The following is a 276,371-nucleotide window of genomic DNA, read 5'->3' as shown; positions in this document are numbered from 1 at the left end:
CCCAGACACACTGATGATTTTTCCACCCCTGTTTTACAATAAGTACAGGGCGAGTCAAAATTATGTTAACACTAATGGATCTATGCCCTGCGAAATGTGTGTCCGGGCTTTAGGCTCTAAATAGTACTGTTGCTTGCTGGGTTTTGTTTGTTGAATATGATGGTGAACAGGTTGAAACTGTCCTGTAAATCATCTTACACACATGAAGTATGTTTTGTGAATAAATGATTTCTGCAATTCAATGGTAACATAATTTTGACTCACCCTGTAAACACTTCATAAACATTTACTCACATCACTCTATAAACCACAAACTTAAAAAAGTCCCACTAATATCTAGCACAAACTGTTAGTGATAATCGTGCAGTATTATTGTCATGCACTGCATCACTGCGAATGCACCCTACGTACATAATACCACACGTTCATCCTACAGCACCTTCCATTAGAAACTTTCCTTAATGCTCAAAATAGGAATAAAACATCAAGGAATCTCAAAATAAATCACATTTGTTTCTTTCCACAAAAATAAACCAGTTGAAGTTGTAAATGTGTATAAAATTAGCACTTGTTTACAAAATTAAAATACTTTTCTTGATTCAAGAAGACATTCCACTTTCATCGCAGGACAGCATTTCAATTATCAGAGAACTACCTTTAATACTATATAAAGTGCACTGAATATACAGTCAGCTTCAGAACTACTGGCACTGTTGGTAAATATGTGTAATAAAGAGCATGAATCTTTTTGTTGATTTGAGACAATGTTCATTGTAAGAAGCGTTATATAAATAAGTCTGACTTAACTTGACTGATACACATAACTTATCTACCTCACCATTACGTACTCAGTACCATGTACTGACCAACACTTGTCTCTAGTCTTGTCTTCCTTTATTTATTTTAGGCATTCTGGTATTTACTGTAATGTTGTCTACCTGCACGGTACTGTACTGTCATGCAACTTTCTGTGTTGCACCTTGGAACTGGAGGAACGTTGTTTCGTTTCAATATGTACTCGTATATAGCTGAAATGACAATAAAATCTCTCTCTCTCTTGACTTTTGTATAAGTAATTACAACCCCAAATCAGAAAAAGTTGGGACAGCATGGAAAATGCAAATAAAATAAAAACAGGGTTCCTTACATTTACTTTGACTTGTATTTGAACCTGAGATATTTCATGTTTTATCTGCTTAACATTTATTAATAAACCCTCATTCCTGCATTTCAGGCCTGCAACACATTCCAAAAAAAGTTGGGACGGGAGCAATTTAGGGCTAGTAATGAGGTAAAAACCAAATAATGATGCAATTTTAAACGGGTGATGTCAACAGGTGATTGTAATCATGGTTTGGTAGGGTATGTCAGGGTCTGTCATGTTATGGGGCTGTGTCAGTGCCATTGGCAAAGGTCATTAACATTTCTGTGATGGAGCATTAATGCAGAAAAGTACATTGAGATCTGCCTTCAAGACGTCATCTTTTCCAGGGACGTCCATGCATTTTTCAACAAGACAATGCAAAACCACATGCAGGCAGGCAGGCCAGTCCAGTATCCGTACCCTCTTCTTTCGCAGCCATGCCTTTGTAATATGTGCAATATTACAAAGGCATGGCTGCGAAAGAAGAGGGTACGGGTACTGGACTGGCCTGCCTGCAGTCCTGATCTGTCCCCAGTACAGAATTTTGAAAGGAAAAATGTGACAACGACGACCCTGTACTGCTGCAAAATAAAAGCTGAAACACTAAATCACTTGGTCTTCTTGGTGCCAAAATGTCTTTTAAATGTGGTGAAAAGGAATGGCGACATTACAAAGTGGTAAATGCTTTACCATTCCAACTTTGTTTGGAATGTGTTGCAGGTCTGAAATGCAGGAATGGATGTTTATTAATAAATGAAATGAAGCAGAGCAGATAAAACATGAAATATCTCAGGTTCATCCTGTCTGCAATCAAATCAAAGTCAAAGTAAATGTAAGAAACTCTGTGTTTTTTTTTTTTTTATTTGCTTTTTCCATGCTGTCCCAACTTTTTCTGATTTGGGGTTGTAGTTCAAATTAACGATAATCATGTTAAAAACAATTCTATTGTAATAAGCTGGCTGTATCAAGGTTGCAGTGGGTTTGGTTCGGGGAAACACTGGGCACAAGGGAGGAAGAACCTGGACAGGACGCTAATCCATCCCAAAGACATAGCCAATCATGTCTGTGCAGACACCAGGATGGTTATACAGAAAATAAGTTCATCCATTTACATTTACGGCACTTAGCAGACGCTTTTATCCAAGTCTTACAGTATATTGTCTAAGCAATTGAGACAATATTGGGCCCTTCCTCAAGGGCCCAACAGTGGCAACCTGGCAGTGGTGGGGTTTAAACCAGTGACCTTCTACTTACTAATCCAGTACCATAACCACTGGGCTACAACTATCCCCACTGTTTGCTTTGACGGATTATGCTCCAAGATCTTAGACGAGAATCTATGTGTATTCATTTACTATAGAATTATAGTGGAATTAGGGTAACTTACAGATACTATTATTCTCGTTTCCTTTTTGATCTTACATTACCAAGGGTGCCAGTGATCCTGGAACTGACTGGATTGTATTCAATGCATTAAATTTGAAAATGTAAGTTACAGATAAAAAACATTAATTCGTATTTTTAAGAAATACAATATTACATTAGCAGTAGTTACAAGTATTGCCACTTGGTAAAAACATAAAAATAAATAAATAAATGAATCAAATAAAGCACAAATCAAGCCCATTCAGCTTAATGAAATAAATATAGAATAGTTTTGCTATCATTATTAAAATAAAAAATTCTGTAACAAAAATTGTACAATTAAAAACAATAAATAATTGTAGAAAAAATATAACCCTTTAAAAACAAATAATAAATAGCTATCCTACACCAATATCAGTTCATACACTGCTAATATTTTACACAATCTAAATGTTCAAAATACTATCATGAAACTTTCCAGATTTACTCACTCAAACATCGAAAACTAACACACATCCATCCAAAAATATATTAACAATTTAGTTCTTCTACTCCACAACAGTACAGATCCATTTTTATCTATTCTTAATCGGGAAGAATTGTGTGAGCGTATTAAAATGTACTCACATTCAGTAGCTGATGGAACTTTTCCTTAAAATGATTTTAGATTACTTGTATTTAAAAAGTAAGCAAATGGAGCCAACCTACATACTTAACACACATCACCTTTACCTTGCAAACGTACCTAAAATATAAAAATATAAATAAAAAGAAGTGGCATTAGGAAAAGCAGAAGAGTAAAGCCAAATAGACAGGCCTAAATCTGATACCATGCGACGCAGAGTGAGGCTTCAGGGGAAGGTGATAGTCATCTACAACAGCTGAGAGCGCTGGCTGTGGCCTCCAGGCTGCTGTCTGTATCTGATGTCATGGTGGGTTCAGTAGACATGGAGGAAACGTCATTGATGGAGGAGGAAGAGGAGGCCTGAGGTGAGCCATTCACTACTGCTGCACCTGTGCTATGAAAAACACACATCAGTCACAAGCAGTGACACAAACTATTCTACTACGGTCATTTCGGATTTCTACAACTGCTCATGTGCAGATGTTTGCTTACAACAGCCAGGGACTGTTCTAACATATTCTTTACCATGCACACATGTATATGCCAGCACAGTGCATAGTGTATGCCAGTGTGTTTGGGACACTGACTTAGTCAGGCAGCTTTAAAGCAGGTTGGCACCATGTTTCTTATCACTATTGTAAAAAAAAAAAATGTAACATTAGCTTAACCTGGACTATTAATCCGTTAATGTGTTATATTAAAAAGATAAAAAATCCACTAACAAAACCTGATGTGCTCACTTTTTTTGCTAAAAAAGAAAGATGATGTTGCACAGTCCTAAATTTGTTCAGAACTTTTTTGAAACACATTGCAACCATCAAATGTAGTATGAAAGCATACACACAAAAAACTCAACCTGGGACTGCTTTATAAGCATGTCAAGTCTACTTTTTATTCCAACCCTAAAGGGAAACTCTCACCACACATGCAAATACATTTGTTTGTTTATTAGGATTGTATTGTCATGTTTTACACCCTTCGGTTTCATCCATGACGGAAACGGTAGTTACTCATTACACAAGATTCATCAGGTCACAAGGTTATATATCGAACACACTCATGGACAATTTTTTATCTCCAATTCACCTCACTTGCATGTTTTGGACTGTGGGAGTACCGGAGTACCCAGAGTAAACCCACGCAGACACGGGGAGAACATGCAAACTCCACACAGAAAGGACCTGGACTGCCCCACCTGGGGATCAAACCCAGGACCTTCTTGCTGTGAGGCGACAGTTCTACCCACTTAGCCACCGTGCCGCCCCATGCAAGTACATAAATATTTAGTATTACTTTGCTTCAAACCATTGGTTTAAACATTTAAACAATACAATTGCAGGCCCCTCCAGGTCTCCATCTAATCATCAGATGATCAGGTGTTGGGCCAAGCTAAAAATTAGACTCATCAGAGATGACCTTACTCCAGTTCCCTACGGTCCAATCAATATGGTCTTTTGTGAACTTCTGTGTCTTCTCTTTGCTTCCCATTGACAAAGAGGGGGCAGCACGGTGGCTCAGTGGGTAGCACTGTCGTCTCACAGCAAGGAGGTCCTGGGTTCGATCCCCAGGTCCTTTCTCTGTGGAGTTTGCATGTTATCCCCGTGTCTGCGTGGGTTTCCTCCGGGAGCTCCGGTTTCCTCCCACAGTCCAAATACATGCAAGTGAGGTGAATTGGAGATAAGAAATCACCCATGACTGTGTTTGACATTAAACTTGTGAAGTGATGAATCTTGTGTAATGAGTAACTACTGTTTCTGTCATGAATGTAACCAAAGTGTAAAACTTGACGGTAAAATCCTAATAAACAATAAACAACATTGACAAAGAGATTTTTTTCTAGCTTTACATGAATCTAACCCTGCTCCTAGGAGGCTGTTATGAATCAACCTTGTTGTGCACTTCTCCCCAGCTGCCATTTGCCAATCTTTTTGTAGGTCACTTGTTGTCGTCCTACAAATGTAGAGTGATTTTTGAGATTTGAATGAATTGGTCATCAGCCCAGTAAGTGGAGAACAGTGTTTGCCCCTGCCGACCTGAAGCTTTGTTACCCCCAGTGTCTGCTTCTTAGTCTTGTCCTTATATACTGACGTCTTTGTATTGTTAAAAGTGGAAACAACCTTTTGACCACTGTATCCATCTGCCAGTAAACACAGAACTGAACCCTATATTTCTTCACTCATTTTAATTCCCTAACTTTTGGTGCGGTCATTAATTCTTTTTGATTCCAGTTACTTTTGAGATCTTACTGGCACTGTTTTGCCCACAGACAAGTACTTTTGCAGGAGAATAGTAAAGTGACCAGCAGTGTTTGTTTTTATACTTTTCCTTGTTAAATAAAATTTGGTTTAGGTGATGGTGTAATCAGTAGCTCATTAAGTATAATGAAGTGTTAGTCACTTGAATTGAATGGCTTTCATAAATGTTAAGATGCTGATTTAAGATGTACATAATAATGTTGATAATAATAATAATTACAGACACATAGACAATTTAATAGGTTATAAAAATAATGACCGTATTCACTGATATTATGCTGATATTCACTGATACATACATGAAACATGCTTTTAATTTGCACCGTTGAAAAGCTGTGGTGGGGGCTGTATAGCAGGGGTGGTTTATAATATACATGTTGCTTTAGAATCATAAAATGCCTAAATATATAAACATACACTTAACATTCCAGATCTTTTTGAGAAGACACTGCTTTTACTAACCTAAAGGAGTGGGTTGGCCACGGATTACACCGTTCTTCATTCGGTCCTCCAAGTCCAGAACTTCTTTATAAATCAGTCCTGATAGAGCAAAATACAGACAGAGAAGACAGACAGACAGAGAGAGAGAGAGAGTGAGATACGTCATGGAAGCACGCAAGGTGAAGGTTGTCAAAGCATGAGTTCTTCTGCAAGTTGAATGAAATACACAACTTTCTAAATTAAGTAACATGGATAAGCAATTATAACATGCCTGAAGGGGGTCATTTACACATTTCAGGTGACTTCATCAGAAAGGCTTTTGGACGTGTGTGTGTGTGTGTGTGTGTGTGTGTGTGTGTGTGAGGCATATGATATTCACACTGAACTTATCAAGTTTCATAGGAATAGAGGCTGCTGCTACCTCTCCACTGCTCTACAGTGTGTTCCCTCTCATCCAGCTGCTTATCAACAATCACTGGAGGGGGCTAGAGAAAGAAAAGAGAACAAAATTTACTTCCTCTGTAAAATAGATGCACTTTAAAATCCAAACATTTTAATGTTTTGGATTTCTGTCATACTACTCAACAAAACAGAATTATATCATGACCCCAAATAACATCTGCCATTGTGAATTATGCAGAATTTTGATCCAAGTATCCAGTAAAAGGGTGCAATACAGAGTTATGTTTGCTTAACTTAAAGTTAATACAGAAATTACAGAATTCTGAAGTTAAGGTTAGCTCTTAAACACAGCTTAGCCATAACATTAAAACCACCTCCTTGTTTCTAAACTCACTGTCCATTTTATCAGCTCCATAGAAGCACTTTGTAGTTCTACAGTTACTGCCTGTAGTCCATCTGTTTCTCTACATACTTTTTAACCTCCTTCCACCCTGTTCTTCAATGGTCAGGAACCCCACAGGACCACTACAGAGCAGGTATTATTTGGGTGGTGGATCATTCTCAGCACTGCAGTGACACTGACATGGTGGTGGTGTGTTAGTGTGTGTTGTGCTGGTATGAGTGGATCAGACACAGCGGCGCTGCTGGAGTTTTTAAACACCTCACTGTCACTCCTGGACTGAGAATAATCCACCAACCATAAATATCCAGCCAACAGTGTCCTGTGACCACTGATGAAGGTCTAGAAGATGACCAACTAAAACAGCAGCAATAGATGAGCGATCGTCTCTGACTTTACATCTACAAGGTGGACCAACTAGGTAGGAGTGTCTAATAGAATGGACAGTAAGTGGACACGGTATTTAAAAACTCCAGCAGCGCTGCTGTGTCTGATCCACTCATACCAGCACAACACACACTAACACACCACTACCATGTCATTGCAACTGCAGTGCTGAGAATAAACCACCACCTAAATATTACCTGTTCTGTGGTGGTCCTGTGGGGGTCCTGACCATTGAAGAACAGGGTGAAAGGAGGTTAAAATGTTTATAGAGAAGCTGATGGACTACAGTCAGTAATTGTAGAACTACAAAGTGCTTCTATATGGTAAGTGGAGCTGATAAAATGGACAGTGAGTGTAGAAACAATGTGGTGGTTTTAATGTTAGGGCTGATCAGTGTATATATATTTAAAATGTATAATATATATTTATGAATACAATATTGTAAAACAAGTATTCAATTATTATGACACATTTTCTGTTCTTATTCTTAATTACAGGATAGTGTTTGTTCTAAAGTAGACACAAGCAGTTGCAGAACTTGTACATCTTAAGCTCTAACATGAAAAAAAAAATAAATAAATAAAAACATCCATGATGTAAACAGCAATTTTATGTGTGTGTGTGTGTGTGTGTGTGTGTGTGCACATTAACTCACCGCCTCTACCTCAGCTGGATCATACCACACATTAATGTAGGGGTGCTGCAGGGCTTCTTCTACTAAAATGCGTTTGGAAGCATCTATTACTAACATTCTGGAAAGCAGGTCTCGTGCCTGGCTCGCTAAAACATAGCAGCACATACAGTCATTTATAGAAGAGCTGACTATTTCAGATTCTAAATAATCTATAAAACAACATTGTTCAAAGCAACCATGATTGACTTAAAACACTTCATATATAAAATGATACTGGTTCCTGACAAACTGATTTTACCTTTAAGTTTGTTGTGTTCTGAGTCAGCTGGAAAGAGAACATCAGGGAAGAGCTTCTCAAAACTGTATCCGGCATAGCGAGGCCGATTCTCCACGTATGTTCTCACAGACTGGTTCAGTTTCATTAGGAACTCTTGAGAGGGGGTCCCCAGCTGCTCAATGACCTTGTTCCACTGATCAATATCTTAAAATCCCATGGTTAAGTGCTGTATTGCTCATAAAACTAGAAATAAAATAAATTGAAAGCAAAACTATATACTGGTGCTGGTCATAAAATTAGAATATCATAAAAAAGTTGATTTATTTCAGTAATTCCATTCAAAAAGTGAAACTTGTGTATTATATTCATTCATTACACACAGACTGATATATTTCAAATGTTTATTTCTTTTAATGTTGATGATTATAACTGACAACTAATGAAAAACCCAAATTCAGTATCTCAGAAAATTAGAATATTGTGACAAGGTACAATATTGAAGACACCTGGTGCCACACTCTAATCAGCTAATTAACTCAAAACACCTGCAAAGGCCTTTAAATGGTCTCTCAGTCTAGTTCTGTATGCTACACAATCATGGGGAAGACTGCTGACTTGACAGTTGTCCAAAAGACGACCATTGACACCTTGCACAAGGAGGGCAAGACACAAAAGGTCATTGCTAAAGAGGCTGGCTGTTTACAGAGCTCTGTGTCCAAGCACATTAATAGAGAGGCGAAGGGAAGGAAAAGATGTGGTAGAAAAAAGTGTACAAGCAATAGGGATAACCGCACCCTGGAGAGGATTGTGAAACAAAACCCATTCAAAAATGTGGGGGAGATTCACAAAGAGTGGACTGCAGCTGGAGTCAGTGCTTCAAGAACCACCACGCACAGACGTATGCAAGACATGGGTTTCAGCTGTCACATTCCTTGTGTCAAGTCACTCTTGAACAAGAGATGGCGTCAGAAGCGTCTCGCCTGGGCTAAAGACAAAAAAGGACTGCTGAGTGGTCCAAAGTTATGTTCTCTGATGAAAGTAAATTTTGCATTACCTTTGGAAATCAAGGTCCCAGAGTCTGGAGGAAGAGAGGAAAGGCACAGAATCCACGTTGCTTGAGGTCCAGTGTAAAGTTTCCACAGTCAGTGATGGTTTGGAGTGCCATGTCATCTGCTGGTGTTGGTCCACTGTGTTTTCTGAGGTCCAAGGTCAACGCAGCCGTCTACCAGGAAGTTTTAGAGCACTTCATGCTTCCTGCTGCTGACCAACTTTATGGAAATGCAGATTTCATTTTTCAACAGGACTTGGCACCTGCACACAGTGCCAAAGCTACCAGTACCTGGTTTGTACATGGTATCCCTGTTCTTAATTGGCCAGCAAACTCGCCTGACCTTAACCCCATAGAAAATCTATGGGGTATTTTGAAGAGGAAGATGCGATACGCCAGACCCAACAATTCAGAAGAGCTGAAGGCCACTATCAGAGCAACCTGGGCTCTCATTACACCTGAGCAGTGCCACAGACTGATGGACTCCATGCCACGCCGCATTGCTGCAGTAATCCAGGCAAAAGGAGCCCCAACTAAGTATTGAGTGCTGTACATGCTCATACTTTTCATCTTCATACTTTTCAGTTGGCCAACATTTCTAAAAATCCTTTTTTTGTATTGGTCTTAAGTAATATTCTTATTTTCTGAGATACTGAATTTGGGTTTTTCATTAGTTGTCAGTTATAATCATCAATATTAAAAGAAATAAACATTTGAAATATATCAGTCTGTGTGTAATGAATGAATATAATATACAAGTTTCACTTTTTGAATGGAATTACTGAAATAAATAAACTTTTTCACGATATTCTAATTTTATGACCAGCACCAGTATACACCGATCAGCCATAACATTAAAACAACCTCCTTGTTTCTACACTCACTGTCCATTTTATCAGCTCTACTTACCATATAGAAGCACTTTGTAGTTCTAAAATCACTGACTGTAGTCCATTTGTTTCTCTACATACCTTTTAAACCTGCTTTCACCCTGTTCTTCAATGGTCAGGACTCTCACAGGATCACTACAGAGCAGGTATTATTTAGGTGGTGGATCATTCTCAGCACTGCAGTGACCCTGACATGGTGGTGGTGTGTTAGTGTGTGTTGTGCTGGTGTGAGTGGATCAGACACAGCAGCGCTGCTGGAGTTTTTAAATACCATGTCCACTTACTGTCCACTCTATTAGACACTCCTACCTAGTTGGTTTACCTTGTAGATGTAAAGTCAGAGACGATCGCTCATCTATTGCTGCTGTTCAAGTTGGTCATCTTCTAGACCTTCATCAGTGGTCACAGGACAGGCTGTTGGCTGGATATTTTTGGTTGGTGGACTATTCTCAGTCCAGCAGTGACAGTGAGGTGTTTAAAAACTCCAGCAGCGCTGCTGTGTCTTATCCACTCATTCCAGTACAAAACACACTAACACACCACCACCACCTACTCTGTAGTGGTCCTGGGAGAGTCCTGACCATTGAAAAACAGGGTGAAAGCAGGTTAAAAAAGGTATGTAGAGAAACAGATGGACTACAGTCAGTAATTGTAGAACTACAAAGTGCTTCTATATGGTAAGTGGAGCTGATAAAATGGACAGTGAGTGTAGAAACAAGAAGGTCATAATGTTATGCCTAATCGGTGTACATACATATGAACATGTGTACCGTTATTATTAACAATAAAATGTCATTGTGGTCACTTTGTCTAATATCTCATTTTTTGTAACAGCACAGATGTCACAATCTTCCGTAAATTACCAAAAAATGAAGTGAGGTGAAACAATGAAAAATTATAAATGAGGGTAAGGATACGATCCGAACCTGGAAACAACACACTACCCCTGACCATTTCAGCCATTATACAGCCAACAGACCAGACATCAACTGAAAAAACGCAATGAAAATGAAATTAGCATGCAACACACACAAGACAACTAAAACAGACAGACCTACGACACAAAAAGGAAATTAAATTAAGGGGATGAAATGGATAATGACATGCCAGAAATAACAAAGCAACTTAATAAGAGAATAGTTCAAGCTTAAACAAATCTAGATTTAAAGATTCAAACAAGAAATTGACAAATCATCAGCCTTTATCTAGACCATCGTAGACCTGTTTTCATTCTTTTTCATTTTAATTCATTCATTTTCATGTGTTTAACGCTGCTTTATAATGTTCACTAGGTGCAATGCAGTAACTCACTCCAAACAGGATGCCAATCAATCATGAGGCCTATGCCTCCTCCCCCCAAACACAGCCAACCGTGTCTGTATGTAGACACCTGACCGGCCGATAGCACCTCTGGGAACTTGAACCTTGGATCCCAGGGCTAGCAGCGTAAATTACTGCAGGGTAACCCAAGTGCCCCACCCATTTTTGTATTAGTGAGAGAAATAGATCTATGTAATCATGCACTCTCTATACACTTTATGTAATACAAACCATATTTACACTCTCACAAATATTTCTAGTTTATTCATTAACACACTGATCCGCTACTAAAAACATAAGACACCAGAATCATGTCTTAATTTCATCTACACTTCATAAACCTTATCCACAAAAGGGACTAGACAGGTTGTTTAAACCCAAATAGAAAAACACATATATAAAAAAGCAACATATGGCAGTGGTGGTCAAGGCAAAGCCTTAATACTACTAGGTTACCACTGTTGGGCTCTCAGCCCTCAACTGCTTGGACTGTATATGGAATTGTAAACCACTTTGGATAAAAGTGGCTGCTAAATGCCATAAATGTAAACATATCAGAGATACAGAAAAAGTCAAAGGTTTACATACATTTGCAACTGTTTTTGAATGAAACTAATACTTTTTTGTTTTTAAAAATAGAATCACAGATTATGGAAATTTGTAATTTGCTAAGTTTGTTATACCTCTATTTAACTGACTAAAGTGGAAAAAAATACTTTTTTAATTTGATCTTATTACACAGTTGTATCTCTCTTCAACTTATGCAGTTGCCAACCACTTCTTTTCACCTGCCCGAGACGGGTAGGCAGTAGGCAGTACCATGTACAAAGTGTTACGCACTTCCCTCCATTACTCACCATCACTATGTAGGTGCCGTTTTGAGAAAAACAAATGTTACGTTTTCTGTGCCAAAGATGAAAAGGACCATCTGGACTGTTAACAGTGAAAGGTGCAAAAGCCTACATCTGTCATGGTATGGAAGTGCATCAGTGCCCATGGTTTTGGTGGCTTCATATGTGAGAAGGTACCCCTGACGCGGAGGCATATATTGACATAACAAAAGCCACAAGGTGACAGTTTTTACCGGAAAGTCCATGGTTAATTTAGAAAGATCGGCCTGCCCACAGGTCAGATCTTACTAAAGATGTATGGCACATCATGAAGAGGAGAATCAGATAATGTTGTCCACAGACGGTTAAGCAGCTGAAGACTTCTATCAGGCAAGAATTCCACTTTTAAAACTGCAACAATTAGTGTCCTCAGCTCCAAAACGATAAAAAGGTGTAATTTATGCCTAGTTCACACTACACGATTTTTGCCCTGATCTTCGCTCGGCGACTGGTCTGCACTAGATTTGCCGGCTCGGGAGCAACTCGGCGTTCGCTCGGCGATCGAAACTCGGCTCTCAATCGCTATGTGTGAACTCTCAACCACTCGATCCGAGCGGCTCACCAAGCGCTCAGCGACCGAAGTGAGATTTCTAGCATGTCAGATATCTGAATCTGATATATTAATCTAATATCTAATATAGTTTATATCAGAATACATCGGCACACACACAAGTTTTACAGTATTTCTGACCTGATCGTTCTCTACAAAACATAACACCAACATTGCTTTGCAAAAATATTTATAAACCTCCAACTCACTATAGAAGAATCCAAGCCAAATCCACTCAGATTCATTTATTTTTCCTCTTTGATTTTACGCTGCAGATGCACTAAAGATGCACATCAGCGCACAAACTTAGTTTTTCGGACGTGATATCATTAAACCTTTCGTCACTTCTCGTGTTTGTTTTCGTGACAGAACGTAGTTTGGGAGACCAGAGAAGCTCGCCTGCGATTCCAGTTGGTGATAGATCGTGTAGTGTGAAACCCCCCTATCGCCGATCAGTCATGCAGTGTGAAATACACACCGACTTGAAAGACTCCCGATTACAAGAGATCCAGACGTGTAGTGTGAACTGTACAGCGACCTGACGACTTGGAAAGTCGTGTAGTGTGAACTTGGCATAAGAGGTAAGTGATAACACAGTGGTAATCATTCTTCTGTCCCAACTTTTTTTTGAGTGCAATGTAGGCATAAAATTCTGAATTTGTTTATATTTACAAAATAAAAATAAGCTGATCAATGAAAACAATGGAAATCTTTTTTTGTACTGTCAGTAACATGAAGGTTGAAGAGAGTTAACAAATCTTAGATTTGTTTTTATTGCATTTGGGACAAAATGTCCCAACGCTTCTAAAAGTATGGTTTGTAATTTTTGTTTAGTCGTATAGTTCAACAACGCTATCACCATTTGCGTGCATTTCTGCCTAAACATAACATTATTCATAAAAACAGATCAACTGCAGACAGATTGTGAACATGTTTTACATCTTTGCGTCTGAAAATACGCCTGCACAGATGATAAAGCACACAAGGATACAGTCTCTTCCTGGAAAAAGGATTTTGTGGCGAACCATTTCTGCCAAAATACAGCCCACAGACCAAATGTCCACTAAAGTGTTTGTAGCAGAAGGGAAGAGAGAAGTTTGTTAAAAGAAGGTTAGTGTAAAGCATTAGCTGTTAGTTTCTGTGGTTTCATCATACTGCATTAATATCATTGTGGTTTTGAGATATTACATTATACATATTAAAAACACTAGAGATCCATCTAAGCATAACACGAGACAGGAAGGTGAGAATGATGTTAGCAGTTAAACATTTGCCGTACGTGACAGTAGCAGCACTCACCATTGGCTTGATATCCCATTCCCAGGATGACTTCAGGGGCTCTGTAGTAGCGGGTCACCACATATGGTGTCATCAGCAATCCTGTGGCTGCTGTCCTGGCCAAACCAAAGTCCAGGATCTTTAGGGTGCAGTCTGACTTTACCACAATGTTACTGGGTTTGAGGTCCTGCAGGGTAAAAAAGCACACATTGTGAGTCATTGAATAATACAAAGGTGTGAATATGCAGAACTATTCCAAGATTCAAAGTGAAGAAAATACATAGATTAAATGTAAATAATAATTAAAGTAGCTGGTTACACATGGGGTTGAAACTATTAACAGAAAAAGTGAATAAGAGTAAATCATTTAATAACTGAGAATTATATTAAACAAATTTAATGACTTCTGTTTGGGCTGTTATAGTGGGTGTAATATTGTAAAATTGTCGTACAGATGTTAACTGGTATTATTTGTATTGAATTTCTAATTAACGTTCAGTAAAATTCAACTGTCAAAACATAATGTCAAAATTGTGATTGCTTTTCGGAGTCAACTGGCTTGCAATGGTTTCCAAGTTGAAAGTCTACCACTACAGATAGATACAGGGTCAGGCATAGAAATCGGCCGGTCAGGCATCTACAGAGACATAATTGGCTGTGTCAGGGGGGATGGGATGGCTGCACAACCTAGATATTGGGAAGTCCTCTCGTCAGTGCATGCTGACCCCAAGCCCAGATAAAACTAGGCGGGTTGCATCAGGAAATGAATGTGTTATGAAAACTGCACCAAATTATGTATGAGGACCAGAAGGATCCGCTGTGGGTGTGCTTTCTGGATAACTGTCTGAAAGTCAAATGCAAAGCATTTTTATGACATTACCATTTTTATATTTATGGCATTTAGCAGATACTTACTATCCAAAGGGGTAGAGGCCCTTGCTCAGGGGCCCAACAGTGGCAATCTGGCAGTGGTCGAGAAGAACTGGCAACTTTGTGATAGCTAATCCACTGAGCAACCACTGCCCCACTTATGAGCATTCTGAAGTTTTGTGGTTTGTATCAGATAAGGTGTATCTGTTACATAACGACAGCTTGGCTTCCAGTTTCTACCAATGAATGTACTGAGACATCAGATGACTTATCATATGTCTTGTCAGTCATGTTAACAACTGATCAGTTTTCTGTTTGTGGAAAACTCAGAAAAGACAAATGAAGGCTGTTCTATCCTTAAACTTATAAAAAAATAGACACTCATTTTGTGTCTCATTCCAGATGGTAAAGAACTGTGGGCTCTGAGCAACCATCACAGCATTAATATATTTAAAGAGCTAAAACTGTTGAAGCTGTTGACAGTCAAATCGGGTTCCCTTTTAGCAGATGAAACCCAGACCATTAATGACCTTTTGTAGACAAATCTGTAGACATTTCTTTAGACAGATAAAACAGTAAAAGATTTGTTTATATTCCTTAGTCTGATTACAATAATGCAGTTAAAATTTATTTATTTGGAGCCGCTCAGGTGGCGCAGCGATAAAATACGCTAGCACACCAGAGCTGGGATTTCGAATACGTATCGAATCTCAGCTCTGCCACCCGGCTGGGCGGCTACATAAACAACGTATGGCTGTTGTTCATTCAGGGAAGGGAGCCGAATAGGGACCTCATAACTGGTGCAATTATGACCTCTGCTGTCTGATCGATGGCGTCTGCACAGAGTAGAGGAAAAATGCATTGATCAGGGTGTGGCTCTCCGTGCACAAGGCTGATTCGCATATGAACTCGCCTCACGCAGGTGAAAAGATGCAGTCGGCTACTGCTCACGTGTCGGAGGGTGTGTGTGTCAGTTCGCTCTCCTCAATCGGGGTGGGGGTCAGCATCAGTAGAGAGGAAGCATGACACAATTGGGTAAAAATTGGAAGCGCCAAAAATCGGGAGAAAAAGGGAGAGAATGCATTTGGGTTTAACGCCAACTTATACACATAACTGTGTCATAATATGGCAGATGAGTGTTGTATTTATTCCAACTTATTATTACTCTCTATTTGGGTCCATTTTTATTTTCATTTTTATTTTAATATGTAATAATATGCATTTATTTTAAATGTAAGATTTTTCTAGTGTTTCAATTAAAAAATGAATGCTTGAAATTGTCTTTTCGTCATATAGCATGTTTCAACATATATGTATATTTTTGTATGAATGGAAAAAATAGGGACGTGTCTAGGGGATCTGATTACCATTTAAACCAACATGTGCTTGAAATGACCTGCTGAGGATTTATCTGAACAGTTACCAGGATCATATGATTAGAAGTGGTCATAAATCAAAACATGATGATGACCTTGCCATGACATATCACTCATTTTTGCTTTCTTTTACTCAACACGTAAATACACTTAATTCTACTAGAAAACAGTATTGATCGGTGCTCCCCGATCGAGTGTGATAGATGAGAAGCGTTCACTCAGGACGGATCACATCCCTCCTTGATGCTCACAGAATGTTCTTGCCTCACCAGCGCAATGCAGTCAGCAGCAGCAGCCGCAGCAGGCAGGACAAGCTCGAGCTTTTTGTCTTTATCTCGGAGGATGCTGCCCCTCCCCCTCCCTCACCTTAACTGATTATTAGGATTTTTTGCCCTCACTGCAACGCAGGCGTCGTATGACCGTGTTTGCTTTTAAGCAGTAGAGCACAGACCCTGTGGATGATCCCCGCCGCATGGAGGTGTTTAATTCCACACAGCATCTGGTACAGCAGATAGGACAGCCGCTCGTGGTCCAGCTCCATTTGAATGACTTGGCAAAGGTTGGCATCCATCAGCTCCATTACAAGGTAACTGGTGGAGGGTTGGGAGGAAGGGAGAGGGAGTGGCAAAAGAGGGCGGAATTGGGGGAAGGGGGCATGGGAATAGGCAGAAGGGAGGGTGTGTGGTGTGTGTATGTGTGCGAGCAAGCAAGAAAGAGAGAGAGAGAAAAGAGATTTAAGATCGATTGAGCAATCGTCCAGATTTTTTCTCCTTCAGTAAGACAAATGTATAGGCTGTTTTAGGTTTTACTTACACATCTTGGAAGTCTTCTAAGGACTTTTGGGGTGTAAAAACATTTAGCAAGCCAATAATCTAGAAATATAAATCATATTATATCATACAATACTTTGTTATACAATATTAAAATACACTAAACCACACAAACAGCTCATTATACTATTCTCTCTTTTGAAATAACAAGATATTTGGGTAGTTAACTGTGTAACTACCCCAAATTTTTTACCCACACACCGAAACCCATGTAATACTTACATTTTTATGATTAACACATTTCATAAGCACCAGCTCTCTGTATGCCCGTTTGGCATGTGTCTGATTCTGAAAAGGCCGGCTAAGTTTCTTAATAGCCACATGTCTGTCAAGGTGCTGGTCATATGCAGAACTACAAAGCAATAAGAACAAAAAAGGTCCAATAAACATTTAGTACCTGAGCAATAATAAAGACTGTTTTGTAGTAAAACGTAACTGCTGATGGATCTTTAATCATTAGCACATACCAGACTATTCCCTGTGCTCCCGATCCAATCGGTCTCAGATTCTGATAGCGCTTGAGAACTGTAAATGTTGAATCTCCCACGTCTACACTGTAGAATTCCTTTTCCTTTTTGTTTTTGTTCATGGTGAAGTCTTGGTAAAATGATGTCTGATCATTCATACAATACGAGTCTACAGATCTGAATCACAGAAAATTACAGGAAGCTTTAAAAAAACAGGCAGTGCTAAACTCAATACATCATAGATGCAGCTCAGAATTCGATAATAGCCTCAGGATGCTGTTCATCTTGCGAGGCTACCGAGACGCACGAATAAGAGCATTCTGTTTCTGAAGAACACAGTAGACCTTTTTTAACTGGCAAGATCCAGCAGAATAAAACATCAACAACACACACACAATCAATTTTGACTGTGTTTTAGCTTTGGACATTCTGATAGTGTCATAAGCAGAATAGCAGCAGAAACATAAAAAGAAAATCCAGCATAAACTGCTAACAAAATACATTTTGCAGAAATTATTTTAGAAATAATTCTCTATTTCATGCTGTATAATTAAACATGCATGGGAACACTATAATAATAATAATAATAATAATAAAATAATGATAAAGAGAGAAGTATTTAATTAGCCTTGTAGATTATTAGATAAACATTCAATAAAATGAATAAATAATGAAAAAACTTTGTTAATTAGTGCAAAATCTAACAAAATATCAGTATTTTAGACCTAGCAACAACTACTACTCTTTTAATTATTTTCTGCTTTATACAACCAATAATTGAATTCTTTCACTATGACAAGTGACACACACATTTTAGACTTTTGCTTTTTTTACAAGCACACTGGCAAACTGGCAAGTGTGAGTTCAAATCTCAATGGTGTTTTCAACCTAGCCAAGAAGGTCAACAGGGTTCCTCAGGGAATTAGATCAAAGATTTTCGGCAAATGCTTTGGCGAATACAACCTTATTACTGCTGCAAAAGTCCCTGCCTGAGTGAAGGGCGATTCACAAGGGCATAGCATGTCTCTCCATACGTGATACGGCTCTCTGTGAGAACCTGCCACTGACAGGTGAAAATAAATGGCCAGTGACTGAACACATAATAGTATGTGGCTCTCCTAGGTCATGGAGGGGTTGTGCAGGTAACAGAGGAAAACTAAACTGGGAGAAAAAAAATCTAAAATGTGTGTGACAACTAGAAACATGCACTTTTTGGTAAAACAATGAAATAATATTTGATTAGCAAACTGCACAGTGCAAACTCTGTTTACAATGCATGAATCTAGCAAAGTCTTGTAGCAGCCTCTTCTACCAGGTCCCAAACTAACGTAAACAAGTCTTCTCGTAAACCTTAGAGTTTCAATACTGGGATTTTTTAAATGCTGGTGACCGTTAGACTATTAGAAGCCATTATGCTTTCATTTTGAAAATAAAACCATTTGTAAGAAACATTGTATTAGATATTAATATCCATAAAACAAACTAAATAAACAACACTGAGCTCTGTGATTACATAAGCAATCTGTTCGAAAACTTGACATTTTATAAACAAATCTTGTATGGATAATACAGCTTAAGTAACTTTGATGGTCAATGGGTGTTTAGATTATGCTCACAATGCAGCCTTCAAACAACATTTTCTAAAAAGTGACTTAACAGCATTTTCTACTAAGCACTTAAGCTGACATGTACTTACTTACTCTCTAATTTATTTCCTGAAAAAAAAAAAAACACTTTGGTTCTAACAGGGTTTCAGCAGATTTGTGTTCTTGGACTGTTGTCTACTTAAACTAGAGTAAGGTCATGTCTACTATGGAAGCTCTTCTGGATAAGAGCGTCTGCTAAATGTCGTAAATGTAAATGTAAAAAAAACTGTGTATTGCTGACAAACCAAGATTTTTGTTTATAAGGATTTTAACGCCATGTTTTACACTTTGGTTACAGTCATGACAGGAATGGTAGTTACTCATTACACAAGGTTCATCAGTTCACGAGGTTATATCGAACACAATCATGGACAATTTAGTGTCTCCAATTCACCTCACTTGCATGTCTTTGGACTGTGGGAGGAAACCGGAGCACCCGGAGTAAACCCACGAGGACACGGGGAGCACATGCAAACTCCACACAGAAAGGACCCAGACCGCCTGGGGAACGAACCCAGAACCTTCTTGCTGTGAAGCGACAGTGCTACCCACCTAGCCACCGTGCCGCCCCAAACCAAGATAAACAATGCTATTCTTACTGTATCCATCTTGAAATGTTCAATATTCCATACTCTGTCTTTACACTGTTACTAGAGCACATTAATACACATGTGCACAGAACATGACTACTGTTTCTTAAAATGTTACACATCTTAATGTACACACACCAATTTACACTGTTTGCTTTAGTAAATGATATTTGGTGTTTATAGAGGTAAGAGAACAGCAGTAAATCTCAGTATGCTCTATTTTATTGATAATACAAAGTACATTAACATTTTCAGCATTTAGCAGTCGCTTTTACCCAAAGTTGGTTGGTTGGTCGATTGAGTTTTATCGCCATTATAAGCTCTGTATTTACAGCCATCTCTATGGCGTGCCATTTGTATGTTTTAAAACATTCTTATTAGAAAAAAGGTGTTAAAACCATGAAAGGAGTTTTAGGATACAGAGATATATAGTTGTTTACATGTGCATCAAAACTGTAGAGGTTAAAATGACAACAAATGTTTCAATTTTATGCTTTTCAGAAATTTTAAAAACTTAAAATGAGCAGTTTTCCTAAAAAATGTCAATTATGTCCGATCCCATCAGGTACAGTTTTCTGTCCTGGGTAAAAACTTCGCATTCACATAGAATATGTGTCATTGATAGGGTAGTTGAGCAATAAAGGCACTTTCTTTTACCCAAAGTGACTTACAGTAAGTACTGTGACAGTAAGTCAAGTCAAGTCAACTTTATTTATAAAGCGCTTTTTACAATAGACATTGTCTCAAAGCAACTTTACAAAATCCAGGACCAACAGATACAAAACCCCCTGTTGAGCAAGCTGAGGGCGACTGTGGCAAGGAAAAACTCCCTGAAAATTACAGGAAGAAACCTTGAGAGGAAGGTGACCTGGAGGAAACTTTAAATAAATAGGATTACCACAAATCACACAAACACAGAATTAAATGAACTAAAATAATAATAGAGTTAATAATAATGGAGTTATTCTATAGCTCAGAATGTAATGAAGTCTGTAGTGAGTTCTTGTCATTCTTGGTGCAAATACTCCAGGTTCGTCACATCCGGCAGGAGCAGCATCGTTTGCACGGTCGTCTCGACTTCAATCCTTAACCTCGGGCGGTTAAACAGGTTTCCATCAGAACCACCTCGGGGTAAGCAATTGAGGGTTATGGGCCTTGCTCAAGGGCCCAACAGTGGCAACCTGGCAGTGGTGGGGCTTGAACCAGCGACCTTTGGATTACTAGTCCGGTACCTTAACCACTAGGCTGACTAGACTCAGCAGTTGTAGTGAGTGATGTGTTTAAATGTGATTGTACATCTATGTTTCAAGAAACAAATGCAAACAAAGTCGACAATTATTAACCTTTCATATAAGTTGTATTATTTCCTACTCGACAGGTGCAAACCAGCTTCTTGTGTTGAGCTGAACTGAGAAATGAGAAGCTCAATAAATCAATAATTTGCTCCTTTATGCTGGAGAGGAACTGAACCACACGGTCCCACTCCATTCACTCCTACCAGAACTTAAAAATAGATCAAATAAATAGAAATAAACCGACTCCGTTGATATGCTCTGTATAGACTGAACCATAGCACATGTAAATGAGTCTATATGCACTGAACAGTGAATAATCAGAACCATCACAAACGCGACTGAACAGCAGCTGTCACCATGAACAGGCTATCAGCTAGCATTGCTAGCCTACAATCCAACCGGTATTTCTAATAAAAGCTATGCTCAGCACCAGCACCAGTATTAGCTGATTATATAAAAACAAAACAAATCACTGTAATCCAAACGTAAATGCTAGTAGTTCCATTAAGAGAGGAGAATCAGCTGGGTGCTGTTCACACCCTCTTCCCCCCCGCCCCCAGCCAAACAATACCGCCTATACAGCATGTAAAGCGCCCCTTACCTGCCGCCACTCACACTTCACTTATTGTCTCCTCTTTTCGCTGCACAGCGCTTAAAAGCCTCAAAATGAACAGTTTATTGCTAAATGCTATGATGTGTTCGGGTGTTCGGCTGTTCGGCTGTTCGACTGTATAACACAAGTCCTGAGGCGCGCGCACACACACATACACACACGCGCACAGCGCTCCCACACTGACAGACAGAGCTCGCATCAAGCGCACGCGACATTGCGCTCTACGTCATCGAGTCTCCGCGCTTCCGTAGCATCACGCGCCGCCCGGTGTCAGCCAACCGCATACAGCAGCATACAGCACTCCTGCCAACACACACACACACACACACACACACACACACACACACACACACAAAGAGACAGACAGACAGATAGATAGACAGACAGATAGACAGATATCTTATTTATATATTTTTGTTTATGCATTTTCTCCCTTTTTCTCCCGACTGTTAGCGTATCAAATTACTCCTGATTGAGGAGAACGAGACTGACACACACCCCCTCTGACACCTGTGCACGAGGCGAGTTCATATGCAGATCAGCTTTGCGTATGGAGAGTCACACCCTGATCAACACATTATCCCTCAGGAGAGGTCGTAATTGCATCAGTTGAGTTCGAAATGTCAGCCAACCGCGTACAGAATACAGCTCACCTGCCAACACACACACACAAAGAGACAGACAGACAGACAGACAGACAGACAGAGATATCTTATTTATATATTTATAATTTTCTCCCTTTTTCTCCCAACTTTTAGCATATCAAATTACTCCTGAACTGACACACAGCCCCTCTGACACTTGTGCAGTAGCCCACTGCATCTTTTCACCTGAACAAGGCGAGTTCATATGCAGATCAGCTTTGTGTATGGAGAGACACCCTGATCGACACATTATCCCTCGTCTCCGTGCAGGCGCCATCAATCAGCCAGGAGAGGTCATAATTGCACCAGTTATTTACATTTACATTTTCAGCATTTAGCAATTGAGGTATAAGGGCCTTGCTCAGGGGCCCAACAGTGGTAACTTGGTGGTGGTGAGGCTTGAACCGGCAACCTTTTGATTACTAGTCAAGTACCTTAACAACTGAGCTATCACTGCCCTATAAGGATGTTATGAGGATGGCAGAGCTGAGATTCAAACCGATGAGTTTGAAATGTCAGCCAACCGCATACAGAATACAGCTCACCTGCCAACACACACACACAAACAAAGAGACGGTAGGACGGACAGACAGACAGGCAGGTAGATAGATAGGATAGATAGAGAGAGATAGATAGAGAGATAGATAGATAGATAGAGAGGACCCGGACCGCCCCGCCTGGGGATCGAACCCAGGACCTTCTTGCTGTGAGGCGACAGTGCTACCCACTGAGCCACCGTGCCTCCCTGGGTTATTTCAATTAATAGTAATAGTAGTGTGACAGTTAAGTCTTCTTTTGTATACAAGTTTTGCTGGTCCAGTACACTCACTGGCTCAGTATTCCTTCAAAAAAGTGTTCAGAAATCTACCATTAGTCCTCCTGCTGACCTGAATGTTCTAATCCAATTGAGTTCTTATGGTGACAGTCTAACTATAGCGCCATTAAAACGTGACAGTTCTAAAGAGTAACAACCCTTCCCAACTTTACAGGATGTAGACATAAATGTACCCGTACAGCACAAGATTCTGGTGACTGGAGTATCTTACAGGTGCTCCAGTGAGGGCTAAATGTGAATACTTCATTATGTGTGTGTGTGTGTGTGTGTGTGCATGTGTATGTGTGTGTGCTTGGTAACAGAAAGTAAACGAAACTAAGGATTAAGACTTGAAGACCTGTTCACTATAAACATCACCAAGATAACTTCAATAGACATGCAGTGCAAAAAGGTAAAGTCTTTTTAAATTAGTTAAACAATTTGACTACATTTGAACAAAAACTGTTATGCTTAAAAACCATGTTATGTTTTGAGAATTGTTGTTTCTCTCAAGATCTATTCACTGTAAATAAGTTTAAAGCTATACGTATGTTACCTGATAGTGAGTTGGTTTCTCCAAATCTTTACTAAAGGTGAATTTTTATACAAATGGAAACAACTTACTGTGTCTGATACCCTAGTGAATTTACAGTAAACAGTAACTTTTGGAGTGATGTATAATTAATAGCAGTATATTTACATATACTGTATAAAAAACTAAACTGAATAAAATGTGCAGTGGTATTAAACACAGCAACTCACTGGCTAACTGACCATAACTGTTATTTCTCTTAGTCTACAGTTTTGTACAATCAATTCACTGTCTAACTACAAATCAAACTGTCAAATAAAGATTAAAGAGAAATGGTACTGTTAATACTTACAAATTACTTAAAGCATTTCAGTGTAAAGTGTGGAAAAACACAAAAGCGTGCAAAAGTATATACATTATAAATGTACAATAAATCATTATGTATAATATATTAAGTAACTTAAGGACAGCACAAGTATTATATATAATATTTTACAGTGCTGTGAAAAGGTATTGCCTTATTTAAATATTTCAGAAATTCCAACTAATTTTAAAAGAAAATAAAGACACCAGTAAATAAAAATGCAGCTTTTAAAAGATCATTCCATGTATTGATCATTAAGATTTCTTAAAAACCTATATCACCCATGTTAAAAAATCATTGTCCCTAAATCTAATTACTTGTTGGGTCACCCTTGAACGTAGTAAGTCTATCAAATGTTTGCGATAACTTGCAATGAGTCTTTTATATCACTGTGGGGGAATGTTGGTCCACTTTTCTTTGCAGAATTGTTGTAATTGAGCTACATTTGAGGGTTTGTGAGCATGAACTGTCAATATACGGTCTCGCCAGAACATTTCTCTTTACATAACTCAACTGCGCTTAAACCTTTGGGCACAAACTGACGCACAGACATTCTCCGTAAGGATTTTCTGATAGGGATCAGAATGAATGGACCAATACTGCAAAGCAGCCACAGACCATCACACTACCACCATGGGACCCATGTCTTCCAAAATGTTCCACATCTGACTAATCAGTCCACAGAATATTATCACAAATGTTTGGGGGTTATCTAGATGTTTTTTTCAGCAAATGCAGACAGAAAAGAAAAAGAAAATCTTTGTTTTGATCAGCAGTGGTTAGCTCCTTGCAACTCTTCTCATTACAGAATCATGTACATTGGCCTGCAGTTCTTTAGGTGTTTGCCTATGGGTTGGTTGCTGTAGCCTATCCCAGCTTTTCAATGGGTGCAAGGCACACAGTACCACCCTGGACGGGGGGTGCCAGTCCATCGCAGGGCAGACACACACATATATATATATATATATGTATATATAAATATATTTTTTTGGACTGTGGGAGGAAACCTGAGCTCCCAGAGAAAACCCACGCAGACACGGGGACAACATGCAAACTCCGCACAGAAAGGACCCGGACCGCCCCGCCTGGGGATCGAACCCAGGACCTTCTTGCTGTGAGGCGACAGTGCTACCCACCGAGCCACCGTGCAGCCTGTGGGAAAATTTTAACTACTAAAATGCATTCAGCAATTTGTGAAGTAAAGTTTGTGAGTTTGAGAGTCTGAGATATATCATCAGTGCTTTCTTTGATGTAAGTTTGATATAAAAACACAGAAATGCTTACACTTTAGCTACTTTGTAGTCACACACACTTTGTAGTCTTTGTTATGCTGATGATGCCTGGTTCTTATTCTTCTTTTTCTGTCTCACCCTCTATATGCCTTTACTCAGTGAACTAGATTTGGCACATCCAGAAGTGTGTCCAGTGTTCAGAAAGGATGAGCAGCACATTTGTCACCCTGGCTGAAGTGCTGGAGGCCAGAGGACGACCTCTCGAGGAGGATGAGGTCTGGGTTCTTCTGCTTGCCTCTGTCGAAACACTGCTCGATCTATCCTGCAAAGGTAAAGTACATAGTCACACCATGGACACCAGTTGCAAATGTCTATTCATGCTGTGTTATGTTATGTGTTGAGTGAGTATGCTTTATTTAGGCCACAGCAACATCTGCAACATCATAACTCCTATGTCACTGCTCTTGTCTGCAAGTGGCTCACTAGCTTTTAAAAACTGTGCAATGAAAGATGATGCCTGTGCATTTACTGCACCAGAGATGCTGCAGGGCAGAGCCACGTGCACCAAACTGGCCATGGAGAAGGTCAGTATGGGTTCTATTACATAAAGTTGTTTTAAGTGGGAGTTCTCAATAATAATTTACTCCTCACAACTCATCTTTATAATTGCTTGCAAGGGTTGGCATAATTACTATTTGGACTATTATTGTTTCAAAATAGTAATAATAAGTCATTATTACTAAAACTACTAAATATACACATATCAGTCATATCATACACATTTCAATTTGTCACTAATTTCTCTCTATAAAAACAGCACTACATAGTAAAGTCATGAGCCCCTACTCACCATATTACTGTGTGGCATCTGGCAACAAATCATTAACAGCGGATCATTTAAGTCCTGTATGTTGCCAGTTTGCCTTCTTCCTATACTCCATCCTGGTACCACTTCTTCCCTTGGGAAGCCATGCTCATGCAGCCCGCCATCCAACTGACAAGATAATCTAGGCCAGATTTAACAACCTTGTCATATATACATACACATGTGTACAGCACAATAAAATATATTTAGAGGGTTGCTCAAGGGCTCAACAGTGGCTACATGGCAGAGCTGGGATTCAAACCCACAACCTGTGCTAATCCACGGCAGAGATGTTCACAAGTCACAAAATACGAGTCAGAGTCGAGTCACGAGTCTTTAGGCTAGAGTCCGAGTCAAGTCACGAGTCTTTAGGCTAGAGTCCGAGTCAAGTCACGAGTATAATATACACAAAACATATAATGGAAATGTAGCGTAGAAATAAACAAACAATATCTAAGTTCAGATAAAAAACAACAACAGATTAGCGACTGTATTTTTGCCGTTTTACTTAGTGCCTTTACTTTCCTAGGTACCAGTTAAAAGCTTAAACTGACGTCTTGTTTGCAGCACAGCGGCCAAAATCCAAAACACAGCAAAATATTCAAAACCACTGCTTACCTTAGCTTGTTGTTCCAGATGCTATTATATTTATATGAAAAGAATCTGTTATTTTGTAAATGTTCTTATAATTAAAAACCTTCAAACTTTTCCTGGTTGTGAAGTAAAACACTACCTCGTTAGATCAAGCGTTTCATTGACAATCATCTGTGTGACGCTGCAATACATGCAAATAACAGCATTTCTTACTAAAAATTCTGATTGGTTCAGAAAGCGGTTTTTTCAATCATTATCGCCAATTCTGTAGGAGCGTTTCATTCACATTAGCTGTTACTGTGAAGTGCACTACGTATTCCACCATTTTCAAAGTATGGAGTAGGGAGCAACACTTTATCACTATGGCGGAAGCTGGCTGGAACATTTAGCCATTGCGTGCGTTGCGGGTTAAGACGGCCAAAGCGTTATTGGAGAGCAGAAAATGACATGATCAGAATGATGTTGGATCATATATATATATTTATAATTGTCACACATAACTAATGTTGCTGACTATTGTTTTCCACAAGTCATTTATTGCGAGTTCGAGTCGAATCTGAAGTCGCTGTGTGTGCGACTGGTGGGAACATTGCGTGCGTTGCGGGTTAAGACGGCCAAAGCGTTATTGGAGAGCAGAAAATGACATGATCAGAATGATGTTGGATCATATATATATATTTATAATTGTCACACATAACTAATGTTGCTGACTATTGTTTTCCACAAGTCATTTATTGCGAGTTCGAGTTCGTTATTGGAGAGCAGAAAATGACATGATCAGAATGATGTTGGATCATATATATATATTTATAATTGTGTGCGACTGGTGGGAACATTGCGTGCGTTGCGGGTTAAGACGGCCAAAGCGTTATTGGAGAGCAGAAAATGACATGATCAGAATGATGTTGGATCATATATATATATTTATAATTGTCACACATAACTAATGTTGCTGACTATTGTTTTCCACAAGTCATTTATTGCGAGTTCGAGTCGAATCTGAAGTCGCTGTGTGTGCGACTGGTGGGAACATTGCGTGCGTTGCGGGTTAAGACGGCCAAAGCGTTATTGGAGAGCAGAAAATGACATGATCAGAATGATGTTGGATCATATATATATATTTATAATTGTCACACATAACTAATGTTGCTGACTATTGTTTTCCACAAGTCATTTATTGCGAGTTCGAGTCGAATCTGAAGTCGCTGTGTGTGCGACTGGTGGGAACCAGACTCGAGTCCCCATCTCTGATCCACGGCTCTACCCACTAGGCTATCACTGTCTTAAGGATGTACAAGATACACAAGAAATCATGACTCATCAGACCAGACAATCTTCTTTCATTGTTGCATGGTCTACTTCTGATGCTCATGTTCTCAGGGTTTAGCATGGACACTCTGACCAGTCTACAGCTACAGCTTCTGATGAACAGTTCTTGTGCAGATGCATCCTCAATAATGCATTATGTCCTCTGTACAACTCTTGTTGCTCCTAAATGTTTTCACTTCTCTACTTCTAGCATCTACATTTGACTGGAGCATCACTAGGCGGGCAGAATAGTTTGAAACGCACATGTTGAAAAAACGTAATTCTATGAAATTCCATTAACATTACTTTACTAACATTAATTCAGTAATATCCATTCCTCTGCCAGAGTTTGTCTAAAGACCATGAATGGCCATATATTTGTTAGTAGTATTAGTGGCTAAAATAGCCAAATTTGCTAATTCAAGGTGGTGCCACAGGGGAGCTTGAGTGGCAGCTGTAAAATGTGCTGGCCCACTTTTGCTGATTTCCAGTGATCAAGTCTTAGTGGTGCATTTGGACAGTGGGAACCAATATGCGCACCAGAATGATCCGCTGTGGTGACCTTTAAATAAGGGGGAAGCTTTTGTCTTTTTGTCTTTGTCAAGCTAGACTACCCTAGCTAGGCTTGCCAAACTAGGCTACCCACTAGGCTATCACTGTCTTGGGGGTCTACAAGATGCACAAAGAATCATAATTCATCACACCAGGCCATCCTTTATTATTCCATTGTCTACTTTTGATTCTCACGTAACCAAAGTTTAGCATGGACACTCTGACCAGTCTACAGCTACAGCTGCTGATGAACGGTTCTTGTGCAGATGCTTCATATGGACACTGTGAGGGATGCAACCACAATAATGCATTATTTCCTCTATACAACTTTTGTTGCTCCTAAATGTTTTCACTTCTCTACTTCTAGCCTCTACATTTGACTGGAGCATCACTAGGCGGGCAGAATAACTCACATGTTGAAAAAAATGTCATACTATGAAATTCCATAAAGAAGGTCACTATGATCTTCAGTATTACCCAGGTCTAAAGATCATGAATGGCCATATACTTGTTAGTGATACTTGTGGCTAAAATAGCCAAATTCACAAATTCAAAGTGGTGCCACAGGGGAGCTTGGGTGGCAGCAATAAAATGTGCTGGCTCATTAACATTTATGTTAAAATTTTTGGCATTTAGCAGACGCCCTTATCCAAAGCGACTTACAGTACAGTATATATTCTGAGCAATTGAGGGTTAAGGGCCTTGCTCAAGGGCCCAACAGCAGCAACCTGGCAGCTGTGAGGCTTGGACCAGCGACCTTCTGATTACTGGTCCGGTTCCTTAACCACTAGGCTACATTGCCCCTACATTGCCTCACTAGCACATTTAGGTGCTGGGAACCAATATGTGGACCAGAATGATTTGCTGTAGCGACCCTTAAATAAGAGGACAGCTTCTTTTAATTTTGTGAATTGTGTATAAAGGTAACTTAAAAACTAGCAAAATTATATACATATGTCTTTATGTTATTACTGTCCATTATAATAATACATTGAGAATGATACTCCAGAGAGTCACCTTAAATACTTTTTCTTTTTTTTTAGATGATTGTATACTCTCTTGGGATGGCTCTCTATTGGTCAGTTGACTATCACATTCCTCAGCATCAGGTTAGTACAGCTAAACTGATTTAGTGGAGACCAAAAGTCTGAGGCCACAAATTTGATACGATGCTTTTACAAATCTAAAACCTTAAAGCTTTCCAACAGCTACTTCAATCAAGGAGTCATGCTGTGATGTTATGGACTTTCCTTTACATGTAGCTGTCCTAAACCCCATTAAGAATTTAAAGGTTTATGTAAAGACAGAGAAAGCCAAGCATCCAGTAACATTACATGATACTCTTTGAAATTTTGTTAAATTATTTCTGGTTAACATGGACTATTATACACTGATCAGCCATAACATTAAAACCACCTCCTTGTTTCTACACTCACTGTCCATTTTATCAGCTCCACTTACCATATAGGAGCACTTTTAAGTTCTACAATTACTGACTGTAGTCCATCTATTTCTCTACATATCTTTTAAGCCTGCTTTCACCCTGTTCTTCAATGGTCAGGACCCCTGCAGGACCACCACAGAGCAGGTATTATTAAGGTGGTGGATCATTCTCAGCACTGCAGTGACAATGACATGGTGGTGGTGTGTTTTTAAATACTGTGTCCACTCTATTAGACACTCCTACCTAGTTTGTCCACCTTGTAGATGTAAAGTCAGAGACGATCGCTCATCTATTGCTGCTGTTTGAGTTGGTCATCTTCTAGACCTTCATCAGTGGTCACAGGACGCTGCCCTCGGGGCGCTGTTGGCTGGATATTTTTGGTTGGTGGACTATTCTCAGTCCAGCAGTGACAGTGAGGTATTTAAAAACTCCATCAGTGCTGCTGTGTCTGATCCACTCATACCAGCACAACACACACTAACACACCACCACCATGTCTGTGTCACTGCAGTGCTGAGAATGATCCACCACCAAAATAATACCTACTCTGTAGTGGTCCTGGGAGAGTCCTGACCATTGAAGACCAGTATGAAAGGGGGCTAACAAAGCATGCGGAGAAACAGATGGACTACAGTCAGTAATTGTAGAACTACAAAGTGCTTCTATATGGTAAGTGAAGCTGATAAAATGGACAATAAGTGTAGAAAGAAGGAGGTGGTTTTAATGTTATTGCTGATCTGTGTATTTGGCACAAACCTGTAAAGTCCAGCTCGAGTATACATACATAATACTAAAAAGTTCTATAAATTAATGTGAAACTTTTACTTTTTACTCAAATTGTTATGCTGATTGTATAATTTGCAATTAGAACAGTTTATTACATTTTTAAAAAAGTGTAAAAAAGAATCCTTTCAACTAGTGTTTCAGACTTTTGGTACTCATTGTAAACATGCTATATATTTTAATTTGTGACCACATATCTGTAAATAATTTGTTTTATTGTGCAGCCCATTCAGCTGAGTGACTCTCTGAACTGCCTCCTGCTGAGTATGTGTGAGGATGCAGCCCATCGGCGAGTGAATCTCAGTACCATTCTGGAAGTTTGTGAATCCCACTGTAAAGCTTTATCCCTGCCCCCACCCTGCAAAATCATCCAGCAGCTGGTGGAGGAGGTTTTCCACAACTCTGTATGGCATTAACACAATGATATTTTATACGGTCAGAGCAAATTAGCAATATTTTGGCATGTTTGTGGGAATACTGATGGATTCTTATGTGTTTCAGGTTGACCAGTCCACTTTTACAGAGAACACAATGCAGATAACTGGCAGAAGTCTGATGGTCAGAGAAAGGCTTCATGGTAACAGTGATTACAGCAGTGGTCATCAAGCGTTTTTCAGTGACCCTATTTTAACAGCTTAAAATGACACCACAATCTCACTTCTTATCGCATTAGATTTTAATTTTAGATGTAAGAAATTAGAAGCTAGTGCATATTCTGTGTAATGTTAGCTAAATTATTAGCCCCAAACTATCAGCGGATAGAGAAAATATGAGTGTTATGAGTGTAAGAAGATCTCCAAATGAGCCTAATAGCTTAATCCAATTAAATTTGGGATATACAAAACCGTTGGTTATTAAAAAAAAAAATTATCCATTTTGATTTATTTGGATAGAACTTCATATTTCCAGTTATGTAAAAAGTCTAGGGTTAGGGTTAGGTTATATAAAAAAAAATATAAACGTTGGTTGTAAAAAAAATTATCCAGTTACATTTATTTGGATAGAACTTCATATTTCCAGTTATGTAAAAAGTCTAGGGTTAGGGTTAGGGTTAGGTTATAAAAAAAAATTATAAACGTTGGTTGTAAAAAAAATTATAAAGTTAGATTTATTTGAATAGAACTTCATATTTCCAGTTATGTAAAAAGTCTAGGGTTAGGGTTAGGTTAGGGGTAGGTTATAAAAAAGATTATAAACGTTGGTTATAAAAAAAATTACCAAGTTAGATTTATTTGAATAGAACTTCATATTTCCAGTTATGTAAAAAGTCAACAACCCAATCTGCAAGCTAGGCGACCCCATAAGGAATTCTGACCTCAAGTAAAACCGCTGGTTAACAACAGAATCTTGTTTTATTATTACTGTAATATAATTCGATATAAAAAACATATTGCACTACTCTATCATACTGTATTTAAATCATACATAATCATACATAAATTTTTTTATTTTTAATTTAAAAAAAACAGCAGACATTCAAACCCTGGCTGTAGTGGCCTAGTGCATTTTGACACTGCACCAGTTACGTTACTAAGAAAACAGATTAAAAAAAATTATACTTAAAAAATACATTTCTATTTATATACAATAAATCAAAATTAAAATTGAACATAACTACTAAGAATGAAATTATATAGAATACAAGGAACTTGATTAGATTACGAATAAATATGAATTGGACAAAAGTAGAATTTGATGGAATCAGTAAAATTCTACTAAAAAAAATTAAAATATGATTTTAATAGCCGCTCAGGTGACACAGTGGTAAAACACGCTAGCAAACCAGAGCTGACATTTCGAACTTGTTAGTTCGAAATTCAGCTCTGCCATCCGGCTGGGCGGCTGTATGAACAACAATTGGCTTGTTGTTCATACAGGAAGGGAAAAGTCGGATAGGGACCTCATAACTGACGCAATTACGACCTCTGCTGGCTGATTGATGGCGTCTGCACAGAGTTGAGGGATAATGCGATCAGGGTGTGGCTCTCCGTGCACATAGCTGATCCGCATATAAACTCGCCTTGTGCAGGTAAAAAGATGCAGTCGGAGAGCCACATAATGCAATAATTGCATAATGCAATTGGGTAAAAATTTAACGCTAAAAATCTGGAGAAAAGAGGAGAAAATGCATAAAAAAAATTAATAAAGAATTTTTGTTGGATTTCTGATATTTATTTAGAATACAATACAATACAAAACGATAACAGCTACAGAATAAATTACCAACAGTAAAATAAAAAAAGAATTAGAAAATATAGAAAATGAAGTATTTTGTATTATCTTTGAAGTCCTGATGTAGGTTATGTGACTATTTACTCTAAACCTTTTCCATTTCAGTTTTGCTTTATTAAATTTTACTGAACAACCTAATAACTGTAGTTTAATAACGTTTGTCTCTATTTAAGCTCTGTTTAGAAATGAATGCTTGCATATAGATGTACAAAACAGAAAATAAGACGGACAACAATCATCAAAAATGTTTGAATCATAGCCTTTGCAATAATTAGTAATAATTGATATCATTTTATTTTCTTGAAGCCTATCTGAGCTGAAATGCTGATTTTGTTCATTTTGAGAATTGTAATGCAGATGACACCTTGTTGGGATCATGTTTGCTATTAAACCGGTCAGAGACCCACAATAGGATTAAAGGTTTAAGCTAAACTGAACAGCTGTCCGAAGACTGATAATCAGCCTACACGAAGCTGCTTAGAAGCGACTGTAGCATGGTGCACTGCTCTTTGAATACTGTCTGGCATACTTGGGAAGCTAAATTGTGCTGTCTGGGTAGTAACCCTTTTAAGTAATTGAGTAATAATGTATTGCTTTCCTGGCTTGACAGGGAGGTTTGGAATGTACCCAGGCTATGCTGAGGAGAGCACAAATGCAGCAGTGAGACGCAGACTGTCACTAGACTCAGAATATAAGCAGGGTAAGAGATTTTTCCCCTGCAGTTTTTCTTTGTGAGACAAACCAGCATGTTTTAAAAGTGCACCATCACTTCCAACTGTTAATTAAAAGCTTTTCATAACATTTTACCTAATGTGTCATAAACACTGTGTTCATTTGACTGTATATCGGCAAGACAAGACAGCTGACCAGACAGTTCTAATGTTTTATGGTCACTGTAATACATTCATGGGTATGAAATGACATAGCTTGAAATGTCTGATTATATCTGATCATATTCAAAGCAAAAGAGCAAGAAAACCTGATAAATAATGCAGTAAAGAATAAAAAAAAGATCTTCCTATCTAGAATGTACATTCATTGTTTATTTTATAAGCTACACCTAGCATTCAGATTACCTTTGTAGGTGTACAATAATTACTGACTGTTAGCTAATGTAACTCTGTACAGTGTTTTTGTGATTTTTAAATATCGTCATGTCAATTCTGGGAGCAGAATACTTATATAACTGTTGGCAAATATATAAAGCCAACAGTATTCTGTGATCAGAAACTAAAGAAATAATAAATAATAGCTCTAGCCTCTAAATGTACACCTACAATCAGTGCTAACTGGCTGTGTGTTCATAATAAAGACAAGTACGTTTAAACAGTATGTTAAAAATCCCAACAACACTGCTGCACCTGGTATACACCATGTGTCATTGCAATGCTAAAAATGATCCACCACCCTAATTACTGGTCAGTGGGGTTGCTCGGTGAATGTATCTGAACTAGGAGGGGGTCATACTATAGAAGATCATAATAGCATTTGTGTTTAAATAAATATATATTTGGTAATAATAATAATTAAAATATCTATTTCAGGTAAACTGAAAAGTCATGGGTCCCAGATAGTAAACCTTACTATCATATACTGATCAGCCATAACATTAAAGCCACCTCCTTGTTTCTACACTCACTGTCTATTTTATCAGTACTTTGTAGTTCTACAATTACTGACTGTAGTCCATCTGTTTCTCTACATACTTTTTTAATCTGCTTTTACCCTTCAATGGTCAGGACCCCCACAGGACCACCACAGAGCAGGTATTATTTAGGTGGTGGATCATTCTCAGCACTGCAGTGACACTGACATGGTGGTGGTGTGTTAGTGTGTGTTGTGCTGGTATGAGTGGATCAGACACAGCAGTGCTGCTGGAGTTTTTAAATACGTGTCCACTTACTGTCCACTCTATTAGACACTGCTACCTAGTTGGTCCACCTTGTAGATGTAAAGTCAGAGACGATCGGTCATCTATTGCTGCTGTTTTAGTTGGTCATCTTCTAGACCTTCATCAGTAGTCAAAGGACACTGCCTATGGGGCGCTGTTGGCTGGATATTTTTGGTTGGTGGAATATTCTCCGTCCAGCAGTGACAGTGAGGTGTTCAGTCAGCATTGCTGTGTCTGATCCACTCATACCAGCACAACACACTCTAACACACCACCATGTCGGTGTCACTGCAGTGCTGAGAATGATCCACCACCCAAATAATACCTACTGTATAGTGGTCCTGGGAGAGTCCTGACCATTGAAGAACAGCATGAAAGAGGGCTAACAAAGCATGCAGAGAAACAGATGGACTACAGTCGGTAATTGTAGAACTACAAAGTGCTTCTATATGGTAAATGGAGCCGATAAAATGGACAGTGTGTGTAGAAACAAGGAGGTGGGTTTAATGTTATGGCTGATCAGTGAATCATAAAGAATAGTTGGTCTGGAGGTTTAATGTCACTTCATGACTATTATGTGACTCTTACAAACTCCTACAAAAGAAGTTCATTGGATTACAAATGCCATAATGTGTGATAACACTTAAAATAACTGTACTTTTTAGTTTGCTTAACTCAAGACAAAGCCTATTGTACTTTTGTTTCATGCCGTAGGTTCCTTTTTGCGTGTACTGTAATAATTCAATATCTTTTTGCTGTCTCTCTGTTAACAAGCAGGTGCATATCAACACAAAACCTGGTCTCTCAAAAATAGATGCCCCCAGGTCCCTGCTTACATGAACATTCAGAGTAGGTAAGCTGTTTTGCTTGTCCAGCATTTGACATTCCGCTAAGATCCCAGTCCAGTGTCTTATTTTGATTTTGATGTGAGAAACCTGTACTGTGGCATATCAGAATTCCAGATGGAGCGCATCACAGTAGCAGTAACAACAGTTTGATGTCTCAGAGTTCATATCACAACATCCCCTGCAAGCTCAAACAGAAACTTCCAAGCCCGTCTGTTTCTCTCAGTGATTCTACAGTCAGTCTTAGCCAGAGAAAGACTAAGGTATGTCATCAATTTTGATCCCTTTGGTTACATACTAATTATCTCTTAATGTTTATTATTAGTGATAGCTCAGTGGTTAAGGTACTGGACTAGTAAACAGAAGGTGGCCAGTTAAAGCCCCTCCACCACCAAGTTGCCACTGTTGGGTCCCTGAGCAAGGCCCTTAACCCTCAATTGCTCATCGTGTTCAGCTCATTGTGTAAGTCGCTTTGGATAAAAGCGTCTGCTAAATGCTGAAAATGTAAATGTAAGTTATTACTTGGGTCATTGGCTATACAGACAAATCCTTATCCTAGAAACCTTGGTGTTATTTTTGAATTTCTGAATTTCTCAATGCATGTAACAAAGCTGGCACAGGCTTGTTATTTTCAATGGAGAAATATCACTAAAATTAGAAAAATGCTCTCCTTTCAGGACACAGAGAGGATTATTTATGCTTTTGTATCGTCATGCCTAGATTATTGTAACGCTCTTTTTACTTGTCTTAGTCAAGGGGAAATGGCACGGCTGCAATTGGTCCAAAATGCAGCCACCCGAGTACTCACTAGGACTAAAAGACTGGAGCATATAACCCCAATACTGGCATCGTTGCACTGGTTGCCTGTTGCTTTTAGGGTTCAGTTCAAAATCTTGGTTTTAACATTCCAGGCAGTGTATGGTGATGGACCAGAATATATTTCTGACCTTTTAGTGCCGTATTCCGGTGCCAGGGCTTTGAGGTCCTCCAGTCAGGGGCTTTCAGTTGTCCTTAGGACAAAGCGGAAATGGAGGGGAGACTGTGCGTTTTCCGCGTATGCACCAAAGTTGTGGAATACCCTGCCCTTGGATATTAGACTTGCTGGGTCAAAGGAGATTTTTAAAAGAAGGCTTAAGGCTTAAGATTTTTATACCTTAGCCTTTGAGAACGGATGACGCTTCCTGTTTTATTGTTTATTAGATGAAGCTGCAATGTCTGTTTTTATTCCACCCATGGATGTAGCTGTGTTGTTTCTCTGGTTTTATATGTATTTTATGTGTGTTTTATTTTGCTTGTATTCATACTGTATCTTATTGATTGTGAAGCACTTTGTAGCTTGTCTTAGAAAAGTGCTATATAAATAAATGTTTACGTACTATTATTATTAAATATCTTTAATCTTTTATTTGGATTTTAGAATCTAGGGCCTGAGTTTGTAAGGATGTCTGATGTGCCTCAGACCATTTTGGAGCTGCCTGGATCTATAGTGGTAAATTTGATTTAAAATCTACTAAAATAGTGTTTAGCATTTAAGAGTTCTATGACATTTAAGTTAAAACCATTCTTTTTCTTTGTTCTTGTCAATCATTCAATAAAGTCAAGGAAAGGGAAGTCCTGCTTATCACAGAGGGAGGTTAATGTGGTGCTGCCAAATAACCATTGTCTGATGGTGAAATGTGACATCAAGTCCAGAGGGAGAGATGTCTTTGACATGGTCGTTGCTCATGCAAACCTGGTGGAACATTTTTACTTTGGCCTTGCTTTTATGGATGGTAATGTTACATCTCTGATGTTTGCAAGATGTGCTGTGTAATTAAGATTTGTCTAGACTCTAGTGTCAGTTATGTGTTGTCTACAACATGTTAAACTAATTTGTTATTATGTACATAAATACTGGATGTAGTTTAGAGGTTGGTGTTTATGTGGGCTTTTTCTTTTTAATTTCTTTTGTCTGAAATATGAAATGTCTTGACAGCACCTGCTATGAATATTAAGCAGGCCAGTACAAAGATGTGGCAAAAGATGTGAAAAAGTGTTCAGAAAATACAACTAAAAAGTAGCACAGAGTATATAGCCAAAAGTTCCTGAAATATTTGGCCAATATTCTTAAATTATACAAAATATATATGGCCAAAAATGTAAATTAATTAAAATCTTTGAGAATCTATGATCAAAATTAAGTGTTTTCAGAACATATGGCCAATTAAATAAAGAATTCATAGTATGTATGGCTAAAATATAGAAAATGCTCTAGAATACAAATTTAAGATTTAAACAATATTGCAGTCAATATGTCTAAAATGTAGGAGGGGTGGGGGCAGCATACACTGTATGAGCAAAAAATAGATATATGCCGCTCAGGCGGCGCAGTGGTAAAAACACACGCTGTTCACCAGAGCTGAGATCTCGAATACATTGTAATGAATGAGCGGCCACATGAACAACGATTGGCCTTTTGTTCAGATAGGGGCGGGATAAAGCTGAATGGGGACTCTCTCTCAGACTAGTGCGATTACGACCTCTGCGGGCTGGTTGGTGGCACCTGCACGGAGATGGGAAAGGAGTGCGGTAAAGGGTGTGGCTCTGGTACAGGATATATAAATGGTCCAAAATATATGGCCAAGAGTATAAAAAGTGGAGCAGAACATGGCCAATTATGCAAATTGCATGTTTGGGGGGATGGTTTTCTTTTGAATGCATTAAATATAATCTACAATAATATACAAATTTTCATGTTTTCATCTTTTAGACAATGAATTTTTCTTCTTAAACAATGAGACAAAAATCTCAAAAGTTGCTCCAGACTCCTGGAAGAAACTGACAACTTCTACATTCACTCTTTTTCTTCGTGTAAAGTTTTTCACTGATGATGTCTCCTATATACTGTAAGCCACTCTTATTGTCTCGTTTGTTAAAACAAAATTTTCATTTTTAAGGTTATGAAATGGCAAACAAACAGGGTTTTTTTTCTTTTGACAGGCACAAACTAACTCGTCATCAGTACTATGTCCAGCTGAGGAAAGATATTTTGGAGGACAGAGTGTATTGTAATGAGGACACGGTCATGTTCCTTGCTGCCCTGGCCTTGCAAGCTGAGTTTGGAGACTACATACCTGAGGTAGAAGACAAAGCGTAGTATTTTATATAATGGTGTATTTGGAACATTACTAGGACTCTAAGAATATTTATGGGATTTGCTTTATCATTCATGATCGTACCATGTTTTTTATGCAGTATTATTTATTAATTTGTCCAGGTTCATGGCAAGAACTATTTTCAGATGGAGCACTACATTCCAAAAAGAATTTTGGAAAGAAATACCCTGTCCTGTCTAAGAGAGGAGGTGATGACATTACATGCCAGTAATGCCCACATGCTTTTAGAAGAAGCTGAAATAGAATTTTTAAAGGTAATAATTATGTTTATACCACTGCTATGTAATCAAATCCAAAGTTTGCCAATGTTGATGCAGGTTTTATATAAAGACACATTAGCTTCAGATAGATAGATACGTGCAACATTGAGCCTTGGCCGGCCATGACCCTGTCGCCAGTTTACCACTGTTCCTTCCTTGGACCACTTTTGATAGATACTGACCACTGCAGACCGGGAACACCCCACAAGAGCTGCAGTGAGCTCCTGTTTGGTTGGTATCAGAGCGGTAGAGAGAACAGAGTGGCGACACTCCCATAGGGAACCGTTGGAAAGGGGGCGGGACATATTTTCTGTGCAGCTTCCGGGTTGTGGAGCTCTGTATAGTTCCAAATGTCCCATAGAGCCCCATTCATTTCCACTACTTATCAAGCATTTTTAGCTGTTTGTTGCTTTGTTTTAAAAAAATAATGAATTTGATGTCATTAATATACTTAATACTGTTATTGTTTAGCATTTGCTCAGCACTAAATGTTACATGTTTATCTTAATTAATAGGTATAACTGAATTTAGCTTAGTCAGCTAAGCTAAATTATTGACACTAGAGTCTTTTCACCTAAAATTAATTAATTAAAAGTTGATTAATCAAGAGTCTTGTTACAGAAATTATAATAAAACATCAGAGCCATAATAAATCATGCTACTTTTACTTTCATACTTAAGTACATTTGAAGGTAAATTTAGTTTAGTACTTTAGTGGAGGTAAAGAGTATTTATACTTTTACTGGAGTAATATTTCACCTTGGATATCTCTACTTCAACTCAGCTACATGGCTTGTCCACCACTTACATTAGACAAAATGAACTAGTGCATATTAATTATGAATTCATGTATTACATGTAGGAATAAATTATCACTTACTCATGAAATAAGAGATGAATGAATGCTATTTCATGTACCTGCACTATAATGTTAAAGGTGCGGTAGTGTGTTTATGAATCTGTTCATTCAATGCAGGTAAACCTTATGAATCCAGCCACATGGCTTAGTGTTTAACCAAAATGATTATTATTATGAATCCTCAGAAAAGTGAAGGGAGATTAGTTTATGTAAAAAACAAAACATAAAAAACTGTCTAATCTCCGTACTGTATATTGTTTATACTACTTAATGATATGGCATTATGTAATGTATGCTAATATAATGTACTGTGTGTTAACAAGAACGACCTAATAAGTCATTATAAACATCAATCTTCCACTTCATATACCAAATTGACATTAAAGCAGATGCAGTAAATGTAAAGGCAGATGAAAATACCCAGAAATTGTACAAATGTTTATTATTTAGCGTTTAATATTTCATTCACTGCTGCCTGTCCCATATGAGAACATGACAGCGCCGGGTTTGTTTGGAACTATCGGAGGGTTACATGAACCACGTGACCGCGTAGCGGCGAGATCAAGGAGTGTCGCAACTCTCTCTATCTACGGCTCTGGTTGGTATAAAAACCTGCAGCCACACCAGGAGGTTACAGCATAGTCACATACTGTATTTAACTCAAACAATGGAAGGTAGTGAGAGAATTAAAATCCAGGAGCGTGTCATGGTCATGTTTTGATCTTTTATTCTTTATACTAACTCCAAAAAATTCCAGATTGTACAACAACTGCCGGAATACGGGGTGCTGTTTCATCGAGCTGCTCGAGATAAGAAGCTTGCCATTGGAGAGATGATTCTTGGGGTTTGCTCCAAAGGAATTATGGTTTATGAAGTTAAAAACAACTGTCGGATATTAACCCGCAGAATCCAGTGGTCTGAAATTGATAGTATCTCAACAAGTGTAAGTAGAACACTTACAAATTCCTTTAACAATTAAATGTCCATCACAGGTCAAAGTGTTAGTGTTTAGCATTGCTTTATTATTACTGTCGACACAGTAAGCATACATTTCACTGAAAATTAAACCCAAACCCCAACAAACACATTTAGCTGACCCATATCTGTCTACTCTTTCTGCAATATTAGCTGTGACATTCTCTAAATAAAATCAATAAATAAACAAATAATGTTACTGCTTTATTAACTAAGCTTTGAGACAGAATACAATGAAAAACATATTGATTTTTATTATTCTAGCTTTGGGAGATTTTAATATTAAATTATACAAATGCAGTCCAGTCAATTCTGACTCCTGCTGACCATATGAATATTGTTTCTTTGTTTGGGTCCTCAGGCTTCTTAAGAGTTTGTACATTGTTCCTCTGATTGTATCCATGAGAGCCTCAGTTTTATTATCTAGGCTTTAAGTGTGAGGATAGGTTTGATTTGGTCAAGGATCCATTTGTTTGTCTTCTTTGCCATCCAAGTCTTTGCCAGCACCAAAAAAGGCATCATAATTCTTCCTCTCTTGTGTTTTTACTGTCCAGCTTTCACATCCATTAAGAGCATCAAAGTCTGGGCAGTTCTGATCTTTGTTTGGAGACACAAATCCTCACACCAGAGGATCCTAAACAATTAGTTCAATGACCAGGTTTAACCAACACTGTCCACCTGCATCAAAAATGCAACAAGAAACGCCACCGAGTTCTCTGTGCCCAAGCTTTTCTCAGATGGACTGAGACAGTGGAAATATGTTGTGATTAAAATGAGATGTTGTGTTCTTTGTGCCAAAAATTGGAAAGGATCATTCAGAATATAATCAGCAAAAAGGGCAAAAGCCAACATCTGTCATGGTATCAACGCCCACGACCAGGAAGTGTATAATGGGATTTTAGAAAGACAACTTTTTTGGAAAGCCATGCTTATCATTTATGTGCTGAAACAGAGTGGCTTTATAGAGTATGTGTGTGTTTGACTGGCCTCCCTGCAGTCCAGATCAGTCAAAAGGAAAAAAAAAAAGAATGGTATGTGATAAAACAAACACAAATCACTAGGGCTAGCATTAAAATACCAATAAAATAGAGCAAAGCATTAATGATTAATGCAGTCAACAAGTCGACAAGTCAACAATCAACATACACCGATCAGCCATAACATTAAAACCACCTCCTTGTTTCTACACTCACTGTCCATTTTATCAGCTCCACTTACCATATAGAAGCACTTTATAGTTCTACAATTACTGACTGTAGTCCATCTGTTTCTCTACAAATACTGTTTTAAATACTGTGTCCACTCACTGTCCACTATTAGACACTCCTACCTAGTTGGTCCACCTTGTAGATGTAAAGTCAGAGACGATCACTCATCTATTGCTGCTGTTTGAGTTGGTCATCTTCTAGACTTTCATCAGTGGTCACAGGACGCTGCCCACGGGGCGCTGTTGGCTGGATATTTTTGGTTGATGGACTATTCTCAGTCCAACACTGACAGTGAGGTGTTTAAAAACTCCAGCAGCACTGCTGTGTCTGATCCACTCATACCAGCACAACACACTCTAACACACCACCACCATGTCAGTGTCACTGCAGTGCTGAGAATGATCCACCACCAAAATAATACTTGCTCTGTGGGGGTCCTGTGAGAGTCCTGACCATTGAAGAACAGGGTGAAAGCAGGCTAAAAAAGTATGTAGAGAAACAGATGGACTACAGTCAGTAATTGTAGAACTACAAAGTGCTTCTATATGGTAAGTGGAGCTGATAAAATGGACAGTGAGTGTAGAAACAAGGATGTGGTTTTAATGTTATGCCTGATCGGTGTATAATGCTAGGGCAAAATAATTTGTTTTTAAATGTTTATGTTATATAGTTGATATTTACTATCATTTTTTTTCTTTTCTGTACACTGATAAATTCAATTCAATGTGTAATTGATGCTTACACTCTACACACTATCAATCTTCTTTTATATAGTGGAGAAAGTTTACTGTAGAATGCGGCCCTGGAGGGAAGAAACACTCATTTGTAACTGAGAGCTCCAAGATTGCACAATACCTCCTGGACCTCTGCTCTGCTCAGCACAAGTTCCACAGTGAGATGTCTTCTCGACAGCTTACCCACAATTTGGCTTCAGGTACTTTTATTATAACTATTTTTACTGCTGTGTCACTGATGACCTTCAGGGTTATAAGAGAAATTAAACATCTTGGTGTGTTTTTTTTGCCCTAGACTGTCACAAAGCAAAGTACTCTTTAATATGGCATGCTAAACAAAACCAGATGAAGAGGTTCTCATGTTCAGAATTTGTGCTCAATCACATTGGACTAAACACACCACCTACCAACTCTATAAGCAAGTCATGTGATGATCTTCCCACCAAAATGCATCAGTCAAAAGACCTATCGGAAACACCTGACATTCCTGGACCTAGAACCATAAACAAGCAGAAGAAGCCAACTCATAGCTGCAGGTGCTATAACACATCCCTTCATGTTACATATAAGTACCCTGATCAGCCATAACATTAAAACCACCTCCTTGTTTCTACACTCCCTGTCTATTTTATCGGCTTCACTTACCCTATAGAAGCACTTTGTAGTTCTACAATTACTGACTGTAGTCCATCTGTTTCTCTACATACTTTTTTAGCCTGCTTTCACCCTGTTCTTCAATGGTCAGGACCCCCACAGGACCACTACAGAGCAGGTATTATTTGGGTGGCGGATCATTCTCAGCACTGCAGTGACACTGATATGGTGGTGGTGTGTTAGTGTGTTGTGCTGGTATGAGTGGATCAGACACAGCAGCGCTGAAGGAGTTTTTAAATACCTCACTGTCCCTCCTGGACTGAGACTAGTCCACCAACCAAAAACATTCAGCCAACAGCACGCCGTGGGCAGTGTCCTATGACCACTGAAGATGACCAACTTAAACAGCAGCAACAGATGAGCAATCGTCTCTGACTTTACTTTTACAAGGTGGACCAACTGGGTAGGGGTGACTAATAGAGTGGACAGTGAGTGGACACAGTATTTAAAAACTCCAGCAGCACTGCTGTGTCTGATCCACTCATACCAGCACAACACACACTAACACACCACCACCATGTCAGTGTCACTGCAGTGCTCAGAATGATCCACCACCTAAATAATACCTGCTCTGTGGTTGTCTTGTGGGGGTCCTGACCATTGAAGAACAGGGTAAAAACAGGCTAAAAAGGTATGTAGAGAAACAGATGGACTACAGTCAGTAACTGTAGAACTACAAAGTGCTTCTATATGGTAAGTGGAGCTGATAAAATGGACAGTGAGTGTAGAAACAAGGAGGTGGTTTTAATGGTATGGCTGATCAGTGTATAATTACATGATGAATATTAATATGAAGCTATTATAAGTTTTTGTTTTCATGCACTTACTTTTATTTATCTGTATGACTTTATACATTCTTCTGACTCCCATTGCGATGATGAACTTACACTTGCAAGCCCTGTCACATTGATTCTCCACTTGCTTAAAACTTAAACAATGTGACAACATAGGTCCATTATTTGGACAGATAGCATTATACAGCATCTTAAACCATTGACAGTAATGTTTTATTCCCTCAGCTCTCCAGAGACCTCGGGTTCACCAATTTATCGGATCATGTCCAACGTCTCTTTGCAGAAGCAAGACTCTGAGTCCTGCTTGAGCTCATCCATGAGAGGTAGTCTAATGTACAATGCGTTTTTATGTGAACTAATACACATTAAAAATTGAGCTGACATTTTCATTGTTTAATTTTTTGTTTTTATAGTGGACACTCCTGTTCGAACTCCAGAAAGAGAAATAATCTGTGTCAAACTGAAGAGAGACCCCAAACTTGGGTTTGGTAAACAAATTTTTACTTAATAGTAGCATGTTATAAGATGTGATAAGGTTTTTTTGTGAACTGAAAGGTCTGCATTTGTATGTGCAACGAGTAAACACCCACTAATAAATGTGCATGCCTACTTATTAACAGTCTAAGAAAAACTGCACCTTTTAAATAAGCAAAATGATACCTTAATAAGATAAGTACAGTGTAATTTATTAAACATGCTAAGAATGACGATTGTGTGTAGTAATAATAATAATAACTCATGACAATTCTTATTCAAGGGCAGTGCAGTGGCTCTGTGGGTAGCACTGTCGCCTCTCAGTAAGAAGGTCCTGGGTTAAATCCCCAGGTGGGGCGGTCCAGGTCCTTTCTGTGTTTCTGAGTTTGCATGTTCTCCCCGTGCCTGCGTGGGTTTCCTCCTGGAGCTCCAGTTTCCCCTCACAGTCCAAAAACATGCAGTCAGGTTAATTGGAGACACTGAATTACCCTAATTCTGGCACAGTGGTGTCTCCTGATTGACAATCACCTGCACCTCGTACCTTAATTTAAAACATAAACACTATGTATTAGGTTGCACATGCAGATTTGTACTTTCTATTTGTGATCTTAGTAAATTCAGGACCTGAATGTCAAGCAGCCAGCAAACCCAGAGTGCCTGATAACTTATAATATTTTATATACTTTTCACAACAGGATTTATAATAGTTGGAGAAGACAACACAGGGAAGTTAGATCTGGGAATCTTCATCGCATCTGTTGTACCAGATGGGCCAGCTGATAAAGATGGCAGAATCAGGCCAGGTACGAACATTATTTTAATACATATTCTCTACCTATGGGTTAATACGTGTTAAATATTTTACTTGAATATATTTTTGGTTTAGGTGGCAGACTGATTTCTCTAAATAAGACCAGTCTTGAGGGAGTAACCTTTACTGCAGCTGCTGCCATCCTACAGAACAGCCCAGATGAAGTGGAGCTCATAGTGTCTCAACCAAAACGTATATTTGCATTCTCTTGAAAATGTTTTCAATCATTATATAATATAATATGCAGTGGTGTGAAAAGCAAATCTTCTAATTCTAGTTTTAGCCCTGCTCCCCCGGGCTGGCCTGTGGGGGGATCTCCCTACATATTTATCCATAGGCTATTGCAGCTGGCCCATACAAATAACATCTACGGAAGTGCGTCCTGCCTGTAGCTGCATTACAGAGCATTTAGTTAATCTGTTGGGATTTCTATGGGTGGGTGTAATTTTTGGTTTTTGAATGGATGGATAAGGGTTAATTAATCATTTTATTTTATTTTATTTATTGATTGAATCTTACTTTCTTCTGTATTCTGGTCAGGATTAATTGTATTTATTTAAAGAATGTTACACTATATGGACAAAATTATTGGGACACCACTTCCAACTTTTAAATTCATGTGTATCAGCCACAACAATTGCTAACAGGGGTAAAAAAAAAAATCAATAATATAAAGGAAACTATATGTAATATATGTTATATAACTTTGCAGCAACAGTTTAGGGAAGGTTTTTTTTTTTTTTTTTTCTTCCCCCCAATTTTCTCCCCTAATCTAGTCGTGTCCAATTACCCTGAATGCGTCCTCTATACTGATTCGACCCTTCACCACTGACTGAGGATGCTGAGGATGCCTCTCAACTGACATACGCCCCCTCCGGCACGTACAGTCAGTACAGACTGCATTTTTCACCTGCATGAGTCAAGTTCATACACCGACGGGCACTGTGTACGGAGGGCAACACCCCCGTCAACATTATTCCTCAGCCATGTGCAGGCGCCATCAGTCAGCCAGCAGGGGCCGCAGTTGCAACAGTTATGAGGACCTATGATCCGACTTTTTACCCCTGACCCTGTGAACAACAGCCAATCGTTGTTCATGCAGCCTCCCAGCCCAGTCGGAAGGCAGAGCCGAGATTCGATACAATGTATTCGAAACCCCAACTCTGGTGTGCTAGTGAACTTTACCGCTGCGCCAGCCGAGCGGCTTATAATTATATTTAATATTTATAATTATAGCACATTTAATTCTGGAAAAAAAATGCATCTTCATTTTTGCCCTAAAATAAAATAACACATTTCATTCTGTACAAAACTCTTAAAAAAAAATTACAGTGTTTTGTGTCCATTTTATATTCTTATCATGGTTTAATTGGCCTTGTTTTGCAATTTGAACAGAGGAGTTTTGGGAAAGAAAAAGTTCTTTGACTGCTGCCAGCCTGGGGCTGAATCCAGAAAGAGGCACTGACTCTCAGACCACTCCCAATACTGAGTGCAGGCCAGTAAAGGAGAACCTGGAGGACACCTCGAACAGTGTGACCCCTAAAATTGGTAGGAAACTACATATCCCTGTGGTTCGGATTTTAGATGTTAAGGTATGACTTATATCTTATAACTTTAAATCATCATCTTCAAGGGTTTTGTAGCTTGCAGTAGTTTGTGATGGATCTTGGTTCTTTTTGCCTGATATAGGAAACATGCACCGGCACCTCCTCTCAGTCTCATTTCTCCAGTCTCAGGCCAGGAGAATTGATCTATGTGGAGCTAGAGAAGGTCAATGGCAGTTTAGGTGTCTGTGTTGCTGTAAGTCCTTGTCTGTTACTTTAAAGAGATGAAATATTATATTAGCAATGCTTGTACATTCAGAATTCTGCTGCTAAGGGACTTGACTGGAAAAGGAAAAGAGGATCTGCACTCAGATCACTCCATTGTTGAATACATTTTAAGATTCTCTTATTGTTTTTTTAATGTCTTCATTGTCTTACTCCCTCATACCTTACTAAAGTGAATATATAATATGGAATTTTCTCTCCAAGAAGGTTCAATCACTTACTAAGCATTCACAATATACACTGATCAGCCATAACATCAAAACCACCTCCTTGTTTTTATACTCACTGTCTATTTTATCAGCTTCGCTTACCATATAGGAGCACTTTGTAGTTCTACAATTACTGACTGTAGTCCATCTGTTTCTCTACATACTTTTTTAACCTGCTTTCACCCTGTTCTTATAATATTATAATATATCTTACAATATTATTATTATTGTTATTATCCAGTGTAAAAACTGTCCCATGTCAGAAATGTAGACCAGTTACTAAAATGTGATCAATGTTACTCATTTTCAGGGAGGCGTAAACACAAGTGTGCGATATGGAGGGATCTATATCAAAAGCATGATTCCAGGAGGAGCTGCTGATATGGATGGTCGAATACAGATTGGTAAATGATGTGAAATACACAACAGGACATGTGTGGGAGCAAATGATGTGTGTAAAATGTGTGTTTGTGTTTATGTACACATTGTGTTGGCAGGTGACAGGCTGTTGGAGGTGAATGGCTATAACTTGCGTGGTGTCACCCACAAAGAGGCAATAGAATGCCTGAAGAAAACAGGAGAGGTAATCTAACACACTTAGTCATAGATAGATTACTTTAGCATCAAGATGTACAGTGTATCACAAAAGTGAGTACACCCCTCACATTTCTGCAAATATTTCATTATATCTTTTCATGGGACAACACTATAGACATGAAACTTGGATATAACTTAGAGTAGTCAGTGTACAACTTGTATAGCAGTGTAGATTTACTGTCTTCTGAAAATAACTCAACACACAGCCATTAATGTCTAAATGGCTGGCAACATAAGTGAGTACACCCCACAGTGAACATGTCCAAATTGTGCCCAAAGTGTCAATATTTTGTGTGACCACCATTATTATCCAGCACTGCCTTAACCCTCCTGGGCATGGAATTCACCAGAGCTGCACAGGTTGCTACTGGAATCCTCTTCCACTCCTCCATGATGACATCACGGAGCTGGTGGATGTTAGACACCTTGAACTCCTCCACCTTCCACTTGAGGATGCGCCACAGGTGCTCAATTGGGTTTAGTCCATCACCTTTACCTTCAGCTTCCTCAGCAAGGCAGTTGTCATCTTGGAGGTTGTGTCTGGGGTCGTTATCCTGTTGGAAAACAGTTTTCGAAGGGAGGGGATCATGCTCTGTTTCAGAATGTCACAGTACATGTTGGAATTCATGTTTCCCTCAATGAACTGCAGCTCCCCAGTGCCAGCAACACTCATGCAGCCCAAGACCATGATGCTACCACCACCATGCTTGACTGTAGGCAAGATACAGTTGTCTTGGTACTTCTCACCAGGGCGCCGCCACACATGCTGGACTCCATCTTAGCCAAACAAGTTTATCTTGGTCTCGTCAGACCACAGGGCATTCCAGTAATCCATCTTCTTGGACTGCTTGTCTTCAGCAAACTGTTTGCGGGCTTTCTTGTGCGTCAGCTTCCTTCTGGGATGACGACCATGCAGACCGAGTTGATGCAGTGTGCGGCGTATGGTCTGAGCACTGACAGGCTGACCTCCCACGTCTTCAACCTCTGCAGCAATGCTGGCAGCACTCATGTGTCTATTTTTTAAAGCCAACCTCTGGATATGACACCGAACACGTGGACTCAACTTCTTTGGTCGACCTTGGCGAAGCCTGTTCCGAGTGGAACCTGTCCTGGAAAACCGCTGTATGACCTTGGCCACCATGCTGTAGCTCAGTTTCAGGGTGTTAGCAATCTTCTTATAGCCCAGGCCATCTTTGGTGAGAGCAACAATTCTATTTCTCACATCCTCAGAGAGTTCTTTGCCATGAGGTGCCATGTTGAATATCCAGTGGCCAGTATGAGAGAATTGTACCCAAAACACCAAATTTAACAGCCCTGCTCCCCATTTACACCTGGGACCTTAACACATGACACCAGGGAGGAACAATTGGGCACAATTTGGACATGTTCACTGTGGGGTGTACTCACTTATGTTGCCAGCTATTTTGACATTAATGGCTGTGTGTTGAGTTATTTTCAGAAGACAGTAAATCTACACTGTTATACAAGCTGTACACTGACTACTCTAAGTTATATCCAAGTTTCATGTCTATAGTGTTGTCCCATGAAAAGATATAATGAAATATTTGCAGAAATGTGAGGGGTGTACTCACTTTTGTGATACACTGTATGTTAGAATAGAACAGGAAGTGAGCATTTTAAATAGCTGAGAGTTTGTAATTCCTTGAAGGGAAGCTTGAAGGACCCCACTAGTTCACAAGGGGAAAGCAATGCTGGAAATGCTGTTGTCAAACATGACAGGAAGGCATTTACGTTCGCTATTATTTTTGTCTCCACTAATGAGCTTTGTGAAGTTCAACAGAATGATGCTGAAGTCTCAGTGACCCACAGGGTTTTTTAAGCTGTTCTATCCTGATGCTAATCTCTGGTTAGGTAACAAGTCGTCATCAAACAGCACATTTTACTGGACCTCACAAGAAACTGGTGTACAGGGTTTGGAAAGACACTTTCTATACTTAACTTTTGCACCAAATGAGAGTGTCAGATTGTTTTGGTCTGATGCAAATTTTAACACACATTTAAATATGCCTGTATATACGTATATGCCTGATCTCTAATCTTAAAAAATATGAAATTAAAAGTGAACTGAGGCCTATTTTAAAACCACAGTCATATCTGTGTTTTAATTATTATCATCATAAATCAAAGTTTCTTGTTAATAATCATTAGAACAACGCTGCTCAGGTGGCGCAGCAGTATAAACACACGCTGGAACACCAGAGCTGGGATCTCGAATACAGGTGGGATATTAAAGCTGGATAGGGACTCTCTCATAATGAATGCAATTACGACCTCTGCTGGCTGATTGATGGTGCCTGCACAGAGACGGGAAAAGAGTACTGTCAGGGTGTGTCTCTCCGTACACAGTGCTGATTCGCATTGCAATCGTCAAAGTGTAGGTGACAAAATGCTACGGCTGCTGCCCACATGTCAGAGGGAGCGTGGGTTAGCTTCGTTCTCCTCAATCAGAGCGGGGATTGGCATTGGTGGAGAGGAAGCGTGACGCAATCGGGCAATAGGATGTGCTAAAATGGAGAAAAAGGGGAGAAAATGCATAAACAAGATACATATAAAATGATCATTAGAACTATGAACATCCAGGAGTGAACTGTAAAATGTAAAACTAAAATTAGTACTATTTAAATTATATACAGAAACTAATAATGACATGGATTCGTTTAATTTTATTTAATATTCCTGTTTTACCATTGTTGTATCTGGGTCAGGGTGGGCTAGATATTAGTAGGTTGCCAGTTCAAGCCCACCACCACTGCTAAGATACTGTTGTGCCCCCATGCAAGGCCCTTAACCCTCAGATGCTCAAATTGTATTTAGTCATCATTGTAGGTCACTTTGGATAAAAGATATGATGCAGAGGTAGGTTCACTGTTGGGCCTTAATAGTGGCAACCTGGCTGTAGTAGGGCATAAACCAGCGACTTTGTGATTACAAATCCAGTACAGCTGAGTTTCCAGTACTAATTTACTACTGCACCACCTGAGCGGCAAAAGTGTTTTGCTTTGTATCTACCATTTAAATAATTTCAGTTTAAATATTTCAATTTTACCCTGTTTTCTCAGTTGTTTTTTTAAATTTATTTATTTTTTGTTTAGTTTTTTATTTCCTTGTTTAGTTTAAGTTGTAATGGCCAATTCTGGCCAAATCACATCAAGGGTTCAGTAATTAGAAGAACTAGCATCTGTAACCCTTGTGTGGTGTTCGGGTCTGTGGGACCCGTTTTCAATGTTTACCAAAAGAAAAGTGATGTTATTTATTATTATTTTAACCTCAGACTTCTTGCCTTTGGCTCATTTTGTGTGAAGAACATATTAAATAACAGATTTTTAACGAGTTTACACTTTACACCCCCCTACACATTTATTTTACACATGTGGTGTTCAGGTACACTGGACCCACAGGTATAAAAGTGTGTCCCTTTACTCTGTCCTACTACAACATGTCCTGCTGTGAGTGTGTGTTTCTCTGTGTGTGTGTGTGTGTGAGAGAAAGAGAGGCAGACAAACAGAAAGACAGACAGACAGAGAGAAACAGAGAGACAGGCAGAGACAGACAGACAAATAGATAAAAACAGACAGACAGAGAGAGAAACAGACACATAGATGGAAAAAACAGACAGGCAGAGACAGACAGTAAGGCAGGCTGTCAGAGAGAGAACATACAGAGAGACATACTGATACAGACAGAGAGACAGACAGAGAAAGAAACAGACAGACAGAGACACAGAGAGACAGACAGATACAGCATACATGCATCAAATGAATGTATGTAACACACACACACACACACACACACACACACAGTAAAACTGTGTAAAGTAAACATCTGATATTTTGTCCACCAGACCCTCAAACATGGTCTGAGTAACAAAACTATGAACACCACACAAGGATTAATACCAGTGTAATAGAATCTAATGGTTGGAATGTATTGTTTCAGGTTGTAAGTCTGCTTCTAGAGAGGGCGCCCCATCTAGTGACTGAAACCTCCAGCACATCACCCAACGTGGAGAGACGAAAGTCCCCATCCACACAGAGTACACAGAGCACCACCACCCCCTCTGGGAGAGATATCACCATGGAAATGCCCTTGTCTGTCAGGGATAAGGACTACAGCTTCGTGTCAGATGGTACGACCCAGCGGTGAGAGCAGAAAGGCAGCATAGTGGGATATGTCTCATTAATTTGATAGTACAAACGAGCTAGCTGCCTAAGCTGTAGATATAAATAAAGGTTAATTTAATGTGCTTTATTGAAATAAATAATGTCAAATGCAGTTAACAGACAGTGCTAAATATACTGTAAGTAATATCTACATATTATAAAAAGAGCACCAATAATCACTTATGTCTATACTGTGTACTTACTTAGAGAATACCCTTGAGGTGACTCTGGAGAAGAAACTGAGTGGTTTGGGCTTCAGCTTCCTCATTAGCAATTTGGGTCATGGAGAAGGGAGTATAGTGCGCATTCGAAGACTCTTCTCTGGCCAGCAGTTTGAAGGATGTGGGCTGCTGAAGGAGGGAGATGTCATCCTTGCAGTAAATGGAGAGCCAGTGAAAGGACTCTCATACCAGGTTGTGTGCCCATGAATTTTAAGTGCATATTATAAGTACAAGAAAAGAAGCAAAAAGCAAATTTTCCACTAATTTAGTTCAGTACTGTGATGAGCTTTTATCAAGAGCTACTTCATTTAATTTCAAACATCTAATTAAATAACAGAAAGGTATATTATATATACACATAGAATGAAACAACACAGCAGCGACAGAACAGCATCAGACAAGGTGTACGATGAAGATGTACAGTACAGTACAGTACACTGAAGACTTCAAGTAGAGAATAGAAAAGTTATACTATATGTAAACTTAAGAATAAACAACACAGCAGCAGTAACAACAGCATAGCATCTGATAAAGTTTGCAATACAGATGTATAGTACAGTACACTGCCAGACTTCAAGTATAAAAAATTGTGCAATAGACCTTCTAAGTAAATAAGGTATTTATTAAAGGGCTTTTCCACTCTGACATAGCTAAACGTGTCTGTATAGACGCCTGACCAGTTGTTAGCACAGCTGAGATTGAAACTGAGCTCAGGAAGGTAGGTATTTTACCTGCTAAAAACACAAAATGCAAGGCGGTAATATATCAGAACCAGGCAACAGTATATCACAGGACAACATAGTCTCACCCATTTAATCACTTTCACACATCTAGGGACAATACAGAGCAGTCATTTTTGAGATATTGGAGGAATACAGTGCAAATTTATTTGGAAAATTCAAATTTATATATACAGTATATATATATATATATATATACAGTGTATCACAAAAGTGAGTACACCCCTCACATTTCTGCAAATATTTTATTATATCTTTTCATGGGACAACACTATAGAAATAAAACTTGGATATAACTTAGAGTAGTCAGTGTACAACTTGTATAGCAGTGTAGATTTACTGTCTTCTGAAAATAACTCAACACACAGCCATTAATATCTAAATGGCTGGCAACATAAGTGAGTACACCCCACAGTGAACATGTCCAAATTGTGCTCAAAGTGTCAATATTTTGTGTGACCACCATTATTATCCAGCACTGCCTTAACCCTCCTGGGCATGGAATTCACCAGAGCTGCACAGGTTGCTACTGGAATCCTCTTCCACTCCTCCATGATGACATCACGGAGCTGGTGGATGTTAGACACCTTGAACTCCTCCACCTTCCACTTGAGGATGCGCCACAGGTGCTCAATTGGGTTTAGTCCATCACCTTTACCTTCAGCTTCCTCAGCAAGGCAGTTGTCATCTTGGAGGTTGTGTTTGGGGCCGTTATCCTGTTGGAAAATACATATATATACTGTATGTATATATACTGTATATATATATATATATATATATATATATTCCTCGACTCTGTGCAGGCGCCATGAATCAGCCAGCAGAGGTCATAATTGCCCCAGTTATGAGGTCCCTATCCGGCTCCCACCCTGTATGAACAACAGCCAATCGTTGTTCATGTTGGCGCCCAGCCGGTCGGCAGAGCTAAGTTTCGAACCGACGAGTTCGTGTTTTCCGCTGTGCCACCTGAGCGCCATTTCAATAGTTTTTTAAAAGCTATTTTTATCGTTTCATATACTTGTATACTTATAAACCTTAATTCTAGAAAAGTTGGGAAGGTACGTAAAATGAAGATAATAATAATATGAAGATAATAATAATAAAAAAAAGCCCATTATATTTAAACAAAAGTGGTACAAATACAACATTTACTGCTTAATCTCATCAAACATAACATCATTTAATAATGCATGCCTGCGACATGTTCCAAAACATGGATTATGGACAGATTCAAACTAGTAATATTGTAAATAAATACTTTAAAACAAGTATAACATAGAGCACATAATAATAAACAAACAGTAAATAATGTGTAACATTTTTGTGCAATTACCAGAAAGTTCTGAAGCTTATTCGGGGACCTCCAACAAAGGTCAGGCTGTTAATTTGCAGACCTTCACCAGGACAACTTCCTGAAATGCATGCCAGCTCATTGGTAAGTATACAGGAGCATATTTTTACCTCTTAAAATTATATTCAATGTATTGTTCAAGTTCTTATTAATATGTAAGGCAATATTTAACTAAACTGCTTCCTTCTTTGGCAGAGTTCATCCCCAATGCCTACTAAAAAGCATAGGTCTCGGTCTTTAGATCTTTCAGTGGGCTGTGTTTCTACAGACTTCAATAAACTGCTCCAACAAAAGACCACTGACCTAAGCCAGAGGACACACTTTGTTTTTCCCAGTACTGTCCATGAGATTCAGCTGTGCCAGGAGAGTGAACCGGACAAATCTCCATCCACAATGTCGTCTTCACCCTCCCCGCCAACGCTTGATGAAGAGCTAGAGGAAGATACTGATGAAACAAAAGTCCTGCTTACAAGTTCCTGTTCTCCAACGCTAACCAACATTACAGATACAGCTCCAAACTCTCCACAATCTCCAGTCAGACTTCAAGCTTCTCCCACACCTTCAAACCCACAGCAGGAACCCAAGGAGGACATGGTCTTAAAAAGCTGCTGTGGCTCAGCCTTTATCAGGTACCATTTCTTACATTTCTCCCCTTCCATTGTGATCTGTAGGTAGGCTCACTGTGATATGGTCCAAAAGCCTCACAGGTCCTACAACCCCAAATCAGAAAAGGTTGGGACAGCATGGGAAATGCAAATAATAAACAAAACACAGAGTTTCTTACATTTACTTTGACTTTTATTTGATTGTAGACAGGATGAATCTGAGATATTTCATGTTTTGTCTGGTGAACTTCATTTCATTTATTAATAAACAGCCATTCCTGTATTTCAGGCATGCAAAAAGTTGGGACAGTAAAGCATTTACCACTTTGTAATGTCGCCATTCCTTTTCACCACACTTAAAAGACGTTTTGGCACCGAGGAGACCAAGTGATTTAGTGTTTCAGCTTTTATTTTGTCTCATATTTCCTGCAAACACGTCTTAAGATGTACAACAGTACAGGGTCGTCGTTGTCGCATTTTTTGTTTCAAAATTCTTCACACATTCTCTATTGGGGACAGGTCAGGACTGCATGGACGTCCCTGGAAAAGATGACGTCTTGAAGGCAGCATATGTTGCTCTAAGATCTCAATGTACTTTTCTACATTAATGCTGCCATCACAGCATTAAATTACCTCTGCCAAGGGAACTGACACAACCCCATACCATGACAGACCCTGACTTTTGGACTTGTTGCTGATAACAGTCTGGATGGTCCTTTTTGTCTTTGGTCCGGAGCACACGGCGTCCATTTTTTTTCCAAAAAAGACCTGGAATGCTGATTCATCTGACCACAATACACGTTTCCACTGTGTGATGGTCCATCCTAGATGCCTCAGAGCACAGAGAAGTCGATGCCGCTTCTGGACATGGTTAAAGGCTTCTTTTTTGCACAGTAAAGTTTTAAGTGGCATTTGTGCATGTAACTCTGTATTGTAGTGCTTGACAAAGGTTTGCCAAAGTAATCCCTCACCCATGTGGTTATATCAGCTATTGTTGAGTGGTGGTTCTTGATGCAGTGCTGTCTGAGGGATCGAAGATCACAAGCGTTCAGCTTAAGCTTGCAATCTTGGCCTATATGCTGATTCCTTGAATCATTTAATGATATTATGCACTGTAGAGGAAGAAATATGCAAATCCCTTCAAATCTTGCTTTGAGGTACATTGTTTTTAAACATTTCAATTATTTTCTCCCACAATTGTTGACAAACTGCTCCTTTGCTCCTCAAAGACTCAGCCTTTCCTGGATGCTTTTGTACTAAACCATGATTACAATCACCTGTTGACATCACCTGTTTGGAATCACATCATTATTTAGTTTTTTCACCTCATTACTAGCCCTAAATTACCCCTGTCCCAACTTTTTTTGGAATGTGTTGCAGGCCTGAAATGCAGGAATGAAGGTATATTAACAAATGAAATGAAGTTGAGCAGACAAAACTGGGTTCAAACTGTCTGCAATCAAATAAAAGTCAAAGTAAATGTAAGAAACACTGCATTTTTATTTTATTTGCATTTTCCATACTGTCCCAACTTTTTCTGATTTGGGTTGTATGTTATCAGTTATTAAAAGTATTCTATACTGATTTAACTTTTCCTTCTTTTCCTCGAATTTAACAGACTTAAAGGGGTTCCGTAAAACGCAATTGTCTGAAAAAAAAAACTGTACGCAAACACAGCACTAAGCTCCACAAAAGTGCTAAAAATGCACATAATACATACACATAAACAGTTAAATGAACAATGTAAATAAATATGTAATGTAAAACATGTAAATAAATATTAAAATTGGTGTACCGTACTACTGGGGAGAATTTTTTATTTACCTTGTGTGGTGAAGATTTTTTATTTGTTTTTTTTGCCGTGATCATATAGTGAGAACTCAGAGTATCTGTTATTTTGAGTCTGAAGCACTGCTTGTGGCTATACTGGAGCAGTGCTCCAGAAAGACGTGCGCCCGCTAGAGGACAATTACTGGAACTACTGGTCTTGGTATGCTTCTCTGGGAAATTTTAAACAATCTGATCGAACGTTCGATTTTCCAGACTTTGTCCATTAAATGGAGGTCCGTTAAATCAAGGTTCCACTGTACAGTATATTTATGTGATTAACTCTGAGCAGATATGGTGTACCATATCAGTATATTTTATCCGGCCTTAAGACCAACACTCCTAATAGATAAGCTGTTCAGCCACCCCACCACCGTCCTCCAGACAAAGCCAATTATGTCTGTTCAGATGCCTGATTGACTGACAGCAATGATATCTGAACCCCATATATCTGCAGTAGTGGGTGCATTATACCACTGCTCCACCCAAGAGCCCTTTTAATATTAACTAGCCAAAAGGAAAAAAAATGAAGAAATAGAAGTAGATTTTTTGTATGCATACATTTCTACAGAGTTTTAACTGATTAAATTAAATTACGTATTATCCTCACCATATTACCTTAATATATTATCTTAATTAACACTTGTGCTTTCAGTGACCCGAATGAGGACTTAAGTGGGAGTAGAGCTTGCTTTATGGCTAATGGACTGACTGTCTTTACTGATGAGGAGTATTTGACCATCACCACCACTGCAGCCAGTCCTCCCAGTGGAAGCATTTCCTCTACTAGCACTCTGATCCCTCCTGCACATCTTCAACTACCTTCGTCACCTTCTCGTCCTGCCAGCCCAAGTCAGTCCCTTAAAAAAAACACACATTCACCCAATCTTTCAGCCCAGCTTACCCCGGCCTGCTCACTTACCACCAAAAACTGCTGGGATGATGAGGAGGAAGAAGATGAAGACCCCAGAAAGGTACAAGTCATGTTCTCATGTTATGCAAATATATTTTAAAAATTCTTTCAATGCTAAGGAATATGTGCTTAGACATATATTTTGATGCTTTTTTAAAGGATGTGTTGAAGGAGTTTGAGATGACAGTAACACTTACTAAATCCAGGAGTGGCAGTTTTGGGTTTACCATCACCAGAAGTAAACTGGACCTCTGCTTTTACATACAGGAAGTCCTGGATAATCCAGCCAAGGCGGATGGGCGGCTTAGAGCAGGAGACAGGCTGATCATGGTATTGGTTTATGTGTCACAGTTCAAGTGAATAAAGACACAAAAATATAAATAGTTATGGTTAATTAAATTATTTTAGTTAACAAAGTCACTAATTTAGGCTTACAATTAATTACCCAAATCAATCATTTTAATATTTTCTGTACTAATCAAAAATAAAAATGAAAAAAAAAGTTGTCATAATGTTCGTGTTTTACCACCTCTGTATCCTGGTCTGGGTTGCAGTGGTTATAGTTTCCTCAGAATCACTGGGCACAATGCAGTAACACAACTCAGACAGATTGATGGCACCTGCACAGCGATGAGAAAAGAGTGCAAATCAGGGTGTGTATCGCCGTACACAGTGCTGAGCTGCACTGCACTCGTCAAAGTGTAGGTGACAAAATGCATACAGCTGCTGCCCACGTGTCGGAGGGTTGTGAGTTAGCTACGTTCTACTCAATCAGAGCGGGGATCGGCATTGGTGGAGAGGAAGCATGATGCAATCGGGCAGTTGGACGTGCTAAACGGGAGATAAAGGGGAGAAAATGCATAAACAAAATAATAATAATAAAAAAAATAATATAATTACTAAAAATGATCAAGGCCATATTGCACTGTTTTATTACAATAGCCACTATGTATAACTGACTACATTTGTCATGCTTCATTGAGCTATTTGTTGCACTAGGTTAAAGATGTCTGATTAATTTGATTGTTAATTTCAGGTTAATGGTCATATTGTGACCAATGTGTCGGATGAAGTAGCCATGACTATTTTGAGAAACTCCCCAAAAAGACTTCACATGGTGCTAGGCAGAGCTGTACAGAACCTCCTTCCCCCTCCACCACCTGACAGCCTTCAAGACATCATCATATACAAGACCACATCTGGACAACTGGGTAAGACAATTCTTACAACTCTAGATAACTATACATTATTAGATCGTTTAGTGTTGCATAGCATTTATATGTCATAAATTAAAGACCTATGAAGTAAGGAGATAAAGAAAGGAACTCTCTTTCTCTGTCTTACAAACACACATAAGCCAAATATCCTATGGTTTCCCACCTAATATGCTGTTATAACAGCATGAAGTCCACAAGAGCTCTGAAGGTGAGATTTGGTACCATTACCAGCACATACTTTCACTTTTGTAAGTTGCAAGGTAGATCATCCTGGTGCCATCTTTTTTATTCCTGGTGCCATCCAATAGTGCATCCTGGTGCCATCGTTTTCATTGCTTCAGTATCCGTTCTGACACTGCTATACCTATTGTAGACATTTCCAACAGTGGACAAAGTTGAGCATAGGCATTTTGTCTGGCCTATCACTATGCACCTCCATTCCCAGAGAAATTCAATGTGTTGTCACACATTTCACCCATCTGGTGCCATCTTTTTTATTCCTGGTGCCATCCTACAGTGCAATATACATTCCTACAGTATCCAGTTCTGACACTGTTATGTATATTGTAGGCATTTCCAACAGTGGACAAAGTTGAGCTTAGGCATTTTGTCTGGCCTATTACTATACACATCCATACCCAGAGGAATTTAATGTGTTGTCACACATTTCACCCATCACCAAATTTAAATTATCTGCAATTTGAGCTACAGAAGTACCTCTGTTAATCCATACCAGATGCAATTGTCTTTGTTGTCCTTTGGCATCAATGGGTCTTGGCAGCCCAACACCTTGTCAGCACTTTGTTCTTTGTACCTTATTGGACCACTCCTAGTATGTACTTACCACCCTGCCCATGAGCACCCCTTACTTCTTTTGGATATACTTTCACCAGGTCATATGACCATGATAATCTGGCCATTATCACCATATCAAAGTCACTCAGGTCTGCTGCATTGAACACATGTACCCAACATTTAATATAACCTCGAACTCTGCTATGCTTGATTGTTTTGAAATTTATGTTGCTATTCACATTATGGCGTAGTCATAATGTTCTGTGTTATTGATGTATTTCCACCATTAAATGACACTTTTGTTTGTTTTGCAGGTATTAAGCTGTCAGGTGGCATCGGCAGCAGATGGCAGGGGATTTACGTTCAGGAGGTGGTGCCAAACTCTCCCGCCAGTGAAGAGGGCAGCATTCAGCCAAATGACAAAATTGTCTACATCAGTGGCAGGTGCACATTGGGAATGTCGCTTGAAGATGCTGTAAAGGCCTGTGAAAATTCTTCACGCAAAGTCAAACTGAAAGCCATGAGGTAAGACAGTGACCAGACCTTTATATAATGCAGCTTAAATGACCAAATACCTACAGCTAGACATTACAAAGTAGGGTTGGCGTTTACTACTTTTTCATTTATTTTAAGGTAATTATGTTGTTTTAGGTTAATTACTTCTTAACTTGAATAAATAATATTCGTTCTTGCAAGGTTTTAAGCTAAAACCTAAAACAACAATCAATGGGTTGGCCATATCCTTTCCTTCCCCCAATTCTTATTTGTTTTTGCTTATCTTGACTATTACTCTCTATTTTTTGTTCTTGTCCACAGGGATGATCAACCTGTCACCCCCAAAAGCAAATGGAATGGTATGTATCAAAATAATATGGTTTACATCCTTAATTCTTCCCCTAAACTCCGTAAACCTGTATGACCATATGGCTTTAATCTGTTTACCACTATATATTAGTCAGAATAGAGTAAAGAGTGTTGACTATAGAATTTCACCTTGCCCTCGGCTGCCAGGCTGCTGTTACTGTATAAAATCTGTATGGCCTCTCTGGCTGTGGGCACATAAGGCTACAGTAGGCTGAGTGTCATGGCTGACATGTTTTACTGTAGTCTGAAGTGACAGAAGTGAGACAGTGAGCTGCTCTGGTGGCTGCCACCGTGCAGCATGATTCACTGAACGCTTCACTGATCACAGCGACATTTTGAGTACACTGTCAGCTTAGATACGCTCACTTCACCTCAGTACTGTCTTATTTCTGATTTGATTAACAAGGTTTATTGGAATTATTAGATTTTGTTTATTTAATTTAAGTTTAAGCACAATGTAAAAAGAAACTGTAACAGGTTGGTAATGGGTAGTAACGTAATGATTAGTAGTTTTTCATGTCATTGTCGTCATGTAATTTTTCATGTTTGATGATAAAGGGTATGAAAGGACTATATGACTATACACTGATCAGCCATAACATTAACATGAACATAAACATTAACTGACTGTAGTCCATTTGTTTCTCTACATACTTTTAGGACCACTACAAAGTAGGTATTATTTAGGTGGTGGATCATTCTCAGCACTGCAGTGACACTGACATGGTGGTGGTGTGTTAGTGTGTGTTGTGCGGGTGTGAGTGGATCAGACACAGCAGCTCTGCTGGAGTTTTTAAATACCGTGTCCACTCACTGTCCACTCTATTAGACACTCCTCCGCTCATCTATTGCTGCTGTTTGAGTTGGTCATATTCAAGACCTTCATCAGTGGTCACAGGACGCTGCTCATGGGGCACTGTTGGCTGGATATTTTTGGTTGGTGGACTATTCTCAGTCCAGCAGTGACAGTGAGGTGTTTAAAAACTCCAGCAGCATTGCTGTTTTTTATCCACTCGTACCAGCACAACACACACTAACACACCACCACCATGTCAGTGTCACTGCAGTGCTGAGAATCCGCCACCACCTAAATAATACCTACTCTGTAGTGGTCCTGGGAGAGTCCTGACCATTGACGAACAGCACGAAAGGGGGCTAACAAAGCATGCAGAGAAACAGACGGACTACAGTCAGTAATTGTAGAACTACAATGTGTTTTATATGGTAAGTGGAGCTGATAAAATGGACAGAAGTAGAAACAAGGAGGTGGTTTTAATGTTATGGCTGATCAGTGTATAAAGGATTTAAGAAAATAATTGCACATTACACAGGGATGATCAACTTGTGACTCTCAAAAGCAAATTGAATGGTATGTATTAAAATAATATGGTTTGAACATAGTATGTCTATTCTGGCTTTGGCTGCCTGCAAGTGAGTAACAGGTGTGATGTTATTTCTAGCCTTCCTTATTAAAGGTATTTTCATACAATAACTGATAATATTAATAATAATTAAGTGCATTACAGTGCATTACATTTTATAATCACAATCACACATTTACAATTAATCTCCAGGTTTCTTTGATTGGAAAAAAGAAAAGAAGTTCCCCCCTCAGTCTGACGAGGACGCTGCTTGTGATGATGGTGAGTAATCAGTGGATGAAGGTTTCTGTGTATTTAGTCTCTTAGTAGCACTAGTTCCACGCTGACAGACACAGGCCGCCCGGACCAAAGGGCATGCAGTGCAAAATTAATTATTAGTGAGCGTTTTGGCCTCCTTAAACCATCAGGTGGCATTTTTGCTGTGCCTGATTGACGTGTCCTGGGTGATCCAGTGGACACCTGGGTTGCTGGGCGACAGCTAGCTGGGGGGTCTAGCAGTGCCTAAAAGGCAAGTGTTGCTCACCTTTCAGAGCATAGCACCAATCAGCACGTCTTCCTCAGGATGGCAGCAAAGAAGATAGGTAGCTGTGAGTGTTGAGTTGATTTAATATCGACTTCTTTTAAGACTTTTGGTTTTTAGATTAAAACTGTAGAATTCCTTTTGATGTTTTATGTTTTCTTTTAATCTCAGTTCATGAATCTGGTTTGTTTTTCTTGTTATGAGCAGGATTTGAAAGAATTTAGTTTGACACTGTCTTGGCCTTCACAGTCTGTCTCTGTTGCTTTGTCTCCTTTTTTTTTAGGTAAACTCATGGCTAAGAATGCTATGAAATTCAGCCCGGGCCTCTCTGTAAGCACACAGCAGGAGGTAACTCTTGTCATACTCTGTTTCTAAATGATGACACTGAATGGAGAGGGAGATGATTAGACTCGGGTTTCACTGTTAGCTGTCTTTGTCACAATTCTCTGGTCTTTATTCATGCATTAATATTTCACTGTACATGGAGTCTTCCTGCTGGATTAGAGGAATGGACCTTCTATTTTTATCTCTCTTTCTATTAGACTTTTAGTTAGTGGCAACTTTTCAATCTTCTATTTAATCTTCATTTACTGTATCTCTAGCATATGCATAAGATTTTTCTCCACAAACTGCATTACTGTGGTCATGGATTGTGTTGAGTCCAGCATCAACAAAGCAAGAATACACCCTAAACCTCAACTCTTGGACATTTGTCTACTTAAAAATAGGGCAAATTCAGAGCAGCCAATCTAAATGTTTTTTTAAGGTGGACGAGACCCACACAGGCAAAGAAAAAAATCCTCTCAGAGAGTAAGTGGATAGGTGGAGCTGAGAATTAAGATCAAGATCCCCAGAACACATATTGCCAGCTGTGACCAAAATCTATTGACAATTGAAGTTTAATTGTGGAACCTCAGTAATACCCATCCTAAGCCCTTTACTTTTAAACTGTTTGTGGTATTAGGTCATGAATTAGAAATCGGCATTGTTAGCACAGTGGTTAAGATATTTAACTACGGATTGGAGGGTCAGGGGCGGCATGGTGGCTTAGTGGGTAGCACTGTCACCTCACAACAAGAAGGTCCTGGGTTCAATCCCCAGGCGGGGCGGTCCGGGTCCTTTCTGTGCATGTTAATTGTGTGTGTGTGTGTGTGTGTGTGTGTGTGTGTGTGTGTGTGTGTGTGTGTGTGTCCTGCGATGGACTGGCGTCCCGTCCAGGGTGTTACTGTGTGCCTTGCGCCCATTGAAAAACTGGGATAGGCTCCAGCACCCCACCTGTAGGTAATGCGCCCTGCCACAAAACAAAAATGGCAGAGGAACGGTTTGAGGAGCACACCAACGAGTTTGAGGTGTTGACTTGGCCTCCAAATTCCCCAGATCTCAATCCAATCAAGCATCTGTGGGATGTGCTGGACAAACAAGTCCGAGTTTGTCCTTACAGGAGTTATAGGATCTGCTGCTCACATCTTGGTGCCAGATACCACAGCACACCTTCAGGGGTCTAGTGGAGTCCATGCCTCGACGGGACAGGGTTGTTTTGGCAGAAAAAGGGGGACCAACACAATATTAGGAGGGTGGTCATAATGTTATGCTTGATTGGTGGATTATGTATAAATGTCAGGTCAGTGCAGGTCTACATGCTAAATGTTGCCCGCAACGGTTCAAGTTTTGTTTAGTTCAGTTTGATTTCTGTATTTCAGAGCTGTGTTCTTCAGGTAGAGTTCAATAAACCAGAAAGAGGTGGGCTGGGTTTTTCACTGGTGGGTGGAGTCAGTGGCAAAAACCTTCAAATAAAGGACATCTGCTGTGGAGGCATGGCCGAGCAGGACGGCCGTCTTCGTGTCGGAGACATCCTCTTAGAGGTGATACATCCCTGATAGAGACCAGACTAAATGGCCCGCCCCCTTTTCAATGTGTGCCAACTAATCATTGTCAAAACTGTGTAGGTGAATGGAGTGATCGTGTCGGGATTAAAGCACACTCAGGTGGTGGATATTCTGCGGAAAGCAGAGGGTACAGTCCAGCTAACTGTATACAGAGACATTTCACCCACAACTACCTGCACTGGCTCCATGTTTTACAACGAGCCTCCTCAGCAGCTCAGCACACAAGGTCAGCTATACAAACATACAGTCTAAACGTTGTGGCCTGGAGTATGATTGACTTCTCTTCTAGTGACTTCTCTGTGCTCATTTATGAATAGTTCATGAAACAGCTGTGGTTATCTTCAAGGTCTTTGAGGCTGTCATGCAATACAAGTCTTTGCTCCCAAATCTGCACCAAACTTTGGAGATTGTTACCTGATCAAATAGTCCATATAACTGCCCTAGGTTTTAAAAAAGGATGTCCTGACCTATGGTCAGGTGTCAATATACTTTCAGCCATATAATGTAAAGCGCAACAAGAACATAGTAGGCCATGGCACAATGGTAAATGTCCTTATAGAATTTTCTACACCACAAAATGAATAACCTAGGGAAGACATTCAACAGACATAGTTGGCTGTGTCTGAGGGAGTAAGAGTTTACAGGGTTTCAATGCAGCTGCAAGAATACAACCTCTGCTCTTTGTGAGACTGTGAATAGCAAGTAAAGGACTGTCCTGACATACAGTTTGCTTAGAAGTATATGTAAACCTTTGATTTTAACTGTAGGTACAGAAATATTATAAGCAGTTAACATATCTAAAACGTTAAACTAACAGTTGAAAACCTTACTGGTCATGTTTGATTAAGTGTTATTTCTGTGGCAGGAGCTACGCCAGAGCCACAGGTGAAAGAGGATCCTGTGTCTTTTCACTCATTGGGGTGTTATGGGATAAGGATGGAATCCAATCAGGTACATTAAACAGCCCTACTTTTAAAGCTTGGTTATTAAAAATAAGGGAGTATTTTATTATTTATTGTATGGATAATATTAGGAAACTAACAAATCATACCTGATGTGCTGCAGTCGGTAATTGTAAACATACAAAGTGCACCCATATGGTAGCTGTACCAAATTAATGGTCAGTAAGTTCACCCACTGTAGGTTCCAGAAGAATGTTCAAGTTTTGGGCCCTCATTTTAGGAAAATCTAAAATAATATGTTTTACTCAATATGTCTGCTTCATATTGGCAATGCTTATCCTTGCAGTAGTCTTTAAAAAACCTTAACTGTTTACCTGTGTATTGACTCACCGTTCATCTGTCTTTATATTGCATTTTAGGATAGTGGAAGCTGTTCACCCACATTTCAGGGTTGTTGTCCATCTCTGGTTGTCACAGATATGCTACAGAAAAAGTAAGCCATTTTTAATGATCATGTTTTCAATGTTTTTTTCATACTATAAGCTTTTTCATAATAATTATATTTAAATGAGATGTTTTGCAGGAGTTCCTCAAAGTAATAATATTTATAATAGGAATTTCCCCATCTTCTTTAATAATATGATTAAATAAGGCTTAACATTATAATTTAATAACTTAACTAATAATCCATCAGTTCCACTGTTGGTGAGAAGAAACTAGTATTTAAATACTTACAATATATTTTGTTATGTTTATACAGTGGTACCTTGTAACCCCCTCAACACACAAACTCAACACCCTTCATTATGAAATGTGTACCCTTAAACTCAATGTTTACCTTAAACTCAACGTGCGTGTGTGACTGTTGCATTCGTGTGGAATAACCGTCAAGCTCCACATGTATCTGTGTTCATCTGGATTTTCCTCCCTGTTTCACCTTTAAACTTGTGTTATAGCTCGCGGTGCTGAGAATCAGCTTTTCTGAGAGATTCTAATATGCTTATTGTTAAAAAAAGGCTTAATGTGACTTAATGTATTAAAAGAACGAAATACAAACACTAAAACTCTCCTAATTATTACTGCTCATAAGTTCTCTCCACTAATTAAGAAGCATTTGAAAACAATGAAGAAGTAAAGGTAAAGAGCTTTGTTGTACGTTTATATAAATTTTTAACTGTTTTTCGATTGTATTTCAGTGTTTTTATATAATTTTTGTGTTATTTTCAGAGTAAAAGTGTCAAAAACAACCCCATTATTTTACATTAGCCTAAAATATATGCAGTTCCACAGGACCATGGAACCCATTAACAGGCTTTCCATACATCCTTATGGGAAATCCTGCTGGCATCCTGCTGCACTGTCAAATGCTTAGAGTTTTGCTATAGTTCTGTAGCTGTACATGTTTAAGTTATGTCCAGTACTTTTGTTTTTGCTAACTTTACTAAGCCTCTACAAGATTGTATGTAGTTTATTGTCAGATAAACTGTAAAGTACCATACAGAAGTAAGTCTTAGGCTGTATGTGCATTGGTTGAGTATACAGTTATGGTATACAAATATGTATACAGTTCTGTATGCAAACTTTAACAAAAGGAAAAACTTGTAACAGTTAGCTGTCATGCTAAATTACAGACATCAAGGAATGAATATAAGTCACATTTGAACATAATTCTACACAATGTTTCCGTAATTCAATTTAAAAAAAATGAACACAAAGAAAAAGTCTATAGATTACATTTATTAAAGTGTGTAAACATTTTGGCCCTATCTGTAGTATTATACCATTTAACTACTAAAGATTGCTTAATGGCATAGCTGTATTTTTAGTTGCTGTGAATACTACCGAACACAAGAGGGCATTAAAGAGTTAAGAATGAAAGCTATTGCTAGTGCAGGTTCGAATGTAAACAGCACATTTTGTGGTCCAAGTAGCAGCTTTTTGTACCTTTTACTTAAAATTGCTAAAAAAAAAAAAATCGCTTTATATGATAACATCAGTTATATGATCAAGATCTTAGCTAATACATGTTTCATATTCTCTCTAGAACAGACACACAAAAACAGCATCTAGAAAATCCCACCTCAAACACAGAAAAAAGCTACTCAGATGACTGGAGCAGTGATGATGATGACGATGATGATGATAATGATGATGATACATCTCAGTCTTCCCCTATAGAAACAATGCCCCCCACAGGTAAATATGGTACATATTATACAAGACTTGTGTTCAGCTATCAGGTTATTAGGAACACCAAACTGCATGTCTTCTTATCGGTTGTTGTGCACAATGTGTCACCACCGTGGACCATCTCTGACCAGATATAATTTGGCCAATTCTGAGCACAGCAATACCACTGATATGGTTGTGTTGTAGTGATGTTTTTCTTACAGTAATAAACACACTTTTTTCCACGTCAGTGTTGAAAATTGTTTAGAAACTCAAAATATCCAGCCAACAGCATCTTGTGATTAGAAACTGAGATTGATAAAGAGTTAAGGAAGGGTGATAAAAAGTTAGAGAAGGGTGATGAAGAGTTAGAGAAGGGTTAACCCTCACTGCACATAAAGAAATGATCTCTAGTTTCTACCTTCGCTTCTTCAAGGTGGTCCAAGAAGACATATGTATCTGATAAAGTGTCAAGGAAGCATGCAGTGTTTGGGGGGGGAAAGCAACACTGCTGCACCTAAAACACTTGTACAAACACAACAACAAAGCCTATTCATTCCATAAGTTCCAAGTACTTAACTGAAATAATAGTCAATATATGTCTATTTTATATGCATGATGAATTCTGAGATGAACTATTAAGAGGACTGGGTTTGTGGACTATGTGAAAGCCTATACTTTTAAGACATACATGTTTAGTTTACTGATTTTAACTGTTATATAGACCCAGTTAGGATATAGATCTTAACTATTATACAGATTTTTATTAAAATATTCTATGGGATAAAATCCTAAATGTGCATATGCTAAATTTTAGGTCAGCCTATTGTGTCGGAGGAAGAACTGGCCAGACTTTCCCTGATCAGTCCACCAAGCAATGGCCAGTACTCTGGGTCCAAACTCAAAGCCCTTATACAGAATCTTCAGGATCAGCTGGATCAGCAGGAACTTGTAAAAGAGTTTACGGTATGTCTTTTACATTTGATATGCAAATTAAGAATAATAATATTCAGAAAAATATTGTCCCATTTCACATTCTAAACTTAGTTATTTACTACCTTCACCAGTAACAGCACAGCTTTGTGGCAGTCACATAAAGTGATTTAAAAAGATTTGCATTTGCCTAACGTTTGGTACAAAAGTAATGTTACCAAAAAAAAGTCATATATAAAAGATCCAACATAAATTAAGATGAAAATAGTGGAAAAGCATAATTAAAGGAGCATGGGTAATTTTCATCCTTGACATGAATGGCCAACTACAGGGTTGCCAGGTTCGGACTTTTTCAGCCAAATTCATTTATGTGAGGATACTTTCTTTATTTGTATTATTCATTTATTTATTTAATGTTGGATTTGTTTTAAAATTTCATTTCAGTTTTTTTTACACAATAAGCATTATTTGGCATAGTTTGTACCTACCTCAGAAATAAAAGGGCATTCATTACTAAGATAAATAAAAGATAAGCACAAATACAGTATTTCTTTTTTTTTTAAGAGAAATATAACAGTATCGTGACATGTATCACATCGTGGATAGATAGATAGATAGATAGATAGATAGATAGATAGATAGATAGATAGATAGATAGATAGATAGATAGATAGATAGATAGATAGATAGATAGATAGATAGATAGAGTAGCTAGCTAGCTAGCTAGCTTTATTTATCCCAGAGGGAAAGTCAAGTATTACAACAGCTCAAGGTACAATAGCAAAACGTATTAAGTAAATAAAAGTTAAAAGCTATTAATTAAATAGGCTTAAGGTGCATAATAAATAATAAGTAAGCATTGCAGTACAATGTTGGTAGAAAGTACAATGTTGGTAGAATGTATTGTTAGTGTATTGTTAGTGTATTCATTCATTCATTCAAAAATATATTTTTTTATTTGGATAATGTAAGAGACAGAATATGTATTTTTACTTTTATTGCAGGCTTTGGGACATATGGTGCCCTCTGACAACTGCTTGGTTGGAAAAGCACCAGAGAACAGAGAGAAGAACCGATACAGAGAAATCCTGCCCTGTAAGCTCTGATACAATGTCTAGTGATGGTATTGTACAGTATATATCATTAATATTTAATGCTGACAACATAATGGCCAAATCACATAACCAAATAATTGACTTGACAAAATCACAGTTACCAACACAAGGGTGAGATTTATTTAACTTTAATTCTAATTGTAAATTATGAGCTTGTATCAGCTTTAAAACACCTCTGATAATTAAGAATTTGATGTGTAAAATATTAATGCATATTAACACAGACTAATGAAAAAATAGAAACATCTGCCTAATATGCTGTCAAAACAGCTGTGACAAGCAGAGACATGAAGTCCTCATGAAACAGTCTGGAAGAATTTTGTTGTATCTGGTACCAGGACATTATCAGCAGGTCCTTTAACCTCTGTATAACCGTGTTGAAAATCATGACAGCAAATATAACATGGACAAACTGCATCACCAAAGAGGAACAGTGGTCACAAGTTTAAGGCCAATAAGTAGGAATGAACAGGCAGGTCACTGAATAGTTACAGAATGTATTAAAAATAAACTCACAATTAACTAAGCCCTTCTGTAACCCCAAACCTGTACATTATCAGCTTTAAAAAGCTAATATCTAAGAGGGGGCTGCCGCTTTAAAGTCTTTTGTGTTATAGACCAGTGTCAGATGCATAACGGTGTAAGAAACACACATTGTAGTCATATAACAACACTTTTCTTAATGATGATGTCAAACACACAGTTATACAGTTTTAAGCATAACTAAACCTTTATGGGACGTTTTGGCGGGTAAAAAATGCTTAATAATTCATAATTCAGAGAAGGATTAAAGCTTTTCTGGAGGTATTAAGTGACTTTGTTCACTCCCTGTATGTTCATCCAGCTATAGTTATAGTGATTCTTCATATCAGTAAAAAAAAAAAAAACTATATGCTTAATCCTGTTAACCATAAAACACACATAAGGGCTGAAAAGGGGCTTTTATTTCTAAGAAGCAGGGAACTGAATCGTGGCTGTGTATATTTTTGTCAGTTAACAGTGAAAACCACTGGTTTGCATGAGCCTGTAATTAAATGAAATGTAGCCAATTCAGAATGGCTTACTGCCGGGTATCCCACCATTTAAAGGGTATCGCTTTACACTACAACTGTGAATGTGTGTGTGTGTGTGTGTGTCCCTATGAGTGATTGTTCACATGCACTCCTTTATTGTGGTTTTACAGCTCTGCTTGGTTAGCCTTTCACACAGCAGCCTTTGTTCTCAGATTTGCACCCTCTCAGTTCTTTGGGTTGAGAGAAGACGTACCTTAAAAAAATCACAACATAGTCTAATGTATCATTTCACTGTTATAGAAAACAGCCTGACAGATATCTGAACCTCTGAGTTGGTACTACATGTGTACTAAAGGGCAACGGGAGCCACCGAGGAACACACGGGGGGTGTTTGTGTTGAAAGCTAGGCAGCAGGGCACAATACAGTGTTTCTTGTGCTGGCAGGAGGCAGACTGGCCCTCGCCTGCCCTCGAGTGTTTGTTTATTATCATGGCTGCTTAGTGGGCTTCTGTTCCCCGAATAAAGCACCCAAGATTGCAAAGTGTGAGGCCCCCGGGACTTAACCGCTGTTTGTGCTGGAAACAGTTCAAGGGCTTGTACAAGAAGCCTAATGCCACCCATTGTGAGGATGGCTCTGCATGCTGCATGCATTTACCTACTCTCAGAGTGCTCCACTTCCCCCTGCATAGCCCTTTCCTTTGTTTTCTCTCTTTCACCCTTTTTCTTGAACCCACTTCCTCTCCATGGCTGTTGAACATGTTTTTACAGGCAGGCCTCTTGTAGAGTGGTACGTGTAGGTCAGCAAGCTAGCAGGCATGTATAGTGAAAACCTCACCACCACCACCCCCTACAGAGACACCTCAACTAGGTTTCCCGCATTCCCACAAACATGGCTGCGTCATCCAACACAGCGACCATGGGAATAGTCTTAAACATTTCTCTTCATGCAGTCACTTCTCAACGAGCCCCTGTGCACACGTCTGGCCTGTAATCCTGCATGCATGGCCAGCATCTATCTAGTTTTATTTATTTGTGCTTATTTATTGTACAGTGGGGGAATCTGTTCATTGCTTTGCTACATTGTTTCATTTTTTCAAAGTCAGTTACTATCATTTTAGCCACTTATCATGCTTTGTTTAAAGGGATATCAATTCTTTTTCAATTTTCTTGGGATTTTGGTTTAACAACACCTTTTTAGCATTGAGGGAGTGTAAAAGGTTCTTTTATGCATTGGTCATTAACTGATGTCGATCCATCAGAAAGGGAGTAGTCAGCTAAGAATCTGCTGAAAGACTTGTCTTGTATTTATACAAAGTATGTTGAAATATTAGCACTTGGCAACCCGGATACATATTAACTGTGAGTTGATTTGGGTAACTTTAGACATCTGTTATTAAGTCTGTGCAGTGTAAAACCAACATGCAAGATTTTGAGACTGTGTGTCCATTACAGAGGACAATATACACAAAGTATTTGGACACCCGACCATGAGCTTGTTGGACAACCCAATTCAAAAACAAATGGTATTAAAATAGAGTGACCTCTATGTGATCTTTTCAGCTATATCAAAAGCCATTTTTCTGAGAATTAACCAACGTTGTGTTTGAAATGGATGTCAGTTTCAATACCTAACCTAAATTCAAAGATGTCAGCAGCTAAAGGAAACATTATTGCTGCTGGTGATGGATGAATGGATGGATGAATGGATATAGGACTGATTGACTGGATGGATGGATGGCTGACTGAATAGATGGATTGATAGAAGACTGGATGGATGGACGGATGGATGGCTGAATGGATGGATGGATGGATGGATGGATGGCTGAATGGATGGATGGATTGATAGAAGACTTGATGGCTGACTGGATGGTTGGATGGATGGCCGACTGAATAGATGGAGGAATGGCTAACTGAATGGATGGATTGATGGATGGATGGATGGATGGATGGCTGACTGAATGGATGGATGGATTGATAGAAGACTTGATGGCTGACTGGATGGATGGATGGATGGATGGACAGATGGATGGATGGCTGAATGGATGGATTGATAGAAGACTTGATGGCTGACTGGATGGATGGATGGATGGATGGACGGACGGATAGATGGATGGATGGATGGCCGACTGAATGGATAGAGGAATGGCTAACTGAATGGATGGATGGATGGATGGATGGATGGATGGCTGACTGAATGGATGGATGGATGGATGGCTGAATGGATGGATGGATTGATAGAAGACTTGATGGCTGACTGGATGGATGGATGGATGGATGGCTGAATGGATAGATTAATTAAAAGAAGACTTGATGGCTGACTGGATAGATGCATGTATGGATGGATGGATGGATGGATGGCTGACTGAATGGATGGATGGATGGTTGGTTGGATGGATGGATGGTCTCTTACATTTGAATGACCTAATTTGGTTAAATTTTTTTTCAAACACAGATGATAAGACACGGGTTCCTGTGGGAGAGAAACAGGACTACATCAATGCCAGCTACATCCGGATGAAGGTGGGCCAAGAGGAGTTTTTCTACATCTCGACTCAGGGCCCGCTGCCCAACACTCAGGACTGCTTCTGGCAGATGATTTGGGAGAACAAGTCTGATGTTATTGCCATGATGACCCGTGAAGTAGAGCATGGCAGGGTCAAATGCTACAAGTACTGGCCTGACAAGCTCAATATTCCCATAGAGACAAGCCACTACCAGCTAATCCTGGACAACTACCAAATACAGGACTACTTCCACATCAGGGTCATCAAGATGGTAGAGAAAGAGGTGCGAGGTAGATTACATGTGTTGCTTATTTCCAATGTTTTCACTGATTATTATTGTGTTTGTAAAACACTTATTGTTCCAAAATAAGCTGGTGAATTAGTTACAGCTAAGCAAACTTTAAGAGAGCATTGAGGAGAAAACTGAGAATCAGTTCAAAAATAACATTCTCAATGCAAGATTGCAAAATATTTAGTCTTCTACTATCTACTGTTCATAATATTGTGAAAAGATTCAGGGAATCTGGAGAGCTCTCAGTTCATATATGACAAAGCTAGAAACCACTGTTGAATGTGCATGATCTTTGAGCTCTCAGACGGCACTGCATGAGAAACTGTCGTGCTACCGTGATTAATATAGCCACATGGGCTCAGGAGTACTTCAGAAAACCATTGTCACTAAACACAGTACGCCGTTCCAACATGAAACTCTGTTAGACTAAGAGAAAGCCTTACATCAATCCTACACAGTTATGCCTCAGAGTCCTCTGGGCCCGATCTCTTCTCAGATGGTCTAAAAGACAGTGGAAACTATGATTGGATGAGTCCACAGTTCAGCTTGTTTTTAGGAAAAATAGACTTCTGCCTGTGCCAAAGATGTAAAGGTGCCTGCCAAAGCAGATGAAGTGTTAAGTGTGTGTGTATATGTGTGGCAGGCACTCATCTAAATGTTTGGTTTTTATTTTATTTAGGAAAGATTTTGCAAGGTAGTAAAATTAGGTAAGATATTAGAGGCATTCTTTTTATGGTTTGTGGAGTAAAAGTGGGAGTAAGTAGTTGCAACAGTGTTGCATGCCGCTTCCCCCACTTTTGTATTTGCTTTGCTTTATGAGTATCATTTTTCTGTTTGTTTACTTGATGAAAAGAATAAACACATTTAATATTTGAGGAAAAATATGGTGCATAAAAAATTATGGAACTCAGGGCCATAACACATAGTCTACTAGAAAAATTCTGCTGATACCATATGCTTACATACACTGATAAGCCATAACATTAAAACCACCTCCTTGTTTCTACAATTACTGTCCATTTTATCAGCTCCACTTACCATATAGAAGCACTTTGTAGTTCTACAATTACTGACTGTAGTCCATCTATTTCTCTACATACTTTTTAGCCTGCTTTCACCCTGTTCTTCAATGGTCAGGACCCCCACAGGACCACCACAGAGCAGATGGTGGTGGTGTGTGTTATGCTGGTATGAGTAGATCAGACACAGCAGTGCTGCTGGAGTTTTTAAATACTGTGTCCACTCACTGTCCACTCTATTAGACACTCCTACCTAGTTGGTCCACCTTGTAGATGTAAAGTCGAAGACGATCGCTCATCTATTGCTGCTGTTTGAGTTGGTCATCTTCTAGACCTTCATCAGTGGTCACAAGACGATGTTGGCTGGATATTTTTGGTTGGTGGACTATTCTCAGTCCAACAGTGACAGTGAGGTGTTTAAAAACTCCATCAGCACTGCTGTGTCTTATCCACTCATACCAGCACAACACACACTAACACACCACCACCATGTCATTGTCACTGCTGTGCTGAGACTCACCCACTACCCAAATAATACCTACTCTGTAGTGGTCCTGGGAGAGTCCTGACCATTGAAGAACAGCATGAAATGGGGGCTAACAAAGCATGCAGAGAAACAGATAGACTACAGTCAGTAATTGTAGAACTACAAAGTGCTTCTATATGGTAAGTGGAGCTGATAAAATGGACAGTGAGTGTAGAAACAAGGAGGTGGTTTTAATGTTATGGCTGATCAGTGTATATGAATAACGTGTTTAAGTTGGGCAAAAGAACTAATCTCACAATGTCCTGTGTGTGACCTCAGACTGGAACCACACACTTTGTGAACCACCTGAAGTTTACAACATGGCCGGACCACAGCACACCTCACTCTGGTGAGCAGCTGGTGCGCTTTATCCGCTATATGCGTTCAGTGCATTCCAAAGGGCCCATCACGGTGCACTGCAGCGCGGGCATCGGCAGGTCTGGTGTCCTTATCTGCATTGACGTCATCCTCCGCCTCATAGAACAAGATCTCACTGTGAGTATGTAAATAAAGCAAATTGTGTTTATATACAGTATATAAGTGAACATTTTGTCCTTAAAGGTAATATGTTAGAAGCAGGAACAATGGGCAAGCATAAGGATTTGAGCGAGTTTGACAAGGGCCAAATTGTGATGGCTAGACGACTGGGTCAGAGCATCTTCAAAATTGCAGCTCTTATGGGGTGTTCCCGGTCTGCAGTGGTCAGTATCTATCAAAAGTGGTCCAAGGAAGGAACAGTGGTAAACCGGCGACAGGGTCATGGGCGGCCAAGAACCATTGATGCACATGGGGAGCGAAGGCTGGCCCGTGTGGTCCGATCCAACAGACGAGCTACTGTAGCTCAAAATGCTGAAGAAGTTAATGCTGGTTCTGATAGAAAGGTGTCAGAGTACACAGTGCATCACTGTTTATTGGGTATGGGGCTGCATAGCCGCAGACCAGTCAGGGTGCCCATGCTGACCCCTGTCCACAGCCGAAAGCACCAACAATGGGCATGTGAGCATCGGAACTGGACCACAGAGCAATGTAAGAAAGTGGCCTGGTCTGATGAATCACGTTTTCTTTTACATCACATTACCTAAGCATTGTTGTAGACCACGTACATCTTTTTGTGTAACATCATACTCCCCTTGTTAGTTCTGTTTTACACAAAGCAAAAGTGTGGGTTTTCTTCTCAATCTTAGCTAGAGACTACACATGTATTTCCATGGGTGTAGTCTAATTAGCCCAATTTGTAGAGAAAACATAGCAATCATAAACTACAGTTAATTAGAAAATTAAGAGGTCATGCCACAAAGTTAAAGTATATAATAAAACCTTTTTACATCAACAATAAACTCGGAGTGTAAATGCGTTTTCCAGTTATTCAGCCTCAGAAAAAATGTACAAATAAGTGGCAAATTGTTTGTAATATCCTAGGTCTTAGTGTTTTTTAGTCTGCAGTTTGTGCAGTTTTTAGAATGAGTTCAGTATAAGTTTATTTTCTTTTTAATCTGCTTTTAAAACGCATAACCCACCTGCATGTGCTTCCTCAGATTAATGTGAGTGAGATTGTCAGGCAGATGCGGTTCCAGCGGCATGGGATGATTCAGACCAAGGTCAGTAAGCCAACAAGGATGAAATGTTTTACCTGTCAAACAAGCTATAAAATGAAATGTATGAAATCACAGAGAGGATTATTTTGGACCCCTCGCTCCTCGCTAATTAGAGAGCTTGCAGTACCAAACCTGCCAGATTCCAATCTGTCCCTGATAACTATTAACGTATCATCTCAGATCTAAACAGTCTTTAATTACACGTATAAATAGAATGTCTCCTAGTATTATAAAGGCTGTATGTTTTCTTTTGTCTCTTAATATATGATTTACTGACACTGATATGAAAATTGCCCAGGCAGGGTTTTATTAATGAGACTGAGTTCATGCACTTACCATTTGGTCTTTTTGCTTCCAGGAACAGTACGTCTTCTGTTACAAAGTGTGGCTAGACGTGTTACAGAGCATCTCGCTTTTTCATGGCAACCAGTGGCAATCAGAAACCCCCTTGTGAACGAGCTAGGGCTTTTTTTTTCACCTTAAGTTATTCCACAGTTTCCGTGAGGCGGCAGCTCACGTCTGGTTGAATGGTGTTGAAACGTTGCTGTGTGAGTTATACGACGTTAATCACGTGCACTGAGTTTAACTTTCAGTGGTGTTCTAATCATTTAGTATTACATATACAGCGCAGGAAGCAGGCTAGACGTTTTCATCAACTGTGTTATGACCTTGTATGATACGATTTATATCTTAATATAGTGCGTATGAGTCGGAGCACAGATTTTAGAGTCAGTTAAATGCAGAAATTGTTCTTAAATATGTCATTTAATGATTGTTACTGTCATTATTTGTACTATTATTATTTACACAAACAAGGCAGTGCAAAATTATAAATCAAGACGCCTGAAAAATCTGGATATACTACATAGTTGGAAGTATGTGGACAACCGTTCCAATAAGCGATTCCAATCAGGCTATTTTTAAAACACCCATTCAAGCATACACACATTTATTTTCCATAAACAAGCATCAGCTCTAGAATGTGTCATACCAAGACTAGATTTGTTTAACATGCACCGTTGCAGGATGCTCCATTTCCAACAAGTTTAGCTTGTTAAACCTCTGCCTTGATTTGCTTCTGTTATCTCTTATTGTGAACAATACAACACAGTCCCAAACAGTAGGCCACAATCCCTCACAGACCAACCAGGACTACTGAGTGCTAAAATGCTTAGTGTGTAATAATTCCCTACTCCTTATTGCAACACTCACTACTGAATTTCAGACTACCTCTAAAAACAATGACAGCACAAGACTGGCTCTTTCGGAGCAGCCATGCACAACCCTAACATACACAATAAACATGCACAATAGTAAAGGTTTACTAGAGAAGTGTAAAATACATACCACTCGATTATGGCATATGGAATGTGGTTTTTTTTCCAAACATTGATCAATCAGCCAAGTAAAGTGTTATGTTACAATAGATTTTTTTTTTAATCTGCAATCGGATACAAAATCATCCGTCAGCCAATTTGGCTGTGAAGAAATCAGAATTGCAACTTAGTGACAGTAGTGTAGAAATGTCCATTCCTGTTATAGCATTTAGTTCCACTTTAATGCTGCACAGAACAAGAAAAGGTTTACAGTTAAGTTATGTGTAAAAGAGCCAGACAGCCCTATCAAGGCCTTATCAGCGCACGTAAACATTGCTAATGTACTTGTGGCTAAATGGCTAAAATGTGAAGCCACACAGTCCTTTTCCAAAACAGAAATGTAAAAAATGTAGCCTGTAAAGAATTAATCTGCTCCAAATTAATGACATTGGTCTTGAAACTGATGTTTTATAAGCACATTTGTTAATCATCCAGAATAACCATCTTTCTGACACTATATGGACTTAATCGTTGAGTAAAGTGCCTTTTCATTTCTCCTGTTAAGCATCTAGTACATGTATAGTCTAGTATAAACTAATGTGGCTGGAGGCTGCCAACAGACAGAAAGCAAAAACACACATAAAAACCCAAAGAAACAGATGAACATATGAGATTAGCAACAAGAGCCTTCTTAGAGTTACTTTTAGCTTTTCAGTCCTTAGCAGTGGACATTTATTCACTTTTAGAACTAAAGTTTAGTCAAAGAATACACCTGTTTTCAAAAACCATTTAAATAAATACATGTATGTAGGCAACCAATATTCATTTTATTACTATTACTATTACATGTCTAATGTTTTGTTTTATTTAGCTCAGATTCTAACTTTATATTAACCTACACCAACATTTTTATTCAAGTAAACAGTTCACCCTGTTTACTTAAGTAATCATTGTTTGAAAAAGATATATAGATAAGGTGGGGTGTAAAATCTACAGTATTTACATGCTGTTATGTTAAATATGTAAACATGTGCTATGCTGTTTTTGTTGTATTGCTATGATTGTACAATTTCCAGTGTGTAAGGATGTGCTGCTATTATTACTTGATATATGCTAAAATGTCCTAGAGATGTTTCAAAATCTTATTAGCATTATACTTACTGAGTCATTTTTGCTAATAAAAAATTGAAAAAAAAATTGTATGTGCAAAATGTAAGTGATTCTGCTTTTTAGAACGTTTATCAACCCTTCCTAACTACCCAACTTTCTGCATTAATTTCTCCCAAACTGTTGTTCTCATCCAGATAATCATAATAACAGACAAAATAATTCTAACCAAACTAACAACAGACAAATGATTGTATTTGTCAGGTGTTAAATAATAACCCTGATTTACATGTACAGGACAAACCCCAAATCAGAAAAAGTTGGGACAGCATGGAAAATGCAAATAGTTAAAAAACACTGAGTTTCTCACATTTACTTTGACTTTTATTTGATTGCAGACAGGATGAACCTGAGATATTTCATGTTTTGTCTGCTCAACTTCATTTGATTTATTAATAAACATTCATTCCTGCATTTCAGGCCTGCAACACAAGTTGGGACAGTAAAGCATTTACCACTTTACAATGTTGCCATTTCTCTTCTCCACTCGTTTTGGCACTGAGGAGACCAAGCAATTTAGTTTATCAGGTTTTATTTTGTCCCATTCTTCCTGCAAACACGTCTTAAGATGTGCAACAGTACAGGGTCGTCGTTGTCGCATTTCTCGTTTCAAAATCCTCTGTTCATCTTTGCTCATCAAAGACTCAGCCTTTTCTGGATGCTGGTTTTGTACCAAACCATGATTACAATCACCTGTTGACATCATCTGTTTAGAATCACATCATTATTTAGTTTTTTCACCTCATTACTAGCTGTAAATTGCCCCCGTCCCAACTTTTTTTGGAATGTGTTACAGGCCTAAAATGCAGGAATAAAGGTTTATTAATAAATGAAATAAAGTTGAGCAGACAAAACATGCAATATCTCAGGTTCATCCTGTCTGCAATCACATAAAAGTCAAAGTAAATGTAAGGAAAACTGCATTTTGATTTTATTTGCATTTTCCATACTGTCCCAACTTTTTCTGATTTGGGGTTGTTTTTGTCATGTGTTTATTGATGACTTGGATTTACATGTAGAGTCCAAACCCAAAGTAACATAAATCATTTAAAACTTTTTTAGAAGCAATAACAATTTCCTTAGCTGTGAATCAAACCTGCACAGTGGTAAGGAGGAATGATCCCCTCATGATTTCTTGCATAAACAGTACTTTTGAGGTCATGCCTTACCTTCTTCACTGAGTTGAGGTCTGGTCTCTAAAGCACTTTTTCCTGTTCTTATTTTTCTCTGTAAAAGCCTGACATTCTTGTGAATTTTTAAAATTCAGTGGTCTTCTTATAGTGGACAAATGAACAGACCTTTACCAATTTCAGAGAATTACCCTTCACATTGCACAGTGTACTGTTGGTGTGATATTAGAAGAACAACAAATCACATTTTAGACATTTTAACATATTTGTTACTTTTAAAGATCCTGGAATGTTTTATCACATACATTACAATGTATTGGGTATTAGGTTTGTACTAAATCCTTACTGTAACAAATATAAGGAAAATGTGGAATACATTTTCTGAATTAACTTTCTCAGTAAATACTACAGATGGCATTGGAACATAAAATGGTTTTATTAACATGTTTAAAACCTTCAAACATGAATAACAGTGAAAAAAAATAAAATTGCAATTTATTGATTGCAACATTGCCGCTCAGGTGCCGCAGCGGTAAAAAACACAGGCTGAAACCAGAGCCGGGATCTCGAATACATCGTTTCGAATCTCAGCTCTGCCTGCCGGCTGGGCTGAGCGGCCACATGAACAACGATTGGCCTGTTCAGATATGGGTGGGATTAAGCCGGAAAGGGTCTCTCTCTCATAACTGATGCAACTACGACCTTTGCTGGCTGATTGATGGCTCCTGCACAGAGATGAGAAAAGAGTGCTCTCAGGGTGTGTCTCTTTGTACACAGTGCTGAGCTGCACTGCACTCGTCAAAGTGTAGGTGATAAGATGAATACGGCATGCTGCCCACGTGTCGGAGGGGGCGTGGGTTAGCTTTGTTCTCCTCAATCAGAGCAGGGATTGGCATTGATGGAGAGGAAGCATGACACAATCGAGCAATTGGACGAGCAAAAAGGGATAAAAAAGGGGAGAAAATGCATAAACAATATATATACATTGGGGGAAATAAGTATTTGATCCCCTGCTGATTTTGTAAGTTTACCCCCTTACAAAGACTTGAACAGTCTATAATTTTTATGGAAGGTTTATTTTAACAGAGAGACAGAATATCAACAAAAAATTCAGAAAAAAACATTACATAAAAGTTATACATTAATTTGTATTTAATTAAGGGAAATAAGTATTTGATCCCCAACCAACCAGCAAGAATTCTGACCCCCACAGACCGGTTATGTGCCCATGAGGCACACAAATTAGTCCTGTCCCTGTATAAAAGACTCCTGTCACAGAATCAGTTTCTTCCGTTCAAATCTCTCGACCACCATGGGCAAGACCAAAGAGCTATCAAAGGACGTCAGGGACAAGATTGTAGACCTGCACAAGGCTGGAATGGGCTACAAGACCATCAGCAAGAAGCTTGGTGAGAAAGAGACCACTGTTGGTGCGATAATTCGAAAATGGAAGAAATACAAGATCACAGTCAATCACCCTCACTCTGGAGCTCCATGCAAGATCTCACCTGGTGGGGTAAGAATGATTCTGAGAAAGGTGAGGTCAGTCCAGAATTACATGGGAGGAGCTTGTCAATGATTATATTCACATTCAGAACTAGCCCAACTCAACTCATAGGGGTCTAATAGTCTTTTAAACAGCATTCAATTAGTTATTTATTTATTTACATACTATAAATGAATAAAAATTTACATTTCTCAGACTCTTCTGCACAATCATACACCTACTAGTTTTTGCTGCTGAATTAAGTTTTTTGTCTTTTTAATACAGACACAATTACATCACTGGTCCAGTATTCTCTGGATGTTTTTTTTTTTTTTATAAATAGCTGAACTAAAACTAGATTTTTGTAAAATACTTGCATTTTCAGCTGTTTATTTTAATGATGTGCAGCTTAGGTGAATTATTCCTTTTTTATTGATATTATTATAATAGAACATTATTGGGTTTTTAATGCCTTTATGCAATCATGCCATCCTATAATTGCTGGTTTCCAGTGGCCTATTGCTATGCTCATATTTGTTACTAGTAGAAAAGTGGATGTCGGCACAATGCCATATCTGGATGAGTGGGTGCTGTACAGCCTTCATCCTGAGTGTTTCCGGGTGACACCACTGCAATGTTGACCTGCAGTAGTTAGTAAAAAATGTAATTATGAAAGGCATCTGGGGTTATTAACATATTCCTACTGATTTATTTATATGTGGCCAAGACTTCTATGTGGCCAAGATTTATGTGATTACTGGGGTTACTATTTTGCTAATGGTAAAATACATTATGTATTTTTTTCTCTAACTGGATATTGTATAATAGACATTATTTTTAAAATGTATTTTAACTATAAGGTAAAAAATAATTTTGCCTTGAGTTGAAGGTATTGTTAGGTATCTCTGTGTTACTATAGATTGTCCCACATACACTGATCAGCCATAACATTAAAACCACCTCCTTGTTTCTACACTCACTGTCCATTTTATCAGCTCCACTTACCATATAGAATCACTTTGTAGTTCTACAATTACTGACTGTAGTCCATCTATTTTTCTACATATCTTTTTAGACTGCTTTCACCCTGTACTTCAATCGTCAGGACCCCCACAGGACCACCACAGAACAGGTAATATTTAGGTGGTGGACCATTCTCAGCACTGCAGTGACACTGACATGGTGGCGGTGTGTTAGTGTGTGTTGTGCTGGGATGAGTGGATCAGACACATCAGCGCTGCTGGAGTTTTTAAATACCGTGTCCACTCACTGTCCACTCTATTAGACACTCCTACCTAGTTGGTCCACCTTGTAGAGTAAAGTCAGAGACATTCACTCATCTATTGCTGCTGTTTGAGTTGGTCATCTTCTAGACCATCAGTGGTCACAGGACGCTGCCCACGGGGCACTGTTGGCTGGATATTTTTGGTTGGTGGACTATTCTCAGTCCAGCAGTGACAGTGAAGTGTTTAAAAACTCCAGCAGTGCTGCTGTGTCTGATCCACTCATACCAGCACAACACACATTAACACACATCACTGCAGTGCTGAGAATGATCCACCACCCAAATAATACCTTCTCTGTAGTGGCCCTGGGAGAGTCCTGACCATTGAAGAACAGCATGAAAGCGGGCTAACAAAGCATGCAGAGTAACATATGGACTACAGTCAGTAATTGTAAACTACAAAGTGCTTCTATATGGTAAGTGGAGCTGATAAAATGGACAGTGAGTGTAGAAACAAGGAGGTGGTTTTAATGTTATGGCTGATCAGTGTATTCACACATGTTCATTCACATTCTGCTGAAGCCTAACACTCATCTGGAATGCATTAATGCTTCTGTTTCTATTAAAATAAAGTCCACATGCTCTTAATTAGCTTGTACCCATATAAAATATACAAAGCATGTAGTTTGGGGGGTATTTTAGTGAAAACTGTTTTGTACACTGGTGCATTATATAATTGTTCTTACTTGCCAATAAAGTAAATATATCTGGGCAATGGGTGGCATAATGGCACAGTGTGTAGGAAAAAGCTGGGTGGTCAGGGTCCTTTCTGTGTGGAGTTTGCATGTTTTCCCTGTGTCCATGTGGGTTTTATCTGGGTGCTCCTGTTTCCTTCTACAAGTCCACAAGGCCAAATTGAGTTACTAACAATTGCCTGTGTCTGTGTTTGTGTGTGTCTGCCCTGTGATAAACTGCCGACCTGTCTGGGCTTTTTTCTTGCCCTCCACCCAGTATTACAGACCCACCATGAATGTGACAGGGATAAAGCAGTGGTAAAACAGACAAATAATTACAACCCCACATCAGAAAGAGTTGGGACAGTATGGAAAATGCAAATAAAATAAGAATGCAGTGTTCCTTACATTTACTTTGACTTTTATTTGATTGCAGACAGGAAGAACCTGAGATATTTCATGTTTTATCTGCTCAACTTCATTTCATTTGTTAATAAACATCCATTCCTGCATTTCAGGCCTGCAACACATTCCCAAAAAAGTTGGGACAGGGGTAATTTAGGGCTAGTAATGAGGTGAAAAAACTAAATAATGATGCGATTTTGAACAAGTGATGTCAACAGGTGATTGTAATCATGGTTTGGTACAAAAGCAGCATCAGAGGCATTTAGGATGGACCATCACACAGTGGAAACATGTATTGTGGTCAGATGAATCAGCATTCCAGGTCTTTTTTTGGAAAAAATGGACACGTGTGCTCCGGACCAAAGAAGAAAAGGACCATCCAGACTGTTATCAGCAACAAGTATGGTATGAGGTCGTGTCAGTGCCCTTGGCAGGGGTCATTAACACGTCTGTGATGGAGCATTAATGCAGAAAAGTACATTGAGATCTTAGAGCAACATATGCTGCCTTCAAGACGTCATCTTTTTCAGGGATGTCCATGCATTTTTCAACAAGACAATGCAAAACCACATGCTGCACACTTTACAAAGGCATGGCTGCGGAAGAAGAGGGTACGGGTACTGGACTGTCCTGCCTGGAGAATTTTGAAAGAAAAAATTCAACAACGACGACCCCGTACTGTTGCACATATTAAGATGTGTTTGCAGGAAGAATGGGACAAAATAAAAGCTGAAACACTAAATCACTTGGTCTCCTCAGGTTTATCCTGTCTGTAATCACATAAAGTCAAAGTAAATGTAAGAAACTCTGAGTTTTTTTTTATTATTTGCTTTTTCCATGCCGTCCCAACTTTTTATGATTTGAGGTTGTAATAATATCTTGATAATGCAATAAAAACATGATTGTTAGTTTAATCAAATTGTCACATTATAGACAATACGCCATTTGATTACAAGTTCAATTAAATCAGCTAAACTTTAGAAATTCATTGCTAATTTCAAGACTTTCCAAACTGAGCACTAGAGAAAGGTACAGGCTAAAAGGGAAAGCTCATCTGCTTCTCTTACTAAGGACAATGAACACACTGATTTCCATGTGGAATATAACGAAGAGGGTGTGCTAAGGTGGTAAAGTCATTTGAAAGAGTGAGTTTTTGAAAAGTCAGAGATTTACAAGCTTTCGGAAAGTGTAGAAATGATCTCACAGCCTTCTTGTAAATCGACCGACTGCTGGGTTCACAACAACAGGTAGACAGGATTTTTTGTCTGGTACAAATACGTATAATAAAATAAAAATAGAAACAACATAAATTTAGTTTTATGTAACCAGCCAAATTCTATTTTATGATGCATAATTAAGCTGGAATTGCTGCCAACAAAATGCACACTCAGAGATTTGTGGGTATAAATTTTAATTACCTATCCTATTCATTAAACCAAATGATTTGTTACATGTGAAACTGGTTATGATTCCATTAAAAAAACTGGGGCAAATTATTGCCTGTTGGAATTAGCAACAATTCAAAGAAAACGAACGACGCAAGCAATTGCAAAAAGAAAGAAGAAGATTTAGTTATGAAGCCTTTACCTCAGAGCATGAGAAGATTGGGGCTGAAGGGGCTGGAAAGTTTGCAGCTCTGGGGCTGGTTTTAATGGAGAGGCTGTTGGGTAAGTGATGGTGCACCATTTGCAGAGTGTCAGCCATGTGTGCTGTTGTTTATAACAGCCTCACAAAGATGATGTGAGCACATACCATCATGTCATCTAGGCAACTAATTATAAAATTGACTAACATCAGGAAGGACTGTGAAAAATCATCCATACATCTTGCCATACTGCAATTTAGGCTAAAAGCTGCTGCCTTACTAAGACTTTTTTTTTTTTCTGATCCTCATCCAAGTCATAAAAATAGACACACATTTTGCCTATATGAATAAAACTCCAAAAATGTTACTTTTTTGTACAACCCCAAATCAGAAAAAGTTGGGACAGTATGGAAAATGCAAATAAAATAAAACTGCAGTGTTTCTTACATTTACTTTGATTTTTATTTGATTACAGTTTGAACCCAAGATATTTCATGTTTGATCTGCTTAACTTCATTTCATTTGTTAATATACCTCCATTCCTACATTTCAGGCCTGCAACACATTCCAAAAAAAGTTGGGACGGGGGCAATTGACAGCTAGTAAAAAAACTAAATAATGATGGGATGTCAACAGGTGATTGTAATCATGGTTTGGTACAAAAGCAGCATTCAGAGTCTTTGATGAGCATAGATGATCAGAGGATCGCCAGTTTGTCAACAAATGCGTGAGAAAATTATTGAAATGTTTAAAAACGATGAACCTCAAAGAAAGATTGGAAGGGATTTGCATTTGCATTCTCCCTCTACAGTGCATAATATCATTAAACGATTCAAGGAATCGGGAGGAATTTCAGTGCGTAAAGGCCAAGGGCACAAGCTTAAGCTGAACGCTCGTGATCTTCAACCCCTCAGGCAGCACTGCATCAAGAACCGCCACTCAACAATGGCTGATATAACCACATGGGTGAGGGATTACTTTGGCAAACCTTGGTCAAGCACTACAATACAGAATTACATGCACAAATGCCACCTAAAACTTTACTGTGCAAAAATGAAGCCTTATGTCCATATAACCATGTCCAGAAGCTGCATCAACTTCTCTGGGCTTAGAAGCAGCTTGGATGGACCACCAACACATTGGAAATGTGTATTGTGGTCAGATGAATCAACATTCCAGGTCTTTTTTGGAAAAAATGGACACTGTGTGCTCTGGACCAAAGAAGAAAAGGACCAACCAGACTGTTATCAGCAACAAGTCCAAAAGCCATGGTATGGGGTGTGTCAGTGCCCTTGGCAAAGGTCATTTACACTTCTGTGATGGAGCATTAATGCAGAAAAGTACATTGAGATCTTAGAGCAACATGTGCTGCCTTCAAGACAACATCTTTTCCAGGGACGTCCATGCATTTTTCAACAAGACAACATAAAACCACATGATGCACACATTACAAAGGCATGGGTGTGAAAGAAGAGGGTACGGGTACTGGACTGGCCTGCCTGCAGTCCTGACCTGTCCCCAGTAGAGAATTTTGAAAGGGAAAATGCGACAACGACGACCCTGTACTGTTGCACATCTTAAGATGTGTTTGCAGGAAGAGTGGGACAAAATAAAAGCTGAAACACTAAATCACTTGGTCTCCTCTGTGCCAAAACCTCTTTTAAGTGTGGTGAAAAGGAATGGCAACATTACAAAGTGGTAAATGCTTTACTGTTCCAACTTTTTTTGGAATGTGTTGCAGGTCTGAAATGCAGGAATGGATGTTTATTAATAAATGAAATGAAGTTGAGCAGACAATACATGAAATATCTCAGGTTCATCCTGTCTGCAATTAAATAAAGTCAAAGTAAATGTAAGAAACTCTGTGTTTTTGTATTAGTTGCATTTTCCATGCTGTTCCAACTTTTCCTGATTTGGGGTTGTAATAAATATATCTGTACCCAAAAAAACAACAGCTATACAAGCAAGAAGAAGTAAATGTTAAGGCATTTGGAGTTTGAATAATATATTCAACAGAACTTCAAACTCTCTTAACATATCAGCTCCAACCCTGCGAAAGAACCAGGCAATTATTCGCTAATCAAAAGGTCTCTGTACCAGGTTAGCAACAAGCCTGTGAATGAGGACTCCCAGCATTTACCTCTGAAAGGTGGATTGTTGAATGAGAGGGGGCAGAAGACATGTCCATCTGAGCCAGCATTGTGCAGCTGGCTGTAGTTCTTGTGTGTTTGTTTTCGACGTCGTGCTTTGTATGAATACACCCCCTTCGGTGTCTCTCTGGTGACAGAGTAGTGACACACAGAAGAGCCATTCAGTTCAAGCCTGAAAAGAACTTCATTTGGGGTTTGCCAAATCACAGCGATGAGAAGAAACCAAAAGAAAGTCAAGAGACGGCAGTGATGATGAGTTTATCTTGTAGACTTGGTTGTAATTATTCAGAGGTCGTAGGAGCGCTCGAGGTGGCTTTTCTTCTCTGTCTTACAGGCTACACTGTTAAATAAAATTTTAGTCAAAATTACAAAAAAAAAGTATTTTATTAATTTTTATTTTTTATTTAATGCTTTTTCTCCAGATTTTTTAGTGCATCCAATTTAAACCCAATTGTGTTATGCTTCCACTCTACTGGAGCTGACCCCCGCCCCGACTGAGGAGAGCAAGACTGTCACACGCCCCCTCCAACACGTGTGCAGTAGCCGACTGCATCTTTTTACCAGCGTGAAGCAAGTTCATATACCGATCAGCGTTTTGTGAACATAGAGCCACACCCTGTTCAGCATTATTCCTCGACTCTGTGCAGACACCATCAACCAGCCAGCAGAGGTCGTAATTCGCTCAGTTATGAGGAGTCCCCGTCCGACTCCCACCCTGTATGAACATCAGCCAATCATTGTTCGCGCAGCCGCCCAGTTCAGCTGGATGACAGAGCTGAAATTCGATATGTTGTATTCGAAATCCCAGCTCTGGTGTGCTAGCGCGTTTTACCGCTGCGCCACCTGAGAGGCCTAAAAGTATTTTAAATTTAGTGTAATTTTATGTCAAACTTTAACCATGAGTAAATTCCCAACAATACTATAAATGTCACATTAAATGATGATCTACAGATGTTAAGCATTAAATTGACCTGGCCTGTAAATCAATCACTTACTCACTCACATTTAGTCATAAACTATTTGCAATTTTTTGCATTTGCTGCTACAAGACACAGTTCTTAAAGGGCCAGCCGTAGCCTAATGGTTAAGGTACTGGACTAGTAACCATAAGGTTGCTGGTTCAAGCCCCACCAATGCCAGGTTGCTGCTGTTGAGCAAGGCCCTTAACCCTCAATTGCTCAGACTGTATACTGTAACTGTACTGTAAGTCGCTTTGGATATAGGCGTCTGCTAAATGCCGAAAATGTAATGTAAATCTAAACTGCCCCTAGTTCTGAATGAGTAAGCAAATGTTTAAGTGTCTGTTAGACTGTTGATGGGTGTTTTCCCATCATTGTTTTTGGGTGGCACTGATCTGACTACAGCCCAGATTGTGTATTCATTCATTCACTGTCTGTTTTATCCTATTCAGGGTCGCAGTGGATACGATTCACTGGGTGAAAGGAAACACCCTGGACAGGTCGCCGGTCCATCACAGGGCGAACACACATATACACATCCACACAGGCATTCATATCTAGGGGGACTTTTAGTATCTCTAATTAGAATCTCTAATTTGAACTTCTTTGGACTGTGGGAGGAAACCAGAGCACCCAGAGGAAACCCACATAGACACGGGAAGAACATGCAAACTCCACACAGAAAGGATCTGGGTTCTTCCACCTGGGAATCAAACTCAGGACCTTCTTGCTCTGAGGCGAGCAATGTCACCCACTTTTGATTCTTAAAATGTAATAATTATTTAGCTAAGGACATCCTGTGAACTTTCTACAGTAAAGCAATGAAATTACAAAAAAGTATATTCTGCTATAAGTCTGGTTGTGTTAATAATGCACATACATTTAATGTCTTCTTTTCCCTGGAAGAACTTATGATAAATACTCTAATGTCTTCAGAAACTTTGAGGTTTAAAGATAAACTGAGACTTGAGACCTGGCCTACAGGTCTGAAAACATATGATTCATTTTGTCTTTCCAAGTTTATGATATTTAATGAAAAAATGACTTGGTTTAAAATGTGACTTTGACAGCCAGAGGGGGCTTAATTAGAAAGACAGACCTGATAAGACCTCTAAGTCAGGTCACTTGTTCCCAGCACATAAGCCGTGTGGAAGAAGCATCTTATGTACCACCTTAAATTTGTGCTTGATTTGCTTCTGAGATGTTCAAATTAAAGGTTAGAACGTGCTAAATGCGTAATTTTGCTATCAGGAATATCAGTCATAGAATCATTATCAACACAGAATCTTCTTTGTGTTATGGTCACAAACTTCCAAGCTTTTAAAATAGGGTTGCTGACCCCATTGTCTACTCTGCAGGTTCCCAGTCACACAGTCGGCAAAGGAACCTCAAAACCTGAGGCTTCATGAATAAAACCATTTATCTGACACCTTCAACCTCAAACCAAGTCATTTTAATGAAATAAAAACATGTGATTTTTAAATTTTGAATCATGTGTTTTCAAACCTGTAGGCCAGATCTTAAGTCTCAAATTTTCCGAGACATTAGAACAATTATCGTACGTTCTTCCAGGGAAAAGGAGACATTGGATGAGTAAGCATCATTAACATGACTGTGGGTTGGCACTAAGTTTGCAAATGCAGGTCTGTTAAAATGAACATTTCTGTTTCTCTCCTGAGCCAGAAAATGTTAGTTATTTAGAAATATCACCTCACTGCAGACCTGTGACCTTTCAAATCCCACAGATAATAAAGCTGATGTAATTTCCCACCATGCCTCAGATGAGTGCCGGCTTGCGTGCTTTGCCATTATTAATCAGAATTATAATTCATTGTTTCACACAGGCATGTTTAAACAGTTTTACAGCTAAAATCAACAGACTCATGCTGTGCTTCCATCACTCAGTCTGTTGTATATTTTCAGACAGTTGATCATTTTAATAGTAACCTGTGAATAAGTCACATGATGATGTAACAATGGGTCAAATGTTTTCTTTAAAAAATAAATGTTTTTATAAAAAAAAAAAAGATATTTAAATGTCTGAATGTCTGTGGTAAATTAGCTTACACTAAAAAAAATATAAGAGATATCTAATAATAAAAATATTCTAGAAAAAAACAACTGACAGAAAGGACCCGGACCGCCCCGCCTGGGGATCGAACCCAGGACCTTCTTGCTGTGAGGCAACAGCGCTACCCACTGAGCCACCGTGCTGCCCTTCAGTGTAACTATCCTACATTTTTACACCAAACCCACATGGAGTATTTATATTTTATTGTTTACATTTATGGTTAGATGAAAGAAAACACATGCCTTTCAAATAGGTGGTGTGGAGATGGTGTCTAATTGTACATTAAGGGGGCTTGTTGACCCCAACAAGCTTCCACTTTCTCCACATTTCTAACCATGATCTGTAAAGATTTTTTGCCTTCCTTACCATACTCCTCACTATGTTTAGTGGCAAAATGTTCTTTTGTATTTTCTCTAAACAGGTTTATCACAGTTTTGGGTGTTTTGAACCTCTTGAATGTTACAGTCTCTAATTGTATTTCTCTATAGTTGAGTCTTAATGTGTGTGAATGAAAAATGGAATTTGGCATCTTTGTCACCTCATATTTATACCCAAATATAATTTACCCAAGTTATTAATTACCACCAATTATAGCATATCATTACACGAGATTTTGGAACGTGTTTTTGGAAATGTGTACTTCAGAGGTCAGGCACTGATATTGTGCAAGAGGACCTGGCTCAGAATCAGTGTTCAAGGTGTTTAAACCTTGTGTTGTCTTAAGGAACTTTTTACAACCTAAAATTTACATTTTTGGCTTTTAGCAGATGCTTTTATCCAGAGCGACTTACAGTACAGTGACAGTATACTGTCTAAGGAATTGAGGGTTAAGGGCCTTGCTCAACCACAGACCTTTTGATTACTAGTCCAGTACCTTAACCACTAGGCTAAAATCTGATGACCAAGCTGCATTTGGCAACTATTAACAAATTGCTAAGAACTTAGTTATGTAACTTGAGACTTCAACAGTAAAATAATTATAAGCTAGTTAGCAACATGGTGCATTTAATTGGGCAGTTGTAGCCTAGTGGTTAAGGTACTGGACTAGTAATGAAAAGGTCACTGGTTCAAGCCCTGCCACTGCAAGGTTGTCATTGTTGTGCCCTTGAGCAAGGCCCTTAATTGCACAGACTCTGACAGATGCTGTAACTTGCTTTGGATACAAATGCCGTAAATGTAATTGCATACCATTTACTAACCAGAGACAGACTACTAACAATATTTACATTTGCAGCATTTATCAGACACTTTTATCTAAAGTGACTTACAATTATTATTATTATTATTATTATTATTATTATTATTATTATATAAGGGCCTTGCTCAGAGACCCAACAATGGCAACTTGTTAGTGATGGGGCTTGAACTGGCACCTTCTAAATACTTGTCCAGTACATCAATCACTGAGCTGTACTGCTTGTTTGTGGTTTTTAAAACAATGCAAATGTGGATATTGGGCTTAATTTAAGATAGCCTGCTATCATAGGATTTTATTTCATAAATATTTAGATCTAAATATATTCCTAGATATGTTTTATTTTTCTTAAGTTTAAAAAATGTAAATAATTTTAATGTACTACTTTACATATATAGTATATTTGAAATGAGAAGTAAAATCATTGGTGACAGCGAACAATAGAACACATCCCTTGTAGGGCACAATAAAATATGATGCCAGATGGAGAGGTCACTAACCACATGCTCAAAAACACCAGATGTTAAGTTGATCCAGAGACTCTGCACACGATATAACCTGGGTTTGACTTTTATGGAGAAAACTTGATGACATGGGTGTAATTATGGTTTAATGGCTATGTGTTGAAAATAAGCTAGTTAATCAGGATTCTGTCCTCTATTTGTTAACTTCCCACTCCAATCAAATATATAATTAGCACCTGTTTTCAATTATATTACTGCAGTGTCAAGCTGAAGATACAAATAGATAAATCATGTCTTGCATCAGAGAAAATGTGCCTAAATTAGAAATATATTATAGTGAGGCACAAGAAACTCAATATAGCAATGAAGATCGTTTATCTTCATCAACGAGGGCTATCCTTGAGAAACTCAGCCGGGACATGTAATTGAAAAATGCACAGAAATGTAATTGTTAGAAGTGATATTATTCATTATACTGAGCACCGGGAGCCCAGAGAGCCATTTGTTTTCATTAATGCAAATTTAAAAAACGTCTGTGATTAAAATGTGACTTTGACAGCCAGAGGGGGCTTAATTAAAAAGACAGGCCTGATAAGACCTCTAATTCAGGTCACTTGTTCCCAGCACATAAGCCGTGTGGAAGAAGCGTCTTACGTACCTCCTTAATTTTGTGCTTGATTTGCTTCTGAGATGTTCAAATTGATGGTCACGGCATGCTAAGTGCATCATTTTGGGTAGCAAAGACGCCACAGATGTAATTTAGCTATCAGGAGTCTGAAAGTCACGGAATCACTACACTACATGCTAAACTCAAAGAGGACAGACACAGAATCTTCGTTCAGGTTCTTAGTGTTGTTTGACAGAACAAAGAGCAAAAGTAGGTCACTGTCATGAAGATAACGTCAGACGATGTTACTCACTCATTCACTTGTCAAGCGACACTGGAGCAGCAACACAAACTGATCTGATGGTGAATAAATGCTAACCCAATCTGGCATAGTGGAAAGTGACCAGCTTATCAGATGTGATCTGCCATAGGTCATTTAATCAGCATGGTGCAGTGACAAATGTAATCATTCTGTCTATGACAGAGAAAAGAACAAAAGCTTAGCCCAGTAAGAGTTGCCTAAGTATGTGTAAAGAATTTAGGTACAGTGACATCAAATGTTCTAAAATGTGAGCTCATGATAAAGTATGAAATATGTTTGCTTTTGGACAAAAAATAAGGCTCTTAAACCTACTCCCATAAAACAAGTGTGTCTGATTTTGTAAATGCTGACAAACAAATTAAACAAATTAATGTCATGACCCAAAATGTCCGATTAATTATTGTATTGTAATGTATAGTATGATGGTGTCTATACTGCAAAACACATGTATACATTTTATACACAGGGTCTTTCAGACATCAAATAAAGTGACAATGACATGGTGGTGGTGTGTTAGTGTGTGTTGTGCTGGTATGAGTGGATCAGACACAGCAGCGCTGCTGGAGTTTTAAAATACCGTGTCCACTCACTGTCCACTCTATTAGACACTCCTACCTAGATGGTTCACCTTGTAGAGGTAAAGTCAGAGACAATCGCTCATCTGTTGCTGCTGTTTGAGTTAGTCATCTTCTAGACCTTCATCAGTGGTCACAGGACGCTGCCCACGGGGCGCTGTTGGCTGGATGTTTTTGGTTGGTGGACTATTCTCAGTCCAGCAGTGACAGTGAGGTGTTTAAAAACTCCAGCAGCACTGCTGTGTCTGATCCACTCATATCAGCACAATACACACTAACACACCACCACCATGTCAGTGTCACTACAGTGCTGAGAATGATCCTCCACCCAAATATTACCTGCTCTGTGGGGGTCCTGTGGGGTTCCTGACCATTGAGGAACTGCATGAAAGGGGGTTAACAAAGCATGCAGAGAAACAGATGGACTACAGTCAGTAATTGTACAAAGTACTTCTATATGGTAAGTGGAGCTGATAAAATGGACAGTGAGTGTAGAAACAAGAAGGTGGTTTTAATGTTATGGCTGATTAGTGTATGTGTATGTAGGTTATTGAATGTGTGAGTGTTTAGTGCCCTGAAATGGACTTGCCATTTGTCCAGCACTAATGTGTGCTTTTGTTTATGGGTGATGCCATGAAGTAAATAAATAAATAAACATTGTTTATTAATGTTTGTTTAAAAAAAAGCTAAATTAAGGACGAAGTTTTTCCATTGTTGAAATCTGAATCAAGCTCTACTTTAAAAGGTTTCTTTGCATATCCCAGCTCATTTGGAAGCTGGGGTCAGAGTGCACAGTCAGCCTCTGGAGCAGACAGGGTTAAGGGCCTTGCTCAGAAGCCCAACAGTGGCTGGATGGCAAAGCTTGAAATTAAACCCACAATCTTCCAATTGATAGTTCAAAGATCTTCTCACCAAGCTATCAGTCTTACTTCATTAAAAATTAAATTTGACTAAATTAACTTTTGAATTAAGTATATAAGTACTTTTTATTTAATAAAGAAGGTACTAAAATGCTGTAACTATGATATTAGATATTATGTATTAAACTAAAATGCAGTTTTCTTTATTGTTCCAAATGTGTTACAGTGACACATTGTCTACATACTCAAAATTTACATACTCTTTTAACTAAAGTTTGTTTATTAGGATTTTAACGTCATGTTTTACACTTTTGGTTACATTCATGACAGGACCGGTAGTTACTCGATACACAAGATTCATCAGTTCATAAGTTTATATCAAACACAGTCATGGACAATTTAGTATCTCCAATTCACCTCACTTGCACGTCTTTGGACTGTGAGAGGAAACCCACACAGACATGGGGAGAACATGCAAACTCCACACAGAAAGGACCCGGACCGCCCTACCTGGGGATCGAACCCAGGACCTTCTTGCTGTGAGGCCAGTGCAGCCAGTGTTGGGTCCTTGAGCAAGACCCTTAACCCTGTCTGCTCCAGGGGCACCGTAAGATGGCTGACCCTGTGCTCTGACCCCAGCTTCCAAACAAGCTGGGCTATGCGAAGAAAGAATTACATTGTACTGTACATCTGTATATGTATATATGACAAATAAAGTCTATCTTCTTCTTATATTTAGCATCACCCACATACATTAACCATAGATAGTATATCAAAAATTCTCTTTTCTTTTATTATTGACAGCTGCAGCATGAATGATGATGCAGTTCTCTTGGTGAATGTGTATGAATTAGTTTTGTTGCATGTTTTTGTGTAGTTAACATGATTAGTTCTGGATGTTTTATCACCTGGTGTAATGTGTAGTTTCCTGCAGCTCTAATAAAAGGCTCTTTGTTTGGGTCAAGAGAGAACACGGTGCCGATTACATCACTCAGGAAGGATGAGAACATGGAGATCATCATAAACACTGAGATAACATGGGATTCCTGTTACTTTGACTGTATAATACGGTAAAAATTCAGAAATTTACTTTGAAACGATTGCAACATATTTTGCTTTACCCTGCACGTGCAAGCAAACAAACACGTGCAGTTTACCAGTAGGTGGCACAAAAAAGCTACTTCAATATTATAAAGACCAAAGAAACTCTAGTTTGTAATACATTAATGTAATGTAATGTAATATAATATAATATAATATAATATAATATAATATAATATAATATAATGTAATGTAATGTAATGTAATGTAATGCAATGCAATGCAATGCAATACAATACAATATAAGCTGCTTGGGGGTTAAGGTTTAGTCCGCCAGGTATTTTTTAATCCACATGTCAGTGGATGAATTAGCTATTCTCTGCTTGGCCCTTGGTGTTTGTTTGTTTGTTTGTTTATTAGGATTTTAACGTCATGTTTTAAACTTTTGATTACATTCATAACAGGAACGGTAGGTACTCATTACACAAGATTCATCAGTTCACAAGGTTATATCAAACACAGTCATGGACAATGTTTGTATATCCAATTCACCTCACTTGCATGTCTTTGGACTGCTGAAGGAAACAGGAGCACCCAGAGGAAACCCACGCGGATATGGGGAGAACATGCAAACTCCACGCAGATACAAAAGGACCCGGACCACCCTACCTGGGGATCGAACCCAGGACCTTCTTGCTGTTAGGCGACAGCGCTACCCCCTTAGCCACCGTGCCGTCCGGCCCTTGGTGCAAACGTGTGAAAGTGATGCTGTGCCTGGTGTCCAAATCAGGCTCAAAGTTTTACTAAACTGCTTTTTTCAAATCTATTTATTGTTTAAAAAATGTTAGATTGCTTAACAATTATGTGTGATATTATGAGTAAAGATGTCTCATTGACTAATAACTTAAGCTTTCTTTCACTAGATTTAGCAATGATGCATTAGAGGACTACAGAGACTAATCCCAAGTCTTAAAAGACTTACAACTGAAATCAAATATGAAATGGTTTAAATTATTTTCTTTAATTTAAATGTCATTGGCTGTCATAGTGTACTGAGCATTGGAAAGTTTAATATTACATTTAACAAGTCTAACAAACAACTGTGTTGCACATGCAAGAATTCAGATTTTCAATAAATGCAACTAGTTGTCATTAAGAAAGTGCAAGACAATTAATCTTTACTTTAAAAAGAGGGTGGCACGGTGGCTAAGTGGGTAGCACTGTCACCTCACAGCAAGAAGGTCCTGATCTCGATCCCAAGGTGGGGTGGTCCGGGTCCTTTCTGTGTGGAGTTTGCATGTTCTCCCCATGTCTGCATGGATTTACTCCGGGTGCTCCGGTTTCCTCCCACAGTCCAAAGACATGCAAGTGAGGTGAATTGGAGATACTAAACTGTCCATGACTGTGTTTGATATAACCTCGTGTGAACTGATGAACCTTGGGTAATGACTGACTACCGTTTCTGTCATGAATGTAACCAAAGTGTAAAACATTATGTTAAAATCCTAATAAAACAAAACAATCTATAAAAAGGTAAGGGGATATTTTGTCATGTATCAATAAAGAGATTCTGTGATTTACCCTTTCACCATGAAAAAAACAAAGAGACATTCAGGCATTTGAATGGCTAAGAACAAGAAATGTCAAGATATTTATCACTTTGTGAAATTGCATTGACACATGATGTATATAAAGTAACTGTAAGGTTCTTTGACGTCACTATTAACAAACTGTGGAAAAATGTAACGTGACATTTGATATGTCTGCATTAAGACATTGGTCTTCGTGAACAAGTTGTGGAAAGATTTTATGTGCTTACATGTGTGAGCACATAAAAAATGTGTGAATATTTTAAATTCTAGAAGAAAAATCTCTGTAATGGATTGGTGCCCTGTCTAGGGTATTTCTGCCTTGTTCCCGGTGGATAATAATAACAATACAGGATAAAGGGGTTGATAAAAATGAATAAATTAATTAAGATTTATTTGGGTTCAAACATACTATATTGATATAATAAACAGGTAAACATTAGTAAAGGAATTCTTAAAGCGTTTCAGCATTTATTCTTGTTAGAAAAGTCAATGGGGCACAGAAGCCTATGTATCATGTCACAAAATAAACACTCAGCTCATTCTTACACAGCAGCAAAATGAATTCAGATGCAAAATGAGCTCAGATTACTTTACTTCCACATAATTCATCATCAATCCAATCAAAAGAAGAGCTGTCGCCTCCAGTATGCAGCTCCGGTTTCATCCAGCTATGAGTGAATAGCCATGAGCAGGAGCCTCAGTAATCACACAGGGCACAGGGGTTCCTTAGAAACATCATAACAGTTTTAAACACTAAGAGAGTAGGTGGGGCACAGTAAAAAGATCTGAATATTTTAACGGTCGTTTCACTGTGCCACAACATAATAGAGTTTAGCTTATCATTTAATTCTCACACTTTTTATCTGTTTTTGCAAAAATGTGAGTATACAGATGATGAAGAGGGAAGCCCAGGTGATATATTCTTGCCTGGCCATGAGGTTGTTAGATATTCCATTCCATATCTGTCTCACAATCTATACCGATGAGGCATAACATTATGATCACCTCCTTGTTTCTACACACATTGTCCATTTTATCAGCTCCACTTACCATATAGAAGCACTTTGTAGTTCATCTGTTTCTCTACATAATTTTTTAGCCTGCTTTCACCCTGTTCTTCATTGGTCAGGACCCCCACAGGACCACTACAGAGCAGGTATTATTTGGGTGGTGGATCATTCTCAGCACTGCAGTGACACTGACATGGTGGTGGTGTGTTAGTGTGTGTTGTGCTGGTATGAGTGGATAAAACACAGCAATGCTGCTGAAGTTTTTAAACACCTCACTGTCACTGCTGGACTGAGAATAGTCCACCAACCAAAAACATCCAGCCAGCACCCTGTGGGCAGCGTCCTGTGACCACATATGAAGGTCTAGAAGATGCAATAGATGAGCGATCGTTCTGACTTTACATCTACAAGGTGGACCAACTAGGTAGGAGTGTCTAATAGAGTGGACAGTGAGTGGACACGGTATTTAAAAACTCCAGCAGCGCCGCTGTGTCTGATCCACTCATACCAGCACACACACACACTAACACACAACCACCACGTCAGTGTCACTGTAGTGCTGAGAATGATCCACCACCTAAATAATACCTGCTCTGTGGTGGTCCTGTGGGGGTCCTGACCATTGAAGAACAGGGTGAAAGCAGGCTAAAAAGGTATGCAGAGAAATAAATGGACTACAGTCAGTAATTGTACGTAGAACTGCAAAGTGCTTGTGTATGGTAAGTGGAGCTGATAAAATGGACAGTGTGTGTAGAAACAAGGAGGTGGTTTTAATGTTATGACTGATCGGTGTATATCTGTGTTTAGTGGGGTTGTGTGCAGGGGTTTGTAAAAGCCAATGGAGTTTCAAACCTTTGACCACACTTTGCACACAGTGGCTCAGAAGTAATGAATTAGGAAAGGGCATTTTCCAATCTCTTGCCACAAAGCATGTTATTTCTTATATAGTTTTGTTCACCTATCGACCCCAAGTGTGGCTGAAATACAAGTACTTACTAATTCGATGTATGAACATCAGCAGTTGTTGGCATCTAGATGTTTTGTCAGACACACACTCACTTCCACCTCCTCAAATGAATAGTGTATCCATAAAAATATTTCCAATCTGTAATCTCACTAAGCAATCCAAAACAATAAGAACAAAATAAATAACACTTTTGAAACACGTTTTGTTTTTTAGAGCAAATGTTAACTCAAAAGTGAATAAAAGCCTCCCAGCATTTTTACTGCTGCCATATAAGGTCACTGGCTTTATGTTTCCACTGGGGTTCAAAGCCTTGATTAATGTCAAGCAACAATGAACTTACTCTCTTTCAAGTTTTAAATGTGAAGTTCACAAATTGTTAGACAGTGTTGAAATATTAGGTTCCCCACACCCACCGTATAGCATCACAACTGCTGTGGTGGGATTGAGGGCACAAAAGGCAAAGCACCACCAGAGGCAAGACTCGGCCATCTGCTGTTCTCATTGTAAAGTGATATCATTATTTTATCTTCCATTAATCCACACATTCTGCTAATTTGGAAAGCATGAATAACAAGTGAGCACATATGGTTGCTATGTATACATTTCCTGAAAAATCCCTAATTTTGGCCTCCTGTATTAAAATAAGACACTCATAATATAGATATATACGTTAAGAATGGCATTGGGCATTGCGGTGATAGTCACATTTACAAGTGTATAAAAAAACAAGTCAGTTAGTGTTATCACCAAGCTACAGCTGAAGGAAGCCTCAGTCCAGCCAGTAGCCACATATGGCTGTAAAGTCTGGACATTCATACTTTTGTGTGCATCAGAAAGCTGCTCAAAATCTTTTGAAGGAAGTTGATGGCCACTGAGCAAGTAGGAGCTACTGAACCATATTAAGTCCTGCAAGTTTCATTACTTTGGGCATGTGATGAAGCACCCACATGACAACATTGAAGGCAGTGTTATGACTGGAAATAAACTGGATTGAAATCATCATGACGTGGATTAAATTATCCAGGGCTTGTCTGGTACAGGCGACACGAGACGGAGCATTTAAGAAAGCGGACCAATCTGTACAGCCAACCAACACAAAGTGATGACAACATAGTGACAAGACATAAAATCTGGCACTTTATAATGCTTACATGTTTTTATGGGTGACAGGTCTTTACTGCAGACAAATTAAATTGCAGGCATCCAATTTAAAATTAGCTTATACTAAAAATAAAAATACAATATATTTTTTATATTAAAAATACAATCAAGTTCGTCAGCCAAAACATTAAAGGTAATTTCTTTGAACGTCTGTCAGATTAATAAAGGTTCAAGAAAAATAAATCACATATTTGCTTTTATTGCATTTCACTAAATGACTCAACTAAATGTCTGAAAATAGGGTTTCTAATATGTACATCTTTCCATAAGCTCTGTGAAGCCGGAGACAGTCTGAGAATGGTAACAGAAATGTGCCGGGGCTTGCTGTTTAATCCTTTGTTTTTCAGGTTCAGGAAAATACCAGAAGTTACAATCCCCTCTCAAACCAGGAGCATTAATAAAGCTGTAGATCTGCACAACAATTACAACTGCAGTCATATTCCACTGAGCAGTCTTTAACTGCATTAATGTTTTTGGCTTGAATTGTGTGCCGAATAAAGAAAAGTATGTGGTTTTACCTACAGTGGGAGTTAAACCATTGCTCACAGTGGGTGAGTGAGACTAATTAGCACTAAATGCACAACATGTTTATTTATTAAAGCACTGCTGTAATAGTTGGGGTAAATCAAACCAAGATACTGTAAGAAGAAATGAGTATTTAAATACTTCTGTTTTTATTTAATATACTTCCAGTGCATGTATTTATTTGAATACTATTTGGTTTTGTATTTTCTTTATGAATGTCTATAAAGGGGCATAAACAATGTTTTTTAAATCAAAAATAATATGAAAAAATATTTAAACCTCACGATTTAATAACATTGATACTTTGATGCGAAAACGTTATTGTCAATTATAGCTTTCAGGCAGCACCAATAGTAAAAAATAACTAATTAACTAACTAAATAAATAAAAAAATAATTATTATTATTGTTATTATTATCATTATTATAAAAATTATAATATTAATGATTATTATTTTTATTATTTATTTATTATAAATTTTGTTTTGTATTTTTTATTTATGCTTTTCTCCCGACTTTTTTAGCGCGTCCAATTGCCCAATTGCATCATGCTTCCTCTCCACTAATGCTGATCCCCGCTCTGATTTGAGAAGAGAACAAAGCTAACCCACGCCCCCACCGACACATGGGCAGCAGCCGTATGCATCTTTTTACCTGAACTAGGCGAGTGCTAATGCGGATCAGCCCTGTGTACAAAGAGACACACCCTGATCAATGCACTCCTTCCTGTAGTTCTTCCTACAAAATATGTGGACACTTGACTATAAGCTTGTTGGACATCCTGTTCCTAAACAATAGGCATTATTATACAGTTGGTTATTGTGGCTATATTGTGGCTCTCCTTCTCTTCAAGATTTGGGAGTGTGTCTTGTGCCCGTTCAGTCATTGTCTCAGAGGTAAGACAATGATGTTGTCCTAGCTCACAATGAAAGTTCTGTTTTATCAGAAGTGTTTTCAGTGGGGTTGATGTTAGAGCTCTGTGCAGGCTACTGGTGTTCCTCCATATGTATTTGTTAATTATTATTCATTGATTGTCCACATCTGATGTCAGTAATTAGGAGTCCACAGACGTTTGTCCATAAATATCCAGCGTCAGAAATCAGAGTGTTTACACTGTGTGGGTGTGCAGACTTGTGCATGTGCTGGCTGTTCATGTGTTTCCAAGAGACTCTAAGAACTTCTGTCCAGTGACAGGCTCCTACTTTTGGAGTGACCAGCCAGGGCTTTTATTATAGGTGTAAAAATATAAACCTGATCCAAGATAAACAGACTCTCCTGAGTCCTGACATTTACCCTGGCCCGAGCACGAGGGCCTGCACATTACTGAGAGAAAAGCCTCATTGATGCAAGCTGCCGAGGTTTCCTTACGTTTGAAGTGTTCTGAGTCTGCGGGTCATAGGGAAACTCTTACTTTTTCCGGACTAGCCAGCTAGGAAGAAATTGTGTCGGGGGCTACCCCTGTTTGGACAGAAATGTAAAGGTCTTTAGGGACTATGTGTCTATTTGTGCACAATTTACAAGGGAAATCTGTTTTCATAAGGCTTTTTTATATATAGTGAAGGTTTTTTTTAGCCACTAGAGGATATCACCTGTGTAAAGTCAGGTCTTTGTGCATGCCAGTGAACTTTTTCCACACCAGACTCAGCACAACATGACTTTCTGGCCCTTACTTTGGGGCATTACGCAAATTGGTATTTCCCAAATTGTTGCCAAAAAGTTGGAAGGCACCCAGTTTTCTTGAATGCCATTATATGTTTGTATTGTGGCATTATTTCCCTTTTACTGGGACTTGTGTGTGTGTGTGTGTGTGGGGGGGGGGGGGGGGGGGTAGTCTAACTCCACTGGGTACTGCCTGCAAGCCAAACCATTAAAGACAGCCAGACCATTATTTTTTCACCACCAAACTTTACAGATGGTACTACGCATACAAAGTAGCATGTTTGGATGGCCTAGAGGTAGTCCACTAGCCCACTATCACTGGAATCCAGGGTTTGAATCCTCAGTGGTGCTATCTGCCAGTCTGGCTTCTACATAAAGACATTATTGGTTATGTCTGTGGGGATGGGCGAGACTCGGCAATGGATTGGCATTGCACCTAGCGATTCCAAGGAACGTTCAGCCACTGTGACCCTGACAAGGGTAAAGCAGTGGTAAAAGCATGGAAATGAACTGAACTATGCATTTAAGCTGGCAATGTTCTTCTGTCATTTGTCAAACACAGATTTTCCGTCAAGTTGACAGGCGGTAAAGCATGATTTATTACCTTAAGAAATACATATAAACGTGGACCATTTTCTCATCAAAAAAGTGTAAATTACCTTTGCCAAGGGCACAGACATAACCTCATACCATGACAGACTCTGGCTTTTGGACTTGCTGATAACAGTCTGGATGGTCGTTTAAGTCATTGGTTGGGAGCACACAGCATCTATTTCCACAATACACATTTCCACTGTGTGATGGTCCATTTCAGGTCCCACTGAGCCCAGAGAACTCGACGCCACTTCTGGACATGGTTAACATAAGGCTTATTTTTTTACACAGTGAAATTTTAGGTGGCATTTGTGAATGTAACTCCACACTGGTTTGCCAAAGCAATCCTTTGTCTATGTGGTTATATCAGTTATTGATGATAGCAGTGCCAACTGAGAGATTGATAATCGTGGGTGTTCAGCTTAGACTTGCTCCCTTGCCCTTTAAACACCAAAATACCTCCGGATTACTTGAATCTTTAAATGATAATATGCACTGTAGTGGGAGAAATACGCAAATCTTCATCAATCTTTCTTTGAGAAACGTTTTTTTTTAAAGCATTTGTTGGCAAACTGGAGATCTACAATACTCCTGAATATTGCTTTTGTTACGAATCATGATTATAATCACTTGTTGACATCACCTTGAAATCACCTCATTACTAGCCCTAAAATTCCCCTATCCCAAACTTTTTTGCAATGTGTCACAGGCCTGACTGGATGTATATTAACAAATGTCCAAGTCAAATTAAATAAAGCAACACTGTCTTTTTCCTTTTTCCATACTGTCCCAACTTTTTTGATTTGGGCTTGTATATATAAGCTTTTGAGATTTCTAAACTTGTACTCATGCTTCATTTATTTAGCTTCACTTTGAGACAAACAGCTTACAGTTACAATGAGTCCTTTAATCTACAGTGTATGCTGGAGAACGTCATGCTAGTTTAGCTCTGTTTGCTTTAAGACCCGCTTGGCTCACTGTGCCATTTCAGGCTGTTGATTCTGCCTCTCACGAGGAGCAGCCTGTAACAGTTGGGATGGTTTTCTACACCAGTTCAGCTCGTTCCTCTGCTCTGATGGCTGTCACTAGGATAAGACTCCTCCAGGATTCAAATATGGCTGTGAATGTGCCGGCGGAGGCCTCTAGCTCCAGTGTTTTGGCAGAGGCCATCATTTTCCCAGCTCTTCACCCCGTGGATGTGTTTTCAGTCTGCCCAGCGGGTCCCTCGTGCTCTACAATGGCAGCTGCTTTCACAGGCTGAGGAGCCCAACTGGTGTGAGAACTAACAAAATAATGGCTCTATCTGCTCCTGCCCACTGACCTGCAGTAGAAGCACACATGACGCCCTGCAATCCCAGAGCAAGGATCTGTGGGGGAAATCCTGGGAGATCTGGAGGCTATAAAAGGGTATTATGAGCAAAGCTTAAAAGAGATGATGAAGTAAAGGTATTCTTAAAATCCTTTAACAATACAGGACAAGAACTAAAGCCAGCACATGTCATTATTTCCAGTAACTATTTTAACTGTTTCACTTTCTTAAAGTTTAAAATCATCAGTGCTAAATCTGTAAATGGCAATTATACACTGATCAGCCATAACATTAAAACCAGCTCCTTGTTTCTACACTCACTGTCCATTTTATCAACTCCACTTACCATATAGGAGCACTTTATAGTTCTACAATTACTGACTGTAGTCCATCTGTTTCTTTACATGCTTTGTTAGCCCCCTTTCATGCTGTTCTTCAATGGTCAGGACCCCCACAGGACCACTACAGAGTAGGTATTATTTGGATGGTGGATCATTCTCAGCACTGCAGTGTGTTAGTGTGTGTTGTGCTAGTATGAGTGGATCAGACACAGCAATGCTGATGGAGTTTTTAAACACCTCACTGTCCATGCTGGACTGAGAATAGACCGCCAACCAAAAATATCCAGCCAACAGCGCCCCAAGGGCAGCGTCCTGTGTCCACTGATGAAGGTCTAGAAGATGACCAACTCAAACAGCAGCAATAGATGAGCGATCGTCTCTGACTTTACATCTACAAGGTGGACCAACTAGGTAAGAGTGTCTAATAGAGAGAGGACAGTGAGTGGACACGGTATTTAAAAACTCCAGCAGCGCTGCTGTGTCTGATCCACTCATACCAGCACACACACACTAACACACCACCACCATGTCATTGTCACTGCAGTGCTGAGAATGATCCACCACCTAAATAATACCTACTCTGTGGTAGCACAGCAGAGCTGGGATTTCAAATACATCTTATTGAATCCCAGCTCTGCCACCCGGCTGGGCTGGGCAGTTATATGAACAACATTTGGCTGTTGTTCATCCAGGGAAAGGGAGCCGGATAGGGACTTCTGCACAGAGTAGAGGAATAATGTTGATCAGGGTGTGGCTCTCCATGCACAAGGCTGATGGCATATGAACTTGGTTGTGCAGGTAAAAAGATGCAGTCGGGTACTGCTCACATGTCGGAGGGGGCTTGTGTCAGTTCGCTCTCCTCAGTTGGGGCGGGGGTCAGCACCAGTAGAGAGGAAGCATAACACCATTGGGTAAAAAATTGGAAGCGCTAAAAATTGGGAGAAAAAGGAAGAAAATACATTTAAAAAATAAATAAATAAATACAAATGCTGCATTGTTTAAGTGATTTACTGCAGTTCATAAGGTCTGTGTGACAAAAATAATATATATATTTTTAAATATATGGCATGAATGGCTTTTTTTTTTACTTACATTTGCAGTCACGCCTTTATTAAGACATGGCTTGATGAGTCTGATGTGAAGAAACTCCAGCGGCATGCTCTGAGCCATGACGTTAATCCTAATTTCCATCTTTGATGAATGAAAACATAATTTATCGTACATCCGGTTTCCAAGGACACACCTTAAAAATTTTATTGGGTTAAGACATTAACGGCATATAATTTGCAATGATTTTTAAATGGTATGTCCAACAACGGACACATGGTGTCACATACGTTTGGTCATCTAGTGTATAGACTGTATTACTTATCATTGAAATGGGTCTAGAACTAAATTAGATAGCAGATTTGTGTTGTTTATGCCAAATGTGGCCCTACCATCTGCATGTTACAACATTCAAACCACACACACACACACACGCACACACGTGTTGTTTTGGGTTGTTCTTTTTTTGCATTTGATTGATATGTTTGTTATTTAGTCCTGACATGAGTCAGAGATTATTAGTGGTTTCAGCAATCACCCATTATCTGCATTTCCTGCATCCTTTTGTATCCTAGTTACATGACTGTTTGCTGCCTGGTGTTTTCATGCACATGTTTGAAACCCGAGTACACACACAGAACTACAGACTCCCAGATCAAAGGGTATGGTAGTCTGTTTAATACTTCCAGAAACCTTAATCTTCTCTCTTGATTCAGTTTGATTAAAAGGCCCATTTGAGTTTGGAGATGTGAACAACATCAGCAGTGATTTGGGGTGAGCAAAGGTTCACGGCAAGGGGCACGAAAGGGGAAAAAGTCATTCAACTTTTACTTTGGGTAGTAAATTACCTTGACCTTATTTTATGGTTTGCAGTCAAAGTATCTACAAGTATTAGTCATAGTAAATATTATAACCATGGACAAATATTTACCTTGATTTAACTGGAATATACTGCAATATTATGCTTTCAAATAGCAAGATTTGTGTGTAAAACTTTTTTGTAGCACATTTGGAGATCTAAGTTTAATCCCTCACACATATTAGTTACTGTGGCAGTGAGTCCTAATCGAAACATTATGATTGGCTCTGCTCTCTGGGTTGAATGATGGCATTTCTGCACCTGTGAGCCCATGTGTATACACCGATCAACCATAACATTAGAACCACCTCCTTGTTTCTATACAATAAGCTCCACTTATTATACAGAAGCACTTTGTAGTTCTACAATTACTGACTGTAGTCCATCTGTTTCTCTTCATGCTTTGTTAGCCATCATTCATGCTGTTCTTCAATGGCCAGGACCCCCACAAGACCACCACAGAGTAGGTATTATTTGGGTGGTGGATCATTCTCAGCACTGCAGTGACACTGACATGGTGGTGGTGTGTTAGTGTGTGTTGTGCTGGTATGAGTGGATAAGACACAGCAATGCTGATGGAGTTTTTAAACACCTCACTGTCCCTGCTGGACTGAGAATAGTCCGCCAACCCAAAATATCCAGCCAACAGTGCCCAGTGGGCAGCGTCTTGTGACCACTGATGAAGGTCTAGAAGATGACCAACTCAAACAGCAGCAATAGATGAGCGATCGTCTCTGACTTTACATCTACATGGTGGACCAACTAGCTAGGAGTGTCTAATAGAGTGGACAGTGAGTGGACACGGTATTTAAAAACTCCAGCAGCGCTGCTGTGTCTGATCCACTCATACCAGCACAACACACACTAACACACCACCATGTCAGTGTCACTGGTGGTAGCTATAGCAATAAAGAAGAGATTTGGCTAGTAGGTGGGTGATTGGAAACAAAATAAAATCTGATTACTGTATGTGGTGTAGTGTGATGTCAATAACAGGAAGAGGATACTATAAAACATTTACTTGGATAACAACCTCAACTCTTCTGGGAAGGATTTCTACAGAATTTTACAGTGTGTCTGATTGCGAGCCATTAGTGCCTGACTGAATGTTCACAATTCACAAATTCTTACAATGTTCCAATTCATCCCAAAGGTGCTTTATGTGGTTCAGGTCTATGCAGACCGCTAAAGTTCCTTCACACCAAACTCATCCGGCCATGTCTTAATAAACCTTGGTTTGTGCGCTGGGGAACCAAACTGTTACCACAAAGTTGTAATGCATTTTACATAGCTACTTGTACAGGTTACTTAAAAATTGGTGTTGTTGAAACACTTGAACTCAGTTAGGATGGGAGTCCACACTTTTGGTTTTATATTGTATATAACAGTTTACTGTTTTGAGTTTTGACTTTAGTTCCCTAAATCTATATACAGGGACATCCCTGTTACTAAATAACCCAGTATAGTTTGTTGATTGAGAACTTAGCTTTGGGCCCCTGAACATTTACCTTACGAAGAAATGCCCAGATTGCATCTATTTATTAAATTGTGGTTGTATGACAATACAGATTGGCACCATCTTACTTTGTGTCTACTAGCCACTTAAAACAATCACAGAAGTGTAATTTACTTTTGGCAAGGGCACTGACATAACTCCATACCTGGCTTTTGGACTTTCTATACCAGTGTGGATGGTCCTTAGTCTTTGGTCTGGAGCACATGACATCTATTTCTTCCAAAAAAAGATCTGAAATACTGATTAGTTTGACCACAATACACTTTTACACTGTGCGATGGTCCATTTCAGGTCCCTCCGAGCCCAGAGATCTCAACATCATTTCTGGATATGGTTAACATAAGGCTTCTTTTTTACACAGTAAAGTTTTAGGTGGCATTTATGAATGTAACTCTCTATTGCAGTACTTGCTGTAGTACCTGCTCTCTGTATTATGCACTGTAGAGGAGGAAATATGTAAATCCCCTTCACTCTTACATGGTTTTACATTAAAAAGAAATGCCTAAATTACATCTATTTAATAAATTGTGGTTGTATGACACTACTGAGTGGCACTATCTAACTTTGTGTCTACTAGCCGGTTAATAGAATCACAGAAGAGTAAATTACCTTTGCCAAGGGCACTGACATAACCCCATACCATGACAGACCCTGGCTTTTGGACTCCCTAATACCACTGTGGATGGTCCTTTTAGTTTTTGGTCCAAAGCACATGGCATCTATTTCCTTAAAAAAACTTAATAACTTAAACTTAATACTGATTAGTTCAGGTCCATTTCAGGTCCCTTCAAGCCCAGAGAACTCAATATGTTATGGTTAACGATATGGTTAACATAATGCTTAAGTAATCCCTTGCCCATGTGGTTATATCAGCTATTGATGAATGACAGTTCTCAATGCATTGTCGACTGAGGGATTGATAATCATGGGTGTTTGGCTCTCGCTCCCTGTATTATGCACTGTAGAGGGAGAAACATTGTTTTACCTTACAAAGAAATCAGATCTATTTAATAAACTGTGGCTGTATGACATTACTGAGTGGCACCAGCAAATTTTGTGTCTACTAGTCGCCAGACACCAAGTGACAAGGCCATGCTTTGCTTTTACTGAATGCCCCGCAGTGTGACCCGAGACCATGAAATCCAGCCCTGACTCATGAGACTTGAGAGCTATGTGTTGCTCCATGGTTAAATAAATTCTGAAGCATTTTAATCATTGAATTGTACACTTTCCTTACCACTTTAAGTAGTAAAAACCATTATAAAAGCTCAGTCTTATAACTCTACTGCTGCTTTCAATGTTTCAATGCTTTATATCACTCACATGTGCATTTTGTTAGTACATATTTTTTAGAACATAGGAATGCTGTTCATGTAGCTATAAACCTGATCCTGTCTTCATCACCCTGACCACAACTGAGCAGATCCTTTCTGAGCCTGTAAGCTGGGCTTGGGGTGCACATTTGACTGCCCCTTTGGCAGAGTGGGTGATTGTGACTTTCTGACCTGTTCACATGGCTAATAAAACATTCATGGGGGGAGGAATTCCAGTGTATAGTTTTTCCTCTGTCTGTGATGTTTGAAATCCTGTGGTGACCCCATAGAGAGCGCCATTCTGTCTGCTAACAAAGGCCTGCTGTTCCCCTCCAGATCATCACAGACTGAAGCAACACCAATTGTTCACTGCAAAGTCAATTAAATATAATTTTTACTCCTTTGCAGTAGGGCTGGGCGGTATGACCAAAAATTTGTATCAAGGTAATTTTTAAGGTTCTGACGGTTTCACAGTATATCACGGTATGATTTTTCTGTGTGTGACTGGGACTTTTTATATGTCTGTGGCTTATTCTACTGTCATAAGTACATAGAATATAAATAGTTTTAATTTTACCATGTATATAATAAAGGTTTTGAGTACTATAAGGTTTGCTTTGCCCCACAAAATGATACAATATATGATGGAATCAGTCCGCATGAAACAGTTGCAATAAATACAATTTTTATTGTTTATTTAATTTTTAAGTATTGTACAATTACCTTTAGCTCTCCCTTTAACAAATAAAACAAGGTCTGCAAACTCCACTGTACAACTTGACCACAGGTCTGTTGTAGAAATGTGGATGACTTTAAATATCTCTGATTCCAGTTCGCTTATAATGTTGAAATAGTTGTTTGGTGTTCCTCTCTTCATCCTCCATCTGTTTTTGTTTATTTTCTTCACCATATTGAGGAAATCTGCACTGCGCTCCATAGCGCTTTTGCTGCCTTTTGAAGCATACAGCTGTTAAAATGAACTATGTTACAGTATAGTGGTATATGAAAAACATTTTGTTGATTGAAAATTTTGCTTTGATTTATTTTACATACTTTTATGTAAGCTTAATTTTAGATTCTGCTACATTTACCTTACAAAGAAATGCCCAAATCACACCTATTTAATAAACTGTGGTTGTATGACAATACAGAGTGGCACCATCTTACTTTGTGTCTACTAGCCACTTAAAAGAATCACCAAGGGCACTGACACAACCCCATACCATGACTCTGGCTTTTGGACTTGCTGATAACAGTCTAGATCAGGGGTGTCAAACTCACGGCCCGCGGGCCAGATCCGGCCCGCCGCGTCATTTGATCCGGCCCGCGAGAGCTTAAACGACTGTATGATTGTTGTGATGGTTCGAGTCGTTACAGAGACGCGCTTATAATTTAATGCGCTCCTGCGCCTTTAAGAGACAACGTGACATCGTAGTCATGGCAACTAACTTTACCCTTCGCTAAGAAGCCATGTGACTTTTACGGCAAAAGAACGCGGGGTAGCGTAGTCAGTAATGTAAACAATAATAAATAAATACAAATAATTATATTGCAATATAATACCCAAGCATTGTCTGTAAGTAGTGGCGTTTATATTCTCAGTTGTTAGTAAAGAGTATATGTAGTAAGAGTATATCACAGCGTTTTAGTTACAAATTTACCGTAATTAAATACTGTTGTTACCGTTACTATAGCAATTAGTAACTTTACACACAATTTTAACTCGTTATTTTACGTTTGGTTAAATCTCATATTGTACCAGATGTAACACTTGACTACAGCTGTGTGCCTTTACTGTATTAGGTTCTTTATTGTTTTTATTGTTTGTATTTTTACTTCATTTTGATGCACACAGTGTATCACACAGCAAATAAACCGACTGTATTCTGAAGAGAGCTGTCTGTCTGTCTGTCTGTCTGTCTGTCTAGCTGAGAAAGGGGGATAAACTATTAGTGAGGGCAGAATGATTGTCTTAAAAATACACTGTAAAATCCTAAATAAACTGCATCTTTCAAAATGCAGGCTGATTTTGTGACCTGCAAAGTGACACATCCCGCCAGTAGATGATGTTACACATATTTACACATGATCCTAAAATGTACAAAAAGATAAGTAAGAAAATTAAGCATAAGGAGGAAATTTAATGAAAGTGAAAACAAGTTTGTGCTTCAGGAAGAGAAACCGGTGCGTCTCTTGTGTTATGAGGCTGTGTCTGTGGTAAAGTAGAACAATATAAATGCAGAATTCAGCCTCCAAGAAAAACAGCAATGTGACTGCAATCACAGCAGGATACGTTACAATCGGCCCTTTGAGGGCCACCATAATGCTGATGTGGCCCTCGGTGAAAATGAGTTTGACACCCCTGGTCTAGATGGTCCTTTTCGTCTTTGGTCCGAAGCACACGTCATCTATTCCTTTTTGGTAATTCAGGCTATACAACTTCAATACTGATTAGTTTGACCATAATACACATTCTACTGTGTAATGGTCCATTTCAGGTCCCTCTGAGCCCAAAGAACTCAACGTCATTTCTGGATCCATTGCCCATGTGGTTATTTTAGCTATGGATGAATAGCTATTGAGGAAATTCGCACTGCGCTCCATAGCGCTTTTACTGCCTTTTGAAGCATATAGCTGTTAAAATGAACTATTTTACGGTATAGTGGTATATGAAAAATCCATACGGTATGCAGAATCAAAGTACCGAATGTACCGTCATACCGCCCAGCACTACTTTGCAGACTTTGTTTAAATAACAGCTTAGGGAAAACTTCTTATTTAAAAAATTGTGATTTTCCCAGTTATGGTACCACAGTTCTTGTAGGTGGTCAAGGGTTTTGCAATGCCTCTTGTATTAATTGAGGGGAAAAGTCTAAGCAAAATTTTACTTCAATTGCTCTTGTGATTATCCGTATTGTCCTGATTGCGTGGCTTGCATGTGTGGGAAAATGTACTTAAAACCTCAATGCAACTTTCTATGGTATTACTTGGGTTTTAATTGGGTTGTGACACTGAAACGTTTCATTTTAATTACATTCAACTTCTGTCAAAAAGGACCAATTAAAACAATAAATGCCTTTTCAGTGTATTAAACCCTAGAATGCTTTGAGAAATCCACTTCTTAATGAAAAGGAATTTTCAAGTGTGCTTAAGTTAAGGAACTTCAGAGAAGAGGTTGTTGTTCTGGGAAATAAACAACCTATTAGCCCACAGAAGTGTCTTTTAAAATGTCATGTTTGAGTTTTTATCCTTTAATAGAAAAGAAAGTGCTTGTCCTTGCTTGAAAAATATAAATGACTTGACTTTGAGGGTAACAAAGTCCCTTGGATTGAATCCACTTCTTGACTCATGGTTGCACTTCAAACAGCTGGTTACATGGGTCCTTGATTGCATCCCCCACCCCCACTTTTGTGCACATGTAGCACTCCATAGCAGTTATTCGTATACATTCTACTCTCTAGGAAATGTTTGCTTATATGAAGACTAACATATGCAGTCTCCACAACCACAGTGGTGTTGTATGCACTAAGACACATTGATATTCATTAACATCTATAATGTGAGCTGCTATTTCCTGAACATGTCCCAGAGCCCATGACCTTCACCTCTACAAGGAGCTCTTAACAGCAGTTCCAAGCAGGAAATTACACTCATGGCAGAAAGATAAATTATTTTCTTGTTATGATTAGTTGAACCCCTATTGTTTGGTGCAACATTCTTTTTGTAATGATGCAGCAATATAGTAATAGTGACTAAAAAGTTCAATAGTTTTAAATTGTACACAGCTTTACCAATAACACACTGAAAACAAACTCTAAAATCTATTATGTCAAGTTATTTTACCCCCATTTTATCCCAAATTTATGCATTCAAATCGCGCCAATAACTGAGTTTCATTATTACAAAACAGCCACTAGGTGGATAAGACTATAGCATGATTCCTCCAGGACACCTAAGGCCAACCAACACCTCTTTTACAGCTTATGTGATGTCACAACAACTCCCAGCTTCTGGCCACCGATGGTTTATGGCATTGTCTGAGCTAGTGGGTAGAGCTTTGGGCTATCAACCGAAAGATTGGCGGTTCAAATCCAGGCTCTGCTATGTAGCCACTGTTGGGTCCTTGAGCAAGGCCCTTAACCCTGTCTGCTCCAGGGGCGCCGTAAGTTGGCTGACCCTGCGCTCTGACCCCAGCTTCCAACACCAGCTGGGATATGCGAAGAAAGAATTTCATTGTACTGTACATCTGTATATGTACAGTGTATCACAAAAGTGAGTACACCTCTCACATTTCTGCAAATATTTCATTATATCTTTTTATGGGACAACACTATAGACATGAAACTTGGATATAACTTAGAGTAGTCAGTGTACAACTTGTATAGCAGTGTAGATTTACTGTCTTCTGAAAATAACTCAACACACAGCCATTAATGTCTAAATAGCTGGCAACATAAGTGAGTACACCCCACAGTGAACATGTCCAAATTGTGCCCAAATGTGTCGTTGTCCCTCCCTGGTGTCATGTGTCAAGGTCCCAGGTGTAAATGGGGAGCAGGGCTGTTAAATTTGGTGTTTTTGGTACAATTCTCTCATACTGGCCACTGGATATTCAACATGGCACCTCATGGCAAAGAACTCTCTGAGGATGTGAGAAATAGAATTGTTGCTCTACACAAAGATGGCCTGGGCTATAAGAAGATTGCTAACACCCTGAAACTGAGCTACAGCATGGTGGCCAAGGTCATACAGCGGTTTTCCAGGACAGGTTCCACTCGGAACAGGCTTCGCCAGGGTCGACCAAAGAAGTTGAGTCCACGTGTTCGGCGTCATATCCAGAGGTTGGCTTTAAAAAATAGACACATGAGTGCTGCCAGCATTGCTGCAGAGGTTGAAGACGTGGGAGGTCAGCCTGTCAGTGCTCAGACCATACGCCGCACACTGCATCAACTCGGTCTGCATGGTCGTCATCCCAGAAGGAAGCTGACTCACAAGAAAGCCCGCAAACAGTTTGCTGAAGACAAGCAGTCCAAGAACATGGATTACTGGAATGCCCTGTGGTCTGACGAGACCAAGATCAACTTGTTTGGCTCAGATGGTGTCCAGCATGTGTGGCGGCACCCTGGTGAGAAGTACCAAGACAACTGTATCTTGCCTACAGTCAAGCATGGTGGTGGTAGCATTATGGTCTTGGGCTGCATGAGTGTTGCTGGCACTGGAGAGCTGCAGTTCATTGAGGGAAACATGAATTCCAACATGTACTGTGACATTCTGAAACAGAGCATGATCCCCTCCCTTCGAAAACTGGATAACCAACAGGATAACGACCCCAAACACAACCTCCAAGATGACAACTGCCTTGCTGAGGAAGCTGAAGGTAAAGGTGATGGACTAAACCCAATTGAGCACCTGTGGCGCATCCTCAAGTGGAAGGTGGAGGAGTTCAAGGTGTCTAACATCCACCAGCTCCGTGATGTCATCATGGAGGAGTGGAAGAGGATTCCAGTAGCAACCTGTGCAGCTCTGGTGAATTCCATGCCCAGGAGGGTTAAGGCAGTGCTGGATAATAATGGTGGTCACACAAAATATTGACACTTTGGGCACAATTTGGACATGTTCACTGTGGGGTGTACTCACTTATGTTGCCAGCTATTTAGACATTAATGGCTGTGTGTTGAGTTATTTTCAGAAGACAGTAAATCTACACTGCTATACAAGTTGTACACTGACTACTCTAACTTATATCCAAGTTTTATTTCTATAGTGTTGTCCCATGAAAAGATATAATAAAATATTTGCAGAAATGTGAGGGGTGTACTCACTTTTGTGATACACTGTATATATGACAAATAAAGGATATCTTTCTTTCTTTCTTTCTTAAACCTGCAACCACCAGACATAACTCTATTCAAATTGTAAACTCCTTTATGTTCACCAAGTTGGTGTTGTCTCAAACTGCATACAGCTGTGGCAAAAAATATATAAGACACAGCATAACAAATAGTCTGTTGTAAATAGTATGCAGCTATTAGTACTTTTGCAGTGACTAGATAAATTTTTAGCTAGTGGTTGACTCGTGACTAGGAAACAAATGCGGTTCAGGTTTTGATATCTAAAAGGCTACACTATATTGCCAAAAGTATTCACTCACACATCCAAATCATTGAATTCAGGTGTTCCAATCACTTCCATGGCCACAGGTGTATAAAACCAAGCACCTAGGCATGTACACTGCTTCTACAAACATTAGTGAAAGAATGGGTCGCTCTAAGGAGCTCAGTGAATTCCAGCATGGTACTGTGATAGGATGCCATCTGTGTAACAAGTCTAGTCATGAAATTTCCTCACTACTAAATATTCCACAGTGAACTGTCAGTGGTATTATAACAAAGTGGAAGCGATTGGGAACGACAACAACTCAGCCACAAAGTGGTATCCACATAAAATGACTGAGCAGGGTTAGTGGATGCTGAGGCTCATAGTGCGCAGAGGTCGCCAACTTTCTGCAGAGTCAGTCGCTACAGACCTCCAAACTTCATGTGGCCTTCAGATTAGCTCAAGAACAGTGTGTAAAGAGCTTCATGGAATGGGTTTCCATGGCCGAGCAGCTGCATCCAAGCCTTACATCATCAAGCGTAATGCAAAGCATCGGCTGCAGTGGTGTAAAGCACGCCGCCACTGGACTCTAGAGCAGTGGGACGTGTTCTCTGGAGTGTCGAATCACGCTTCTATGTCTGGCAATCCGATGGACGAGTCTGGGTTTGGCGGTTGCCAGGAGAACGGTACTTGTCTGACTGCATTGTGCCAAGTGTAGAGTTTGGTGGAGGGGCTCGGCCAGTTAGTTCCAGCGAAAGGAACTCTTAATGCTTCAGTATATCAAGAGATTTTGGACAATTTCATGCTCCCAACTTTGTGGGAACAGTTTGGGGATGTTCCAACATGACTGCGCACCATTGCACAAAGCAAGGTCCATAAAGACATGGATGAGCAAGTTTAGTCCTGACCTCAACCTGATAGAACACCTTTGGAATGAATTAGAGTGGACACTAAAAATAATAATTAATAATAATAATAATTAATAACTAATAATAATAATTATGCATCTTTAATTCAACACCACAGAGACAGACTGGTAAACTAAGTAGTTAAAAAAATAATCTTTACAAATAATTAAATAAGTAAAGTTAAGCTAGCTAGACAGCTCCAGAGTTTTCAAGAACTTGCACAGGCCATGCAGCTTTCATTAAGGGTGTTAATCTAGCAATAAGACTAAAAGCAGGTTGTCCAAAGCTAGCACTCTAAATAAACTTTTTTGTAAAGCTACAAACAAGTGAGATTTCTTTAGTTGTATTATTATATTTTCAACTATGTATTTAATATTGGCTTCCCCCAAGCACAACATATAATTAAAATTAACCATTGTGTAATCATATTTTAGGCTCAGGGGCACTTTAAACAACAGGTCACTCTAAATTACCTTAAAGGAAAATTCTGGAACTGTGTGAGAATGTAACCATGCAAAGCTTATTTATAGACAAAACTGTGAAGTCCTGTACATATTGTATTATTATTTTTAACACTAGTTAATAATAGGGAGCATCAAGCTGTAATAAACCAATATTTAAAATTTCCTAAGCCAGCTAAGCCTTAGTTTTGTTAACCCTCTATACTATTACTACCCTCATAAACCATACTGCAATCTGAGAGCTCACTGAAAGGTCAGCGCTTTCTCCAACCCCATGTGATTTTTTTATTCCTTTCCATGCCGAGCAGCCATTCTGGCGCTGGTTCCTAAATTCATCTGGGAATATGAACTATGAAGTGGAACTAAGCTGTGATGTTTACCATTACCTTGCAATGTACCCTGGATTTCATCCTAAAATGGCTAATGGCTAATTTCACATCAACACTACTACCAAGTGTTGATGTGAAATTCAGTGCTGCATTCTTACCCACACAAACCCACTAAAACAGTAACTCAATTTTGCTGAATTGGTTTATATAATTTTTTCCCAGCATGTATAAGTTAGAATTTGGTTAATTCAATCAGTTTGGCTTATATACACCGATCAGCCATAACATTAAAACCACCTCATTGTTTCTACACACATTGTCCATTTTGTCAGCTTCACTTACCATATAGAAGCACTTCGTAGTTCTACAATTACTGACTGTAGTCCATCTGTTTCTCTGCATGCTTTGTTCGCCCCCACGGGACCACTACAGAGTAGGTATTATTTGGGTGGTGGATGATTCTCAGCTCTGACTTTACATCTACAAGGTGGACCATCTAGGTAGGAGTGTCTAATAGAGTGGACAGTGAGTGGACATGGTATTTAAAAACTCCAGCAGCGCTGCTGTGTCTGATCCACTCATACCAGCACAACACACACTAACAGACCACCATCATGTCAGTGTCACTGCAGTGCTGAGAATGATCCACCACCTATATAATACCTGCTCTGTAATGGTCCTGTGGGGGTCCTGACCATTGAATAAGAGCATGAAAGGAGGGTAACAAAGCATGCAGAGGAACAGATGGACTACAGTCAGTAATTGTAGAACTACAAAGTGCTTCTATATGGTAAGTGGAGCTGATAAAATGCAGTGAGTGTAGAAACAAGGAGGTGGTTTTAATGTTATGGCTGATCAGTGTATATTTTTTGTATATTTATATTCAGTGTATATCCTTCTACCCTTGGGCTTGAAGGGTTTTCAAGCTGACATCAGTCTACAGTTGGACATAATAAATGAATTATTTTTGTTCTTATTTATTTATTTATTTATTTTTATTTACTTCTTTAATGAGTTTTGCCACTCCACTAGTTCTGTTTCTGGGTAAAGAATATGGTTGTACCTCAAATTCAGAGACCCAGTAGTGTGTTACTTGTACAATAGTAAAATAAATCACTGGCATACCTTTTAACACAGACATAAATAACACACTGTGGGAATTGTAAAATGATCCCAGGTTTTACTTTATATCCCCATGTACTCACTGCTCTGAATAGATTTATCTTTCTTTGTGGCTCACCTTGCTGCAGCCTGTACTCTACAGACCCTGAATACCCTAATGAATCTGAATACCGGCAGGCAGCATTAACCTGTTCTCTCTAATTTGTAATTCAGAAAATCTTGGCCATATTTCTAAGAGTCACACTAGAAAACAGGCAGGTTGGTAAATGTGTCTAGACAGTTGTGGTTAAAATAATTAGTAAGCTCGTCTTGCTTTGCATACGGTGTTTGATCAGAAGTATGTTGCTGTATATCACTGAAGGATGTTTTTTGATCGGTGGTTGAAAAATATTTAGTACATCAAAGTAGACTCTGGGAACAAACTGGAACTTAAACCAGTAGCGTGCTTATGTATTATGCAACCCCCAGGAGGAATTGTTTTTGAATTGCATATTTTGCTGCTGAGGTATATAATTATTTATATTTGCATGTGTAGAAGTATGATGTGGTAACGACTTAGTCTGGGATGCATAATGTTCAGTGGTGTCATCATTTAAAGCAAAATGCACATAATTCCAAACAATTTAATTTAAACACGTTATCAGTAGAGTGGTGAAAAGAACAAGGCTTGGAGGTTTAGACATGCAAGCTAGCATGTATGTGGTTGGGGGTTCCTAAACATGTAGTTCATCACTCTGTCACTGTGCGATTTAGAAGTATACAGTTACGTGAAAAAGTTAGGACACCCCATGAAAACCTTTGTCTTTTTGAACATATTTAAACATATGGACATTAGAGCTTCATTTGAACAGTACTGAGAGATGGAGCTTATATAACTAAACAACAAACCCCCTCCGACACGTGGGCAGCATGCCGTATGCATCTTATCACCTACACTTTGACGAGTGCAGTGCAGTGCAGCTCAGCGTTGTGTACGGAGAGCCACACCCTGAGAGCACTCTTTTCTCATCTCTGTGCAGGCGCCATCAATCAGCCAGAAGAGGTCATAATTGCACAAGTCATGAGAGAGAGAGACCCTATCCGGCTTAGTCCCGCTCATCTGAACAACAGGCCAATCGTTGTTCATGTGGCTGCTCAGCCCAGACGGCAGGCAGAGCTGAGATTCAATACGATGTATTCGAGATCCAGCTCTGATTCCAGCGTGTGTTTTTACCACTGCGCCACCTGAGCGACCCACCCCCACTTTTATTACTACTTAAAATGTCTGAAATTAGAATCCAGTGCTCCACATCAGCTGCAATGATTAGACCATCGTTAGAGGACATTGGAGTTTTATTTAAACCTCAGACATTAGTTTGGTTTGCTCTTGATTGTTGAAGTGAGTGTTATCACCATGGTGAGATCTAAAGAGCTCTCTGAGGCCTTCAGAAATAAGGCTGTAGATGCATATTAGTCTGGGAAGGGATTTAAAAAGATCTCAAAACAATTAGAAATCAGCCATTCCACTGTCCGGAAAATCATTTACAAGTGGAGAACATTTAAAACAACTGCCAACATGGCCAGGTCAGGCTGTCCTAGCAAGTTCAGCCCAAGAGCAGACCGCATGAAACGGAAAGAAGTCTCCAATAATCCTACAATGTCATCACGGGACCTACAGGTAACTCTTGCCACAGTTGATGTCAAGGTACATGCATCTACCATCAGAAAGAGACTGCACAAATTTTCATGGGAGGTGAGCAAGGAGGAAACCCTCACTGTCCAAAAAAAACATCAGGGCAAGACTAAAGTTTACCAGAGAACACCTAGACCAGGGGTGTCAAACTCATTTTCACCGAGGGCCACATCAGCATTATGGTGGCCCTCAAAGGGCCAATTGTAACGTATCCTGCTGTGATTGCAGTCACATTGCTGTTTTTCTTGGAGGCTGAATTCTGCATTTATATTGTTCTACTTTACCACAGACACAGCCTCATAACACAAGAGACGCACCGGTTTCTCTTTTTGAAGCACAAACTTGTTTTCACTTTCATTAAATTTCCTCCTTATGCTTAATTTTCTTAATGATCTTTTTGTACATTTTAGGATCATGTGTAAATATGTGTAACATCATCTACTGGCGGGATGTGTCACTTTGCAGGTCACAAAATCAGCCTGCATTTTGAAAGATGCAGTTTATTTAGGATTTTACAGTGTATTTTTAAGACAATCATTCTGCCCTCACTAATAGTTTATCCCCCTTTCTCAGCTAGACAGACAGACAGACAGACAGACAGACAGACAGACAGCTCTCTTCAGAATACAGTCGGTTTATTTGCTGTGTGATACACTGTGTGCATCAAAATGAAGTAAAAATACAAACAATAAAAACAATAAAGAACCTAATACAGTAAAAGCACACAGCTGTAGTCAAGTGTTACATCTGGTACAATATGAGATTTAACCAAACGTAAAATAACGAGTTAAAATTGTGTGTAAAGTTACTAATTGCTATAGTAACGTAACAACAGTATTTAATTACGGTAAATTTGTAACTAAAACGCTGTGATATACTCTTACTACATATACTCTTTACTAACAACTGAGAATATAAACGCCACTACTTACAGACAATGCTTGGGTATTATATTGCAATATAATTATTTGTATTTATTTATTATTGTTTACATTACTGACTACGCTACCCCGCGTTCTTTTGCCGTAAAAGTCACATGGCTTCTTAGCGAAGGGTAAAGTTAGTTGCCATGACTACGATGTCACGTTGTCTCTTAAAGGCGCAGGAGCGCATTAAATTATAAGCGCGTCTCTGTAACGACTCGAACCATCACAACAATCATACAGTCGTTTAAGCTCTCGCGGGCCGGATCAAATGACGCGGCGGGCCGGATCTGGCCCGCGGGCCGTGAGTTTGACACCCCTGACCTAGACAAAGACCAGGACTTCTGGAACAATATGCTTTGGACAAATGAATCCAAAGTTGAATTATTTGGGCACAGTAACAGAAGACATGTGTGGCGCAAACCAAGCACAGCATTTGAGCACAAGAGCCTCATACCAACTGTGAAGCATGGAGGTGGAAATGTCATGGCTTGGGGCAGCAGGGCCTGGCAAGCTCTACATTATAGAATCCATGATGAATTCTTCACTGTATCAGAAAGTGCTTGAGGAACATGTAAGACCATCTGTCCAAAAACTGAAGCTGAAGCGGAGGTGGACCATGCAATATGACAACAACAACTTTCTCCCAGTCGATGTCAGAGACTGGTAGATGGTTATAGGAAAAGTCTAATTGAAGTTATTTCAGCCAAAGGGGGAAATACCAGCTATTAGGGCATAGGGTGTCCTAACTTTTTCCTCACAATAAATTTACATTTTTGTTCAATACATTTTACAACTTGTGTTTAAAAGTAATTTTTTCAGTTTTATTTGTTTAGTTATATAAGCTCTATCTCTCAGTACTGTTCAAATGGAGCTCAAATGTCCATATGTTTAAATATGTTCAAAAAAACAAAAGGTTCTAATGGGGTGTCCTAACTTTTTCACATGACTGTACATTCTAGCCAATGTAGCATCTGGATGTGTTTTCCTCTAAATAGAGATAAAACGATGTAAAAGACTCATAAGTCATTATTAAAATGCAATAGTTGGCTAATACAGATTGTATGTCAACACAGTTGTGTGCAGGCTATTATTTTGTTTGACTAGCAGGGAAAAATCGACCTAAACTTGAATTAACCACAATTACAGGGTAGAACAGAGAAAAATAAGATCATTTTGACTTGCTAATGAAATACAGAACATCAGTCTTACTGGAATTGGATTATGTTTGATTTATTGCTGAATACAATGTTGCAATGTCTTTAAAAAGAATTCCAACATAAAACAGTAACAAATTTAGAATGATGTTAGCATATGTTTAGAAAGCATTTTTAAAAGCACATATGAATCACATGGATCACAGTGTTAGTGAGGTTGGAGGGTTTTGGTCTTGGAGGGTTTACTGAACAAAAATGAAATTTGATGGTATTACATACCATATAAGTACAATGGCTTACTGGGGTTCCTTTATATTTACATTTTTAGCATTTAGCAGGCGCCTTTATCCAAAGTGACTTACATTACAGTATACGGTCTGAGCAATTGAGGGTTAAGGGCTTTGCTCAAAGTCCCAACAGCAGCAGCCTGGCAGTGGTGGGACTTGAACCAGCGACCTTCTGATTACTAGTTCAGTACCTTAACCACTAAGCAACAGCTTGCCCTACATTTACATTTACATTTTACATTTTTGGCATTTAGCAGTCGCCTTTATCCAAAGTGACTTACAGTACTGTGACAGTGTACAGTCTAAGCAATTGAGGGTTTAGGGCCTTGCTCAAGGGTCCAACAGCAGCAACCTGGCAGTGGGTTAACCACTAGTTAACCACTAGGCTACAGCTTGCCCACGAGTTGAGCCGAGGTGATTTAGTCACACTTGAAATACACCCATAGATTTATTTTGAGGAGAAACCCTTCTTCTACTGCACCATGCAAGCATCTTCAATGTAAGCAGGATCTAAAAAGACATGGTTTTATACATTTAGTGTGAAGAAATTCCAGTGGCTTGCACAGAGCTCTGACCCCAACCTCACTGAACACCATTGTTTTAAATCGGAACAGGCTCTAATCCCACATTAGTTCCTGATGTAACTGATACCCTATTGAGTAAATAAACACAAATTTCCCCAGACACACTGTAAAATATGGTGGAAAACCTTTTTCAGAAAAGTGAAGGTTCTTGTTACCACAAAGAATGGGTGGGGTGGGCAGATGAGATTCTCCAAAAGCTTGTGGTAAGGTGTCCTCATAGTTGTGGCTTTATAATATATTTACTGATATAACTCTCTTTTACAGGCATTTAACTGAGAAAACCACAGGAAAAAAGGTCAAATGCTGTATCCGATTAACTTATTAACTAATTAATTGTTATTATAAAAAAATTTCATAATTTAATGTTCGCAACTCATTCCTAAAAAGTTCAGAGAAGGGCTTTATCAAACCATCATAACATAAGATTTTATTATGCAAAGCGGACGCAATGAATCAACAATATCCAGAAATTCCATAAGTTCCCCCCTTGTTTGTGTTAATTTTCTCTAGGTACCCTGGTTTATCTTTACCACCTAAATGTGTATGTGTGAGGGTGGTGCCACACCCTCCAAAACCCTAATCATAATACAGTGATTACTGAAGGTAGATTAAATGATAAATCTTCTCTCTCAGAGATTGTTGTTAAGGTCATATGATGATATAGTATCATTATTTTATATTTAATTTTTAATCTATATAAAAATAAACATTTATACAATATTTTAATATTTAAACTGAAGATGTGTAAAGAAATATATTACAAGTATGGTTCTTATTTTGAATTATAAACATTCCCAAACTGAAAAATGCGCTGTTACAGCAACCAAAAACTTTATAGCTTGCAATATTTATGGTTATAACAAACTGACATTTTTTACACAGAACATACTGTGATTTCAGACTGCAATGCAAACCTCGTTCTATATTCTGCCCTTTATATTATATATTCTCTTCTTCCACCTTGAGTAGTGCACTGCATATACACCGATCAGCCATAACATTAAAAACACCTCCTTGTTTCTACACTCACTGTCCATTTTATCGACTTCACTTATCATATAGGAGCACTTTGTAGTTCTACAATTACTGACTGTAGTCCTGCATGCTTTGTTAGCCCTCTTTCATGCTGTTCTTCAATGGTTAGGACCCCCACAGGACCACTACAGAGTAGATATTATTTGGGTGGTGGATCATTCTCAGCACTGCAGTGACACTGACATGGTGGTGGTGTGTTAGTGTGTGTTGTGCTGGTATGAGTGGATAAGACACAGCAGTGCTGCTGGAGTTTTTACACACCTCACTGTCACAGCTGGACTGAGAATAGTCCACCAACCAAAAATATATTCAGCCAACAGCACCAACAGCGTCCTGTGACTACTGATGAAGGTCTAGGAGATAACCAACTCAAACAGCAGCAATAGATGAGCAATCATCTCTGACTTTACATCTACAAGGTGATCGGTGTATTATTTATTAAGAAAGGGGTGGTTTAGAAAGCACCCGTTTTATTTGCTGTGTGTTATTTAAGCTCCTACATTAAGAGCTGAATAAAAACCCACCCATCTTGTCCCATCATTAAGCCAAAAGTCCAAAAACGTTTGTCCAGACATTTAATCTCATTACAGTCTGGCTTTCTTTGGCTTGTTAAGCACTGATGTAATTTAACAAAACAAAATCACATAAACTAACGACCACTGATAGACTAACTAAGAAAATGAATATAACGAGTCAGAGTGCCACCTACAATGGTCTTTTGTCTGAAGCTTCCAGCCAATTGAAGCCTATGGGTCAGAGCCAGGACAACTTAGCTGTCATTTACCTCATTCAGCACGTCAACTTGTCACTGGGTCATTATCATCCAGACGCCAGTCTACTGCTCCAACCAGAACCACACAAGATAATTAATTACCGATCCCTATGTTTAAAAGTAAAGGGTAAAATGTTTTACATATCCAGCATCTTACTCATTTCTTTTTCAAGCTACCAAAATGCCAGTGAAATATCTGGCTGACGGACATGTGGTAGCCGACAAATAAACAACCTTACGGTGCAGCTTCTTTCATGAAGACATTCAGCATGTACAAAGCTGAGTCTGTTCTTAAGCTGAACTCGACATGGAGAAGGAGGGGTCAGTATTGAAGGATAGCTAATTCTGATTGACAAGGAGCCAGGGATCAAAGACAAGCTGATGCAGGAAGTTCACTGAACACAGTAGTGAGGGGTGAAATCATGTTAACCACAAAGCAGGAGCAATAGGCCTCGGCAGCCCGGACAGCACGAGACTTTCATTACCTCTGGACCAGGACAATGGGTCAGTCTACATCTCACTGCTCTGCCAAATGATCTCATCGCCTTTACCGCGCCAACATTCTGAACCAGACAGACAGGAGGGAAAAGGCCATGTCAATGAAACTCTCCAGGACTGTGGCTCATCACTAAATGCAGTCACCTTTTGGATAAATGTTTTATCTTTCATGGCTGAAAATCATCTGGTTTATATTGGTTTTATGCAGGCGAATAGAGGAAAAGCGTGGTTTTACATTGCCAGACCTGACAGGAGAAATCACTTAGCAGGACAAGCTCTCTATATGCTGGTAATTTATCCACAAAGGTCTTAGAGACCCTAAATATTTTTTGTTTTCCATTTGTCAGTAGAAAAACTGTACAATTCCATAAAAAAATAAATGAATGATATATGGTTACTGCACAGCAACATGGGGACATTGGTTTGAACACTGCGTTTAATCACTGTCTGTTAAATGTGTCTCTTAAATGAATGCAAAATATGGATTGGCTATTGTTAATCACCCCTTGGCTTAACTGAGTGAGTGTGACCTTTGCTATTAAAAAATGTAACTTTTTGTATAATATACAGCAGCTTAGTCTACAATTTAATGCGTTTTTAGTTAAATACGTGATTAGAGGGTTATTGTTTATTAATTGTACTTATTATGTAAATTTTTGGGTTAAACACTTATAGTCTACACTGATCAGCCATAACATTAAAGCCATACCATATGAAAGCACTTTGTAGTTCTACAATTACTGACTGTAGTCAATCTATTTCTCTACATACCTTTTTAGCCTGCTTTCACCCTGTTCTTCAATGGTCAGGACCCCCACAAGACCACCACAGAGCAGATATTATTTGAATGGTGGATCATTCTCAGCACTGCAGTGACACTGACATGGTGGTGTGTTAGTATGTGTTGTGCTGGTATTGGTGGATCAGACACAGCAGCGCTGCTGGAGTTTTTTTTATACTGTTTCCACTCACTGTCCACTCTATGAGACACTCCTACCTAGTTGGTCCACCTTGTAGATGTAAAGTCAGAGACGATTGCTCATCTATTGCTGCTGTTTGAGTTGGTCATCTTCTAGACCTTCATCAGTGGTCACAGAACGCTGCCCATGGGGTGCTGTTGGCTGGATGTTTTTGGTTGGTGGACTACTTTCAGTCCAGCAGGGACAGTGAGGTGTTAAAAAACTCCATCAGCATTGCTGTGTCTTATCTACTCATACCAGCATAACACACACTAACACACCACCACCATGTCATTGACACTGCAGTGCTGAGAATCATCCACCACCAAAATAATACCTACTCTGTGTTGGTCCTGTGGGGGTCCTGACCATTGAAGAACAGCGTGAAAGCAGGCTAAAAAAGCATGCAGAGAAACAAATGGACTACAGTCAGTAATTGTAGAACTACAAAGTGCTTCTATATGGTAAGTGGAGCTGATAAAATGGACAGTGAGTGTAGAAACAAGGAGGTGGTTTTAATGTTATGGCTGATCAGTGTATATGGTTAATATAGCTATAGAGATTACCAGAAAAGATGAATGCCAAGTTCATACAAAAACACACTCATTTGGGTTTAAAGTAAACAAAGCATATCCATATCACAATCAGCCATTCCAGAACACCCATCATAAAATGTCTTTATTATGGCTGCTTGTGAAATTGTCTAGGACCCTGTCCTCTGTATTTAGGAGGTCCTCAGTACTCAGTACCTTTCAACTGAGCTTTTTTTGCAGCTTTGTCAAACATGAGCTGACACCAAGCTGGTCAGGTAACCGACAAGGGTCACTAAGAATTACAGTGCTGTAAACCACCACAACAAATGTATTCAATAAAAATGAGTGTGTTACCTAATAAAGGCCAATTAAATAACCTAATTTGTGGCCATTACAGGAGTGCAAAAATATAATTTTAGTGGCATTTATTTAGTACTGAGGGAAGGGACAATTAGGGGTTGCCCCCTTTACTAAACTCTCAGTAGGGACCTGGGTTCTGTCTTTACTTAGTTCATTTCACCTTACATTTATTTTATGTCCACATGACTTTGTTTGCTCCTTTCATCTTTTAAACATGCCAATAGTTAAACTGGATAATCTAAACTGCTCTTTGGTATGAGATATTGAGTCTTTAATGTCTAATTATGGATTGCTAAACTGTCCCATGTCTTCACCACATAGTGTTCAGTGTGAACCTGACTGGGATTAAATAGTAATGTACCAAAAAGCTAACATGATTAGCTATTTATTGGATTAAAAATCATATGTGTTTCTGGAAAGCAGAAGTTAACATACAGACAGTGTCACTTTTAAATCAGTATGTTGGTTAAAAAGCAGTAGTCAGACACAAAATGATGAATGAATAACCAAACAGAGCCAAACACTTGCAGAGCTACTTGTGTTTGCCCTGAATTGCCGAAAAATTTGTTCATTTGCTGGCAGTTATACATTGCTGTTTAATATAATATGTTTGAAACAGAGCCATACAGATTCTAAGTGAAACCTAAAACCATTTTAACCACAACACTAACCACACAATAATAAGATCAAGACTTAAAAAAGTGTATGGTAAGATAAAACATAACAGTGGCACAGTGGGTAGCGCTGCTGCCACAACAGGAAGGGCCAGGGTTCAAATCTCTGGCTAGACTGGCTGTCTCCCTGTATCTGTGTGGGTTTCCTTTGGGTGCTCCGGTTTTCACCCACAGATCCAAAGACATGCAGTCAGGCCAGTTAAGCTTTGCCCAAGCTATGAGTCTGTATGTCCTATATTGGTTGAAAGGTGGGCTATGGTCTAATGAGTCCATGTTTCAGCTTGTTTTCAGAAAAAAAAACAATGGAATCCAAGTTCTTCATGCAAAAAATGAAAAGGATCATCCAGACTGTTATTAGTGAAAGGTTCATTAACAATGTCTCATGATATGGGGGGTGCATCAATGCTCACAGCATGAATGGCCTGTGTGAAGGTACTATTGACACAAAGGCATATACTGAGATTTTTCTTGGGAAGTACATGGTTATTTCAGCAAGGCAATGCCAGGCCACATTCTACACACGCTACAACACGGCTATGTAGACACAGTCTATGTGGGTTTGTGATACTGTTTGTTTTCTTGGCTTGCTAAGCTGCTTTTTTCACAAAGACCATTTAAAGCTTAGTTTTAAAGCTCAATTGCTTTCTTACCACAAGTGCTCTGCTTTGCTTTTTGAGAGGACCACATACAAATTGCCATATTCATATATTCATTCATTCATCTATTCATACATCTTTACTAACTGATTTATTCTAATCAAGACAGCAGTGGGTCCAGAGAACAAATTGCCAAAATGCAGTAATACATCAATCCAATTTAGGGTAACACAACCCCATTCATTTATTCAACTAACAAGCAGCTGGATGCTAATCCAACTACTGTACATTTACATTTCACATTTTCGGCATTTAGCAGACACCTTTATCCAAAGTGACTTACGTTATAGTTACAGTATACAGTCTGAGCAACTGAGGGTTAAGGGCCTTGCTCAAGGGCCCAACAGCAGCAACCTAGCAATGGTGGGGCTTGAACTAGCAACCTTTGTATTACTAGTCCTGTGCCTTAACCACTAGGCTATGGTTTGCCCTACGACTTGCCCTACGACTTGCCCTACGACTTGCCCTACGACTGCCCTACTACTGCATGTTTTATGTTTTAAAAAGCTGTTAAGCTCACATTTGTCACCAGTAGCAGAATTCACTAATATACATTCATATTTAGGCAGAACACAAGAGGGTCTGAGCTTTTTGATATAGTAGCACTACCCTTAACACAACATTTTTTATTGTCCTATTCCCAACCTAAAAAATCTAACCCTTGTGGACATCCTTCACCTAGCTTTACACCAGAAATATCACAGTTGCCATACAAACAATAAAAAATTTTCATTTCACCAAGCAGTGAGGGGCAGCACGGTGGCTAAGTGGGTGGCACTGTCACCTCACAGCAAGAAGGTCCTGGGTTCAGGTTCTTTCTTTCTGTGTGGAGTTTGCAGGTTCTCCCCGTATCTGCATGGGTTTACAGACATGCAAGTGAGGTGAATTGGAGATACTAAATTGACTGTGTTTGACAATTAACTTGTGAACTGATGAACCTTGTGTAATGAGTAACTAATGTTTCCTGTCATGAATGTAACCAAAAAGTGTAAAACATGACGTTAAAATCCTAATAAACAAACAAACCAAGCAGTGAGAGATGAAGGCTTAGCCATTCTGTGCTAATGAGTTTACAATTATCTGTGGTTTATCAAACAGCAAATGAGTGAACAAATGAAAATGTTATGTTAAGGGGCTTCCCATAAGAAATCCCATAAAAAGTTAGTTTAGTGTAATAACACAGGCTGAGTCTTCACAATTAATTATAACAGAACATTTAAATTACTTTTAGGATTTGGAGTAAGGAATGCAGATAGTCCAAAGCAGGGGTGCCCAATACGATTGCACAGTGCGCACTGGTAGATCGCGTTTCATTCAAACAGGTCAACGTGATTGACGTGAAATGTGGCCACAGTTTCTTTAATTTGCAGTTTGCCACCATAGCTCTGCCTCAGCCTGCCTATAGCACTGAAAATCTAGAAAGTTTTCATGCATCAGAAGTCAGTTTGCGCCATTTTTACATTTTTTCTTTTGAAACCTACACTGTTTGTGAAGATGAGTGCACAACCAAGCACAAAGAAACCAAAAACGGTTCGATTCAGGCAAAAACACTGCAAAGACGCTGTTTCGTTCATACGTGGATGAAGCTGATGGAGAAATTTTAACTCTACAATCTGACATTCATATGAAGTCTAGGGCCTCTGCTGGACAATTTTGAAACTTGCTGGCCGAGGAAAAATATCCAAACATAATAATATGTGCCACATATTTGACAGCATTTTTGGATCAACCTACTTGTAAGGATCAACCTTTTCCCACATGAAAATAATAAAGTCTAAATATCGGTCCTAACTGATGAACACTTGGAAGCCTACTTGAAAATTGGCATCAGCAGCTATTGTCCAGACTACATAAAAATGGCTTACACCATTTAGCACATTTAAAAAAAGCTTCAGAGCCTCAATGGCGTATTATTTCTTCTTTAAAGAAATTTTTTTTCTAAGTTTCGATTTCGAGATTAAAGTCAAAATATTACGAGAATAAAGTCGAAATATTACGAGATTAAAGTCAAAATATTACGAGATTAAAGTCGAAATATTACGAGATTAAAGTCGAAATATTACGAGATTAAAGTCGAAATATTACGAGATTAAAATTGAAATAATTTCGAGATTAAAGTCAAAATAATTACAAGATTAAAGTTATTATGGGAATATTATGGCCATAGCAACCTCCTTGTGTTAAAATGAGGGATGTCATCATAAGAATCAGCCTTTTTCCACATGAAAACAATAAATTCTAAATATCGGTCCACTCTTACTGATGAACACTTGGAAGCCTGCTTGAAAATTGGCATCAGCAGCTACTGTCCAGACTACATCAAATTGGCTGACACCATTCAGCACATTTAAAGAAAGCTTCAAAGCTTTTTTGAAAAATGATGAGGCCAACCTTAATAAACAGACATGTTAACTGAAATAGTAGATCTCAAGCCACGAAAGTGTGGGCACCCCTGGTCCAGAGGGTTATTAAACATTATCACAGTTCCAATTACGGAAAATCTGGAAACATTTAAATATGTAATAAATAATTTGTGTTATTTAAATTAAAAATACAATCACATATAAAGCAAATCTGTGTCCAAACTAGAATAATAGCATTTTATATGGACAGCTCCCTGGTAATAAGCAAAAAAAAAAAATCCATCAAGAGTCCCTGATTGTGTTGTCAGACACACCTCTAAAATGTATTAACATTTTGGCAAAAGATTTATTTACGTTACTTTTTAGACTTCATTGTAAAAAAAAAAAGAGTTACTAAGCAACACAGCGATGACACTGGTTGCTTTAAGGAATCATATATCTTCTGAAACCTAGACTTAATTTAAATTGCTCCATGCCTGTACTCTCTTTTTCTTGTTTCTAAAGGGAACTCTGTGCTACCCTGAAACCGAACAACTTAGCCTACCCACTGTTCGACAATAAGAAGTTGTAAAAAGTGTTAGCTCTGCCCTTCATGATTTATTTTCTGCTTCACTCAGCAACCATGTCCTAGTGGGCAGGGCCCCTAAAGCTTTAATACAGATTTGAGACGCAGTTGAGAGTAAAGTGAAAGGGAATCTCCAGTGGTGTCCCTTAAGGACCAGGGGTGGTGCTTAATGATGCTCGGCTGCTGTTGAGGCCAAGCTTGTAACATTTTCTACCCTAGAGCTCAGAGATTTCACAGAACCGTATTGTTGAAAAAAAGCACAGCAAAGACTCCCAGGACAAAAGTAAATAAATTCTGAAAACCAGAGGTGAATCGGCCATTGTTGGATTTTACGAGACCAAGTCGTTTTATTGAAATCAAACAAAGAGAACCTAAACCATTGTGAAGTAGGTTTGTCTTCACAAAACTATAAAATGTTATACACATAGATATTCTGTCAGAAAATACAACAGAAACAATACTGTAGACTTCAATTTCAAACACTTACAAACAAAACAAACTAGCTGTTGCACAATTTTGCTGGTGTTGTAAAAGTTTACCAGGTCACACTGTAATAGGCTGAGCTCAGGTAACATGGGACATAACCCCTTGCTCCCTTTTCCTTGATTTACTGCTATGACCAACTATATCATTATCATTACTATATTAGATTTATTTAAATTAAATTTTTTATCTCTTTTTCTCCATTTTTTTCTCCCAATTTTCTAGCCTGATCTAGTCGTATCCAATTATCCTGATCGCGTTACGCTTCACCTCTACCGATACAACCCTCCACTGCTTCGCAACTGACACACTCCCTCCGACACGTGTGCAGTACCAACTGCATCTTTTCCCCTGCACAAGGTGAGTTCATATGCGGATCAGCCTTGTCCATGGAGAGACACACCCTGATCAGCATTATTCCCCAACTCTGCACAGGCGCCATCAATCAGCCAGCAGAGGTCGTAATTGGTCGTAATGACGAACCCTGGTCCGGCTTGTCCCACCCCGTGAACAACAGCCAATCAATGTTTATGTAGCCGCCCAGCCCAGACGGATGGCAGAGCTGAGATTCGATAAGATGTATTCAAAAACCCAGATCTGGCGTGCTAGCGGATTTTACCACTGTGCCACCTGAGAAGCCTTAAATGAAATTTTTAATTACACCAGCACTTCTACAAAGTGACTTATGGTTCCAGTGCTGCAAAGATCAGTTCTTGTGGATTGGCGTCATACATACATTTCTGGATAGGCCATGACATACATTTAGGCTACTAGGCTCATCCAAATACAGTGTAATTTTTTTTATATTTTTAATAATGTTTTATTTAATAAATCAAACATTTTGATAACTACACACCCCGAATATGATTAGTCTATATCTTTTGCAAATAAGGTTGAGATTAACCAGTGCCAATGGTCACCGTATATTAGGTGGAAACCTGTAGTTTTAGACACTGTAGGTGCTTTTGACAGTGGACAGGGTCTAGTATTGGCACTTTGACTGGCCAGCGACTACGTAGCCCCATACACAGAAGTGTTCAGTGCAGTGTGTTGAGCCCATCATCAGTATTAAAAGACTCCATATGTCTAAATGTCCTCTAGCATCGTGGGTTCTATAAGATTGTTAAGAGATAACTGATATAACACTGCTGCCGTGCAGCGAGGGTTCGATTGTTCGGTATCTGTAATTCTTTTTATTTATTAGGATTTTAACGTCATGTTTTACACACTTTGGTTACATTCATGACTGGACAAGTAATTACTGGCTAAACATGACTCATCAGTTCAAGTATTTAATGTCAAACACAATCATGCACAATTAAGTTCAATTAAACCCACGCAGTCAAGGGGAGAATGTGCAAACTCCATAAGAAAGGACCCGGACCGCTCCACCTGAGAATTGAACCCAGGACCTTTTTGCTGTGAGGCGACAGTGCTACCCACTGAGCCACTCAGCACCTGTAATAGCAGCTAGGGGAGGGAATTTTTTGAAGAAAGTTTATACAGTGTTACCTTGTAAATCAACACCCCTAAACTCAAAATCTTTGAAACTCAACGCCCTTTGTCCAAAAAGTTGTACCCTTAAACTCAATGTTTCCCTTAAACTCAATGTGTTTAGTTTGTTTTTTAAAACATTATTTATTTAATTTCAAATTAACAATGAACAGTCGCTTTGTTCAGCGCTCTGCTTGAGCGGTGCAGTAATACGTCATCAAAGTGTGCATATGAGACAAATCTGCATTTGAGTGGAATAACCATCAGATTCATTCTGAAGGCATCCACATGTACCTGTGTTTAGGATTTTTCTCGCTGTTTCACTTTTAAACTTGTGTTACAGCTCAGGGTTCTGAGAATTGTAAGAATCAGCTTTTTATTTCAGTGTTTTTATATTATATTTGTGTTATTTTCAGTGTATAAGTGTCAAAAACAACCCCATTATTTTACATATGCCTAAAATACAGCCTAAAAAGTCCACGGGACCATGGAACGCATAAACAGGTTTCCCATACATCCGTATGGGAAAAAATACTTTCAAACTCAACGCCTTTTAAACTTAACGCCAGTTCCGGAACCAATTGACGTTAAGTTTCAAGGTATCACTGTAGTTGGTTGCTGACAGGCAGTTCATGTTTGTTTGGACTTTTTATTTCAATCCCATGTGAGCTTGTGTGAGCTAATGCTCTGGCCCTCTTAACTCGCAACGCACGCAAATGTTCCTGCCAGCTTCCGGCGTAGTGATGAAGCGTCGCTCCCTACTTAAAATGGTGGAATACCCTAAGTAGTGCACTTCACAATAACATATAATGTGAATGGAACGCGCCTACAGAATTGGTGCTAATGATCGAAAGAACCGCTTTCTGAACCAATCAGACCTTCTGATTGTAATTTTTAGTAAGAAATGCTGTTATTTGCATGTATTGCAGCGTCACACAGATGATTGTCAATGAAACGTTTGATTGGCTTTCTAACGGATTCGTGTTTTACTTTACAACCGGGAAAAAGTTTGGAGGTTTTTAATTATAAGCACATTTACAAAATAACGGATTATATTCCTAATGGGACAACACACGTTTATAAATTTAATAGCATCTGGAAGAACATAAGCTAAGGTAAGCAGCATTATGGATTTTTTTGCTGTGTTTGGGATTTTGGCAACTGTGCCGTAATTTGCAATGAAAACAAAACGTCAGTTTAAGCTTTTAACTGGTACCTAGGAAAGTAAAGGCACAAAGTAAAACGGCAAAAATACAGTCGCTAATCTGTTGTTGTTTTTTATCTGAATTTACAGATTATTTGTTTATTTCTACGCTACACTTCCAATATATGTTTTGTGTATATTATATTGACTCGTGACTTGACTCGGACTCTAGCCTAAAGACTCGTGACTTGACTCTGACTCGTATTTTGTGACTTGTGAACATCTCTGGTGTGGGGAAATGGTACAGCCATGCAGTGTCCTAATATAGGAGGTTCGAATCCAGGGTTAAACTCACAAATACAGAATATTTATGGTGTTATGTGAACCTACTCATTAGTGAGGGACACATATCAGTGCTGGTTCCAAGGGGTAAATACTGTTCCAAATCAAGTATGAGGTATGATCCTATTGTGGTGACCCCTAACTGAAGCAGCCAAGAGGAATTATCATCAGCGCGTGCGTGCGTGCGTGCGCGTGCGTTCATTTGACTTGCGTCGCTTTACACTTTTAGATACAGTTAGGAAAACACAAATATTATCTCGTTATTCTTATTTGTTACAGAAAAAAACGCGGTTAAATGAACTAAATGATTTTTTACTTTGAATATAACGTTATTCTGTATCAATACCTAATTTACTAAAATAATAAATTAGTTTTGTGGCAGACTATGTTAACGTGCTAACCGGGCTGAAAATGTATGCTAGATTAGCATTATGACTAGCAAACAAACAACACAATATGCGTTTATTTTATAATGTTTGGAGCTTTTTTTAGTCGCATATTGTGACTCCAGACTAACTATGTATGGTTCACATGCTAAAATTACAATTAATTTAAAGTAGTAAAGTAGTGCAGTAGAGTTGTGGGACGAGCAGCTACGTTTTTCTGTGGGGCGGGTTCATGAAACTGAGAGCACCACCATATGTTCTCATCCATGATTATAGTCGCTTATCGCTCACGACCAAGCTCACATTCAACAGGTTAACCAAACTCGCAGAAAACCCGTGTATATTTATTTCTACTTGTGTTTATTAAAGGGAAATGAATAGACCACGGACACGGAGCATGTAGAAATACTAAAGGATTTTATATCGAGTTTGACTGAACGTGCGCATCATTTCGTGTTTAACACCTTTATCATAGCTGAACGATTTGCGTCTTTATATCTGAGCTCTTTCGTTGCGGGTTGTTTTGAACATGGCAGTTATTGTTGTACACCTGCTGTTTTATTTGGGTGCTTGTGTATTTGCTGCTGAAGTTTCAGACTCTGGTTCTGTGTTGGATATTCCAGCTGATGGAGTGAGTGACAGCATGAAGACTGACAGACTTTCACAGCACATGTTTAAACTCTATCAGAAATACATCCGAGAGCTGCACTGGCCCAAAGACACAAATACTGTCAGGAGTTTTAAAGCAAAGCCTGGTGAGTTTGTTTCTCTTTATAAACTGTGTGAAATTTGTAAAATTTAGCAAACATTTAGTGTTCAATATTCTACAGTGTTTGTTTTAATCAAGCTGCATTTCATTGTCTGCTGTGGTTCATTGTCTATACTTAAAAAAGTTCAGTCTGGCATCATGCATGAAGGGTTTCCTAAAGTTAGGGAAACCATTGATCAATAGATGTTGAATCCAACAACAGAAAGTTTAAGTCAAGGAAAGGTTTTTAGCAAATGTCCTCAATTTAAATAGTAAATTGTGGGTATTAAACCCTAGAACGTCCAATTATATCTACTATCTACCATGCAGATATAGGGTTTTTACAAACTGGTTTATTCTGGTCATAGTCGCAGCGAGTAGTTAGTGTACTTCTTTTATGTATGTGGAGTTTGCATGGTCTCCCCCATCTGTGTGGGTTTCCTCTGGGGGCTCCGGTTTCCTCTCACAGTCCGAAGACATGTAAATTAGGTGAATTTTGGATACATTGTGACTACCTGTCCTGTCAATAATGTAACCAAAGTGTAAAACTGATGTTAATCCTAAGAAATAAATAGTGTACTTTAACATCAGCACGTTTTTAGAAATTGTTTTCCAGTTAAAATTGTAGATTGTGGGTTTTAAACCCTGGAACGTCCAAATATATCTACTATCTACCATGCAGATATAGGGTTTTTACAAACTGGTTTATTCTGGTCATAGTCTCAGCGAAGTATTTAGTGTACTTTAAGCTGAAGGCATCATTTCTTTCTGTGTGGAGTTTGCATGTTCTCCCTTGTCTGTGTGGGTTTCCTCTGGGAGTTCCGGTTTCCTCCCACAGTCCTAAGACATGTAAATTAGGTGACTTTTGGATACAAAGTTGCCCATCTCAGTGTTTGATATTGTGACTACATGTCCTGTCATTAATGTAACCAAAGTGTAAAAAGATGTTATACCTAAGAAGTAAATAGTGTACTTCAATTGCCCTTGACATCAGCACATTTTTAGGAATTGTTTTCCAGTTGAAATAGTAAATTGTTGGTATTAAACCCTAGAACGCCCAATTATATCTACTATCTAACATGTAGATATAGGGTTTTTACAAACTGGTTTATTCTGGTCATAGTCTCAGCGAAGTATTTAGTGTACTTTAAGCTGAAGGCATCATTCCTTTCTGTGTGGAGTTTGCATGTTCTCCCCTGTCTGTGTTGGTTTCCTCCGGGAGCTCCAGTTTCCTCCCACAGTCCTAAGACATGTAAATTAGGTGAATTAAGATACAAAATTGCCCATGTCGGTGTTTGACATTGTGACTACCCGTCCTGTCATTAATGTAACCAAATTGTAAAATAATGTTAATCCTAAGAAATAAATAGTGTACTTCAATGGCCCTTGACATCAGCACATTTTTAGGAATTGTTTTCCAGTTAAAATTGTAGATTGTGGGTATTAAACCCTAGAACTTCCAAATATATCTACTATCTACCATGCAGATATAGGGTTTTTACAAACTGGTTTATTCTGGTCATAGTCTCAGCGAAGTACTTCAAGGGGACGGCACCGTTCCTTTCTGTGTTAGGTGAATTAGGTGAATTTGGATACAAAATTGCCCATGTTGCTGTTTGACATTGTGACTACCCGTCCTGTCATTAATGTAACCAAAGTGTAAAAAGATGTTATACCTAAGAAATAAATAAATAGTGTACTTAAATGGCTCCCTTGTCATCAGATCAGAATCCAAATGCACATCTTTAGGATGTGGTAGAACAAGAGATTTGGCAAACTGCATAAAGTATGTGCTGTAATCATGTCCCCATGAACTAAAATATCGAATAAAGATTCCAACACCCTGTAGAATTTTTTGCCATATGAAAGACTGTTTTAAGTGGGGATTCTACCCAGTATTGGTATGGTGTGGAGAAATCATTTAAATAGATCAGGCATTGAATTAATGAGAGTAGATAGGGATTGTTTTGAAATAAATCAGAGCACAGAACTGAGATATAATGACTGAAAATCTGCAACAGCCAGTTTTTTCCAGTTGTAGCATGACTAAAGACATCATTTGATGTGTTTAATGTGAATGATCTTCAGGGGGCTGCTGCTGCACAATGCATTGACCTCAACACATTGACCAACTTTGGGCTAAACTGAAATGTTGATGTTGAGCCAGGTCTTCTCATCCAAAAACAGAATCTGACCTCAGAAAGTCTTTTAACTGAATGGGCACAACTTTCTACAGACACATCTTGTGGAAAGTCTTTGCAGGAGAGTAGAGACAATAACAGCTTTATATTAATGACTGTGGTTTCAAAATGCATTGTCCAACAATAATACATATGAATTCATGACATTTCAGGTTTTTTATATTATATATTTTTGTGTTAATAGTGAAAATAGGTTCAACCTTATTATTTTGCACAAACACATTATTTTAGAAAATTGTACCTCTTTTAGATGTTTTGAGGATATTAGTTGCATTCAGAACAGTTGCACCATTACAGCAGATGCACAATGTGTGTGAGAAGAATTGTAAACATAGGGGCTACATTTGACTTCCTTTTTCATGTAACACATTTTTTAATTAAAAGACGCTTTTCAATCACAAGGCAAATACGAGAAATGTAATTGTTCTGAACTAAAATTATTATTATATGTACTTTAAATGTATATAACTATATCAGATTCATCTTATTGAGTATTCGTTTTCAGGTTTGCAAAAATCTTTGTTCTGTCTGTGTTCTGTTTCGAAAATATGACAAAAGCCTGGGGTGTCAGACTAAACCAGGTCTTGTATGAGCTGTTTTTAAAAATGACAAATAGAGTTTCTTGGTGAAAAGTTTAAAAAACTTTTGATTTAACATACATGTCAAAATGTCCAATATATTTGCGTGGCTTTTGCTGTCAAAGTAGCAAAGTTAGGTACTTAAAATTGTAGCACTTCACAGTTATAGTGCATAAAATAATGTTAATTCACGTAATTGAAGAACGAATTTATTATGTCATTATGAATAAGAAATTCATTAAGGTGTTCGAAACCAATGAGTTACAGTGGACCCTTGAGTTACGAACGGTTTACCATACGAACATTTCGGGTTACGAGCGATCTTTTTAAACTTAACGTACGAATTTGGATTTTGGATTACGAACAGAAATTCGCAAAACACGTGACATCACGAACAAGTTGACACCGAGTGTCTCTCTCTCTCTCTCTCTCTCTCTATATATATATATATACAGTGAGTGAACATTCGGACAGCGGACTGTGTTTTTTTGGTGTTCTCTATATATTTTGTAAAATTCAATATTAAAATGTTCCCAAAGAAGGTGCAGAGAAAACTTAGTGGTGAGAAAATAAACAGATCTATTACTATTTGTTGTTGTATAATTACTCCTGCCAGTAGCTGTCATTGTGTATCAGACAGCGGGGACAGTTAGTGAGAGAGAAGAAGGAAGTTATTCTTTCGTGCAATTACACCTACAAAATATAACACTATTGAAATAAAGAAGGAAATAATAGAGAAATATGAGAGTTATTGTTGTTTCGGGTAGATACATTTTATATAAAAAAAAAGGAAATTTATTATGGTGTATGGTACAATGTGATGTGTGTTTTTTATGTACAGTACTATTGTGTATTGTTGTTTATTATTGTTTATTACAGTAATATCTATTCTATCAATTAAGATTAAGGGAAAATATACTTGTATTTATAACAAAAAAGACCATTTAAGACATTAGAAAGGTTAGGTAAGGGGGTGGTTTGGGAGGTCTAGCACGGATGAATTCTGTTTACATTATTTCCTATGGGAAAAATAGGTTTAACTAACGAACATTTTGACTTAAGAACAGTTCTTCGGAACCAATTAAATTCGTAAGTGAAGGGTCCACTGTATTTTGTTCATACATGTCCTAATGGGCTGCATTTGAAATCGCATACTTCCATACTGAACAGTACGCAAAAGCAGTATCCGAGAGCAATTAGTGTGTCCGAATACATAGTATTCATTAAACAGTACCCGGATGACCTACTGTCTGGGCAGCAATCTAAATATTTGAATGACTAAATTATTTGCTACTGCCTTAAAATAATTTTTAGAAAGTTCAGAAAGAGTATAATAAGTGTGGCCAGTGATTGCTCAGAGGTTAAGATACTGGAGTAGTGTGATTGTAAGGCACCTTTAAGAGTTTGTGCTAAATGCCATAAATGCAAATATAAATGAGAAATGGCATATGCAGTTAATTCACAGCATCTATATACACTGTCTATATTTCTTTGTTAAAAAAAGGAAAAAAGGACATTTAGAACAAGTAATCCCCACATTTCTCATTGAATATGCCACAGTTTAAGACAAATTATTCATACAATCTTTTTATAGCTCTTTTTAAGAGGCAGAACATTCTGTAAAGTCAGCTGATTTAAACATATTGTGATCATATTACTTCTTAATTCTTAGCAGGCTTATAAGAAGACTTGAATAATCATATCCACATGGTCATAGCTGTTCCAGGAGAAATGTATCACCTCATTTCGTTGTGCTTCATTAGGATCCTTCAGCCTGAACAAAAAGACTGCTTTTTAAGCCTACTTCTGTAATAAATATAGCCTTACTCAACAGTTGTTCTCACTTTCCCTGCAGAAATCCTGAAGGAGAAAGTTCTCTATCAGCTAAATCTTACTTCACTTCAAAACTCCGAGCTGGTTCTTACTACAACACTTCACTTCTACTTTGACAAACGCCCACGTCAGAGGTCCTGGTTCTGCAAGCGCATCCGGAATCCTTCCTGCCGCATCCAGGACCTGTACTACTTACCATCATTTCATATTATATTCACAAGCTCTTCCTCTGGTTCTCCTCAGGGGTCATTCCTTGGAAACATCACCTTACACCCACACAGAAGGGGAATATGGCAAGCCAAGGATGTGGGTCACATTGTAAAAGAGGCAAGACAAAGAAATCAGTCTTTAATAACACTAGAGTTTGACTATGGCATCAAATATCAGCAATATCAGGACACATTTTTAGAAGACAACCTGCCGTACATGTTGGTTTATGCCAATGACCAAGCCATATCAGAACCCAATAGTGTGGCCTTGAGCTTACAAAGATACGACCCTCTTCCTACAGATGAGAAGTCCACACAATTTCCCAAATTTTCTCCTGATATGAGGGTCAAAAGGGACTTGTATTTTCCAGACCATATGCAAAACAATGAACTTCCTGAGGTGGAGTATGACAGTCTCAAGCAGCATGATTTATGGGAAAGCACTTATCTAGCACTGAAGCCAAAGCCCTCTAAGAAAGAGCAGAGGAAGAAGGGCCAAGTACTCGCTGATGGTCCGAACAAGTTTCAGGTTCTCAGCTTTGATGAGAAAACCATGAAGAAGGCACGGAGGAGACAGTGGAAAGAGCCACGAAGCTGTTCCAGAAGATACCTGAAGGTGGATTTTGCAGATATTGGATGGAGTGAATGGATCTTGGCACCTAAGTTTTTCGATGCCTACTACTGTGCAGGAACATGTGAATTCCCTATCCCAAAGGTGAGAACATCCTACAGTACTGGGCAGTAGGAATAGTACATATTGAAATATTTAAAAAGGCCTTTAGAACAAGTCTTGTGGCCAGATTTTAAACAAAGAATCCCTTCACGGGCCGTTCAGTTCCAGCATAAGTGAAGCACACTAACGTTATGTGTAATTACCTTCACATAATTTTAAAGTTAATGGGGGTTTTAGTGGGACACATTTTCTTGATTTCCTTTCTTTCCACTGCAGTCAAATTGAGTTTTAAAGTTGTGCAGAATGCTAGTATTAAATCCTAGTTTAAACTGTGTCCTTCAGACAGAAAATAATAATAAAACCACAAAACAAACTTTAAATTAAGCTATTGCTTTATTTGTACAATGCTGTGAAAAGTATTTGACCCTTTCCAATTTCTTCTAGTTTTGCATGTCACACTTAGATGTTTCAGATTATCAATTACTTTTAATATTAGAGAAAGATAATCCAAGTAAACATAAAATGCTTATTTAAATTATGATTGCATGTACTTAATCAAAACCGCTGATAAGCCCTTCTTGACCCTTTGTGAAAAAAAGTCATTGCCCCCTACTAATTTAACCAGCTAACCAAATTCAACAAACCATTAAGTTTAATTTAACTAGCCACATGCAGGCATGATTACTAACAGACATGTTAAAACTAAGCATTACCTAAATACAGTCTGTCTGGCAATGTGATGCAGGCTAGAAGGTCTCTAAAAGCAGCACATAATGCCACATTCTAAATATACACAAATACAAATGCAAAACAAAGTCATTCCATTTCACCAGTCAGGAAAGTTTTATAAAATAGTTGCTGAGCCATTATATATTTATAAATCAATAAAACATGGCACAGTGGTGAACCTTCCATGTGGCCAGCCTACCAACATTTTACCAAGGAGGCATCAACAACTTAAAAACTGCATTTGTAATCTCGCATTAGACAAAAAAAAAAACAATATTTCCATGCATTCCAAACATTTTGGAAGACATGGGTCCAGTTACATCTGGTGTAAATCTAACTAGGGATGTAACGATGCACCACAAGACAGTTAAAACTCGGTGCACATGCAGAACATTTCGAATCGGTTATTCATTTAAGATGAATCAATATTTACTTTAAACAGCAGAGGGCACTGGCGCTATTCACCTCACCTAGTTGACGGCACTTTACAAAGTTGCTAGATAGGGGATTTTCCATCCAAATTTATTTATGTGAGGATATTTTCTTTATTTGTATTATTTGTAATATAATGCTTATGTTTTTACACAATAAGCATTATTTGGCATAGTTTGTATCTACCTCAGAAGTAAAGGGGCATTCATTATTTAGATAAATAAAAGATAAGCACAAATACAGTATTTTATTTTTTTAAGAGAAATAATAAAAGGAAACTTTTTTATAATTTGTCTTCAATTTAATTTTGTTTTAAAAAAATCGTATCATGAACCCAGTATCATGACTCGTATCGCATTGTGGGTAGAGTGTATTGTTACATCCCTAAATCTAACACCTTATTCCACTATAAAAAAAACATCATATTAGCAAGGTGGTGGTAGTGCGATGGTCTGGAGCTGCTTTGCTTCCACTGGACTTGGCCGATTTGTTATAATTGATGGAACTGTACTTTACTAGACTGTACTTTAGTAGAAAATCTTGTAGGACAGTGTGGACCCAGTTTGTGACCTAAAGCTCAAGCATAGTTGCATTATGCAGCAGGACAGTGATCCAAAGCACACAAACAATTACACATCTTAATGGCCTAAAAGAAACGAAATTAAGGTTTTGGAAAGTCCTGAATCCTACTAAGATGCTGTGGCAAGACATTAAACAGGCAGTTCATGCTGGAAAAGGTACAAGTATAGGGGGAATTAAACAATTCTGAAAAGTGGGCCAGAATTCCTCTACTGTGATGTAGAAGACATAGAAGGGACACGCTTTGGCAAAGTTTTGATAGCAGTTGTTCCAGCCCAGGTTGGCACAAGCAGTTAGTATGTTTAGACGGGCAATTACATTTTCCCAAGGGTAAATCTATATCTTAATAATAAATGTGTTGCTTTAATATTAGACTAAGTTGGAAGATCTAATATATTAAAATGTGACTAATTAGCAGAAATAAAATTCAGGTGTAGGGCAAACTTTTTCACAGCACTGTATATGTACATTTAGTCCTTAATAACACACACACACTGGCAAAGATAAGAGATGTGGCCACAGTCTGCACTCAAAATGCATTCATAAATATCATACAATTTACAAAGGCTGTAACTAACCTTGCAAACTGTCACCATTTACTAACTGTTTTCTGCTAATAATGACTCTAAGAACTGCTATAAAATTGGAAAAATCTGATGAATCTCTGATTGGTATTGGAGTTTGATGATTTTGTTTGTTTATTAGGATTTTAACGTCATGTTTTACACTTTGGCTACATTCATGACAGGAACGGTAGTTACTCATTACACATGATTCATCAGTTCACAAGGTTATATCGAATACAGTCATTGGCAATTTAGTATCTCCAATTCACCTCACTTGCATGTGTTCGGACTGTGGGAGGAAACCGGAACTCCCGGGGGAAACCCACGCAGACACGGGGAGAACATGCAAACTCCACACAGAAAGGACCCGGACCGCCCCACCTGGGGATCGAACCCAGGACCTTCTTGCTGTGAGGCGACAGTGCTACCGAGTTTGATGATTTGCTGGCCAACACACTTCCAATTCTATTATGTATTTAAAGGCACACTGGTTAATATCAAGTTAATATAAAGATAATCTACATCTGTAGGTTTAGTTTTTAACCTAACCAAGATGAATGGTTTAGAAAACTAAACTATAAGCTAAACTGCCTAACTCCTGAGAAAATACTTAGCTGTATATCTAACAAATTAGGCTGGAAAAAGGAAGTCCTATTGTGCACTAAATATGGTATAGAAACAATGTTAATTGTTTGTTTGTTTGTGGGCACATATGTAGAGATTAGGAATTTAAGATTCAGCATGCACCACATGCCTGCATATCAAAGAGATGGAAATGTGAAAGCCAAACATCCAGGCCATGTTATTTTTTATTTACTCTGCATTTTATATTAGACAGGAAACTTTAGGGAATTTATAAAAAAGGTTATTGTGTCTAAAAAACAAAACAATTTTGCCCTTTTTATGTTGCTGTGGACTAGGTCTTAGTCATCTGATCTTATCAGAAGGGACCCACAAAAATGTAAACAGCCAAGGCTACAATGACAGCAATTTAAATAATATTGAAGTTTTTGGTAGATCAGAAACTTAAGAAGGGTTGGTTTTAAAGTTCATTGAGGACCTAATTAGGTGTGTAACTGAGTACATAAACAAGTTCAGATGTTTTGTATGATTCATCACTGTAAAATGTTTTTTCATTTTAGGTTGTTCGGCCTTCCAACCACGCAACCATTCAAAGCATAGTGAAGACAGTTGGTATCATTCCAGGCATCCCAGAGCCCTGCTGCGTGCCAGAGAAAATGAACTCTCTCAGCGTCCTCTTCTCTGACGAGTCCGAAAACATCGTATTAAAAAACTATCCCAATATGTCTGTGGAGACCTGTTCCTGTCGATAGACTGAGCGATAAATGTGGACACGGATATGTGGTGTTGTAATTACAACACTTAAACTAAACATGCAGAGGCATATTGTCTGTCATTCACTATTATTGTACAATGCAAACTGCCAAGGTATGCTAATAAGGTACTTAAGGTACACCCTGTGCATTTCAACCTCAAGTGGTCCCAGTAGTGAACCTATTTTATTTGACGTTTCATTTTAATGAATTTTGTTTTGAAAAAAAAAAAAGAAAATGTGTATCAATTGTAGTTGGGTTTTTTTGCATTGATTTTTATTGCATTGCTGCTTTTTGTGTGTAAAACATTGAGTCCTTATTTTAAGATGTTTTAAAGTTAGTCCTTACATTTAGTCTGACAGTAAAAAACTTTAAATAATACGTAAACATTTTGTTGTAGAAGCAAACAAGGCACAGTTTGAAACTTCAGTGTTAAAGTATATTAATTACTAATTCATTATTCATAATGATACATATACATGTATCAGCGCGAGAGAGAGAGAGAGAGAGAGAGAGAGAGAACGAGATAATTATTCCTTTCTATGTCATTATGAAAACACTAAAAAGGTTTGCTTAGAACAGGTCATGTGCTTTTATTTTAAAAAGTGGTATAAAATGTAAATGATAACCTAAATCCAGCTACTACAATAGAAACTGCAGTGATAAGGGTGACACTGGGTGTGTTCGAAAACCTAGTTAGCTCTCTACATAGACAGCATTTTACGTCATCGTACGTACTCCCGAGAAGGAGGCTGTTAGAAATCCTAGATGCCTTAATATGCTCACTAGTAGAGTATCTTAAAATTTCAGCGGTATTTTGACTCAAGAACGAGGGAGCATCCGATGCTGCTTTAGCGGTGAAGGCAATCCCAGCATTCAGTGCGGCACAACTTTTGTCACAGAAAAATAAAAAACATGGTGGACGGTGCGGAGAAACGAACGGAGTTATTTTCAAACGTAAATAAATTATCACTGATTTTTAATTTGTATAAACTTGCACAAGTGTATTTATTTGCAAATTCTGACTTGCCAGCGAATGTAACCATTTCGGTACACGGAGGGAGACGTTAGTTGACATGCTACGGCATTGTGCCACCCCATCCCAAGTAGCGCGTTCGAATAACCTGCCTTATAAGTCAATGACTTATTAGAATCCTCTCTACTTAGGCAGCTGCCTATGTAGGCAGTAAGACATCAAGGCAGCTCACTAGGTTTTTGAACACACCCACTGTTCACAATCAAGCAAGCTTGGAATAGCTACAAGTTTAAAGACTGCCATGAAAAGAAAAGCTCATGCTTCAAAATTTGCACCTCACAGCTTGTTAAAATATACAACAAATGTGTTCATTATTTTTCTGTGCATCTCGAAGCAGTTTTCTTTCCTTTTTTCCAGAAAACCATTTTCTTTAAAGTAGTGTGTTTTAATTAGTGACAGAAAAAGAAATCCTAAGGTAACCATGACTAACATGTCCCTTACTTGTGTATGTAAACTTTTAACCTCATCTGTATGACATCATGAGTTGCGCCAGGTGTTGCAGAGCTAAACCTTCAAATATAGAAATTAGATGTGTGATGGGGAGTGAGGTAAATAGCTAATATAAATACATTCAGTAATCTAATTGATATTTGTATTTTTTACAGAAGTCATGCTGCGATTGAATTAAATACATTGGTTCTGTGAAAAAGGTACTCCTAAAGAAAGGTCTCGTCCTAATGGAAAATCTCTGCTTTCTCTGTGGAAGTTTATTTATTTAAATCATAATAATAAAAAGAAACACGCCTGGTATGTGACAATGTAGCAATAACGGTACAGGAAGAACAAGCGCAGGTTAAATAACCAAGTGCTTGATATTTAAGTTATGTTCAATATTACATAAACATTTACAACCTTCTGAACTGCGTTTTCATATCAGATAGCACCAGCAGAACCCTCAGCATCTGGAGATTCAGTTTAAAACTAATAAAGAGGCTTTGAAACCAGGATTTGGTTTCAAGGCCGTTAAGCATTCAACCAAGAACAATCCACTCATATTCCAAGTTTTACTTGGAAGATTTCCAAGCTGTTGTGTGTCAGACGTACTGTAGATGATTCACAAAGGTCAACGACGTGCTACATCATCGTCAGACTGCTTGTGTTACTCTCAGAGATGTCATACCAGAGATCAAAAACTTAATGATGGAGTAAGAGGAATAACGTGTTATTATCTTCTGTTTTTTCTGTGAAACTGTCATTTTAATAATAATGAAGTATGTCATTTTGGGGTAAATGTGCTGATATACAAATCATATATTGTCATTGTAACAGTATGATATATTTTAGAGGATGTATTTTTCTACGTGTGTTTTAAATTATGAAATAAATTAGCCATATGTACAATGATATGTAGAATAAAACATATTCTAACTGTATTACTCAATATGTCATGCTTACATACCTGCAAAAGTGTTTTTAAAATATTGAGGTTTTTTTTTTTTTTTATTTAGAAATTGGGCAGCATGGTGGCTCGGTGGGTAACACTGTCGCCTCACAGCAAGAAGGTCCAGTGTTCGATCCCCAGGTCGGGGCAGTCCGGGTCCTTTCTGTGCAGAGTTTGCATGTTCTCCCCGTGTCTGTGTGGGTTTCCTTTGGGAGCTCCCACAGTCCAATAACATGCAGTCAGGTTAATTGGAGACACTGAATTTCCCTATAGGTGAGTGTGTGTGTGTCTGGCCTGCGATGGACTGGCACTCCATCCAGGGTGTCACTGTGTTACTCCAGCACCCCAACCCCCCTTCCCCAGTGAGTGAGTGTGTGTTTCAAAATTAATTATGTTTTTAGTGTGGGTGTGCAAATTGTTATTTGGTTATTATTATTTTATTTTTATTTTTTTTTACTTTGTTTGATTTAATATTATTTTAGAAATTTAACCATTCATTTATTCATCTTAAAAACAGCTTTATTCTGATCAGTGTTCAGTGAGTCATGAGGGGGAAATACATCATAAACAGGGTACCAGTCTATTGTAGTACATTACGAATCCCATTTACTTAAACCTAGTGACAATATAGACCTGCCACTCTATCTATCAGCATGTTTCTGAAATGTGGAAAAATACAAAATCAAACTCGGGCTTTAGAACTCCTGAACTGCACTGGTGTGGCTCTTTATCCTGTAGAAACGTGCCAGTAGATGGTACAGGGGCGTAACTTTACCTCCACGACATGAACTCAACCCCCCCACCGCACTGGCTGCACTCTCCAGGTCGTTATTATTATATTACAATATTTTCATTAAGAAAAATATTAAAATAACTAAAACTGTACATTGAAAATACCAGAGCCAGGAATTTGAACTTGAAGTCTATTGTACAGTATATCACTCTTCTAAGTGAGTACCTATATACATATGAAATTTGTTGAGGGGGGCCTAAAATTCTTTTTTGCACTGGGGCCCATGAGCTCCTAGTTACGCCACTGAGATGGTACAGTTACTTCAAATTGCTTCTAGGTGTGAGTGAATGCTGATAGTTTGTCCAGCGTGCATTGCCACTTCATCTGGTGGTTAATGAGCAACGAAGATGAAAGTTGCCCAATTCGTTGCTCAGCTTTACACTCATACCCAGGTATAATTTGTAGTATTTGAGTTCATTATTTGCAAATATTTTTGTAGTTTAAGGTTATTTTTATAATAGTTATATTTTTATAATAATCCTGCTGTGCATACTTTATGTTTCTAAACAAATATTATTGAGAAGCCTTTGGATTTAAAGAAATCTCTAACGGTCAGCATCATTCTTTACTTAGGGATCAAAGAAAGGACAGATGAGTCCTCACTTACCTCAGTCGAATTTTCAAAACCCAGTTCAGAGCACCAGGCCTCTGAGAGCAGGATGTTAACGTTTTTTCACAGCAAATGATGTCACTCGTTTCAAACAAACTCGAGACGTGTCATTCACAGCAGACCTGAAAGGCTAATGATTTATTTGAATGCTAACCAGTTTGTCTGTGAAAGGAAAATGATGAGATTTGACTATGCCAACAAAGTCAGGAAGACGAGTGAGGTCTTTTCTTCCACTTTCAGACTTGGACGTCTCTGTGCCTGTAGTTTTAGCTGGTTCGTATTTCCAAAAACTACAATAAGCAGTAATAGATATGTGAATGTTTTCATTCAATTCTGTGGCTTCTTGGCCAAGAAAACTGTCTAAAAATTGTGTTATTCAAAATGAGGGAGGACATTGAATAAAAAAAACAAAATGAAATCAGATATTTTATGCTATTTAACACTTAAAACATTCATGAAGAAGTAAAATATACTTGGTTTTGAGCTTTACTGTCTCGGGTTTATGTTATTTAAAGTAATAGTTCCTTTGATTTATTAACCAAATACACTGAAAAACAAAAAATAATATATTTTTATTTCTGATCATGTAAAATGCTTGTAGTATTTTTAAAGCGTACGTAAAATATATGTAATTATTTTTTAATAATTAATTTTAACCTGAATGATTTTATTATATATTACTATATAAAATGTATTTAATAATTAATTTTAACCTGAATGATTTTATTATATAAAATTAATTTAATAATTAATTTGAACCTGAATGATTTTATTATATATTATTATATAAAATTAATTTAATAATTAATTTGAACCTGAATGATTTTATTATATATTATTATATAAAATTAATTTAATAATTATTTTAACCTGAATGATTTTATTCAGGTTTATGAATATAATTTAAGAAATTTATTCATGCTTTTGAATTCAATTTTATGTATATAATTGAAATGAACATATTTATGATCGACATACACTTAATGCAGATTATTGGTTCATATAGTGTTCATCTTATCATATAAACTATAAACACACACGGCACATTTTCCATGAAATGACATGAACATTATTGATATGCTGTGCTGTGATTGGTACTTGGTAGTAGTTGTAGCTTATAGAACATTTTACAAATATGACCAATTCTGGTGACCAGAATATCCAATAACAGAAATAACTGAAAACTTTAATACCATTTATAAGGGCATGCTTAAGAGGTTTTTTTATGAATGAACAGTAGACTTTCTGTAGGATGGCATATTAGGGCCACTGCTCTTTCCTTAACTGATTAGTGTCTACTGACAGGAGCCAGGTCATTATTACAGTATTATGCTGGGATTTAGTTTGAATTTCTGCATTGAGAACTTTGCAGAAGGGTTAAACATTTGACTTTGCAATGAACTCTCTCTGAGAGCAGAGATTAATACTCTGAACTCGCCTCATTTACCTGCCACAGAGGGGGTTTGTCGAATTAGAGCCACAGGATATTTCATACAGAAACCCAATCAGGTTTTGGATATCCAAATACAGATGTTGAAATAAGCATTTCAAATGACCTAGTGAATCAAACAGTGGTGCAGCAAGTAGTATTGGAAGTGCAGAATTTAGTAGTGGATCTAGTAGTGTCAGCTACTGTTTTTGTCAAGTTTGGAGTGTTCTTCCAGTGTTTATTTGGGGTGTTTCCAGATGCCCTGGTTTCCTTTCAACTGCCAAAACATGCAGCTCGGTGGATTAGCTGTTTAAAACAGCCAGGTTTTCTGGGATAGGATCTGCCTCTACCACGACCCTGACCAAAATAAAGCAGTTATTGTTAATGCATGAAGGAATAGGCAAAAAAAAAAAAAAAAAGAATTAAACAAAATACAGTAAATTTAATTACATTTCTTTGTGTTGTGTCCTGTCCTGCACAATAATACAATTGCGGCTTTTTTTGCCGGTACAAAATTTAGTTAAGAGCGCCCTCTTCAGGACTGAGAACGAATGTGTGCGTGTGCACATGCTTTTTTAAATACATTTACATTTTCAGCATTTAGCAGACGCTTTTTATCCAAAACGACTTACACAATGAGCAATTGAGGGCCTTGCTCAGGGACCCAACAGTGGCAACTTGGCGGTGGCGGGGCTTGAACCGGCAACCTTCTGTTTACTAGTCCAGTACCTTAACCACTGAGCTATCACTGGCCCTAATAATAATAATAATTTATACAGTCTGCTTTACCACCGACCATCCTGGTCAGGGTCGCAGTAGGTCTGGTCCGATTCATTGGGAGAGATGCCGGGAAACACTCCGATCAAAGAACCTGTTATCACAGTAATAACAGACTAAAACAATTGATTTATTTATTTATCTAGTGTTACGTTTTTATTCTAATCAGAATTTTTATCACAGCACCAATCCATTTTTAACAATGAGTTTTAAGAACATTGTTCACCACATTTTGTGTTATGTATTTACGTACAAGCACATCATATCTAGTAATTTGTCCATTGATATTTAAATCCACCTGCTTAAAAATAAGTAGTGGGAATTTGAGAGTTATATATTATTTATGTATTTATTATAATAAAATGAGTTCATAGTTTTTTGAATAGGGCGGCACAGTGGCTCGGTGGGTAGCACTGTTGCCTCACATCAAGAAGGTTCGGGTTCTTTCTGTGCAGTTTGCATGTTCTCCCCGTGTCTGCGTGGATTTCCTCCCACAGTCCAAAAACATGCAGTCAAGGTTAATTGGAGACACTGAATTGCCCTATAGGTGAATGTGTGTGTGTGTGTATGTGTGTCTGCCCTGCGATGGACTGGTGCCCCGTCCAGGGTGGAACTATGTGCCTTGCGCCCATTGAAAAGCTGGGATAAGCTCCAGCACCCCTCCACCACCCCCTGTGACCCTAATAAGCGGTTAAGAAAGTGAGTGAGTGTTGAAATACCTTTAATTAATTGTACATTTAATCACCCTGCAATAGTGTCTCTTTTCTGCCACACTGGTGACTGAAATATAAACCAAAAATAAAAAAAACAATCCAATATCCATTGAGAGCCACAACAGATTAATTGGAAGTATGAAGACTGAATTTAGTGCAGGTTTCATGCCTCATATTATAAACCTACTTTAATACAACGTTCACCAACTTAGTTTTGGCTAACTTGAATTTGAATGCCTGCTTATTTAAAATACCATTTTGGTTCCACAAAGAACTGTCGGTCTTTTTTTATTTGTAAATCTCTTATTATAGACCCATTTCTTTAAAAGGTCATTTAGGCATCCCTATCTGATTGTTGCAAGATTTAGGTTAGCACCAATGAAATGGTCCTTTATTATCTTTATAATAAAACCAGATGCATCCTCAATTATATATATATATATATATATATATATATATATATATATATATATATATATATATATATATATATATATATATATAATGCCAAAAACAGCCAGACAACCAATAAGCATATTATTATTATTATTATTATTATTATTCACCATTATGCAATCTGCATAGTTTGGTTTATAACTTTATAACTTGAAAAAACATGAAATTACAAATTAAATTGACACTATTGTAAGAATTTATAATAAAAATAAATGACAAACCACAAGTGTTGATTATTAGGGAAGTAAGTTTACTGACACGAGCGTCACTGTAAATACAATCACTACATTATTTATGTAAATAAATACATATAGGCTAATTAAATGACAGATTCACTGTATTAACCTTCTGCAAGAACTTTTAACCAGACATATTGATGAAAATGTGAAGAAGTAAACAGTGGCAGTAAACAAAAATACTAAAGTAATAGTTTAGTCAGACTGTTAGTAAAGTAAATGACATAGCTAGAACATACTGTATGTCTGCTAACAAATATATTCCATTACTAATATTTACATTTATTCTCCCTGAGAATTTTAAGGCACTGTGCTGCAACTTAGGGCATAACCTGTGGACTAAAGATGGAGTGTGGACTTCTGTGGCCATCTTGTGGAGATGTTTTGCACTGACAGAAAGCTCAGTATTAAAATACAGTACAATACACTAAGTAGGCATGGACCATAAGAAAGTATAATTTACTCTATATACACCGAGGAGGCATAACATTATGACCACTGACAGGTGAAGTGAATAACACTGATTATCTCTTCATCACAGCACCTGTTAGAGGGTGGGATATAGTTTATGTGTAAGAAGCAGGAAAAATGGGCAAGTGTAAGGATTCGAGCGAGTTTGACAAGGGCCAAGCATCTCCAAAACTGCAGCTCTTGTGTGGTGTTCCCGGTCTGCAGTGGTCAGTATCTATCAAAAGTGGTCCATGGAAGAAACAGTGGTAAACCGGCGACAGAGTCATAGGCGGCCAAGGCTCATTGATGCACGTGGGGAGCGAAGGCTCCAACAAACGAGCTACTGTAGCTCAAATTGCTAAAGAAGTTAATGTTGGTTCTGATAGAAAGGTGTCAGAATACACAGTACATCACGGTTGCAGGGTTGTTTTGGCAGCAAAAGGGGGACCAACACAATATTAGAAAGGTGGTCATAATGTTATGCCTCATTGGTGTATGTTCAAAGTGTTGTCTGGTACTGTCAGTACTTCTCCTAAAACACTGGCAAACTCCCTTGTTAGTTAGACTTATTGTAATCTTGTTCCTTGAAGCAACTATAATTGAAGTTTTTCTTGTTTTATATGTGTAAAAACTCAGCCAAACTACATACTACAATATGTATAGTAATTTCTGAAATCATTTTGAGTATTGTGATTAGATTCTTGTCATATTACCCACCCTCGGATAGCACACACATAAATTTAGGGTCAGTGAGGATTCATTCTTAATAATAAACAAAGACATTATAGTTATTTAATCTAATATATAAATATACAGGTCAACTAGCTACATTGCAGTGCTATTGTAGCCTTGTTTTCTTTTACAATATATGTATGTGTACTCATATCTAGTTTTATGCATTTATTTCTTTCATATTAAAAAAAACATTACTATACAGGGTGCCAGTAGGTATTTTGAGCTCACTGAAAGGTTAACGGACTGCCCCATCTTTACCTACACATTTAATTCCTGGTCCTCTTGGGGCCCATATCTACTCAGGCCCCCCATCTTTACTATTGCTGCTAATTTTAGTATTGCTTTAGTCATGTTATGTGGATTGAAAAGCTCACCAAGGCCTGGTAACATTCCCCAGTCACTATTCACAGTTGATATTACAGTAACGTCTCTAATATTAATGCAATATATGCTTCATTTTTTAAAGTCCCAAAACTATATTCTTGTTTGAGTCTTATTTAGTTGTGAGAAGTCATGTGACGAGAGAGGTGATGCCGTTCTCTAAAGTATTCATGGCAAATAGGGCAGGTGAGCTTCTCCTCTCTCCTCCTGCGGCTCTGAGCCTCAGCTGCAAACTCCTTTTTGTGGTGCGAGCGCATGTGAAACACCAAATCCGAGGTCATCCGGAATGACAGGTTGCATTTCGCGCACCAGTTCTGCACTGTTACACCCAGGGAGCTCAGGGTAGGAGGAAGAACCGGAAGAGAGGAAGATGAGGGGTGTATGGACCCGCTTACGCTTCTGCTCCAGGGATCAGGTGCATAATGGAAAGAGCTTGGTGTAGTTAGGGGAGCAGATACTGCTGTTTGTGTGCTAGGCAGGTCATTTTGATACATGGTAGAGGCTAACAGGTTTCTGTAGCCTAAAATATTCTCTGGAAGTTCCTGTGGGCCACACAGTGGAGGTGCTGGATTTTGGTGGGCTTCAGTAAAGGTGCGCTTATTTGGCTTACAGAAAGCGCTCTTTTGTTGTGCATGTGCAGTCCAGAGTACAAAGGCACCCGGTTCAGATGCATTAGAATCCGTACATGTCTGGTGGCCCAGGGTGGATGGGTTTTGTTCTGTTTTATCCTCAACTTGAAGTGCCTGTTCCAGTTTGGCTCCTTCTTCTTTATTAATCTTCACAAATGCACTGTTTTTGTCACTTTTTAACCTGCTAGTTGACCAACTCTCTCCAGTTCCTTTCAAAGCTGTTTCCGTTAAATTGTGTCCACTTGGGTAGTCTGTGTTGGCCTGTGTCATGTTGTTGTCATTAGCTATGTTCTTTTTTTCCAGTAAAACAGGTTTTCTGCTTCGTGGACTTAAAGATCCTTCATCGTGCTTCCTTTTCCGTGTGGTGACCAGGTCCTCGGATGTTTTTTTATGTTCCATGTCTCTTGCAATGTTGTGAAAATCTGTGACTTTGCGCTGTCGCCCTGCTTCACTGTACATCTGTTTGCTGTCAGCTTGGATCGCATCGGCTTTAACGTTGGCACACAAAAACCGACAGTGAGCAAGGAAAGGGTTTTCGTGTTTGAATGACTGCCTGCACCTCCCACACATGAAACCTGTATAAAAGATGCATAAGTGTAATTAGAGCTTTTATAAATGACAAAACATGTGCAATGTGCCACTAAGTTTATAGCCAGCAATAAATGTAAATGGATGGGTCAGCTCTAATAGGTACAATTTCCCTGACCCGAAACAATGTGAACACTCCTCACCATCTGCCAGGCCTCTTGTTTTAATGTCACTGAAACCCAACAGATGAGACAGCTCCTCATCGTACCAGACAAGCAATTCCTCCCCTTGGCTGATGTCTCGGATGGTGCGAAAATAAAGCTGTCCAGCTTTCAGATAAGCTTCTGTGTTCTGTTCTTTTGTGTCCATTGCAGCCTGGACTAACCTTAGCCAAGGTACCACCAATGGAGAACTCTTCAGTGCATCTGGATCTACCTGTTTAAAAAACATGTATCTGACATCAGATCAACTGCACAAATGCACATTGGGAAATGAATGTGGTTAAACAAAAGTGTTAATATTAAGATAATATGTAGCATTTTATTACTGCAAAAATCTGGTGAATTTAACAAAAGTTGACCATCAAATTAAGTAAAACAATGGTTGAAAAAAGGGTTGATAGCTTATTTGCAGTGGACCACTAGCTGATATGAAGTGATTTTTAAAAGACTTTCATTGCAAAAACATGAAAATCATCTTAAGATGTTCAACAATCTATCATTTACAGTGAGTAATTAATATTAATGTAGTAAAAAATAAAATAACATTTTTGCCACAGTCTAGTTGTACCTGTACATGCTGAATACATTTGGGACAGTTACATCCATGTAAATGTGTAGTACCATGACTAAACTAATACAATTTAACGATTTTACAAATAGGGGAAATTTTTAACAGTGGCAATCATATATTCTACACGCTGTCTTACCACATGTGCATTCCCATATGCCTATCCATTGTGTAGGCCTATATAATAAACCAAAATTGCAAAGTTATTCAACACCCATATTACTATTGTGATGCCAAGCAATTGCTCCATCATCTAATAATACATAATACAAATGTAATAGGATTCATTTATTGTAATGGTATTCAGCCTGGAATAGGATTTTTAAAAAAATTGAATTTTTAACTGTCCCAGTTTACATGAAAAGCTATTTGTGGTTACCATGTTTAAGTCATTATTTATTTTTTTATTACCTATTTACACCTATTATTATTATTATTAGTAGTAGTAGTTGTTGTTGTTGTTGTAGTAGTAATAGTAGTTCACACTGATGCCACAAAAAAAACAAATATTTGTCCTAATTCTGTGAAAATAAAGTCTTACTCACAAAAAACTAAGAACTTACCCTAAACACATAAGATTTTCCTCTTCTATCAAATGATTTTAAGGCGATGAAGGCTATTGTATCATACACAGTGGTGTGAAGCACACAGGGACCAAAAGACACTCCGGCTGGTATATCCTGTGTAACCTGGACACTAGTGTAGAAATCAGGGACATGAAGATGATGGAGAAATTTGCTGTCGTTGGTCCACAGAGAGCGAGACATCAAACTGGGTTCCATGCTTTATTCCTGGAAACAATATGTCATTAAATAGACTTACAAACTTAAGGTGTAGATTTCCAAAGTCATGCATCTATACTGTAAATTTGATTTAGTCTGCAGTAAGTCTATGTAAATAAATCATATATTATACTATGAGAATTAACATAAGCTAATGTAAGCATTTTTCTTAACAATGCACCAATTGATGAGTAACAAACATAGATATTTTGGCATCAGTTTCTTCTAATGAACCTTGTGATGGACCTTAAAAATATATTGGCAAGTCTATATATTTAAAACAATAATATAATATTATATAAGAACATTGTTTTATATCTGTTGCATATGTCAGATGTCAGATATCCTCAGCCTTTCTAAATGACACAAATGTGAATAAAATAAACTTACAGAGATGAAGTGATGCTCCAGAGTTCTTGTTCCAGCAGCAGCAGCAGCAGTAGCGCGAGCAGCCGCCTGTGTGATGTGATGAGTCTGAGTAAGAAGCTGAAGCTGTAGTGCATGTGCATGGATGCGCGTGCGTCTGTGTGTGCGTGCTGTGCTTTGCTGATGCTCTGCTTTGCGCTTCTGCTTTTACACGCGCACTCACGGGTTGGGGTAAACAGCGGGGGGAGGAGTAGGGGGAGACGGGGGCAGTGCGTCCACTGAGATCCTGCTTAGCAAATAATCAAATAGCTCACAGAATTACAGTATATATTACACACTCCAATAACAGAGGACACACTATAGCCAAATAGCTACGGTCAAATTATGCAATTATTATTAACAGTATTTGTATTTTTTAATGTATATATTATATTTCACAATAATATATGTTCATCACTTTTCTAAATTGAATATTTTTTATTGTAAATAACTACACAGTATGTGTGCAATGTTTTTCACTTAGTTGTATTTTTTCCGTTTCTACCTCCTTTTCATACTGCTGTAACAAGTTAATTTCCCCAAGGGGATCAATAAAGTCTTCTCTTATTTCATTCACAACTCCTTAAAATTCTGGACTATCATTACGCTACAAACTACTTAAATTCAAGAAAAGTGTCATAATAATGACTAAGTTAACCTTACCATCATCATCATAAAAAAGTCAAACAGTGTTTCTGATCATTTCATTTGATTGTGGATTAGTTAAACCTTTGAGACTTTCCCACCTCAGACATGAAATCCCAATATTTATCAAACATTTCTTTTGCACTGAAAGTCATTTTAAGTTTAACCCCCCACAGACAACTTGGATCATGTGTGAATATGATTTGAAATGGTATTTCAGGTGTATTTTTAAAAAATGAGATGCCCCTTGCTTAAGATCACTTATTCTCAGAATCAGAATCAGACTTTATTGGCCAAGTATGCTCACACATACAAGGAATTTGACTTTGGTTATACAGATGCTAGCAGTGCACGATAAATACAATAAGGACAGTCTTAAACACACACACACACATACTCTCTCTCTAACACACACTTCACACATTCATACCTAAACTATAAAAACTATAGATATATACTATATATAAATAAGAAACGAAATGAATGTAAAAGACCAGTGTAAGACCAGTGTATTCTCTGCAGACCAATGTATTCCAGTGTATTCTCTGCAGAATGTTTATTGTAAAGTCAAAGCAGGGGATGGGAACTAATCCTAACCACAGTCTTCATATCTGATCACAAATATGCATTAATATTGGCATTTCATTAGGCTTTTATATATTTTTAAATTGTCCTGTAAATTGTACATACAGTCCTACAAACATTAACCTCATATTTCATAAATCATAGGTAAAGGAACGATTACTGTTCACAAAATTTGGATCTTTCAAGATTCTTGGAGATGTTTTGCTAAATGCTGGAGCCTCTTTGTTTTTTTTCTGGGTCAGCATCCCTTCTTGCTCTGTACTGCCTTTGCATCTTTGCTGTTGTTTTTGCTATTGTGATTTCTGAGAAAAATGTAAAATAGCATTTAGGATTATTTCAAACAGTGCACATCAATCTCTACATTTGGGTCATGTGCTTAGAAGTGTCAAACAATCAACCATCACAACAATTCAACCCCATTGCAATAGAAATGTGTTAAAAAGTTAAAGGTGATGGGGTGGAAGTTGAAGTTTTTGGCTAATAGTAGTATATTCAGAGAGCTCTATATTCATAACTCAGATTCAAGAGCAGTTTCTTCCCACAGGCCATCTCCCTCCTAAATAAATAAATGGCTGACAATACAGACTTAAGCGTGACAATATTCACCTGCTGCCAATTGACTACACTTTGTAGTACTCATCCCACATGCTGTGCACTTTACTGTTTTTGTAAATATTCCACACGCTGCTAACTTACATATCTGTATATTGCCTGTATGTAGTCTTATCGTTTGTATATTTTTGTGTTTAATGTTTAATGTATACATTGCGTGTATACTGTATTAATACTAGAGAGATACCATCAGCCGGAAACAAATTCCTTGTGTGTATCCACATACTTGGCCAATAAATCTGATTCTGATTCTGATTCTGATATGTAGCTAAGACAGTAGCAGCACATGCTATTATTATACTACTGTTTAACATGTAGCCTGACCGTCTAAATCTGACAGTAAAAACATAAAATATACAGTAGTTAGGAAAAGATACTGACACTTCATAGATGACATAATTATATTCAGAAAAATATATTTTTAGTTAAAGTAGGCCTGACTAACATATGATTATCGAAGCAGCCCAATAATTTTGGTATTAATTGCATTTCTAGGCATTTGATATTCAATAAAAAAAAGATCATAATGGTCAGTAAGGGCATGCCAACATGTTTAAGGTCTACATGTCTACTGCTTAGACAACTCATTTTAATGAATGAAAATCTTGAATATCATTTTGCTTTACATTATAATGCAAAGACACCTAGTTCTATTAAATGTACATTTTACATTTTCAGCATTTAGCAGACGCTTTTATCCAAAGCGACTTACACAATGAGCAATTGAGGGTTAAGGGCCTTGCTCAGGGACCCAACAGTGGCAACTTGGTGGTAGCGGGGCTTGAACCGGGAACCTTCTGTTTACTAGTCCAGTACCTTAACCACTGAGCTATCACTGGCCCATGATAGCTCAGTGGTGTATATCACTATACATTTACATTTACATTTACATTTTAAGCATTTAGCAGACGCCTTTATCCAAAGCGACCTACATTACAGTTACAGCATACAGTCTGAGCAACTAAGGGTTAAGGGCCTTGCTCAAGGGCCCAATAGCAGCGACCTGGCAGTGGTGGGGCTTGAACCAGCAACCTTTGGATTACTAGTCCTGTGCCTTAACCACTAGGCTACGGCTTGCCCTAGTGATGATAATGATGATAATGATGATGATGATGAAAGGGCACCAGACCTAGGGAATCACCCAATAATATTTAGCTTTATATTGCTATGTTTTTAAATTATTAGTATTATAGTTTGTGTGCGCGCGCCCGTGTGTGCGTGCCCCCGCTCCGCGCGTGCACTGCGTCCTGATCATTCATTATAATCTTCATGATTTGTAGATGACAGAATTGCAGCTAAGCAGCAGGTTATTCAGTATTATTTAGGTTGGATTTTGTATTGTTGTAATGTTACACTCACTGTTCAAACACGAAAAAATCTTGTGGAATGGAACCAAACACTTAGGCAAATTGTTAACAAAATAAACAATGATAGCCATTTTAAATGTATTATGTAATTTCTTCCTAAAAACAGCAGCAGCTCCGGTGTTTCAGTGTTGTGGTGAACAGCACTGTTCTCAAACCTGAAGTAACTCTGTAACCCACAGTGAGTCGAGTAGAGGAGGAGCGACTCCGGATGGTTTACAAGCGAACATTTGGATCATTTCGGCTTTTAAAACGTTGACAAATTAAAGCCACGTGGGAGGAAAATCTTTTCCAAAAAGGATTTGCTTTTGTCTATGAGATTATGAGCGATTTTTCTGTTGTCTGGTGTGTATGGAAGTAAGTGAGTGATTTAGGAAACATGGCGTGTTCTGTGTTTAGCTCGGCTCTGGCGGTGCTGCTATTAGGAATGGCTGTGATCTGTGTTCGACATGGAGAAGCCGAACCTAACGTTAAAGAGGATGAGAGCTCCTGTCAGGGTGCATTCGACTTGTATTTCGTCCTTGACAAGTAAGTGGTCCTCAACAGCTATTAAGCTTCGCCTTTTCAGCATGAGTTGCTGCACTACAATGCAATACAATACACTTTATTTAGTATGGAACGTTATTTTACCACTATTATAAGGGAACACGTTAATAAACCTGGTTTTCTTTTATAATACTGCATGTTTTTTTTCTGGCAATTGTGTTACATCAGGCAGAAATCCAGTTTACTGAACAAAAGTTGTGGGAGTTGTAGCCTAGTGGTTAAGGTACTGGTCTGGTAATCAGGAGGTTGCCGGTTCAAGCCCCACCACTGCCAGCTTGCCACTGTTGAGCCCTTGAACAAGGCCCTTAACCCTCAATTGCTTAGATTGTACACTGTCACAGTACTGTAAGTCGCTTCGGATAAAAGTGTCTGCTAAATGCTGAAAAAGTAATGCATTTTAAATACAGTCTAGGACAGTTCCAGAGAGGAATATAAAACATGTCAAACAAAACACTTTATTTATTATTAACTTCAGGTTAATAGCTGGACTGAAATTCATGATTCTTTTGTTTACCTTTCAAGACCTCTTTGGCTTAAAAAGAGAATGCTTTGACTAAACATGTCACTTGCAATGCTGCATACCTCTGTAAATAATGCTACTGGTACCAACCTATTATCAATTATCAATTGCTGTTAGGAAAGTGTGTGACTTATTCATAATAATATTTTGGATATGTAGCAGAAATAGAAGACACTTACTGAGAATCTCATTAGGTAGTCCTAAAGTGGGGGGGGGGCAATTGTTGCGATGATGGCCAAGGTGACCCGTTCAATGGGTAAATTAAAGATTAAATAATGAACATCTTAAGTCATCTGTCAGTTTGCCCTCACAAATAACTTTGAACATGGAGAAAGACCAGCTTTACCATTAATCATAACATTAAGTAAAGCCTTCACACTAACAATTTAATTCAGTCTTCATCAGATAGCATTTTATTTTAGGTGCAGCAGATCCAGAATAAAGATTGGCATCGGGGCTGATGTGCAATGAATAAAGAAGTACAATTAAACAACTGGGGAGATACAACAAGTGCAATCACAATTCACTATTTAAAAATTACATTACTTACTTGTAATTTACTTGTAACTTATATGATTTTCCCCCCCTTTGTAGATACTTGATGTTTAAATTTGGTCTGGGTGGCCCTAATTCTTAAGTTGCTAATTTATCCTGATTACACGATGGAGTTGCTCCGAACTGAGGTAATGGTAGTCATGGTGACGAGATCACGACACCAGGTTACGTGTGACGCAAGCACGTAAGTGCGAGCCCTCCCGGAAGCCATTCAGAATGTATTGCATCGCCTGCAGTTCGAAAAAAAGAGCCTTAACATGAGAGTCTGTGCGATTTTCAGTCAGACTGTACTGTACGGAACACAACTCGATGCTGATTGGACTACGATATTCCGAGGCAGGACAGACTCCAGAACAGTCACAGCTGTGATCGAAAAATTTCTTTCCTTTCGCCCTTTGGTGGTGCGTCGCCCGATCGCCCTAAGGAACGAGCCGCCCCGATACAGTTACTGACTAGCACTAGCATATGCTGCTTTGTCACCACACTTTGCCAACCCCCTCTATTCCATTTATAAATCAAAACGGACCTCAGCGGGACCTTCACCAACCAGATAATGTTTTAGTGGTGGACCATTTTCAACACTGTTTTGACATTAACATGGTAATATCATGGTAGTGTGTTGTACTGGTTTGAGTGCATCAAGTGCATCAATGTTGGGATTTTAACATCTTATTGTTAATGCGGGCGGCACGGTGGCTAAGTGGGTAACACTGTCACCTCACATCAAGAAGGTCCTGGGTTCAATCCCCAGGTGGGGCATTCCGGGTCCTTTCTGTGTGGAGTTTGCATGTTGTCCGCGTGGGTTTCCTCCGGGTGCTCCGGTTTCCTCCCACAGTCCAAAGACATGCAAGTGAGGTGAATTGGAGACACTAAATTGTCCATAACTGTGTTTGATATAACCTTGTGAACTGATGAATCTTGTGTAATGAGTAACTACCGTTCCTGTCATGAATGTACCCAAAGAGTAAAACATGACGTTAAAATCCTAATAAACAAACAAATGTTGTTAATGCTGGGATATTATAGTGACCCAACAAAACGTATAAAGCCAGCAGAAAAGTGATCAGAAAAGTGCCCACTGGAAAAATAGCTCTGGTCTATGTTTACCTTCAGCATGTGACTATAGGGTGTGTGTTCCTAGTAAAAAGGTCAGTTCATTTAAACAGTATTTTAAAATCCCAGATGAAAAACAAAAACATCCCATTCCATTTTATCCATTCATATTTTGGCACAATTTCTGCATATATAGTACCAGTCAAAAGTTTGGACACACTTTCCCTTCAATAATTTTTCTTGATTATTTTTCTTTTCTACATTGTAGATTAATACTGAAGACATTCAAACTATGAAGGAACACATATGGAATTATGTAGTGAACAAAAAAGTGTTAAACCAGAATATGTTTTATATATTTTTTAAAAAATATTTATAACTCTACCTCTGCACAACACAACTGATGGTCTCAAACACATTAAAAAAGCAAGAAATTCCAGAAATTAACTCTTTGACAAGGCACAAACGTTAATTGAAAACCATTCCAGGTGGATACCTCATGAAGCTAATTGAGAAAATGCCAAAAGTGTGCAAAGCTGTCATCAGAGCAAAAGATTTTGAAGACATTGAAGAATCTAAAATATAAAACATATTCTGTTTTGTTTAACACTTTTTTGTTCACTACATAATTCCATATGTGTTCCTTCATAGTTTGGATGTCTTCATTATTAATCTACAATGTAGAAAATAAAAATAAAAAATCAAGAAAAACCACAGGAATGAGAAAGCGTGTCCAAACTTTTGACTGGTACTGTATATGTTTTGTATATGGATGTAGTGTTTCTTATATGAGAAATAACCTGATAATTAGTGTCACCTGTACTCTACTTTGTTATAATATGGCACAGGTTATGATCATTATTCCTTCAAAGCAAAAACATCAACTGCTTGTCCTCTTATTGACTTCTATTGAGTGTTTTACTTGATCTCACACTATAAGCACCTTTCTGTTGAAAATAGCTTAACATGCTGTAACTTGCTCTGCTTCTTCATAGCCTTTCACAGCAGTAATAAACATGAGCTCTTATTTTAAGAGAAAAAAAAATGTTTTAAAACAAAAATATTTTAGTTATGGGGTATAAATATAAAGTGACATAGAGGATACATTCCCTTAGTCATTCAGTAACAAGGAAATGTTATTAGATGTTAATTTAGGTACAGTTTGAACCACATGCACATTTTTATACCCTCCTTCAGCGATTTTAACCAGGGGGGCCAATAAATCTAAAGCTGACCCTATTGGTATTAGTACTTCTTTGCTATGGAAGAAAATCCTTATTCATAAAGCAGATATGAAGTTTTGTGCATGCCTAAAGTAATCCTCAATAGATTTGAAGCTGCCAGATGTCACAAAATAACAAAATATAATTTAGATACTCCAGCTGCTGTTTTATTTAAACAGCATTTACTTTTTCATTCTGTTGGATCCCCATGTCTGTTGGATCCCCATTTCAGCCTTCGCTCCCCATGTGCATCAATGAGCCTTGGTTGCTCATGACCCTGTCTCAGGTTTACCACTGTTCCTTCCTTGGACCACTTTTGATAGATACTGACCACTGCAGACCAGGAACACCCTAAAAGAACTGCAGTTTTGGAGATGCTCTGACCCAGTCATCTAGCCATCACAATTTGGCCCTTGTCATAATCCTTACGCTCAGCCTTTTTAGCCTCAACTTTGAGGATAAAATGTTCACTTGCTGCCTAATATATCCCACCCACTAACAGTTGCCTTGATGAAGAGGTAATCAGTGTTATTCACTTTACCTGTCAGTGGTCATAATGTTATGCCTGATCGGTCTATAATATGTAAATTGCCGTTTGGAGTGTAACTATAAAATACAACACAAAAGTCATTTCAAGCATCCAAAGTAGCCAGCAGATGTATTTCTCAATTCATGTATATTATAACGTAAAACAGAAAGGTTATCAGTCCCTGAATATGTAAACCATTGTGGAATTTGCTTTAAAAGGCTTTGTTAGTCTTAACTGAACAAGTTTTCAACACTTTAACAATCACAGTTATCAAATTTGATTACATGTTTTTGTTTCTCTCCATTGTTTTTAAATAGATGAAAAATTGCAAGCTTCTGTAAGCTTTACTTCATGAACCTTTGGACCCTCACTGAAGTTACTCCAGTACTAACAATACAAGTTTGATGCTGGGTCCAAGATTAACATTATTTCTAAAAACAATGCACAAATCAGACTGTATAAAGGGAGCCCAGGACATGGATTTTTATAGTCTTTGATGCATAAGACCCTGGTTACTCTGTGCTCAAATCCTGCCATAATGCTTTAAAACATCAGGTGTCCATATCACCTAGTCAAAAAGTCAAAGATATAGCAAAAACCTTTACATAGGTAAAGTATATTTAATTAATACTTTTATAGAGAAATCTGGTTCATTTTTTAATTAGATACAATATAGTTTTGCAACACAGCTTTGGATTGTTTTATTGTAGCTTTTATACGTATCTATACCAGCATATACACCAATCAGCCATAACATTAAAACCACCTTCTTGTTTCTACACTCACTGTCCATTTTATCAGCTCCACTTACCATATAGAAGCACTTTGTAGTTCTACAATTACTGACTGCAGTCCATCTGTTTTTCTGCATGCTTTGTTAGACCCCTTTCACCCTGTTCTTCAGTGGTCAGGACCACTACAGAGCAGGTATTATTTGGGTGGTGGATCATTCTCAGCACTGCAGTGACACTGACATGTTGGTGGTGTGTTAGTGTGTGTTGTGCTGGTATGAGTGGATAAGACACAGCAGCGCTGATGGAGTTTTTAAACACCTCACTGTTATTGCTGGACTGAGAATAGTCCACCAACCAAAAAAATATACAGCCAACAGCGCCCTGTGGGCAGCGTCCTGTGACCACTGATGAAGGTCTAGAAGATGACCAACTCAAACAGCAGCAATAGATGAGCAATCGTCTCTGACTTTACATCTACAAGGTGGACCAAATAGGTAGGAGTGTCTAACAGAGTGGACAGTAAGTGGACACGGTACTTAAAAACTCCAGCAGCGCTGCTGTGTCTGATCCACTCATACCAGCACAACACACACTAACACACCACCACCATGTCATTGTCACTGCAGTGCTGAGAATGATCCACCACCCAAATAATACCTGCTCTGTGGTGGTCCTGTGGGGGTCCTGACCATTGAAGAACAGGGTGAAAGCAGGCTAAAGAGTATGTAAAGAAACAGATGGACTACAGTCAGTAATTGTAGAACTTAGGGATGTAACGATACACTCTACTCACAATGCGATACAATTCACGACACTGAGTTCATAATACGATTTTTTCACGATTTTTTTTAAACAAAAATAAATTCAAGACAAATTATGACAAAGTTTCCTTTTATCATTTCTCTTTAAAAAATAAAACAGAATAATGTATGTGTGCTTATCTTTTATTTATCTAAATATAAAACAAAACAATGCTGCACATTTCCCCTCACATTTCACATTTTGTGTGAAAAACTGAAATGATCCCACATTATTTAAATAAATAAATAATACAAATGAAAAGTAACCAAACTACAGTTTTGCCTGTTCTCCGTCCAAGCTTGGTGAAGTGCTGTACAGTAAAGTGCTGTAAAGAAAAGTGCTGTAAAGTAAAGTGCTGTTAAGTGAAATAAAGTGCTGTAAAGTGAAGTAAAGTGCTGTAAAGTGAAGTGCTGTAAAGTAAAGTGCTGTACAGTAAAGTGCTGTAAAGTAAAGTGCTGTTAAGTGAAGTAAAGTGCTGTAAAGTGAAGTGCTGTAAAGTGAAGTAAAGTGCTGTAAAGTAAAGTGCTGTTAAGTGAAGTAAAGTGCTGTAAAGTGAAGTGCTGTAAAGTGAAGTAAAGTGCTGTAAAGTAAAGTGCTGTAAAGTGCTGTACAGCAAAGTTCTGTAAAGTAAAGTGCTGTAAAGTGAAGTGCTGTAAAGTAAAGTGCTGTACAGTAAAGTGCTGTACAGTAAAGTGAAGTAAAGTGCTGTAAAGTGAAATAAAGCACTGTAAAGTGAAGTAAAGTGCTGTAAAGTAAAGTGCTGTAAAGTGAAGTGCTGTAAAGTAAAGTGCTGTACAGTAAAGTGCTGTACAGTAAAGTGCTGTAAAGTAAAGTGCTGTAAAGTGAAGTGCTGTACAGTAAAGTGCTGTAAAGTGAATTAAAGTGCTGTAAAGTGAAATAAAGCACTGTAAAGTGAAGTAAAGTGCTGTAAAGTAAAGTGCTGTACAGTAAAGTGCTGTACAGTAAAGTGAAGTGCTGTAAAGTAAAGTGCTGTACAGTAAAGTGCTGTAAAGTAAAGTGCTGTAAAGTCAGCTTGTCAGCGTGGTTTTCCCTTTTAAGAATGATTTTCGCTTCGGTGGGGTGACCGGAGCTTTTCACTGCGGTGCCTGTTTATATGTTTATCATGTTTGTTATGCTATTTGTGTAGTTCAGTATCTTGTTGTGGTTTTTTTGTCCATTATCTTTTTTCATTTTCGGCCTTGAGGAAGCCAAAATGCTGCCACACTTCTGATTTGAAAGAGGAAGAGGCATCCTCAAGTTATAAATCACCACCGCAACCTTTGAATTTGCACTCATTTTGAACAAAACCCGATTTGGCAACCAGGCGAGGTGGCTAGCACAAGTGTTCTTTGCTGTGTAAAGTCAATATCGATTCATTTTACTTGAATTACCGATGTAAATCGTGCCAAAAATGCATAAATTTTTAACGGTGTATTGGTGCATCATTACATCCCTAGAACTACAAAATGCTTCTATATGGTAAGTGGAGCTGATCAAATTAACAGTGAGTGTAGAAACAAGGAGGTGGTTTTAATGTTATGGCTGATCAGTGTATATGGTAGAGCCAAATCTCCACTGCTGGACATAAACTAAATGACCACTGTGCCCCGAGAAATAGAATTTGTTGGATTAGGTAATGATACTGTATGAGGCGGTCTGGATTGCAATCAACATACCAATCCATCCCGTGGATGTAGTTCCTCCACACCAAACTTATCCTATCATGTCTTTATGAATCTTGCGTGGTTATAAAACATATAAATGATGTAATGTAGTTGTTTTTATACACCTGTTGGCAATAATTGATTGTCCTTTGCAAACACTTGAAGTCCATGATTACGATTGGCCACGGTTACTTTAGTATTTCTATGGTCAGTTGATGTATGCTATTATATCTAGAAGTGGTGACATTGTGTGTAAAAATCACATGATGTTTACTTACTCAACACGGATCATACATGATAACATGGAACACTTGTCTGCCACTATCACACATGGAACATTTTACATTTGACTTATACTAGACATGATTTGAACAAAATTTGTTTTTTAATCAGCTAACCTTTACCACTTTTAATATTATTACATTATGAATGCCATCAGTCCTGAGCAAAATCTTAATTATGTGTGAGTATTACACTGTCATACCCACTTTCAAACATTGTCCCAGATTGCACACATATGCAGTTTATCAGTAATAATGGCTTAAACCTTTCAGACGTTGATATAAACACCATCTCTGTTCTGGATCTCAACCTGTTATATTCAGCCCTTGCCATCTGTTTCAATGCAAATGACTTACTTCAGGAGGAGGGGGTCTTTCTCCCTGTTAGCACCAGACAAAATCATTTAACACAAAGGCAATTAATCCTTTTTGGAAGTACTTTAGGGTCTGTAATGAATAAGTAAGCTGTGTTCAATTCACTGGGTGGTCCAGAAGACACTTTCTTCACAATTTATAACAGAAAATGATCATCACACTAACACGCAATATTACAAACACTACTGTGGTTTATTTACAGTAAAGACATAACAATGTACAATACAAGATTGAAACCAAGGGAAACCATAATCGAAGATAGACTTTATTACTGTGAATACAATTGTGAACAAGAATGCTACACTAAGATAAATGCTAACTAGACTAAACAAGAAATAGCTACTTAACAGTATAAAGTGAAATCTGAAGGACATTACAGCAGTAAACAACAAGACTATATACAAGATAGAATGCAAACACTAAATTCTAAGATAATTCTAGGATACACAGAACAAAAGAAGCATCAAAGCAAGCGCACATATTCAAGCACTCTGCTTCAGTTTTGCTGGGGTTGTGTTCCTCTAACTAGGGAAGAACTTAATCAAGGGAATACTGTAGAGATTGAAATACACAACAGATCATGATCTGAAAATGTTATGATTCAGTATGAACTGACAGGACAGGTCTGATGTGTAATTACCCCAGATCTCACCTGTAGATGTAAACTACAGTTTGTTGTTTTCTGTATTGTTTTGCAGATCTGGAAGTGTCAAAAACCACTGGATTGAGATCTACTCATTTGTGGAACATCTAGCAGAGAAATTTGTAAGGTAATTGCATTTTTGTTTTTGAATGATGTTTTCATGGTGAGATTTATTCTAATGCCATATCATTAATTAACAATATGTATATATATTTTTTTTTATTGCAGCCCAATGCTTCGGATGTCCTTTATTGTCTTCTCTACACGTGGAAATACCATTATGAGACTCACTGCAAATAGGTAAGATTCTCGTACTTTATAATTTACAGTGCTGGTCTAGATTAGGAGTATCCAACCATGTACTAACCGCACATAGTAGTTAGTAGCCTGCAACAGATTTGATAGACAAGTAGGGAGCAGTTATTATTATTATTATTATTATTATTGTTGTTGTTGCTATGTTTGCATGCATTAAAACAAACCCTTAAATGGCAGGTCTTTTCAGTTTCTTTTAAGGATTCAAGCCCCACTGCTGCCAGGTTGCCACTGTTGTGTGTGTGTGTGTGTGTGTGTGTGTGTCTATATAGACAGTTTCCCAACCTTAGTAATTACCTCACTGCCACATTTCTGCAGCCCAGTACCAAATGAGCCATGATGTGCTACCAGTCTACATCTAATTGTTTAGAAACCTCACTCATCTTTGTGTTTGCACTAAACAACCATAAATGTTTTTCTCATTTCAAATTCAAAGGGATGACATTTCCAAAGGCCTAATCATACTGAAAAGAGAGGTACCAGGAGGTGACACATTTATGAATCTTGGCTTACAGAAGGTAAGCATCCTTTAATTACCCTTAATCCTTTCATTTTACCCTAATGTCCTAACTCCTGGCAATATTGAGTTCATTAACACAAACACTTGCTTTGCTATTTCCAGGCAAATGAGCAAATATATCATGGAAATTATGGTAAGTGTAACCACCAGATGGACACTTCATTTACATATGTATAAAATAATTAGGCTTGTGTCCCATGATTTTTACTGTCTAGGAACAGCCAGTGTTATCATTGCTTTGACGGATGGAGAATTAAATACACTTCAGTTCATCACGGCACAGCAAGAGGTAAGTAATCAGGCTGGCAGTGCTATGCTGCTTGGCCTGTGGGGTTTAACATTTTTTGCATGCCATAAAAACCATATCAGGATTGAGATTGCGCTGTTCTTTGTGGGCAGGCACAGAGGGCCAGATCTCTTGGAGCCATAGTGTACTGTGTTGGGGTGAAAGACTTCAATCAAACACAGGTACAAACTGCTACATTTATGATTTACTTTATGGCCAGAAGTTGTGGACTGAAACTTAAACAATCTAAAACCAATAGCTATAACTATTATATAACTATTTTAATTTCTTCAGGAAGGCATTCCATTAGAGACTGAAACATAATTTTAAGAGCAATAGTCAAGTCAGGCACTGGTGCTGGTTGACAAGGCCTGGCTTACAGTCTGCATTCCAATTCATCTCAAAGGAAATGGACAGGGTTAAGATCAGGGTTATGTGCAGGAAGTTAGAACTAGCTTAGGTCCAGCTTAAACCATCAGAAAGCGACAAAAATGTTTACATTTCGCAATATTGAAGTCAAGTGGCATCTGCCAAAGTCATGTTCATCTTTCAGACTGGCTGATGTAAAAGCCTAAAACTAACTCAACTACTCCAGAGTCCAAAGGTAATGTGCTTTATATGACTTCAACCAACACTGCTCAGCCATGAAAACTCAGTCCCTGTTCTTGTGCTGATATTGCCTTCAGGGGCATGTAGCAAAAGTAATAGTAATAAAAATGTTAATAATAATAATAATTATAATAACCAATGAACAAGTCTGGGTTTTATATGAACTTCGGCACTTCTCTCTGAGATAGTGTTGCCTGCTGCTAGATGGCTGCTACATTCTTTGTTGCCCGGTTAGTTGCACCCACCGTGACCCTGAACAGAATGAAGTGGTGGTAAAACAGATAAATGAAAATAAATGAATAAATTAATATATATTAAATAAATGCAGTAATGTCAGATGAGTCAGTTCTTAGTTGTGATTTATGATTGTAGAATCGGAGGAAGTTTCTTTGTGGACATTGCTTGACTTTATGTAATTGTTAGCAATGTATGTGACTAAAATAGCCAATCCACTAGTTGAAAAGGGGTACTTTTGGCCATGTAGTGCAATTACGTAATGATTTTCCTTTAATATCATTATTAATGGTTATTCATTATTAACAATGAAGAATAATATTGTGCTGTGTGTTAGTTGGCCACCATTGCAGACACCATCGAGCATGTGTTTCCTGTTGTGGGTGGTTTCCACGCCTTGAGGGGAATGATTGATTCAGTAAGTTTTCTGTTGCTTTTGTCTCAGTTTTGTCATAATCTGAAATATACATATATGATTATGATATATGATTGTATATAATTTATTTATTTTTAGATAATCAAAAAGTCATGCATTGAGATTTTGGCTGCTGAGCCGTCAAGCGTCTGTGCTGGAGGTAGGACATTAAGACAGATTTGCATATATAAGGAGAAAAGTAAAAAAAAAAAACTTTACAAAGTCAAAAAGCTTGGAATGTTATTTGGCTGATTGCCAATTGACAGCATGTATCAGATATTAGTAGTCACAAGTGAAAGCTCACTGACAGGGATGGAGGGCGGTTTACAGGCTAGTTAAACTACAGTTGAACTACAGTTTACAGCAGGGCAGCAATTCAGATTCTTTCTGTATCAAAATGCCAAAACATAACATGAAAATCTTGCTGAAAGAAACACACAACTCAGACCCATGAGCAATAGAAATAAGTATAATGTACACTGATGACCACCTTCCTAATATTGTGTTGGTCCCCCTTTTGCTGCCCCATACGCAACAAACTGTGATGCACTGTGTATTCTGACACCTTTCTATCAGAACCAGAATTAACCTCTTCAGCAGTTTGAGCTACAGTAGCTCGTCTGTTGGATCGGACCACACGGGCCAGCCTTCGCTCCCCACGTGCATCAATGAGCCTTGGCCGCCCATGACTGTCGCGGGTTTACCACTGTTCCCTTTTTGGACCACTTTTGATAGTTACTGGCCACTGCAGACCGGGAACACCCCACAAGAGCTGCAGTTTTGGAGATGCTCTGACCCAGTCGTCTAGCCATCACAATTTGGCCCTTGTCAAACTCGCTCAAATCCTTACGCTTGTCCATTTTTCCTGCTTCTAACACATCAACTTTGAGGATAAAATGTTCACTTGCTGCCTAATATATCCCACCCACTAACAGGTGCCGTGATGAAGAGATAATCAGTGTTATTTACGTCACCTGTCAGTGGTCATAATGTTGTGCCTTGTCGTTGTACTGTATATTGAGCCCTGTGATGGACTGGCAACCTGTCCAGGGTACCGGCAGCCATATTATTAGGTTTAATGGCTGCTATACATTGTCATTTTACTAACAAAGATGCAATTGCACACAACCAAGTATAGAACTTCTTTCTGACTACGTTTCCATATTCAAAAATAATGCCTCCATACTACTGCTTAAATGATTAAAAAAAACTTGAAATACACAAGATTATTTGCTTTGATATTACCAAATGAAAACTCTTTTAAACCTTATGTGAACTTCTAGAGTGTATACTGTAAAGTAAAGCTTATGAGTTTAGAGTATGTTTATTATCAATAGTTTAAAATCCCACTGGAAGGACAGTTTTTGAAGATCTGGAGGCAAAGGGTGCTTATACTGTCCTCATTAGGTTCTAAGTATTATTGTAGTCTAGCAGGTTTCTGTTATTTTGTCCACTGACAGTATGCACATTATGTAGACAGAGTTTTTTTTATGAGGACAGCATTGTTAAATTGTATAATAATAAACTGTACTGATGAGCATTCAGTATGAGAGTGTGTCTGTCTAATCTGGTGGCTGTGGTGTGATGTGTCTGTCTGGAGCTCATCAGAAAATGAAAACTGATCAGTCTAAGCAGAGCTAATCCGCCGGGCCGCGTTGCTATGGTGACTGCACTGTAAGTGCACTGTTATGCAGTAAGTGCATGCTAAAAAGGTCATGTCAAGCCTTATCCATCCTGTGCACCCTACACAGCAGCGCTTAATGTGCAAGTCTCGTCCACCGAGCTGTAGCCAATTAAATAAATAGGCATGGCAAAGTTAAAGTGAAGGCTGAGTTGCAGCATGGCTGGTCAGCAGTGCAGAGCCTAAAGAACAGATCAGATGTGGCAAACTAGGCCAGATCGTTACATAATCGTTTACAACAATGAGTTCACTGCCTGGGTAAAAATGCAGGTTCTGGTGTTTTACAGCTGTAATTACAGCTGAACCATTAGTACATTATTAGCGACACAAAATTGCAAAACTATAAAATTATAATTATTATGATATTTATTTACTTAATGTTAATATATCTTCATCGTATCACATATTATTATGTTATTAAAATCAAACATTTTAATAGGATCCGTAAATTACTGATGATAAATTTTACAAACCATTAAAACATAGGTAATTAATATAATTTAGTACTGAACTGATGAATAAACTCAACATTACTCAATTTTTATTGGTAATTTTTATGACAATGACTGTCATAAAGAGTCGAACATATTGCCCAGTAATTACAGCCAGATAAATTCCTTTGTAAAATAAATACATTGTAAGCCAATTTTGATATAAATCTAAATAAATTTATTCACCATGGTATTAATAACAGCATGTAGTATTACAACTATTGTACATGAAACATAACACTGCATATGCACATTTTTCAGTTGACAGTAATGAAGAGCAGCTGCTAAGCTGAGTTACATGTTGCACCATAGCTTCATTTATATTACTATTTATTATATACAGTTAGAAAACAAGCATTCATGTTTGATTGTTTTTATTTAATATACTGTTAGTGAATGTATTCACTTCAAATGCATACATAATTTCTTTTGATGTTTATAATTTCATCGTTTTATTTATATGTAAAGAGCAATTCATATCAAGGTCTATATAATATGCCTTTATGTTCTTTATCCTTTTTTTTGAGATCTACAAATGCATAACTAATACAACTACGATCAGACTGCTTTTTTTAGGATGCATATTGTAAATAAGAATTTTTTATCTAATTTAATTAGTACTTCTTTATCATGGTTTGCCATCTCAGGAATCAGGCTGATATGAAGCGACCAGGCCACACAGCATGCGAGCACTCAATCTCCCTCCACACTAAGAGAAAGTCTGCTATCTGACATGACAGTAATTGTTCCATGAATGTCTACAATCCCAGTGCAGAAGTTGCCTCAGCCCTTCATGTGTTCGCAGTGATTTAAGAGTCTGCCTGTACTAGGCATCCAGGTTCAAACAAGTCTGGCCTGACCAGCTCTTAGGTGTAGATGGGAATCATTAATTAATCGTCAGTCATCAGCAGAGGGTGCGGGTCAACAGCATACCAGCCGCTGCTCACAATCTTGCTGCAAGCACTGCCCAGCACTGACCTTTTTCCCCACGCGCCATCCTGTCACAACCTGACATGCCAGATCTGACAGTAACACGGGAAGAAAAGGACATAGATGCCGCAGTCCTTAAAATTAAAAGGAATTAGGGATTTTATTCTCACTGATCCTATTAGGCAGACAGGGCTGAGGCAAGCCAGATCAAGGCATTGTGTGGCAAATAGGGTTAATTATGAAGGTAATGACAAGTCAATTTTTGAGGAAGAGGGGGAAATTAAGTAGATGTATTTATGCAGATGAACTGAAATGAATGAAATTGATTACATGAATAATTCCAAACTAAGAAACTCTAGTGTCCAGTCATATTAACTAACTTACATATTAGCATTATAGGAGTACCTAGATATAAATACATATATTTTATGTATTTATGCGTTTATTTTTTATTTACAGCAGTAACATTCACCTGACATTTACATACCACAGTTTTTTTCTCTGCTGACAGCTTGTGTGCCGAAAGTTTGTATTCAGTGAACTGTGCAGTTAAAGGTTAGATCTAAAAACAAGACGCATCAACTAAAAAAAACATGTCAAATGTTTCTATTCCTACATATTTTCAGATGCATGCACACACAGTGCCATAGGTAAGGTCATTTCCACCCTGTGTCCACTAACTCTCACTGGGGCGGGTGTTTAGATGAGGGTGTTTTTTTAACATATGCTACATAGCAGCCATCAGTAGGTCGGCAGCAGTGCCTGAGGTAGCTCAAAGGTCAGACAGACAGCTTTGGCAACCACCAACACAGTCCCCTCCTTACATGTCACTGCACTACATTTGAGTGGCTCATCACTTATATTAGGAGTAGCAGTGGAGCATGTGCTATTTCTCCCTCTCTCTCTCAGACTGAGTTGAGTGTGTTTCAACTAAGGGTGGAGCAAATAAGTGGACTTGGTAGCCAAGCCTTCTGGCCAGACATAATGTATGATTTCATAGTGCATGGTATTTTGTTTAAAAGGTCTGCTTGTGAAATCTGCTAGAGAGTCAGCGTTATTGCCTTATATAGGACTGTGTTTTAGCACCCCTTAGTATGGACAATGTGCACAATAAGCATCCCCTTAGTAGTGTATAAATCAGGACTTTTTTTATACACTATATTTAATTCAATTTGATTTGATACTTTATTGATTTCTATGCACAGTGCTTGAAAGACTTATATACTTAAATAATTTATGTTTCATAATTCAAATATGGTTTTGGCTGTGGATGCTTGGGTGGCACCATGGTCTAATACGCTAGTTAACCACCACTGAGATCCAGGTTCCTATCTCAGCGGTACTGTTCAGCTGGCCTGGCATAATGACATAATATATACACACAGTGGTACATTGTAACTCAACGTCCCCTAAACTCAAAAATTCAATTCAACTCAAATGCCCTTTGTCAAGAAATTTGTACCCTTAAACTCAACGTGTTCAGTTTGTTTTTTAAAAAATTATTTATTTAATTTCAAATTAACAATGAACGGTCGCTTTGTTCAGCGCTCGGCTTGAGCGGTGCGGTAGTACGTCTTCAAAGTGTGCATATGAGACGAATCTGCATTTGTGCGGAATAACCATCAAATTCACTCTGAAAGCATCCACATGTATCTGTGTTTATCTGGATTTTTTCAAAAGTTTCACTTTTAAACTTGTGTTACAGCTCTGGTTCTGAGAAATTCTAAGAATTAACTTTTCATTTCAGTGTTTTTATATTATATTTGTGTATAAGTGTCAAAAACAACCCTATTATTTTACAAATGCCTAAAGTATATGCAAGTCCATGGGGCCATGGAACACATTCACAGGTTTCCCATCCTTATGGAAAAAAAACCCTTGAAACTCAAAGTTTTGTAAACTCAACGCTACTCCCAGAAACAACTGACGTTGAGTTATACCTATATATGTGTGTGTATAGATAGATAGATGGATGGATGGATGGATGGATGGATGGATGGATGGATAGTTAATTTTTTTTTTCCCATTTCATTTTACTGGGTAACCAGCTGTCAGTATGAAACTAGCTTATAGTATGTAATGATTCTTTATACTATAACCTAAAAACCTATTAAACGAGCAGTGGTCCCTCAATTTTTCTGAGATCTAATTATACTTTTATTCTCTTCTGCAGAGGCTTTTCAGGTGGTTGTGAGGGGAAATGGCTTTTTGCATGCCAGGAACATCAATCAGGTCATGTGCAGCTTCAAAGTCAATGACACAGCCACCTTAAGTAAGTCATATATCTAATATTTATCATGTGTCTAATCTGAACCAAAGAATAATTATTTGAAGGTTTAAACTGGGTAGAATGCAGCAGTTATGACCATTATTTTAGCTGCTGTGTCATTACTGTGACGTAAAAAGTATGCAGAATCAACTAAAATACTAAGGCATAAGTGTATAAAACAGAATATGTTAATAGGCAAAGGATTACATATATTCTTTGTAGTGCTTTGTTTAAACACAGATTAAAGTGGATTTACAAATCACTGCTTTCTGTTTTTTTTATATATTTCTGCTACTTCCTATGTTCCACATACTGCTCCAACTTTTCTGGAATTGCTTGTAGGTTCAGTGTTAAGTGGAGCATGTATATCTTGTATTGTAATCTATGAAAAGGATACCTGTATTGTAGTCGTTACATTTTTCAAAAAGTAATTAGACAACTTAGACCCTAAAGCACAAGCAATTGACACCCTTGCAAGCAGCACTTTGTTTATTGCTGTGTTTTTTATATACAGATAAGAAGCCTGAAAGTGTTGAAGACACACTTCTTCTTTGCCCAGCACCAGTTATAGATGAAGTTGGAAAGTAAGTACCTTAGCCATCACAATCTACATTGCCTTAACACACCATTGGGGTGGCACAGTGGCGAAGTGGGTAGCACTGTTGCCTCACAGCAAGACGGTCCTGGGTTTGATCCCCAGGTGGGGCGGTCCGAGTCCTTTCTGTGTGGAGTTTGGATGTTCTCCCTGTGTTTTTGCATGGGTTTCCTAAGGGTGCTCCAGTTTCCTCCCACAGTCCAAAGACATGCAAGTGAGGTGAATTGCAGATACTAAATTGTCCAAGACTGTGTTTGATATAACCTTGTGAACTGATAAACCTTGTGTAATGAGTAACTACCGTTCCTGTCATGAATGTAACTAAAATGTAAAACATGACGTTAAAATCCTAATAAAACAAACAAAAAAACACACCATTGTTTGCTATCCTTGAATATGTAAGGGTAGTCATGTAAAGTTCTTTACATCAGCTGTACATGTCCTAACACAGTAAGACGTCAGGCATGTTGTGCAGAACGCGAGGCGATCATTTATTTAGCAAGTCTAAGAGATCAGCAACAATGAGCATGTCTTGTGCAAAAAGACGTGTGTGTGTGTGTGTGTGTGTGTGTTTAAGCCCCTAGCAGACAAAGCCAGTAAAACATTGATGAGAGATTGAGCCATGCCCTCAAGAACGGCTTTAGCTTCCTACTAGTTCTCTGCTATCACGGCAAATTAGCCGCCAGCAGTGGCCTGCTGTGCTGCGAGCTCCTTGCGTCATGACGAGCACCACTGGCTCTAGACACCTTGAGGAATTCCTGCCTTGTTACTGTCAAGAAGATTTTCTGAGCTTGTTTGAAACCTTTCTTGTCTGCCTGGGAGAGAGAGACATGCTGAAGCTAACGGGGTTTTATTCTTTGTGACTTGACACTTGGTGTTTGTAAATCTATATCTCTATCATACTGGATTACATTACAAAACCTTAGACTTGCAAATAAACTTATGTTTATAGTAGGGCTGTCGAAGTTAACGCGATAATAACGCATTAACGCGATCTCAATTTAACGCGATTAAAAAAATAGTGCCGTTAACACAAATTCTAGTTCATGTTGAGACTTGACTGGTAGAACAAACATTTTAATGTCGGACTTGCCACCGTTGTTCATTTGCGGTTTGTTAAAATAATGTAACCGAGCGTCGTAGGGATGCACTTGCATAATAAAGAAATAAATACACGGTATATTCACAAGTTGTCGGGAGCAAAACACTTTATTAACTTAATCTGTTACGGCACTGAATACCAGAGTCAAGCACGCTAGTACATGAACTATGGAAGCCCCAAAGGGTCAAAACACACTCACTTCGTGTAGAAACGTCCATCAAACCATTGTCACGATACAAGCACAGAAAAGTCTGTTACAATAACTACGCCTTATCCCACCTAAAGCACCGCTGATCTACAATGTTTGCTGATGGAGAAATTCTAACCTACAATCTGACATTTATACGAAGTCAAGGGTCTCTGCTGGATAGTATTACTGCCTAGTATGTGAGTGAATAAAACTCCCTTACAGTTTTCTCTTGTCCCAGCAGTTTTTAACATAAGTACATTTAGCATAAAATGTGTTCACCATTTTAATGGTAACATTTCACTTAAAAAACCTTGTTTTCTATAACATTTACACAGATTTTATTTAATACGATTAATCGCGATTAACTATATGAAATTCTGAGATTAATCGCGATTAAAAAATTTTAATCGTTTGACAGCCCTAGTTTATAGATACATTTATAAGGAGCATGTATGTCATGGCAGTCTTGGGATCGTAATACATTTGGTCAAAAATTATTATTATATAGAAGATTATTGTAGGTTTTTTGTATATATCACTGATGTATAAAACCAAGCACCTAGGCATGCAGACTGCTTCTACAAACATTTGTGAAAGAATGGGTCGCTCTCAGGAGCTCAGTGAATTCCAGCGTGGTACCGTGATAGGATGCCACCTGTGCGTAAAATGTCCTCACTACTAAATATTCCACAGTGAACTGTCAGTGGGATTATAACAAAGTGGAAGCGATTGGGAATGACAGCAACTCGGCCACGAAGTGGTAGGCCATGTAAAATGACAGAGTGGGGTCAGCGGATGCTGAGGCTCATAGTGCGCAGAGGTCGCCAACTTTCTGCAGAGTCAATCGCTACAGACCTCCAAACATCATGTGGCCTTCAGATTAGCTCAAGAACAGTGTGTAAAGAGCTTCATGAAATGGGTTTCCATGGCCAAGCAGCTGCATTCAAGCCTTACATCACCAAGAGCAATGCAAAGCGTTGGATGCAGTGGTGTAAAGCACGCCGCCACTGGACTCTAGTGGAGACATGTTCTCTGGAATGACAAATCACCTTTCTCTGTCTGGCAATCCGATGGACGAGTCTGGGTTTGGCGGTTACCAGGAGAACGGTACTTGTCTGACTGCATTGTGCCAAGTGTAAAGTTTGGTGGAGGGGGGATTATGGTGGGGTTGTTTACCAGGAGTTGGGTTTGGCCCCTTAGTTCCAGTGAAAGGAACTATAATGCTTCAGCAGACCAAGAGATTTTGGACAATTTCATGCTCCCAAATTTGTGGGAACAGTTTGGGGACAGTTTGAAACCTTCCTGTTTCAACATGACTGCACACCAGTGCACAAAGCAAGGTCCATAAAGACATGGTGAGCAAGTTTGGTGTGGAAGAACTTGACCTCAACCCGAACACCTTTGGGATGAATTAGAGCAGAGACTGTGAGCCAGGGCTTCTCGTCCAACATCAGTGTCTGACCTCACAAATGCGCTTCTGGAGGAATGGTCAGAAATTCCTTGTGAAAAGCCTTCCCACAGAAGTTGAAGCTGTTATAGCTGCAAAGGGTGGGCCGACATCATATGAAACCCTATGGATTAAGAATGTGACGTCACTCAAGTTCATATGCGTGTGAAGGCAGAAGAGTGAATACTTTTGGCAATATAGTGTCCCTTATAATATGTTGAATGTGAACGAGGGATTAGGTGCATTACTCAAGGGCCGTACCGTGGCAGCTTGGTAGTGGTGGGGCTTAATCCTCTGACATACCAGCCATAGTCCAAAACCTTAATCAGGAGTAGCCACCACTACTCCACTAAAGATCACTTTGCAAAATTGTTGGAGCCAGGCAGTCATTTAGTATTCAGTATCAAGTTATAATCAGTATTATTCACAGATTAGTGGATGCCCATATTAGATGTTTGTCATGTTTTGAAAGTGGCAGGAAGGACACAGGACACAGACTGCCTGCCACCCCCACACCCCCCTTTTCCCATCTGTGCTAATCATGTCTTATAGAATGAAATTGTCACTGCTGTCATCCAAACACATGATGACTATAAGGCTCTGTAGATGTGCTTGAAAAGGGCCAGCCACAGCCTGATTGATGGAGAGTGAGATGGCTCTGTCACCGGACCCATCCTTCTACTCCCACTTTTCCTGCCAAGGGGCTATTGGAGGGGTGAGCAGGTCTTTCATGAGTGAGGGAGGCGAAACAGAGAAAGGGGGCAAAACCCCACAATAATTTATTGACAGCTCTAACCCCTTACTTTTGTTGTGTTTGAATTGCCCCGAAATACAAAGCTGTAGACATCTCCACCGGGATAGAACTTGAACCTGCCCATGGTGAAGTCACACATGAAAGTATAGCCCCTCTTAAGTTAGATTCCATTTTTAAAAAAGCTGTACTGTCAGGGGTAAGAAGGGGGGTGACAGTTTTGATGTTTATAAGAAACAATAGTTCTTCCCTTCAAGTAGTCTTTCTTTTTAAGGTGTAACTTCTCCGTGTTCTTACAGCTAATTGTGACTGAATGCAAGAGCATCGGTTCATGCCCTGGAATTCTTTTCTTTTTCTTAGGATGCTTATGGGACTCCTCAGACCCTTGAAATCACTCTTCCACTGTCTAGATTGTTGGACAAATATTTTATTACCAAATAGCTTTAAAGGGGCAATGTAAGATCTGGAAAAGAAAACACTCTACCAAAGCTAATTCAGCAGCTGGCGAATGCAGAGCTTGTCAGAATATTTTTTTTCTTTTAATTGTATTAAGATGGGTGTGTGCTTAAACTAGTCAGGGCAAGTCCCGAGCTTTAAGGCTAAAATGAAAAAGATTTGACCAGATTGTACACTGATCAGCCATAACATTAAAACAACCTCCTTGGACTGAGAATAGTCCACCAACCAAAAATATCCAGCCAACAGCGCCCCGTGGGCAGCGTCCTGTGACCACTGATGAAGGTCTAGAAGATGACCAACTCACACAGCAGCAATAGATGAGCGATCATCTCTGACTTTACATCTACAAGGTGGACCAACTAGGTAGGAGTGTCTAATAGAGTGGACAGTGAGTGGACACGGTATTTAAAAACCCCAGCAGCGCTGCTGTGTCTGATCCACTCATACCAGCACAACACACACTAACACACCACCACCATGTCAGTGTCACTGCAGTGCTGAGAATGATCCACCACCTAAATAATACCTGCTCTGTGGTGGTCCTGTGGGGGTCCTGACCATTGAAGAACAGGGTGAAAGTAGGCTAAAAAAGTAGAGAAACAGATGGACTACAGTCAGTAATTGTAGAACTACAAAGTGCTTCTATATGGTAAGTGGAGCTGATAAAGTGGACAATAAGCGTAGAAAGAAGGAGGTGGTTTTAATTTTATGGCTGATCAGTGTATTTAACAAACTAGATACAATTGTTAGTGTGATATAATAGTACACATGCTTTATTATTGCTTTTAAATAGTTTTATTGACTAGGTGAAATTTCATCTATATATTTTTTTATCTTAGAAATGGAAGTGAAAGTGTATCTACATGGTAGCATGAAACTAAGCCACCTGGTTATAAGACATTATGCATTATTGTTGTTTCTTATTATAGTGTATTAGCAGTAATGCAGTGGTCAGTAAACACACAGGTCCAATGATCTGCATATATACAAATTACCAAAAGTTTTATTTTGATGCCTGCAAACCACCATTTTGAAATATTCCACAATAAATAGGTGAATTGGTAACAGCTGAGGGAATCATGATTGGGTATTATATAAGGAGGATCCACCAAAGGCTCAGTCTTTGTAAGCAAAATGGTTTGTGGCTCATCAGTTAGTGAAAAACTTTGTGAGAGGATTGTCTTTATTCCAAAGAAAAAACATTTTACAGAGAAAGACTGCAAATAATTCAGGTCTTTCAACATCTACCATACATAATATTGTGAAAAGATGCATAGACTTGAGAGAAATCTCAGACTTCAAGCATGTGTGTTCTCTTAAACTGTACAGCCCGACAACTGCATCCTTATGTGCTGTGAAGAACAAAATACAATCTAAAATCTTGAAAAAATGTAAATAAAGCAAGTGTATTATAAGCCTAAGGAAACAGTATCTAAAATGCCGGCCTAGACAGTCTTGTTTACATTCCTACAGCTAGTCGTGATATAGACATGCCAGTAAGCCCTTCATTCCACCACTCTTTAATGGATTAAAAAAGAAAACATGCCAGAGCCACTGCTTTGTAGCTGCTACCAACAAAATTCTGCTTAATTTCCTCTTATCTGGCAGACTTGGTTCAGTGAATGTTAGCATTAAATTGATCATGTGAAACTTTCTTTTTTTCTGCTTACCCAGACTCCATCATTATATTATATAATAAGCAGATACATTTGTGTCTCCCGGATTATCTTGTTGTACTAATGACTACTGGGTTGTTTAAGAAGTTCTAAGGAAGGAAAACGGCTGCTTTCTTCTACTTCCTGTTTTCTTCTCAGTTACCTTCTGTATTCACATTTTCTGCCCCAAATTAGAATGTGTACCCACCCATCTTTCCTGGTCTGTCCTCACTTTTGAGCTTCATGGTTGAAATCCAATGCCAAAACAGACCCACCCAGACAGCTCTGATCAGTCGAATTTCCGTTTCTAAATTCTCCAGTCTCAGATTGTCTCAGCAGACTGTCTAAGCAAACATGAGAGACACCCCCACCTCATCTTAGCAATATGATATAAGCTTGTAAATTCAGTGTTGGGTTAATATACAATAATTGCAATATAATGTAAATCTACAGGTAAGGTAAGACTGTAAATCCAAAGTACAGTGGACCCTTGACTTATGAATTTAATTGGTTCCAAAGGGCTGTTCTTAAGTCAAAATGTTCGTTAGTTAAACCTGTTTTTCCCATAAGAAATAATGTAAATAGAATTAATCCGTGCCAGACCTCCCAAACCACCCCCTTACCTAACCTCTCTAATGTCTTAAATGGTCTTTTTTGTTATAAATACAAGTATATTTGCCCTTAAATCTTAAATTATAGAATAGACATTACTGTAATAAACAATAACAAACAACAGTACATAATAGTACTGTACATAAAAAAACACATCACATTTCAGTACAGTACGTGTGCTGTACCATACACCATAATACATTTCCTTCTTTTTATATAAAATGTATTGACCAGAAACAACAATAACTCTCATATTTCTCTATTATCTCGTTCTTTATTTCAATAGTGTTGTATTTTGTAGGTGTACTTTACTCAGCGGACTTCCTTCTTCTCTCTCACTCACTGTCCCCTCTGCCTGATAAACAGTGACAGCTACTGGCAGGAGTAATTATACAACAACTAGTGATTGTTCATTTTCTCAACACTACGCTTTGGGGCCATTTTAATATAGAATTTTACAAAATATAAAGAAAACACCGGAAAAACACTGTCCGCTGTTCGAATGTTCGCTCACTGTATATAGAGAGAGAGATGGTCGGAGTCAGCTTGTTCGTGATGTCACGTGTTTCGCGAATTTCGGTTCATAAGTCCGAAATTTGTTCGTACGTTAAGTTGAAAAAGATCGTTCGTAACCCGAAATGTTCGCATGGTGAACCGTTTGTAACTCAAGGGTCTACCGTATGGGTAATGTAATAGCAAATCATCTAGTGTGAGTTATGCATAGTAATGTAAATCTACATATTCATGGGGGGGTTAGTTTAATTACTCTTATATGTGCAGATCCTGCTCAATCACCTTTAGTGTATCTCTGAATATAAGGGCAGTGGTAGCTCAGTGGTTAAAGTACTGGAATAATTAAAGCGCTGCTGGTTCAATCCCCACTACTGCCAAGTTGCCACTGTTGGGCCCCTGAGCATGGCCTTTAACCCTCAAATGCTTGCAGTGTATTTGGTCACTAACTGTAGGTAACTTTGGATAAAAGTGTCTGCTAAATGCTGTAAGTGTTATTCATTGTAACATACACCGATCAGCCATAACATTAAAACCACCTCCTTGTTTCTACACTCACTGTCCATTTTATCAGCTCCACTTACCATATAGAAGCACTTTATAGCTCTACAGTTACTGACTGTAGTCCACCTGTTTCTCTGCATGCTTTGTTAGCCCTCTTTCATGCTGTTCTTCAATGGTCAGGACTCTCCCAGGACCACTACAGAGCAGGTATTATTTGGGTGGTGGATGATTCTCAGCACTGCAGTGACACTGACATGGTGGTGGTGTGTTAGTGAGTGTTGTGCTGGTATGAGTGGATCAGACACAGCAGCGCAGATTGAGTTTTTAAACACCTCACTGTCACTGCTGGACTGCGAATAGTTCACCAACCAAAAATATCCAGCCAACAGCGCCCTGTGTGCAGTGTCCTGTGACCACTGATGAAGGTCTAGAAGATGACCGACTCAAACAGCAGCAATAGATGAGCGATCGTCTCTGACTTTACATCTATAAGGTGGCCCAACTAGGTAGGAGTGTCTAATAGAGTGGACAGTGAGTGGACACGGTATTTAAAAACTCCAGCAGCACTGCTGTGTCTGATTCACTCATACCAGCACAACACACACTAACACACCACCACCATGTCATTGTCACTGCAGTGCTGAGAATGATCCACCACCTAAATAATACCTGCTCTGTGGTGGTCCTGTGGTGGTCATGACTATTGAAGAACAGGGTGAAAGCAGGCTAAAAAAAGTATGTAGAGAAACAGATGGACTACAGTCAGTAATTGTAGAACTACAAAGTGCTTCTATATGGTAAGTGGAGCTGATAAACAGCAAAATAGGATGGAAGGTATGTAGCTCATTATTTAGGACATTTTCTGTTTTTATTGCAGCATGTCTTATACTAATCCTTGTTCTCTGAAGTCTATCAGGGTAAGCATACAAGCTCAAACAAGCCCACAGAGGAATGTGCCGGCTTTAAGGAGTTCTCCTTTTTTATATAATTATGTGATTTAGATCTGTTTGTGTTCTGGTGCAGGGAGATATATCTTCAGGTCAGCATGAATGAAGGCTTGTCCTATATCACCAGTGCAGTGCACATCACTACTACTGAATGTGTAAGTACATATACATGACAGAGTGATAGAGATCCTTCCAAAACACACTGTACAGTGGTACTATGTAACTCGACGTCCCCTAAACTCCCCTAAAATCTTTAAAACTTGACGTCCTTTGTCGAGAAATTTGTACCCTTAAACTCAACGTTTACCTTAAACTCAACGTGTTCAGCTTTTTTAAATGTATTTTTTTAATTTTAAACTAACAATGAACAGCCACTTTGTTTAGCGCTTGGCTTGAGCGTGCAGTAAGACATCATCAAAGTGAGCATATGAGACGAATATGCATTTAATATGCAGTAAAATTCACTCTGAAAACTCCACATGTATCTGTGTTTAGCTGGATTTTTCTCCTGTTTCACTTTTAAACTTGCGTTACAGCTCGGGGTACTGAGAAATTGTAAGAATCAGATTTTCTGAGACAGTCTAAAACACTTATCATTAAAAACAAGCTTAATTATATATTAATTATATATATATTATAATTATTACTGCTCATAAGTTCTCTCTACTAATGAGTTTGCATGTTCTCCCCGTGTCTGGCATCACGTCCAGGGTGTTACTGTGTGCCTTGCGCCCATTGAAAAGCTGGGATAGGCTCCAGCACCCCCCACCCTGATTAGATAAGCGGTTAAGAAAGCAAATGTGCAAGTGTTTTTATATTATATTTGTGTTGTTTTCAGTGTATACGTGTCAAAAACAACCCCATTATTTCACATAAGCATAAATTATATGCAGTTTCACAGGACCGTGGAACACATTAACAGGTTTCCCATACATCCTTAAAGAAAAAAATACCTTAAAACTCAACGCTTTTTAAAATCAATGCCTCTCCCAGAAACAATTGACGTTGAGTTTCAACGTACCACTGTTTTTCAAAATCCCAGTCCATAAATGCTCCCACATCAATGATGCTGTTTCTACAGTGCCTTCCTTTCTATTACTGTTATAGCTCTTCTGTTTCCTTCTTTTGTGTTTGTCCAATTTTCCCCCTCCTTTTATATTTTTTCTTTTCTGTAAGAACGTTCCTTCTATCTTTCTTTCATCAGAGGAGTAACAAGTAAGTTCACTTTCTCTTTCTTAAGCAGACTGCTTTTCTTTTTCTGGCTTTTTTACTCTGTGCTATGTGTTGGGTTATGATGTGATGTGTAAATGCTGATGTAATATATGTGTAGTTGATATAATGTATTAACTTAATTGTCTGTGTGCAGTCTGATGGCACCGTTCTGCTCATTGCATTACTGGTAATCTCCCTGCTCGTGAGTTTGCTGCTGCTGTGGTGGTTCTGGCCTCTGTGCTGCACCGTGGTGAGTTCACATGTAAAGACAGTAAACTATGATATGTTATCAGAGCCAGTAACAATATTATCCACTTTAAGTGTTTGTAGATTACAGAACACATGAGGCATGTCTGAGTCTGCGCCACATTTAAGACCATTTCTTAGTGGACAATTGATTGAATACTGCAATCATGTCAGATAGGAGATTTTTAAAAAAACATGCTGGTCAATCTGGTCATATCTGTTGGTTTGTGGTCTTTTATTATTAATATTATTTTTGCTTAAGCTAAGTAGGCCACTTAGCTTTTGTATATTTTTTGCATAAACTAGTTCTAATACTAAATAAACGATAAATACTAATTGTGAATAAAACCAGCACTACCCATTTTAAAGCAGCAGTAAATCAGTATTAAGCAGCATTAACCAGTTAGGATCAGCAATTAACCAATGCTGGCCTGTGCAATGTTACTACTTTTTTATTCAGGGATGAGAAAATATGTAGTCATATTAAAAATGTTTATCGTCTTTGCATGAAGTGATTTGCATATATGGTTAATGGCAAAAAAAGTCGAAAAGGGACCTCTATACCTTTGCCCATAACTTTAGTAGTTGTTGATCAATTATCTTTCACTGTTGGACACAACAACAAGGTCATTTTACTTATTTAAAATATAAGTTACCATGACAAGATTTGTGTTTCTGCTCAACAGCAGCAGATGAGAATACTGTAACAAGATAAAATGTTTTTACCACTGAGGACAGAGTTCTAATTAAGACATTGTATCTGCTTAAAGGTTATGAACTTCATGAGATTACTTGCTGACTTTCCAGGGGAAAAACTGCATAAGATCTGTGAAACTGAAAGCTTGCACTATGACAGCACGAACAAATTCAATAATTGGTGCTCAGTCGAGAGACAAACCTCAGAGACATCGGTCAAGACTTGAAATTTTGGACTTAGCCAATCATCAGTCTGAATAATTCATCATGATCTGGCACAGCTACAGTGAACATATTTTGAAAACTGATCAACATATCAGAGTTATGGGCAAAAGTAAAGGGGTCCCTTTTTGACTGTAGATGTTTATTTTATTTTATTATACATTCAGGATATGTTTTTCATACATTTTTAATTTTATTTTATTTTTTAAAGAAAATATAGAGAATCAAATGTGAAATAATGCATAGTCCAATTATTAATGCTAGAATTTAAATTATTATCATTAGAAAACCTATGAATGCAAGCAAAAGCATTTTGGGACAATCGTCTTGTAAAATGTAACTTTTTATTATAAACAGGTCATCAAGGAGCCACCTCCTCCCCCACCACCACAGCCTGTAAGTTTAGCTTTCATTAATGTTTGTGCTTCTGTTCTGTCCTTATTTGACATACATAAAAAATAGATAGCACACTGTAGTCACTAAACAGTATTAAATTAAACATATTAGATCTAGGGTGCTTGGGTGCTAGTGGGATTAAATCCTCAGCTGTGCTAACGGCCTGGTGGGCGTATATATGCAGACATGATTGGACATGTGGACATGGGGTGACCGAGTCCCTGCAAAGGATTGATGTCCTGTCTGGGATGTGTTACTACATTGTGCCCAGTAATTCCAGGCAAGCCACCACACCCACAGTCGTGACCCTGTAAAACAATCAAATGAAATGAAGAAATGAAATATTAGATATAGTGTCACCAGCACTTAGAAGACAAAATTGGCCATGTCTGAGGGAGGAGAGATTAGATAGGGGATCACCTACCTGCTGCATCAGCATCTCATATTGCCTTGCTTAGGTGCCACCATTAGTCCTCTGTACATGCTGAGACTTTCTGTATTAAGCCACTGGTCGGTGTAAAGATGCAGCTGATAACTTCACACATTGGAGGAGGCATGTGCTGATCTGCGATCCTTCTCGGCCAGCAAGGGCGTCTTGCAACTGGGCTGCCAGAGTTCATCAGTGTGCACAGGGAAATTAAGCATATCCAAACTGGGTGTAAAAAAATAAATAAAATAGAATTTCCACATTTAAACACAAATTGTACCAAATTTTATAGTATTTATGAACTGCTTGAACCAGAAGTTGCTGTGTAAAGCCAATTTAGCATCAATACCTACTGGAATATCTCTCTTTGTCTATGGGTTTGTCTTCTAACTGTGTTAAAGTTGGTGACCTGATTAGGATCTTTCCCTAGTGCACGAAGAGTCACTGGATTTCTCCAGGCTGACTTCATTAGTGTCATTAACACATGAACACATGCAGTTAATACAGCAGCAGCAGCACAAATGAATGAGTAACTGTGTGCATTTGGTCATGCTATAGCTCTACACTCACACACAGAAACAGGGCTGCAGAGAATGCAGAATAGTGCTCTTGTGTGCATTTTGTTTTCAAAGGTCAACGGCGAGCAGCCACCAATGCTGATGTGAAATAAAAGAGCTTTGTGAAAAAGGCTTTAGAGTGTGCATCTGTGTCACTTAACACTGACTCCACAAAAGAGAAGCTCTGTCTCCTGAATTTTATGGCTGGAAGTTTGCCTTTGATTTGGAATCACAATAAGGATGCTATTTTTATCTTTTTCTTTATTTGGCTGTGCTTTGTGTTTATATTCGGGTGGGCGTGTATCAAGTGTGATCCGAAAACAGACAGTATAATGTTGAATTAATAGATGTGCGGAAGACGCAGATTTGATGAAAGAAGTGATTATGGTGTGTGTCTGTGGGAATTTGTGAGGTCAGACACCGATGTTGGATGAGAAAACCAATCTCCATTCTAGTTCATCCTAAATGTGTTCAATGTGGTTGAGGTCAGGGCTCTGAATGGAAGCATAAGATTGTCCAAAATGTCTTGGCATGCTAACACATTCATTTTTCCTTTCACTGGAACTAAAGGGCCTATTCAAACCAGTGAAAAACAAACCCATAACATTATCCCTCTTCCACCAAACCTTAATGCAGTTAGGCAAATAACATTCTCCTGGCATTTGCTAAACCCAGACTTGTCCATCAGACTGAAACACAGAGAAGTGGGATTAGTCACTTCACAGAACATGTTTTCAGTCCAGTGGAAATGTGCTTTACACAATTCTGACACTTGACATTGTGCTTGGTAAGAGTTGGATGCAGCTGCTCAATTATGGAAATCCATGCCATAAAGCTCCCAGTGCACAGTTTTTTTTTTTAGGAGGTTTGGAACTCTGAAATTTCTTGCCTCACAGATTTTCATTGATCAACTTTGAGAGGTATTATCGAAATGTAGAAGCGCTGAGGTGTATAGTGTATTAAAGTCATCAATGTTCTACTGACTCAATAACTGCACTCACTTGTTGCAACAGTGGCATCCTATTACAGTACTATGCTTAAATTTATAAAGCTCTTGAACGACCCATTTTTTTAGAAATGTTTGTAAATGCATAATGCATGGCTATGTGCTTGATTTTATATGCCTAAGGCAATGGGACTAATTTAATTCAATGATTAGGAGCTGTGTCCCAATACATTTGTCCAAATAGTCTATATAAAATCTTTGTTTGAATGTGTGTTCAGGAATCTGATGATGAGGATGGGCTGCCAAAGAAAAAGTGGCCCACTGTGGATGCCTCATACTATGGGGGCAGAGGTGTAGGTGGCATAAAAAGAATGGAGGTATTTCAATATTTGTCAGTTTAATTGTTTTAGATATACTGTGTGTTAGTGTAATGGTAACATACACCGATTAGGCATAACATTATGACCACCTTCCTAATATTGTGTTGGCCCCCCTTTTGCTGCCCCATACACAACAAACTGTGATGCACTGTGTATTCTGACAACTTTCTATCAGAACCAGCATTAACATCTTTAGCAGTTTGAGGCACAGTAGCTCGTCTGTTGGATAGGATCACACGGACCAGCCTTTGCTCCCCACGTGCATCAATGAGCCTTGGCCGCCCATGACCCTGTCGGTTTACCACTGTTCCTTCCTTCGACCACTTTTGACCACTGCAGACCGGGAACACCCCACAAGAGCTGGAGTTTTGGAGATGCTCTGACCCAGTAGTCTAGCCATCACAATTTGGCCCTTGTCACCCACTAACAGGTGCCGTGATGAAGAGATAATCAGTGTTGTTCACTTCACCTGTCAGTGGTCCTAATGTTATGCCTGGTCGGTGTACTTTAACCTGCATTTACAGATGCTTCAGATGTTTAAAGATCAAATCTACTACATGATGTCATGTGCCGTGTGGCCAGGTCCTCTAAAGATTGTGTTCTTTTTCTTTTCTTCATGTTCTGTAGGTGCGCTGGGGAGAAAGGGGCTCGACAGAGGAAGGGGCTAAACTGGAAAAGCCCAAAAACGCTGTGGTAAAGATGCCTGAGCAGGAGTTTGAGCCTCCTGAGCCCAGACCAAAAAGAAATTCTGGACGGCATAGCCAACAGAGAAGATGGTACACTCCTATCAAGGTACTGAATGTTTTTTGCAGTTCTTTGCTGTACATTTGAATCACCTATAAAACATAATAAATAATTGTTTGATTTCACCAAGGCTGTAAATGATCAACTACAACTTAATTTTTTATACAGTGCGGATCATTTTATCCATTTCATTTTTACTGTTTTATCCTGGTCAGTCATTTACCCAGGGTTAATTGAGTGGCATGAGTTGATTCTTTCTGTATGTTTACTCTGCTCAGGGGAAACTGGATGCACTGTGGGCTCTGCTCCGTCGTGGCTATGGCCAAGTATCCCTCATGAGGCCCCAACCTGGAGATAAGGTATGACTACTGTTTAAATCCATTCATTTATATATTTGCTCACAACCTGTGCAGGAAAAACACACTTAATGGTCAAAAGTATGTGGAAACCTGAGCTTGTTGGACATCCTATTTCAATGCTGTGGTCATTAATATAAAGTTATTCCCTTTTGTGGCTATAACAGCCTTCAACTATTTTGAGATGGCTTTCCACATAGTTTTGGAGTGGGTCTGAATTTGTGCTCATTTAGTCAAAAAAAGGGCCTGGCAACCGGGCTCTGTGTACTGAATTTGTTCAGTGGTCATTTAGAAATTAAGTATTTATAATAATAAGTGAGGTGTCAACTCTTTATATCAGACATCTTTTTATTTTGGCATGTAGTATTTATTTATTAGGATTTTAACATCATGTTTTACACTTTGGTTACATTCATGACAGGATGGGTAGTTACTGGTTACAAGTTCAAATTTTAATGTCAAACACAGTCATGGACAATTTAGTGTCTCCAATTCACCTCACTGGCATGTCTTAGGACTGTGGGAGGAAACCGGAGCTCCCGGTGGAAACACACGCAGACACAGGGAGAACATGCAAACCCCACACAGAAAGGACCCGGACCGCTCCACCTGGGAATCAAACCCAGGACCTTCTTGCTTTGAAGGGACAGTGCTACCCACTGAGCCACCTTGGCATAAAGTAGTATCTGAATAAAATTTTGAGAAATAGTGTAATGCTGTACCATTCAGACAGGTATGTATTGCCGTATACGGTTTTCTGCCATATTATTGCCATATACAGTGTATCACAAAAGTGAGTACACCCCTCACATTTCTGCAAATATGTTATTATATCTTTTCATGGGACAACACTATAGAAATAAAACTTGGATATAACTTAGAGTAGTCAGTGTACAACTTGTATAGCAGTGTAGATTTACTGTCTTCTGAAAATAACTCAACACACAGCCATTAATGTCTAAATGGCTGGCAACATAAGTGAGTACACCCCACAGTGAACATGTCCAAATTGTGCCCAAAGTGTCAATATTTTGTGTGACCACCATTATTATCCAGCACTGCCTTAACCCTCCTGGGCATGGAATTCACCAGAGCTGCACAGGTTGCTACTGGAATCCTCTTACACTCCTCCATGATGACATCACGGAGCTGTTGGATGTTAGACACCTTGAACTCCTCCACCTTCCACTTGAGGATGCGCCACAGGTGCTCAATTGGGTTTAGTCCATCACCTTTACCTTCAGCTTCCTAAGCAAGGCAGTTGTCATCTTGGAGGTTGTGTTTGGGGTCGTTATCCTGTTGGAGGCCCAGTTTTCGAAGGGAGGGGATCATGCTCTGTTTCAGAATGTCACAGTACATGTTGGAATTCATGTTTCCCTCAATGAACTGCAGCTCCCCAGTGCCAGCAACACTCATGCAGCCCAAGACCATGATGCTACCACCACCATGCTTGACTGTAGGCAAGATACAGTTGTCTTGGGTACTTTTCACCAGGGCACCGCCACACATGCTGGACACCATCTGAGCCAAACAAGTTCATCTTGGTCTCGTCAGACCACAGGGCATTCCAGTAATCCATGTTCTTGGACTGCTTGTTTTCAGCAAACTGTTTGCTGACTTTCTTGTGCTTCAGCTTCCTTCTGGGATGACGACCATGCAGACCGAGTTGATGCAGTGTGCGGCGTATGGTCTGAGCACTGACAGGCTGACCTCCCATGTCTTCAACCTCTGCAGCAATGCTGGCAGCACTCATGTGTCTATTTTTTAAAGCCAACCTCTGGATATGACGCCGAACACGTGGACTCAACTTCTTTGGTCGACCCTGGCGAAGCCTGTTCCGAGTGGAACCTGTCCTGGAAAACCGCTGTATGACCTTGGCCACCATGCTGTAGCTCAGTTTCAGGGTGTTAGCAATCTTCTTATAGCCCAGGCCATCTTTGTGGAGAGCAACAATTCTATTTCTCACATCCTCAGAGAGTTATTTGCCATGAGGTGTTATGTTGAATATCCAGTGGCCAGTATGAGAGAATTGTACCCAAAACACCAAATTTAACAGCCCTGCTCCCCATTTACACCTGGGACCTTGACACATGACACCAGGGAGGGACAACGACACATTTGGGCACAATTTGGACATGTTCACTGTGGGGTGTACTCACTTATGTTGCCAGCTATTTAGACATTAATGGCTGTGTGTTGAGTTATTTTCAGAAGACAGTAAATCTACACTGCTATACAAGCTGTACACTGACTACTCTAAGTTATATCCAAGTTTCATGTCTATAGTGTTGTCCCATGAAAAGATATAATGAAATATTTGCAGAAATGTGAGGGGTGTACTCACTTTTGTGATACACTGTATCTGTGTTTTCCTTCTATATGAGAGTATTTTGCATTTGTAATAAAATAAGCTGATATTTATGGTTGGGGTAATATTTAAACTGGCTTTTGACTGAGCACCTCTGCTTATTTAAAGTATTTTTTACCGTATGCTTTTACACACGTCACAGATCAACTACTGACATCATGAAAGTGTAGAATAACAGTGGTAAAAGATGGAGCAAGGTTGAAATGTGTGCAAAGGTTTACTTCTACTTCTAGAATTGTAAAAACTGTTGGCATTTATTTACAGTTATTCATGCATAAAATTTAATGCCGAATTTAAAATTTAAATAAAAAAAATATATATCCTGAATTAACACACAAAAGTAGCATAAAGTACAGTAGTTAGTGACTTTACCATTGCAATGGTAGCACCAAGATTGTTGCAGGCTGCATTGAATCAATCAGCGGCAAAACTGCTTCTCCAATGTATGAAAAGCATCCTACGTTGAGCATCATGCACCTCATTGATTTGACACCCCGCCTTGTGCTCAAAGTCTTGATATTTCTAAACAGTCCTCAAGAAATATAAAAAATGCAGTTTGAACAAAATTGAAAATACATTGCTAACTGTACTCCTTAAGTATTGCATTTAATTTATTAGTTCTATTTGGGGTTAGGAATTCAAAGATAACAGGTTTTTTATCAAAAAGAGCAAAAACAAGATAAGCTCTGCATCCTACAAGCTGGTGGTAATTTTCTAACACTTAATGTTCTCCTATTTCTGTAATAATTGCAACGTGTGAGATCTTCTGCTCCTCACAGCATTATTCAGGCAGAGTGAATTGTGTCATGGCAACACATCTGCGCTGCTGTGAAAGGCATCTTTCATGTAGGCTGGAGAGATGCAGCCCGTATAGTCTGATTCAATTGAGCTGACCAGGCTATTGCTCCACTTTCACTGTGGATGAACTTATCTGATTTGGCTGCTCTTATTGAACTGGCCAGCAGAATAGGCTGCTTGTGTGAGGGAGTTGCAGTGCCCAGCTGCTCTATATACTGTGCAGGATATTTGAAAGGCGTTGGGAAAAGCAGCAGATTCAGTAAAGAAGAGGGTTTGGCTGATAACAGCTGTAGCATTCAGATGGGTTTGAGCATGTACACACTAAGCTGTGTGTTTCATGCCCACCTGCAGGACAATGCCCTGTGAGCCCTGCTGGCACAGACATTACATACCAGAGTGGATTTAGGCACTAGCTTCCTCCAGACTCACTCGTTGTCCTCTGTTTTAGTTGCTGTATTTATTTACATCTGCCTACAGTTGTTCCTCTTTCTTTCTTATTGTGTTTTCTGTGTCAATATGTTGATGATTGTGATGCTGGTTATGTGGATTGCTGTGTGTCAAAAATTTGGGTTCAGTTAACAAATACTTTGGTTCAGGTCAGGACCTGGGTTCATTCATTGTCTCTGGTCACTGGCTGCAAGGAGTTGTGCATATTATTTCAGTATTTTCTCTATGGGTTTTTGGGGGGTACTCTGGTTTTCTTTCAAACTCTTAAAACATGTCAGTAGTTGAATAGCCTGCTCTAAATTGCACCTAGGTATGAGTAAACTAATGTGTTTTACCCTAAAAGGAACTGGCATCCTGAAAATATGAGAGAAAACTAATCCTTAATACTAATACAAATATCTTCATTGAGACTGTTTGCACTACTTAGAAAATAGAATATATATATATATACAGTGTATCACAAAAGTGAGTACACCCCTCACATTTCTGCAAATATTTCATTATATCTTTTCATGGGACAACACTATAGACATGAAACTTGGATATAACTTAGAGTAGTCAGTGTACAGCTTGTATAGCAGTGTAGATTTACTGTCTTCTGAAAATAACTCAACACACAGCCATTAATGTCTAAATGGCTGGCAACATAAGTGAGTACACCCCACAGTGAACATGTCCAAATTGTGCCCAAATGTGTCGTTGTCCCTCCCTGGTGTCATGTGTCAAGGTCCCAGGTGTAAATGGGGAGCAGGGCTGTTAAATTTGGTGTTTTGGGTACAATTCTCTCATACTGGCCACTGGATATTCAACATGGCACCTCATGGCAAAGAACTCTCTGAGGATGTGAGAAATAGAATTGTTGCTCTCCACAAAGATGGCCTGGGCTATAAGAAGATTGCTAACACCCTGAAACTGAGCTACAGCATGGTGGCCAAGGTCATACAGCGGTTTTCCAGGACAGGTTCCACTCGGAACAGGCTTCGCCAGGGTCGACCAAAGAAGTTGAGTCCACGTGTTCGGTGTCATATCCAGAGGTTGGCTTTAAAAAATAGACACATGAGTGCTGCCAGCATTGCTGCAGAGGTTGAAGACGTGGGAGGTCAGCCTGTCAGTGCTCAGACCATACGCCGCACACTGCCTCAACTCGGTCTGCATGGTCGTCATCCCAGAAGGAAGCTGACGCACAAGAAAGCCAGCAAACAGTTTGCTGAAGACAAGCAGTCCAAGAACATGGATTACTGGAATGCCCTGTGGTCTGACGAGACCAAGATAAACTTGTTTGGCTCAGATGGTGTCCAGCATGTGTGGCGGCGCCCTGGTGAGAAGTACCAAGACAACTGTATCTTGCCTACAGTCAAGCATGGTGGTGGTAGCATCATGGTCTTGGGCTGCATGAGTGCTGCTGGCACTGGGGAGCTGCAGTTCATTGAGGGAAACATGAATTCCAACATGTACTGTGACATTCTGAAACAGAGCATGATCCCCTCCCTTCGAAAACTGGGCCTCATGGCAGTTTTCCAACAGGATAACGACCCCAAACACAACCTCCAAGATGACAACTGCCTTGCTGAGGAAGCTGAAGGTAAAGGTGATGGACTAAACCTAATTGAGCACCTGTGGCACATCCTCAAGTGGAAGGTGGAGGAGTTCAAGGTGTCTAACATCCACCAGCTCCGTGATGTTATCATGGAGGAGTGGAAGAGGATTTCAGTAGCAACCTGTGCAGCTCTGGTGAATTCCATGCCCAGGAGGGTTAAGGCAGTGCTGGATAATAATGATGGTCACACAAAATATTGACACTTTGGGCACAATTTGGACATGTTCACTGTGGGGTGTACTCACTTATGTTGCCAGCTATTTAGACATTAATGTCTGTGTGTTGAGTTATTTTCAGAAGACAGTAAATCTACACTGCTGTACAAGTTGTACACTGACTACTCTAACTTATATCCAAGTTTCATGTCTATAGTGTTGTCCCATGAAAAGATATAATAAAATATTTGCAGAAATGTGAGGGGTGTACTCACTTTTGTGATACACTGTATATATTAGGGATGTCAAACGATTAAAATTTCGCGATTAATCTCAGAATTTCATATAGTTAATCGCGATTAATCGCATTAAAAAAAATCTGTGTAAATGTTATAGAAAACAAGGATTTTTAAGTGAAATGTTACAATTAAAATGGTGAACACATTTTATGCTAAATGTACTTATGTTAAAAACTGCTGGGACAAGAGAAAACTGTAAGGGAGTTTTATTCACTCACATACTAGAGCAGGGGTGGGCAATTAAATTTCCCAAGGGGCCACATAAGAAACTGGGACTGCTGTGGAGGGCCGGACCAATAAGGTGAACTTAATTCTGCTCAATATTAATTTTATCTCTTTATTTACATTTACATTACATTTTCAGCATTTAGCAGACGGCTTTATCCACAGCAATTTACATTACAGTTACAGTATACAGTCTGAGCAATTGAGGGTTATGGGCCTTGCTCAAGGGCCCAACAGCAGCAACCTGGCAGTGGCGGGGCTTGAACCAGCGACCTTCTAATTACTAGTCCAGTACCTTAAGCACTAGGCTACAACTGCCCACTCTTTATGAAAAGCAGTAAATTGTACAGTTCTAATAAGCTGTTAATGTTTAGATGTTACAATCAGAAAATTAGAAGTAAGCAGAGTAAAAACATCAACATTATTTTACTATTTAAACAAACAAATGCAAAAAAAACAAAAACAAATGTGAACAAAATGTGCAGGTTTTTAAACTTTACACTATTTTGTTTTGAGTCTAATTACCTCATTTGTTTTTCAGTCCTTTGTTACTGTTGGATTTTCTTATTAAAATCACAAAGCTGGTCCTGACTGCTTCAGTTCTGGATGTGTTAAACTTTATAAAAAGTCCTTGTTGCTTTTGCAGTTTAGTGAGAGAAGCTTCAGGTGCGACGCTCTGCATCGTTCATGTTCTTGTATTTCTCTGTTTAGTACCATAACAGCGATTTAGAGCCTAAATTGTGATCGTTAAACAGCTTTACACCTGACTTCAGTAAATAAATACTTCAGAAGTTCACGTCTTGTTAAAAACTCCACCGTCAGTCACACTCAGTTCTGTTCGCATTACAGTGAAGCTGATACACTCGCGCACACGTAAATCCAAACTTACGGATATTTAAAGACACAGCGCTCCCGTCAAAACAATCCTGTTATATTGCATGTGTGATGTACATTTATTCACATCAAAATTTTAATTGCCACGAATCTCATGCGGGCCGGTTGGGGATGTCTCGCGGGCCGGATGTGGCCCGCGGGCCGTACAATGCCCAGGTCTGTACTAGAGAGTAATACTATCCAATGGTTTGATGGACGTTTCTACACGAAGTGAGTGTGTTTTGACCCTTTGGGGCTTCCATAGTTCATGGACAACGTGCTTGACTCAGCTGTCCGGTATTCTTTACCGTAACAGAATAAGTTAATAAAGTGTTCTGCTCCCGACAACTTGTGAATATAGCGTGTATTTGTTTCTTTATTATGCAAGTGCAGATGCTACGACGCTCTTTTACATTTTGTTAACAAACCGCAAATGAAAAACGGTGACATGTCCGACATTAAAACGTTTGTTCTACCAGTCAAGTCTCAACATGAACTAGAATTTGCGTTAATGGCACTATTTATCTTAATCGCGTTAAATTGAGATTGCGTTAATGCGTTATTATCGCGTTAACTTCGACAGCCCTAATATATATATATATACAGTATATATACACTGATCAGCCATAACATTAAAACCACCTCTTTGTTTCTACACTCACTGACCGTTTTGTCAGCTCCACTTACCATATAGGAGCACTTTGTAGTACAAATACTGACTGTAGGCCATCTGTTTCTCTGTATGCTTTGTTAGCCCCCTTTCATGCTGTTCTTCAATGGTCAGGACTCTCACAGGACCACCACAGAGTAGGTATTATTTAGGTGGTGGATGATTCTCAGCACTGCAGTGACACTGACATGGTGGTGGTGTGTTAGTGTGTGTTGTGCAGGTATGAGTGGATAAGACACAGCAACACTGCTGTGTCCACTTACTGTCCACTCTATTAGACACTCCTACCTAGTTGGTTCACCTTGTAGATGTAAAGTCAGAGACGATCGCTCATCTATTGCTGCTGTTTTAGTTGGTCATCAGCTAGACCTTCATCAGTGGTCACAGGACGCTGCCCACAGGGTGCTGTTGGCTGGATATTTTTGGATGGTGGACTATTTTCAGTCCAGCAGTGACAGTAAGGTGTTTAAAAACTTCATCAGTATTGCTGTGTCTGATCCACTCATACCAGCACAACACACACTAACACACCACCACCATGTCAGTGTCACTGCAGTGCTGAGAATGATCCACCACCCAAATAATACCTGCTCTGTGGTGGTCCTGACCATTGAAAAACAGAATGAAAGCAGGCTAAAAGATATGTAGAGAAACAGATGGACTACAGTCAGTAATTGTAGAACTACAAAGTGCTTCTATATGGTAAGTGAAGCTGATAAAATGGACAGTGAGTATGTAGCATGTAAACAACTCCAGAAAGTCACACAGATGAACATCTAAGGCACTGAAGGGTTTTGGGTGACTTGCCATTATTGTAAAACCTGAGATTTAGCTCTCTACTACAAGATTCAGTAGGTGAATGTGCGGTCAACTATCCTTGATATGAAGATTGTTCTTGCTGAAGGTAGCACAACCAGTTTAGGAGAGCAGTTTTTTTGTTTACACAAAACCAAATGGTGTTGTATAGTTTTTGTTACTCAATAAGTGAAATAATCATTTAAAACTGTAATTATATTGTATTACAGTTCGTTTGTAAAATTTCAAACCCCACTTCTAAAAAACACTGAATTGGGTGCCACATAGCAGCACACATTTTGGGGTCCTGGGTTCCTGCTTTGCCTTCAGTTATTGTATTATACCAACTGGAAGCAATCAAAAATACATCCTGGCTACAGGCTACAGTACATTTACACTGAAAGGGGAAAAAACTATAAGAGTAAAGATAAATGCATAATGTTTAGCTATTTTGTTGTGTTGCTGTTGGCAAAAACATATATAGGAAGTCCACTTAGCTTATTTTAATGTAGAACTCTTAGCTAATATATAACCGAGAGGCCATTCAGGTTAAACTCATTATGAAAAAGCTTCAGCACACACATTGTGATGCTAAAGTGACAGGTTTGTTTTATTACCCTCTAAAGAAAAGGGGTTTTGTCACTGAAAGTTGGTGTTAGATCCATGACCGGCCTGTTTACAAGGCCACTTTGCTTGAAAGTGAGTAACCTTGCATGCTCTGGATCTGCCCATTTACAGCCAAGACTAAGAAAATCTGTGAAAGGCAGGGGCAGTGGCTTGTTTTTGTAATAATGACCCATTGGAATGTGAAGGCATAATGCCCATCCTGACTAACTTTATTACCCAGACTGTTATTTACAAATGAGAAGTAAAATCATGTGCTGGAAGTTTGGTAATATAATGTTTTCCTTTCCGAATTCCAGCTTTCCAAGACGTTTTAGGCTCAAGCGGGTTACTTACTGTTAAAGTCAAAAGTCTACGCACTTGTATAGGTGTATGTCACGTCTTTCTTGAGATTTTAATGATTTCTGTCTTTTTCTTTGACCTAATTACTGGAACATGTACTTGTGTTTTCTGAAAATATGCTGGGTTGAAAGTATACATACAACAGGAATGAGATTAACTATAACTGGTGACTATTCTGTGCTAATTCAACTAGGGATAAGTACATGAAACATTTATCTCCATATGCTGACAGTAAATTTGCCCAAATTTTTAGATGTAATTCAGCATTCAATTTATTTCAGAAACGTGCCACATTTTACTGCAGTCATTAAATTACACTCATGAATTGAATAATAGAATAAATGGAAGCTTCAATACACAATACAGCCTACTTTGATTGGTTGATTGTAAACCTAGAACATTCAGTCACGGTAAGAGGCTTCATGTTCCTGTCCGTGTTTTGACACCAATCCCCACCCCACCCCTTTGCGTCCACAGAATTGGTTGAGAGTTTTTCAAACTCAGTTACCTGAGTTGTGTTTTTAGCTGCATTAGACTTCGATATTTTGGACATTTTGACTAACCGATTGCTAACTGAATTGCCGTAGGATTGCTAGGAAGAGAGTGGGTATACCTCGTAGTGCAGATTAATATTACATGTTTTGTTTGTTTGTTTTATTAGGATTTTAACGTCATGTTTTACACTGTGGTTACATTCCTGACAGGAACGATAGTTACTCATTACACAAGGTTCATCAGTTCACAAGGTTATATCAAGCACAGTCTTGGACAATTTAGTGTCTCCAAACCGGAGCACCCGGAGGAAACCCACACGGACACGGGGAGAACATGCAAACTCCACACAGACCGCCCCACCTCTTAGCCACCGTGCCGCCCTGATTAATATTTAGTAAACGTAAAATACATAAAATGCTACGTGAGTGAAAAATTTTAATTATATTTTAAATCTCACAGAAAATTGCATATTTTAAGGGAAACGGCTCATTTCACTGTCCGTGATGCGATTTTCACACCATGAATTAGGTAGGGCCTTAGCTATATGGGTACAAGTACTGGGACACCCCTTCAGATTTTTGATTTCATGTGTTATAGCCACAATTGCAAACAGGTGTAAATAAAATAAATCAAAACAAATCAATTATACAGTGTAATCTCATTATAACGGACTCGTTTTAATGGAACCTTGGCTATAACGGACCCGGCTGAACGCTTATATAAATATTCAGGAAAACCATTGGATATATCGGACTAGCTCATAAAAGAATTTCGGTGGACTAAATGGACTAAAATTTAGGTACATGTGGACACTAACACACATTGTTTCATTCTGTTATAACGGACAGTGTCATACAGTACATTAGCACTCGGAATAAACTGGAACATCAATTGAAGCTTTCTTGACCAACATCAGTGCCCAGCCACACAAATGCTCTTTGACTGAGTGGGTACAAATTCCTACAAACATACTGCAAAGTCTTGTGAGAAGCCCTCTCAGATAAGTGGCTGTTGTTATAGATGAATTCATCACATTGAGATGACTATTTAAGTACCAGTTGTTTTTTAAATGGGATGCCCAACAAGGTCAGGTGTCTAAATATTTTTGGCCATGTAGTGTAGGTAACGCTTTCCATAGTCAAGCAAGCTTTACATATTAAAGCTTAAATATCGAGAACATTTGAAGGGTATGTTTAATTGACTAAAAATAATAATAATAACACTGACACATTACATTAATATATTAAGAATTATGTATTTAATTAAATTAATTAATTAATTAATTTAAGGTGGGAAAAACTTGTAAAACAAAGTTTTTCAAATACTTCATTTAGCCTTGCTTGAACTTTTGTTCAGAGACTGACCTGAAACTCGGTGGTGGTTTAAATGAACAGCTTATTAAACAGAGATGCCTCAAATGTGACATGGGGCTAATGACCAGGATAGCATCTGAATGTTATTGTGCTTGGCCATTGTTGGGCCGGCGTGGGGGGTGGCGTGGATTAATTCATGGCTGCCTAACTGGGAGGGTATAGCCATCACTCTGGCAGTCATGTGCGGTGAATGGGACAATTTGGTGAGCAGCAGAGCAACAGTTCCGCGCCGGAGAGAGCATATGGGCCGAATGAGAATGGAGCCTCATGAATACCATGCAGATGTGCTGGAGGAAGAGGGCAGAGAGAGGAAGAGGAAAGGGGGTAGGGCAAAGGAAGACAAATCAGCCCATATGGTGTTGTAACTGGTGTGGATGGCCCCCAGCAGGGTTCAAGCTTCTGCAGCAGTTCAACAGCAGTTTCTGCAGAGACATGACAGAACACCACATGTAACAGCAGACACCTGGTGCATTGCTGTACAGCTCTCTCAGTTCAGCAGAAAAACACACACTCTACCTCAGAGCTATTACTGAACACACTTACCCCCCCAGACGCAAGAAGGGATCTTTGTTGAAATAAAATGGGTGGCTGGGTGGGTAGCACTGTCGCCTCACAGCAAGAAGGTCCTGGTTTTGATTCCCAGGTGGAGTGGTCCGGGTCCTTTCTGTTTGAAGTTTGCATGTGCTCCCCGTGTCCGCATGGGTTTCCTCCCACAGTCCAAAGACATGCAAGTGAGGTGATTTGGAGATACAAAATAGTCCAGGACTGTGTTTAATATTGAACTTGTGAATTGATGAATCTTGTGTAACCAGTAACCACTTGTGTCATGAATGTAACCAAAGTGTGTAAAACATGACGTTAAAATCCTAATAAATAAATTGTAGGACCCACACCGCCCCAGCTGGGGATTGAACCCAGGACCTTCTTGCTGTGAGGCAAAGTACCACCCAAAAATACTGTTTATATATTTTTTTTAAATTAATAAAAAGTGTTGTGTGGGTAGCAGGAGGTAGCGCTGTCGCCTTACAGCAACAAGGGCAAGGGTATTTTCTGTGTGGAGTTTGCATGTTCTCCTAGTGTCCATTTGAGTTTCGTCTAGGTGCCCATGTTTCCTGGCACAAGTCCAAAGAAATGCAGTTAGGTTAACTGGAGCTACTAGAAATTTCCCTAAGTGTGTGTGTGTGTGTGTCTTTGCCCTGTGATGGACTGGCAACCTGTCCCGGGTGTCCCTGCCTTTTACTGAATGAACCCACCGTGGTCCTGACCACAATAACACGGTGGTAAAACAGACAAGGTTTAAATGTTTTGTTTATTCATGTAGTCTGTGAGAACACTAATACTTTTAATTTACTAGTACTCTATGTGGCCAAAAATAAATGTACCCAAACATACGTATATACACGCTTCTAGCTTTGTGGCAACAGTATGGAAAAGGCTTTGCAGCATTTCTGTGCTTGTGTGGTCTGTGAAGGTCCATAAAGACATGGTTTGATGTGCGTTGGTTTTGAGAATCTCCAGTGACCTGCACAAGGCACTGACCTTAACCCTAACTGACACCTCTATTGGATGAAAATAAAATCAATTGCATGCCAGGTCTTTTCATCCAACGGAAATACTTGACTGAAATGCTTCCCAGCAGAATGAAGACATGGTCATAAAGTCAAAAAACCTGAGGCATTATGGGGGTATGTACAGCTCCATAATAATGGCCATGGTTTTGGAATAAGGCATTCAACAAGCTCAAGCTTTTTGTCATACTTGTATTATGATGTTTTACCTTGTTTTAGTACATTTTTAATGCAGTTTGATGAAAAAGCCTCATTTTATTGCTTAAGGATTTTCAGTGTGAAGTATTAAATTCTTGCATCCAGCTTAAAGAAAACAGTAGGTCTGTGTTTAGCTGGGCTAGTTGATCGTTCATCTGGACTACCTGCTAAATTCAACTTTTTGGCCCAGACCGCTTCTTTTTTCTCAGCAGGACAATGAGTGAAAGTTCTTAGTCCTATAACCTAGCCTTGATCTAGTGCTAAAGGAGCGTGGAACAAAAGGAGTGATTCTGTGCTGTCACGGTCTGGCTCGTGGCCTTTAATCTCTCCATCTGTTTTGTCTGACAAGCAATCAAACGGCAGGGCAGAAAGTGGCACCTCCCTGACGGCTGCTCTCATTGCCACTCAAGTGAAAGTAATTTAAATGGATTTAAGTGAGATTCTGCTTTTGATTGTGGATTCAATACGGGGAAAATATTCATTGGTTAGTGTTGTGCTTTTTGTTGCAAACAGGCTTGATCAAATTAAAAGAGCCTGATTGATTTCACTGGCTTCTATTGGCATTTTTCTTATCTAGCTAATAATAAACACGTCTTATATTGGACAGAATTATTTTAGAACATGTAAACTCATGCATCATTTATTATTTTTATTTTATGTATTAAGATAATTTTCACACAGATTTATTTAGCATGTTAAACATAAATTAAAACAGACAATTAAATTACTATGACAACGGTTGAATTTTCAGCACCTTTAAATGCAGCCGTATTAAATGATTTATTTTTCCACATGAAATGATGCATAACTTATGCATTTAATACCTCTTTTCGGTTCATCCTTTTTGCCCAAACCCTTAAAAACCTTCTAACAATGACTTCTAAACGTTAAACCGTCCTGACAATGATGAATCACTCTGCTTGTATGAATGCAGCTTCTTTGAAAGCTTTTTCTTCATGGAGGAAGGCATTTTACCAATGCCCTTTATTTTCAAAGGTTCCTACTGCATCCACCCAACCCCACCCCCATGATTTTAAGGACAGAATTATGTTTGACAGCTGAGATTCTGGGTGTGTGAAGCCTTGTGCCTTTTTGGGATTCATGATATGGGTATTCGGGGCCATTTGGGTCACCTCTTAAGACACGCACTCTTAAGTTTAGAAGTTTTCAGTGCTGCCTTTGTGCTCCTCTATTACAAAGCCATTGATTCCAGTTCTTTATATTTTAAATAGGTGTAAATAATTTGATTAGTTTAAGTTTTCATTTATATTGCCGTGTCTGAGGGACTGTTCCCCTGTTTTTTAGCATATGACAATGAAATTGTGAATGAATGACAATGAATTTTATCACAAATCTCAGATTTTCATAGTATGAGATAGAACAATTTTGCATATATATTTATGTATTATTCCAGTTTTTCACAAGGTTGAATCAGTTCATCTGGACACAAGTTTGTTGTAGAGAAACGTTTCGTCACTCAATCCAAATGACTTCTTGACTTTGAGTGACGAAACGTTTCTCTACAACAAACTTGTGTCCAGATGAACTGATTCAATCTTGTGGATTGTGAGCATGCATCAACATATTCCAGTTTTTATTTACATTATGTTTATAGAAATGCAACTTTAGTATTTTTATTTACTCTAGGGCAGATGAAATGTCTATTTGTCATATATACATATACACTGATCAGCCATAACATTAAAACCACCTCCTTGTTTCTACACTCACTGTCCATTTTATCAGCTCCACTTACCATATAGAAGCACTTTGTAGTTCTACAATTACTGACTGTTGTCCATGTGTTTCTCTACATGCTTTGTTAGCCCCCTTTCATGCTGTTCTTCAATGGTCAGGACCACCACAGAGCAGGTATTATTTAGGTGGTGGATCATTCTCAGCACTGCAGTGACAATGACATGGTGGGGGTGTGTTAGTGTGTGTTGTGCTGGTATGAGTGGATAAGACACAGCAGCGCTGCTGGAGTTTTTAAATACTGTGTCCACTCACTGTCCACTCTATTAGACACTCCAACCTAGTTGGTCCACCTTGTAGATGTAAAGTCAGAGACGATCTCTCATCTATTGCTGATGTTTGAGTTGGTCATCTTCTAGACCTTCATCAGCCCATGGGGCGCTGTTGGCTAGATGTTTTTGGTTGGTGGACTATTCTCAGTCCAGCAGTGACAGTAAGGTGTTTAAAAACTTCATCAGCACTGCTGTGTCTTATTTACTTATACCAGCACAACACACACTAACACACCACCACCATGTCAGTGTCACTGCAGTGCTGAGAATGATCTACCACCCAAATAATACCTACTCTGTGGTGGTCCTGGGAGAGTCCTGACCACTGAAGAACAGCATGAAAGGGGGCTAACAAAGTATGCAGAGAAACAGATGGACTACAGTCAGTAATTGTAGAACTACAAAGTGCTTCTATATGGTAGGAGAAGCCAATAAAATGGACAGTGACAGGGACAGTGTAGAAACAAGGAGGTGGTTTTAATGTTATGGCTGATCGGTGTATATACATGTGTACAGTATATTGAAATTCTTTACTCGCAGATCCCAGCTTTTTTGGAAGCTGGGGTCAGAGCACATGGGCAACCATTGTACGCCGAGCCATGACAGTTAAGCCAAAATGTGGGCAATTGTATACCAATAAATTAATCTGTATGGTAGGCATGATTTATAAAATAATCAATAAATGTATGTACTATATACGTAGCTGTACATAATAAAGTGGATGTTAAGTGAAATGTTATGTATTTTAAGTAACATATGTCAGTTTTGTATCAAATCATCGTGTCATTCTTTGCTAAGTAGTAAACATTGCCAACAGGTCAGTTAAGGATGGTCCTGACAGTGAGGTCTACTAACTGACAGTTATCCTGCCATCTGCTTGTGTCCCTGCAGGGCCGATGCATCAACTTTACCCGGGTGAAAGAGGAGGCACATCAGCAACCACTACCTCCTCCACCTCCACCACCCCCAGCAGAGCACCGACCGCTGATACACCCGTCCACTTCATCACCTCCAAACAGACCAGCGTCTCCAAACAGACCCCCACCAGCCCATCCACCAGCGCACCCACCTCACAGACCCCCTCCAGCTCCAACACCCCACGGACTCCCACCATCCCGGGCACCCCCAAGACCCCCTCCTTCTCGCCCCCCACCCTGTCCTGGGAACCAGTACTGAGAACAATGTGGAACCTTTAGCACCCTAAATTATCTGTCTGGTATTTATCTTGAAGCCTATGTTTCAACAGCCTCAAGTTTTAGAGTTGTTGCTGGACAGCAAAAAAAAGTAAGAAAGAAAGAAAAGATCGTAATTCTGATATTCAACTACTGATTGTCCCAGGAGATAAACAGAATATAATTTTACTTTTTAGGTTGGGTTTGGTGTGCTTAAAAATGCAGACCCAAAAAGCAATATGCATTAGGCATTAGCAAATAGGCATTATCATAGGATGTGGGAACATCATTAGTTGCACCTGATTGGTAAAGTTTCCTCATACTTGGCTGTTATTTGACCTTCATTGAAATTATGTCACTTTAAAGTCAAGGTCTTTGGTTATGTGCTGTTTTTGTTATATTGTGTATTTTCTATATTCTATTTAAACTATTGAACACAGACAGTTTTTTAAACTTCATGGGAAAATGCAGTGTAAATTGTGGGCCCTCGTAGACCCAGATGTTTGCCTTTTCAAACTATGTTCAATTTATTTAAATTGCAACAGGACTTACTGGACTCCAGCTAAGCTCTTGACACATTGAAGCAAATATAATGCACCTGCCCAAAGCAGGTACCAAAGCAGAGGGTCTGAATATGTTTGTGAATAGAAGATTTTAGTTTATTTATTTCAAAAAAGTCTAAAAACATGTTTTTACTTCAGCATTGTAGGTGAATAAATGTAGTGATGAGTAACAGTTGATTGTGCAAAAAGTTAAGGGGTCTAAATACTTACAATCACTGTACAGTAGGGGAGAAAACAAGTACTTTTATAGTACATATACGAGGGTTCTTCAAAAAGTTTCACTTTTCTAAATAGTCACCTTTCGATGCATTTCTTCCAGTGTCATACTAACTTTTTAATGCCATCAGCAAAAAGGTTTTTGGTTGAGCGTGTAGCCACTGATGCACCGCTGCTTTCACATCATCACATGAAAATCTTCTTCCCCTTAAAGCTTATTTGAGCGTCCAAATAGGTGGAAATCAGATGGCGCTAAATCCAGACTATAGGCTCTCTCTCAGTCTTTTAGACATGACCAATTACTACTCCTCTCACCCTCACCATTTCCAACGAAAATTTATAAACCTCTCATTAGTATAAGATTCAATTATGAATATAATACAAAAGCAAAATTGGTAAATAAAGTTTTCAGACACCACTAATTAATAATTATGGTACTTTTTTGCAAGGCTACTGCAATTACACAGACAAAAATAGAAATAACAATGATAATAATAATAATAACCCTCCTAACAAACTATCTTTAATTTTGCCAATAGTCTGTCCATTTCAATTTTGCAATTAGATTTTTAAATATAAATACATACTGTAACTTTACTGTACTTTAACTGTACTGTATTTAAGTTTGAAGTGGATGCATTGGATATGAAATGCAGAAGTATATAAAGGTCTATAAAAATGAAAATATATGAAATAACAGAAACAGCAGAAGTTGAGAACCTGTTTCTCTTTAGTGTATAATTTTATTTTTAAACCACCTAAATGTACGACAGTAATTATTATTACTGTAAATCATTAAAGGTTCTGAAAGATACAGCTGTAAACCTGGAGACCTCGGCACAGAACAAAAATGACTTATTAGGTCGTAGGAGGATAAATGTGGCTCATATTAATTGCTTTATTAATTAGATAACCGACATTATGCACTGAAAAGTAAAATGCTAGAGGATTTTTGCATGTTGAAGTGTAAGTTACTCAGCTTGTGTGTAGAAATGAAATAATTGCGACTGCAGGGCAGTTTTAGCCTATAATTTATTTAGCATTGATTTCCTGGAAAGCACTTGAGCACAATGACAGGGTGTCTATCACTGTTACAGGACACTAAGCACGGTTTTTATTTTAACTTCTTTTCCTCATTTTAAAAGCATTCTTTTGGTCTTCCAATGTACATGTATATTCTGTGTTTTATTGTTCATTTGTATGTATAATTCTTGAATCATTAGGTAGGGGAGCTTCAGGCTTTGCTTACTGCACACATGCAGCTTCAGATGCAATTTCAATAAATTGGATTTATTTCTAAAATGCAATATGTTGTTTTTATTTAATGCATGCTTTTCAGTAGCTGTGCTACTAGGTGTCTGGTGGTCAGCTGGCAAAATGTTTTCATTGGTTCCACTAAGCGATGCCAAACAGAATTCATCAAACAGATGTCATTCAATAATATTTACTAACTGTCACTAATTTAACTATGGTCAGGGTTCAGGTGGGTTCAGCGCCACCCACACAAGAAATGCATCCAGTCCATCACAGGTTGACAAACACTGAGACATTTACAATGGTACAATAGTTTTTGGAAGGTGGGCAGAAAACTGGTAGTTCAGAGGTTATGCCCTGAGCCAAAGCTCTCAATTGGTTGGAATATACGTACACTGATCAGCCATAACATTAAAACCACCTCCTTGTTTCTACACTCACTGTCCATTTTATCAGCTCCACTTACCATATAGAAGTACTTTGTAGTTCTACAATTACTGACTGTAGTCCATCTGTTTCTCTGCATGCTTTGTTAGCCCCCTTTCATGCTGTTCTTCAATGGTCAGGACCACCACAGAGTAGGTATTATTTAGGTGGTGGATCATTCTCAGCACTGCAGTGACACTGAAATTGTGGTGGTGTGTTAGTGTGTGTTGTGCTGGTATGAGTGGATAAGACACAGCAGCGCTGCTGGAGTTTTTAAACACTTCACTGTCACTGCTGGACTGAGAATAGTCCACCAACCAAAAATATATCCAGCCAACAGCACCCTGTGACCACTAATGAAGAGCTCAAAGATAACCAACTCAAACAGTAGCAATAGATGAGTGATCGTCTCTGACTTTACATCTACAAGGTGGACCAACTAGGTAGGAGTGTCTAATAGAGTGGACAGTGAGTGGACACGGTATTTAAAAACTGCAGCAGCGCTGCTGTGTCTGATCCACTCATACCAGCACAACACACACTAACACACCACCACCATGCCATCGTCACTGCAGTGCTGAGAATGATCCACCACCTAAATAATACCTGCTCTGTGGTGGTCCTGACCATTGAAGAACAGCATGAAAGGGGGCTAACAAAGTATGTAGAGAAATATATGGACTACCGTCAGTAATTGAAGAACTACCAAGTGCTCCTATATGGTAAGTGGAGCTGATAAAATGGACAGTGAGTGTAGAAACAAGGAGGTGGTTTTAATGTTATGGCTGATAGGTGTAGTTGGTCAGGATTTTAAATTGCTAGAATCAAGCTAGGTGACGTGTTACAGTGCAGTACCCACTCCACCAGCTACACCAATGCCCTGTTTCTGTAATTATTAAATGTTTAATAAAACTTGAGCTATGGCACCACTAGTGACACAACTTTTTTTTGCCAGTTTGCTAGTATAAAGTGACAAAGTGAAACTGTTAAAACCAGCAAAAAATAGGGTAATCTTTGAACTAAGCTTGAGTCCCACCACCAGTACATGAGAATTAAAAGTTGGAGCATCGGATCATGAGATCTGATTGCAGTTCATGAGAGTTGGGAGGTGTGTGTAGCTAAATATTAGTTTTATTCCCACTTTACTAACACAAAACACAAACACATAATTTTGCCAACAATTAAACCATTTTTGCAGACTGAGTGCATGACTGTTTTACTTGAGAATTTGTGTGTGTGTGGATGTGTGTGTGTGTGTGTGAGAATACCTTGTTGTTGGACTGTTTGGGTTTTCTTTTCATCAGATGGCAACTAGCTCATGCCCAGGCAGTGAATTATTTCCTGTGTTGTCTCAGTCTGGTCTGTTCTGTGGTTCTGCGCCTCCCCAGAGATCCACTTTCTCATTCCACACATGCTTTCTGCAAGGCTACCAATGTGAACTACAGCTGAACTGCTAATGCCCTGACACACAGCCAATACATATACAACTATTACAGAAATACACATGGGTTTTACATTAGCTCACCTTCTGAGGCTGAAAAATACCAGGTTATACCCAAGTTCAAAGGAAACATGTTAAGTCAAATGTGAAGAATGTGTATTCGGTCTGAAGACACGTGAGAAATGTTTAGCCAAAAAGTACTGAAATTACTTATTTCCTTGGCTGAATTTGGGCGTATTCATTGTACCATCAAGACTCGGGTTGGGAAATAAAAGAATACCAGTATTTGCAATACATAATTAAAAGTAAATTATATGTATTCAGTCCAGAAAAACATTTTGAACAGTCAGTACAGTTACCTTACATTTTTGTACAAATGCTATATACTTTTTTCCTTTTACATGCTGAAAAATGTACAAAATTATGCATATATAAATTATAAATTACATATAAATACGTTAAAAAAAAAACAGTAGCAGAAAGCAAGATCTTACATTTCTGCTCCAGGAATGAAGAGAAACCCCTTTTAACGTTTCCTCAGGCACTGCTAATTGTGATTCAAACTAGAGCTTAAGCTCTCCGCAGTGGTGGGTTGGTGTAATTTTACATATTTTTACATTTTTACAGTGTATTAAATTGCTGCAGCACACAAGTGACAACTCTCCATCCACCCACTCCATTTAATACATTTTTAAATACATATGTTCTCTGAAATAAAACCTGCAAGGGAAGGTCTAGTCTAATGTACTCCTGAGCCTATGTGGTGACTGTATTTATTATTTAATTATAAGTAGCATGACGGTTCCTTATGCCATGCAGTCCGAGGGAATAGACAGTCATTTATTCAACAGTAGTTGTCCCCTTTAGATTTCTCTGGATTATTTTCTCAATGTTATGTATAGTAGATGGTGAAAGGCCTAATTTCTTTGCAGTACTACATTGTGCATTGTTTTTTTGCACCGATTAGCAATTTTCTCACAAAAGTTTAGCACAAAGTGGTGAACCAAGACCCATCATTTCTTGCTAAGACAAAGCCTTCGGTGGATCCTTCTTTTATATCCAATCATGACACCTTCACTTGTTACCAATTCATCTGCTTATTGTGAAACCTGAAACGTTTTATTAAACCTGAATTAGTCCAATTTAATTAAACCCTTATATAATTAAAGAAATTATTTAAGAATCTTAGGAGGGAATTCACTTCTACAAAGTGAGTTGATATGGAATAACTGCAATAACTAACATGTACATTAGACTGCATTTTGTGTTAACTTGGGTTCTTATGGTTGGAAAATCTAAAACAATTTTTCTACAAAGCATAAAAAAGTGATGTATAATGTGTCACACATTTATTGTTATATTGTCCTAGCTTTCCTGACATTTGTATTATTGTATTATTTTATGCAACGAAATTACCAAGGTGTAAAGAATTTACATTAGGGATGTAACGATACACTACCCACGATGCAATACGATTCACGATACTGGGTTCACGATACGATTTATCTATTTTTCCCCCCCAATTTTTATCCCCTAATCTAGTCGTGTCCAATTACCCTGATTGTGTCCTCTATACTGATTCGACCCTTCACCGCTGACTGAGGACGCCACTCAACTGACTTGTGCCCCCTCCAGTGCGCAATCAGTACAGCCTGCATTTTTCACCTGCACGAGCCGAGTTCATACACCGAGAGACACTGAGCACGGAGGGCCACGCCCCCCTCAATGTTATTCCTCAGCCCTGTGGAGGCGCCGTCAGTCAACCAGCAGGGGCCGCAGTTGTACCAGTCATGAGGACCTATGCTCCGACTTCTACCCTCTAACCCTGAACAACAGCCAAATGTTGTTCATGCTGCCGCCCAACTCAGTCGGAAAGGTAGAGCCGAGTTTCTATACGATGTATATGGAAACCCCAACTCTGGTGAGCTAGTGTACTCTGCCTCTGCACCACCTGAGCCAAATTTTGACAAAGTTTCTTTTTATTATTTCTTTTAAAAAAGTAAATAAAATACTGTATTTGTGCTTACCTTTTATTTATCTAAATAATGAATGCTCTTTTATTTCTGAGGTAGGTACAAACTATGCCAAATAATGTAATGAAATTTTAAAACAAATCCAACATTATATAAATAAATGAATAATACAAATAAAGTATCCTCACATAAATATATTTGGCAGGAAAATCCCCTACCTGGCAACTTTGTGAAGTGCAGTCAACCAGGCGAGATGAATAGTGCCAGTGCCCTCTGCTGTTTAAAGTGAATATCAAGTCATCTTAAATTAATAACCGATTCGAATCGTGGCACTTTTTAACTGTTTTGTGATGCATCGTTACATACCTAATTTACATATATGGAAAAAAAAATTTTATTTAACAATTGAATAGATGTGAACATACTGTCCAGCTGCATTATTAGTGAAATAATAAGTGTGTGAGAGTTGTGAATTCAAGACACTTGTACCCATCATCCACATCTACAATCTAATCTTTCTTTTTACAGGTCATAAAACTAGTGTAATTTTTTCTGGATTTTAAGGTATAATTAAGCTAAAACTACAAAATATCACTTCTAAGTTACCTCACAAAAACACATGCAAAACACAATCAGGGCCTGACGGATATAGCCAAAATCATATCATGAACAGCAACTGTTATTTATCAATAAACAAATTAATTGTATTTTAAACAAATGAAAATGTCATGCTTTTTAGAAAATGTTACACATTGCATTATATTCAGATTTTAAATTATAATTCAGCACACGCAGCACATGTGAAGTACCTCATGAGACTGGTACAAGTAGCACCAGTGGTACCTGCTAACAGTTTGAAAAACCATTGACCTGATCAATAAAAAGGGAAACACTGACCCCTACTGGAAATAAAGAGCAGTGCCTCATCATAAAGCTGAACTTTGATTTATGCATAGTTTAGTTTTTAACAAGAAGCATTTTACTGTTTGGTTTATTACTGTAATTCTGATTGATTGGGGGTCATCAGAACTATATATTTTTATAAGAGTTTATATTTTCATAATGATGAATAGTCTCTTAGTTTTGGCAATGTTTACTTCAACTAACATCTCACATTTAAATACATTAATCACACAATATCACATTGTGCAAACCAGTTCCAAAATAAGCTTAAAAAATAAACACATACAATATCAGGAAAAACTTCAACAACACGTTTAATAGTGACTGAAATCAGAAATATAATCTATGAAGTCAAACAGCTTTCTTGGGTGCACCAGTAATAAATCTGTGCACCCCTCTCTCCAGTCCATTAGTATAAGCACACATGACCAGGCCTATAACCTTCTTTAGGTCCACATATAAACTGTCCATTCACATCCAGTAATATTTCACATTTAAATGCACCTCAAGCTCTCCTTTTGCTTTTGAATTTCTTTCCCAACAACGCTCCTTTCTTTGCTCCTCTCACCAGGCCCTTGAACTGGCCATCCAGTTTAGCCTTTTTCCTGTCAACACATGTTATCATGGTATCAGACAAACCACATCAGAAGTCAGTGCTAATACTGTTTAAAGATACCAAATAGCTTCATTACCTGCGGTTCAGCTGGTCCTTCTTGAGAGGGATGTAAGCATATGGATCATGTTTACCCTTCTTCTTAATATCACCTTTTCCTTTCTGTAACAGCATGTTACATATTACTAACACACACAGACACACCACTAACACACACCGGCACATTACTAACACACATTAACACAATAAAGACTCAGGAACAGGAGAAATCTGCAAACCCAATTAGAATGAACCAAATTACACAAAGACTCAGAATTAAATACCTGAATTATTGGGAAAGTGAAACTAAAGTCAAATGCAGAGTTATTTGGCCCTAAACTGACACTACAGTGCAGCAAATGATCTGAGCGCAGTATCCGACCCTAAATTAAGAAACACCTTGACGAGGTACAGACTGAGCGCACACGACCTGGCCGTGGAGACGGGGCGACGCACCCGGTCCTGGCTGCCCCGGGCGGAGAGGCTGTGCTACACTTCCTCACCCAATGTACCAAATACCACCACATCCGGGCCCAATTCTTCCCCAAATTTAACATCATCATCCCCAGCTTCAACTCCCAGACCCTGACAAACTGCCCCACCTACTGGGGGGGACCACAGAGAGAGCTGCACACTAGCAGCACTCTACACACACACCTGCTACCAGGTGATGAACAGTGGGTGACTCACACACTCACACACTTTTTATTACTACCTCATCACTGGTAATGTTACCTTTTTTATTGTTATTATTTGCACTGTTTTTATTATTTTATTTTTCTTTGCACCTGTAACTTTTGTATATATTTGTTCCTTCTTACTGTTATTTTTCTTTTCTCTGTAACTGAGCTTTGGCAATGCGAATGTCCTTATTTGTCATGTCAATAAAGCTTCCTTTCAGTTTGAGTTTGAGCATGTATTATACTGATTTAAACTAATCACCTGATGGTTTACTCATGTTTCAAAAAACAGTTACTTTTGCTCTTAATTACTGTTAAGTATTTATATCCAACTTTACCTTTGATTTATAATTGGCCCCTGACTCCTCTCTTCCACCCAGAGGTCTGTGGATCCCGATGCCACCAGCTAAATGAAAAACAAATCCATATTAATAAAAGCAAGCAGCTTATCCTATATTACTAGAAAAACCAATCAAAATATCAGGTCACCAATAACAGTAATGTCAGCCTTCCATCTTTTTACGCATGCTGACTTTAAATAATAATTTGAATGCATTGTACACAAACATTCAACAACATTCTGTCCACACCCTGTACATGATGCATGCATGTACGTATCACCGCTTGGCTCAGTGCTCTGGTAACATTTCATCCAAACACTATTTTGAATAACCTGATTTAGCATGAATTTGACCCAGTACTATATCAGTTTTGGTTCTCAATAGGAGCCTTTACTGCATTTACAAAAAGTCTAACAAATAAATTACTGGTAAACACTGAGGTAAAAGTGGACAAGTAAAAGGTTTTTTTATTATTATTATTTCACCATATTAGATTACAGATGACCATGTTCCTCTACCTTTGTACTTTATTTGAGGTTCAATCTCCATATCGTCATCCAGATCATCTTTAATTTTCCTCTTCTGGTTCTTTTTCTGCTTCAAACAAACACGTCGTTTAGTGGGTTCTTTTATAAGCATATACACTCACTGACCAGATTTTTACCATTCCGTTTATACACAGGCATTTACATACATGGTAATAGCCATGACAATATAACAAGACTTATCAGTGGAGGCAGCAGAACTAAGCTCCAACAATAACTGTCCTGAACCTTATCATATTACCCAATATTCTAGGCACATTTTCTTCAAATGTGGTGCATTACACACGTTCTTATGTGATTTTCTACCAAATGATTAGTGTTAAATTACTCATGAACTCATCTGATTAATAGTCATGTATATTTTATATGTAGTAATTTACTGGATCTTGTATATTTTAAGGTATTGGATTTGAGGCACTGCCTATGAAAAGGCACTTGCCCTTGGAGGTGGTAGCTCATTGATCAGGTACTTGGCTAGTGATCAGAAAATCCTTCGCCATGTTACCACATTTGGGCCCCTGAGCAAGACCCTTAACCCTCAACTTCTTTCACTATGAACTCTGTACAAGCTCTACATTTTAGGGCAGTGTTAGTTAAGTGGTTACAGTACTGCTCTTATTAAACAGAAGGTTGCTGGTTCATACCACACAACTGCCTTAAGCCCTTGAGCTCTTAAGCAAGGCCATTAACCATCAATTGCTTGGATAACATATACTGTCAAAATTCTTATCAAGAGGAAATCTACTCTTTTCCTCCAGCAACTAAAGGAACACTTGTTGCAGCTGTTCAATTCAAAGCTGTATGCACACACAGCTGACCACCACAAGCCCACCGCTGACCACATAATGGGTGGTGGATCATTCTCAGCATGCTCTCACTGATTTGGTAGTTCGATGCTAGTATGTGGCTCTGGTAGTCTGCACCAGGCGCAGTAGATGGGATACAGTCTGTAGCTACTGAATTAAACATCTTTTACCTTTAGCTTGTACATCTACTTACAGTTTTAACTCCAGCCTCTTTCAGGATGTCATCAATTTCACCATCTAAAAAACATTCAGCACAGTCACAAAGAGTCATCACTAAATTCTAATCCAGCTTAATAAAAACCCCACATTTACCTTTAGATTTGTCATCATCATTATCATCTTCCTTAATGATCAACCGCCCATCTGATGTCACCTTGAACCCATGCTCTGCCTTGGATGTCTTTTTCAGGTCAGGGTTGGTGGCTGCACACAAAAAGAAGGAATAAAGTATGTCAACACTATCTATCTGATAAAGCTTAGCTGAAATAAGCATGCATGTTCTGCTTTGCTCAGATTTAGCCCAAAAGAATCTCTTACCAAGAACTCTCTGTGCTGCTTTAGGATCGAGGAAGTTAAGTGGTTCATCAGACACGCCCTCCTTCAGCCAGGCCTGAGCCTTCTGTTTAACCTGCTTCTTTTGGCCTTTTTTAGGCTTCTCATCATCAGAGTCTTCAGAGTCCGTGTCTGCTAAGATGTCCTCAATACTGCAGGCGCAGAGAAAATACAAAAAGAGGATGTTTAAATCCAGTGCCCCCTACTAAAGATTGTATGTAGATCAGTTTTAGTTCATATTATGTGTTTGGTTCATATTTAATATATTATATAATTAAGTAATTGTCTTTAGGTTTCAGTTTTAGTTATTTTAGTTGCCAACAAAGTTGTTGAGTTCATTTCTGGGCTTCATTTTTAAAAAGGAAATGTTGCAATACACACTGGACATTGTGTAACCAGTGAAATGGTTACAAATCAATCATCATGTCTAAAATAGGAACCAGTACACACAAAAAGCTAAATAATTTGATAAATAGACACAAAATATACAACACCACCACCACACAACACAGGGACATTAAATCGGACTTGAACTCAAGCACACACTGACTTGTACAGTAATTTTAAACCTACATACTCCTTTAAAATTTACTTTTTTAAATATTTATATGTATATATCGGTTATAGTATATATTACTGCTGCTATTAGATATATCCATTCATACCTATATCTAATATTATATCTTGATTATTATAATGTATATTGATAATACATATATTTGTATATATTGTTTATAAGAATATATATATATATACATCCGTCAATCTCTCTATAACTGTTTAGGGCCCCCAAATGGCTAACGCTGACCCTGATGTTTGTTTGTTTGTGTTTATTGCCATACCAGCAACATACTGCCTATATTTATTGCATAGACAGATATTGAAACTGTACATCATTATTTGTACAGTTTACTTGTTTTATATCAAGTCTGTCTAAAAAGTTCAGAATTTTAATTAGAGGAATCTTCTCGAACAATTATTTTATGTTCTCAACCCTATAAAAGTCGTCTCTGATGGGTGAAATTCATTAAATTAGCACATAATTGACAGGTTGCTTGCCAACCAGGAGGTGTCGGTGGGTGAGGGCAGTATGACCAATTCGGCACCTGGTTATAATAGCTTGGTCTTGCCTTTTTTTAAGAAGTCTCGGTTGTGTTTGACCCTGATGTACAGCTACAGTAGTGCTGTCAATTTCAAAGCATACATACCTGTTAGTCGTGGCTTTAGCAGCGTTTTCCTCGCTGTCTGATTCCTCGTCCTCCTGAGCTTTGTTCAGCAGCTTGCGTCTCTTTGTTCTGGCTTCCACTTTATGGATGTTTGCCAAAACTTTGTGATGCTCTGCAGGCAACATGCTCTTCACCAGCTCAAACCTGAACAGCAGAGATACAACAATTCAACAGTTTAATGATATCAGGGCTGAGCATGGTATTATGTTATTATGGTATTATGTCATATTAGGTTTAATGATCTGTCATTTTGCTCTAGTTTTGCAAACAAAGCCTAAAAAAAAATAATCAAATATTTAACATCATGATACAACACTTTTAAAATAAGGTATTTGGGTGCCCAGGTGGCACAGCGGGATATTCCGCCAATTAGAATCTCAGCTCTGCTACCAGTTAGCTGGGTGCCACCTAGCAAGCATAAAAAGAGTGTAAACACATAAATAAATCAGTAAAAAAGGATGTATTTAATCAGTGAAGATCGGAAAATCTGTAATTTATGCTAGCCCACCACTACTGGGATCCTAGGTTTGAATCCCTAATGGTGCTATTGGCCGGTCAGGAGTCTACCTACAGACATGACTGGCTATGTCTAAGGGGATGGATGGCTGAAGCCCCACAATGAATTGGCTTCCTGTCCAGAGTGTTAGGGCATACTAAATACAGTTAAAGTGATGTACTGTAGTGTAGGATTAAATAAACATACCCAAACTTGCGGATTAATTTAGTGAAAACACTCTTCAGCTTCGTCCTGCAGTGCCGTCTCATATCTTCTTTCATAGCACCAATGCCCTCCATCTAATGAAGATAAAATTTAAACTTTTACTTTAAAATCGTGTATTAACTCTTTTTAAAAAGAAAAAGCCAACAAATAATTGTTAATGGGAAGCTCACATATTTGGTTCCGATACTTACAATGACCGTTACATGGCTGGCAAGAACCTTTACATCCAGGGCGAAGAGGATGACTTTGATGAAAGCTATACAGGCTTTGACGATCTCGCGTGTCCTGCAGCCGAGCAGCAGGCAAATGTTCTGCAGCAGCTGCTCCAGCGATGACACATCTATAGTGTCTAAATGATATTAAGCTCACAGTCACAAACCAGACAAGCTGCAAAGCTACACCATTATCAAACAGCAGACTGGCAGTTAGGGTTGCCACCTACGTATATCTGACAAAAAACCTTGACACTGCCGTATATGGAAACAATTTTGTGTGGCCAGAATTGGACGAATCAAAACATACTTTAAAGTACTGCCTTTTCGGGTGCCCAGGTGGCACAGCGGGATAATCCTCGGTTCGGGATATTCCTCGGTTTGAAACCCAGGGTTGCCACCATTCAGCTGGGCGCCATGTAGTAGGCATAATTGGCAGTGTCTGCAGCAGACGTTTCTGCTAGGGCGGGATGACTGGACTATGCGGGAGGCGTCTTCAAATGCTGTGTAGGCACCCTGATTGGCAGATAGAGAGGTGCCTGTGCAGAGTGCATGGGTGAAAAAGGGTTCCGCTAAGGGCTGTGCGCGGGTCGGAGAAGCCGTGAGCAGCAATATACCCACTTCTACGGCAATAAGGGATCCCCCAGCAGTGGAAGACTATGCTAAATTGGGAGAAAATGCATAAATAAAATAGAAAAAAAGTACTGCCTTTTCTGCAACTCTGCTGCTTATGTCTCTTGACTAAATGGTGCCAACACATTCTCATCTAAAGCCTCACACTTAGTTCTGCCACAGGACATCTTAGTTACTTCTTAGTCATCTTAGTCAATGAATATTTTTCTTGTTTCCACAGTCTATGGGACAGGCAGCTGTGGCCATGTTGCCATTTTTTTAAGCATGGTCCTCCAAGCAATTTTGCCCTCTTGTAACAGGAAAAAACAGAAAACAGAAAGTGGATTGGCTTTAGCCATGCGGTGTACTGTAATTACTGAAGTACGATGAATGTTGCATTATAATTTTCTATTTGACTGGCCTGCCAGATAGGTGACAGTCTCATGTTCGTCCTCCATCTCGCCAATGGTAGATACAGCACAGTTAGCTATCGGTTAACTGACAAGACTGCCTGATGGGGAAAAAATGTGGAAAGCATCAACGGGATCTAACTGGGACATTTAGCATCCCTAAAGAGAGAGAGAATACATTTTCCGGGACTATTATTTTTTTTGACTATTTATATTTAGGATTTTAACTTCATGTTTTACACACTTTGGTTACATTCATGACAGTTCACAAGTTTGTATCTCCAATTCACCTCACTTGCATGTTTTTTTTGGACTGTGGGAGGCAACCAGAGCTCCCGGAAGAAAACCCACGCAGACAATGGGAGAACCGGCAAACTCCACACAGAAAGGACCCGGACCGCCCCACCTGGGGATCGAACCCAGGACCTTCTTACTGTGAGGCGACAGTGCAGAGGTGGCAACCCTAGTGGCAATACATTAACAGATCAAATCATCCTAATAAACAAATCATGATATTCATGTCTGTAGAGCCGCTTACCTTTATACTGAAACACAAGTCTGGTGAGTGCCAGCACTGTACAGGTGATCATCGTCACCGATCCAGTGAGTCCGACGTACACGTGACCCAGGTACTCATTTATGGCATCTAAAGCAGATCAACACAAAATAAAAGTGGTTTTTAAACCTAAATTAGGTTGGTTGTTGACAATTCCTACATGCTATCCAGGGTTTACTGTGACTACAGTCAACACAGGGTGTTGACATCAACAGATTTCTTTGAAATATGATAAACAGAAGTGTGTAATTATGCTTGGCACATTTTTAATAGTATTTGCACCACACAAACAGGCTTGTATCCAAATTGTTAAGCCCCAGCATATTTTGTTTAGTTCTGTTAGATAAACTAAGCCACACACAAAAGGGTCAGTGTTAACAGGGGAAAAAGCAATGGCATCCCTCCCACCCAGAATGTCCAAGTCTTAAACAGCTGTGGCACAGACAGGATTAAATGCTGCTATATCTGACTGGACGAACCACGTTTTTAAGCTGCCCACCAAATGTTACACAACCAAGAATAAGGACACCAGAGCTGCTTTTACCTCTACTATTCTGTAACCAAAGCTATGAATTTTTTTAGATTTATGATCAGTGGACTGTGCTAATATGGCTCAGTGAAACAGACCTACCTTTGGTGTTGCCACAAAATCGGACAAAGGCACTGCCAATTTCCACCAGAAGGGAGTAGGCATTCTTGCGGGCTCCAACAGAGACTTCCTTTGTACAAATAATGACCTAATTCAAGGTAAAAATATCATCATGACCAGCTAGAAACACACACAACTAAATTAGATGTGTGGAAACCAGTTGTGTGTGAAGATACCTCAGGGAGGAGTGCAGTGATGAAGGCCTTGTGTTCCTCATTCAGCTGTTTCACAATGTGAATGAGACACTTCAGTCTGGGCTGTACATAAGCAGAAAACGGTCAGAATCTAACATTAAAGTCTTTGCATTTTGAATAAACATTTATACAGAGATGTCTGTGTGGTCTCTTACTCGTTTAGCTGGTGAGGAAGCGCTTCTCAGACTGTCCAGTAGAACCTCTTTAAGCCTTTCCAAATTGGCCAGGACAAAACGTTTACACGGCTCTCTGTCTCCTCCACACATTTCCTCCAGCACTCGGTATGTTTTCTTTTGAATACCAGAGTCCTTACTCTGAGTAACCAACCACAGACACAAACATTAGCACCAGTATAAAAGAAATACAATAATAATAAAATAATAGAACTCTTAGATAAGTCATACCTCTAAGTGGGGTTTGATTTGTTCATAGGTTTGCGTCATTGTTGACTCATCCACAAACGCAGCCATTGCTACGACCAAATCCATCACAGTAAGTCTGGGGAGGATTCAAAGAAAAATTACATTATTGTTATTATTATTAAACATGTCAAAATACACTGACTATTAGCTTGTTCGAAATTCCATGCCAAAACAATCAGCATATATTGCCACAAAGCATATAATTTATTTTATACACTATAAACACCTTAACTCAATTAGAAGGGGTGTCCTAATACTTTTGATTATTATTATTAAAACATGTGGTCATTAAACTGTGCATTAATGCTTGAATATTTTATGCATTTTCTCCCCATTTTCCTCCTGATTTAGCGCACTCAGTTTTGTCTTCAGCTGCTGTGGGATACCCGATTGCATCCGAGAAGAGCACGTCGCTGCCCATGTCTCTTTCGCCAATCAGATACGGTGGCCAATTAGTATCTGCTGCAGGCACTGCCCATTACGCCCAGCCAACTGGTGGCAACACCTTGTTTTGAACCAAGGAGTTCAGAATCTCGGCACTGGTGTGCTAGCGGAATATCCCGCTGCGCCACCTGGGCTCCTTATGCTTTACTATTTTGAATGCAGTCAGACCCCTGACTGGCACCAAGCCAATACCAAGGTACAAAAACAATTCAGCAATTTTGCAAATCAGTACTGTGTTCATTGTTTGTTTATTTATTGGTTTAATGCTATGTTAACACATTGGTTACATTCATGGCAGGATCATTGCATATTTTCTTTCTTTTTTTTTTAAAATCATGTTATAGTCTTTCTTGTTCTGTTTTTGTTTTGTCTATCTTCATGTGTGTCCTCAGTTTTATATTCGTGAAGAGTTTGAGTACTGTACAGTAGTGTGTTAAACTGGTACCACAGTTCAACTAACTGTCAGCAAGTAAAGAACTTAAAATGCAGATTCCTTTTATTAAACTCTATGTGCACATACTGAAATATCACTAGTGTGATACAACAAAGAACAACATATTTTTTATTGTATATACATTTCAGCATGTTGTGGTCCTGTTTTGTGTCTGACACGTAGTTACCTACAGCTTCCACTGAACATGAGCAACATTTAATAAACCAGGACACAACAACCCATGAACTATGTAGCTAAAAATATGGCATCCTGTGACTGTGCCACATTAAGAGTCCATGAGCTCTTAAATATAAAAAGTTGTGTTTTAGGTTTACTTTTGTTTTAACAGGGCTTTAGTAGATTAATGTTCTTAGACCATTGTCTTATTTTACTAGGTTAAGGAAATGTTTAGTAAATGTAAGGAAGCTACTGGCAGTCTTTCTGGATACAAGCATCTGCTGAAATATGTAAATGTAGCAATATTTATCTATAAAGACAGCATAGCCATATAACTATGTCAATGCTTTGACAGTGAGTGTTGCCAAAGTAGCCATAAATATGCATATAGTGTGTCCAAATACTTTTGATTATTGTGTGCATGTTGGTTTAAGTAAAAGATTAAAGTTTGTAGAGTGTTTTTTATAAAAAGTAAAGTAGTATTGAAAGACTTTAGTTACCGTGTAAACTCAGAGCTGTCAGGGCTGCTAAGCCTCTCCAGCGCTTTCTCCAAAAATGAGCAAACCATCTGTAAAATACAAATGTACATCATTATTCAAACACTAAGCATAACATGATAATTAGCTATAAAGAATATCCCTATAGAGTGTAATGTTGATGGCAAGTTACCTTCTGATCAGTGACAGTAAGATAAGCTCTAATGGTGTCAAGAACAGCCAGCCTGGATGGGTCTGTGTCTCCGGGTGTCGGTTGTTGGGTGTGCACGTTAAACAAAATGGGCAAGAAGTTTTTAGAAAAGCGGCCCACTTCAGTCTTCTCCTCTTCTGCGAAACAGAAACAAATGATGTTTCATTTAAGAAAGGATGGATCATTTTCATACTGAACAATTCTGAAATAATGATATTGTACTGAATAAACTTTTGTCGTAATTAATTGACTAGTGAAACTCAGAGAAAATCAAGATAAGAAATGAAGATTTAGACTCTATACATTTTAAAGGGGTTTGCTTAGTGGGCTAGCAAAGCCCATAAATAGAATGGGGCGTTCTCCCCCTCTTTTACAAATTTGCACCACTTGTCACCCTCAGGTTCTGTTAAAAAGACACATAGCAACTTGCAGTTATGACTGAAAACAATCCAAGCACTTGAGTATTAAGGGCCTTGCTCAAGGGCCCAACAGTGGCAACTTGGCAGTGGTGGGGCTTGAACCAGTGATAATTGTCCCCATTAGTCTGAGGTTACACACAGTGGTTAATCATTACATACACTTACCTGTCTCACAGCTCTTGTTAATCAGTGTGCGCAAAGCTTGGTAGATGCACATTCGGAGGTCAGGGCACTCAGTGATTGCCATACCCAGTGAGCGGGCAATGCTCTTAAAGGAGCTGACCATGTCAGTGGGCTTAGTGCAGAACCCAGGAAGCATGGTCCAGATCTGTGCCAAGAGAAACACACACTGATTAATTACATTTACATTTTAGGTATTTAGCAGATGCTTTTATTGTATGTATACAATTTAAACAATTAAGGGTTAAGGGCCTTGCTCGGGGGTTCAAAAGTGGCAACTTGGTGGTGGTGAGGCTTGAATTGGCAACCTTCTGATTACTAGTCCAGTACAGTCACCACTGAGCTACCACTGAGCTACCACTGGCCAATCAATGCCTCTCTTTCCATATAAGATCATATGAGATCCAATAATAAGATCATAATAAGATCATAATAAGATCATATCTTATAAGATCATTAAGTCTTTTACAAGGTGCATTCATCAATCATTAAAGCATTCAGTTTTAAAGACCACTTTTTTTTAATTATCATCTATTGATGCACATTGGAAAAACTGGCCACAAGACAGGAATACACCTGGATTCATTTCATTCATTTGCTTACACCAAAGGACAATTCAACGCAGCCAGTTGTTTTTCTGTACATGTCTGGAAGGGGGAGGTAACCAAAAGAGGACATACAGTCCATACAGTGACTGGGTGTGAGGTTTAAACCTAAAGAAGTACATGTCCACACTACTTGCTGAGTCACTGTGCCACCCTCCACTAGTGCTAAAAACATATTTTCCTGCATTACCTGCAACTGTAATGTCTGATACACTTTCGCAACAAGCTTCTGTCCTGCTGCCTCCATTTCACCAGCTGAAAAAGAAAAGCCAGTAAAAATTAAAGACCTTTCATCCAAGCTAAAATATTTTTCAAAACAGTGAATACGAGTGTGCAACCCGATGAGAGGTGAACAGACTGCAGAGAGACAAACCTCTCTGTTTTAGTGTGGATGCCAGTGGAAGGAAGTAAGAGGTGAAGTAGGCCAGCTGAGTGTTCTTGACATTGTCTCTGATGACAGGGATGAGCCAGCTGCGAGGAAACTCCAGGTCATCACTGAACACAGACATTTTTGGTAAGAAAAAAACATCCGCAGGAGGAACAAGAGTAAAAATGTATGTATAAACATTTAATACAATGTGTGCAAGATGTACCAGTATTTGTATAGTTAGCACTTTGATCATATTTGCTAGACTTTGACCTGCTAGGTGTACCACAGCAATAGCAATTTGGTACACACGCACAATAACAATAGTCACGTCAATAATTTAGTCATGTTTTACACTTTAGTTACATTCGTTAGAGGACAGGTAGTTCCTGGTAACACAAGATTCATCAGTTCAAGTTTTAATTTCAAACAGTCATGGACAACTTTGTATCTTTAATTCTCCTCACTAGCATGTCTTTGGACTGTGGGAGGAAACTGAAGCTCCCGGAGGAAACCCACACAGACACAGGGAGAACATGCAAACTCCACACAGAAAGGACCCGGAAAGCTTCACCTGGGAATCAAACCCAGGACCTTCTTGTTGTGAGGTGAATACTTAATAATAATAAGAAGAAGAATCTCTGCTTTTGGAAGTCAGAAGCACCAGCGCTAACATCAACCAACATCTCATTACCATGCCAACTTGAAAGACATTGCTCATAATCGCTATGTACAGCCCCACTGCACGTTTGAGAGTGCCTAGCAAGGAGGGGGAGTGTGTATGGATTACACAAATAAAAGAAGATTGGATGCAAAAAACCTAATTGCACCATTGGTGATTGTGTCTATTGTGTGCCCAATAATAAATCAAGCATGACTTGACTTGACTTGATACATGGTTTGACTTGTGGGGCAGTGATAGCTCAACAATTAAGGTACTGGTCTAGTAATCAGAAGGTTGCTGGCTTAAGCACCACCACCTAAACAAGGTTCCTAGCCCTCAATTGCTAAAATTGTATTAAAAACATAATTGTAAGCCACTTAAAAAAAAAAAAAGTATTTGCTATATGCCACAAATGTAAGTACCTTAATATTACTGAAAATGAGAAGCGGGTTTAGAAACGGTGTGTACCCTCGGTCAGATGGCATTGGTTTGGACACATTCACATGAACATCTATTGGCAGGTTTACCCAAATACTAATATGTGGAATTTTCTACACACAGATAACCAATAAAGGAACATATATTGTTAATCACATGATGTGTTGACTCACTCAGTGCCAGTGATGAGGAGAGGAACAGCATTTAGGACAACCTGTGGACCCATGCTCTCCACTGCCGCACCTACAGCCAAATCCAGCTGGCCACAGAACGGGAACTGTGGCGTCGCTCTCAGGTCACTGAGAGACTGCAGACTCTTAAAAGCGAGCGCATTCACAGACAATCAGATTTTAAAGCAGCCAAAGGGACATTTTACAGAATAAGTAATTAACATACTGAATGACTAGCACCCCAAAGCAACCAATCAAATGAATCAAATACATACAAAATGCAAAACTGCAGAAACTGAAACCTAAAAGTCTGTATGGCGTAATGTAGAATGGTCACATTTATCCTCACCGTGGTCATGATAGGATGAGCTCGTTTCCCTGCAGCTTTGTAGAAGCAGCAGAGGATTTGAAGCACGAATGGCCAAGACGCATGGAAGCGATAGGATAAGCCCTCTTCCACGATGCTGCAAGATTTAAGAAAGCAAGCAGTGTATTAATTAAACAGAATTAGAAGACTAGAGTCATTTAGAAAATCATTCCAAAACTAATAAAGTACAAGAAATAATTAAATTGCTTTATATTAATTCAGTTTGAAGTGGGTCGAGAAAAACACTGGGGAAAAGACTGGAATATATTCTGAACAATGCAGCAATCCATCCAACTAACTCACTTACTGTATACCTAGTGATAATTGGGTGCATGTCAAGTGCAAAACCAAGTACTCCGGACCCAGGAGCTGTGTGGTACATATACTGCCGGTTGCACCACCATGCCACCCATTAGTTTCCTTTTTAAAAACATGTTCGGTCTCATTCAGTGATGATACAATGTGCAGGGTGTGCAGGGTGTATTTTCTCATCTTAAGCTAAAATGACTACAATTAAAAGGCAAAAAAAACAAATACAAAGGCAAACTTACTGGAACATCTTACAGACGTACAGCCCATTACCGGCAGAAGTGCTGGGTAGCACAGTGCCGATCTCTGCCATATGAGGTGCCACACATTCATTGATCAGAGTCTGAAAACAAGAACATTTTAAAGCTGAATAACAGTGTCGAAATCTCTCATCATTCTCCTTCCAGAGCTGACAGGTGACATGGTGCACAAATATCCAAAAGACAGAGAAATTCATTAGCAAATCCTGTTTTAAAAATACTGCTGCACACTAAAGCCCTACCGGGTCAGTATCTATCAAAAGTGGTCCAAGGAAGGAACACGTGGGGATGCACGTGGGGAGCGAAGGCTGGCCCGTGTGGTCCGATTCAACAGACGAGCTACTGTAGCTCAAACTGCTGAAGTAGTTAATGCTGGTTAAATGAAAGGTGTCAGAATATACAGTGCATCGCAGTTTGTTGCGCAGACCAGTCAGGGTGCCCATGCTGACCCCTGTTCAAAAGCGCCAACGAGTACGTGAGCATCGGAACTAGACCACGGAGCAATGGAAGAAGGTGGCCTGGTCTGATGAATCACATTTTCTTTTACATTACATGGATGGCCGGGTGCTGTTTTGGCAGCAAAGTGGGACCAACACAATATTAGGAAGGTGATCATAATGTTAGAACTGGTCGGTGTATATATCCAAAAAAACAGAGCAGTGGTAGCTCAGTGGTTAAGATACTGGACTAGTGATCAGAAGGTTGCCAGTTCAAGCCCCACCACCGCCAAGTTGCCAGTGTTGGGCCCCTGAGCAAGGCCTTTAACCCCTAATTGCTCAAACTGGTTCAGTCATAACTGTAGGTCTGCTAAATACCACAAACGTAAATAAATCAAAACCTCATTATTTTTGTCATCCCATTATCAGCCTTATTAGGTCTCTACAAATTGCTCTGAGTTTAATCTGCATTTTGTTGGCGCTATATTACACATCCCAACCCTGGTAACTTGTGAATTAATAACTGGATAATGATGCATAAGTAAAAGTTAGCTCTTACAAACCTTCAGCGTTTGTGTGGCAGCAGAGATGACCTGTGAATGTGGGGACAGGAGACAGGACACAACAGTGGAGAAGAGGCGAGGCAGATGACCCAAACTCAGAGAGCTCTGTAAGCTAAACACCACACATCTGTTTTTTTCCTTCCCTTTCAGACACATACTGTATCAAAAATATTTCAATAATCAGGCAGTTAGGCCAACCTGGACAGATGAACATGTGCTTTCTCCATCACAGCAAGCCACGCCAGCAAGGGCTGCAGATCGTTTTCACTGGGGATGTAGTCATACAAAGCCTAGCAGAAAGAAACACCCAATGATAATGACATACATTCAAATAAAATTATTAATAAAACAAGCCTGAATGTGTGTGTGTGTGTGTGTGTGTGGTTGCTGGTATGTCTGCTGTACCGTGATGATCTGTGCATTTAGCTCTGCAGACATGGATGAGGGGCTGGGTTTGCTGCTGAAGAGTTTGTGAAAAGCCTGCATGGCGCTTGCTGTTACTAACTGAACAAAAAGACAAACAATTAATTGTTTTAGAATACGAAATACCACAAGTGTCACTGTGTACAAGTACATGTTTAAAATATATGAGAGTTCTTCAAAAAGTTTTTTAAACTCTATTTATTAGGAATTTCAAAACAAATTCCATCATTTTTCTACATCGTCACCTTCCGATGCATTTTCCCAGCATCATACCAACTTAAAAAAATGCTTTTGGTTGAGCACGTAGCCACTGATGCACCGCTGCTATCACATCATCATCACATGACAATCTTCTTCCTCTTAAAGCTTCGAGTGTCCAAAAAGGTGGAATTCAGATGGCGCTAAATCCAGACTATAGGCTCTCTCTCAGTCTCTCAGACATGACCAATTACTACTCCTCTCACCCTCACCATTTCCAACCTAAATATAAAAGTGTGGAAACTTTTTGAAGATCCCTCGAAAATGTAAATGCTGACGGCTTCTTACCACATGACTCAGGGTCATCAGACGCAGAAGTGTCTCACAGCAAGACTTTACCGAGCTGTGGGGAAACGTAGTAATCAGCTCTTTCAGAAGTCCCAGAACATGCAGTGTGGTCGTGTCCTCCTTGTTACCTGTACACACAAAAATACACAAAACGTAAAGTATGTTTAATATTATTTGGGCGTATTATTTCGCCTCACAACAAGAAGGTCCTGGATGTGTGTGGCTAGTGTGTTTTAGCACTGCACCACCAAAGTGTCCTTTTAACCCACAATGTTAACAAAAAATTACTTTTAAATCACTGACATTCCTAGTTTAGGGTTTTTCAAACCGTGGATCGCGACCCTTAGGTGGGTCGTGAGCCAAAAAAAGGGTCGCAGAGAAAAATAAAAAGCAGCAAAGGCACATAAACACAAAATATACTTGTACGTGAACACCCCTTGTGGAGGCTTTACATTACATAGTGTAAACCACAGTGGGACCAGATTGCCACCATTTAATAAACCCGGTTAGTAGCCTGAGGCACCTGTACAGGCGGTGGAGGATCGCAGAGATCAGTGTGTGGCTCCTTGTGCGCGAATACTGGCCTCATGGGCAAATTCACCGAACGTGTGGGGGAATAAGAAGAAACTGGTGTATACATGCCAGTCTACATCCTCAGCCAAACAAAGTGCAACATGGGAAAGCTTACCTCCTGCCTGCTCCATTTCTTTAATGCAGTACTTGGCTGTGGTGGCTGCAGCTGGATGGTGGTTGGGTGCGTTATCGGTGAACATACACTCGCTGCCACGCAGGACGGCACAAATACCCTGCTGAGCTGCTTTACGCACCTGTGAGACACACAAATAAACAATAACAATAAATAACAAGCAGAAAAGTGTGCTGCATGTATTCTTTAAACAAGTTCAGATGTATTAATGCATTCCATTAAAAAACAACATTATTATAAACTATATTGAAGAATTCTGGGGATGAATTAGGAGCAGACCTTTGGTTTGGAGTGAACAGTGAAGCTGAGCAGGCCGTGGTAGACCTGCAGAGTGGACGGGTAACCCCACACTGACAGATCCTGCTTCCTCAGCAGTGTAGCCATGCAGGACAAAATCTGTAAGAAGTGAGTAAAATAATAGATAAACAAAAATAACATTTATCTAGAGCAGTAAATGGCACCCAAGATGTTTTATAGATAAATATTTTACCCCTTTGTTTAAGTTTGCACAGTTGGGATTAATAAATTAGGACTGTGTGTTGATATTTTTACACTCAAAACACACTAAGCTTTAAAGTAAGTGATGTTTATTAACTGGTTAACTGATTATATACTGGTCACAATGTTAATGTGTTCTACATTACTGCAATATTTTTTACTAAATAAAAGTATAAAGACTTACTGACATAAAGCTGCTGGATGTATTTATATTACAATGGGAGTTTATTTAAGATTTTAACGTCATGTTTTACACACTTTGGTTACATTCATGACAGAAACGGTAGTTACTGGTTACACATGACTCATTCGTTTAAGTTTTTATAGTCAAACACAGACATGGACAATTTTGTATCTTCATTTCACCTCACATGCATGTTTTCGGACTGTGGGAGGAAACCCACGCAGACACAATGAGAACATGCAAACTCCACACAGAAAGGACTTGGATCGCTCCACCTGGGAATCGAACCCAGGACCTTTTTGCTGTGAGGCGACAGTGCTACCCACCGAGGCAACGTGCCGCCCTAATGGGAGGTTATAAGCTTGTGATGATTGGTTATCAATTTAAAGAAACTGGGTAAATTTGCACCCCTAATTACAAAAGTTAACTTACTTAACCAATTACTTATTCGCATAACTATGTTTGTTTGTTTATTAGGATTTTAACGTCATGTTTTACACTTTGATTACATTCATGACAGAAACGGTAGTTTCTCATTACACAAGGTTCATCTGTTCACACAAGGTTATATCGAACACAGTCATGGACAATTCAGTATCTCCAATTCACCTCACTTGCATGTCTTTGGACTGTGGGAGAAAACCGGCGCTCCTAGAGGAAACCCACACAGACATGGGAAGAACATGCAAACTTCACACAGAAAGGTCCCGGACCGCCCCACCTGGGGATCGAACCCAGGACCTTCTTGCTGTGAGGCGACAGTGCACTTCACATAACTAAACAACAACCAATGTCATGAATGTTATCCACTGATAAACCTAAAAAACTAGAGATAAAGACTAAAGAAACTGGTTATACTAAGTCAGTCTCTATGGTCCCTCTATGATCTTTATAGCTTCATGCCAATTTTAAAAATAAGAGAAATGTTCAACTTACCCATCTGAGACAGGACACGGAGTCAGCGCTGGCTTGTTTTGACATGACGTCCATAAAGGCCTTCGCTGTGTCTGAAAACTTCTTTATCAACACTGAAGCTGGTACTCTACAAAGTCAAAGACAACACAAAGTATGTTAAACTGTAAAAATACACACACAATCCTGAATTATTCACATCTTTTGGCATAACAAGGGCAATATTTGGTGGTGAGGGGTTCAGAAAAGTCTGCCAGTGAAATGGCCTTTCACCAGGCAGTAACTGAGTGGTGTAAAAAATAAGCATATACCAAATGAGTTCTGTGTAGTGTTGCTTTACTGGAAAATGAGTATGTAGTAGTAGTATGTAGTATGCAGTAGTATGCAATTTGGGATGGAGCCTCTGATTCTAGAAGATGAGTTGAGATGCAGTGTTAAACGAGTAAAAGCGTGATAGCAGCTAAATAGAGACAATTGTCCTTTTGTATAATACAAAACTGTATTGTTTGTTTATTAGGGTTTTAACATCATGTTTTAGACTTTGATTGCATTCATGACAGGAACGGTAGTTACAGGTTACACATGATTCATCAGTTCTAATTCAATGTAAAACACAGTCACAGGCAATTTTGTATCTCCAGTTCATCTCACTTGCATGTCTTTGAACCGTGAGAGGAAACCAGAACTCCTAGAAGAAACTCACACAGACATGGGGAAAACATGCAAACTCCATACAGAAAGGATGCAGACCGCTCCACCTAGGAATTAAACAGAGGACCTTCCTGCTGTCCTGCGACAGTGCTACCCATTAAACCACCCTCTCAGTATCGTCTGCCAAATGGGATATTATGAAGTGATTGCTGAGGGTGCTTTTTGTCTATGATGATCTGGTGTGATTCCATCGACCCATTTAGAAACAATTTGTAATGAGTCTATAACACATTATCTTCCAAGTGGATGTGCAGCTGTATCATTTTATTTCTTTAACGGACACAAACTAGAAGCTATAATAATGGCTAAAGCTTGAAATTCTGCATGGCAATTAGGGCTGGGCGGTATGGCCAAAAATTTGTATCACAGTATTTTCAAGAATTCTGATGGTTTTACGGTATATCACGGTATTTCTTTTTATTATTATTAATTTAGATAGATAGATACTTCTATGTAGGTCTTTAGCTGATTCTATTTTTACAATATATTTATATAATTCTTTTTTTACTGAGTAGAACTATTATTCTGTAATACAGGTATAGTGCATCACACATGTCATTTTGTAACTATTACAACCTTTAATGCATTTTAAACAGTTTTCTTCTTACTGCACCTTTTAGACGCCCGCTTATTTTGTCCACACAGATGATCCTTGCATTTAAGAAACAACATTAACTAAAAATTAAAAGAACCCTTTGAAATCTATTTGATTGCTGTTTGTTTCTTGCTTACTTTAAAGTCAGTTTGTACAATTCTATTGATTTTTGGATGTTTATTGGCTGAAAACGAGACGAAAGAACCTTGGACGTCAGGCGAACATCCAGTATAAAACTAACGTCCAGTACGCGAATCCCTTCCCTATATTGTTTAATTTTTATTTTGAGATAGAGGAAATATATGCAAGTCAAACATACTAATACAAAAATTCAGAACAACAGGGGATGCTGTGTCGATATTTTTTCTTGTAAATGTTTAATTCAGAAAATTAAAATACGATCCGTTTTTCAATTTCTGCTTGTTTGCTATTGGACCTAAATGCTGCCTATATTTGAAGTCTACAGCAACTGTATAAACTATGCCACGGTATGGTGGTATATGGAAAAATCCATACTGTACGAATAATTGAAGCTGATATACCGGATGTACCGTCATACCGCCCAGCACTAATGGCAATTTGCTTATAAAAACTATATTTGCTTATAAACAACTATATTTACCAGCCTAGCAACATATTATTATATCCAATTCAAAATCTGCTTGTATTTTATCATAACGTACCTTTTCATTGCCAGGTTTAGGAGGTAAGCAACAGCAGCCAGTGAATCACTGCTCTCTACTGCCTCAAGAGTCGTCATCTGTTTCAAGAGTTACATTTACAGCACCAAGTGAATTAGACATTATTTTATTAATACCAACAATGTAATTATTTTATAATGTCATACTGTTTATGACATGTTAGCTTAAAGCAATGTGTCAAGAAAAGATGAAATGATATAAGAATCTCTTGAATTTAAAACCCACTAACCAAGGCTGCAAAGTATTCAGTATCTGTTTCCTTTCCTCCTTGAGAGCGAATCACTTCTGTGACAGCTGCCAGTACAGCACAGATCTGTACAAGACACCATCAGCATGTATTTTATTACAGTGTATTTAAGGCATATGTTAAAACCATGGCAACATAGAAAAAAACACATTAGACTAATTCTGTGTAACACTAACCTCCTTATGATCAGCAGAGTTGGAATCCCAGTATCGCTGAACTTTTCTAAAGGTCAGGTTAGAACAGTCAGATAAACCACTCAGAAATGTGCCAGATGTTCTTTCAGAAAGAGCTGTAGGCTCCTCCATGGCATCCTCCACAACATCTCTGGAACTATCCAGTGAACCTGACTGAAGTTCATTGTGCAGTTTTAGAGCATCGACTGTAAGGTCACTTTTCTCTGTAAAAATATAATAATAAAAATTTAAAAATGAACAACAGTGTAAGGTACATGTACCCACTGTGTAATAAAAATGCAAATGTAAATTCTGTACTGTAGAACCTTTTGTTTTTACTGTGACCCAATATGACATTCTGTGCACAAGGTTGCATAAAACCAGCATTTGTATGTACTGTATGTATCAGTTAAAATGGGAGAGTTCAAAACGCTTACTGTGGATTAATGTACTAAAACGATGACCTAGGAACACTAAACTTCTCTTACTTATTTCTGGTTATAAGTACTCTCTCTACTACTAAAATGACCAACCTTTCCATTTAAGTATAATACAAGAAAACTGCTTAAATGCTACCTAAAAACTCTGCTTCTTTTGGATAAGATCGGCCACCCCTATTCTATAGTTTAACTGTTACTATTTTTAAACAGCTTCTATTTAGTGCCATGGTGTTTCCAGGTCATTATTTTAGTATGTTAAGGGTCCGTGTACCTTTGGTAATTCGTTTTTCACTTTAAATCCCAAAGTTGAAAAACAAGAAAACGGGTCGTTTTTTGTTTTTCGTTTCAAAAACCAATACTGAAAAACGGGAAAACGGGGCGTTATTCGTGTTTCGTTTTAAGATCAAAAATCAAATAACAAATAAGCAGAAATTGAAAAACGGGTCGTATTTTAATTTTCCAAAATCAACATTTTTCATCAGTTCAATCAGAAATAAAAGAGCGAGCGCGTGCACGTGCTGAGGTGCGTGTACACGCTTCATATAAAGTGTAAATCAGGTACAAGTGTTGAGAAGACGGAGCACAAAGTCATAATAACGTTACCGCGTCCCCTGTTCTATTACCGTAATACAGGCTTATTTGTTATTTGATTTTCGTACATGTCACGGTGAAGCTATACAACATCTAATGCTTCTTTTTAATCAGTGTTCTGCCTATTATTTACCACATAACTTTTTGAAATATATTTTGGATGTTTATTGGCCGAGAACAAGAAATATTGAATCGCCTCGGTTAAGGATTCGAATCTTCGTACTGAATCAGGAATCACGAGTCCGAGATCTGAATGAACCCGGATCCTATAGGTCCTCTGATTGGCCCTGGCTCTGAGTGCACGGAAGATAAGTGATATCTGGATGCATTTTCATGCAGTAAATCAATCGCAATCAAGATGGCAGTACAAGTGACTCAAGTGAACCGAATCACATTACTGAGTGACTCAGACTAACCCGAGTCCATAAAATGAACCGAATTTACCACCACTATGTGACATGTACGATTAGTTATGCCTGTATTACAGAACTGAGTCCTATACGGTAATAATAATAATAACGTAAAAAATAATGCAGCATTCTTTTTCTTAGAATAGCCCCCTATTTTTTTTTAGGATAAATAGTTCTTGTGTGAATAACAAAGGCAGGAAAAAGTACAGCAGACACAAAAGTCAGAACAGGGGACGCGGTGTAACGTTATTGTAACTTTGTGCTCCGTCTTCTCAGCACTTGTACCTGATTTACACTTTATATGAAGCGTGTACCTCAGCACGTGCACGCGCTCGCTCTTTTATTTCTGGTTGAACTGATGAAAAATGTTGATTTTGGAAAATTAAAATACGACCCGTTTTTCAATTTCTGCTTATTTGTTATTTGATTTTTGATCTTAAAACGAAACACGAATAACGCCCCGTTTTCCCGTTTTTCAGTATTGGTTTTTGAAACGAAAAACAAAAAACGACCCGTTTTCTTGTTTTTCAACTTTGGGATTTAAAGTGAAAAACGAATTACCAAAGGTACACGGACCACCGTTAAGCCATGTTAAGCTTTTTCCATATAATAATAGATTGGCCAGTAATGACTAAGAGAAGTTTGGTGTTCTTAGGTCACGTTAAGCTTTTTCCTTATAACAGGTCTAAATGGGAACACAAAGTATAACGTAAAAATGATTTTTCCATGTTAAGATTTTCCTTATAATAATAGGTTTAAATTGACATAAAAAGCGTAACAAGAAATTATTACTTCCATTTTGGACCACAGATTTTTCATTTCAGCACTAGAAGGTCCTTATGACCAGTAACAAGTGAGAAAAGGTTGGTGTCCTTAAGTCATTGGTTAGTACATTAAGCCACATTAGGCTTTAATCTTAGAACTATAGCTATAAATGGGAATAAAAAAATTAAAAAAAACCTTAACATCAAATGATAACTTTCCTTTTGGACCACAGGTTTGTCATTTCAGCACTAGAAAGTCCTTATGACCAGTAATAAGTGAGAAAATTTTGGCGTTCCTATGTCACTGTTTTAGTACATTAGGTCACGTTAAGCTTTGTCCTTAGAATAAAAGGTTTAAATGAGAATTTTTACATAAAACCTTAACATAAAAATAATGCTTTCCTTTTGGACCACAGGTTTGTCATTTCAGCACTAGAAAGTCCTTATGACCAGTAATAAGTTAAAAGTTTAAGCTTTTTCTTATAATAAAAGGTTTAAATGGGATTTTAAAAAAGCATGATATAAACTATTACTTATCTTTTGTCATTTTAGTAGTAGAGAGTACTCATGACCAGTAATAACTGAAAGAAGTTTGATGTTTCTGGTCATTCTTTTAGTACATTAAGCCACAATAAGCTTTGTCCTTATGATAATAGGTATACATTGGGACATATAAGCTTAACAAAATGATTACTTTCCTTTTGGACCACAGGTTTGTCTGTTGTTCTGGTGTTCTTAGGTCATTGATTAAGTACATTAAGCCACATTATGCTCTTTCCTTAGAATAATAGGTTTAAATGGGAATTTAAAAAAAAACCCTAACAAAATTATTACTGTCCTTTTGGACCACAGGTTTGTCCTTTCGGCACTAGAAAATCCTTATGGTCAGTAATAAGTTAGAAAATTTTGGTGTTTCTAGGTCGGGTTTTTAGTAGGATAAGCCATGTTAAGCTTTTTTCTTTATAATAACAGATTTAAAGGCAACAAATAAGCTCAAAATAAAATTATTACTTTTCTTTTGAACTACAGGTTTGTCATTTCAGTAGTGGAAAGTACTTATAATCAGTAATAATTGAAAGAGATTTGGTGTCCCTTGGTCATTGTTTTAGTACATTTGATCATGTTAAGCTTTCCTCTTATAATAAGTAGTAGAGTAGTTGTGGGAAGTACTTATGACCAGTAATAATTGAGAGAAGTTTGGTGTTCCTGGGTCATTGCTTTAGTACATTAAGCCATGTTAGGATTTTCCTTATAATAATAGGTTTAAATTGGCATAAAAAGCATAACAAAAAATTTATTTTTGGACAAGAAAGACCAGTAATGAAAGTCTGGTGTTCCTATGTCATTGTTTAAGTACATTAAGCCACATTAAACCTTTTCCTTATAATAATAATAGGTTTATTGAAAACAAATAAGCTTTACATAAAATGATTACTTTCCTTTTGCACCACAGGTTTGTCATTTCAGTAGTAGAAGGTACTTATGAACAGTGACCGATAAAAGGTTGGGGTCCTTAGGTCATTATTTTTCTTTTGGACCACAAGTTTGTCATTTCAGTAGTAGAAAGTACTTATGACCAGTAATGACTGGAAAATCAAATTAATAAGTATCTATGGTATATTTTAATCCTCTGGGTCTAGTATGTCTATTTTATCCTTAATATAATCAAGAATAGGATCCCACATTTTGTGAAAAAAAATCAATAGATCCCTTCAGGGAAAATCTTATCTTCTCCAATTTAACACATGCCAAAACCTCTTTAACCCAACGATCATATGTAGGTGGGAGACTATGTTTCCACTTAAGTTTTGTTGTTCTTAGGTCATTGTTTTGGTACATTAAGCCACATTAAGCCACATTAAGCTTTATCCTTATGATAACAGGTTTAAATGGGAATTTAAAAAAAAACCTCAACATAAAATTACTTCTTTCCTTTTGGCCTACAGGTTTGTCATTTCAGCAGTAGTTAGTACATATGTCCAACAATAACAGAGAGGTCTGGTGTTCCTAAGTAATTGTTTTAGTACATTAAACCAGGGTGGCACGGTGGCTAAGTGGGTATAACTGTCACCTCACAGCAAGGTTTTGTGGCGTTTGCATGTTCTCCCTGTGTCTGCGTGGGTTTCCTCCCACAGTCCAAAAACATGCAAATCTTTTTTTCTGCAGCTTTTCTTTTTTCTTATAATAATAGGTTTAAATGGAAATAAAAAACGACGTAAAAAAGATTACTTTTCTTTTGGATCACAGGTCTGCCATTATAGCACTAGATAGTCCTTATGAGCAGTAATAAGTGAGAGAATGATGGTGCTCCTGGGTCGTTGTTTTAATACATAAAACCAAGTTAAGGTTTTTTTCTTATAATAATAGGTTTAATTGGTAATAAAAAGCATGAGGTAAAATGATCCCTTTCCTTTTGGATCACGGATGTGTCGTTTCAGCAGTAGACAGTATTTATGACCAGTAATAGGTGCTCAGCACAGTAAGCCACGTTAAGCGTTTTAGACTATCCTGTTAAAATACTAACCATTTTTATTATTAAAGTCATGGCACAAAACCCTGGTGTAGTTGATGTTAAATAATGTAACTTGCCATGTCTTCATGAATGAACTGAATATAAAAGTCGACTGAGCGATTCCTACCCACGTGTTAGTGCAGCCTGTACATTTAAGAGTAAACATGAGCAGAACTTTACCTATAGGGCGGCTAAAGAACCGGCTTCTGGCAGCTTGTCTGTATCTGCTGGTCTCTGGGTTGGAATCACTGCTGTGTCCTTTCTTCCATCGCTTTAATTTCTGCGCTGCTCCTGAACGCAATTTTCCAGATTTCACCATGTTAACAGAAGCGAACCTGCGACTCTTCAGCCACGCTTGTTTCTCCGGCCTGCAAGTCGCGACCAGAAATCGTCATCACCATGAGCCAGATCTGGATCTGTGCTAGTGCACAGACCTTTCACCAGGGGGAGACAAAAGCGAACAATAAATCTGTACTAAGCATTAACTTTATCCTGATCAGGATTAGTGCTGGTAAATTCGGTTTATTTTATGGACTCGGGTTAATCTGAGTCACTCAGTAATGTGATCCGGTTCACTTGAGTCACTTGTACTGACATCTTGATTGCGACTGACTTACTGCATGAAAATCAGTGGCGATTTCTCTAAGACTGCAAGGGAAGCTCAGCTTCCCCTACAATGTCAAAAATTAAATGGTCAAATATGTACAGATGTGTTAACATTCCATTGACTACAAATGCGTTAGAACACGTTCATCTCGAAGATGAGTTCGTTCAGAATCAGCTACTTATCACAAATCGACTGACTCGATTTTGTTAACTTCTCATATTACCGTAGCTTCAATGCATTTGCCCGTAGAAGCTGAGCGTCTATTCACTTCAACGGGACTGCATGGAACGCTGGTCATTGGATAAATAACACGATTTTGTCCCGCCCCCGGACGCTGAGCGTCTCTGGGGGTGAATGGAGCTGTGGGCGGGTCTAGACGCGGAGCTTCTGCAAGATGATTGGAGGATCAGTCGAAAGGCTGAATCCCGTTTTGATTGACAGCTATTTTGAGATCTACACCGTCACTTAATCACTGGGAGCTTCAGTCCCATCGCGAATTTTGCGAGTGAAGTCGAAAGACAAACTGCAACCCATTTCTTGGTATTTGCTTGGTGAAATTACTTGACCATTTCCATTGTTCATTGTGTAAATAAAACACACTCATAGTATTTGTTTCAGTTTAACATAATTTCAACATTTCCTTGTTCGAGTTCAGGCCATTTTCTTGAAAAGGAACGTAGGGCAGAATTTATGTATAAATAAATTGACAAATTTTATGATGTAAGCCGACAATGAGCTTCCCCTTTTTGAAAGACCAGCAGCCGCCACTGGTTCCACGGGACCACGGAACGCATTAACAGGTTTCCCATACATCCTTATGGGAAAAAATACCTTAAAACTCAATGTCTTTTAAACTCAATGCCACTCCCAGAACCAATTGATGTTGAGTTTCAAGGTACCACTGTAGTATAAAAAGTTTATGGATGGCATTAAACATAGTGGTTGGAAGGTTTGGTCATCGGTAGCACCACTTACATAATGCAAACAAAACATTGTTATATTAGTGTTACTGAATCAGTGTTGCTGAATAGTTTATTGATCTAGAACTGTACAGCATGAAACCTGATATACAGTATATTTTTTCCAAATTTAAATACTTACATACTTGACAATTTACTGAGCAGTGGATTCCATTAAGTAGTTTACACAGTAGAAAAAAAAACTAATTTTCATTCATTTTCAATAACCTTTACATAGAAAGGATAAAACTCTATGGCTTTTGTTCTGCCTCTCTTGTCCGATCACTCAGGTTTGATGACGGTGGGGAGGTGGGCGCTGATGTCCTGCGAAAGCCTTTATGACCTTGTTACCTGCTCGCTCTCCCTTTTAGTTATGCTGTAATAATTAGGGGTCCCAGAGTCTAAAGCTACTCTGTAAAACAGATTTTTTACTTAATTCACAATTTAAATTTTTAACTAAATTTTCCGTTGTTTTACCCCGAGGTGGTTCTGAGGGAAACCTGTTTACCCACCCGAGGTTAAGGAATGAAGTCAAGACTGCCGTGCCAACAATGCTGCTCCTGCCAGATGTGACGGAAACCTGGCGTGTTTGCACCAAGAATGTCAAGAACTCACTACAGACTTTATCAGAGTGGACTGAATAATAACTCCAATTATTTTTGATAGTTATAACTTATAACTTTTAGTTCATTTTAATTTGTGTTTGTATGATTTTGTGTAAATACTATTTATTTAAAGTATCCTCCAGGCCACCCAAGGAGGGTGGGGGTCCCTGCTGAGTCTGGTTCCTCTCAAGGTTTCTTCCTGTAATTTTAAGGGAGTTTTTCCTCGCCACTGTCGCCCTTGGCTTGCTCAACAGGGGTTTTTGTTTTTGTATCTGTTGGTCCTGGATTCTGTGAAGTTGCTTTGAGACAATGTCTATTGTAAAAAGCACTATATAAATAAACTTGACTTTTGTGCAGCTGTTCTCAATTTTTATGTGCTATGCCACAACAGTGAACAAAGCCAGTCTTGTATAATACACCAACATGTTATTATGTAATTATGGGTTTAAAGTTCAGAAGGGCAACCTGCACTAACTTCAAGTTTCTATCAAACTAGAAAATAATTTACTTTACTGTACTGCCATGTGTATGTACATTTAACAATAAAGGCATTTAAAATCCCATTTATCTCCACCCACAGTAATGAATCCCACTAAACTTATTTAAATTTCCAGCATTTAGCAGACACTCTTATCCAAAGCGACGTACAGAAGTTCCTCCACAGTAAACATTACCTTACTCTAGTTTTAGTAGACAACAGTCCAAGAACACAAATCTGCTAAAACCCTGTTTTTGGTTTTTTTTTGGGTGTTAGTGAGTGTTTGTTATTACAAGTCAGCTTAAGTGTTTAGAAAGAGGTGGGTTTTTAATCATTTTTTAAAGACCGCAAGAGACTTAGAAGTTCGGACAGACAAAGGAAGTTCGTTCCACCACTTGGGTGCAAGTACAGAGAAGAGCCTTGATGCTCGTCTTCCTCGAGTCCTGGGTGGAAGATCAAGTCGAGCGAGACTAGTGGCTCGAAGGTTGCGTGGTACAGAGCGGGGTTTTATTAGACCATGAAGGTAGCTTGGGGCTGGTCCATTTTTGGCTTTGTAGGCGAGCTTCAGTGTGAAAATGAATTATGAAAAAGGAATGAAAAAGTAAACAATACCCACTCCACAATTCACAGAAAACAAACAAGATATGTTTATTTTTAAATACACTAAAATGAACAAAACATAAAACCATCACCGGATGCTTACGTTAGAGTTGGTACATAGGCACAATAAACAGAAAATAATTAACATGAAAATAAAACGTGGTTCTTTATCCTTTAATGGATTAGCCATGTGCAGTTCTGATGTCTGAAAGAGCACAGCTCCACAATCAGTGCTGGTACACATCAGCGTCATCATAAATGTCAGTTATAAAAAGGACACAGACATCTGGTGGTGATGAAAAATGTATTTCTCTTTATGCATTTTCTCCCTTTTTAGCGCGTCCAATTGCCCCATTGCATCATGCTTCCTCTCCACCAATGCCGATCTCTGCTCTGACTGAGGAGAACAAAGCTAACCCACGCCCCCTCCGACACGTGGGCAGCAGCCGTATGCATCTTATCACCTACAATTTGTTGAGTGCAGTGTAGCTTAGCTGCGTGTACGGAAGGACACATCCTAAAAGCAGTCTTTTCTCATCTCTGTGCAGGCGCCATCAATCAGCGAGCAGAGGTCGTAATTGCACCAGTCATGAGAGAGCGACCCCTTCCGGCTTAGTCCCGCCCATATGAACAACAGGCCAATCGTTGTTCATGTGGCCGCTCAGCCTCAGCCGGCAAGGGTCCAGCTCTGGTTCCAGCGTGTGTTTTTACCGCTGCACCACCTGAGCGGCCCTATACTTTTTAATTCTTAATGACTTGCCACCACAGTTAATAATACAGGCTTTGAGCACTCTGTAAGAGCAGAGCTATGAATCAACCTGCTGAGTGTGGAGTAACCTGGGTACTGCAACATTGCATTTGCAGGTTTTGAGTCCTAAGTCTATACTGCTATCATGTCCTTTTTAATTGGGTAGATGTCCCATGTTAGCCCATCACCGTAGGGCATGTGTCCAGAAGGCAGAAAAACCCTCGTCAGCCAGTGACTATAAAGAAAATGAGAACAATTAGTAAAGTTACTATACAGAAATAAATCAATGCCATACAATAACCTAACATTTGTAAAGATCATGTAGACCACCATACACCATAAAATTATGATTCCCAAATGGTCCCTTCCTTAGGAAAATGGTTTTGGGTTTAGCTCTAGAAGGAACCACTGAGGGATCCATGAAGAACCTTAAAATATGAGATTCTACAAAGAATCATTAAAAGAAGCTTCTTAGGAGTTCTTAGTGAAATCAGAATCAACTGTTACATGAACCAGTGCTGACAGCAAAACTCCTACTTGTGGAATGATTTAAACAACAGGCTAAAATAGATCATTAATTTACCATAAATTTAATGTCAAATAAAAACTACAAATGCTTGTGAAATTGAAAATGAAAAACAAGTAATATGTCTTAGCTTAAACCTGATTAATAGTCCTTGGTAAACACATACAATGATTCTAGTTACAGTATTTTTATCACTATCTTATTGTATACATGAGACCCCAAGTTTAGATAAGCAATGTACTGACATTAAATCAATTTAGGCAACTTATTGTTGCAGCCCTAATAAAAAAAAAGTCTTACCTTTTCTTTTCTACACCAAAAAACACCTTCAAGTTGTTCATCCTCCCATAGTTAAAAGGATTCTTGTAGACCTGTCATGAAAATAAGTTAGTAGACTCAGTTTAGCATTTTGTGAGATACATACATAGTGTTATTGGTCAGTTACATATAAAATAATTAAATAAATGAGACACAAAGAAAATAAAAAATAGACATTAGAGAAATCAGTTTGCCATTAGAGAAATCAGTAATCCAAAACAATTATTACACTATGACAGTGGTAGCCTAGTGAGTAGAGCTTTGGGTTATCAACTGCTATGCAGCCACTGTTGGGGCCTTGAGCAAGGCCTTTAACCCTCTCTGCTCCAGGGGTGTCATACAATGGCTGACACTATGCTCTGACCCAAGCTTCCAAACAAGCTTGGATATGCGGAAAAAGAATTTCATTGTATTGTACACATGCATCTGTACTTATACATATTATATATACATATAAATAATATAAATATGTATGTATGTATGTATGTATGTATATATACAGTATATACAGTGCCTTGCAAAAGTATTCAGCCCCCTTGAACTTTTCAACCTTTTGCCACATTTCAGGCTTCAAACATAACGATATGAAATTGTAATTTTTTTTGTGAAGAATCAACAACAAGTGGGACACAATCGTGAAGTGGAACGAAATTTATTGGATATTTTAAACTTTTTTTAGAAATAAAAAACTGAAAAGTGGGGCGTGCAATATTATTCAGCCCCCTTGCGTTAATACTTTGTAGCGCCACCTTTTGCTGCGATTACAGCTGCAAGTCGCTTGGGGTATGTCTCTATCAGTTTTGCACATCGAGAGACAGAAATTTTTGCCCATTCTTCCTTACAAAACAGCTCGAGCTCAGTGAGGTTGGATGGAGAGCGTTTGTGAACAGCAGTTTTCAGCTCTTTCCACAGATTCTCGATGGGATTCAGGTCTGGACTTTGACTTGGCCATTCTAACACCTGGATACGTTTATTTGTGAACCATTCCATTGTAGATTTTGCTTTATGTTTTGGATCATTGTCTTGTTGGAAGATAAATCTCCGTCCCAGTCTCAGGTCTTTTGCAGACTGCAACAGGTTTTCTTCCAGAATGGTCCTGTATTTGGCTCCATCCATCTTCCCATCAATTTTAACCATCTTCCCTGTCCCTGCTGAAGAAAAGCAGGCCCAAACCATGATGCTGCCACCACCATGTTTGACAGTGGGGATGGTGTGTTCAGGGTGATGAGCTGTGTTGCTTTTACGCCAAACATAACGTTTGCATTGTGGCCAAAAAGTTCGATTTTGGTTTCATCTGACCAGATCACCTTCTTCCACATGTTTGGTGTGTCTCCCAGGTGACTTTTTATAGATATCTTTGAGAAATGGCTTTCTTCTTGCCACTCTTCCATAAAGGCCAGATTTGTGCAGTGTACGACTGATTGTGTCCTATGGACAGAGTCTCCCACCTCAGCTGTAGATCTCTGCAGTTCATTCAGAGTGATCATGGGCCTCTTGGCTGCATCTCTGATCAGTCTTCTCCTTGTTTGAGCTGAAAGTTTAGAGGGACGGCCGGGTCTTGGTAGATTTGCAGTGGTCTGATACTCCTTCCATTTCAATATGATCGCTTGCACAGTGCTTCTTGAGATGTTTAAAGCTTGGGAAATCTTTTTGTATCCAAATCCGGCTTTAAACTTCTCCACAACAGTATCTCGGACCTGTTTGGTGTGTTCCTTGGTCTTCATCAGAATCAGAATCAGAATCAGAATACTTTATTGATCCCCGAGGGGAAATTTCAGATGTTACAGTTGCTCAGATTGTATATATGTATTAAGAATATTAAAAGGTAGAATATATTAAAAAGTAAAGTAAAGTAAAAATGCTCTTAAAATAAAGTGGCAAAACGCTCTTAAAATACACTTAAAACGCTCTTAAAATAAAGTGGCAGATGCAGTGGTGACATATATTGCACTATTTATGATACAACTATCATATTGCACGTATTGTAAGGTCTATTACTTAAGTGAGGAGTTGTAAAGTTTGATGGCCACAGGTAGGAATGACCTCCTGTGGCGCTCCGTGGTGCTTTTGGGTGGAATGAGTCTTTGACTGAACGTGCTTCTGCGTCTTTCCAGTGTGTTGTACAGCGGGTGAGAGGTATTGTCCATAATGGACTTCAGCTTAGACAGCATCCTCCTCTCTGACACTGTCGTCAGCGAGTCCAGCTCCACACCCACCACATCACTGGCCTTACGGATCAGTTTGTTCAGTCTGTTGGCATCTGCCACCTTCAGCCTGCTGCCCCAGCATGCAACTGCATAAAGGATAGCACTCGCCACCACAGACTCATAAAAGATCTTTAGCATAGTCCTGCAGATGTTGAAAGACCTTAGCCGTCTTAAAAAGTAGAGACGACTTTGGCCCTTCCTGTAGAGGGTTTCCGTGTTTTTACTCCAGTCCAGTTTATTGTCTATGTACACTCCCAGGTATTTGTAGTCCTCAACAGTGTCCACACTGACCCCATTGATGGACACAGGGGTCACCGGTGCCTTTTTTCTTCTCATGTCCACAACCAGCTCTTTTGTCTTTGTCACATTAAGCTGTAGATGGTTCAGCTCGCACCATGTGACAAAGTCCTTCACCGTAGCCCTGTACTCGTCCTCATCACCCTTGCTGATACATCCAACTATCGCTGAGTCATCAGAAAATTTCTGAAGGTGGCAGGTCTCAGTCCGATAGCTGAAGTCCGTGGTGTAGAGGGTGAAGAGGAAGGGAGAGAGAACAGTTCCCTGTGGTGTTCCGGTGTTGCTGATCACTCTGTCCGACACACCGTGCTGCAGGCGCACGTACTGAGGTCTGCCGGTCAGGTAGTCTGTAATCCAGGACACGAGGGGGGTGTCCACCTGCATCGCTGTCAGCTTCTCACCCAGAAGAGCCGGATGAATTGTGTTGAATATGATGCTCTCTGCGCTTTAAACAGAACTCTGAGACTGTCACAGAGCAGGTGCATTTATACGGAGACTTGATTACACACAGGTGGATTCTATTTATCACCATCAGTCATTTAGGTCAACATTGGATCATTCAGAGATCCTCACTGAACTTCTGGAGTGAGTTTGCTGCACTGAAAGTAAAGGGGCTGAATAATATTGCACGCCGCACTTTTTAGTTTTTTTTTTCTAAAAAAAGTTTAAAATATCCAATAAATTTCGTTCTACTTCATGATTGTGTCCCACTTGTTGTTGATTCTTCACAAAAAATTACAATTTCATATCGTTATGTTTGAAGCCTGAAATGTGGCAAAAGGTTGAAAAGTTCAAGGGGGCTGAATACTTTTGCAAGGCACTGTATATATATATATATATATATATATATACACAGTGTATGTGTATAAATATATATATACAGTGTATCACAAAAGTGAGTACACCCCTCACATTTCTGCAAATATTTTGTTATATCTTTTCATGGGACAACACTATAGAAATAAAACTTGGATATAACTTTACACCCCATTTACACCTGGGACCTTGACACATGACACCAGGGAGGGACAATGACACATTTGGGCACAATTTGGACATGTTCACTGTGGAGTGTACTCACTTATGTTGCCAGCTATTTAGACATTAATGGCTGTGTGTTGAGTTATTTTCAGAAGACAGTAAATCTACACTGCTATACAAGCTGTACACTGACTACTCTAAGTTATATCCAAGTTTCATGTCTATAGTGTTGTCCCATGAAAAGATATAATGAAATATTTGCAGAAATGTGAGGGGTGTACTCACTTTTGTGATACACTGTATATATATATATATATAGTATAAATAATCAATTAATTAATCCATTTGCTAAAATACTTGCACTGAAGGACAATTCAAGATCACTTCTTTTATGAAACTAAGCTTGTTAAAATATGTGCATTAAATGTCTGTTGATTTGCTCTACCTTTCCCCGTTTTGCCATGCGTTTGGCCTCTTTAGAGTTGATATGTCTCTCTATACTGGTCTCTCCATGAGAAATGAGGACAGCATGCCACGCAGTCAATCCTCCCAAAGCGAGTCCTACCGTGCTGAGGACACAGACCTCATTATCAACAAACATCTGCTATTAAACATATAAATCATTTACTAAATGAATTTACTGAAGAACAACACTGGCGGAAATGGATACCTGGTAAGCACCCACATGTAGATAATGCTTTTATGAAACATTCTGTTCATGAAGGTGTAAGGAAGTACTGGAGTCTCAGCACTCTGTTAAGCAAAAAATAACAAGACAAAATCAGTTCAGCTTGTGAAAAGATGAAAATACATTTAAATGCAATGCCTGACTTATTTGATGTGTAAACGACTACTATGCCCCTTTCCACTGGACAGTGCAATACAGCAGGTACGATAAGTAACCCGAATCATGATTAGAGCACCTGTCGGATGCTTTGTGAAGACATTAAACGGGCAGTTCATGCTCGAAAACCCTCCAGTGTAACTAAAATAAAACAATTCTGGAAAGAAAAGTGGCCCAAAATTCCTCCACAGCAATATAAAAGATCACTGTGAGGGCGCCCAAATGGCGCAGCGGGATAATCTGAGCTGAGATTGAGCTCCCGGTTGGCTGGGCGCCCTCTAGCAGACACAATTGGCTAGTGCCTGCATCAGACAGAAATTGGCTTCCAGTCTGCTGGGTGGGAAAGACTAGACTAAAGGGTTGGGTTATTATCACTGTGTATGGACCTTGGTTGCCCAGAGCACCTGTACAGAAAGTGAAGTAGATCAGAAATCAGGGCGTGGCACACAAAGCCGACCACCTCACATGCAAATCCACTGAAGTATGGGAGAATAAGAAGGCATTGGTCGGACTGCGCACACTTCGGAGGGAGTGTGTTTTAGGCGAATATACACCCTGTTTGGTCACCATTGGGGTCCCCAGCAGTGGAATGGCTACGCTAAATTGGGAGAAAAAGGAGGAAAAATACATTTAAAAAGAAGATCACTGTGGAGTTATTGCACACATTTGATTGGTGGCCCAGCCAGTTATTAGGTATAGGGGGCAACTACTTTTTTTTAAATTGATAATTGACGTTTGGAGGACGAACAAAGTAAGAATTTCATTGTACAGTGTAAAACTCCATAAAGTGTGACCATAAAACTCTTGAATCTTTTTACATGGATGATAAATTTGGAATAAATACAGTATTTATCTTCAATAAAAAAATAATTTAAAAGCTGCATTTTGTGTTTATTCGTCTTTATGTTATATTAAAATTGGTTGGAAGATTTAAAACATTTAAATGTGACAAATTAGCAAAAAAAATAGAAGAAATTGGAAGGGGGCAAATAAAGTACTTTTCCACACCACTGTGTATATAAAGTGTGCATTTGGTATACAGTTTAACATAAAGGTATGTACTATAATTATTCTATTAATACATATGTACATATAATTACTTATTGTATAATAAAATGGTGTGCATTTTAGCTCTGCATGTCATTATTCATTACACTTGATACAGTGACAAAAAAAAAATCACAATTCTTTTTATGCCATCAGTTACAATGCAGTGGAAACAATGACCAACTGTAACCGTGCCATGCAGTACTGTACTGTACAGTGGAGAAACAGCATTAAAGACGCTTTAAGATGACCCCAAAACACCCCAAAAGCACCCAGCTGAAAGCAAAGCGCTCCGCACTACCTTCCCAGTCATGGATTCTGACGGCAGGATTCCTATGAGCACAGCTACACCTGTTACTGGAACACCCTGTTTCTCCATATCCATGTGCTTGTATCGCTATTAAAGTAATGTTAGAAAAGAAGCAGCCAGGTTATTGCATCCACAAGACCCCCAATATTAGTAAAATAAAGAGGAAAAGAACCAACACCAACCGGATATCAGATCAATTAAAGATGCTCTAAATATTTCAAGACATTTCAGATCTAAAACTGAAAGAGGAACTCACATCCAGGGCACGGTATGCATCTATGAAGAGATTACGGCCACTGACGCTACAATAAATACAGCCGAGTGTCATGTAAAGACAGAAGGAGAAAAAGTAGCGGTGGTTGAAATGACCAACACAGTTGTTAAGCCAAGCTGAAATGGACTGTTAAGGTTGATTATAAAAGTATAAAAATAAATAACAGGAATTTTACTTTGAATACATTTACATGAGGGTCAGATAACATAAAAAATAAATAATAACATTAAATAATGATAATGATCTATATATAGTTGTTAGTTACTAAGGCCTTTCTGATTTGAGGCGACAGTGCTACCCACTTAATTAAAGAAATGGGTGCAGTGTCCCAAACTACAACATATCACACTTAATATCACCTAATTATACAAGCAAAGTTTGTACTGGATCGTACTCTGAATTGTCTTAAGACTTAGTCTTAATTTGGATTTATCAGTACACCATTCACACGGTTACTTGACTAATCAATGATTTACAGAATAATCACATGCCAAATTGTTATTATTAACAATAACGACGTGACTAAAGTTCATACAATGGGACTGAAACCCTGTGGCAAATGTTGTTAGGAACAATTCTCATACTGACATCCACAAGATGAACATCACTGCACAGTTCAGTGTGTTACATAACAGATCCAACTAAGTGATACATGTGTAAGCTGAATACAGTGCAGCATCACCTCATAACTGGATTCTGATAGAAACACTGTAGGATTTTATTTAATCTTTTAAAAGGATACGACAGTGATGGTCCATTTTCAGTATACACCTGCAAAAAAAAAAAATAATAATATATGTTAACTGCTGAATGTGTTTGCACACTTAAGACAGGTGTTTACTCACTTTTTAAATCTGATTTAATTTACTTGCTTTAGTTTAATGGTTTTTTTTAAATGATTTTAGCAGAGACGTTTTGCATGGGGTGTAAGAACAGATATGCAGTGATTATTGCTCCTTGTGGGGCTGTTGTTCCCACTTTTTTATGCGACTACTAGATAAATTTTTACCTTATAGTGTTCGTTCTTTGTTCATACACTGATCAGGCATAACATTATGATCACCTTCCTAACTGACTGGTCTGCGGCTATGCAGCAACAAACTGCTATGCACTGTGTATTCTGACACCTTTCTATAAGAACCAGCATTAACTTCTTCAGCAATTTGAGCTACAGTAGCTCGTCTGTTGGATCAGCCCACGTGCATCAATGAGCCTTGGCCGCCCATGACCCTGTCGCAGGTTTACCACTGTTCCTTCCTTGGACCACTTTTGATAGATACTGACCACTGCAGACCGAGAACACCCCACAAGAGCTGCAGTTTTGGAGATGCTCTGACCCAGTCGTCTAGCCATCACAATTTGGCCCTTGTCAAACTGGCTCAAATCCTTATGCTTGCTCATTTTTCCTGCTTTTCCTGCATCAACTTTGAGGATAAAATCACTTGCTGCATAATGTTATGCCTTGTTAGTGTATTTATAAGCACAAAGTGGTTGCATACAAGTCTTCATTCACTAATCGTTCTTACGTGTTGCAAATTCCACAGTGATGAGTTCTTGCTGGTTTGGGAATGATACACTTTTTACAGACCGACACGAATGGAACATCATTCTTCATCTAAAAAGCAAAAAGAAAATTCAATATGTATTATTAATTTTTAAAATCATATGGGACATTATTATTCCAGTCATTTTGTTCATGCTTGCTTGTGCATCACACCTTTGGGGGGTATCCAGGTGAAGTCGTGGTGGCCTTGTAATAGTGGAAAACTATCATGACCAAATTCCAGTGTCCATAACTCAAGTGCCACACTACCCAGCCAAGTGAATAGGTTTTAATGGCAAAAGGAAGAAAGCAGAAGTATGCAACACAGAGGACGGAGCTGGTGAGAACTATCACTAAAAATACAAATACCTAAAAAGAAGAGAAAGAGAAAAAAATCACAAATGGCAAAAAAATATGCAACAGTTCTAAAATAATAAAATCTAAATTCAAATTCAAAATTATGGTAAATGGAAGACTTACCACCCCAAACCAGCGGGTGAGAATATCTACTATCCAGAAGATCGGTTCAAACAGGGAATCAGTCACAAGATCTGAGTTGCAGAGAGAGTTGTAGCAGACTGACTTGACGATGAGTTTCATGTAGCAAAGAGGATCTTTTAGTCTCTGAGGCAAGCGGATGCGACTGCGCCTGGAGCAGCTCCGAGTCCATCTCGACAGCAGGTGCACAGCACAGGAGCACAGCCGCATTGTGACCTGACAGGATGAGAGGTTGCGTTTCACTACAACTCCACTGCCTATACTTTATCCACTTTTTTTTAAACAAAAACATATAAAGTGCAATACAAAATATAAAAGTTATAAAAGATAAAGTCAGTTATGAGTTATATACAGGGGTTGGACAAAATAACTGAAACACCTGTAATTTTAGTGTGGGAGGTTTCATGGCTAAATTGGCCAAGCTTCATTAATTGCACATTGCACCAGTAAGAGCAGAGTGTGAAGGTTCAATTAGCAGGGTAAGAGCACAGTTTTGCTCAAAATATTGCAATGCACACAACATTATGGGTGACATACCAGAGTTCAAAAGAGGACAAATTGTTGGTGCACGTCTTGCTGGCGCATCTGTGACCAAGACAGCAAGTCTTTGTGATGTATCAAGAGCCACGGTATCCAGGGTAATGTCAGCATACCACCAAGAAGGACAAACCACATCCAACAGGATTAACTGTGGACGCAAGAGGAAGCTGTCTGAAAGGGATGTTCGGGTGCTAACCCGGATTGTATCCAAAAAACATAAAACCACGGCTGCCCAAATCACGGCAGAATTAAATGTGCACCTCAACTCTCCTGTTTCCACCAGAACTGTCCGTCGGGAGCTCCACAGGGTCAATATACACGGCCGGGCTGCTATAGCCAAACCTTTGGTCACTCGTGCCAATGCCAAACGTCGGTTTCAATGGTGCAAGGAGCGCAAATCTTGGGCTGTGGACAATGTGAAACATGTATTGTTCTCTGATGAGTCCACCTTTACTGTTTTCCCCACATCCGGGAGAGTTACGGTGTGGAGAAGCCCCAAAGAAGCGTACCACCCAGACTGTTGCATGCCCAGAGTGAAGCATGGGGATGGATCAGTGATGGTTTGGGCTGCCATATCATGGCATTCCCTTGGCCCAATACTTGTGCTAGATGGGCGCGTCACTGCCAAGGACTACCGAACCATTCTGGAGGACCATGTGCATCCAATGGCGGTGCCGTGTATCAGGATGACAATGCACCGCCCCTCCACAATGAAGGTAAAACAACTTGGAACCTGGAATTTCTGATTTTGGTTAATATAGTGGGTTTACTTCTGGTGAACTGGTGATGGGAGCTGCCTCACTTTGGTCTACTTCAGCAGGATCTGCACCACTAACTGAATCTGAATAATTCGTAGTCACCGTTAGCTGACCTTTGCACTTTTGTGGTGGGCAAATCATCACATGTGATTCTCTTTTTTTACTCCTAATTAAATGCAATGAGAGCTCCACACCCCAACCCCTGCAGCACACCATGGCCCCTGGTTGAGAACGACTGCAGTAGACCATCTGAGTATGTTCATACTAGTAATTGTGTTAGTTTTGTAGTAATAAACTTATTTTTGGCTTTCACTAAGAACAAACCAACAGCAAAAAGATTTTCTAAAATAACATCATGTGCCATGTGTAACATCAAGCTCCAGCATGTATTGTTCTTTTTTTAGTATGTACTAAAAATACCAACCAATTGTGGCACAGGAGGCAGGATGGTACTGTGAATAAAGTAAATATAATAGCAACACAATAACACAATAAAAAAACATATTTACCTTGCTAACAAAAGTAAATCCCATTGTTAATTTGGTAGTGTAGAGGCATGGCCTCTGAATTCATTGTCAAGTGCTTACTCCAGTTATTCAGTCCAGGAAAAATAACAGTTACCGAAATCATTGATATGACAATACACACATCACAGACAACTGTGTGTAAATGTTTGACCTTAACTGTATGAGATAAAGCTCTCAGTAACAGCTGAGCAATAAGATCAGTGAGCTGCTTATGGTTGAACCTGTAAGCCAGTTAGACAGAAGCATCTGATCTTTCTTACTAAAACAGAGTAAAAGTACTGAAATTAATACGATAAACAAGATCTGTGTCTGTTAGTTCCACAACACCCAAACTCTGGAACTCTTCGGGACTGTTTCTCAAAGGGCGACTAAAAACCTTCCTCTATACTGCACATTATTCTTCTTTCTCTATGTCTTAGCTTTGTTGTGTTCTTTCCTTCAATACTTACTTTGTGAAGCGTCCTCGGAATATGAAAGGCGCTTTATAAACTGAACTTATTATTACTATTGCACGATTACACCACACTGCTTGTTTTATCCTAGCATTTTTCTGGAAAATGTGGACATTTCATACAGCCACTAGACTAGTAATCAGAAGGTTAACCTACAAGCCCCACCACCACCAAGTTGCCACTTTTGGGTCCCTGAGCAATCTCCTTAACCCTCCATTGCTTAATGTGTAATTAAGATACGAAAACAATTGAAAAAGTGAACTTGTCACACCACTGCACATACTTTTACTCACTCTGTCGATCCAGATGTGATAAGGCCAGATATACTAGCAGCATTTTTGAATATTATGGCTTAAATTGCACAGCTGAAGAGATTCTTTATTAATTTTATGGAGTGTAGATGGTGAAATTTCTATATTCCTTGCAACCGTGCATTGTGAAATATTGTTCTTAAACATTTGGACTATACATTTAAGCAGTTCTTTGCAAAGTGGTGAACTTCGACCCATCCTTGCTCATAAACAAGCGAGCTTGTAGACATTAACTTTTGTTAATGCTACTTTTACGTCAACTCATGGCAGCATCTGCTGTCTTAGATTGTTAAACATTTCACCACATTCCTGTTCTTAATTGCATTTGTCCCAAGTTCTCAACACATGTTGTTGACATCAATGTAGGAATTAGTGAGTAATAACAAAAAGCAATAATGTTGATAAGATAAAACATTGCATATTTTTTATTTGTGCTGTTTTCAATCAGGTCAGTTAACAAATCACTGATTTCCATTTTTATTTAAATGTAACCTAATGTTGCAACTTTACATGGAATTGGGTTGGTAAAAAATTGGATGGAATTAATACAGAAGTGTACAGGACACTGACATTTTACCAAAACCCGCATAAATCACGTTATTAGAGGGTTTATGCAGTTAATACTTCTCTTTTTGGATTGCTGGGTTTAGTCTGATGTCCAATCTGGAGCAGACAGGCATTAAATTGTGCTGATGAAAAGCCACTGCACTCAACCTAAATCCTTATGAACGCTGGATTAACGGTGGGTCGCAACAACGCGCATGCGCAAACTCCTGTCTATCTCTCCCCTTTATCAATTTGTTTAGGGCAAAACGGTCACATTTACATATATAAAAAATTGGGTAAATATATAAATTATCTACCATAAGGCTTAAGATAAATTGATAATATTGTTACAAGAAAAAAATACGATATTTGCACACTCCTGTCTCATAATGGAAGAGCCAGTGACACAAAAACAAGTGGTTTATTGTTTTGAGTGTAAATTTGTTGTAAGTGACTAAACCAAGCATTTAGTACGTTTAAACGTTTATAAAAGTTACACCACATAAATACTTGCTTGCACTACAGAATAAACCCTAAATCCTGAAATTCCACATTCCAGTCAAGGCGTCAACTCAATAGATCATATTAGATTCGGGATACTGGCCAACCCACCCACCAGCAAAGATCCAGAACAACAGGCACATGTGGACAGACATGACACTTGCTAATAAGACTGGATAGGTTAGAAAGGTAGTTTATTTCATATAATGTAAAACCATACCTACACCTTGCACTGATCCTGAGCTACAACATACAAAGATGTACCAAGAGTCACATAACCGCCAACAGCAGTATCACTCACAGCAAGCAGGACAGCTTCACATTCTGTTAGTTTCAGTAAATAAAGATCATAAAGACATGCGAATTTGATTTAACATTTTTGTACAGTCTTACCTGAGAGTTTTCCTCTGTAATTAAATACGATCTCAGCTCATTGTGTACCTGTAGAACGGTTTAACCGAGGACATGATACCACACAAGCAGCTGTTCCTGGGCGCGCTGCTTTCATTGCTCAGCGACACTCAGGTTTGTGGACTGGAACGGCAAGGGATTATGGGAAATGTAGTGCATTTCGGAATTAGCGCATCAAGAACTACTCCTACACAACAGCTTCATTTGTTTGACCTTTTTTATGTATTTTAATTACATTTTTAAAATAATTTTCATATTTAGATAAAACCTGTGTGGTGGTGGTGAGGGTGTTTTCATTGAATCTTCAGTTTGGTAGGTGTCGGTAATACATTTTCAGCTAAATGTCAAGCGCCTCAACTGAAAGAAGAAGAAACAGCTAAGCATTCTGGTACTTGTAGTTCAGTACGTTTACTGCAACGTGTGTGTATATAGAATATCCACTGTCCAGTATGGCATTCAGTTTTAATTTTAACATCTCACCGCAGCTTCAACATGATTGTGATAATGACACGCCAGGTGATAAATTAGATAAATTAGAAGATGGGAATCAGGACCATGTGAAGAAGCTAATGAAGCTTGTGAGTAGTTAAGCGAACTTCTGTTTTCATGTTCATGCTGCTGATAATGTGTCCTCATGTTCACTAGCTGCTACTGCTATTTTTACTGGCTTAATGAACTAACCAACTAACTACCAAACACTTCTGTCACGGTTTTGATTAGCAACACTTTACCGTTTTAAATCATTCATTTTCACCAACAGCTTAATAATCCTGGTCAGCGTCGCGGTGCAAACGGGACGTCAGAATGCCCATCTACTTCAGGGCAACACACAGAGACCTATAGACTCTCTCGCGTGAATTTAGAGTCGTATTTTACACAGTAATTTATTGTAGAAGTAAAAGTTTGATTGTCATACATTCAGCCATAACATTAAAACCACCTCCTTGTTTTTGCACACATTGTCTATTTTATCAGCTCCACTTACCATATAGAAGCACTTTGTAGTTCTACAGTTACTGACTGTAGTCCATCTGTTTCTCTGCATGCTTTGTTAGCCCCCTTTCATGCTGTTCTTCAATGGTCAGGACTCTCACAGGACCCCCACAGAGCAGGTATTATTTAGGTGGTGGATCATTCTCAGCACTGCAGTGACAATGACATGGTGGTGGTGTGTTGGTGTGTGTTGTGCTGGTATGAGTGGATCAGACACAGCAGCGCTGCTGGAGGTTTTAAATACCGTGTCCACTCTATTAGACACTCCTACGTAGTTGGTCCACCTTGTAGATGTAAAGTCAGTCATCTATTGCTGCTGTTTGAGTTGGTCATCTTCTAGACCTTCATCAGTGGTCACAGGACACTGCCCACGGGGCGCTGTTGGCTGGATATATTTTAGGTTGGTGGACTATTCTCAGTCCAGCAGTGACAGTGAGGTGTTTAAAAACTCCATCGGCGCTGTTGTGTCTTATCCACTCATACCAGCACAACACACACTAACACACCACCACCATGTCAGTGTCACTGCAATGCTGAGAATGATCCACCACCCAAATAATACCTACTCTGTAGTGGTTCTGGGAGAGTCCTGACCATTGAAGAACAGCATGAAAGGGGGCTAACAAAGCATGCAGAGAAACAGATGGACTACAGTCAGTAATTGTCGAACTACAAAGTGCTTCTATATGGTAAGTGGAGCTGTTAAAATGGACAGTGAGTGTAGAAACAAGAAGGTGATTTTAATGTTTTATATATACAGGGGTTGGACAAAATAACTGAAACACCTGTCATTTTAGTGTGGGAGGTTTCATGGCTAAATTGGACCAGTCTGGTGGCCAATCCAGTAAGAGCAGAGTGTGAAGGTTCAATTAGCAGGGTAGGAGCACAGTTTTGCTCAAAATATTGCAATGCACACAACATTATGGGTGACATACCAGAGTTCAAAAGAGGACAAATTGTTGGTGCACGTCTTGCTGGCGCATCTGTGACCAAGACAGCAAGTCTTTGTGATGTATCAAGAGCCACGGTATCCAGGGTAATGTCAGCATACCACCAAGAAGGACAAACCACATCCAACAGGATTAACTGTGGACGCAAGAGGAAGCTGTCTGAAAGGGATGTTCGGGTGCTAACCCGGATTGTATCCAAAAAACATAAAACCACGGCTGCCCAAATCACGGCAGAATTAAATGTGCACCTCAACTCTCCTGTTTCCACCAGAACTGTCCGTCGGGAGCTCCACAGGGTCAATATACACGGCCGGGCTGCTATAGCCAAACCTTTGGTCACTCGTGCCAATGCCAAACGTCGGTTTCAATGGTGCAAGGAGCGCAAATCTTGGGCTGTGGACAATGTGAAACATGTATTGTTCTCTGATGAGTCCACCTTTACTGTTTTCCCCACATCCGGGAGAGTTACGGTGTGGAGAAGCCCCAAAGAAGCGTACCACCCAGACTGTTGCATGCCCAGAGTGAAGCATGGGGGTGGATCAGTGATGGTTTGGGCTGCCATATCATGGCATTCCCTTGGCCCAATACTTGTGCTAGATGGGCGCGTCACTGCCAAGGACTACCGAACCATTCTGGAGGACCATGTGCATCCAATGGTTCAAACATTGTATCCTGAAGGCGGTGCCGTGTATCAGGATGACAATGCACCAATACACACAGCAAGACTGGTGAAAGATTGGTTTGATGAACATGAAAGTGAAGTTGAACATCTCCCATGGCCTGCACAGTCACCAGATCTAAATATTATTGAGCCACTTTGGGGTGTTTTGGAGAAGCGAGTCAGGAAACGTTTTCCTCCACCAGCATCACGTAGTGACCTGGCCACTATCCTGCAAGAAGAATGGCTTAAAATCCCTCTGACCACTGTGCAGGACTTGTATATGTCATTTCCAAGACGAATTGACGCTGTATTGGCCGCAAAAGGAGGCCCTACACCATACTAATAAATTATTGTGGTCTAAAACCAGGTGTTTCAGTTATTTTGTCCAACCCCTGTATATATACTATATATACAGTATATATATACAGTACAGGCCAAAAGTTTGGACACACCTTCTCATTCAATGCGTTTTCTGTATTTTCATGACTATTTACATTGTAGATTCTCACTGAAGGCATCAAAACTATGAATGAACACATGTGGAGTTATGTACTTAACAAAAAAAGGTGAAATAACTGAAAACATGTTTTATATTCTAGTTTCTTCAAAATAGCCACCCTTTGCTCTGATTGCTGCTTTGCACACTCTTGGCATTCTCTCAATGAGCTTCAAGAGGTAGTCACCTGAAATGGTTTTCCAACAGTCTTGAAGGAGTTCCCAGAGGTGTTTAGCACTTGTTGGCCCCTTTGCCTTCACTCTGCGGTCCAGCTCACCCCAAACCATCTCGATTGGGTTCAGGTCCGGTGACTGTGGAGGCCAAGTCATCTGCCGCAGCACTCCATCACTCTCCTTCTTGGTCAAATAGCCCTTACACAGCCTGGAGGGTCATTGTCCTGTTGAAAAATAAATGATGGTCCAACTAAACGCAAACCAGATGGGATGGCATGTCGCTGCAGGATGCTGTGGTAGCCATGCTGGTTCAGTGTGCCTTCAATTTTGAATAAATCCACAACAGTGTCACCAGCAAAACACCCCCACACCATCACAGCTCCTCCTCCATGCTTCACAGTGGGAACCAGGCATGTGGAATCCATCCGTTCACCTTTTCTGCGTCTCACAAAGACACAGCGGTTGGAACCAAAGATCTCAAATTTGGACTCATCAGACCAAAGCACAGATTTCCACTGGTCTAATGTCCATTCCTTGTGTTTTTTGGCCCAAACAAATCTCTTCTGCTTGTTGCCTCTCCTTAGCAGTGGTTTCCTAGCAGCTATTTGACCATGAAGGCCTGATTTGCGCAGTCTCCTCTTAACAGTTGTTCTAGAGATGGGTCTGCTGCTAGAACTCTGTGTGGCATTCAACTGGTCTGTGATCTGAGCTGCTGTTAACTTGCGATTTCTGAGGCTGGTGACTCGGATGAACTTGTCCTGAGAAGTAGAGGTGACTCTTGGTCTTCCTTTCCTGGGTCGGTCCTCGTGTGTGCCAGTTTCGCTGTAGCGCTTGATGGTTTTTGTGACTCCACTTGGGGACACATTTAAAGTTTTTGCAATTTTCCGGACTGACTGACCTTCATTTCTTAAAGTAATGATGGCCACTCGTTTTTCTTTAGTTAGCTGATTGGTTCTTGCCATAATATGAATTTTAACAGTTGTCCAATAGGGCTGTCGGCTGTGTAGTAACCTGTCTTTTGCACAACACAACTGATGGTCCCAACCCCATTGATAAAGCAAGAAATTCCACTAATTAACCCTGATAAGGCACACCTGAAAACCATTTCAGGTGACTACAACCCCTGGCAAAAATTATGGAATCACCACTCTTGTTCTGTCAATTGTTTAATTTTGTAGAAAAAAGATAAATCACAGACATGCCACAAAACTATCATTTTTCAAAATGTCAACCTTCTGGCTTTAAGAAACAATAAAAAGAAACAAATATAATAGTTGTGGTCAGTCACAATTGCTTTTTTTAGATCAAGTAGAGGAAAAAAATATGGAATCACTCAAATCTGAGGAAAAAATTATGGAATCACTCTGTAATTTGCAGTTTAAAAACAAAACATCTGCAGCAGATTAGATTTGCTAATTATTCTTCAGTTTAAAAAGAGTGCTTACACCTCGGAGAGCTGTTGCACAAAGCAGATTGTCATGAATCATGGTTCCAACACAAGATATGTCAGTTGAAACAAATGAGAGGATTATAAAACTCCTTCAAGAAGATAAATCATTGTGGAATGTCGCAAAAGATGTTGGTTGTTCCCAGTAAGCTGTGTTTAAAATCTGGACCAAGTACAAACAAAATGGGAAGGTTGTAAAAGGGAAGCATACTGGTAGACCAAGTAAGACATCAAAGCATCAAGATAGAAAACTTAAAGCAATATGTCTTGAAAACAGAAAATGCACAACAAAACAAATGAGAAACAAGTGGCCGGAAAGTGGAGTCAATGTCTGTGACTGAACTGTAAGAAATCACCTAAAAGAAATGGGATTTACATACAGAAAAGCCAAACAAAAGCCACCATTAACACCTAAAAAGAAAAGAACAAGGTTAAAGTAGGCTAAAGAAAAGCAATCGTGGACTGTGGGTGACTGGATAAAAGTGATCTTCAGTGATGAATCGCGAATCTGCATTGGGCAAGGTGATGATGCTGGAACTTTTGTTTGGTGTCTGTCCAATGAAATTTATGAAGATAACTGCCTAAAGAAAACATGTTAATTTCCACAGTTGTTGATGATATGGGCCTGCATGTCGGGTAAAGGCACAGGGGAGATGGTCTTCAATAAATGCCAAAGTCCACATTGAAATTTTGGACGCTTTTCTTATTCCATCAGTTGAAAGGATGTTTGGTGATGATGACTTCATTTTTCAAGATGATAATGCATCTTGCCATAGGGCAAAGGACGTGAAAACTTTCCTTCAAGAAAACATATAATGTCAATGGCATGGCCTGCAAATAGTCCGGATCTCAATCCATTTGAAAATCTCTGGTGGAAATTGAAGAAAATGGTCAATGACAAGGTTCCAACCTGCAAAGCTGATCTGGCAACAGCAAGAGACAGTTGAAGGCAGATTGATGAAGAATACTGTTTGTCATTAGTTAACTCCATGCCTCAGAGAGTTTAAACCATTATAAAAGCCAGAGGTGGTGCAACAAAGTAATAATGGTGCAGTGTTTTCTAATGATTCCATCATTTTTTCCTCAGATTTGAGTGATTCCATATTTTTTTCCTCTACTTGATCTAAAAAAAAGCAATTGTGACTGACCACAACTATTATATTTGTTTCTTTTTTTATTGTTTCTTAATGCCAGAGGGTTGACAGTTTGAGAAATGATAGTTTTGTGGCATGTCTGTGATTTATTTTTTTTCTACAAAATTAAACAATTGAAAGAACATCTTCCAAGAGTGGTGATTCCAAAATTTTTGCCAGGGGTTGTACCTCTTGAAGCTCATTGAGAGAATGCCAAGAGTGTGCAAAGCAGTAATCAGAGCAAAGGGTGGCTATTTTGAAGAAACTAGAATATAAAACATGTTTTCAGTTATTTCACCTTTTTTTGTTAAGTACATAACTCCACATGTGTTCATTCATAGTTTTGATGCCTTCAGTGAGAATCTACAATGTAAATAGTCATGAAAATACAGAAAACGCATTGAATGAGAAGGTGTGTCCAAACTTTTGGCCTGTACTGTATATATATAAAAGTGATATCCTGAATTGATTTTGACTTTATACTTTGTATATATGCTAAACTTTATTACGTTCCATTAAGTTTTCTCTCTGCCCCATAGGAAACCAGCAGATGTACTCCTAAGCAAGTAAAGGAAGCTCAAGAGCATAAGCATACACCAGATCACCTTTCCCATATTGAGAACTCGGTTACTGAGACAATAACAGTAGGAACACTACCACCTCTCATTTACCTCAATGAATCTGTAGTTGAACAAACTGCCCCGGAGCGAGACGATGCTGAGAATATACTGACTCAGACTGCCACTCAAAACTCTGACCTGATAACCGGCGTGTATGAGGGTGGCCTTAAAATCTGGGAAGGCACCTATGATCTGCTTGAATACGTCGATGACGAGGGTGAGACGTTCTCTGGGAAGAGGGTTCTGGATCTCGGCTGCGGAGCTGGACTGCTCGGTATCCTGGCATTAAAGAGAGGAGCCAGCATGGTTCACTTCCAGGACTATAACAGCACTGTGATCGAGCAGCTGACCATTCCAAATGTGTTCCTCAACTGTGAGGAAGGGAGTGATGATGGTGATAAGGCAGAAAAAGATGGCAGCCCAGCACCTAAACGACAAGCTTTGGATAAGTCACCGACAGATCATTGTCGCTTTTTCTCAGGGGACTGGACTTCCTTTCTCTCACTCGTGCAAAGTACTGATCACATGCTTAAATATGACCTCATTTTTACATCAGAAACCATTTATAATACAGAATACTACCCTTCACTTCATGATGTGTTTCATAAATTGCTTGCTGAGAATGGAGTCATCTATTTGGCAACCAAATCTCACTATTTTGGGGTAGGGGGTGGACTTTATTCGTTTGAGAATTTTGTGAAAGAAAAAGACGTTTTCCAAATAAAATCTCTCAAGGATCTGGATCAGGGCCTTAAAAGGCATATTGTTTCATTGCGGTTCAAGAAATCCTCCTAAGAAGAAAATGACTTCCCACTGCACTATACACCGATCAGCCATAACATTAAAACCACCTCCTTGTTTCTACACACACTGTCCATTTTATTGGCTTCTCCTACCATATAGAAGCACTTTATAGTTCTACAATTACTGACTGTAGTCCATCTGTTTTTCTTCATGCTTTGTTAACCCCCTTTCATGCTGTTCTTCAAAGGTCAGGACCACTACAGAGTAGGTATTATTTAGGTGGTGGATGATTCTCAGCACTGCAGTGACACTGACATGGTGGTGGTGTGTTAGTGTGTGTTGTCCTGGTATGAGTGGATAAGACACAGCAATGCTGATGGGAGTTTTTAAAAACTTCACTGTCACTGCTGGACTGAGAATAATCCACCAAGCAAAAATATCCAGCCAACAGCACCCTGTAGGCAGCTTCCTGTGACCACTGATGGTCTGGAAGATGACTAACTCAAACAGCAGCAATGGATGAGCGATCGTCTCTGACTTTACATCTACAAGGTGGACCAACTAGGTAGGAGTGTCTAATAGAGTGGACAGTGAGTGGACAAACTGTGTCCGATCCACTCATACCAGCACAACACACACTAACACACCACCACCATGTCAGTGTCACTGCAGTGCTGAAAATGATCCACCACCTAAATAATACCTGCTTTGTAGTGGTCCTGACCATTGAAGAACAGCATGAAAGGGGGCTAACAAAGTATTTAGAGAAACAGATGGACTACAGTCAGTACTTGTAGAACTACAAAGTGCTTCTATATGGTAAGTGGAGCTGATAAAATGGACTGAGTGTAGAAACAAGGAGGTGGTTTTAATGTTATGGCTGATCAGTGTATTTACGGTAGTGTAAGTTGTGTATATTTCACATACGGTTACCAAATGTTCCTGCATCTTGTATTTTATTTGCAAACATAATTTAATTGTCCTTCCACTGTAGTCAGAGACAGTTTTACATTTCCAGATATTGCACTTTTATTGGGCTCACATGTTCACATTTTAATCTAGGATTGCATTACCTTTGTTAACCATACAACAATATGATGCAATTTGATCTTGACAACATGAACTGTTTACATACACACACAGAAGCTGTTCTAATGTAACATCTTTTAAACTAAGCCCAAACCCTGTTATATGCCAGATCCTGTTCTTTAAATGTACATACTGCTTGTACTATATATTACATCTTTTTTTTTTACAGCCTAAACATCTTTGTTATCCATCACAAGTTATAACATTAATTGATCCCAATGTTATTTGGTCAATAAATAAACCAATGAATTGTTTGCGGAATACATGGAATTCTTTACCTGTGTGACAATATTAATATACAATAAAAATTAAATGTTTACTCATTAGAACTATTCAGTACTAATAAACCCCTTTATTTCTTGGCCTTGCCCTGTGCTGCCACAGCCTCCATGGCCTTGCGCACAGTCTCTTCATCTCCCAGGAACTGCATGGGCTTGATGGGCTTCAAGTTTTCGTCCAGCTCGTACAGTATAGGAATACCAGTAGGGAGGTTCAGCTCCATTATGGCTTCCTCTGACATACCTGTGTGATAGAAAAAATAAATTAGCTTAATTACATGTGATTAGTGTGTAAATGAACCTTAATGCTAGTGTTACCACAATGCAACATATATAACTTGTTCAAGCCACATAAATGTTTGAGGCATCTAATTACTGTAATAATTTTAGGTATAATTACTCTAAAACAAAGTGGCAGCCTTACTAACCACTTGTTGATTAATCTACAGTACATACACTATATTGCCAAAAGTATTCGCTCGTCTGCCTTCACACGTATATGAACTTGAGTGACGTCCCATTCTTAATCCATAGGGTTTAATATGATGTCGGCCCAGCCTTTGCAGCTATAACAGCTTCAACTCTTCTGGGAAGGCTTTCCACAAGGTTGAGGAGTGTGTTTATGGGAATTTTTGACCATTCTTCCAGAAGCGCACCTGTGAGGTCAGACACTGATGTTGGATGAGAAGGCCTGGCTCGCAGTCTCCACTCTAATTCATCCCAAAGGTGTTCTGTTGGATTGAGGTCAGGACTCTGTGTGGGCCAGTTAAGTTCTTTTACACCAAACTCGCTCATCCATGTCTTTATGGACCTTGCTTTGTGCACTGGTGTGCAGTCATGTTGCTAGAGCACCTTACCAAGTCAATAGCACAGCTAAAATTTAAATTTGATTGTGCATAAGACAGCTGTACCACCCACCTTGGTACTTTGAGAGAGCTCTAGAAAAATTAGAGGTCATTTCAGCATGTGGAAGATTTTCTATCAAACATGTACAGTGTTCCTAACCTTTAGTCACTGCTTTGGCCAGTATCTCACATGGTATAGTTTTTATAATGAGAGAAGTTACACTGACTGCTTGGAATTGTTTTGGCTCTTTACTAATGATTACCCAATTCTTTTGCTATGATGACCAATTACACAATTTCCTGCATCACTAAGGGAAATCTTAGGCCATTCTTTTTGCAGAACTGCTTTTTTAAATCACTGCTATGTTTCCAGTCTTTCCGCAGCATCTTGCAGGAGATGCACCACAAGGCAGTTAAAAATCAGTGCACATGTGCCACGATTCGAATTGGTAATTCATGTAAAATGAATCGATATTCACTTTAAACAGCAGAGGGCACTGGCGCTATTCACCTCGCCTGGTTGACATCACTACACAGAGTTGTACGATACTTTATTTGTATTATTCATTTATTTATTTAATGTTGGATTTGTTTTAAAATTATTTGTTTTAGTTTTTTTACATAAAAAAGGAAGTGTAGCATTGTTTTGCATAGTTTGTACCTACCTCAGAAATAAAAGGGCATTCATTAAAAAGATTTTATTTTCTTATAAGAGAAATAATAAAAGGAAACTTTGTCAATTTGTCTTTCATTTCATTTTGTTTAAAAAAAATTGTATCGTGAACCCAGTACATTTACATTTTCGGCATTTAGCAGACGCCTTTATTCAAAGCGACTTACATTACAGTTACAGTATACAGTCTGAGCAATTGAGGGTTAAGGGCCTTGCTCAAGGGCCCAACAGCAGCAACCTGGTAGTGGTGGGGCTTGAACCAGCCACCTTCTTATTACTAGTCCAGTACCTTAACCACTAGGCTACGACTTGCCCCAGTATCGTGAATCGTATCGCATCGTGGGTAGAGTGTATCGTTACATCCCTATTTAAGGTAGTCAGGGACACTAAATCATTAAACTATCATTCGGAGGTAAACAAAAACCCAGTTACACCACAGCCTCATTGTTTTCTCAATAACAGCAAGTTAATGCTTAATGCAACAAATCTGCCTACACTTCTAAAGTACTAATAGCATCTTTGACTGACTGTATATCTTACATTCCTACTATAAAGTGCTATATTTGATTCTTTTCCAGACATAAAACACATTACATTTTTATATTACTAAAAGTTAGTTTACTATGCTGTCTGTCTGTCTGCTATGTGCTAATGTTACTGTGGAATATTGACGTTATGCTACTACATAAATTACTAAGAATATAACATTCTTAGACCAAAGTTGTACTTTTTTTCCAACCCTTGACCAATCACATACCAATTGGCTGTAAAGCAAAAAAGACTGCATCTCAAATTAGAGTAAGAATGCAGACAAGACCACGTAGGGAAAAAAAAACACAGAACAAAATACAAAAGTCATATAAAACAGTGTAATGTCACAACATCAAAATGCAACATACCTTCCAGGTGCTTGACGATACCCCTCAGGCTGTTTCCATGGGCAGCAATCAGCACCCTCTTTCCTTGTTTGATTTGAGGGACAATCTCTTCATTCCAGAATGGGAGTGCACGGGCAATAGTGTCTTTTAGGCTCTCACAAGAAGGGAGCTGATCCTCAGACAGGTCAGCATAACGGCGGTCCTGCACACAGACAGGGGGAGATACACAAGATATACAAATATGGTTAGATGATTTCATCAAATCAATAATACACCAGAAGTTGGAGTAGATTAGATTAAAGTAGATTTGCACATGTAAGTCTGTTTACATATCTTTGGCTTGTTTAGTACTTACCTGGCTAATAACACTATAAAAGTCATGGTCTGCATCCATGGAAGGAGGTGGAATGTCATAGGAGCGTCTCCATATTTTGACCTGGGCCTCCCCGTGCTTGGCAGCCGTTTCAGCTTTATTTAAGCCGGTCAGACCACCATAATGGCGCTCATTCAGGCGCCATGTCCTGTGCACTGGAAGCCACATCTGGTCAATGCCATCCAAAACCATCCACAAGGTACGGATGGCCCTTTTCAATACAGAAGTGTAGCAAATGTCAAACTCAAAGCCAGCATCTGCAAAACAGATTATTTAGAATTAACATGTCATTCCAGAAACTAGTGTAAACTATAGGTGAAAAAATATTTATTCACATTGTCAGCATTTAGCATTTTTATTCAAAGCGACTTACAGTACTGTGACAGTATTCATTCTAAGCAATTGAGGGTTAAGGGCCTTGCTCAAAGGCCCAACAGTGGCAACCTGGCAGTGGTATGGCTTGAACATGCAACCTTTAGATTACTAGTCCAGTACCTTAACCACTAGGCTAAGACTGCCCTAGTAGTTAAGGGCATATAAATGCAAAATCATTATATTTAAGTCTTTTTTTTTTATTATTTTTTTTATTAGGTAACCTAAATAACAATTGTGGGGTCCTACAAACACAACAGCTTAAATTTGTCACAGGGACAGTGATAACCTAGTGGGTAGAGCTTTGGGCTATCAATCAAAAGGTTGAGAGTTTGAATCCCAGCTCTGCCATTCAGCCACTGTTGGGCCCCTGAGCAAGTTCCTTAACCATCTTGGCTCCAGGGCATCATACAATGGATGACCTTGCATTCACCCCAACTCTAAAAGGATATGCAAGAAAGAATTGTGTTGTACTGTACACCTGTCTATGTACATGACAAATAATGTTCTATTCTATATTTTCCAAAGAGTAAAACAACATTAGAAACCAGATGGCAAGATATTTACATTTTCAGCATTTAGCAGACGCTTTTATCCAGAGCGACTTACAGTATACAGTTTAAGCAATTGAGGGTTAAGGGCCTTGCTCAAGGGCCCAACAGTGGCAACCTGGCAGAGTTTGAACCAGCAACCTTCTGCTTACTAGTCCAGTACCTTAACCGCTAGGCTACAACCATCCACAAATACACAATGCCCATGCATGTCCTAAATACAAGCAAAATGTAGACTGGCTACAATATTTATTTTTGTTTATTAGGATTTTAACGTCATGTTTTACACACTTTGGTTACATTCACGACAGAAATGCTGGTTCTTCTTTACTCAACGTTTATCAGTTCACAAGTTTAATGTCAAACACAATCATGGACATTTTTGTATCTCCAATTCACCTCACTTGCATGTCTTCGGACTGTGGGAGGAAACCGGAGCTCCTGGAGGCAACGCACGAAAGGACCTGGGCCACTCCACCTGGGAATCGAACCCAGGACCTTCTTGCTGTGAGGCAACAGTGCTAACCACTGAGCCTTCCTGAATACATACAGGACAGTGGTAGCCTAGTGTGTAGAGAAGATTGGCGGTTCAAATCCAGGCTCTGCTATGCAGCTACTGTTGGGTCCTTGAGCAAGGCCCTAAAATTAACCCTGTCTGCTCCAGGGGCGCCGTACGATGGCTGACCCTGCGCTCCGACCCCAGCTTCCAAACAAGCTGGGATATGCGAAGAAAGAATTTCATTGTACTGTACACCTGTATATGTATTTATGACAAATAAAGTCTATCTTCTTCTTATCTACATGTGTAATTCCCTTTGATGGGGCCCTGTCCAGGCTTTTTTTTTCCTTCATCACATTGTGTGTGGAGTATGGAGCCACCGCGACCCTGCTCAGGATGAATTGGTTGTTCACATTAAATAGACATCCTGCTCAATATTGTCTGGTATCCTTATTATAATAGATTATTGCATATTACAGTAGGACTGCTGCAGTGACATTGGGGCACGTTCCATAGTGCACGTTCACAGCCGGTCACACACGCCCCCTTGCTCACTATTGGTAGGCGGAAAAGAAGTCAAGAAATGTGATTGGTTGGAACAAAACAGAACGTCTAAAAGAAGGCGGAGACATAGCGGGAGAAGAGAAAGACACGCCCCGTCACGCACGGAAATCATTACACGCGACTGATCATTCATAAATGATTAATGATAAAATACGTCAATATTAGTAAAATTACTTAAAAAAATAAAAACCCGATCATACTAAATCACATCGCTTTTGATAAATTACGATTAATATTATAAACACTGATCATTTATGCAGATGACCTCTGTACCCGTATATTTAACAGTATAAAGTATATAACAGAAAATATCTGACCGCATTCAGAACAATAATAAATAATAATAACAATAATGATAATAACAATAATAATAATAAACCTTTTAACGCCTGTCCGCCTCGTTTAGCCTCCTGAACGCCAGTCTCACTAAGGTCAGCATCAAACCAACCACAGAAGCGATTCTCCTGGTTCCAGCAGCTCTCCCCGTGTCGGATCAGCACTATTTTATGTGCAGCCATTTGTAAACTGTTTTATTAAACACAAACTGCGCGGATGAACTGATCTGAGATGAGATCTGAACCGAGCAGAAATCCTGCAGGTCTTCGTCCTCTGTTAATGTTTTATGGATCTTCTCTGTGCTCTGATTGGCTGCTAGAACAGATTGATGTTATGATTCTACCAATCAGACAAAGCCGCACTCCGGAACTAGGAAGTGGCCAAACAGTCAGATGCACCTACAATGACAAGGCTCAGTGCAGGGTGGCTGATTTTTACAAACTGTTGCATCTGGTGTGATCAGTTATATCAAGCACAAAAATAACAATGTATATAATAAATATGAATAAATAATACTAAGACAGTAAAAGATAGACACTTTATTGGGTATACCTCTCTTATGTAGACTACTATTAGCCATTTATTTGGTTCATTAGCAGTGATGTGGATAAGTATGACCTTCTGATTTATTCTATTCTGGCTATAAATCACACATTGTTTCTCAACCGTCTTAATTTAATATTAAAGCGCACGGGCAATAGTGTCCTTTAGGCTCTCACAGGAGGGTAGCTGATCCTCAGACAGGTCAGCATAACGGCGGTCCTGCACACAGACAGGGGGAGATACACAAGATATACAAATATTGTATCAGTTTAACAACTATGCTAGATTATTTGATCAAATCAATACTACACCATATGCGTACACATTACTATGAACTTGTTGGACATCAAATTTCTAAACCTACGTCCTGTGTGGCTATAACAGCCTTCACTCTTCTACAGGTTTTTTTTTGTTGCATTTTTCCCAAATTTTCTCCCAATCTAGTCATATTCAATTATCTGTGGTGGATCTTTTCTGCTGGCCTAAACGCTGTCAGAATCACTGACTTATGTTTTAATATATCTTTCCATGAATATTTATAAATTAATTCCAAATAGTCTGTTTTCTTTCTTTCATAGATTTTCTCATGGTTGCGCTGCTTCCAGCCGTGTATATTTATACTAGAGCTATTATCCAATCATATTTCAGTCATCATGTGTTGCCAGGGTCAAAGAAGTCTGCCCTAAGGCCTTCAGATTTTGAGTTGGCGTTGCCAAGGCCATCTAGCAGGCGTGCAATTACGCAGAGGTGGAAAGAGTACTAAAATATTGTACTCAAGTAAAAGTACTATTACTTTAATGAATTTTTACTTAAGTACAAGTAAAATTACTAGTCTAGTTACTTAGTTAGTTTTTTAACAGGAGAGGGGGTCTCTCCTGTGTAATGCAAACAGGACAAGTGGATATAAATCTCACAATAGTTGTTTTTAATTAAAATACAATAGAAAACATTTAGGGATGTGTAATGTGTCGTTTTAGTACAGACCATCCCATAAAACTTTTTTAAACTGTAGTTGGCATTAATTGTGGATTTTATAGACCAGCCTTCTTTTCATCACCAACAAATACCAAACAGTCATACTGCAAGTCTCATAACTCAAAACAAAGGTTTTAAGGTTACAGGTTACAGGTGTTGTGACTTTTACTAAATGACCCAAAGAAAACCTTCAAGATGTAAGACCAGGGCCAGTGATAGCTCAGTGGTTAAGGTACTGGACTAGTAAACAGAAGGTTGCCGGTTCAAGCCCCACCACCACCAAGTTGCCACTGTTGGGTCCCTGAGCAAGGCCCTTAACCCTCAGTTGCTCATTGTGTAAGTTGCTTTGGATAAAAGCATCTGCTAAATGCTGAAAATGTAAAAGACAAAACTTTTCCATTCTTTGACATCAGACTATGTTATGTTGTCAAATAACGAAACATCAAACTCCAAACATGTTAAACTTTTAGAATCACCCTTCCCTCCCTACTCTATACCTAGATTACAGCTCCTTTATTTTAGCACCAGTTTATTTTCCATTCCCAGACGCGATTTCTTAGCGTTTTTTTCAGTAACGGATGTTATTTAAAATGTAGTGAATTACAATTCTTAATACAAAACATACTTAAATAAAAGTAAAATTACTGGTTGTATAATCTACTTTAATAAGTACATGTACACAAAAAAATTACTCAATTACAGTAACGCGAGTAAATGTAATTCGTTACTTTCCACCTCTGCAATTACGTTGGCGTTTTAAGTCCTCTGATTGGATGGTTATAGAACATAAAGTGTCAGATTTAACAAACTTTATCTGTAGTTACTTGCACACGCGAAAATATATTTTTCTTGAATTAAGCTGTTTTATCAACCCACAATGGCTTAAGGGGAACAAGAAATTGATTTGGTCGCAGATTTACTTACAAACCCATTTCAAGACGGACTTTTTAAGAAAAGCTGGACATTGTTAAGAAAGGACGGACAACCCTGAAGTTATCATGCCTGTCACAACAGGGAAAAGGATTCGTTCGCCACTTTTAATTGAGTAATTACGAGCGGTAATTGTCATTTTATTATGTTATTATCGATGCGTTTTGATGTGTGTCGCAGCTGTGGCTGCAGTGGAAGGACACTTGTTGAATTGTGCTACGTGGGTTTGTTGCTTTAGTATTAATGGCATTATTCTGGCTACTTGAGTTATCTGTGAGGCAATGACTCATTATACTACATTTTTGCATAATATTAATGGTTTCTATAGCCATAATAATGTTATTAAGAGGTGGATTTATTCAGGCAATATGCCACTGAAGGCCTAGGTGTGAAATACACGGCTCGTCACTGCCAATTACCTGATTGCATCACGCTTCCTCTCTACTGATGCTGATCTCCATTGCTGATTGAGGAGAGCGAGACTGACACGCCCCCTCCGACACGTGTGCAGCAGCCGACTGCATCTTATCACCTGCTCGAGGTGAGTTAATATGTGGATCAGCTTTGTTCACCAAGAGTTACACCCTGATCAATGCATTATTTCTTGACTCTGTGCAGGTGCCATCAACCAGCCAGCAGAGGTCGTAATTGCATCAGTTATGACGTATATATCCGGCTCCAACCCTGTATGAACAACAAGCCAATCGTTGTTCATGTAGCCGCCCAGCCCAGCTGGATGGCAGAGCTGAGTTACGAACCGATGAGTTTGAAATGTCAGCTCTGGTGTGCTAGCATTTTTTTACCACTGCTCCACCTGAGTCGCTCGAAAATACAGTTTTTAACAATTATTATTAACTTATTAATAAAAATACATCAAACACCAGTTGGCCCTGTATACTAACAAGTCCCTTGATAACTGGATTTAATTAGTCTAATTGGTCTCTAAAAGCAGCGCACAATGATGCTACCCTAAAGTGATAAGAAATTAAGTTGTTTTTTAAATATATCACTCTAAAAAGTGTCAAAAGTCATTTATGAAGTTCTGGGGTGGCATGCTGGCTCAGTGGGCAGCACTGTTGCCTCACAGCATGTTCTGCATGGGTTTCCTCCGGGTGCTCCGGTTTCCTCCCACAGTCCAAAGACGTGCAAGTGAGGTGAATTTGAGATCCATGACTGTGTTTAACAATAAACTTAAACTGATGAATCTTGTATAACCAGTAATTACCTGTTCTGTCGTGAATGTAATCAAAGTGTGTAAAACATGAGGTTAAAATCCTAATAAATAAATAAATATAAAGTTCTGGGACATCAGCAAAACACAGCATGAGCCACATCCTCAAAAAAAAAAAAAAATTGATACAGTGAAGAATTTTTCTAGGAGTGGCTATCTTATAAAAATGAGCATGGCATGATTGTTGATGCCAAAAATGCTGGTTTTAGTATTTTAGAGCTGCTTATCTCATAGGATTTTCCTGCACCTCACTCTGTAGAGTTTTCACAAAATTGTGCAATTAAGAAAAAAAACATCCAGTGGTTTATTGAAGTGGAGAATGTTCTTCTGGTACACTATGGGCCTGTTAATACCAATCAATAATTATTCGAATAGCACAGCTTATTTGAGTATTGTTGCTGAACATGTGCATTCTATTAAAACTATAATCTTTTAATAGCTACTTCCAACATTATAATGTATAACTGCATAATTCAAGAACATGACAATGAATTCACTGTTTTCAGTGGCCTTCCCACTCACAGTAGGGCTCATTTGTGATTTGGTTAAAGGTCAGATTCACAGCATGAAAGATCACCCAAAAAATCTTCAGAAATCTAGTGATGTAATCCTGCACCATGGATCGTAATCTAAAAGGAATGTTTCCAACAGCTTGTGGAATCCATGCCACAAATGCCACAAAGAACTGCTGCTTGTTTTTTTTAGAGCAAAGAAAGGCTCTACCCACTATTAATATAGTATTTTTAATTAATTATGTTTTTTTCTTTTTAAAAACCAATGGTAATCTGGCATTGGTATGCATGCCTGGCTGGAGTAGTAAAAAAAAACAAAAAAACAACAACAAGAAAACACAACCAGTGAGCAGCTGTTTCATGGGCTGGAAATGCCTTGTTAATAGGTAAAGTCAGAAGAAAATGGCAAGAATTAAAGAATGCTGTGATAGGAAGACAGTGAAGTAATTTCAGTTAAAAAGTTATATGAGTAAACTTTTCGTAGGTTTCAGACCAGGTGGACAGCCAAATTCTTAATGAAACATAAAGGTAGACCAGAAAGTTAAACCAAGTGATCTCGTATAGACAAAAGTCTATATGAAAATCTGAGTAGAATTGTCTGGTCAAAACAGCATGTATGTGATGATGTAAAAAGAAATCTGCAGAATCA

General features: G+C 38.8%; 9 protein-coding genes and 1 long non-coding RNA gene across 15 annotated transcripts; 4 read left to right on the top strand and 6 right to left on the bottom strand.

Annotated features, from left to right (window-relative positions):
• Positions 1–3,289: 3,289 nt before the first annotated feature.
• On the bottom strand, positions 3,290–21,668 carry mapk8a (mitogen-activated protein kinase 8a). 3 transcript variants are annotated; one of them, XM_062995203.1, is made up of 12 exons: positions 21,582–21,668; positions 17,450–17,626; positions 17,205–17,334; positions 16,966–17,024; positions 16,604–16,742; positions 13,928–14,093; positions 13,620–13,691; positions 7,952–8,134; positions 7,675–7,799; positions 6,252–6,315; positions 5,852–5,929; positions 3,290–3,523 (listed from the first exon to the last, which is right to left on the bottom strand). In XM_062995203.1, the coding sequence occupies exons 2-12, from the start codon at positions 17,605–17,607 to the stop codon at positions 3,378–3,380; spliced, it is 1,320 nt and encodes a 439-aa protein (XP_062851273.1). In that variant the 5' UTR covers positions 17,608–17,626; positions 21,582–21,668; the 3' UTR covers positions 3,290–3,377. The 3 variants fall into 3 exon arrangements, with proteins under 3 accessions (XP_062851273.1, XP_062851272.1, XP_062851274.1); XM_062995202.1 differs by lacking the exon at positions 13,620–13,691 and adding an exon at positions 10,786–10,857; XM_062995204.1 differs by lacking the exons at positions 3,290–3,523; positions 13,620–13,691 and adding an exon at positions 10,786–10,857 and having other exon boundaries at positions 5,870–5,929; positions 6,217–6,315.
• A 3,717-nt stretch (positions 21,669–25,385) lies between these two features.
• On the top strand, positions 25,386–79,298 carry ptpn20 (protein tyrosine phosphatase non-receptor type 20). Of its 2 annotated transcripts, XM_062996166.1 has the most exons (46): positions 25,386–25,509; positions 25,600–25,763; positions 29,542–29,607; positions 30,950–31,129; positions 31,227–31,302; positions 33,568–33,657; positions 35,626–35,701; positions 35,803–35,956; positions 37,111–37,182; positions 37,291–37,465; positions 38,443–38,578; positions 38,673–38,811; positions 38,950–39,102; positions 40,725–40,910; positions 42,925–43,084; positions 43,180–43,420; positions 44,558–44,655; positions 44,746–44,820; positions 45,502–45,609; positions 45,693–45,809; positions 47,013–47,209; positions 47,307–47,417; positions 47,966–48,059; positions 48,153–48,238; positions 52,210–52,399; positions 52,641–52,846; positions 54,731–54,829; positions 54,941–55,374; positions 57,833–58,151; positions 58,250–58,420; positions 59,127–59,301; positions 60,417–60,627; positions 60,919–60,956; positions 62,541–62,609; positions 63,152–63,216; positions 64,569–64,730; positions 64,815–64,980; positions 65,620–65,705; positions 66,076–66,149; positions 67,701–67,852; positions 68,643–68,791; positions 69,763–69,853; positions 73,339–73,673; positions 75,507–75,722; positions 76,763–76,825; positions 77,181–79,298. In XM_062996166.1, the coding sequence occupies exons 1-46, from the start codon at positions 25,386–25,388 to the stop codon at positions 77,274–77,276; spliced, it is 6,645 nt and encodes a 2,214-aa protein (XP_062852236.1). In that variant the 3' UTR covers positions 77,277–79,298. The 2 variants fall into 2 exon arrangements, with proteins under 2 accessions (XP_062852236.1, XP_062852237.1); XM_062996167.1 differs by lacking the exons at positions 25,386–25,509; positions 25,600–25,763; positions 29,542–29,607; ... (29 more) ...; positions 60,919–60,956; positions 62,541–62,609 and adding an exon at positions 62,902–62,935.
• Positions 79,299–136,332: 57,034 nt separating this feature from the next.
• gdf10a (growth differentiation factor 10a) lies at positions 136,333–146,029 on the top strand. Its single transcript, XM_062995201.1, has 3 exons — positions 136,333–136,564; positions 141,192–142,093; positions 145,500–146,029. The coding sequence occupies exons 1-3, from the start codon at positions 136,339–136,341 to the stop codon at positions 145,689–145,691; spliced, it is 1,320 nt and encodes a 439-aa protein (XP_062851271.1). The 5' UTR covers positions 136,333–136,338; the 3' UTR covers positions 145,692–146,029.
• An 8,775-nt stretch (positions 146,030–154,804) lies between these two features.
• Positions 154,805–157,416, bottom strand: znf488 (zinc finger protein 488). The gene is made up of 3 exons (XM_062995200.1): positions 157,198–157,416; positions 156,049–156,280; positions 154,805–155,892 (listed from the first exon to the last, which is right to left on the bottom strand). Exons 1-3 carry the CDS (start codon positions 157,414–157,416, stop codon positions 154,805–154,807), a joined length of 1,539 nt encoding a protein of 512 aa, XP_062851270.1.
• Positions 157,417–161,406: 3,990 nt separating this feature from the next.
• On the top strand, positions 161,407–208,719 carry antxr1d (ANTXR cell adhesion molecule 1d). The gene is made up of 18 exons (XM_062995198.1): positions 161,407–161,555; positions 170,007–170,078; positions 170,180–170,251; positions 170,703–170,784; positions 170,889–170,919; positions 171,002–171,075; positions 171,186–171,254; positions 172,253–172,333; positions 172,430–172,490; positions 177,606–177,704; positions 178,216–178,285; positions 186,550–186,628; positions 187,840–187,935; positions 189,207–189,245; positions 191,454–191,552; positions 192,183–192,347; positions 192,578–192,658; positions 208,401–208,719. Exons 1-18 carry the CDS (start codon positions 161,407–161,409, stop codon positions 208,683–208,685), a joined length of 1,704 nt encoding a protein of 567 aa, XP_062851268.1. The 3' UTR covers positions 208,686–208,719.
• On the bottom strand, positions 189,213–195,489 carry LOC134314562 (uncharacterized). Its single transcript, XR_010012402.1, has 3 exons — positions 195,396–195,489; positions 189,670–189,897; positions 189,213–189,553 (listed from the first exon to the last, which is right to left on the bottom strand). It is a non-coding gene; the product is annotated as an uncharacterized LOC134314562 (long non-coding RNA).
• Positions 208,720–215,747: 7,028 nt separating the features above from the next.
• On the bottom strand, positions 215,748–241,327 carry rrp12 (ribosomal RNA processing 12 homolog). The gene is made up of 34 exons (XM_062996165.1): positions 241,149–241,327; positions 236,255–236,475; positions 236,061–236,144; positions 235,814–235,890; positions 233,849–233,954; positions 232,510–232,626; positions 232,213–232,351; positions 231,525–231,652; positions 230,961–231,059; positions 230,754–230,845; positions 230,556–230,667; positions 229,538–229,638; positions 228,969–229,083; positions 228,623–228,765; positions 227,354–227,475; positions 227,171–227,235; positions 226,361–226,523; positions 225,759–225,913; positions 225,590–225,657; positions 224,018–224,111; positions 223,769–223,927; positions 223,596–223,676; positions 223,402–223,507; positions 222,753–222,860; positions 221,172–221,329; positions 220,963–221,054; positions 220,242–220,403; positions 219,019–219,185; positions 218,794–218,904; positions 218,675–218,718; positions 217,649–217,724; positions 217,128–217,195; positions 216,150–216,232; positions 215,748–216,062 (listed from the first exon to the last, which is right to left on the bottom strand). Exons 1-34 carry the CDS (start codon positions 241,285–241,287, stop codon positions 215,963–215,965), a joined length of 3,855 nt encoding a protein of 1,284 aa, XP_062852235.1. The 5' UTR covers positions 241,288–241,327; the 3' UTR covers positions 215,748–215,962.
• A 2,913-nt stretch (positions 241,328–244,240) lies between these two features.
• On the bottom strand, positions 244,241–257,936 carry zdhhc16a (zinc finger DHHC-type palmitoyltransferase 16a). 3 transcript variants are annotated; one of them, XM_062995195.1, is made up of 11 exons: positions 257,839–257,936; positions 253,793–254,026; positions 253,487–253,681; positions 253,296–253,384; positions 252,512–252,540; positions 251,752–251,885; positions 251,487–251,582; positions 249,965–250,047; positions 249,740–249,863; positions 245,792–245,862; positions 244,241–245,200 (listed from the first exon to the last, which is right to left on the bottom strand). In XM_062995195.1, exons 2-11 carry the CDS (start codon positions 254,018–254,020, stop codon positions 245,098–245,100), a joined length of 1,152 nt encoding a protein of 383 aa, XP_062851265.1. In that variant the 5' UTR covers positions 254,021–254,026; positions 257,839–257,936; the 3' UTR covers positions 244,241–245,097. The 3 variants fall into 3 exon arrangements, with proteins under 3 accessions (XP_062851265.1, XP_062851266.1, XP_062851267.1); XM_062995196.1 differs by lacking the exon at positions 257,839–257,936 and adding an exon at positions 254,348–254,517; XM_062995197.1 differs by lacking the exon at positions 251,487–251,582.
• Positions 257,937–258,279: 343 nt separating this feature from the next.
• mettl18 (methyltransferase 18, RPL3 N3-histidine) lies at positions 258,280–265,199 on the top strand. Its single transcript, XM_062995194.1, has 2 exons — positions 258,280–258,434; positions 264,249–265,199. The coding sequence occupies exons 1-2, from the start codon at positions 258,306–258,308 to the stop codon at positions 265,122–265,124; spliced, it is 1,005 nt and encodes a 334-aa protein (XP_062851264.1). The 5' UTR covers positions 258,280–258,305; the 3' UTR covers positions 265,125–265,199.
• Positions 265,200–266,012: 813 nt separating this feature from the next.
• pgam1a (phosphoglycerate mutase 1a) lies at positions 266,013–271,810 on the bottom strand. The gene is made up of 4 exons (XM_062996164.1): positions 271,575–271,810; positions 269,192–269,466; positions 268,858–269,038; positions 266,013–266,684 (listed from the first exon to the last, which is right to left on the bottom strand). Exons 1-4 carry the CDS (start codon positions 271,711–271,713, stop codon positions 266,515–266,517), a joined length of 765 nt encoding a protein of 254 aa, XP_062852234.1. The 5' UTR covers positions 271,714–271,810; the 3' UTR covers positions 266,013–266,514.
• Between the last annotated feature and the right edge of the window lie 4,561 nt (positions 271,811–276,371).

The sequence above is a fragment of the Trichomycterus rosablanca genome, chromosome 5, assembly GCF_030014385.1.
Source record: "Trichomycterus rosablanca isolate fTriRos1 chromosome 5, fTriRos1.hap1, whole genome shotgun sequence".
In the NCBI taxonomy this organism is placed as follows: domain Eukaryota; kingdom Metazoa; phylum Chordata; class Actinopteri; order Siluriformes; family Trichomycteridae; genus Trichomycterus; species Trichomycterus rosablanca.
Note: the sequence above shows the minus strand (reverse complement) of the source record. Positions and strands in the feature narration are given on the sequence as shown.

Excerpts from the sequence above, each read along its gene's own strand:
- zdhhc16a (XM_062995195.1), bottom strand. The coding sequence starts at position 254,020 with ATGCGGCTGTGCTCCTGTGCTGTGCACCTGCTGTCGAGATGGACTCGG. Across the intron at positions 251,886-252,511 it reads GAAAATGGACCATCACTGTC|CTTGGCTTAACAACTGTGTT; the intron begins GTATCCTTTTAA and ends AGTCCATTTCAG. Across the intron at positions 251,583-251,751 it reads ATGCATACCGTGCCCTGGAT|CGATACAAGCACATGGATAT; the intron begins GTGAGTTCCTCT and ends TTACTTTAATAG.
- znf488 (XM_062995200.1), bottom strand. The coding sequence starts at position 157,416 with ATGGAACCCAGTTTGATGTCTCGCTCTCTGTGGACCAACGACAGCAAA. Across the intron at positions 156,281-157,197 it reads GAAAATCTTATGTGTTTAGG|GTAGATCCAGATGCACTGAA; the intron begins GTAAGTTCTTAG and ends TTTTTTAAACAG. Across the intron at positions 155,893-156,048 it reads AACAAGAGGCCTGGCAGATG|GTTTCATGTGTGGGAGGTGC; the intron begins GTGAGGAGTGTT and ends TCTTTTATACAG.
- gdf10a (XM_062995201.1), top strand. The coding sequence starts at position 136,339 with ATGGCAGTTATTGTTGTACACCTGCTGTTTTATTTGGGTGCTTGTGTA. Across the intron at positions 136,565-141,191 it reads GAGTTTTAAAGCAAAGCCTG|AAATCCTGAAGGAGAAAGTT; the intron begins GTGAGTTTGTTT and ends CTTTCCCTGCAG. Across the intron at positions 142,094-145,499 it reads GTGAATTCCCTATCCCAAAG|GTTGTTCGGCCTTCCAACCA; the intron begins GTGAGAACATCC and ends TTTTCATTTTAG.
- rrp12 (XM_062996165.1), bottom strand. The coding sequence starts at position 241,287 with ATGGTGAAATCTGGAAAATTGCGTTCAGGAGCAGCGCAGAAATTAAAG. Across the intron at positions 222,861-223,401 it reads ATTTTGTGGCAACACCAAAG|ATGCCATAAATGAGTACCTG; the intron begins GTAGGTCTGTTT and ends GATCTGCTTTAG. Across the intron at positions 221,055-221,171 it reads CCAGCCATGTAACGGTCATT|ATGGAGGGCATTGGTGCTAT; the intron begins GTAAGTATCGGA and ends TATCTTCATTAG.
- ptpn20 (XM_062996166.1), top strand. The coding sequence starts at position 25,386 with ATGAGCAGCACATTTGTCACCCTGGCTGAAGTGCTGGAGGCCAGAGGA. Across the intron at positions 43,421-44,557 it reads AAGCCAACTCATAGCTGCAG|CTCTCCAGAGACCTCGGGTT; the intron begins GTGCTATAACAC and ends TTATTCCCTCAG. Across the intron at positions 44,656-44,745 it reads CTTGAGCTCATCCATGAGAG|TGGACACTCCTGTTCGAACT; the intron begins GTAGTCTAATGT and ends TTGTTTTTATAG.
- mettl18 (XM_062995194.1), top strand. The coding sequence starts at position 258,306 with ATGGCATTCAGTTTTAATTTTAACATCTCACCGCAGCTTCAACATGAT. Across the intron at positions 258,435-264,248 it reads TGAAGAAGCTAATGAAGCTT|GAAACCAGCAGATGTACTCC; the intron begins GTGAGTAGTTAA and ends TCTGCCCCATAG.
- pgam1a (XM_062996164.1), bottom strand. The coding sequence starts at position 271,713 with ATGGCTGCACATAAAATAGTGCTGATCCGACACGGGGAGAGCTGCTGG. Across the intron at positions 269,467-271,574 it reads AGGCGGACAGGCGTTAAAAG|ATGCTGGCTTTGAGTTTGAC; the intron begins GTTTATTATTAT and ends TCTGTTTTGCAG. Across the intron at positions 269,039-269,191 it reads TTTATAGTGTTATTAGCCAG|GACCGCCGTTATGCTGACCT; the intron begins GTAAGTACTAAA and ends GTCTGTGTGCAG.
- mapk8a (XM_062995203.1), bottom strand. The coding sequence starts at position 17,607 with ATGAATGATCAGACATCATTTTACCAAGACTTCACCATGAACAAAAAC. Across the intron at positions 17,025-17,204 it reads AATGTGTTAATCATAAAAAT|ATTATTGGCTTGCTAAATGT; the intron begins GTAAGTATTACA and ends TTATATTTCTAG. Across the intron at positions 7,800-7,951 it reads AGAACACAACAAACTTAAAG|CGAGCCAGGCACGAGACCTG; the intron begins GTAAAATCAGTT and ends GCTATGTTTTAG.
- antxr1d (XM_062995198.1), top strand. The coding sequence starts at position 161,407 with ATGGCGTGTTCTGTGTTTAGCTCGGCTCTGGCGGTGCTGCTATTAGGA. Across the intron at positions 172,334-172,429 it reads TGAGGGGAATGATTGATTCA|ATAATCAAAAAGTCATGCAT; the intron begins GTAAGTTTTCTG and ends ATTTATTTTTAG. Across the intron at positions 192,348-192,577 it reads GATGGTACACTCCTATCAAG|GGGAAACTGGATGCACTGTG; the intron begins GTACTGAATGTT and ends TACTCTGCTCAG.